Below are 288,358 nucleotides of genomic sequence, written 5' to 3'. Positions count from 1 at the left end.
AAATGAATGTTGTATCTGTGGCACATTGTCAGATGAACAGACTCTGGTGTCCTGCCAAAGTCAACCTAACTCTCAGTAAACTGAACAACCCTCACTTTTGCACTTTAGACCAGATCAGGCTTTACACAGCGGCAACCAAGGCCGGCGATGTGCTCCCTGCTCGAGCTGTGCAATCTTCTATGGACCGCAGTAAAACCTAACAGGTCTTTCTATAACTTAAGTTGCATCAGTTTACATTGTTTTACGAAGTCCTGGTCAATATATTACTTTTTCACAGGAGGTGATGGAGGAACTCTCTTCATCTGTCTGAACTGCTCCCTCAAGGCAGCAGAAACCAAAATACAAAAAATCTAATTGTATTGTATGTGGGATTGGAAAAAGAGGAGAAGGGGACTGAAACTGTCAATTCCCCAATAGTCCTCCTCAATAAGCAAGTTAGAACAACAGGTAGTAAATAGATATTGTATTTATTTTGAATGTATTTTTAAATAATGCAAATGTCAATATGTGCAACTGTAAGCTTTGTTTATCTACGACCTGAGGAGTATTGTGACCCATTTTAACTTTGAGTGGTAGCTTGTGAAACTGTTTAATGAGTCATCACCATCCCACTGCACTGTCTCTCCGTGTGGGGGATTCCATCAATAAGACCCACACCGTCATGTACCATCGGTATAGTTTTTGTGTGTAAAATGGCATGCTCATTTATTTAAGTCAGACACGCGAAAACATTTCCTGACAAAGGACTTTCCACAAAATCTGATTTCACTCTTGAGGTTAGAAGTCAGCATTATACAGTGTCCTTCCAGCTCTGCCTGTTCTGCTGCCATCTCACGTTTTTCACGTTCAGTATGCTGGCATCAGCCCAGTTCAAATCAGAGGCCAGTGGTAGTGACCTGTTTCTGCTCCACACACGAACGATATTGAACTTGGCAGAGGTCGTGTGGTATGTAATTAGGTTACAGTTCTTCTCAGTTTAAACTCATAAATCTCTCTGAGAAGTGTAGTAATGTTTGTGTAAAACCAATTGAGAATCATTTTACAGCTGCTTGTCAGCTTGGTCACATCAGTGCTGATCCATACTGAAGTCCTCTTGCTTTGCAAAGATTAAACTGGGTCATCTCCGCTGGAGATTCAGCTTGGCATTTTCTTAAGTCTTACTTGCAAATGTGTCCACACCCCTGTAGTGCTGCAGGCTGCGGTGCACAGAAGATGAAACTATCTATTTCAGCAGAACTGTCAATTCAAATATAAAATGAAACCAAAATGTTGCACTGCAAATTGTGCAAGAGTGTTTCTATGCACAGAATCTAACAGTGATAGACAGATTTGTTAATATTCTACCAACCACTTCTGTGATTGAAAAGATTAGCTGACGTGGCACTGGACATGTGCCACGCTGGGCCCCAAAACACATGAGAAACGCAGCATATTTCAGTAAGTATCCGATAGAACATAAGGAAATATCTTTGGATTAGTTTTTATCAGTTATCATGCCAGTAAATTCAAGTTAAAGGGGAACTCCAGCAGTAAGAAATAAAGGTCAGTTTATTAGTCATGATAAATTATCAACCTGAAAACAGTTATAATATCCTGTGTGCTAAATTCAGTCATTATCTACTCACAATCTTTCCAATGGAGAGCCAACTTGTGTTTTTCTTTTAAAACAAGTCCCTGTCTGCTTCAGTTGTGTAGGAGGACGCTGCAACATTGTTCAGCTATGATGCTCCAGGAATGTTTTAGCTTTACCTAAGTTTTCCAGCTTTATGTTTGCAGCTGTTATACATTTGTCAGTCACTTTCAAGTGCTTTGGTACCAATGTCTGCTTAGTCTGCTGATCTTGAACTGTACAGAAAGTGATCTGTGGCCAAGCCTTGCTTTTAAAGGTCCCATATTACACTGTTTTTCATCAACTTCATACAGCTGTCAGAGGTCCAACAATACTATATTTGAAATGTATTGCCCCAAACCCATCCGTGCTCCTGAATTTCAGCTGTCTAAAAGTTGCTCAAGTGAGCTTTACTGAGAGCAGGCTGTTTCTGTGCCTGCACCTTTAAATGCTAATGAGCTCCATATGAGCAGTAGCATGGGCTAATGTTTACGGTGTATGTATCACTATGGCTCGCAGAGATTCTTTCATTCAACCATACCAGTTTGACCCAGAATCGGACCCAGAAGGAGGGGCTCCTGTAGAAGTACAGACTCTGCGGCTGCAGCAGGACGTTTCAGAATGGTCAGTGTGTCTGAATAATGTTAGTTTGTTCTATGTGTTGTTACGGTCACTACCATGTAGCTAGTGGCTAACAGCTAGCGAAAGCTGTGTTTGTCTCCAACACAGTCTCCAAACTCTTGGACACTGTTCGCATCGTCTCTTTCTCCAGTCTGCACATGATTCCAGACTTTTTACTGAGACAACCAAACTCCATCGTAATATTATTAACATCAAACTCGCTTCAAACGCCATTGCATAGCAGACTGAAGCGGAGCTAACTAGTTAACTAATTTCCAGCTGACTTCACCATACTCATAGGCAACTGTGAATACTGCCAAAACGTGGCGACACTTACCTGTGGCTCAGGTGCAGTTGCTGGGTCCAGTAATGGTGGGACTGATCCTTTTACAAGGGTCAGTGTCGAGGCAAAGCCAGCTTTGTACTGACCCTTGATACTGAAGCAGTCCGACGTGAAGTGGTTAGCACACACATACAAACTAAGAGGAAGCATAGCACTTTCATTTAAAAATGAAACGCAACCACTGTCTCTTATGTTGTTCTGTAGCTGGGACAGAATTTAGTCACTGATGTTGATTTTTACAACCAACAACAGAGCAATTTGCGTGTCTAACTCTGAGCAACGACATTGCGAAACACTGCTAGCTTACCGGACATACCGCACTTCATCTCAGGGATGGACACCCCTCTCTCGGATATCTCCTATCATCATGCAGAAGAGGCTGGCCAATGAAAATCTCTCCTTTCGTTATGTAACGAAAGGTGCTGAATCTGAACAGCCTGTAGGAGCTGCGTTTTACCAGTGGGTGGGCTGCAGAGACCATGCAGGACTTGTTTGCTTTCCTCATTCTAGGAGTTGGTAGGCTCAGGGAGGACCAGTTTATATATGCAGACACCAGAGAAAACGTGTTTTTCATAATATGGGACCTTTAAAATAACTTCACATGGTAACATGTATGCATGTCAGTGTGGTATTTTCCATGATTAACTGGTCAAAAGTTGTAAAAACTGCTGCACTTGTTCACTACTCAAAGTGCTGTAACAGGTTGTTTAAGTCCATCAACGGCAATCCCGCAGCAATAGGCCCTCACTTCCATCCTGTCTCTATCTGTTTGTCATCATTCGACATGCAGCTTATATACAGTCTAAAAATAATGACTTATTTCTTTGTGAGCTCTTTGTGACACCAAAGGACATTTCACAGGAAATACACATCAGGAGCATTTAAGGGCTTCAAAAACTTTCCCCGACGTGGGCGATGATGATGTGCTGATGACGCTGGATGAGAATCATCAATCTCAATCTATTATCTGTCAGTCTGTATGGCTTAATGTTAACCTCTTTTGGTTCCCTTGGAAAATGTCAATGTGAACAGGAAGTGGGTCAGTCCAGACCAGATGAACTGAACAAGATGATGTCATCTTTATGTTATAATGGCTGAGTTTTCGCTTTTTTTCTGGGTTGAAATTCAGCCAACACATTTGTTTTATTGGCACATTGCACCTAGTGTAAATACTTTGCACATTTCATTCTCTTTGTTTTAATCACTGTAGAATACATATTGTGTTGTACATATTGCTATTGCACCATAGTAAATTATTGTATTGGACAACCTACTTATCAGTTTTGGATTCAGGTTTTATGTCAAGCACTTTGTAACTATTTAGAAGTGTCATGTAAATCGTTCGAGAGTTGTTTTTGTTTTTACAGAACAGATAGGATTGTGTATTATTAGTAACATTTGAGCAACCTGTAATACAAAGCCGAAACACTTGTTTAAAACCATTATGAAACTGACGCTCACTCTCAGGAATGAGGCACATTTATCCTCAGACTCACTGAGATTAAAGCAACTTTGCAGTGGAAGGGAGCTGCTGTTTCATAACTAGGTTGCACGTTTCGGGTGTATCAACACATTTAGTAATATGATTACTTGGTGAACTGTGTTGTCTCCAATAGCAACGCTGCTATTAAAGTCAAGGGGGGCTTTTAACATTGTTTTTTGGTGTTGTTTTTGTTTTTTAATTAAAGCAACACATTGCAATAAGTAAACAGGCAACTAAATAAAATGCACATGAATAAGTATGTTTCAGTTAATAAACGTAACCATCAAACTTCATTCAGTGATGGAGATATATATATAGATCATTATGCTATTTAATGCCTGATGGCTTTGTTAGTAGTAGCCCAAAGAACGGTTAAGAAACAGGATGTAAAAACCAAACGTTCACAAGCTTTTGGATATTGCCTCAGAGTTTCAGGAAGCAATTCAATCCATTTCTCTAGAGTCAAAAAAAGAGAGATAGAAAGTGGTTTTCAACAACTAATCCAGTCTGAGGAGTAAATATCCCAAAGTTGATATGATGAAAGATCAGCACAGCATTTTTTGTTGCCTTGTTTGCCTACGTTGTTGGTTTGTTGTATGTAAAAGTATAGAACAGCTAGTAGATCTTTTTGAGCTGCTCCAGTTTCATTGTCCTGGTATTGTGCATGCTTTCTCATTGTCATGGCTTATTTGTTCATGTCAGCAGACTAGAGCTGCTGTTAATGTTGTTAACACCGGCGCTGTTTGACGGATGCACAGCAGTGAAGTAATGTGTCTATTTGCGACTGTAAATTTGACAAGCGCAACATGGCGATGGTGAACCAGAGTGAACTCTGTTTGAGTGCGGTACCACCAGACTAAAGAGCAGCTTCCTTGCTCAGGTTTTGAGACGCCCCAGTCTGCCATAAAAATCATTTCAATTTTAATCACTTTGGCCCAGATCTGTCGGATTTGTGACCCAGGGAGGGCAAGAAAACAAAACATGAAATAAAAACAAGCAAGTTTGAGAGTTGGAAACAATTAACAATTTGCTGTGGGGGCACAGGTTTCCCACAGTAATGTCAAGCTCACGTCAAGAGCCATAAGTGCTGTATAAACATGAACCACAAGGGCAGCTTATACTTCAAATTCTAAGGAGGCTGATGTCTGTTCCCGTCCGTCTGAGACTGTCAGCCAAAACAAGAGCTGAGAAGGGTCTTTTGGCAAAGTGTGATAACTTTGCATGCCCAAATGTACAAAGACACTAATTGTTCATCCCACTTGTTCTGGCCATTTGCAGTCCATTCTACTCAAAACACCTTAGATAATGAGGCAGTTTGACTTTGTTTCTTGAAAAAGATTTAATGTTGTACTTTAGTAGATCCCAAGTTATTATTGATAGTTATACTTCAATCGGTAGAAGACTTGGCGATTCAAGTGTGTCCTCTCGTTTCTGTTGTAGTACGTTTTTTGAAATGATGCGTCACGCGTGTTGAACAGATTTGTGGGATATATGGTGGACAAAAACATTTTAGACCAAAGATAAATGTCCAGTGTGTAGGACTCAGTGGCATTTAGCCGTCCTCTCACCACCCTCTTTGGTGGCCAATAAAAAACATGAAAATATGAAGGACCCTCTCTAGAGCCAGTGTTTGCTTGTCCCTTCTAGGCTACTATACAAAACTGTCTGTCATGGAGGCTCATTCAAACATCATGAAAACAAAACTGTTCTTAGTTTCTGGTGATTATACACTCGTGAAAACATGATTATATTATTATATTCCACTTTTGCCCTGAGTCCTATACACTGGACCTGTAATGTTTGGTTTAAGCTATTCAACTAAGAACATTTGTTCATTGTTCATGATCAAGATGCTGAAAAGGATTAAAATCTCTCGCTCTCGCCAAAAAGCAGCCGAGGCTTTATTTGTGATTGAACATGAGTCAAATCTTCGTGTAAATGCATAATTAAGATGAAAGAGGCACTTTTAAGATTTACCGTAGTTCGTTTTCAGGCAAGCTAATTTTCGATGGGGTGCAGGGGCACTTTTATAATCAAAATCGCTATTTTTAGCGAGAAGGCTTGACACAACATGAAACTTTGCTTGTAGTATCACCAGGGTCTCTACACATAAACACGAGCATGGAGAACATTGTTTGTGTACACAGAGTTTACTAAAAAGAAGGTCTTTGAACTACTCTCCGTCGGAGCTGGATCTCCGGCGCGCCACTGTCAAGGCAGACAAAAAGTGTTTATCCCCAAGTGCGACAGGCAGGAGAGTAATGGTGGACCTCCTACCTGTTAGGTCGCACGCCATTGAAAATTAGCTTGCCCAAAAATGAACCTATGGTAAATCTTAAAAGTGCCTCTTTCGTCGTAATTATGCATTTACACAAAGGTTTGACTCATATTCAATCACAAATAAAGGTTGCTTTTTGAGTTTCACTTTAAGCTTAAGCTGCTCAAATACAATGAAATACAATCATATTTCATTGTGAAAATCAAATTGGAAAAAAACTGTTGGTGGACAAATAGGTCACTTCCTGTGGCAATTGTGGTAACCTAGTTTCACAACCCCCAATGACCCATATGATGTTTGGAAAAAAAAAAGAAAAAAGAAAAAAAGAAAGGTTTACTTTCATTCTGTAGACAGGAATCAAACCGAAATAATACAAACAACTTAACTGCAGCAGAGCACAAAAAGACGACATGACAAACCACTTGCTCAAACTGCTCTATACATCGCTCATCTTGATCTGCAGCAGCTCAGCGAGGACATCTACTGGGCAGATGAAGCACGACAGGACACTGAGACGTCTTTGCTGGTTGAAGCCGAGCACTCTGTGATGATGAGCATCTTTGCAGGTGATCAGTGCAAATGCAAACTATTCAGTGATGAAACTAACACTTTTGATAGTCTTTATCTCTACTTCACTCACCAACACACATATCAACATAACTGGTTGTCAGATTGTGTGAAAGTGTGAACAATTGTCCTCACATTTAAACTGCCCACCAGCTCTGTATGGGATCAATAATGATTATTCTTCTTTTCTTATTTCTCTCTTTCTCCTCTTCTTCTTCACTGAATGCACACATCGATGTAAAACAAGATGTAATGATTCTAGAAACCCCTTTGGACGAAAATGGTATGAATGCCATCGCCTCCTGTCATAAAGATCTTGATCCGGCTAGCAATTGTATTTACACAGGACACATGAGGATGAGGCAAAGTACCTGTCCATGATTATGTAAGATAACAACAGAAATATGACGATACTGAAAGACATTTAGACTTTTTTATATATATATTTACTCCCAATGTCTAAAACAATTAAATATTAATATAAATATGTAGATGTATTATATATACAACATTAATAATAGTCATAACTGATACCATTACTGTCACTATCATTAAAAAAACACATGCGATGGAGTTACCATGTTCAAATGAAAGTATAATGGCAGATGTTTTCTCGAGATTCAAAGAGGCTATACCCCAAAACCTTCTAAAACTTTGGTGTGTCGTTGTCTCTCTGTCTTTCAGCCTTTCAGTCAATCATGCAACTCCTTCCCAGAACAGGGTCAGAGGTTATGACACATTACTGTCATCTAGATCTGAGGGCAGTGAATTAAAACACATCCTACAGCTTTACTCTCTGGGTTTTTTGGTGTTTGTGGTTTTCACATGTCGGGCTGCTCTCCAAGAAGCAAAAATCATTTAGATGTAGCTATCTCAATTGTTTTAAACCAGTGTTTGCCAAACCCAGATTTCAAACCAAATGTTTGTTATGCACTACTGTCATGGCTCATCTGCAAGTGGAAATGCCCTTGTTAGTGGTTTTGTAAAACTGGTTTCCCCAGGGGTGAATAGGTCAACATAGACGTCATTGTGCCTCATACAAAACATCAGCAAAGACCGGAAGTTTGTTCTAAATTTGGCGTGCAAGATAGTACAAAACACATTATGCTACAACACTTTATTTAGTCTTTGTGAGAGTCAGCCAGAGCAGAAAATCAACCCATGAAGAAACGGTTTATTTTCTGGTGACGTCATCTGTGCCCTCTCTTTGGACCATTTCTAAAATTACCTTCCTCTCTTTCCTGCAACAGAGGGCGTGTCAGCTAGGTTTAACAGTGGCATACCAGCCACTTCTGCAGGTCAACTCTTCAACTTTGCAGCATTTTACAAGTTGACTGCGGTCGGTGGCATCGTTTCAGTTGGAGATTACCGGTTGTGGTAAATTTTTTTAGTGCAAAAAAACATAAACCAGGAAAGTCACAGCTTCATTTAAGACCGGAGCACTGACCTTTGGTTACCTCGGAGATGATTTTTAATTTTTTTTGTAGAATTTTTTTGTAGTATATTTCTGTAACTCTGTATCTATATTTATCACGCATCTTAGGCAAAAGGATTTTCATTAGATAAATAAGGTTTTATCTTAACATGAAATCACCTGTGAATGTTGATTAGTTTTAGAACTTCATAAGGTGCGATCAGCATTGTGGTTATTTATATACATACTTGCGGCTATGTTCAAGGTTCTGTTGCCAGGAAGTGTGAGTTTGTACATACTTGTTTAATTAGGAGGGTGGTTCCGGTAGAACCAGTTAGAGCAGTGTTGTGGAATTTTCCTCATTTCTTGGTTTCACTAGTTCATGAAGGACGCCATGTGTGTTGTGTGTTTTTAAAGGTTTTTAAACTCTGGAGAGAGTTGACTGGATTCTATTATTTGAAGATTACACACTGCTTTGAAAAACAGAGATGAATGAAGGGCATTTGGATCGATTTAAATGACATGACATGAGGGACAAACACGAATGGCCATTTAAAATATCACGCTCAACCTTATTTTGAAAGGTTGTAAGTTATATAAGTGTAGGGAATCTGACAGGTCGATAACACTTCCTGATTGATAGGCAACTGAAGAGATGACAGATATTGAAAACTGGAGGGATGTCGGGCCGTGCTTCCTGCGTACTGGCCTGATGCTGCAGATCTCTTCTTTTTCTGTCCTTCATTCTGTGGGGAAGTAGAGTGAATGTGGTGCTTTTTTAGTGGTCGGAGTATAAAATGCAACACAGCAGCTTTCATGGGGCTACTAGTTAGTTTCAGTTTGGCCATGGTACTTTCACACCGTACCCACATATGTCTGCTCTCATGTATTTTTGCGGGGATAACTGGCTTTAAAGGGGCCGTTCGACATTAAACTAAAAACACACATAATTGCTTTTACCTGGCTGGCTATTTATCCATAGATTGTTTTTGTGTGAGTTGCTGAGTCTTGATGAGTCAGTCATATCAGTTGTAGATATGACTGCCTTTTCTGTAGGCACAGTGTTATACATGTTCCTGTACTTAATGAAGCTTTGATTTTGTTTATGTTTATTCTTTGTCCAACTCTAGATTCCCTGAAGCACACACCTGAGAGATACATAATTATAGGTGTGTTACTGTTCAGTTATCACTGATGATCAGTTATCATCAGCGGAATTCAAGAAGGAATGTTCTGATGGGTGTGATGTGGAAGAGAGTTGTTGCTACTTAAGGGCCACAGTCACGGTGTCAGCTCACCCTCTGCTCAGGACTCTAGCTGGCTCCAGGAGCTCCTGACGGCAGGTGAGTTTAAGCACCTGTAGCTGCAGCTTTAAACAAAGTCAGTGTGGCTGTAGGCGCTGATTAATTAAATTCTGATGATTTTATTAGTATTTACACAGATTTTATGTCAGATTGCTGAGTAACTGCTTTTAAAAGCCACCTTGTCTAAATAAATTCATAGAGCTGCTGATAATTATGATGATGATGTTAATGATGTTTAATGAATTGGTTTCAGATTCCAGTGTTGTCTCTGGACTCCCTCACGCATCAGAATGTTTTTCTTCCTGATCTTCGCTGTGCTCTGCACCAGCTCCGTCGCAGCACGTAAGAAACTGACTCAACTGACTGAGACCTTTTGACACCAATTATATATTTTATACTTTTAAACACAAACATCAGGCTTTGAACAAGATCTTTTTACATGCATGGTGAAGTCGAGAAGCAGTAGCTCCCTCTTGACCATCACATAAAAAAAAATGTTTTGACCCCTCTAGCTGCCATGGTGCCCAACTCCTACTCCGTTGCTGTTGGAGGTGGTAGTGGCACGTCCTTCGCCACAGAGGGAATGGGAAGGATTACAGCGATCAGGGTTTGGGAGATTCCCAACGCTTACATCACTGGGTCAGTCACATATCCTTCTACCTTTAGTGCCTTCACGTCTTGTTGTTGTCTTTGGTGTTTAACAGTTTCCTCTCTCCTGTGTCTTGCAGCATCCAGCTGCGCTATGAACACATTTGGTCTGCAAGGGTTGGTCGTGTTTATCACAAAGCGCATGAGCTGATTCTCTTTGACAATGAGGCCGTTGTTCAGGTGAGCGACTTCACTGATATTAAAATATAATTTGGTATGGTAAATTATGATAAAAACACTGTGCCTCAGAAAAGAAACTTCCATTGTTACAATCTTTCTTGGATTTATCAACTTTTATTCTGTACTTTTATAATGTAATATTTATTTAATTGATATACATTTACAAACAGTTTTTAATACAGGTTGAGGAAATAAAAGTTGTACAAGCAGTTTTCTTTTTAAATTAGTTACACTGTTATTTGCATCAAACTATATTCACCCATCATTTTGCATGAATACATGTGTTTATTTACTGAAGATGAAACACACTAACAACTGTGTTGATGTGCACACACTGTCTGTCTCAGGTCTCTGGCAAATTCCACCCCTCCAACTACATCTATCAGGTGATCTTTGTGACCTCCAGAGGGCGCTCTCTTGTCGTTGGACAGCCAACACAGGTCTTTACCTTCTACCCTGTCTGTTTGTTTCACTTATCGATGGTTATACTCATGGTCATGTATTAACTGCTCATGTTGTGTTACAGACATCCTTTAACATGTACGCAAACCACGCGGACTCAGAGCTCAGACTGCTGAGTGGCCGGTTCAATGGCAACGGGATAACCTCACTGGCTGCTCACTGGGGGGCAATCTACATGAATCAAGGCAACAGCAGCAGCACAGAATGAATGACTGAATGATGTTTCCTGGTTAGTGCAACATGTGTACTGGATCGTATTATATCACTTTTGGGATTTATTAGTAATTATTTAAAAAAAACAAATTACTGGTGAGTGCTAAAGATAAACTCTTTTTGGGACCTTGGGTGATGCAGTAAAACACAGGATCAACTCAACATGCACATGTCAGAGCCCATACTTTTCATGTATCAAATGAAGGAGCTTTAATTGAAGCATTTTGCACATCTGAAGTGTTGAAGGAAACAAAGCATTGATGTGTTGCGCTTAATCAAAATCACACATATTCTGAGGAATGCTGACTGAAGGATCGTACAGGTAGACCATATTCACACGGCGGCTACTTGTCTCAGACATCACATTCAGGACAGGACGCTCAAATGTGTACTGCTGGGTTCTCAGGTGCATAGAAACATAGAGAAATTCTTGTAATTTCACCGCTTCCTGATTAATTAACAACTGTAAAGCTAATGGATAGTTTAATCCGGAGGGACATCGGACCATATCTCACGGTAAACAGGTTTGGTACCAGGTTAGCTCCAGAAGTGCCTTCAGATTTTTACAATCCATCATACTTTCAGTTGTTGATAAATTGGGAAGCTGTAAAATGACATCAATTTGTCAGATTGCCTATGTTTATATGACTTGTGACTTGAAATACAACAGCCTAACATTATCCCGGTATTCAAGTTTCCCACCCTAAAGGTGATGTTATAGGCAAATGGCTTCCATGTGAATAAGGTCACCTGAGTTTGTCACTGTTCCTCTTCTGTATTATTATGTAAACAAAAATGAACATATGATTTTTATTTCTGCATACCTTTATAAGTTGGAGAAATGTTTAATCTGTACAGTATTAAATTCTGTTGCATGTAGCATGATCTTGTAATTGACTTTTTCCTATTGTGACCTCGCCTGGTGGCCGAATTTTTGAAAAAAGCTGCAAAAATGTTCTCTTGGATGCCCCCTATGGTAGATCAAACATGTTAAAGGGTGACAAAACATGGTGACGTGCCCTCTATTAGCTTAATATATCAGGACTTTCTGCACTCTGGTGCCCCACTGCATACAGCCGGGAGCCCTTTTATTTTTATCATTTCTGCCCATCAAACATCCTGAGTCAGACTGATTAGTACAGATGCCCCAATAACATCAGAATATAACTTTTTTGACATGTTTAACATGGGTTCACCCAATGTGAAGCATCTAACTTGCAGGACAAGAAGTGAAATACAAAGGTTTTCATCATTTTCAACATGCTGAAAATTGTATAGTTCTGTAGAAATCTGTCAGATTTCACTTATTGTTCTTAAAGTCCACAAAAGTTTGTTTAGAGTTTGTTTGTGAATTTTTCTTGTACTTTCTCTCTGTTTTGTAGCTATTTTTATACATACTTAAGGCCATGTCCGAGCTTTTGTTGCCAGGAAGTGTGAGTTTGTACATTCTTATTTGATTAGGATGGTGATTCCAGTAGAACCAGTTGGAACAATGTTGTGGAGTTTCCCTGCCAGGTCATGTCCTGTTTTTTAAACTGCGTCACACCTTAGTGAATGGTCATTCGAAAAATCACCCTCATTTTAAATGCAAAAAATTAAAACAGCACTGTAAATCAATCTGTAGCAGATTTATAACAATGCACTGGTTAATTTGTCACATGATGACACATAAGCAGAACTCCGATAAGCAAAAGACCAACCTCAGTAGACTGTTTTCTTCTAACATCACTCTAAAGGATAGGAAGCTGAAATGCTGGAGTTATGTCATGCTGCTGTGTTCCAGGGTGTAAGTCCTATAAATGTAGGGCATCTGACAGATTGTCATCACTAATAAATGGACCACAGCTGAGACTTTTCTAACTGACCTTGAAGTACACTTGCGGGGGCACATGAAATAGTTCCAACATGAAACATGAAACTGCTCACAACAAGGTATGCAGATTATCTTGAGTACCAGGTTCGTCATTTCTGGAAAGAGACATTTGTGTTACATTTTTCAAATGTATATGTAAATGTGTTAATATATGTAAAAAATAAAAAATATGTAAATGTACATTTTAGCGCTTTGGTCAGCAACTGAAAAGATGGTAGACATTGAAAAACTGGAGGGACATCGGGCCATACTTCGAGATAAAATAGAATATTTGATAACCCATTGGCTAACCTTGGCAATTAACCATCTCCAAGCTGCATTACTGTTGGATTATATCCAGTGTATTTCACATCCAGGCTGAAAAAAATGTGTCCAAGACATGTGTTGATACTTCAGAATATATTTTCGCCTTTCCTATTGTATCATGTAACACTATCAAACGGTAATTTTAGTCATTGCCTATGCCCTTTTCAGTTCATAATCATATGATGACGATTTGGCAGATTTCATATGTTTACCGGACTTCCAACCTGCAACACAACAATAGAGAGCCCAAGTTTGTCATGAAGATAAAAAAAATATCCTCTAGTTTTGTGTGAAACCACTACATCTTCTCGCTCAAATACATCAACACCAGCCTCAGCACAGAATGAGTATGAAAAGATGACATAAAAATGGCCACATTGACAGCTGCAGTTATGTGAAAGGGCAGTTCATCAGTTCTGCCTGCAAGCTAATGTAGGGTACCAGCTTTACAATGTTTAAGTTATGGGTTTTGGTGACCATCCAATGTGACAACGTCACTAACCCGACTGTTGGGTGAGTAGTCGTTACAACCACGTATTTTCAGTCTCATATTTCATTCGTTTTATGACAGCTGCAACCTTCTCAAATTGTTTTTTTTAATTCATAATCACCATATGTATACAGTCCAAGTGGAATCAAAAGATTATTTGTCCCTCGCCATTCACCAGCAAACATATTTCTAAAGAAAAACAAATAAGGTCCCAAGGTGGTCCATTGGAAGGGGTGTGACTTCAGCTCTCTAAACCGCATTTGAGCTTCCCATCCTGAGCGCGATTTCAGAGGAAAATGGCTGCCATGTAAATATATTATTGAAATGTTTTGTTTAATTGTTTGTGAAACTTGACTGGTAGAAAATTCTAAGGTTTTTGCCAATTTAATTGCATAAAATATGAAAATCTTATTGTTTTTGAGCTATTAGGCACCAAAATCCTTTTGCCAATCAGGCAAGCAATCATGTTATGTTGTTGTCGATTTACGATCAGCATCGTGACGTTGGGAAAAAAAAAAAATGAGGGTTGATTTGTGTCCTTTCAGTCCGCCTCCATCAGAGTGGACTACCCTGACCTGCCTTATTAAATGTTCAGTTAATGTAGTTCTGTTATCTCTCATTTTTTTTCTGAGTGTAGAGTAGAAAACAGGTTGGTGTTGGCCCCACTTTCTACATTAAGCTTCTTAGAAAGATCATTATTAGAGGGCAAGTCTGCAAAGTCTATGTGAATTATAAATGTTTGAACCCCCCTTTGCTCTTGCTGGTCTTTCAATTTGACAGGCTGTTCAACCAAACTCCATTCTAAAAGTAGTTGCTTTATTGCAGGTCCATATGTTTTTACTGTAAAAACTGTATTTACATCTTCACCGAGACTCTTTTTCTGATTCATTGCAATCAACGAAACAATCTGCACACATGACATTTCCTCTGTAACATCATTAACTAACCTGTGATGCTGAATTTTTCACAACGGCCCAGTTAACCCTTTTCAACCTCTCTGCTGATAGCCTGAAGCCATGGATCGTTGTGGAGGTAAAGGAAATCATACATTGTGGTGTTTTTTGATGCATTAAATGCAACACAGCAGCTTTCACGTGAGTTGCTACTAGCTTTTTCAGTTTGGCCCGGGCACTGGCACTGCCACAGCATTTGTTTTCTTCCAAAAGGTTCTATGCCTGCTCTCGTCTGTTTTTTGGGGGGAAATTCATGGCTTTAAAGGGACAGTTCACCTCAAGATCAAAAAAACATATATTTTTTTCTAACCTGTATTGCTGTTTATGCATCTAGATTGTTTTGGTGTGAGCTGCTGAGTTTTGGAGATACCAGCCATAAAAAATAGAATACAATACAAATGGAATAAAATAGATAGATAGATAGATAGATAGATAGATAGATAGATAGATAGATAGATAGATAGATAGATAGATAGATGGATAGATGGATAGATAGATGTTTACTGACATTGTTTCAAAAACAACAAAACACAGATAGCAGCTCTTAGTTGGCAAATAAATATCAAATATGAACAAGTATAAAACAATTATAAAACTAGTTATATAGATTAAAAAATTGTAAAATATATACAACAATCCTGTTGATCCTTTTTTGTTTTAGTTCCAGGAATTCAAAACAATAGGAAATACAATACAATAGGACGAGGAACAAGGAAGAACAAGCCCAAAAAACCCGCAACCCACTTTGCTTGTGGAGTTCAAAGCGCTAAAACATATACAATTGAAAAATGCAACAGAAATGTCTCTTTCCAGAACTGACGAACCTGTTACTCAAGAAAATCTGCATACCTTGTTGTGAGCAGTTTCATGTTGGAACTATTTCATGTGCCCCTGCAAGTGTACTTCAAGGTCAGTTAGAAAAGTCTCAGCTGTGGTCCATTTATTAGCTTCTCTTGAGCTTTGAAAAATATTACACAATCTTTAGAGTTAAGAAAGTTAAAGAACTTCTTGTCCTTGCTGTTTCCATGAATTAAGCCAACATGGACAAGAAGTGCTTAAAGTGCTTGGAAAAAAAAGAATAATTGAACATCTCATTTAAACTTATGAGAGACAGCATCATGAGAGGTTAAGTGCTGGGTTGAATCAGACATGACTGCCTTTTCTGTAGGCACAGTGAGAAATATGTTTCTGTATCTATTGTTGTTCTTCCTGGTTCAACTTCAGATTCCCAGAAGCAAACACCTGAGAGACAATTAAAACAGGTGTACTATTGTTCAGCTGTAAGCAGCTGTCAAGAAGGAATGTTCTGATGGATGCAATGAGGAAGAGAGTTGTTGCTATTTAAGGGCCACAGTCACGGTGTCAGCTCACCCTCTGCTCAGGACTCTAGCTGGCTCCAGGTGCTCCTGACGGCAGGTGAGTTTAAGCATCTGTAGCTGCAGCTTTAAACAATGTGGGTCGTAACTCCTTTTACCGCTGATTATGAAGATTTTAAGAGTATTTACACAGATTTTAGTTAAGATTGTTGAGTCACTGCTTTTCAAAACCACCATGTCTGAAGAAATACCTAGAGCTGCTGATAATTATGAAGATGATGATGATAATGATGATGATGATGGTGATGATGATAATAATGATGGTGGTGATGGTGATGATGATGATGATGATGATGATGGTGGTGATGATGGTGGTGATGGTGGTGGTGATGGTGGTGATGTGATGATGAGTTGAGTTGATACTTCCAAAAACAAATTTCAGATTGATTTCATGTCCAAAGAAATTCATAGAGCTGCTGATAATTATGATGATGATGTTAATGATGTTTAATGAATTGGTTTCAGATTCCAGTGTTGTCTCTGGACTCCCTCACACATCAGAATGTTTTTCTTCCTGATCTTCGCTGTGCTCTGCACCAGCTCTGTGGCAGCACGTAAGAAACTGACTCAACGGACTGAGACCTTTTGACACCAGCTATATATATTATACTAAACTTTTATACACAAATCAAGCTTTGAACAAGAAGCAGTAGCTTCCTCTTGACCGTCACATGCATTTTTTTTAAATCCCTCTAGCTGCCATGGTGCCCAACTCCTACTCTGTTGCTGTTGGGGGTGGTAGTGGCACGTCCTTCTCCACAGAGGGAATGGGAAGGATTACAGCGATCAGGGTTTGGGAGATTCCCAACACTTACATCACTGGGTCAGTCGCATATCCTTCTTGGCCATATAAGCTTCGGGACTGTACGAAAATGATCACTGGGTAGAAGGGACCAACAAAAGAGAGGGGAGGATGTATTTGTTTTAGCTGAAGGGAGGGTGGTGTGAAATATTTGTAAGAGCAGGCATTAGTCTTTATTTTTGTTCTTAACCTACGATTACATTTAATTTGTATCCCTCCCTTGACCTACAGCAAGCCTGTATCTAGTAACTGATGGTAGTAATAACTGTTCAGCTTGGTTCAGGGTGGCTGGAACTATGATTCAATGAGTTGTATCAGTTCAATGCTGTTATATTACTTTGAGATATTAGTGGGGATGGCGTTACACTTGATCTTGTAAAGGGAAAGTTTTAGTTTATTAAAAACCAAGACGACCCTCTCGCCCAAATTCTTTTCATACAGTCCCTTAATGCTTCATGCGGTTTCAGTGTTTATCTCTGCTTTCTATGCGTTTGCTGTACTGTCTCATTGTTCTTGTTATTACAACAGTCGCAGTATGTATGGCTGTCCCTGTGTTTTCTCTCCAATCATTCTTCATACATTTAGTGCCTTCACGTCTTGTTGTCGTCTTTGATTTAACAGTTTCCTCTCTCCTGTGTCTTGCAGCATCCAGCTGCGCTACGAATACATTTGGTCTGCAAGGGTTGGTCGTGTATTAAACAAAGCGCATGAGCTGATTCTCTTTGACAATGAGGTCATTGTTCAGGTGAGCGACTTCACTGGTACTAAAATATAATTTGGTATGGTAAATATAATAGGTTATGAATTATGATTAAAAAAAAGCTGTGCCTCAGAAAAGAAACTTCCGTTTTTAAAATCTTTTTTTGTATTTATTTAATCTTACTCTTTAATTATCAAACTATGTAAATGTAATATTTATTTAATTGATATACATTCACAAACAGTTTATAATACAGGTTGAGGAAATAAAAGTTGTACAAGCAGTTTTCTTTTTAAATTATTAACACTGTAATTTGCATCAAACTATATTTGCCCATCATTTTGCATGAATACATGTGTTTATTTACTGAAGATGAAACACACTAACAACTGTGTTGATGCGCACACACTGTCTGTCTCAGGTCTCTGGCAAATTCCACCCCTCCAACTACATCTATCAGGTGATCTTTGTGACCTCCAGAGGGCGCTCTCTTGTCGTTGGACAGCCAACACAGGTCTTTACCTTCTACCCTGTCTGTTTGTTTCACTTATCGATGGTTATACTCATGGTCATGTATTAACTGCTGATGTTGTGTTACAGACATCCTTTAACATGTACGCAAACCACACGGACTCAGAGCTCAGACTGCTGAGTGGCCGGTTCAATGGCAACGGGATAACCTCACTGGCTGCTCACTGGGGGGCAATCTACATGAATCAAGGCAACAGCAGCAGCACAGAATGAATGACTGAAATGATGTTTCCTGGTTAGTGCAACATGTGCACTGGATCGTATTATATGACTTTTTGGACTTTTTGGATCAATTTAAATAATACATTTATCAGGGGACAATGATTTCTGAACAATGATGAAATAAAACAAATTATATGATTTGTTGCACCTAATCAAAATGTTGTCTCTGACATCACAACACTGAACACTGCTGTGTTCTCAGGTGCAAGTCATAGAAACGTAGGCAATCTGACAATTCCTATCATTTCACTGCTTCCTGATTAATTAACAACTGTTAAGCAAATGCATAGTTCAATCATCATTAATCATCGGACCATATTTCACGGTAAAACAACAGGTTTGGTACCAGATTAGCTCCATAAGGCAACAGCTAATGTTAGCATTCAACTACATTCTAACTATAGTCCCTGTTTGATGCAATAATCAGAAATATCAACACACATCTTGGAGACATTTTTTTTTTATCTTGGAAATGAACCATACAGGACATAATGAAATGGTAATGTTGATGAGTGTGATGAGCGAAATGGCCACCGTGTGAATAAGGTCAGCTGAGTTTTTTCACATTTCCTTTTTCTATGTAATGAATAAAGTAATTAGTTTAAAGAATGAACATGTGATTTTTATTTCTGCCTCTTTCCAATAGTTGTTGAAATGTTCAGTCTGAATCATTAAATTCTGCTGCATGCAGCATACTCTGGTTTTTGACCGTTTTTGACCTTGTGACGATAACCTAAAATCATAACACATGAAGAGAAAATCAACTTGGTTTAACAATATTGAAGCTAAAAATTTAAAGCGAAACATTTTCTAAAAGTCTGAGTCCTGACTTGACACAATGTGTATACTGAATTACTATGGATACAAGGAAAATATTGATTCAGTCTGATTGATTGAACGCAATCTGATTAGAGAGTCAACCTTAACTGTTTACGTCGTCAACTTAAAAACATCCTGGTGGCTTCATGTTTGAAATTAGTGGGACAGTGCCCTCTTGGATGCCCAACATGGTGAATGGCTCTCTCTTCACTGGGAATATGTAACAGCTTTCTGTGCTCTGGTGCCCCACCACATATATTGGCTAACCATACAAACCAAGTCCACCACTGGGGCACATCCATGTGTTAAGTGATCCTTCCTGCTGAGAAGTGCCTCAACTGCTACAAATATAACAGAAAATGTTTGATATTACTAGCTTTATTGAGCTTCATTTATTCATTTGTGCACAATTGTAGACAGCTGTATGTTAATTCATGTGTCACTACAGTACATGCACCCTCAAAAATATACCAGCGAACATGCTGAAAAATGATGTCTATGATTTTGAACTGACTTGGCCTCAATGAACTTAGCTTTACAGATGTGTAGTAACTGTGAGTCCACAAAGTTCGTTGAGATCATATTTACAGTCCGGATAAGAGTTTTAATTCGACATAAGCTTTGTCCTGGTCTGCAGTCAGGTCCCAGTCGAGATGCCCAGAGAAAAGTCTGAACAATGTCTTGTTTTTAATGTTCCTCCTCTGTGGTTTTCCAGGCACGGTAGCTCAGGTAACTACTTCCTGCATAGCACAGTGTGGTGAGAAATGCAAAGAACTAAAGGCATGAAAAGCGGAGAACAGATGAGAAAAGCAGAACAAGGGGAAGTAAAGAGGGACAAGGAAACAGTGAGAAGGAGAACAAGTGGCTTTTAATATGTTAAAAACATTTAATCATTATCTACTCTCTGCAAGTCAAAGCAACGGTTAAGATTAAATGTCCACATAGCATCCAGATAATGCAATAAAGGTACATGGTAGCCCACCAGAGAAGAACTGATGTGGCAGGTGAATGGCACATGTTTGAAACACTTCAGTCAGAAATGACAAAGTGAGCCCTGGAGCTACAAGCCATTTGTTATTAACCAGGTGGTAAACAGCTCCTTTTAGTAAAATGACAGAATGAGGACTTTCTCGTCACTTCAGTTATTTACTGCTATGAGGACAAATGTCATGTTATGATACTCTTCTTTAAATGTCAATCTTGCCATGACATGACACCTTAAAGTTATTGACATTGTCACATCTGGCGTTTTGGGTGCCTTAAATAAGTTGTTCCCATTTGTACTTATCTAATGCTTTATTTGATTTGTATAGTATATTTTCAAGTGGTTGTAGACACAATCTACACACAATCCACCAAGTCCAGTTTACACTTTGAATATTGCTCAGCATGTGAAAGCTGCTACATAATATTGTATGTGTCAAATAAAAGAGGTTTCCAAAGTGTGTCAGCCTGAAGATCACTGAAATCACCCTGTAAAGATGCATTATGGAAAATGTAGAATCGGCTGTTTTTGGAGCTACACCCATACAAAGACTAGTAAAGGATATCGTTGCTGTTTTATTGAAAACATAAGTCTCTTGTTAGTTAAAACAATCTAATCAGTCTGTAAGAATCAGCTCCAAAAGCCACCATGTCTCATGTCTTGTCTTGTCTTGTCTTGTCTTGTTGTGTGTAATGTGAATCCATAAAACCTCATTTATATTTGTGATACATAAACAGCTAATGACAAAATCCTTCTGTTTGGATGACCATTTCCCTCCACACATCATATTAACAGGAGTGCTCTTACTGCAGATGCTGCCCAGCAGTTGTAGTTGTGTCGCCCCCTGATGGCCTGGTTGACTGAGAGAGCATCAACCACTGCTGTCACCAGATACAGAGCAGCAGCACTGCAGTTCACACACAGTGACTGGGAGACAGAAGACATGAAGAGTGACGCACAGATAAACAGGACAAAGCAGTCAGACAGTTCTCTCAAGCATGAAGCCGAAAACTGATAATGGTGTGCGTGTGTGTGTGTGTGTGTGTGTGTGTGTGTGTGTGTGTGTGTGTGTGCGTGTGTGTGCGTGTGTCACCAGGGTTGTCCAGGGGATCTGTGGTATCCTGTTGTGGACTCCAGTAAGGTAAACTATAAACAGGCAAACGGTCAGAACCCAACACACGACGGCAACAAACATCACCCAGCAGAGAGCAGACAGCAGGAAGTACTCCGTGCCCCCGACCAGAATCCACACCAACATGCCACACACCTGGAGGACAAGAGAGTAATTTAAGACCTCAAATTACTTCTCGATTTACTTCAGAGTGAAAGAAGGAAATGAAAAACAAGCACAGGTAAAAGATGAAACTAGTAACATGAGGAGAAAAGAGACAAATGTGGTGGGACAGGTTGGCACAGTTGTTCTCTATATAATCTCTGTGTATAGGGTTAGGGCCGATATGGGAAATTAAATAAAGCATTTTGAGGCAGTCATAGCCAGTATAGTTAGCACAAGAGTTATTGCATTTTCCATTTATCTGAGTTTTTATTTAGTTTTTAATGATGGTTTCAGTTCAATTTTGCTTCAGAGTGGGTTTGCTTGTTTGAGATTTTTGATATTGTTTAATTTCTTTTTAGTTTTAGTAAAGTTATTTAAATTAGATTAAAATAATTTTAAATACATTTAAAAAAGAACCCTAAAGTCATACTATATCTCACATTAAATGTACATAATTCTCAAAATTAGTTTTGGGGCAATACATGTACTTACTGTAGTGTCAAAAGTACAAGTAAATTCAAAGCTCTTTTCTTGTCACGTACAGAGAGCATTCAATACTAATGTGCAGTGAAATGCAAAAAAACCTTAATGAGATAAAGGGATGAAAAGATGAAGATAACATATTATTTACATTTACATTCAGAGCATTTAGCAGACGCTTTTGTCCAAAGCGACTTACAATAAGTACATTTGTCACATATTATGTTACGTGTATGCACGTTATACAATATACACAGCATATACACTGCAAATATATACATAGGCACCAACGAATATCAAAAATACATACACATTATACTACACAAAATGAAACAATAGTTCAGTTCTACATATATTAATGTATAAGTTTACATTGTACATATGTCAACCAATCGTAAGCCTGGATGATTATCAGTCAATATTCTGCATTTTCATTAAATGATCAGAATCAGTGTCGTGCAATTAGTTTTTTATCTGATTGCAAATCAAACTAATTAAAAATGGAAATACGTAAGTAGGATAGACTGGACTTAAGAACATGTAGGACTGCTTATATTCCATCACTGATCTTTATAGCTTTAATGTTCTTTTTTTAATAACATTGGGAAGTGGTGGGGGTATTCATCAGGAGCGAGATGAGAGAAATTCAGATTAGGTAATACAATATAAACACAGCCCCTTGTAAAGCACCTCCTATCAATATTGCTTCTGTTACTTTTTTAAAGTCTTTAAAGGATTTTGTTTCAATTTCTGTTCTCTAAAATGTTTGTGTCATCTAATTTTAGGTCAGTCTCAGTTAACTATAATAACCTTGCACCCAACATGCCTCCGTCTCCTCTGAATCTGAAGCGTTGTGTGGAGGAACTAAATCTCTTTCCTCTTACGCCAAAACCAATCCCACCCTTCCTGTTTCACAACAAAAGATTCCTGCTGGATGTTTCATATCCGACAAGAAAACATTTTCTGTAAAACACGAGTTCAAGTTTAATTTGAGGTCTGTTTAAATGAAATCCCTCAGAGGTCATCTGCTGAGTCAGTGAGATGTTTCCGTGCACCTGTCCTATTAATTTAACCCTGAATTAGCAGTCAAGTGTGGTATTTTCAGGATGTCATTTAGATTTTTTCATCATCTTCTAATTGATCGATGACTTGAAAGTTATGATCTGACCAATCTGTTACATAAATAGACAAGTTTAGAGTGCGATTGGTTTGAAACTTGACTTAAAACTTTCTGCAGGCGTTTCCAATCAGATTAGTCTGACAGTGGCCTGCCCAGCCTCTGCATGGCAGCCAGCCAGACTGTATTTACAGAAAAACTGTCCAGACTTTTTCCCGCTGCTGATTTAAAAAGGAAGGGAGACAATGAGAGATAGAAAGGAGGAAGAGTCAATTTGCTTGGCATGTTTTCGGTTAACTTCCTATTTTCTTAGAAAATAGCTTCATAGATTTTCTGTAACTCCATTAAATACAGTCGAAGGAATGATACATCAATCCTTTCATGACTTTTTTTTTTTTACTCATGTGAGTTTCAAATCTTTTTCAAAGAAAAGGATTAAAAAATGTATTTGTGTACAGACCCTGCCTTCATACATGTTCTACTGTGCTACCCTAACAGAAACAAGCTCTATTATTGTCTCTCATAAACATTTTAATTATTTCCACTTCCTGTTACTGCTCCATTAAATGTATCAGTTATCCCAAAAGTAATTTCTTGCCATCAATTCAGGCGCCGAACATCTTGAAATCCATATTCACACTTACTATCTCAGCTAGGAGGAGTAATCCTGTGGCGGTTGTGGTGAAGTGATGGTCGAAGGCCAGGGTGGAGGTCGAGATGTTGCATTCCGGTACTGAGGGAGTCCTGCGGGCCGACGCCACCGCAGCCCTGTCCATGGTGCACTGGCGCTGACGGTCTGTGTGCTTTCAGTCAGGCTGTCGCTTTTGGAGAGGAAGCCGTGTTCCTGTCCCGGACCCTGACAAGGACACCCCTCTTTGAGCTGATGAATACTGTATATCAGCTCACATATCAAAAACAATTGCACACATAAACATTTGAGTTGTGCCCTGTCTTACTCACTTTCATTACGAAATAACTGAGCGAAGAAGAATGACTTCTCTCTGTTGGGTGCTTTAAAGTGAACAACTCTACACTGTAGAGCCAAATTGGCAAGAAAAAACAATAGAAACAATAGAATGACAGAAGCCATGCTGCCAAGTCACATGTTTGAATTGGCACAGAGGTACCAATAAATAGAAAGGAAATGGAGATGACAGTAGTATAGAAGCTGATGATGACAAATCTGCTACTGTTGATTAATGAGGCTGGCGGGCTGGAGGCAGAGGTGGTGTCTGTGTTAGGGGCCACAGTGGTGCTTCTTCAAGCACCCCAACTACGATTACTGATTATTTTCAGGGCGGTTATGTGGTCGTTGTTTTCAGCATTACAGTGAAAATCAATTTGGTTGAGTTAGCTAATGCACAACCATGAATGATTTATTTTTGGGGTGCATTTAAGACTGCACAGAGGGCAGTTATAACAGAACGACAACATAAAGACTCTGAATACAAACAAGGAAAGACTTAAAGGATAATGTGAAAACAGCCTACTAATGTCACTATTAATAAGCTTTAATGATTGAGTAGCTGGATGGTGAAGCATCCTCGAAGACACCAGCAGGGGACATTTTCACTCACACCTGAATCACAATCAATTTTAATGCATCTTTGAAAATAAGGGCGACACACTGTGACGCGTTACTTATCTCAAGGTTTAATCTGCAAATCCAGCAGTTTCAGTGAAATGAAATGAGATCACTTTAAAGATCCCTCCCTGTGTTTTGACATACGCACCCTTTAAATAACAATCTGTCTGATCTGATCTCTACATTCCACTTAAAAGTTCAGTGTCTTTGTAAAAGATTCTTAAAAAAAATAAAAATGTCAAGTTTAACTACAGAGTACATTAAAGAAAGGAGAAATGCCCACTCTCACTGTGTGTGCACTTGCGGAAGTTGCATATTGGACCAACGCTGGCTCCAAATTTGCGATCATGTTAAACTCCAATGTCAGTTGAGCACAGTGAAGCTTAAACATCCATGTGAGTGAACAAACCCCAAAAAGAGGGAAGTCAATTGTATTTATATAGCCTATAATCACAACTTACATTGCCTTAGTGGGTAGTACAATCTGCACAGTGCACACATTCTGTCCTTGGCTCAAGTAAGGAAACCCTTGTAGCAAGAGAGAAAAACCTCTGGAAGAAACCTCGGGAAGAGCTGCAGAGGAGGGATCCCTCTGCCAGGAATGACGGACAAACAATAAATGTCACATGTACAAAACAGACCAACAGTGTCAAACAGTAAGGAAACTACAATGAGTTAAAATATCTGATATAAGTAGATTCTAAAATATGTATGTGAAGAGAATGAATTCAGGAGGATGAGCAGGCCAATATGTACCATGGCGACTTGGAAGAGAACAGGATGACAAGAGAATTATTGAAAGAATTATTAGAATGTATACAGATGGGGATTTTTTTTACCCCTCTTTGTTTTTTCAAAAAATAAGACGATTGTAAAACAGAAGTAAGTAATGGTCTCGGAGTTGGGCCCTGAAGGTATGACGTTCAACATCCAGCATGTGTGAGGCAGGAGAGTGAGAGGTTCCTGGGAGTCTGAGTGGAGCATGAGTGGAGGGGAAACAAAAACAAAAACAGAAGTTAGAGAAATGCAGAGTCTCTCAGAAGTAAAAGATTGTTGTGTTCTAACACACGGTAGAGGAGAAGGAGGGGCCTCCTCTTGCTCAGAGCTTGCTGCTGCATTAAGTTGTTTTGGACCACTAAGAGAGAAGAGAAATATCTGGCCTAATTAAAACCCTGCTGCAGTGCAGCTACAGAGGCAGTGATTGTCTTTGACCACTGGGGGGCAGTAGTCACACATGATAACAAGTAAGAGGAAAAACGGGGACAAAAGACAAACAGTTGAGGCCAGCAAGAGGCACTGTCAACACTGAGGGCTTGTAAATAGTGGTTTTATTTAGTAGCAGCGTGGTTAAGATAACATGGCGATTACCACATACTCTTTGGGCTCGCCTGCCTTTAACTTGGGTGACCCAGTACATAACGGTGCATGTCTCTGTGTTTTTCCAGGACCGAGTAGGAAAGGTTTGAACAGAGGGAAATAAAGTGTTCCAAGGTTTGTACTGATAAACAAAAATAACCCTATATGATGAAACAGATTTAAATTTCATTAGTATATGAATTAAGTCAGTGAGATAATATTCTGTCAGCTCTGGCAGCAGATCCCAGAGGAGTTAAGTCAAGCTTTAACTCTGATTGGACGGCAGTGACTCAAACAACCGGGTGACTTTAAATTATCATCATTAGTTTCATTACAACAAAATCAATTGTCATTGAAGCCACTAGAACTTTTTGGAGTAAAATCAAAGCAGCTCCTCCTCCCCTTCAACACATGCAAACAAATAGACCAATAACCTTCACACTGAGATGGTGCAGTCGATAGCCAGGGCGATGCATTATCTGACTGGATATTTTACATACTTTATCTTATTCTACTCGATAGACTAATTCTGCCCTGATGAGCACATTCTGCTCTGAACAGCGATCCATCCACCGCAGCAATCCATACTCCCCATTACTCTGTCTCTCCATTTACTGAACCAACAGGCCGGCTTTTGTTGACTATCAACAGCTACATGTAGCCAATACAATACAAATAAAACAGTCAATCAAGGCATTTCTGCCTATGGATAGGCAGCCTGCACCCCGAGACATTAGTCTTTCTTGAGACCAGTAGATTTTCTATATAAGCTGTCTAACAGCTAATTATCACAGCAGGACTGGGGTCATTTCACTTTCATTCAATTAATTAAAAATGGAAACACAATCTCAATGTCATTTACTAATGTCAGAGCATATTCTTAATTATTTCTTGACAGATTGAGTGTGGCCACCTTCAGAAAGTTTTTCGGGTTTACCCGTTTAGGAATTCCCCTTGTCAGATTGCCGTTGCAGTCTATGTTCTGTGTTATATTTGGAAGGTTAATTATAGATGATTCCTTAATAGAAGATAATTAATAAAGCCAATGAAAAAAAGGTTGTTAATCATAGAAAATTCTACTTTTTTTTTTATTCTGGTGTAGCTTTTATGATGAATTTTATATTTATAGGTACATCTCCGAAATATAGTTTGTAGAGTAGTTCTTTGGTTTGTGTTTACACTCTGCAGAATGAATGGGGGAAAAGGTAACACATTATGTGTTTCTAATAGCGTGCACTTACCCCTTCTTATCTTATATAACACACACACACACAAACACACAAACACACACACAGTGCTGCCAACACAGTATCTGTACTGAACGTATGAATAATAGAAGTTATAGTCGATGTACTCACATTAGAGTGGACTCTCTCCTCAGCCACACACACAGGAAACCTTGATTGATGATGCTGTTGGGGAGAGTTGCTATAAAGTTATTTGAAAGCGTTGAATACAACCTCCATCTTCCTCTTCCCTCCATTTGTCCTCCTTGTCTTCCTGCTCCAGCTACTATAAAGCTTAATGACTCTTCTTTTTTACATCTCCAATCATCTGGTGCCATTATTTGTCTCCATGGCAGGCTTTATAACAATCTAGTGGGACTTCAGTTTACCGTTAATCACTTGTAGCTCAATGAACTATGCAGTAGAATGAACTGGCAATGCAACCTGGCTGCATGAATTGGGATTTTCATCTGTAAAGATTTTAAGAGATGGCTTGAGTTGTGCAATATGACAAAAATCTACCAAGATTTGATATCTTTATTAAATCTTGAAGAAACATCTACAGTAGATTGACAGTAAAGTCAGTAAAGTCTACGGCTGAAGTGGAGGTAAACCGTTTTAGCGCCAGAAAATCCTCTCATCCCCGCTGAACATACAGTTCAGACAGGGACAGATCATATTGGTGGATATCTGGTAGCCAGCGTGATCTCCCGCAGCCCTCATCATAATAAGTGACAATACAGCATCAATAACGTACCAAGTGAATATCATGCTCTTTTGTCTCAGCAGTTCAATTAAAACCCCACCAATTAAGACCACAAAGGCTCAGAATCACACAGGTGATCAATGGTTATTTCTTTCTCTGTGTGGGTTTGCACAGACACATCTTCATCCCCCATGGCCTCATCTGAGATTTGTGATCACTATAATGATAACAATAATAACAATGTTTTGCCTATTGATGTTAATATTAACCATATTTCCTATTAGGCTTTAGACAACTTCAGCTTTCTACGATCCAAGCAGGAAACAACAGCACACATCATGATACATTTTCACAACTTACGAGTGAGACAGAATCAGAGTCATACCTACAGTAGATTAGGTATTAGGGCAGAAATTCATTTCCTCACTAAAGTTAGATTAAGTGAAATAAGAGAAAACAACGGAATAAAACATTTCTTGACAGAAACCATAAATCACAACAATGTGTAACATGAAGTCACTGCAGGGATGTTTACAATGCTGGGCTGAAGTCGCCCCAGCAGCGGCCCACATGACCTCTCTAGCTGCAGCTGCCCTCCTGTAGAAAAAAACAATGATAATATTTTTTTGCTGTTGTGGCTACATTAATACCTTAAACGCCGTGTGCTGTGGCCCCAAAGGTCCAAAAATCATTTCAGAAAACACAACATTTCTCAAAAACACAACATTACAGAAAACACATTTCACAGAGCACAACAGCGCTTCACAAAAGACAGTGACATTTCAGAAAACTCAACAACTTTACAGCGTGTGTTTTGTGAAATGTCGTTGTGTTTTGACCTTCAGGGCCACTGTAAAAAGTGACACTGGATCGGAAATGCCTCAGCGAGGCACAGATGAGCAGATATGGCTGCTAAACTCAGTATTGTTGCCATTGTGTAAGGGCTCTGGGTGAGTCTTTTGAAGCTGTGGAAATAATTGATAAGGACTGGTGTAACCAATGGGATGCCCTGTGAATAGTAATTGCCATGTATGCTTCTGAACAATTCACAGCTACACTGAAATAAAATGAAATTAGATTGCAAAGAATGACACACATCACTTCAATTTCATAAGCAGTAATGTTTATTTTCTTATTTTTGCCCGGCTTTCAGGTTTGAGCAACAGTTCCTTAAAAGGTCTTCGCACGTCCCTAGCTTAGTATTTCTCTTCCTCCGTTGATTCAACTCATTTAAAGCGAATTAAAGTGAGCCCCGGCCTACCAATGACTCACAAGCATCCGACAATTATTCAACCAGCCAAGTAATCACACTTCTAATTAAAGAAGAGACGATAAAATGAATAGAATTAGTTTTCCACAGACTCCAGGGGGAATTATGCAATAGACTAAAAATGTTCAGTTGTACCTTTTGTTCGCACCGTCGTATTTTCACTCTACACCTTCTTTCCAGAGTGTATGGAGAGAAAAAAAACAGCGACGTCTCACATCTCTGCTGGAAACGGCGGAGCTTTTGTTTTATTCCCCCCCCCCACACACACACACCACCTCCAAACCTTAAACTGTGTCTTTTCCGTTCTCACCATTGTCTACTTTGCCACTCTGTATTTACTCTTCTATCTGTCTCTCTAATTCTCTTCCCTCTGTTCTGTATTCTTCTTCATGGTGCGTGTTTGGATTCTGCTGCTGTGACACAAAGCCTCACCACTGCCACACACACCATGCGCCATTTACTGAAACTCTGCATGCTAAGATGTAAATAACCTGAACTCCGCCTGAACCTCCCCATCCCCTCCACACACACATGGACACACACACACACACACACACACACACACACACACACACACACACACACACACACACACACACACACACACACACACTAATAAATGTGTGCAAGCCCAGATGCTGCACTGTAATTGGCCACTGTGGCTTCCTGCTGTGGTGAAGATATTTTTAATGCACACACTTAAAGACACACACAGACTAATCCTTGCCCCTGCAACATCTGTCACATCCCCCAACACATGTGCTGGTTAAACCACATACACACACACACACACACACACACACACCCATCATGCACGAACCCAGTGTCACCGTGCAGGCAGCCCCTCCCTGTTTAACCACCGGCTCTGACATCAGTTCTAAATAAAATGATGTGGTCGCTCACCGAAAGGCACAACCTCGCCCTCAGAGACTTTTTTCATCCTCAGCAGTGTTTTACTTGGATTGTTTTTCTTGGCTGTGTGGAAAACTTGTAGTGAGAGTAAATGAATATGATTTAAATAGGATCTTGTGACACCAACACCTACCAGAGCCAAATAACTATTTCTTGAAATATGTGGGACATCAAATAAACTTCGTATTTAGTCTTATGGCAGTCTTCTTTAAATTTCTTTCTTACCTGAATTTTACCTTTTCTTTTACTGTTCCAGATGCAATACCTACAAACAAATGCAGGGACACATCTTACTGGGACCTGTAAAAGGGGTCACCTGACAGGTTGTGTGACCAGAAAAATAAAAAAGGAATGCCTAAAATAGTGAACCTTGTAATTGTGCAATGAATCCTGTATCATTCGTATGTATTCTAAATTCTAAACCGCCTAAATATACCATTATATTCGTTGTCATGAAAACAGAAATTTAAACTTTGAAACAATAGTATAAAGAAATACCAATCAGATACCTCTTTTAATACCACAGCATATAGGAGAAAAATTGTATATTTTATTCTTTGTACACAGTGCTGTACAGAAGAGTCACTAAACATGTCAAAAATATCTATAAAAATGTTAATATCTCTGCAGCCCTGGTTTGAAAATGTGACTTATTTTCCTCTTTTTACAATAGCTTTAGTGTTTTCAATAATATCAAATGCAGATATTTTATCATTTTAAACATGTTGTTGATAAAAAAGTATCAATGTATCAATACTTTTATCAATCTTGTCACATAAGAGGATCGTACGATAAATTAACCGACATCCCATGGCATAATAAGGGGAAAATGTTACTCAGAATGTTAAATGAACATATAATGCATAGTAAATAAAGGATCAACGTTTCACATGTAACTTCTGTCCAGTATGGAAGCCCAAAGTGAACTTTATTGAAATTATCATGTTAAGTTGCGAATGAGAATTTAATTCAGCAATAGCATTATCCTTTTTCACATATGAATCTTATTGGAGTAAATATTGAAGTGAAAATAATCAAATTAGGGTTTTCATTTTCACATGGTACCCAGTATTTATTGAGTTGACTTTTTTTATACTTTACAATATTGGCCTGTGTAACACCTTGCTGTTTTTTTTTGTTTTTTTCAAAAAACACAATTTCCCAAAAGATCACACCAGCGACAATCGGACAGAAGGTACTCTTTACTTATCTTTTACTGCTGACCTTGACTGTTTCTGCTTGTATGTGTTTGGCTGCAGGTAAAACAGGCTTTCACAGTTGCAATTCAATAGAAAATTACTGTGATGTGACATTGAACTTACTGGCAGTTATATAAGGTTGGAGCTTAGAAGCAAATAATACATGAATGCCCCTAATTAAGAAATAGTTGAGGAGAAGCGATGGCGGCTTTCACCTTGTCGACACTGAGTTAATGAATAATAGAGTGAGCTGATATTAATTAAAATGGGTTCAACTTTTAGTTCTTTTAACTAACATCATGAACAGGTATATAGATATTGTATAAAAATGTCTGACAGTAGACAACTTAATATTTAGCAAATATCAATTCAACCTCCTAATTTTGTAATGATCTTGTGTTTCTGAAACTTGACCTGAAATGACAGGATTTTGTTTCTATCTTTATGTTTTTTGTTTGTTTGTTTGTTCTGATAATATTAAACAGACAGCTGAAATAAGATATAATATATGTCATAATATCATACATTCAAAATCTGTTGAAGACCTCCTTATTGACAGGTCTGTTTCTGTTTGTCTACTCGAGCCAATTAGTAAATACCAGACAAATTAAAATATTCATCATACTTGTGCAAACATCATTACAAAATCCACCGTTAACATACAGCCGTCCTGCTTTCTGATCAGCAAACACCTATACACCGAGACATATTAAAGCGAAAGCCACCACGATTTAAATGATAACACAGAATCAGTGAAAGGAGACAAATTTGTATCATCTCCTGGTTCCTGGTCCTATTAATTAGAAATACAATTGGGCCAGAATATCAGACCAAGATGGGCCAGACATTTCAGCAGCCTATTTATAAACCTTTTGAGTTTTTTATCTTTTGGTAATGACATATTTTACCCAAACACAAAGGGGAGGGGAGTTAAAGAATAACAGTGTTGTTATATGATGACTACTACGTACACATCTGTAAGAATTTGCGTGTGAGACATAAACACACTACTTTATATGTTGTTTACCCATTTAGTCAAATAACAGATTTATGTACGGTCGGCCACTCAGAGGTTGCTTCTGGGCTGGATGTGGCCCACAGGCCACTGATTGCACCAGCCAAGCTCATAGCCTCAGTGTTGGTCATTTAAGACACTTAATTAGTATGCAAGTGAGACACGTATGCAGAAGCTTTGATTCCTAAAAGATTGGTTATGTTTTTTGGTAATATCGTGGAGCACGAGGAAACGGAGGGGCAGCACTACTTTGCCCTGGTTAGGCGAGAGATCGGCCCTCCAGCTCTGCATGAGCATTTACTATCCACTAACCTGACTAGTTAAGAAGAGAGACAGAGGGAGGCAGGGAGGCAGGGAGGGGGTGAGCAAAGAGAGAGAGAGAGAGAGAGGGAGGGAGAGAGAGCGATGGATGTATCAAACAGCAGCCCCCTGCTGAGCGGGGAATGGAAAAGCTGCTGGCACCAACATGAATATTTCAGCAGATAGCTGCAGCTCTCTGTACCTCTCCCTCTCTCTCTCTCTCTCTCTCTCCCTCTCCCTCTCTCTCTCTCTCTCTCTCTGTCTCTCACCTTTTCCTTCTCTCCACTTCCCTCCCTCTTAACCCTCCACCAACCCCCCTCCATCCCTTGCTTTTCTAGCTTCACTCTCTTGTGGAGTGGACACTGATAATGAAGGGAGTGATAGAGGGAGCGAGAGAGAGGGAAAGAGAGAGAGAGAGAGAGAGAGAGAGAGAGAGAGCTGCACAGACAGAATTCTGGGTAGCAGAATCAGAAAATGGCTCCTGAATGTAAATCTGGGAGAGCAGAAGCCGAGTGTTGCCTCAACTTGGCTGCCTCCCCAACCCCCCAGTTAGACACTTGTGATGGTTTGGCCTGGGGTAGTTAGACAATAAAAACAGAGCGAATGGAGCAAAACAAATATCAGCAGGCGGGGAGTTTCTCCAGAGACCTTAATAGATTTTTAACAGTCTGTTGTTTTTTAATTTTTTATTTTTTTTTTTAACAATCATCCGTTGTTTATTTTTAGCAATCATTTCAATTTAGAGCGTGCGTTTATTCACGTGTGAGCCTATAGAGCTGGCCTGTGAACGACAAAGAATAATGATTGATCAGTGGAAGTCCCTTGATCCGTAATAGCATGGATCTAATATATGCGTATAGTTGTGATATGAAATTTGGATGCTGAACATACAGTAAAGGTGAGCTGTTGCCTGGAGGAGCAGTCTGTGTGATCTGAACTGAAAAGAAAGAACAAAAAAAGTAAAAAATTTGTCTAGAAAGTGTGCGTTTTAAGTTTGAGTAAAACAAGTCACTTGAGATTGGGGAAATGTATTTGAATAATGTTCAGACTTAATCTGTGCAGCAGCATCCATCTCTCTTATTTTTGGCATCACACCCAAAATAAACAAAACCCTTGGGTTGCCGGGAGTTTGCCATCAGAAACTTTTTTCAGGAGTGGGGGATTTAAAGTGTCCCATGCATGTCGTTTAAAAAGCTCCTGCCACTGACGTGCTCAGGTTTATAAGGTTAGCCGTCACATTAAAAGAATAAATAATAAGGGCTGTTAATGATATTTCTCACATCACAATTATGATTAACTTGTTATGTATTTTTTTATATTTGAGATCTTGTTAAAGGTGCCCTGTGGAACTTTTTCTGTAGCAATTTTGGTTACTTAATTCTGTATCTCGAACATTAAAGGTGCAAAGCGCTGTTTTTCACCAAGTCAAAGTACAAGCCTGCTTTGTGTTAATGCTAGAAAATAATAAAAAATAAACATGTGGCTGCTCTTCCGCGTATCAATGTTTGTTTACAGGCCTTTAAAGAAAAGATGCACAGTGCACCTTTAATTCCTCAGGACAGGTTTAACACCTGCAATGCTCTGATGCCTTTGGGCCATATTGGTTTCTAATCATGCATCTATTATTAGTTTGCTGTTGTTTTGTTGTATCAACCTAATGGATGAGCTAATTCCCGCTGTTTCTGTTGGGACTCTAACAGAGACCTGGCTGATAGTGCCAATCTAAGGAGCCAGCCAAATAGCCTCCAACCTAAATATCCTGTACAGACATGTTATTTGTTTATTTTGCTCCATCAGTGTTTGTGCCAAGGTATGTGGAGCTGGCTGACACCAAGTTGGATAGCAATAAGGGGATCCTACACTTCCAGTAATGCAAATAACAGCACCTTTTCCCTCCGCGACCCTCCATGTGAAGAAATTACCCGCGTCTTTCAAACTTTAAACCCCTCAAAGCTGTCATCTCAACGCCCCAGCCAAGGCAATACTGATGACGTCATGTTAAGCTCATGCCAGGTAAAGCATGCTTTCACAGGCAGAGTAGTACTATTCATGATGAGTAAACGGATTGATCGAGTGCATTTAAAAGAGAACTTCGGTCGATCTAAACATGCAGCTTCATTGCTCAAGCTACCCTTGACTTGCCAGTACCGAAGACGCGAACAAATTTGGTCCAGCCATTACAGAGCTCCTTGAACGGAGACTTAGCATTGAACGCTAACAGCATGGGGTCAGAACTTTACACTGTGTTTTAAGCATCTTAACATGCTCCACATCTCACACCAAAAGTTATGCAACATCAGCAGACACCTTAGCACACCGCACTGTAGCGTGTATGACTCAAACTGAATAAAAAAGTAATTAAAACAGTGTGTTTGTGCAAGCAGCTACTAACCTGTTTGTTGACATCCGTGTGTTCCGGTAGCTAGACCAAACTAGTCAATCCGTCGAGCGTGCACTTACTCCCTCACTGGCGGAGACGGAAACGTAATCCAGCATTTTCGTGTTTATGTTCATAATGTACAGGTCCATGTTACAGCCTGCCATGAGCCATGAGCCTTACAATAGCCTGTTAAGCCTGGTAAGTGCACACTCGATGGATATGCTAGTTTGGTCTAGCTACCGGAAGACGCGGGTGTCAACAAACAGGTAAGTAGCTCCTTGCACAAACACACTATTTTAACTACTTTTTTATTCATTTTGAGTCATACACGCTACAGTGCTGTGTTGTAAGGGTCTGCTGATGTTGCATAACTTTTGGTGTGAGATGTGGAGCATGTTAGGATGCTTAAAACACAGTGTAAAGTTCTGACCCCATGCTGTTAGCGTTCAATGCTACATCTCCGTTCACGGAGCTCTGTAATGGCTGGACCAAATTTGTTCGCGTCTTCGGTACTGGCAAGTCAAGGGTAGCTTGAGCAATGAAGCTGCATGTTTAAATCGACCGAAGTTCTCCTTTAAATACAAACAGTATACCAGTGAAGAAAGAATGATTAAACTATATGTTGATTTGAAGGAAAACTGTTCCAATTACATTTACACCATGACATTATTTTTGTTACTTTTTTAAATAATTTTAAAATCATAAATGAGAACTGAGTACAATTTGAATTATAATCTATCGGACCACAAACAGGCTAATAGAAACCCTGACATACAGACGCAAAACACAAGCACAGGTTTGGAGAGCCGACCACGACCACTGAGCACAACAGAGCAGGAGTGTGGAGACATTTAGACTGAAGAGTTGGAGAAACAGAAACCCCCTTGGATCCACTGCCTGCTATTGATAGTGCATTAAACATCAACATCAACGAATGCGACTTGAGTTGCATTTCAGAAAGAACCTTTTACTTTTACTAAGTAAAATAACTGTACCTTTACTGCTGTACAGATTTTCTGTACTCTTTCCACCACTGGAAACTACAGCTATAAAATAATGATGAGACCGGTGCTTCTTAACGAATTAAACCAAAGGTTTCTAAATCCACTGTTGTTTTGCAGCTGACTTTCAACTGTCAGATTTTGGACCTTAAACAAATTCTCAACCATCTTTTAAATGGCAAACAATGATGATGATGATGATGGACACTCACAAGCCTCATGCAGGTAGATGGTTGTTATAATGGGCAAAAGCATGGCTGAATTAAATTCAACTCAAGTGAGGTGATGATAGTATAACATTTTGACATCCACCGTCTGTAAATTAGTGGAAAATAAATCTGAGAATTATGTTATTAAATTTGAACTTGTCCTTGCCCCTCCAACAAAACTCTTGTCAATAAAAAACGATTTGGTATGTTTTTAAGCATGATCCAGATCTCTTTCCCATTTTAAAAAACATGCACTTGCCCAACACACCCTACTTCGCTCTCTCTTTTCATCTGCCTATTTTTCACAAACACCCACATGCGGGCAGAATGACTTCGGATTTTAGCAGAATAGTAGTGTTTTCGCAGCCTCGCTGGCCTTGTTTTTGTTTGAATCCTGTGCCAGTTTGAATGAGTATCGCTCAGACTGCTCTTGCTTGTGTTCTCGGCGCCGCTCTCTGATTCATAGTTAATAACATGTTGAGTTTGCATCATGCAAAATGAAAAGGCCCCCATTGCTTCTCACATTAATACTGAACAAAAACACTCAAAGGAATCTGCAGATGTGCTGCCGAACGAACGTTCACTTTAAATAATTAGTGCAAAGGCAATAATTAACTTTTGATAGAAACTACTCCAAAATTAAGAAGAAATGACAGCAAACGATGGAATATGGAAACCAAAAAAAATCCATATTCTTGGGCTTGACGCTAACTCCAGCTTCACAGTGCTGCCTGCAGTCGACCCTGCTCCTGACCTGCCGTTAGGAGGGCGTATGTGTCTTCACAGATCCATCATTGGGCTCCGACCAAGTTTTGAGTGCGTAGCGTGTGAGGCTGAGTGGAAAGCCATTGGCTAGTTAGTTTTCCATCTGCAGATATGGCTGTCATCATACAGGCCCAAGTGCTCACCCCTGGCCAAGAAACGGACCAATAGTGACCTCCGATAACACCACTGCTATATTAGGATGTGTGTGTGTGGTGTGCGTAATATAACAGATAAGAGTGAAAGTGTGTGTCTGTTGCCGGAATGGATGTATGTGGATGTTTCTGTGTGTGTGTGTGCGTGTGCGTGTGTGTGTGTTTAATAGTCCGCTTAGTGTTTCATGGTGGTAAATCGTTCGTTCTGTCTCATCTCACACACGGCTGGACAGCAGAGTCTGCACTACCCTGATAACACACACATGCACGCACACGTTACACACACACATAAAGTCTGATGTACAAGCAGTAGCTTTCTCTCTCGCACACACTCACACATGCGCGCCGAGGCCGTGCACAGCCTCCCACCTTGACTTTACAGACCAGTAAATACTGCAGCCTGTAGAGCATCAGCCAGTCTATTTGTCTGTCGGTCTGCTCCCTGCCCTGCCTGTCTATCCCCCGCTGCCAAGGTCAGTATTGTTGGGAAAAGCTTTTTACATCTGTTAGCCACTGAGGCTCTGCGCTGCAGTGGGCTTACATTAAGTGGTGGGGTCTTTACCTGGCATTTTGGAATTGAAACAATTCACACATATACCGAAATATGACGTGTCTTGGTATCGATTCATTATTAAAACACTTCTAAAAACACTTATTACATTAAGTTCTTTACAAAAAAAAAATAGAAACTAAGATAAAGATAAAGATAAAGGGGTACAGTTGAAAGGATGAAGGCTTAAAGGAAACCAGATGTGCAGTGTAAAATATAGAAAAGATGCCCAGCATATAAGACAAAGACTTTTAAGAGGCTAATCGATCAAATGAGTTTGAATGAATTTGTAAGAAGAAGATTACAGAGGAAAAACATGACTCAGTGCTTGCTGACATAAGGGTCAAAATGTATTGATTCTCCATCAACTGGTGTTAATAAAAAACAACATGGCTGCCTGATTGGGTGATTTTATCAGATCCATTATCATGTGGATTTCCACGAAAGAAAGAAAGAAAGAAAGAAAGAAAGAAAGAAAGAAAGAAAAATGTAGGACAGGAGAGGAAACAGATAAGCAAACAGGAGGATTGGAGGACTGATAAGAACAGAGGAGGTGGAGGGTGGCAGGCTGCAGGGAGCAGAAAATGGAGGCAGGAGCAGATGAGGGAGGAATAGATAGGTAAGCGGAGGAGAGAGAGAGAGACCAATCAAATCTTCTTCCAGCACAGAGGTTGTTAAGCTATTGAACTCACATAGATAGAGTCGTAATAAATGCCAATGAAGCGTGTGTGTGTTGTGTGTGTGTGGGTGTGTAAGAGAAAGAGAGAGTGTGTCGTATATGTAATAGAGGGGTAATACTGCTGCCTCTTAATGGTAATTTTGGCCTGTCACTCCTCTAAAGGCCATCGCTGTGGGCTATCAGACAGCCGCACACAACCACTGGCACACTGCAAATGTCACCATTATCACAGAGGGCTGTGCATGAGCGTGTGTGTGTGTGTGTGTGTGTGTGTGTGTCTTGGGGCGTGCAAGTTGTGTGAATTACTCCATTGTTTTTTGTCCAATCAGTCCTTGTTTCTTGCTTTTTTCCTCCAAGTTTCTCCATGTGTCTGTCTGTCCGTCCGTCTGTCTGTCTCTCTCTCTCTTTGTCCTCACATCCCCTCTCTCCTCCTCTCATTGTATTGACGAGTCTGGCTGTAAATATTTACATGCACTGAAGCCCCGTGGATCGATCTCTGTCCACTTCTGTCTCCTATTGACAGGGATCACTTTCCCAGCCCTCTTTGTAATTGGCTTCTTATTTTTCCAGCCATTGTTTTATTATTTATATTGTCTGTGTTTCCAACAACCATAGCTCCCATTTTAACATTTCTTTTTTAAGTAACTGACAGCCAACATTGTCTCTCATGTGTAGAAAATGTTTTATCACCATGGGGCCGGGCTAAACCATTGATAATGCATGGGAACATGGTTGTCAAGAGAGAATTCAGTTTTTCTCTCTGGAAAAACCTTGTTGTTTCAGGGTATTTTGGGAAACTGGTGGTTTCTGCAGGAAAATGTACGTTACAGCGTTGTTTTAGATGGTTGTTTTCCAACTAGAGATATATATATTTGCTGTTTTATGAGGCATTTGCTGTCACCTTAAACCAGATAATAAAAATACTCACATGGCATGACTAGAGAGGGAAAGTTTGCTCCCTTTGGGCCACTTTTTGTTCCATTTTTCATTCACAGCCACGCCGTATGTCACAAACTTTTAATATACAAGTAAAACGTTTAAAACAGTCTAATTTTAGTTGTGGTACACGGTCTGTATGTCTTAATATTGAGGCCTTTTCACTTGGCTGAAACATACTTATTCATTTCAAATTGTATTCACGATCACACACCCACATAAGTCCCGAAATTTATCCTTGGACTTTCAGCATTTCAGAAACATATGTCATACATAATGTAACACTTAATAAACCGATGTCTTGGGTGCATCACGCTATCAGTATTATGATATTACTGTCCTGCACTTTTAAGACTGTCGGGTCAGTTCTTTCCTTTAGGTCAAGTGGTTGGTAGAGACGTCTAAAAGATACAGGTCACATTTATTCTGATCTTCCTTGTCATATGTAAAAATACAGTATTTACGACATGGGTAAACCTTCATTTCAGTGGCTACCACTCTTCTTTACTAATGTGAAAGTACAACTGTGGAAATTACATATACAGTAGGTTTATTACTGAAATACTCAGCTATGTTGTTGACAGACATGTGATTCAAACCATTTAGCCCAAGTCTGAAGAAAGTCTCAGGTCATTTTTTTGGAGTTGGAGTCCTTAGTTAAAGCAAGTCAAGTCCAGAAAAACGAGTCACTCTTCCAACCTAAAATACCGCAGCCTTACCTGAAGTATCTGGCCAGGTAATGGGTAGGGTATTAGTACCTGTGTGGTAATGATATTATCAGTTAACCTGTTCAAAAAGTATGAATTATCAATCGTATGACATTATTTAAATTCAGTGAAATATTTGATAATTTCTTCTCGTCAAAAAAATATACCCTCCTCATCACTTTTAAATAGTAAAATCATGACAGACTAATGAAAGACCAAAGAAAATCTAAACTGAAAGCATGAAATGAACACAGTCAAGTCATTCGAGTCATCCTGTCTCAAGTCACAAGTCTTTAACTTCCACGTCCAAGTTGGTTCTCAAGTCATTTGTTTTCTTCCAAATCAAGCTGCACGTCATCAAAACTTTGACTCGAGTTGACACCAGTCAAGGTCACAATGTCCCGTTCACGTGTCTGCTGGGTGCCACATTGATTTTGAGAATGTTGACATGCTCACAGATAAGCTATAAAACCACACACAACAGTTGCTTGGTTAAAATTGAGAGAGTAAAAGTCCTACAAACACAAACACATCCTAATAACACATCAAAATGGCCAAAGAAATCGTCCTGTTTACCCTGACTGACCTGTAACCTCTGCTTCATATTTGACCCCATGATAAAAGCATACTGGACGATGGAGGGGATGCTGACATCTTTTTCAAATGTGCAATTTAGGTTATGGAATAGTCATGAAAGAGAGCCAAATGATTTCATGGTGGTTATGTAGCCTGATGTGCTGTGTGGCATGCTGGGTAATGCTTCCTGACAATGACTCTCTATAGACTTAGACCGTTTCCAACTGACTGAATAGGAATTAGACTCTATTCACCACCACACCCAAAAGGTCTGACCCCTGTGTGTGTGTGTGGGTGTGTGTGTGCGTGTGTGTGTGTGTGTGTGCGTGTGTGTGTGTGTGTAGGTGTGTGTGTGTGTGCGCGTGTGTGTGTGTGTGTGTGTGTGTAGGGCTGGTGGTAGCATTGCAGAGGGCCCAGTATTGTATTGTCCTCTGGGAGATCAATGACATTCCCCTCCTTTGAGTCCACAGATTATCTGTCTGCCCGCCTGTCTGAAAATCTCTCTGTTTTTCTGTCTCTCTGCTGGCTAAGCTTTCGCTCTTCTACACTCTGCTCCTCTGTCCTTCATTCTTCTTTTCTACATGCAGTATTTGTCTTCCTGTGTTCCTCGTTGACAACATGCCCATTTCAGACGGCTTGCTGATTTTATGAGGATTTAAAAGAAGTCAAACAAGGCACTCCTCAAAGGGCAGATCCATCAATTTTACACATTAAAGTGTGTTTACAAGTCTCGGGGAGAACATGTGTGAAAAAAAAAGAAGTATGAAGCTTTTTGTGGCTCCAGAGAAAGCTGCATGCGATCTGATAAATTGCCTCCAGTGATGTCACTCGGTGGCGGGGTTGGATTGTGGATAATATAGGCAACATGTTTTCAAAAAGGAATGACCCATTATGGATTCATTATGGGAAATTTAAAAACAAATGATCAAAATCAATACAGCAGAACCACAGCGACCACCTTATCTTTTCCATGCATCCTTTATCCTTTTTAAAAGCTGATGCCTACATTACCCACAATGCAATTAACGACTGAGAGGCATAACTGTGGGCAATAACAGAATACATGCGGCTTCCTCTGGAGCCACAAAAGGCTTTAGACTACTCTTTTCACAGATGTAGTTGTACTCATAGTAGTAGACCTGTAAAAACACAAAATTGGTGGAGTCCCCTTCAAGACGAAACTTTATATATCATGCTGATGATGGAAACGTTTGATTTGAGCAAACTATGTATTTTACTGCACATATTGCAGTAATATGAAGTGTAAACACTGGCCGGCTGTCAAGTACTTCTGCTCGATTTTTATTGTCTCTGAATTGAAGGTGTTCTGTTTGACTTTTTGCGTTCTGTTTGTGCCAAGGTGCACACGGTAAAAGATTCCCCTTGAGGCTCCACAATAATAAAAAAAACAGGCAAGAATGGCCTGACTTCGGTGGAATATCCAAATATAATCCAAAAGCCCTACAGACCTCAGGTCAGACCAGACTAAGTCTACATCATTTTTACAGGGCAAAGATTCATGGGTGAAAGAGAACTGAAGTGTTTCTCTGTTTCTTTATTGGTTTACTTTTTTTCCTGCTGTCTTGTTTGACTTGTTTGCTGGTATGAGATCAGTAATAGATTGTAAAAGTTACTGACATGGGTGGTTATGACCCCTGCTTCTGCAACCACATGTGCGCTCTCCTAGCTCCGAGGATCAAATCATCTCTCTTCCCTCCTGCTGCCAAAGTATAAAGATTACAAATACCAATCATGACAAGATAACCCCATCTTTTTAAAAATAAAACCTGTAAACAAAAGGTCTGTAGATGTCAACATACTTAGCTGCAGTGAAGCTGAAATAAAATATTTAAGAAGATACGTCTGAGTTTATACCTGCTGGTGTCCGTACAGAACAATATACATCTCTGTGTGTGTTGGTGTGGAGGTGAAGTGAGGTAAAGATATTTAGTGACACCCATTGGTCTAGTCTGTTCTATGTTTGAATAACATAGTTTAAAGGCTGACTTCATTTTTCTGTTTCTAGCAACTCTTGAATACAGAAAAAAAGCATCCTCACCTCACCTTTTGGTAACGAAGGAAAGGGACTGTCCTTTAATAAATGTCATGGGAAAAAAAGTAAGGTGTATAAAGGGAGCCTTTACTGGTAATTTGATGGCAAGGATTGTGTGTGAATGTGGAGGTTGTGGTTTTAACAAAAAGGGATCCTTTTCAACAATTTGTCTGCTCAAGATGTAGTATTTACCACTGACTATCAGGGATGCATCCATTGTGAAACTCTGGGACAATACCAATCTTTAAAATAACAATTTGGCCAACAGCTGACGCTCAAGTGTTTTTGTACTTGCTGTTTGTAGGGAAACAAAGAAACATTCATTATACAAAGTCATTCAGGCCTTCATTACACTTTCTTTGATAGGGAGCAAAATGAAACAACCTTTATTATAACCTTTCTTTCAAAGGCCTTTTTTTTGTTGTTCAAATAAGAAACTACTTCAAAAGCTTTTTAGGCAGCTACACAGCTACCGACTCAGTGATGAGAGTTTTCAGTACTTTAATAGTCTTACAGCAGGGACGTCATGAGCCGCCTGGTCATCAGTGTGCCAGCACATTAAAAGGGGAAGTAAGCTTAGATTGTCGTTTGCTTGTTAGCTTTTAGCATTTATCTTTAGCATTTTTTTTAACACATTATTTTCATCAAAGTGAATTTAAACAGCAGCAACAAAATAATGATAATAGTATGATTTTGATCTTCAAAACATAAGTTCAGTATCAGGTAAACACTGTGAATCAGCTCGTACTGCTTGATCCAGGATGTTGCGGTGGAGACAAGTATGAAGAACAATCTTTAAATTTCCCGTTGCTTGGCCAGCTTGGGTCCCATTTCATTCATCACATTTTCCTGCGATCTGACATTAGCCAGGAGCAGCCTTAAACCCAAGCTGGATTAGCATGACTTTTATCTTAACTATCTTCCTCTTCTCCCTGGGGCGGTCCGGCTGATCGGGTTGCATGGTCAAAAGATGCCGTGAGCAGTGATCACTGCTCTTTATCCAAAGCCACATGTGTTCCTGTCATAGTTTTTTCATTGTCATAGAGTTTCAGTGGGGAATGTTACTGCATATTGATTTCCTACCCTCAAAAATATTAAATGTACCAAATGTACCTTCCTCTGTGCCACAGAGCTCCAAGAACCAAGAACTGTTAAAAATATCATATATCATATGAATAAAAATTCACCACAGTGTCCCAATGTTTCCTCGTTTTTACAAATGCAAACACTGTAGTTTATTGTGAGTCAGTCCCACATACAGAATCCTGGTGCTGTGAAGACTCACTAGTGCACCACATCCGCAGCTCAAAATAGTCCCCAACAAATTCACCATTACTCCCGGGTGAGTAACATTTGCCAAAAACAGCAGTGCCCAGCTGTTTTATGAAATTGTTTCACAATCTTTAAAAGTAAAAGTTTGTCTTTGTGACTTTTTTCTTATATTCACATTTTGATTAGAAAAAGTCGTAGGAAGACTGTATGAGTCATGAAGTACTATACACACATAGTACTACGAAGTACCCTAACACTTTGTTGTTGTTAAGGGGTTTTTTGTGACATTAATCAATATATAATATTGTTGACATAATCTTTTAAGATGTGTACACAGTAGAACCAACTGGTTTGGCTGAAACATGCATGTACTTTTAATCTTATGCACATGTGAAAGGGCTGAAAGTGAGACAAAAGTGAGCTGAAGACAGTGCGAAAATGAGAAGAAGGAGAGACAGCGTAAAGGGAGGAAGGAGAAGAGGGCATCTGCAGCTGATGCTACTCTCAGCCAGAGGGTTCCAGAAAAACACACAAAGTAGCCTTAGCTATGCACATGTGCACACATACACAGACATACACATAAACACACAAACACACGCAGGTGGGACTAAGGAGTGTAGTGTGCCAATTTGTTGTGCCCCTGGTCCCCTCTCAGGAGGCTCACAGACAGGCATCCAGCCATGCCAGGACTGGCACTGGTCCCACTAACACACACACACGTACACACACACACACACACACACACACACACACACACACACACACACACACGCACGCACACACACACACACACATACACGCACACACACACACACGCGCACACACACCTCCACTCTTACTGCACCGTGGCTGCAGGCACTGCAGTATCAGGGGTGTGTGTGTGTGTGTGTGTGTGTGTGTGTGTGTGTGTGTGTGTGTGTGTGTGTGTTGGCTTCCACTTTTCTCCATTTTCATAGACCACAGGAGACAAATGCTGAAGAAATGGGAGCATGTGAAAGACACTGCAGCCCTTTTCACTCATGGAAAATGGAACATTGCTTACTTCAAATATCTGTGTAAGGTTGTGTTCACACTCAAGTCTCCCATATGTAACAATTTCATTTTGACTCATTTCACACATGACTGTTGCGGATAGAGTAGTTTTTTTTTCTCCAGTTCACGGTGGCAGCACTGCCAAAGGACTGCAGTGAGTTGGAAAATAACACCATGCAGAAAGACGGAGTTTGTCTTGATTCTTTCACATGCTGACCCAGGGATACATTTTAGAAATCATTTTGCTGTCAAATGACTGTTAATGTCCTTGCATTCATCACTGCTGAGATAAGGCTCATCCTCATTTCAGTTAAAGGTGCGTTTGGTCTGCTGTGTAAATGCTGTGAGAGTCCACTGAGTAAAGCACACAACCCATTTTCAGAAACTTCACCTTCAATAAAGCTGTCAGGATTGCTGTAAGGTTGTGATGTCATAAACATGCAGTCACCGCCCTAGGCCACGCCTTCATCAAAGCTTTGGTTGTTAAAAACAAAAAAAAGAACAGCAGAGCTGATGCAGAAACACGGTGGCCAGTGCCTGTCCAGGCCTGTGAGAGCTGACCAATCAGAGCAGACTGGGCTTCTCTTCACCTCTGTCATGATGTCCAAAGTGGCTGCCTGTTTTTCCGACTCTGGTTCTGTTGCCCAAAGCTGCTGTGAGAGCCACAGAAAACATCAATGCTCCCTGGTGGTGCTCTAAGCAGAGTCAGCTAGCAGAGCTACGTTGCAGCTACAGTAAACAGCAGTTGCAAGTTGCTTTCAGGAAACTCAGAGTTGAGGCAGAGCAGTCAGAGGGATAACCAGAAAACATTTTCTGCAAAAAAAAAAAGGTCTAGTTTAAATATAATCAGCGGCAGTTGGTGCTGTGCGTGATGTATTTTTATAAAATGTTATGCACAGATATCCTGCTCGCTCACTGAAGTTACATAGTGCATAAACAAGCGAAAGGGGGCAGCGTAGCTAAGACAAAGACACCATCACCTTGTTACACTGATCCATCATAAAATAGTTAAAAACTTTAATTAGCTCATTTCAACGCGTTTACCTGCCATATCAAGCTCGTCCTTCACAGCAGATTGAGACATGTTGAAAGATCTCAAGGGAAGAACACTGAAATGCTGCTAATTTCTCCAAGTTCCAACTACAGGTTCAGCTGCACACTTTGAAAAACACTTGATCAAGTCTTGTTCAGGGACACTTCAACCTCTGAGGACACAGTTTGCTGATCCGACAAGACGGGTTTTTGCTGTTCAAACCTAATTTCTGAAACAAAAACCCAGAGTCCTGTGCCTCTGTTCACTTCTCTCTGCCGCTAATGTCATTGTCACTGTCCTCTGGGCCAATTATGCAGCGTGTATTGTCTGATTGGACAACATATTGTTTCAGCAATCGGCACCACTGTGTGAGGGATTGTGTCTAAGTGTGTATGCATGTAATTTATTATCTGATGTGATAAGTATCTGTGCAGTGGAGAGGAGAGCAGAGATTTGATGATAAAGCGGAAAAGAAAGAAAGACCTGACTCCTGTCTTTCTGTCTTTTCAGGGGCCCAGTCTGGCTCTAATCAGGGAGACGCAGGGCCGAGCACACTCAATTATTCCCTCATTAGTCAGCAAACAGGAGAGGCCACTGAAAGCTGTGTTCCCTGCATGCCACTGTTCACAGAGCACATGCCTCCTTTTGTCTACTCATTTCTCTGTCACTTTTTAGACATGCGGCGTGCTTGTTACATTTTCTAGCTTTCGTTTCCACGCCGTTGCTCGCTGACTTGGACTGGAGCAGTACAAAAGCTCAGGAGCCTCAGTGATTTAAATGTCCTGTATGACGGACGACACTGCCAGCTGAAAAAACAATCGGCACAAAACATTGTACCTTTTCTACAAGAAGCTGGGAGATTGCAAAAAAAAAACAAAGAAAAAAGATGCGTAAGTGCTATTTTTCTCCCTTTGTTTTTTTCATTTGTTTGTTTATGTTGTGTGCATTTCTTTTTTCCCTTCCCTGACACCATCACAACTATTCAAGGGAATAAAGCGAGACAGTATTGCCCTCAGCAAGGATGGGATTGGCAACTCAGACAAAATCAATGTCTATAACACAGTGGGCTGTAAGGGAGCAAAGTATCACGGAAAAACACTGTTGGTCATAATCGTTGGCTAAATTGCCCGTCTACTTTGGCTCCAAATGTTGTCTGGGTGTCATAGCCTCAACTTACCGCCTGTGGAAATTGTTGCTGTTTAAGTTGGCACCCCTTTTGAGCCTGCCACTCATTTAGTTGGCATGGTTTACTGAACCCCATAGAATTCAGTGGATAGATGGACGGAAGAGGATGTGTGCTGGGGCCCTCTGAAGGCGGCCTCTTGAACTATGGGCATGAAAAAATATGTCATCTATTTGTCTTTTTATTAGTTTTTTTTATTAACTGCCGAACCTAGAGATACAGCCATGGGCAGACAAACAGAGAACCAAACAAAAAGGCACAGATGGCTTTGTTTTCCAGTGGGGTTTTCCTGAAGCTATAAGTTTAAACCATGTTACCACTAAGTTGGATATTAGAATTATTGTTTTAACACGTGCTAATTTATTGTCCACACAAGCATTTTCATGTTATTATTTTAAAAACCCTCACCCATTTTGAGGTACCAGAGCATTGAAAGAAGCTCTCAGTCGAGAGTCTGCAAATTACAGCAGTCATCCAGGACGAGTAGGAGAGATGCAGCCCGTTAAAGGACACGCTATGATTTGACATGAGATGTGTTATCTAACCATCCCACAGGTAAAGGTGTTTTACCTGTTTGAAAGTGCTGCGCTTAAATTCAGGGTGAGAGGCTGCCATAGTTTCCTCCTGGCTGCATCCTAATGCCTCCGCCATCTCACATAAGGAATCATACAAAATGGAGTGGCCGAGCACTATTGGACTGTCCTTCATGGCGGTGACTACAAGATGGTACCCATTCAGTTAATGAGAAGTAGTTACCTAGCACCATAGACTGCATAAAACATGAAGATATTCTCTGTGATGTCACCCATAAGTTTCTGAGGAGCCATTGTGAAGCCCAGCATGGTGGCTTCGACTAGCCACAGGAAAAGTTCCAGGCTCTGAGGCCAATTCTTTAGTGGCCATACCATGTAATTACAGCGGCATGGCCCAAAAAGACCCATAAGCTTACATCGTGAAACGATGGATACATTTTTTTGAGCGTCGCAACCCCTGTGAAATGATTCAGAGCCACATGACTAAATTGTTTATCCCCATTCACGCTACCAAAGTGCTAAGCTGAAGGTTAGCAGCTCTGCTGGCAGGGGTCTTGAGATGCTCACTCAGAAGATCTGGGTAATTCTACACCCGCAAAGTGAAGCTTTTTTGGCTTCACACACCACTGAGCAGCTCTCACAGGAATGCACAGGGCTCTGCCTCCAACACTGTATCCAGACTTCCCTTGTTAGATCCCTGGGCTCCAGCCATCGCCGTCTTGGCAGTGTCTGACTTGGCTTAATTTACGGCTAACCCAACAAAAAAAAGGTGGGGTGTGGGTGGAGCTGAGGTGGGCTGGATAAAGCCCGATTGCTGATAGCCACCTAGATAGCCAGCGCCCAGCTAGCATCCACGCAACTTTACAGCTCTTTAAAGGACACTTCGAAGAGCTCTTAACTGTGGCATTTCAAAAAGGGTGTCTATGGGTATTGATTCACTTTACAAGCCAGCTTCATGTGGTCAGTTAAAGGAACTGCAGTTTTAGGATCTTCAATGGCTTCATTTGTCAGCCTCAGAGGTTGCCACTTTAACCAGCACATAAGTCCACATTGTTCAGTATGCACATTCGGGCTTTTCTTTCTGGCTGTACCCACTCAGCACTGCTCAGCCAATAGGTTTTACAGCGGGATGATGTCACACACATAAAAGTAACTTTCGAGAGAAGGAAACTTTCGCATAAAATGTTATTTATTTTTATTTATTTATAGTATGTAAAGTTTGTTATTTAGCATGGTGGTCAACACTCACAAGGTCCTGGGTCAGGGCCTCTCTGTGTGGACGGAGCTCTCCCTGTGTGGGTTTCCTCCACCATCAAAACATGCACATTAGGTTAATTCTCCAGTCAGAGCCCTTGACCCCTGGGCGCTGTTTGCTGCCCACTGCTTCCTTGGGATGAGTTAAATGCAGAGAACCAGTTTCTCCTTGTTGCACATTTTCTGCTCGTGTGTAATTAATAAAGATTTTTCCTCTTCGTCTGTTCTGATAAAGTTAACACGATATGTCTGGTGTTCACAGAAGGTCCATTGTTCAAGGTGGATATAGCTGCCTTCTTGAGCCAAATGCTGGCTATATGTATGACTTGTGGTCCCTTGTGTATTGATCATTATTATTCATCTTCACTCACCTGTATGATCTGTCTTCACTGAGGTCGTCATGGTATCATGAATTAATCTCAACTCTTACTGTCAAGACTCAGTGTCTTTGTTTTTCCGGCTTTTCCATCTCTCCATCTAGCGTTCTCTCTCCCCTCTGCTTATTCTCTCCGTCTCTCTCTCCCTCCTGTGCACACCCGTCACAACAGAGCTGTCAGCCAGGTGTGTTTGAGTGTGTCTGTGCATTGGCGTGTGTGTGCGCATGTCTGTGCGTGCGTGCATGCGTGTGTGCGTGTGTGTGTGTGTTAATGAAACTGACAAATCCACTCTTGCTACTCCACCCACTCAAAACCAGACCTGACAAACAAATGAAATATGCATGCTCAGCAATTTGTTTCATATTCTCCTGGCAGTGGCCTTCTGCAGGAGCTCCTACAGAAAAGTGCATTTTTAGACTGACAAACAGTGCACAGTGTGTTGCTGCATGCTTTTCACATGGCACGGTGCATAATCTGTGGTTTGCCTTTATTCCAAGTCAATGAAAAAGTATTCACGTGTCATGGTGCTCATATTTCGTTGTTCAAATAAACACAATATACATTTTGGGGAGATAATTACACTGTAACAAAACAGAGGAGGCTTCTGCGGTTTCCTGCCTTCATCATTTCAATGTCCAGTGACACACATGTAGTCCACATACAATGCAAAATATCAGTGTAGAACTATGAGCACAAAGTGTCTTGCTGCAGGATAACACTGTTATATCGTTGTTATTTTTTATTATCCAAAGTCGAATCAAAACTTTTCAGGACGTACAGCAGACAGATCCAAGTCACCTGTTGTACTGGAGCAGTTACAGACGTCCAGTTCAGAACTGACAGCAACTTTTCACAGGCGTTGCACTTTCCTGCCTCTTCCAAACACAAGCCAAATGATACAAACCTCTCCACTGATCATCTCAGCTGTTCTTTATGTACCCATGGTGCATCCTTGTCAGGTTCTGCAGACTACATTTAAATTTGAATGCAATCATACTGTATTTTTTGGGTTGGGTTGGGTGATGTCTACCATATTTCTTATATGACAGTGTCCTAATACATGGCAGTTGCACACATCCCAAAACCACTTAAAAGAGAACTTCGGTCGATTTAAACATGCAGCTTCATTGCTCAAGCTACCCTTGACTTGCCAGTACCGAAGACGCGAACAAATTTGGTCCAGCCATTACAGAGCTCCTTGAAGGGAGACTTAGCATTGAACGCTAACAGCATGGGGTCAGAACTTTACACTGTGTTTTAAGCATCTTAACATGCTCCACATCTCACACCAAAAGTTATGCAACATCAGCAGACACCTTAGCACACAGCACTGTAGCGTGTATGACTCAAACTGAATAAAAAAGTGTTTGTGCAAGCAGCTACTTACCTGTTTGTTGACATCTGTGTCTTCCAGTAGCTAGACCAAACTAGTCAATACGTCGAGCCTGCACTTACTCCCTCACTGGCGGAGACGGAAACGTAATCCAGCATTTTCGTGTTTATGTTCATAATGTACATGTCCATGTTACAGCCTGTCATGAGCCATGAGCCTTACAATAGCCTGTTAAGCCTGTTAAGTGCACACTCGATGGATATGCTAGTTTGGTCTAGCTACCGGAACACGCAGATGTCAACAAACAGGTAAGTAGCTGCTTGCACAAACACACTGTTTTAACTACTTTTTTATTCATTTTGAGTCATACACGCTACAGTGCTGTGTGCTAAGGTGTCTGCTGATGTTGCATAACTTTTGGTGTGAGATGTGGAGCATGTTAAGACGCTTAAAACACAGTGTAAAGTTCTGACCCCATGCTGTTAGCGTTCAATGCTACATCTCCGTTCACGGAGCTCCGTAATGGCTGGACCAAATTTGTTCGCGTCTTCGGTACTGGCAAGTCAAGGGTAGCTTGAGCAATGAAGCTGCATGTTTAAATCGACCGAAGTTCTCCTTTAAGGCAGGTGCTGGACCAATAGATGACAAAAATATAGAAAACCTGAAAAAAGACTGTACACTGTAGCTCCTTTTTACTTGCATTTTATTTGCACATCCACAAGTTCGCAAGTGACGTTTCAAGATACTTCAGACTTAAGGGACATACAGAAAAGCCATTTTTAAATTCACCTGTTAGAGTCACGTGATGATCACAGGGTGAACTTGAGGATGTGCCAATAAATTGCACCTAAAAGGGAGCTACAGTGTGCAGACTTTTTTCTAGTTGTCAGTATAAAGATGTCCACTTCATGATGGACAATAATAAAAACGTTTTCCATTTTACTGTTTCTGTATGTCACGCCTAACAGTTGCTGTAAGCCTGTAGTTGCTTACCAGCTCATCACTGTAGTCGACACTCTGACAGCGACCTCCGACTGTCTCACGTACATCCTTGTGCTGAATTTAATAGTGTCTTCATCTCAGCACCACGTCTATAACTTAGCTGTGTTAAAATAACCTCTGAAGCTTGAAACAAAATTTGCAAACCAGGTGAAGCTGTTGTGAAGCTCTCAGTTGTGTGCTCAGGTCAGTGCAACAAAAGACTAGCTGAAAGCTGGTTTGGCTGTGATAAAGTGTAATAAGTGTTGTGGGGGGGAGGGGCGGGACAACTCCGTCTTCTCTGATGTTATGGGATTTCTGAATCAGAATCAGAAACAGATTTATTACCAAGAAGGATTTTACACCAACGAGGAATTTGTCTTGGTGAGTAAGGGGCAAGCATTGAAGACAATAAACAATAAATAAACAGTGAATATTACATATACATTATAAACAATTTAAACAGAGACATTAGTGTGGGCTGATTGATAAATTAAGACGGAAGAGCTGTACAGGAATTACAAAATAGATAAAAAATAAAAGATTGAAAACTGTCCAAATTCTGCATTATTGCAATGCAAAGATTCAGGGGTGGTGCAAGAGTGCAAGTGTCAGTGTCAGTGTCTGTTTAGGTGGGGGCCCCAGGACCTGTTAAGGATCTGCAGAAGGGAAGAAACTGTTCATGTGGTGGGTGATTTTGGTCCTAATGGACCGCAGCCTCCTACCAGAGGGGAGAGTGTCAAAAAGTCTGTGACTGGGATGGGATGGTCAGCCACAATCCTGCCTGCACGCCCTGGAGCTGTGCAGGTCCTGAAGGGATGGAAGATTGGAGCCAATCACCGTCTCAGCAGAGCGTATGATATGCTGCAGTCTGCTCCTGTCCTTAGTCCTTAGTGCACCATCATCGTCTTTGCCGGGTTGCACTTCTTCAGCTGCCGCAGGAAGAACATCCTCTGTTGTGCTTTTTTGGTGAGGGATCTGATGTTCAGCTCCCATTAGGTCCTGGGTGATGATGGTGCCCAGGAAGTGGCAGGACTCCATAGAGTCGACTGGGTAGCCACACAGAATAACGGAGGCAGGTGGGGCTGGGTTCTTCTTGAAGTCCAACGACTATCTCCACTGTCTTTAAAGCGTTAAGCTCCAGGTTGTTCTGGCTGCACCAGGTCACCAGATGGTCAATCTCCCAACTGTAGGCAGACTCATCCCCGCCAGAGATGAGCCCAATGAGCGTGGTGTTCTGCGAACTTCAGGAGCTTGACGGACTGGTGACTGGAGGTGCAACTGTTGGTGTACAGGGAGAGGAGCAGGGGAGAAAGAATCCAGCCTTGGGGGGATCCGGTGCTGATGCTCTGGGATTCAGAGACATGTTTCCCCAGCTTCACGTGCTGCTTGCTGTCAGACAGGCAGTCTGTGATCCACCTGCAGGTGGAGTCAGGCACGTGGAGCTGGGAGAGCTTGTCCTGAAGCAGGGCTGGGAGGACAGTGTTGAATGCAGTGCTGAGGTCAACAAACAGGATCCTGGCATATGTTCCTGGAGAGTCCAGATGCTGGAGGGTGTATTTTCTATTCAAAATGCTTTAAATGGTGTGTCTCCTCCCTCATAAGGTCTTAAGGCAACACCCTCACAGTGACCTATTGTAAAGAAAACGGCTGCCACCAATTTAATGAAATGCCTTCGGTTAGATCAGATAATAAACATATATAGAGATGTAGTGTACTGACCAGCAACAACAGCTTCTTTTTTTCTCTTTCTCTCCAAAGTGTGACAAACATAGACAACTCCTACCTTACGGCAACTCTGATGATGAGGGGACACATAATATTCTTGTGATCTCTGGTGGGGCCCCTTTTAAATCAGGATGTCAAGATGGTAGAGAGCTCAAAGGTTGATGATTGTCACCCATAGGTGATTGAAGATGGCTTCGTCTATCAGCCCAACCTGACTGTAAAAGTAATATCAGAAACATACCAATATTCACATATTTACACACTAAACAATACAGTATAGGTTTGCCTTAGATTGCACTATAGGTTTAACTGCCTAACCAATGCAATGGGCATATCAACCTTTGATTTCAAAGAAAATCTCCTGATATCTTCTGTCATAAATATTCCTCAAAAACACTCACAGAAGCACTATGCACATTTGTGCTCACTGTGCAAAGCCTCATTTGTATCCAAACGCACACTTTCTGCCCTCAGCTATTCACTGTCAAACACCTGTGTGTATTCGTGTGCATGTGTGAGTGTATGTGTATGTGTATTTGTGTGTAGAGGCAATGCGGAGGTCATGTCTAGCCCCACGGCAGTTCATTAAAATGGATGTGTTTTGATGAGTGTGTGTGTCCGTGTGTGTGTGTATTTGTGTGTGTGTTACAACTGTGTTCACATAACTGTTTACATAATTGATGAATATGATAATGACACAAGCTGGCACTGTGCTCATATGGGCATTTGTGTGTACGCTCAGGTGTAGGACCGTGTGTGTGTTTGCACATGTTTGTGTGTGTGCTGGATGTTCAGGGCTAAGGCAGAGGATGCCCCAGTCGCATCATACGCCCATCATCTTGGCACTGACAGTTTGACCATTGACAGCACTTTGTTGTGTTGGCAGACAGACAGTGAGACAGAGAGACAGGTAGACAGACATGCTGACAGCATATGGTGCAAGACAGGCGACCTGTGGACCCATGTGGTAGTTAGAAAAACACTCATCTCTCTAACTCTCTCTCTCTCTCTCTCTCTCTCTCTCTCTCTCTCTCTCTCTCTCCTCCCTCCCTTGGCATATGTTGTGTGTGGTTGGCTGTGCGCCACATGCCGATCCGATGCCCTCGGCACTGCCGGGGCTCTGTGCCACCTGTGCCACTCTCTCCCATAGCAGCCCCCCAGCTCCCAGTTCATATACACACATACACACACAGATACAAACACCCAAACACTAGCTCTCAGTTTGCACCTGTGTCTGTGGGAGAGGATTTCAGACAGGAGAAACACAGACATCATATTGTCCTCTTGGTGAGTTCAGCGGCCTATCTGATGGGTTTTTTGACCCAAATCTTAAAGATCTCAGATGGAGGAGGTCCACTGTTGAACACTTTTAGGTTTTCATATTCAGTGAAAAGCAGGCACACACCTGGACTGTTTATATATACATATATATATATATCTTGGCATTTCTTGGCATTTCACAAGATGCTGCACAGTATCCACAGATTAACTTCAACACATGTATCAGTGCCACTACTTTCCTAGATATGAATCATATAACTGTCCTTTTCTACTCTGTACCATGCTCATTATCATGGTTATTCAAACAAACACTGCATATGTTTAGTGAAGGCTGAGCATGCTCCATCCACGACACAGCCTGTGTTGTTTGTGTAACATTATAATAAATGTTGATCCAGGGCCAAAATTAAACCTGACCTGCCCTTTCAAACAGGTGTTTAACATTGTGAAAGGGTCTCTTTTAACCCAATCAGTGTCTTCCTAAACCTAACCAAACAGCAGTTTTGTCCAACATTTTTTTAAATGTCACTTAGGTAAAAGTAAAAGTCACACATCTTGCTCTGGGTTTTCTTTTCAATGCTGTCTCATAAATTGAAATGATGGTCAACAACAACATAGGGATTCCAAATAGACCGCCATTATCAGCTTATGAGACATGCAAAGCAGCACACTAGCGTACAAAATAGCAGTCCCTCTGCAATGTGTTGTGGGTGATTGCAGTACATCATATTGTGTCATGTGTTATGCTCAGATTGTTTTTGTTTTACACCCCTCTGTGCCGCCGCTCCACTTGGTCTGACTGATCATAGGATGGCTTGTCAGTCTCCAAATTCTGATGCAGGACAATATATCACAACAAGACAAGTATGTTTTGCAGCGTGTTTCATAAATCGAAAGACTTTTTGCCAGATAAGTGTCACGTCAACTTACGTATGTGTGTGGTCTGTGTTGCTGTGTGTGCATATGAGTGTGGGACTGCATGCATTGTGGAAGATAAGTCCAGTAAAGTCCCATGTCCAGTAGAAATAAAAGGCGAAATAAAATCAGCATACTGCCATTAATATTGTATCTTCAACAATTCTAACGGCATCATTTATTGTCTGTGGGGACAATGAATAACCGACATATCTGGCCCAGAGTTTCAGGGTGGATTGTCCCCTGGGTTTCTGTGTCAGTCCAGATGTGCTGCCAACCGTGTCGTAGAGTACAGTCAGATTAGAGGATTTAGTACACACCACACACACACACACACACACACTGACAAATACACACATATTAGTGAGTTAAATTATGTACCAGGTCATGATTTCCCAACTCATATCATACAGTCTAAAGCTGGAAATACATTTTTAATTTATTTAATATTCTGGTGCTCTTTTTTCGTCATACCTTGTTCAGCTCAGAAAAGGGAACAACATGAGTGTGATTTGGAAAATGATTTGAGCGTGTGTGTGTGTGTGTGTGTGTGTGTGTGTGTGTGTGTGTGTGTGTGTGCGTGTGCGTGTCAGAGAGAGAAAAAGAGATGTAAAGGGAGAGATAAAGAGATAAAGCAACAGAGCTGCGGGTTGCAAACTGGGCAGCTTAACAGAAGGAGGAACAAAAACACTGTTATCGCACAGGCACTGCGGTCTGTCAGACACACACATGTACACAGTATAACTGCAGGCTACACCTTTGTTCAATCACTGCATTGTGGAACAAACTCTGGTGGGCCCGCATACAGCGTTGTGTAGCTGGTCTTTAGTGGAAACATGATTCATCTGATGGGCCTCAAGCAAACACACACTTTAAGAGACACACGGAATATGGTTATCATCATTGGAGATGGTCTGACCTGCCATTTTGTCATCATCTGTCAACCCCACGCTGTAAACAGTTAGTGCTCCAGATAAATCCGAGCTAATCCCCACATTCTCAGGTCGGCTACCACAGCTGACCCACACACATATGCACACACATTTCCATCCAGGTTAGCCAGCTAGGCAGGAAGTAGCACACCTGACCCTACTCTTCTGTTTCCCAGGCCGTGCAATGCCAAGACTATATGTTAACTCTTTACACGCGCTTGACCACACATACACACACACACACACACACACACACACATACATACAAACACACATACACATTTTTTGCTCCCTTGGACTAAGTCAGATCTATCAAAATGGCTTGGCTGGGCTGGCACAGCCACACCTGACACTCTCAAACACACTCAGGTGTCCCTGCGATAGTCTCAGTTGGCCCGAGGGTTCTGTGGAGAGATAACTGCATCAGCTGTTAGGTGAGGAGACTGAATGTAAGATGGACACAAGCCAGGATAGAGTGAGTGAGGGCAATGAAAACTGAATAAAAAATTAGGCTGTTGAGTGAAAAACAAGTTAATAAGGGACACACGACCTATGAAATGAAACACATACAACATTCATTTTAGTAGAGTAGATGAGTAGAGTTGATGAAAACCTATTTTGTCAACGGTAGTGGACCCTACCGCATGGGTACCAAATCAGTTTTTTGCAAGCAAAACATGAAACATGAATCTTTATATGAAGCTTACCAACTGTGGAAAGTCAATCAAATCACCACACCAGGCTGATAAAAACAACAGCAAATAAAATGTATTACCGAAACACCCTTCAAAAAGTAAAGTCAATACCAAAGAAACTAATCATTGCACAAAAGGAGTTAAGTTCATTCAAGTGTTTCAACATTGAATGATGTCATCCACTATAAGACAAATCAGAACTGTATCATCTTGATAAATGTACCTTTAACTAAAGTGTGCCATCAAAACTGCTGACTCTTCATATAAAGTAGAAAATTACTCATCATCCAGAAGAAATCAATTCAAGTATTGTCAACATATGGCTCACTCGTTGTTTGTTACCTACAATTACTCTTTGAGACAACCTCCATGTAATGTTTAATTTTACGGTTGCTTGTTTCGTACTTCCCCTGCCTCGAGGCTGTACTGCATTCATTACAGATCATGTAGAGAATAACTGGCTTTACATGTAGCCTACTGCATTAATGTCTGTGATTGTCAATATGGACATAATGCAGTAAAAGGTGAACAGAATTCAGTTTTGTTTATTTCATTATTCACACCTTAGCTTTCGTGACATACCCTCTGTGAAAAAGTCTATTGCATAAAAGAACAGCCTCTCTCCTCTAGTCTTGCTGTTGTCTGTTGTTGTCGCTCTTATTTTATTTTTCTCTCACATCAGTCTGTCTCTACCTCTTTCTCTTGCTGATTTGTATCTGTCTCTAAAGCACTGTATAGTGTAAAATATACAGGAGAGGCATCACAGCTTGTAGGTACATCAGTCCCCGTGAGCCACCATCCAAATAAACCACCCCGATACTGCAGTGGTGATTTATCAGCCAATTAGACGAGTGGACAGGAAAAACATTGCACTCATAAATAAGAAACTGGAAGTCTATTAAAATTGATCAATATAAAAAAAAATAAATAAATAAACATTAAAAGTGGCAATAAAGTTTATATATGAGACAAATCGGTAGCCCACTCTGGGCAGAGATGGCACAAGGCAAGATGGGAATAGAGAGGAATTGTGCTGCTTCAAATATCCATATTTAGAGCAGTGTTAATCAATTTTTTATCCACTAGGAGCAAAAAACAAAAAACAAACAAAAAATCAGCAACAACGACAACATAGTCTTGGTTAATCAAGATTTTGTGGGTAACATGGTTGCACTCAACTCCCTGTGTATGTATACAGTGAGAGAAATAAGAGTACTTAATTGACCCAAATGGGAAATTAAAGCATAATAGAAGCCAAGTTACACATGGATCACTGAACAAAACAAACCCAGGAAAAGAGTGCCTGGTTATATTCTGTTCAAGTCTTCACACAATATTATACTGAATTACAATACTGAGTTGCTTATTGGAAATAAACATACAGTGGTTTGGAAGAGTTTTAAGTTTGCTCAACTTTCACATTCAACCCATTTATTTTGGCTTATTGACATTATTGCTCCTCTAGAAATGTAGAACAGTTTTAAAAGAGTTTAATTAATGCTGGAAATGTATGTCGGTCCCAACTATCGGTTTCTTCAGTTTTTTGTCTCCTTCATTTCTAACAATCGGTATCTGATCAGCCCTGAAAAAGCAAATATCGGTCAGATCATACAACCAATAATGCTTTTAAAGCTTTTTCAACAAAGCAGCTCAATTTGTTGCCTTAAGAAAAACGCCTTCATTTGCAGCGTTGATTTCTTTTCTGAAATGATTATGTAGGCTTTTGAGAATGTAAATTCAGACTGCACCCATGCTTTTATATAGAAGGGACAGGGAGAGCTGAAAGAAATCTACCTTAAGTTAACTTCCTTAAGTAATTTTTTTACTTTTATAAAGGTCGGGACTCATTGCAGTCAGTATATTATTAATATATACTAATATTGATTAGTGGAGCATTGAAAAACAACAAATAAAACAAGTAGAGATTGGTAAGTTCTTTTGTCTCTTTATTTCATGTTCAACTGTAAAAATTAACTCTGCCTTTGGGTTGACTAGCTTGTTAGCTAACGCTATAGGGAAATGTAGCACAACTGAGGGTCAAAAAACGTCAACAATAGCCTCCTAGTTGTCATTTGGAGTTAGAGATATAGGAATTTCTAAAGAATAACCACACTGGAAGTTGTTTTAATTACAAATCCCATATTAAAATGATTTACATTTTAATACATTTTTTTTAGTGTTGAGCTAATTAAAAGGGAGCTAATGCTACAGTGTATGATTTTACTTGTCAAAGGAATGCTCAGCTAACTGCTAAATATGATGAGAGGACCTAAAAATGGCTTATAATCTTTTTTCTAGTGTGATTACAGGGCTAACAACACCCCATCTTGGAAAAACAGAAGGCTTTTCTGTTCTACCGAGTATGCCAACATTGTGTGAATATAGCAGTTGTCAGGTAATTGTATTTTTTTGTCAACACACTCACCACCCCTTTAGTGTTAATGCTACAGGTGACTCAAAGGCTGACTCTTGTAGCTAACTCAACAGACTCTTGCTACAGCTCATTAACAGAAGCAGGAACACAGGTGTATTTCATAATGTTAATTAGGGCTGTTTCATTTACGTGTCAAAGTCATACTTAAGGGCCAACATGAACAACACCAAAGACACCACTAGACTTGAACAACAAAATGCATTGCCGCCTTTATTGACGTTATTTGTTTCATCTGTGTCTCCTGTCAGAAAGGTATATTCCCTATGTTCCTCAAAGGCAAATTCCACACTGCACACAACAACCAGCACTGCACCATACAGTCAGCATTCATTTCAGGATGAAGTTATTTCTTCAGGTGGACAGTCTTTCAGACTTATACAGTAAAGGAGGAGGGAGGCTCCATGGAAGAAAGAATAGATTGAAGAATGAAAACATAAAAGGGGACGTGTTGGCAGAAACTTGTTTATGTTGTACCATTTTTCCAGAAAACCTACACTTCTACTTGGAACATGTGCTGAATCATGAAGATGCTGAGATCCATGGACACAAACAACACAAAGAATTGTGTCTAGAATAAGTAAGTGTTTTTTTTCCTCTTCTGGTAACTGAGGATAATATCTGAACTCAACTCAACCTGTAATTTCTTACCTCTCTGTTTATATTTATGACATTATTTCCCACATTATACCAAAATGGGAAAAACACATTTCTGAATTTTTCTTATATTTTACCCTTACTATGCCAAGAATTACTAGTTTTTGATCATGTTAACTGTTTTGTTTTTGTGTTAACAACTGAGTGTTATGCTTAATTTTGTGTAGCAGCCAAGGGTCTGTTTTACTTGACATTTAGCCAGAAATAACAATGCATTAAAAAAACAACAACTAGAGGTACTTCTTCCTTCTGGAAGTTATTATTATGACAATCATTTGTCTTCTGTTGTACATTGGACTGGCACTTTATAGTACTTTACAACAACACTTATCACATTCACCCATTCAAATACTGGTAGCAGATTGTAGCATGCTCATCATTTTACTTTGCCCTTTTGACTGAATTGTAACCATGCACTGCATTCAGCAGCTCACCCCATTTTCACATGTACAGATTTTTGTCCATCCCATCAAATTGAAATTCAGCAACATTGCAACACTGCATTCATGGTGCATTTTCCCTTTACATGTGCGGCCCACAATACTGCCAACAACACTGCACTGTCTGAGACAAACGACTCCATGCTTTTCATAACTGGAGTGAATATATTTCATATTTTTTATCATATTAATGTTAATGTATGTTTATCAGTGGGTAGTATCCCCAGGCAAAGTTCATACAAATACCTATATTTCCATTTTATTCAGGTTATTTCACCATAATTTCCATGAATTCCTGTTAAATCCCATTGAAAGTTTGAATATTTCCAGAATTTTGTAACCAAATTTCCCAGGCACCAGCAAATGGTCATTATGCCACCATATAATTTGCATTTACATTTAGGCATTTAGAAGACACTTTTGTCCAAAGCGACTTACAATAAGTACATTTGTCACAAGAGAGAAACCATGACATAGTATCGTCGATAAAGTAAGAAAGAAAAAATAGGGAGCGTTGTTTAGCTCAGTTGGTAGAGCGGGCCTTTGCCGTGTGTCATCCCCTCTCTCTCTCATCCTGTTTCCTATCTATCTCCAGCTGTTCTATCAATAAAGCCGATAAAAGGCCAAGAACATATTTTGAAAAAGAAAGAAAAAATAAAAACATTTTCCAAGGCCTCGTCTGAGACTAGCAGCTGCTATTTATCAAGGATACCTTAAGTACACAAGTGCTATGATTTAAGAGGTAAGGGTTAGAACATACAAGCGCATTTATTTTGTTTTTGTTGGGGGGAGGTATTTTTTTCATAGGGATCAGTTACAGTTTGTGAAAACAGAAAATAAAAAGGCAAATAAAGTATGAATGCATTACATACCTAATTTATAATGGGCACATAATATGTCCGATAAGGCCCAGACATCTCATGACGTTCTCATTACTCACACATATCTCACACTCCAGAGCCGTCACTACCCTCTCAGCGTGCCTTCCTGTTTGCTCATAAGGTTTAGGTCTGTTTGTACCCATCACAGTTTCTCTTCTCCCTCTCCCTCTCTCTCCATACAACATACCAGTGGAGTCAAAGTATCATACCAACACCTCACACACTGAAGTCACACACATGCCACAACACACACGTGTGCACACGCTCACACACACACACACACACACACACACACACACACACACACACACTCTGTGATGACTCTGAATGGCTCGCCTCTGGAGTTTAAATAGACACACCTCTTATGGCATATCAGCTGACAGCCAGCCAAGCTGACACTGAGCAGCATTTACCATCACTGAACCAAGACTATAGGCTTTGTGGTCTTCTTACAGCTGTAGAGGCAGTCAGGACAAGCTGTTGATATTTTGTAAGCTGTAAATTAATCCTCTGCTACTTGTTATATAGTCTGAAATCTTTATGGGACTTTGAATTAACATACATTATTTGCTCACAAAATGCTTATTATCGCAGGGAAGTACAATAGAAGAGATGCACTGCTTTGGCACAAAGGAACAAATAAATGCGTCCTGTAAATTGTCATTTCTTAGTGCTATACCTCCTGCTGAAATTACCAGGTGTTGCTATCCTCCCAGAATAGCCACCAGTGACGTTTCCCTGCAACAAAGGCACTAACGCAATCAGCCACCTGTTTGTTTTTATGACTTTTCTCTCTAGGAGAGGTGGATGAATATTAGAAATGCAAGGCCCTCATGTTGCAAGATACCAACTCAGTCGAGCAACTTTCCAAAGAAGTAGGCTGCAGTGGTTACACAACATAATCATATTGTCAGAGATATTTCTGGATTCTGCCGCGTCTCAGTCCTACTCTCCTGTAGGAAAATGACAAGAAAACAAACATTTCCACACTGAGGCTTATGATAAGTAATGATCTCAAGGTAGAAAGGAAGGAGCATTTATTTATACTGTAAGTGTAGAAATCTGTCCATATCACTTTCAGACAATAAAAAACGCTGATTCTAATCATGTATGTACAGCAGTTAAAACATTTTAATATCTTTTGTCTAGTGCTTCTGTAGCATATGATAGACCACTCTCTTCCTTAATGGTTCATTTTAACATCACAAAAAATACACTGAGAATGAGACTAAAATAGTAGTGGTGAATACGTGTTGAATCTACAAGGTGCACAATATGACTTCTGTTGAACTGCATTTGTTAATCATAGCAGTGGTTCTCCTTGAGTGGGTGTTTGGTCAAATGATATTTGTCAGTTGGTTTCTTACAGCTAATACATTTATTCATAGTTCAGTGCAGAATTTAACCTCTTCTCTGTTCACCACCTCTGCAACAGATTGATGTGTTATGCATGATCAGGCAGCATGCATTCATTATATTCTCATTTACTTTGTAACAGAGAGCTAAAAAGATCCAGAAGCTTTGCACTGACTTTGCAAGATCACAAATATCTAATTCTCTTAACACTGATAAACACTGCTGGTCTTCAGAATCAGCTAATCTTTTTGGCCCCATGAAAATTTTAGGAAAAAGACACCAAACAGACTCATCACTGTTCTTGCAGTTTCCACATACACTCACAAACAATGCACTAATTCATTTTGAGGAATAATGGCTGGACCCTACATACATTCAGAGCCACTGCATATATGGTAGACATGGGATGCTATGAATATCTCATGTCACTGTTGACCTGGCCAAAATGATTGCGAGTCACATTGCTATCCAAATAATCGTCGAAATATGTTTGAAACTATTAAAATGGCACTTAAACATACTGGATTCACTTGACCTTACATTTAAAGGAGAACTTCGGTCGATTTAAACATGCAGCTTCATTGCTCAAGCTACCCTTGACTTGCCAGTACCGAAGACGCGAACACATTTGGTCCAACCGTTACAGAGCTCCTTGAACGGAGACTTAGCATTGACAGCTAACAGCATGGGGTCAGAACTTTACACTGTGTTTTAAGCGTCTTAACATGCTCCACATCTCACACTGAATGTTATGCAACAACAGCAGACACCTTAGCACACAGCACTGTAGCGTGTATGACTCAAACTGAATAAAAAAGTAGTTAAAACAGTGTGTTTGTGCAAGGAGCTACTTACCTGTTTGTTGACATCCGTGTGTTCCGGTAGCTAGACCAAACTAGCATATCCATCGAGTGTGCACTTAGCAGGCTTAACAGGCTATTGTAAGGCTCATGGCTCATGACAGGCTGTAACATGGACATGTACATTATGAACATAAACACGAAAATGCTGGATTACGTTTCCGTCTCCGCCAGTGAGGGAGTAAGTGCACGCTCAACAGATTGACTAGTTTGGTCTAGCTACCGGAACACACGGATGTCAACAAACAGGTAAGTAGCTCCTTGCACAAACACACTGTTTTAACTACTTTTTTATTCAGTTTGAGTCATACACGCTTTGGTAATGCCTCGCCTTGCAAGTTTAGTGTGCAGCTGTTTTTGTCTGAAATAGTTAAGTTTCGTTTTGATCGAAAGTAAAGAGAGTTGCGTGCATAAAAACTCTAGTCCAGCGTCTTTAACACTAAAGCCACCCGTTTATTGCATTTCGCGCAAGCGCAGAACTTACACGCTACTGTGGAGCTGGCAGAACATCGAAGTGGTGTGTTCGATGCAACTTTTCTGCCGAACGTGTCAGACGAGAGGCAACAGAGTGGTCGGAGAGTGGTCGGATAAGGCAGTTGGACGTCTGGGCGGCGTGTGGGGGCCTTTAAGTTTAGAATCCATAGTATTTCCACGCATCTGATTAATATATATTGTAATTTGTGTGTGTGTGTGCGGAATGCAACAGGCAAGCCAAATCTTCAGCGACCACAAAGCTAGTTATTCAGCTCTATTAATAAGAATGGAGTAGGGCTGCAAAAGAATGGGATTTTGACAGAACGATAACCATTTAGAAATATCACAGTATCACGGTGTTACACAATTATTATTATTCATTCATTTAATCAATTGTAATTACCCTTAAATTCATTGAAACAGGCATTTTTGGGGGGTTTACTAACATTTTGATGTAACAAAATATATATATCATAAGGTTGCTCGATAGGACTTTGCAAAAGTTTCAACAGATTCGGCTGACCAGCTTTCACATCGTGTGTCAGGCACAGCCTTGCCATTGCCATGCTATTTGATCTTGTTTTGAATGTTGTCAGCCTGAGCAGCATATGTTTGCACCCATTTCAGGGTAAATAGTGAAATTCGCACAATTCTACCAGCTACACTGGATGCTTGTGTTTTAATGGGCTAACGCATAGTGTTGCTGGAAACGTTGCATTGCAATGCAACAAAGTTTGAACCGAGATCAACTGTCAGAGCCCTGAGCAGCGTCACCTCTGCTGCTCTAAAGACGTGGTATCATAGAAATGACTGAGGAGGCACTGACGCAGTGCTGCTGCCAGTCTGAACGTGGCCTACAGAAAAACAGGACGGCTGGTTTGTGTTTAACCTTGGTCTCAATGTCACTCACCAGCCTCATGCTTCTCCACAACCCAGCAGCCCTCCCTCTTCCTCCAGCCCACACCACCACCACCACCACCACAAGCCCCCACCCTCAGTTGGTGTGTTTGAGCTTCTCAGCAGGGGGCCTGCAGTTCCAGAGATATGTGGGGGTGGTGTGTGTATGTGTGTATGTGTGTGTGTGTGTGTGTGTGTGTGTGTGTAGCCTTTCGGCTTCTCCCTGGATGTGCTAATGTGATAATTGAGTATTCCATGTTCTGCCTGCAACTGTGTCATGATGCAAACACACACACATACAAACACACGAGCGCACGCACGCACGCACACACACACACACACACACACACAGCTAGTTTGTCTCAGAATAGCTTCCTCGTTTTTTGATGACATTCTTCAGCCTGAGCTGTGTTGAATAGTTAGTGATAAAACAAGCAGAGATTAGTCTGTTCTTTATTTGTTGCCTTTGTATCGTAGATATGTATGTGGCATCATGTAGAATTAGCTATGCATTTTATTGTTGTTTACTTGCATGCAAACCCTGTAGCCAAAACATGCAAGCAGATTATTTAACGGTAATTTTGAGCATTTCTTATGAATTTTCTGTAAATAAATCAGTTTCAAAATCCCATTTCAATCTCTTATTATATAATGATTTCTGTATCGTAAAATGTAATAATTACGTGTAGAAAAATGCGATGGAACAGACAAGTTTGTGAAGACTGCTTGCCTACAAATAGAACATAATGTGCTCTCTCCCGCTCTTTCTCCCATCTTCATGGACTGTCTCACTGCAGGAAGATAAAGCAGAAAGGCGTCTCAAGAATCCCTTTCAAAGAGCCACCAGTGCGCCGGGGGACCGGTGAGCAGCATCCAGAGACCAGCACTCGTCCCCTGCCCAGAGTCTGAGGAGCAGCGAACTGAAGTTGATGCGTTCAGAAGCCAGTAGGTCATAGCTGTACTTCGAGGCTTCAGGCAAACACATCACAGACAAACCAGAAAGGCACTCTGGCTTTCAATATTGATCACTTCTCACACATTCACAAACACACACGCACACACACACACACACACTGAGACACACATCACACGTCAGAGAAATCAATGAACAGACAAATTTACACTGGCTGTGAACCAAGTAATTCTCGTATTATCTGTGATTTTTGAGTTTATGTGAGATCGAGTGTATATGCATGTCTGAAAAACAAGAGGAGAGAGTTGAAAAGTTGAATCCAGAAAGTTCTGTGAACATTTTTCAACGAACGATTGTTTGGGGGGGTGGACTATATAGAGAGGAGGAGAGGAGGCGTAGAGGAGGCGTTGACGAGGCGTTGTCGGGAGGAGAAGAGAGGAGGGGATTAGGGTTGGCGGTTCGCTGTCGAACCAGCATCGATACAACGGCAGCATTTGCCTAATCCCCTGGTAATGGGAGCTTAGCAGCCTCCTCGGACACACAAACACTCCCACTGCCTCCACCTCCACTCTGCTCCTCTCTTCTCCTTTCCTGCCCTCTTCCCTACTCATTTACATAACATTAGAAACATTAAGGCGGCTCCAACAAGGCCCCATTATGTACGTGTTGGTTTTGGGTCCCATTGCGTCGGCCTCAAGGCTTTGGAGAGGAGAGGAGCAGAATGAGTCAGGACATCACAGAGGCTTGTCCACTGTTTTGTCTGCTGGAGATGGTTTGTGTGCCTCTAAAGGACTTATTGAAAGGAGAGAGAGAGAGAAAGAGAGGAGGAGAAAGTGATTAATGGTTTTCTGAGAGTGCAGAGCTAGTGATCTGATCGCAGATGTGTGTCCAAAACATCAGCTGCAACATCCCGAAAAATACACAGGCATCAGTTAAGATTGGTGCTGTCTGCTTTTTTGATAATTAATTAGGCTGGAGTAACATTAAAAGCACCGTGGCAATGATGTTTCATGGACGGCTCTTGGCACCAGAGTTGTTTTCCGGCGTTCAGACATCAAGGTGACAGAACTGACAAACAGAGCTGAGCTTTTCACCTAACAAAGTCACTGTTAACATTCTTAACAAATCCACACATTTATTACTGTGAAAATATTCAATTTACAATTAAAGGCAGTAGCTTTTACCATAACTTTCTAGTTTCAAGTTTGATGCTGGCAGATATGATGGTATACTGTGTGAAAGTGCTACAAAATAGCTGTCTTAAAAAAATAGCAAAGATCATTAAACTGCTGATGCAAAGCTTTCAACTTTCTGTGATAGAAAAATAAAAACACAACCCATAAAATGTGTCTGTTGTACCCACTGGCCAATCAGAATGTTTATCATTTATAGCAGTACAATTAATGGTGCCAATCAGAAATATACTAGATAATTATGATATGATATTTGAAATGGAAGTAAATATATAACAATATATATATTTTTAAATTAGCTAATTCTTTATATAATTTAAAAAATTCAAATTTAAGTCTGAGGCCCTTCATATAAGGAATTGTGGCCCTCTGAGTCCAACATTTCCTTTATTTTATAGCCCAAATCTATAGATTAAACCTGGGCTGCAGGAATAGTTCCAGTAGAGCTGAACTCTCTACATCATGCTCCACAGCAATAACATTTCATAATAAATACACCATGAATAATAGAAATAGACTTACGACACTGACATTATCACAACAGCTTTGTCACACTTTTTGTTTGTAGCGGCTCAGCCTGTTTACATATTCTGATGCATTAAAATATCAGCCGTTTAGATAATCAGAAAATTATATAAATTAAATGCAATCCAGACAAAATGTATACTGCACAAATTTGCCCTCCTCTGGATCATCATCATACAACATAAATAAGAATAGCAGCCACAGTTTTCCTCCTAATAGCTTTGCATAAAACATAAAATATCTTATCGTCGAGCTGTAGTGATTTGTGAATCAAATTTCAGTATTTTGAGGACATTTTTAAAAAGATTTCTTAAAAATGTACCTAATGTTATTAAATGATACTATTAACAAGCAACTAGTTAAAAGCATCAATCAGCTGTGTCTGAGATTGAAAGCGTATGTGCTTTAACGCAGACGGACAAACTGCAGTGTCACAACACAAAAGACCTCACATGTATTTGTGAAAGTGACAACACAGCCTGCAATTAATCCTCAAACTACACACAAACTCATAACCGCAACAGCAACAGTGCTCGATGTTTCGCTGCTTTTTATAACTTTCTTCTCTTCCTCGCTTTCATTTAGTCCTGCAGAAGCAGAGTTTTCAGTCGGCTTCAAAGCTCTGTGCCGAGCTCGGTTGGGGGCCTTCAAAGCCCCCTGTCTGTCGGCAGGTTTAGGCACAGAGAAAGCTTCTTGTTCTTTAAGGATTTGGCTCACAAATAACGCCCAGCCAGGGCCAAGGCAGCTAGCTTGCACCCTGACAGGATAGTAGACAGACTTCTGCATTTTAGTGATGTGTTTTGGGGGCTATTCCTGCATCTAACTGAGTGAGTACCTGCACGGTTTAGTTTTGTTCTGCTCTGTTCTGATGTTTTCTTTGCTGTCCTCTTAGAGATGTTGCTCCAGAACATTTTCTTGTGAATGTTTACAGTTACTGGAAGCTGTTTGCTTGAGTCTAAAGAAACTCCTTCAAAATTAGTTTTTAATTTAAAAAAATAATGTCCTTATTGCATTATTACTTGATGTTATTGGTGCATAAGTGCACTAATAATTAAAACTACCTGTTAGTGCATATTAAATAACAAAATTATCTTTGTGCTATAATGGATATTATTTTTTATGAATCTGAATTTGATCTTTCTTTCTTTTTTTTTTTGCATCGTGGAGTGCAGTGTATGAGCATTGACCAACATATTAATTTTGAGAGCAGTGTTTTTTGGTTTGATAGTTTTTTTGGATATGAGGTTTCAGAATAACTCCCAAAGTAATTAAAACACTTCCTGACAATGTAACATTGTGGTTAATACTTTATACACTCTGTCCTCCTGAGTTAAAAGCATGTAGCATTGTGATGATAGCTGATGTTAAATTATTGGCATCAGATAACTGAAATGATACATTAACACTTTTATTTGCTATATATCATTGTGTTTATATATTTGCCTTTGACCTTTGATGCTTCAACTCTCCGTCAAATGGATACCTACACAGAAACAAAACAACAGGTTTCATCGTTATATACCATGAGAAGGGAGGAGACAAACTTGCTGTGGCCAATCATTGTCGGATTCAAGTTCCGTTAGAAACATTATTTTTAGGAGGATGTTTTTTCTACTAGGCAAACATGTAAATAAGTAATGCAAAAAGTATATAAATTAGTACAGATAATATCTATTTTTATGTTAACTCAATTTTTACCTCAAATTTTAACCAGAAAATTATTTGCAGTCTAAAATATTATTCTGGTGCATTTGCATTTAGTCAGTTTTGTATTACTTTGCAGGGTTTGTACATTTATATAATTTGTTGTTGTTAAATATAACATATTCCCCATATAGAAAATAATATGTGCATAATATGCACATGTAAGTGCATTACCGGAAGATAACTTAAGAAGCTGGCAATGAGTGCGTGTGTGTGTGTGTGTGTGTGTGTGTGTGTGTGTGTGTGTGTGTGTGTGTGTGTAGGTGCACGTGCGCATGTGTGTGTGTGTGTGTGTTTGTGTGGGTGTGATGCTGTAGATCTTAGTGCTGTGTGTTTGTTGTCTCTTGTGTGCATCACTATGCTGTGCCCTCTACTGCAGAGGTTAATGAAACAAAACTGCATCTGTACATGTAACCTTAACTATACTGTAGATATAAGGACAGGGCAGTCGATTACACAACAATATTAAACATTTGAAAATTGACACAGACACACAAGGATCGCCGATTTTCTTGTTAGCGCAGTACGAAGATTGATGGATGACATTTGATCAGATTTAATGAGTGAAAAGAGCTATAAGTTTATAAAGTCAGCCTGCAGAAAAGAATATTAGCAGGAGCAACAGGAGAAGTGTTCTTAGGGATTAATAACCTACTGGTTGTGTTCTTGATGTTTAAAGGTGGATTGGAGGAAATGATGTGCAGGCTATGGTGAGTGCTCAGTGTTAATGCAGCTTGACCTTGACAAAACCTTCACACTGTGAATGTTATTGTTTTCTAATTGGTAGCTTGAGAGAATAGGTTGGTGTCCTTTGGCCTGTCCTGGACTCCTTCTCATGTTTCCTTGTTTTTTGGACCAATATTATTCTACAAATATCTGAAATGTGATGTTTTATTATGAATCTATATGCCAGCATTTTCGACATCATACTCATGGTCTGGACTTTGCTGTGTCTTTAAACATTTCTAAAAGTGTGTCAGGTACAAATTACTGTAGATAAAAATGAGTAAATATCACCATTTATGATATTACAATATACTCTATGCAAATACAGGACAGTCAGTGTTAACTGTTACTCTAACCTGGCTATGGTGTTTTTAAGGTTGGTTCATTCGGAGTTTAAAAGACAGCATCACTGTGGTTCTTCTTTTCACGGGACGTGTTGATACATACTCCAGTATTGTACTGTTGTCTTGTTGTCTTCTCGGTCTTCCTTTCATTTAGTTGGCACTGCACCTGTTGTGGAGTTCCTCACATTGTGGTGTTGTCCACCGCTCTTGCTCTTTACCAGGCCGCTGAGGATCACAGGATTCACAGACACCATAGCCTTTTCTACTGCTGCTCTTATTGTTGCTTGCTTTGGATAAGGGCGTCAGCTAAATGCCTAAATTGGAATTGTAAATGGTAGGCCTGCCCACATGTTAGCCCGCTAGTCACAGCACTCTTAAGAAAGCAGTGCTGAGAGGCAGACGGGACGAGATCGAAACAGGCAGCCATTATAATCAGTCATTCAGCCTTTTGGAGTAGACATTCACTGTTTGTGGTTTGTTCTAAATTCAAAGGGAACCTCTGTGACCTGCTGGCTTTCACAACGGCCTAAAACCACTCCGCTCTCCCTCCCTCCCTCTTTCTCTCTCCCTCCCTCTCGTCTTTACCTTCATTCCCTCATTCTCTCTCTTTCGCTCCCTAAACTGCCACTATTTCTTTCATAAAAAAATCCTCAATCCACTTATAAAGATGGAACTAACAACAAACTTTTCGCAAGCTAAATTGATGTTATTTGAAGTCATGACTTGTGATAACATCTTCAGTTGATAATATTGTTTATGAATTATTTTATTTGTTTTCTTTCATATCCAAAATTGGTTCTGAGTTTTGCTGTGGCAAAGATTCAGCAGAGGCATGATCAGTCCTCCAATTAGCCTTTAATATTATGTTAATTTAATTCTTCAATGGTCACTGAGCTGCTAATTCAATTTCAAGCCTTTCTCTATCAATACTTGTGTGGTGCCCTTTCCTCTTGGATGAAGGGTCGATTTACAACTTTGTACATTTTGAAAATTTTTGATGGTTGTTTGTGTTGCTCCTTTTATTTTTCACTGCAATGCGTATGTCTGTTAAAATGTCTGTGTGTGCAGCTGTGCTCACAATGTGTTCAAATTTAAACATGGACAGGGGTTATTTGAGGAGAATTGTGGGAGTGTGCATTGCGTGAACGTTAACCAATGATTGATGCCTGGTACTACAGTCACAGCATTTTAGGTGGAGCCATAAAAAAACAACAATGGAGTTCTCATGAAATATGAATGCAGTGTTTGATATAAATATGTATTATCATCAATCTTTAGTTACTTTTATATCATTTTTGTACCTTGTATTATCTCCTAAAACATATGTATATTTCAGGATTTGGTCTGACTTATTCCTGTTCACAGTAACAGTGGAGGGGGGAAAGGACTAGTGCCTTTCCCAGCATGCATTTAACAGAAGACAGGGAAACTCCCAAGCAGGTTGCCATTGGCATCATATGGTGAATATGGATAAACAAACACTCACACTCAGAGGCAATTTAGCCTCTCCGATCCCCCTGTGTATGTTTGGGCTGATGGAGAAAACCCAGTCAAACAGAAGGGGGGGGGGGGTATCATACAAACTCCACACTAAAACTCACTAAATTAGCTAACCACTGCGTTGCTGTGCTGCCCTCGTTTCTTTCTTTCTTTCTTTCTTTCTTTCTTTCTTTCTTTCTTACTTTCTTTCTCAGCACTCTGCAGTTGGGGAATATCGCCTGTGTATATGTGTGTGACTTCTGCAGCAGACTGTGGTTCTCAGCTCTCCGCTGTGCTAATCATATTTCTCCTGGCAAGTTGTTAGCTGTAGCGGGAGGGAGGGAGGCAGGGGAGAGAGGAGATGGGGATGAACGAATAAAACAGTAGAGGGGAGAAAAGCGGAGGCACATGTGAAACGAAGAAAGATGGGAGGATGGAGAGTGCTGTAATTAGTCAAGTTTTGCAGAGGTTTCTAACTCTGACACATTGTAGAGACACGTTGTTGAAGGATACCTGAAGCTCTCTCCCCCATCCCCCCCCCCCTCCCTCTTGTCCCCTCTCCCTCCCCTCCTGTCTGCGTCTCCCTCTCTGTCTTTAAATAATGCAGTGTGAGAGATGGTTCTTACATACTGAGGAGGTGTCAGCAGACAGTTATGGGAGCGCCATCGCACCTACCAAATGACACATACACATGAGCACATCCACACACACTTCTGTCACCTCTGTTTAGTGTGTAGCTCGACTCTGCCACAGTTAGTGGATAATTAGACAGGTTTATACTGTTAACGTATAGCATTAAGGCCCGAAAACATCAAATAAGTGGTAATGCCACACATTTATACAGAAACACATGCTGAAAACAGGCTGGAAACGCCAAATAAATGCAAATGTATTGCATAAAAACAAGGACATTACTATAATATGTTTGTATTATTTGACAATTTAAATGTTAGCTGTAAAATTTGATATGATTAATAGCATAGATCAGTGATATTAATGTATTTTAACAAGAATATTAAAGATATTACTGCATAGAAAATACACAGTGGTTTATTATCCAAAACGCTGTATAAATAAATGCCATCTTGAATAAACTAGCATGTAGTTTAAACTGTGTGAGGCTGAGCATTTGAATACACTAAATATGATGGTAGAATTATTACGTATAGTATTACAGAAGAGTTTATGTTTATCTTAATTGGAAGGATTATGTAACAACAAATTTTCACATGTCATCGTAAATACTGAAAATATTTCACACTGTTTTTATTTAGATGTTCACATACTAAGATTTGACAATAGGAATGTATAAGAATTATATAAATGTCATGTGGATTTCCCATTATCCACTCTGTGTAAATGTCAAGATATGATAAACTATACAACTTACAGTAGTTAAACTGACTGTGCCGTGAGGCCCAGGAAGGCCATACTCTTCCTGATTTCTTCCTGATTTGAGATCTAAAAAGCGCCATCCTGAAAGTAACTCTCATCCAACCTGTGGAGAATTGACTGAAAATGACAAACCCAGCACTTTATGTTGACGAGATATCATCAGATAAGTATGACAAGCAGCAGGAATCACAGCCACAGTTTGAAGATATCTTAGAAGACAATGTGAATAATCATCAGTAACATTAGATTATGTGTGATTAGATGGATTAGTTGCAGAAAAAAAACGAATTATTCATTTGATTAATTAGGAAGGACGGACTCTGTAATATGGTCATTTGTTTTGCTTCAGGGTGTCTGGGATATAAATGTTAATATCAGCCAAAATTTAATGTGATTTAAATTAAACCATTAGATTATGGCTGGATGCTGCCAATAAAATAACAGCTTTGTTGTTCCAGTCATTGTGAGACATTTATTTGTACATAGACTGTTTTGCCCACTGGCTAACCTGATACCTGCTGTATAGAAACAGCATGGGGCCATGCTGTAACCTTACAGTCGACTATGTTTAACCCAGCCTGTACAGTACAGATTCCCCATGTTACAAAAGCTTCTTGTGTTTTATTTTCCCTTTCGGGAACTGCTTTATATATAAAAGCAGTATATATAGATATATAAATATATATCTATATATATATATATATAGATATATCTATATATATATCTATCTATCTATCTATACATATATATATATATATATATATATATATATATATATATATATATATATATATATATATATATAGATATAGCCAGACACTTTTTTGTGTTCGTCTGTCAACATTAGATCTGTTGCTACTTCAATAATCTCAATGTCAAATTTGTATTAGGCAAATATCTAATAATAGCCAGTGTTGTTAGATAGATGGCTCTTGCCAGGGTTTCAACGCAGAGAGCTGTTTCATACGTCTGTCTGTCAGGATCTGAGCTGATGAAACGTCTGCCTATAATAAAATGTGGACTTAATTTAAATAAACAATAGGCAACATAGTGATTGTATTACATTTTTGCATGCCTATTATGCTCTCTCTCTGTGGGGATGTTTAATTGCACTGTGACCTTGGAGTGACACACTGATGAACATTAAGAAAAGCGAAGTCAGCAAAATATAATTACATTCACCCCCACTGCTGAAACATTTTTTTAAAGGGCAATATTGGAATTAGCTCTGTGTCGCTGTGATTAGACTTGGGATATGAATGCAATGTTTCATCACTTATGCTAATTTTCAACACACAATGCAGTGTTTCCTGAATTTAATTTGTTAATGGATCATGTTCTGTGTGTTGAATACGTTCAACACCTAACAGATCACAAATCTATGAGGCAGTAATACAGCAGAGAATAATGTGGTAGAATAGATTATTATATTATTAATACTAAGGGGATATTTCCCATATCATTTGAAAGGAGAATATCACAACACACGGCTTTGTACCCACAGCCGAGGCAAGGCTGCCTTTATGCATAATTCATATTTCCATATCGTCATGGTGATCATGTGCGATGAGTGTTTGCTGTCACAGCAGGGGAGCTAGTTGGCGTAGTGTGTGAGTGTGTGTGTATGTGAGGTGAGCTGCAGGGAGGGTGTGTGTGTAAAGGGGGGGAGCAAGGTGTCAGGAGGGACAGAAAATGTCCTGAAAGACAGAAGGAGTGGGGAATGGAGAGGAAAAGTGTGACTGGTAAAAACACCAGCGCTGGATTCGTCTTAATTATTCTCCGTCTCACAGCGGCCCATTTTCAGATTTTTCTAACTCCAGTTATTTTTACACGGTGGAGGTAGACAGCAGGGATGGGATGGGGAGGCTTCGAAACAGATCGGAAATAGCTTATGAGTCAGACTTATACTCACAAAGATACACACATCTGCCCTGTGATCCCCAAGGATTTTACTGGGCATATTAATTGATTGCAACCCGCTGCTTTCGAATCATATCTAAAAAAAAATCACATGATTATTTTGACTTCTTCTTGGGTAAATATTAGCTTGTAAAGCATTAACTGTTTCAATGCAATACTAGTGTCAATTAAACTGTTTTAACATAAAGCTTTATTAACATTAAGTAACGCACTTTAATGACATTCAGTATATGAACATATTTACAGACATTACCACCAAATTACGATTACACTAAGTTTCCTAAAATGTGATTTCCTTGCAAAGATGACACATAATATGATATTCCTACACCTTTAAATTCATAATGTTCTCATACTATTATTTAATTGTTGATATAATTAGCTGTATTTACTTGTTATCTACAGTCAACTTCACTGGTACAATAGTTTTTTTAATTGTAGTCATTTTCTATACTCGAAAAAATGTTTCTGACATACCATAAGAGGCTGTTGAGTCACTGAGGCACTCCTACACACGATGAAAAATATGGGAAACTGCAATCTTGTAAAAATGTAAGTGAAAATATTAACAGCAGTATAAAAGTCGGAAAATAACAAAATAAGAATCAACCACAATACGCGCATGATAAAAAGCGGAAGCGAAATAGTGATGAGGCTTGACTTCCTTTTTGGTTTGTGGTTTTTCCCATCAATAACCAGCTAATGACCTTTGTTGCACAACACACCACTCACTTCCTCGTGATTATTGCCTCCTGACACTATGAAAAAATGCAGAAGTACCTTACAAATAATACTACTGAGAGCTCTCACTGACCTTCGAGTCCCATGAGCCATAACTTTAGATAAACCACTCTAAAAACATCACTCATGCTTTCTTTTCATTTGCTAAGGTTCAATCAGTGTTTTAAGTCTAAGATTTCTTGCGGGAAGGTTAAAAAGTTTCATAGATTTAGTTAAGGTAAACAGCTGTAAATTAGTCCCAGGGTTTTGTGGGATTGTGTGGTAGAGAAAAGTGAACAAAAGTTGTCCTTCTATCATCAGCTACTGGCCAGGTGCCTTTGAGCAGTGTATTTAACCTTCAGCTTTTCCACTGTAGTTACTCCAAGGGCAGACCGTGCTGCTGGATTGTGATCTTTAAACGCCTGCTTCGTAAATAAATGTTAAAATGAAATGTTAACGCTAATAGAAACAAATAGTAGAGAAGTGAAAACAAGTGATTATTATTATTCTCACTCTCTTATTGTGTTTTGCTCTTGTTCACCCCCTCTTCTCTCTATCCTGGGTGAACTTGAATCGATCCGGTTGCTGCTCTGAATCCTCTTGAGACCTCCCTACACACACACACAAACACTTACATCTCTTGCTCAATCTTGATATTCCACTCTCCCAGCAGACTACGATGGTCTAGAATTAATTAGCCCCACCCGTTATGGACACACACACCCACAAATAAAAAAAGCACACAAATAAACACACACATTCAACCTTTATGTGTATGTGTGTGTGAGTTTGTGTGTGCACTGTTTATGCACCAAGGAGGAGTGTGAAGTTGCTCATACTTAGTATTCCCTCGGTGTCGTATGAAAAGATATTGCAAGGCTGTGTGTGTGTGTATGTGTGCATGTGTGTGTTTGTGTGATGTGTGTTTGTGTTTGTGTGTGTGTGTGTAGGTGTGTGTGTGTGTGTGTGTGTGTGTGTGTGTGTGTGTGTGTGTGTGTGTGTGTGCATGTGTGTGTGTGTGTGTGTGTGTGCATGCACATGTGTGAAGGCTGGAATTCAGAATGGTATTGATTAAACACAGCAGGGGGTGAGTGTGTGAGCACTGCAGATAGCTCACTCACCTGCCACTCTGCAGACACACACACACACACACAGACAAACACACACAGACAAACACACACAAACATCAAACTGTCCGCTGGCTTCATTAGAAAGAGGCTGCCTGGCTTTCGATATGATGAATAAAATGAATCAAGGAATTTTAATTCAGCTTTGAGGTACAAAATATCACATTTGTGCTGAAAATGTGTTTACGAACCATTTTCCGGCAATATTGTCATGCTAGACAGGAAACACTGACAAAGGGTGAGTTTTTGTTTTCAGTCAATACATAAAACACTAAATAGGCTATCAGCGAGCTGTTAAAAGGTCCACAACTAGTGAATGAATGCCCAATTAGCTGTTAGTCAGAAAAACATTGTTCCTTCAGTTTTCGTGATTTTCGATTTTCCTTTTTTTTTTACTAACTAAGGTCCATTTTAGGAATGAGCGATGTTTAGGTCCTCCAAAGCCTATGAATACACACACATGTTAAAGATAAGAAAAGGTTTTTACTCAACAGCAACAGTCACTAGCCTGTAACGTTAACCAAACTGAGCCAGTATATCCAGCTGCAGCTGCAGCACAAACATTGAAGTTGAAATATGGTTAGGGCAGTGTTTATAGACTGATTTGGTCACAGAAGAGACTAAAAAACACTTTTTAAAGGCTCACATTGTAATCCAGGGTTATAAATTGTGCCTTCTGGATATTTATGAACATCAAAATAATACAAATAATATAAGGCTCCTAAAAGCCTTAGACAGTATGCACTGCTTAACGGCTTCAATGAGGAACTTAATGTATTATATTTTAAGGAGTTAGGCTAACACAATTATTAGTTTATCCTCATTTTTTCTTTGTAAACCTACTAAAATAACTATATTTAAGTTTATTTTTCTAATTAACTTTCCTTAGCCATCTTTTGTTTGGAAATATTTGTTGATTTAGAAGAAGAAACAGGACGAAAACATACTTTATTAATTACCTTTTTGGAATTATTTTCTCTTTTTTATTAAATCACATTGTTTGCTGTGGAAGTCATATATTGTTGTGCTTCAGATGCATAGGTTATCGTTATATCTTTGGTGGTTTGGACCATGGACCTATTACGACTGGACACAGCCTTGGAGGCAGGGCCCCATTCATTCCTATGAAAGTTGCTCAGTGGCACATTAAGCCAAAAGGCTAACTTCTTGTTTAACGGCTAGCTAACTTGAGTGGGGATAAAATAATTTCAAAATGTTATTGGACCGATGACCGGGGGCTGTGATGCTCCAAAAAGATTATCCACTGTTTTACAGAACCTTCTTTCAGAATTCCAGTTTATGGGAATAAGTGTTTTGGAGCTGCAGTGTGCCATGTGTGACAGTGTAATTTCATAGTTTGGTCACTACGAAAACTGGCTTAAAAGACTGGCACTTCTCCTGGGGTCTTGGTTTAGACTCTGTGGCCATGTTACTTCCTTGGCCACAGAGAAATGGGCTGGTTTTGCCTGGGCGGGATTTGTAGGGGTGTGGTTTGTACAGTCTGCAATGTTGAAGCTGCACCCTTCTCAAAATCTCAATACCTGAATAATGATAAAACAATACATCAATAATTGTTATAATCTTGTCATCTGTTGCATAGCCCTAGTTAATGAATTGGCTACCCTCGAGGCCAATCCTTTCACAAATAATTGTGACAACACGTTCCGGATTGATTACGTCCAAGGAGGATTTGTAACATTTAGCATCTAAATACATGTTCAACTTGTTCTTTTTAGAATTTGAGTTTTCATTTGTTTTCAATTCTTATAGTCCACTAAACACACCTATAAGTCTAAGGCATGAGGATGAATTGCATTTTACAGTGAATGTGAGTCACAGTTTTAATCACTGCATAGTCAACATTAGAGGATTTATTTAATAGTTTGCATCCGATGTCAACACACGTTTTCTAAGCCTACAAAAATACCACATCTCCTGAATTTAAGTACACCAGGAGGCTGATGTAAAAGGTGCTTCTCAGTAGGGAGCTTGTACCATCTGACAGACCACAAATGCGGCACATGACTTAACATCATGACTAGAGGAAATGCAGTGGTTATGTCTGTAAAATCCTGCAGACATTACTAGTGCTAGATTTGTTTCATTAAAGAGCTTCAGCCTGTAGGTCCAGTGTGGGGGAAGAAATTAGATATTATATAATAATTATGTTGTTAATACTGTCTAATCACCTAAAAATAAGACCCATTGTGTTCTTGTTTCTTAAGAATGAGCCTTTTACATCTACATAGGGAGTAGTTCCTCTTCTACTGAGTCCACCGTGCACTGCAGAGGGCCTGCAGGGGGGAACTGCCACTGTAGGGGAGACTAGAAGGAGGATTGCCCTCATTCAGTTGAATGGGAATACGTGCATCTTTGCCAGATTGCCAGGTTTGGTGTGAATGTAGCCTCTCCTGTGTTGTTATTGAGAAAAGACTTTACTATCGATAATGAATGAGCTATCACCCACACAAGTGATACTCATAAATACAAAGACCAGTTCAGACACAGCTCACGTACACATAAGAAACTTGAAAGCTGTAAGAACGTTTTTGAGTCTCATTCACAACTTGTCAAATACTGATGCTTTGCGTCTCCTAACTCTTCAAACACTGACATTTTGGGATGGCGAGTGACCCGACCTACATTCCCACGGCATCAGTATTTTATACATTTTACATGAAGTGTATTACATTTACTACAATGAGCCTGCTATTAATGGCTTCAATAAATGTTATGGCTGCAATTAGCAGTATTGCTAATGACAATGAGAATTTGATTATCTATGCAGTATTGCTAAATGCATAGCCTCCATTGCGTTGCCATATTTTTTCTGCCATCGTCTTCAGCTTATATTTTTTTTCTCATCTATTCCTTCTGAACCACCCTCTCCTCCAGTGCTCTAACATACTTCTCTTTTTGCAGCCACAGGCTCTAGTTTATGTGGGGAATGCATACAGTTCATCAACTGAGAGATGCAGCTGCCTCTGCTCCTTGATAAGAACTGTGAAATATCTTATCGATCACCAAGCCCTGACAAAGGGAAAGATACACTGGTACCATTCCCTTGTTTGTCATTCTGCCCCTTCCTCTGTTCTTTCTCTTCATTCACTCTTCTGTCTGATTCATTGGGAGGGGTTTCCACCTTTCTCTTTGCCATATATTTTCAGATGTGGAAAATGCATAGGACAAGAGGCTGCAATGTGTATTGGCCACAGCCAGTCACTGAATGTGTGGAGTGTTAAATCCTGTGTCATGTCTTCCTCGCTGTACGGTTCGACTAAGCTACAAAATTTAAAATGTTTTGACACAGCTTTATCAGCAGAGGTAGCAGGAGTGGCTGGCTTAGTCTGAGGAAATGCACTTTGGTTCTGATTATCTGTTATTATCCTCCTTACAATAATGATGCCGGTTATTTTGACACAAATGCACTCACCTTTACAAAGATCCTACTCAGATTTCATACAGAAAATTGCCTGAATCTTTGACTCAGGCTGTCCACAAATATCACAACTGCAGTTCTGTACCATTTATGGAAAAAGCTGCATGTGTAGGAACATGTTTGTGTCCTTGCAGCTCTGTCTGTCTGTCTTTCCGTACTCCTTTCTTTTTCTTTCTGTCTTCCTTCCTCCCTCTATCATTCCCTCTTTCCACAGTACTGGGTTTTAATCACTGCTGTAATTGGCAACTCCCTGCTGTGCAAACACACACACACACACTTGCGCTCTGCCTAGCTGCTGCAAATCCCTCTGGCAATGTACAGTATGTGTGTGTGTGTGTGTGTGTGTGTGTGTGTGTGTGTGTGTGTGTGTGTGTGTGTGTGTGTGTGTATGTGTGTGTGTTGTGGGGGCAGGAGAGAGAGCGATATGGAGAGATAAGGATAATGAAAGAAGGAGAGTTTCAGAACTGCAGGCCAACTCACCAACACACCAATCTGTCTGCTGTGAAGCACTGTGAGGAAGAGGAGCTGTGCAGCCAAATTGTAATTATCTGAGAGAAAAAAGACATGGCTCAAGATTTATTACAGAACACAACAGTGTGTTGGAGTTACTGGAGAACGTGATGCTGCCTCAACTTAGTCAAATTAATAATTGGCCTTGTCGTTCTGAAAGTGTGCCTGTTTATATAGGAACATATACTTCCGTGAATAGATCACTATCAGGACTGCATAAATTAACAAATGCATAGATTACTGGGCGCAGACAGATTTCTGAGTTTGTTTACACCAAGGGAAATGTTCAATGACTATCACCACATTGGAGGAATTACAAGTTAGCCTCAGTGAACACATTAACTTTGTCATCTATTAATGGGATATTCCGGTGTAAATTTAATCCATGGTCTAACACACCGTGAAACTGTGTTAAACTCCCTCTCGAGAGATCAAGTTAGCAGACCGCTAATTTACAGAGTTTTATCAACCTCAGAAACGACCGCACGACAACAATACACTGCAGTAAATGGATCCAAATATAAACCACCACCAAAAAGCCACAAATAATGCTCAGTACAGCACCAAACTTCAGCAACAGTACAAATAGGGTCTCAGCACATAGTCCTGGGCATCTAACCTCCGCTAGCTTAGCTGGATTTCTATTGAAAAGCTGACAAAATTTACCACTCTTCTGCAGCAGCTTCCTGTTGACGGGAAGTCCCGACAAGTCGATTACCGAGTGCAGTAGAGTTCAGCGGCTCATGGATGAAAATGTATGATTATGACTCCATGGAAAAGCAATCAAAGTTCATATGTGTCTTACCTGCCAGTTTATAACAGTTATTATCGAGAGCGGACAGGGAAATGAACGGAATTGAGCAATCGGTAATTGTCGCATCGGGACTTTCCCGACCCGGAAGCTGATGGAGGAGAGTTGAAATCTGTTTTTAGCTGTAGAAATAGAAATCCAGCTTAGCTAGCGGAGGTTAGATGCCCCGGACTATGTGCTGAGACCCTATTTGTACTGTTGCTGAAGTTTGGTGCTGTTCTGAGCATTATTTGTGGCTTTTTGGTGGCGGTTTATCCATTTACTGCAGTGTATTGTTGTTGTGCGGTCGTTTCTGAGGTTGATAAAACTCCGTAAATTAGCGGTCCGCTAACTTGATCTCTCAAGAGGGAGTCTAACACAGTTTCACGGTGATTTAGACCATGGATTAAATTTACACCGGAATATCCCTTTAAGTTATGAAATACAGCAAGGAAACAACATAAAACCAAAACAGATCAGGCCTATTACTTCAGAGCGGTTACATAGAATAGACTCAGGACTGGATTTGTTTTGCACAGGTTGTGGACAAAGATGGAAGATTCATTGATAATCTGGACTACGTATAGAAAAAGGAAAATAGGCCCATTTACACACTATGGACATGACAGGCTTCTCCTTAGCTAGCACAGATACTTAAATGCCACAGTTATAAATATTAAATTGTCATCTTTAATTAAAAAAAAGAAACGAAAAGCAAAAAAGCCTCCATCTAAGTTACATGTAATGTATTCCCAGTAGGTGTGGGGTTGGGGGATTGAATCTTAGATTCTTACTTGAAAGATTATGCCTTGATACAGAAAAGTCAATAACCGTACATTTAAAACCCAATAGGATGGTGAAACATAACAGACATAAGCATGTGCATCGTGTTTACGAGCTGAGCTAGGCTACTTCTTGAGCTTTGGTGAGGGTGGCTGAGCGTTAACAGAGATAATGGAGGTAATGGAGGTTCATTTGTTTTTTAATTTTAATTATGGATCATTACAAATATGACAAGTTTTAAAAGTTGCAAATAGTCACACAAGATGAATTATTAATCATGGATAGAAATCAAAGGTTTTGATGCATCGAAATGTATCACAACGAAATTAGTGAGGTGCATAGAGTTTCCCTGCCCAACATCTCAGTTACACCACTAGATGAAGTGTAGTTGTAGTTCTAAGCGTGTATTTTGTAAATGTTTATCAAGGTCCATCTATTATTGATTTAGGTATGTGTGACTTACTGAAATAGACAGTTTATACAGTGGTATATCTGACATCATTAACACATTGTTGTGCTTTACAGTCTCATGTTTTTTTACACAATATGCTCTACTGTCTGTTGAGCCCGACCAATACTCAATGTTTGGATCAGTGTTGGTACCCATAATGAAAGGGGGTAAAAATTAGATATGTTATGGAGGCAAATTATTTCACAGTTTAACAATCAAATTTATAGTCTAAAATGTTTCAGTGCACTGACACAGTGAACTTCAATGGGAATTTAATAGTTTAAATCAGCCCAAACATATTTTTCTACATTATAATGTCTAAAAAAAGTTTTCATATCAGCGCATATTGGACATCATATACAATTTCATTGTACTCTCCTGTACAATGACAATAAAGACTATTCTATCATATGTGCTGACACCAATATATCTTTGATTGGCCAATACTGGCCAATGATATCTGGCAACAGATATATTGATCGGGCTCTACTTTTAAGTTATGTTCAATAAAAAATACACATTTGATGCCAGTTTACAGTGATAACTGTAGTTATTAGAAAGTACAATGAAAGATTAGAGAAGAGATGGTGTCTTAATTTCAGAAGTATGTCGATGTTAAATAATGCCAGCGACAATCATTTTACAGAATCAAATCACCTATTGCACATGCCCAGGGAAACTTTCTGACATTTTAATTAGTTTGAATGCTAAAGGCATTCACACTATTGTTCTTCTGGAATGTATTATTCCTGACTCCTGTACGTTTTTCGGCACGCTTCTTCTCCTACAAATATTGAGCTATAGAAACCATTCAAGTATCAAAATGTTCAGCTTTTTAAGGACATGATAGCGTCTATTTTTCTTGTTTTTACCTTTTATACTTTTGGAAATATTCAGCTTTTTCTGCCAAATTTTTCCAAATCAGGTGTGTTCTTGCTTGGTTGGAATGAAAACCTGCAGCCACTGTGGCCCTTTACTGATCAGTTTGACACCACTGACATAGACAATATATACATAGAAATGTAGGATATCTTGTTGGCTTGCTCCATGGTTGCTCCTGCTGCAGCTTATGTGCAGCCATTTTAAGCTCTTTCACCCTTTAACTTTTTTACATTTTCATCCTTTTTTCACCTGTTTTAGCTTTTTTGACCCTCTCACTCTACAGCTTTTCATCCTTTTCCTGCTTTTTTCACCCTTTTAAGCTCTTTCAGCCTTTAACTTTTCAGCTTTTTAGCTTTTTTTCACCATTTAACCTCTTCCAGTCCTCTTACTCTACAGCTTTATTTCACCTTATTGAGCTCTTTCAGCCCTCTTTTTTACATGTTCATCCTTTTTACACCTGTTTTACCTTTTTCGGCCCTCTCACTCTACAGCTTTTCATCCTTTTCCATCCTTTTCATGCTTTTTTCCACCCTTTTAAGCTCTTTCAGCCTTTAACTTTTCAACTTTTTAGCCTTTTTTTCACCATTTTAACCCCTTCCAGCCCTCTTGATTTTGTGGCTGTAGTTTGTTGTGTTATTGCATATAGTTGTATGTGCTGGAATGAAGCCCATATTCACAGCCCACCACATGCTGTTCCTCCCCATCTATCACCACAAGTCAGTTAATAAATGCTGACAGAATTACAGAAATTAGCCCTTCATGGCATGAGTTTATGCAGTGTGAGTTGAGACTTAGTATAGAGAAGTACAGCATCCACTGTGAGAAGTTTTCACTCAGAAAATTGAGCAGGAATAATGTGTTCCATTGATGAAAAGGGTTTGTTAGATTTGTGCTGAATATATTGTGGCTTATTGGACCAGCAGTTGCCCACCAAATCCTACACTGTGAGAACCTGAGAACCATGTGACAATGGCCATGCTAAACCCAATGCTAAAGAATCCCGGCTTTATGGTTATCATGGCACATTGGCTGCAAAAAGGAAAGTTTCATGGTTGTGTGTGTGCGTCTTTTATGTGGGTCACCCCACCATGTCTAATGGCCCCTTGCTGTGTGCAGCGTCCTGCGCTGAGCTGCTCCCTGCTGTCACACTCACACACACACAAACAAACGCATACACGCAGCGGGGGAGATTTTGGGGTGTCCCTCACCCTAATACCCTCCACAATACACCACCACTGCATCTGTTGCTCCTGTTCTCAAAGTTGAAAGTTGATCAGTGAAGTGCTAGCTTGCCTCTGCTCTCAATCTCTCAATCTTTCAATCTCTCTCCCTTTCTTTTTTTATGATTTTTTGCTCTGTCCTCAACATCTTTTTTCTCTCTACCCTACTCTTATTACTTTTTGATATCACCCCACACCAAAGATAGGGGACCATTTTTTACTATTTTAGTTTGTATTAAGGTTTCCTTTTTTTCCTTCTTAGTTGATGGGATTTTAAGGGTTAGCTGATGACCCATTCTTTGTCTCTTGTCTGGCTTGGCCCTCTGCAGGCCGTCACACAGGTGAGCATCTGCACCACACACTATCACTCGTGTTATGCATACACCTCTTCAGATTCAGGTTTTATAATGGTGGATGATTCTAATATCATTTGGTATATGTGTATAGCTGTGTCAAATACATGGCTGCTGGACAGAAAATTACCTAGTATTAGTATTTTTTTCATGAAATAGCTAGTTAACATGATTCATCAAGAAGCTAACACTAAGCTAACCAATGAGAACATCTTAACACTATGTCTGATAGAAACAGTCGAATCCATTCAGCTTGTATTGCAACGGTATAGTTTTAGTAGTAGTAACATTATTATTGGTATGGTGGAGATAGATTCTGAATATGTTCTGCATGAATGTGTGTTGTTATCCTCCGTAAACGCCTCTATGTGTCTGTCTAGGCAGAAACCAGACAATAGGGAAGAAGAGACCGTCATTAAAATTCTAGCTCTGCAATTTTATTTACAACTAGCATTGTGGAATAGTCTGAGGAGAGGAGAGGAGAGGAGAGGATAGGATAGGATAGGGTGGGAGAGGAGAGGAGAGGAGAGGAGAGGAGAGGTATCAAGTGAGAAAGGAGGAAGGAAAGAAGAGCGAACACTGAGATGCTAGGAATTCAGATTGCTACAGCTACAACATGCCCATCCCCACTGTGCTCCTGAAATACACACATGAACGCACAAGAGCATATCAACAAAACACATGAAGAAGACATACATGCATATACAATCAGAACAGTGAACATTCATACATACTCATAGACATAAACTTGCCGCATATTCAAAAGTAAAGTTGCATGTGCATCCGCTCCAAAACATAACATGCAAATTTACTTTGATGCTTAAAGCATGGACACACACTCGCATACACACACACATAAACACGCACACACACACACAGACACACACACACACACACACACAAACACACACACACACGAACAGACCGATCTCAGCCACAGAGAAGCCAGCTACGTCAGTATATTTTCACACTGCGGTAGTGTCTCTTTGTCTGCCTGTCGGCCAGCCAGCTGTAAGATGGAGGGCGAGAAATATGCTTTTAGCGGACGGCTTCGTAAGGCAGAAGACGAAGCTTTGTCATTTTTGTTTCTAAGAACCATTGTTGTTACATTGATTTTTGTCGTGCAATTCTTTTATTTTGGCATTTGGAGTTGTTTTGTGCTTTTCCGTCAACGATTATTCCGATGTTCCGATTTTTTGCACACAAGTTAGGAGGCTGTATGGGTGTGCGTGTTTGTGTGCATGTCGAACAATGCATTAGTTAGAGTTACTAGCTCTGCACTCTGCCCAGTTATATATGCTTAGTATGTGAGATTTGTGGTGACGCAAACATGCTAACACATACGTGGTGTGTGTTAAAATGCTCGTGTGCATGTTAGTGGGGAAGGGCGACCTTCTGTCCACCTGTCCACAGCATCAGCCGTTGTTTGTGTTTCCACATACACACCTTTACACGCACAGAGCAGGGGTAATTTGTTCCAAATCTGTCCTTGTCAAAAAGGAGAACTGCATGCAATTTGCAGTTGTTATGTAGGAAGCATGTACAGACATCATACGTGTTGAGAAAACACAAGGATATGATTTTAGTCCTGCTGTAATCCATGCAGGACTATTTAATATGTTAAGCTTATGATATAAACTTTTAACATTTGTTTCCTTTTGGCTAATTTTTGACAACTTATAGTTGTCTGTGCCATCACTTGCTGTCCTTTTATTTTTATTTTAAAGCTATCCTCAACTACTTGACCCCCCTTCACCAAACATACAGCAATGTCACACCACTGTTATATGCAAATACAATATGTACTTTCCCCCTTACCCTACTCTAAAACCAGCATGCCAGTGTTAGAGGTTATACATGCCTTTTTACCCTGCACGAGCCCTACAGTCATTTTTTGTACAGTTGACAGTGATGCACAGCTTAAAAAGAAAGCCATTTCAAGGGGAACGCACCGACATGTAACACACAACACACAAAATAAAATCCTGGAAATGCATGGCGAGGCAGAGAAAGACACAGAGCCGTAGAGAGCGATTCAGATGTATAGAAGGCCTCAGTGAGAGAAGGTTTGCCATTGTGTGATAAACATAAACACAGATGCATTTAGGCTTTGATTTCAGGTTGCTTTTCAGTGCTCGCAGTGGGAGCTGTCCTAAAGAAGCAAACCTCACTCACACACAAACACACACACACGCACGCACGCACGCACGCACGCACGCACACACACACACCAAGGACCGGACTGATAGGATTAGAGACTGGTGCTATAGTCGCTCTCTCTTTCTCTTCCTCTCTCACCCCCTCTCTCACGAGTCTGCCAAGCCTTGATTATTCACAAGGTTAGTTCCTGATTGCCTATAGCAGTAGCAGACACAGGTTCATTATCTCTCCACCTCTTTCCCTCTCTCCTCTCACTCTATCTCTGTCCTTTTTACAGTGTAAAAATGCACGATGGTTGAGAGAGAGGGGCTTGACTCGTGCAAAACAAGAAAAATCTACAGGCTCACAAAAGACCCACCATACCACAGTGTGGCTATGTGTCGAATTAGCTTTCATTATTATCATTTTTCATTTTTAACAACGCATGTGTTCCGTGTCAATACAATTTTCAGTTATCTCTATTACTGTATGATATTCCTGTGATATGATAACTGGGGAATGGATTGAGGATGATCTAAATGATTTTATTGTTAAAAAAAATTAAAGCATTTATTTATTCACCCTACTTTAGAAACACATCTATCTATCTATCTGTCTATCTATCTATCTATCTATCTATCTATCTATCTATCTATCTATCTATCACAGTCTTTTTACTTTCTATTTTCAATGGTCTGGGTTGACTTGAGATATACAGTATCAACAGAATATTTTTTTTGTATTTGATGATACTGTCAGCTGTCAATTATATTAATAAAATACAGCAGAAGTGGAGACAAGCAGGATTTGCAGACTACTGATGACACTGTGTACGTGTGGTGAAGGATATCAGTGCTGCTGCAGCAAGCTTCAAAAGGTAGCCGTCGGCCAGCCCTCTGCTGTCACGGAGGAGCCGTTGTTATAAAACCTCCTCCAGTAGCTTCGATTTAATACAGCATACGAGAAATGGTTTTAAAAAATACATCAACTAAAATTAAATAAATGTATGCCTTTCCCTCAAACATTTCCTTGTGAGAATAATAATCTTGATATTTTGCTGCAGATATCCTGACAATGACCAAAGCTTTATTTATCTGCCCCACATTTGTTGTCAGGATATCGAAGGAGTGTTAGTTTTTCCTTCTGTCTGTGGGACAATGTCCCCTTTCGGAGAAGATTGTGAGTGTAGTGTTGACACATGTTAGTACTGGCTGATTAGTCGACACATAAAGGAACATGCAGCTCCTCCATCACCATTCAGCCATTTTGTCTCCCTGTCTGTCACACTGGTGGAGTGGATGTATGTGTGTGTGTGAGTCTTTTGTTAAGGTAATGCAGAGGAGAGAGGAAAGAGCGAGGGAGAAGACACCGTGAAAAATTACACAGACCACAGCCAGGTCCCGATGACCCAGGGATGCTGTTTTTCCTTTAATGTCTGCACGTCAAAATCCTGCGATTTCAGTCATTTTTACCCCAAAAGTCATGATTTTTATAACAGTGGGGGAACACCTGAAATAGAATGTTTTTAATGATAAATTGGTGGGATCATGTAGCTGGGTCTGTTGTGTATTGTGTCTTAAGTGGATTAACAGAGCGGTCAGTGAGACAGAGAGCCAAAGTGGCAACCATGGCTGTTGTTTACAAGCTTGTGTCGCCTCTGTCGCTTCAGATTTTCATCCGATACTGATTTGTTTTCTTCGGCTTTCCTTGCTATAGAAGGGTGGAGTTGTGCAAAATCGTTGTGTAATCTTTTTGATAAAAGCATGAAAGTTGGAACAGTCATATCTCACATGTTTACATTTATGCATTTAAAACTTCCTCAATATTGCTGCATGTGGTCAGGAGGGATTCAATAGATTTTATTATAATAAAATTTTATTTTAGCATTTTATAAAAAAAAAATACAAATTAATTTTTCTAAATTCTGGATATTTGAATATGGGCACTAAATACTATGAAACCTGTAAAATAAAAACAACTGTAAGCTCCATTTCCTTTCTACAGAACACTGCATATATTTTAAGATACATTTATTATTGTCCATTATGTTAAGTGTCACAATGTAATCTGACTTTGCAGTAGTTGTTTTGTTTTATTTTAGATAACTGCAAACCATTAACATGAAGCTTCACAGCTTCTATTAAATAACCACATTTCCAGTAATGTACAGTATTCCTGTCATTTTATTATATTATCTATTATATGATGATGAGGTATGTGAAAACATAACAGATATTAGTCATCTTATAAAACATTCAAGGTTATCCAACACAGAAACACGTTATATCTTTGAAATGAACTCTGTGAGAACAACAGCTGATTCATATCAACGTAGTTTAATGCCAAGTTAAATCAAATTAAATGTTATGGAATTACTTATTTCTGTTCAAATAAATACATAATTTACTTTTTCAAATATAATGATAATGTTGTATTATGTTATATATTGTAAATACTTCTTTAGACTTATTTAGTCAATGCACCAAAATGTTCTAGATAATTGATGATCAACATTAATATATTGTTTTAAGCTCAAAATGTAAACAATGGAGTTTAGGATCTCAATGTATCAAAGCATGTACAAAATCTCCAACAAACATAATGTGCCTATGAATCTTGTTGCAGTATTTAACAACTATTTTAGCTTCAACCAAATAAATCTTTAAAATGGGTGGATTTATTATTACTATTATTATTATTATTGTTGTTGTTGTTGATGTTGTATTCGTATATTTTATATTATTATTGTTGTTATTGTTATAACTACTACTATAATTATTATTATTGCAAAGATATGTTAGAGATAGATTAGTGAAGTTAATTAGGACACTTGTTTTTACATTTCTTGCAAAAAATACAAACTGATAGATTATATCTAATAAGCAGACTTTACGTATTTGAACAGCATAGCTCCCCCTCTGGCTTTCAGGTGGTTTGACATCTTAACACACCTTATCTGATGGATCATGTTTGTGTGCAAAGTCAAATAAGTGTTGTGACAGTAAAGTGTGAGGTTTTGCACTTTTTTTTTTTCAATTTGGGTTCTGCTCTGAGATGGTTTATTCGAAAGTTATAATGTAAAAAAGTGTTGTGTCAGCTGCATTGCTTATAATCAGGTAACATAAAGCATGCAATAGTGTTGAACTTTTGCTCTTTTTTGCTCTGTCCTGATGTCAATTGTGTTCTTCACGCATCATTGCTTAGTTCAACCATCAAGCAGTCACCTGAAACAAACAGCTTGTAATCAAATAGCTTGTGTTGCTCTATGTCTGTGTCGGTTGCGTTTATGTGTGTGTGCTGGATCACATCGGTGTACGGCTGAAGGTATTAGTAGCTAGAAAGCCATATGTTGACGAGGCTTGTGATTAAATAATACATATATTCTTAGGCTTTTGATCAGACTGTTCGAAGAGATGAAAATCATTTTAAGTGAAGCTTCCTTCATATTTATCATCATGCTGCATATTTCTTATCTCTCAAGATAACAAATGCTCACATCTTTCAGATTTATTATCATGCTGCGTATTTCTTATCTCAACAGGTAATATATACCTCTATGCTTATACACTTAACCTTGCCTTCAACAGACCAAAATGATAAGATTTCTGTAGTTGCTTAAGTACTGTGAATCAGCTGATGCTGTGATTCACCTTCAAGGCCTTGAAATCAATTCAAGACCAAGAGTGTGTTTTATTCTTATTATTTCTCACATGTTTCTCCTCTTATTTTCTTCTGAAAAAGATTTCAATAGTCACAAGCTGCTCAAGGTTGCCTGTTACTATGTATGATCGTGTATTCTATATTGAGGTGATGTGTGTGTTAAGTTGTCCAGGTGTATTTGTGTATTTAGTTTTAGTGTACTTGCTGGAGAAAATATGTAGTTGATCTGTTCGTTCTTTTACAAAATAATTTGATGTGAGATGAATTTCAGTAGTTATGTACCACAATTAAATTTTGTGTTGAGGCTCTGTAGATTTTGGAATGAATTCAGTTGTATGGTGCTTGCTTAAACAACAGTAAGACAGAAGATAAATAGCATCCACCACTTCACTGGTGTCTGGTGGCTGTCTTGCTTTCTTTTTTCAACAGAAATATAAACACCACCTGCTTTTGTTTGTTTTGGAGTAGCACTGACTGAGTTGTAGATACAGAGCTTAGTGTGAAGGTGTAGAAGTCTATTAAAGCAGGATTATTAGCATGTTAAGCCACATTATCGTTTAACATTTAAAAGGAGCATCTCCTCATCATTGAAAGCATCAATTCAGTCCTGTTCGCTCTGATTGTGGCCTGTGCTATGAGCTGCTATTCAAGGCCAACGGTCTATGTAAACAGAGAATTGTCATCCTGATGGTGTGTGTGTGTGTGTTTGTGTGTGTGCCACAGCCTTTTAATCTGACATTTAACATCCACAATACTCCCTCTCTGTTGTCTATTTTTCTCTCTTTCTTTTTCTGTCTATGTCAAGATTCTCCGAATCATGAACACACACACACACACACGCACGCACACACAGAACTAGGCAGAGCTACAGAGGATCAGTCATGCTAGAGGTCGTCTATGGGCCAACCTGACATTGTTGTCTATAAGCTGCTTTGGAGCAAAAGGAGAAGTTTAAAGGACAATTCCAAATAATTTGAACAAGAAGAGGATTTCTCACTCCACATATAGCTTGGTGGAGCAGGCTTTGTGCGGGAGGGGGAGGGCGTCGATTTATTCTCGGTCCAGTCATTTCCACACGTGAATAGAAAGTGCAATTGATTTGCTAATGATAGAGTATTCACTCTTAATAAGATGGATATAACAACCTTGTCCTTCCCAGTATTGGAATGTTTGGAAGAAAATTGGCTTCCTAAATTGATTAAGCTGAAGGTGAAGTGGAGGCAGCCGTGCAGGATGTTGTTTTGTGCTGCGGAAAGATGATTTCAGATAAATGTGATACAGCTGCTTATGTCGCTGTTATTGCTTGAAATTGTTTGGGCTAACCAAATTATAATTATTGAATGGGTGGAAATGTATGCTCAGTCGTGATTTATTAGATTAATTTGAATGTAATCAGTGCTCTCAGGGAGTGCTCTCCCCAGCTCAGGAAGGATGCCAGGCTCAGGCAGCCAATGTTAGTGTCATCTTTTCATGTGCAGACTTTAACGTGATTTAGTTTTACAATTTAAATCATGTTGTAGCGCTAGTTATTCCACTAATTTTATTTTAGCATTCATAATTATCAAATTCCTTTAAACTTTTTATTGGAAAAAAGTGTTTGGTTGTATTTTATGAGATCCTTTTTTTTTATCAGTTAATATCCTTCTTTTATTAATGAAAAGTAATCCACTTGATTTATTAAACTGGTTTGATAATATTAATCAGTAATTGTTTTATTTAACACAATCAACAGTTAATCATGAAGGTTTATTTCTCACATTTGATCTTTTATTTCCCCCTTTCCGTATATCATACACTGGCTATAATATACAGCACTGGCTGGCGTCATTTTAGCTTTGCATGATTTAAGTTTTTTCTAGTACATCTATCTAAAATAAACTACATCGGCTATATCATGACTTAAAATCAATGTAGAGCTATATCTAAAAGTGCACTTCCCCTGCTATTTCCCATCAAACTCCCATTCACACCCTTGTGTGGTTTGTTGAAATTATTTCTGAGTTCATAATGACAATAATAATGACAGTCATTAGAACATGCTGTGTATGTGACACGAATGGCATATAAATCCAGATGTGACTGGCTCTAATGAGCAGCTGTTGACGATAATCCAGCTGATAAATGACTTTTAGAGGCTCTAAACCCCTCGACTGCAGCATCTCTCCATGCGGAGTTTAATTTGAACATGACATCATGAGATGTAATGAAATATCAGGGAGCAGTGTTATTGCACCAGCCACATAGTGTCATGTTGATGGAAACCCAGGGTATGGCCTCCCTCTGTCTCTCCCTCTATCTGTCCTGTTAAATAAAACAGAGACATGCTGTTTAAATTGTCTTAAAAATAAAGTGCTCCAAACAATAAGCTGCAGATATCTGTGAACACACCCTGTGGCCTTCACTGACCGTAGGCTTGCTGTGCTAGTCACCATGTCGTTACTTTGCAGTGAAGGTGTGATGGATACATAGCAAGAAATCTCAGCGTGATTTCTCTAGTAGATCTCAGTGCTAGTACATCACACAGCTGTATTGTGTAACTGCGAATAGCTGTCATCGGGTTTCAGCTGTTTCTGACTCTCAGACCCTCAATTTCCTCCAGCAAAAATCGGTATGAGTGTTGCCTCTCTGTCTGCGCAGGATAGATGCGGGATGGAGGACTTTTTACCATGGCAACCACTAATGCAGTATAGATGCAGGGACTGAGCCTTGGCTACCACTGTAATAATACAGGATTCATAGAAGGCAGGTGAAATGTCATCCGGGCTGTTGTTTTAAATGAGCAGGGAGTGCTTTTGATGTCTAGTGTGGTCAACACTAAATCCCACTTGGCTCTGCTGTGGAAATTAGGTTTCTGTATTAGTTCAGCACCACAGCATCCTTTCTATTCATTTTCCCGTCAGCAGTTTGGAAATGACAAAGGACTCTCTCTCCTCAATATGGCTTCCCATATTGCATTATAGCACCACTATATAGCACCACTCTGCCAATACTGTCAAGTGTCTCCTTCACATTGTTTCCTATATCGGCTTATACTGGCCAATCCTCGTAATCCCACTGTAGCCTGAGTCAAACATCTGGTCCCTGCAGTGTCCTTTCACCTTCTTCTAGGATGTCATTTCTGTATCCTCCTCTTCACACACTGGATTACAACTTTGAAAAGTGACACCTAACAGGTTAGCACTTCGTTTTGATTGAAGTTATGTTGTGGCTAATGATCTTGTCGTGTTTTTGCTGTCAAAAAAAGAGAAAGAAGTGGCGAATAAGGTAATGTTTAGATGATGCAATGTTTGCATGTTGTGTGTAAAACACACTTTCAGTGAACAGAGACACGTAGCAAACGATATAAATTAGACCATTTATGTTCTATTTTATATTTTATATAGAATACACTCTGACTTATGTGTCTCATTGTCCACGTTTAAATTGGTGAAATAATATATTCATAAAAAACACGCATGTATTACCTTGAGAAATAAATAGAGTATATGTTAAACTCGTGTCACAGCTTCAGACATCTCCAGCTGTACAGTTTCTTTAAAAGAAATTATGTATGCCATAAGTCACAACCCTCTACAGGAGAGTGTCAGTCCAAAACAAACATTCCTTCCATGTTGCAGCTTCCTTGTCCTGCGCTACTGTCGCTGTGTGTGTGTGTCTGTGTGTGTGTGTGTCCTTGTGTGTGTGTGTGTGGGGGGGGGGTGTTTGTTTTGTCTGCCCCTATCTATAGCTGTGTCCTGCCCCTTTCTTTCACAGTTAAAGAAAGGAGCCACACCCCTCAGGCCCTGGCCCAGTGTATGTGTGTGTGCGGTGTTTCGCTCTCTTGGGATCTTAGGATTCTTACTCCGTCTCTGTTCCTCACTAATACACAGCATCGAACACATATGCTTACGCATGAAATCAAGAAAGAAAGTTCTAAGAAAGCTATATGCATCACATAAAGGTACGCAGGCTTACACATGTATATATGTGTATTTGTATCAAAAATACCCACATTTGAGCACGCACGCTACTGTATATCCTTTACTGCTCTTTCTACAAACAGCATACACACATCCATACAGCAAGGAAACACGTTCACACTAAGTTGTACACACACGCAGATGTAAACAGCTTGAATGTGACCTGTGCTTCCCCTCGTGAATATTAACCCCCAGGGAGACCAAAACCTTCCCGTTTTTTTCAAGTGTTTGTGTGCTATTTGTGTTATTCTGGGCTCTGTGTTATCGTGGGGTCGTCCTCGGTTTAGCAGGAGCCACATACACACACATGTAGTTTCCTTACAATCGTGCATTAAGCCGGATGAGTGAACAAGTGGGGATAATTACTGGGTCTGCACAGGTGTGTGTGTGTGGTGCAAATAAAAATGTATGCAATCCCTTACATTGCGTTGGTCTGTATTATAATTTTTTTTATCTGCTCTTATTTATTCAGTCAATAATCAGACTAGCTCCATGGAGTAATGATAAAGGTGTATAACACTAGAGAGCAGCCAAATATTCCCAGCAAAGATGCAAAATAATTCAGTCTTTATGGAAAACCCATCTAGAAATCAATCTTAACATGTCTAGTCTGCATTTGAGACATTTCTCTGTCAACTTGTAATAAATATTAAGTATATTCCATCAATCATGTGCTTTTAATAAAGGCAAGCTTTTTATGTACCACATTTGTTTACATGCACATAAATCTTTCATCACCGTTACATTATGCTGTCTCTAAAATATGCTGTCTTGATGTCCGTACCAATCTACATTTATCAATAAATTGCAGGTGTAAATGCTCATCCAGCGAGCTCCTCGCGCTGCCACGATGGAAAATGAAACGGCCTCTCCAGCTGGAAGAACAAGTGCTGTGTGGGCTCCCTGAAGTGGTGCAACATTGGGTCATTGGAGAGCCACAGCATGTTTGGGAACAGAACAGTCTGTGTTATTTCAGCACAGCCTGTTGGATGAAGGGCCATTTCACAGGCATTATGGATTAATCTTTGGCAGGATCTCTCCAGGATCAAACAAAACTGGATGTTTAACCTCATGTGTCCTAGAGCCGAGAGATCTCTTGTGATAAACCCGGATAGAGAGGATTGAATGTGACCCATATTGGGTTAAGCATCACATACGAAATATATTTAAACTGACTCCTGAATAAAACGATGAATATATAGTTAGTATTCACATCCTTCTGCAGGTGAGTTTAATCTAACCTTGAAACAATTATTAAACTAAACAATCTGCTTTATAATCTTTGTCCTAGATAAAGTCATTTTGAATATACAGTAGTTTTGATGTCAAACTACCATTTCACAATCAAAAAAAAGGAAACTATTTTGAACTTTTGAGCGAGCCATGCAAACATCTGAATCTGTTCCTGTTGAGGTAAAAAAAAAAAAAAAAGAAAGAAAGAAAGAAAACATTTTTGTTTTGTATTTTATTTATTTCTCCACCTTGCTGTTTTTATTAGCAACACAGCTTAAACCTTCAATCTCTTCCCTCACATATTATAAACTATGTGTTATATTTGGTTGAGTGTACAAATATCACGAAGTTCTGTTTGACAGGAGCAGTGATTGACAGGTCTAAATTTAACAGACATGGTCTATTTTCACATGCTGAAGGAATTGTAGTATTGGCCTAGAGATGAGGATATAATAGATTCGATGCAAAACGATAAAATGCACACTGTCAACGGAAATACATGCATGTGATCTGTTTTTTTTTGTGTTAACAGACACAGGCATACAAAGTGGAACAACTTACAAAGATACGCTGAATGCAGAGGCAGTGTGCTTGATGCAGAGTGGGTTGAATCAGAGATTAGACTTCAGTGGGATTTTCACAAACTGTAAATCAGATTTTTAACCCTGTGTTCTTAATCTAGACCCAGTGGTCACAGGAGGATATATGCTGACAATATGCTTCTGATTCAAATTGTATTGTAACTAAAGCCTTAACTGTCTACCTGCAGTGTTGCACCATCTCTTGAAATACTTTCAATCCTCAAGTGTGTGCGTTTAAAGATGTTTTATTGCTTTATTTATTCATTGGGCTTTTAGTGTAAGTACAGGCATTGTGTGACACAAATAACATACAGTTTTGATTAATGATTATAACTGTCGAAGAGACATTTACATTTTGAAAGGTTTGTAAACAGTGATTTATGATGGGATAACAGAGTATACAATATAAATGCACTGGGACAGACTGTATGACGTTATCTCTTCACCTCTCATATATGCTTTTCTGATTTTTGTGTTGTAAATGCAAGGTGGGACCCAATCCACTTGATTTATTTATATTCATTATAATAACCACAAATGTAACAGCTGCATTTTGAAAATGTTTTTTGGAAGTGTTATATTCATAGAATGACTTTGATTAGTGTTAGCTCTATTTCACAAATAGAAAGGTAGGTATACCGTGTTATCTAAAGAAACTGTACATGTGTTTTACAGGAGAGTGCATCTGTGAGCAGGTGAAATGCTTTAAGGATGACCAGCTAACACCAGTGTGATTATGTCAGGAACGACATGTACCTGCCTCTCTGTTCAGAGATACTGTTTTCATTATGTTTTGATTCATTTTATCCTTAACTTTTTTTCAACATCAGGACCCACAACCACAGTCTGTAGTTTTATATTAAAAATACATATTGGAGTTGTTGGAGGCTGAGAGCTCTGCTCAAGGACAATTAAGCGAGAGGACATGTCTTAATCAACTCTCTTAAGCAATATTTGAAATGCAAACCATCAAACCTCACCGTGAAACTAGCTTCGCACTGATAAGTGTTTTGGAATATAATCAAAATACCTGCAACTCAGAATGTCGTGTCATCCTGTTGAAATGTTGTTTCAGTCCTCTAAGTCACTTACTGTGCCATGATTTCGTACCTGTTTGCTCATATCAACATGCTCCTGTGAAATCACGTGACTACATGAACTACGCCATCTGATTTCACAAATCACGGCTCTATATTAAACTGACTGACAGCAGTAATTCTCACTGTCAAAATGAAATCAATCATCTTCAGTTACCGTAATTTTCCATGTTGCAATCTGATGACGCAGGGTGGACTCATGTGCTCAAATATTGTGTATAGAGGCTGTGTTGGTATAATTCCCGTATATCCCATCCAGGGAATGCTGCATTGACTGTTTTGAATTAGACTTTGGCTTTCGGTAACCTATTCCACCCACATACTGTAAATAACGGCAAATGAAATAGCCTGTAGGCAGATGACAAGCAAGGATTTTACCTTTGTTTGCCCATGACATTGTTAGATGTGGAATTAAGGGACAGTGTGAAGGTGGCACGTTACCTGATCTCCACTTTTTACAACACTAAGATTAAGGGCCCAAATACTGACTAAAGGACTTGTAATGCATATTTAAATTTCCTACGTGGCCTCTCCGCTAACTTACTTTTTATTTAGCCAAATAGAAAGTCATCTGAAAATTAACAGCTAAAACTGTGTGATCTGAGAATAAAGGGGAGATCACACTGTTCACTTGAAGGGCCTTGGCTATGCCTACAGATCACTAATAATTTTAATGACTGAATCTGCTTTCTGATGGAGTCAGGAAACATAATTAATCTAATTCTACAATATTTTGAAGAAATAATCCTTTTAGCAATGCATGTATTGTTTGATCAATTAAGTCTATAATACAACTGCCTGATTGAACTGACTGATTTTCTCCAACTCAAATTATGAAAACAATAGTAATGAGTCCCTTCATTAAAATGTTATCCTAATATGTGAGATTTGATTGAATTCACAGACCCAGCTTTGTCTATATTGGTGATCAGCAGCTCTCCAGGGATCACTTACTCACATGTATCACTTAATTCAGTGTTTTGAACACAAGCAAGCAAGGTGCTCCAACCTGCTGAGTGACTATGGCTCTATTACATGTCAGTAACAGTTTTGTTATGCAAGCTCATAGCTAGCGAACTGCATGCTGAACTTGAATATGTAGGCTGCAATAACAGTAAGAATACATCCGATGTCTATTGATTGCAAGTGCAATAATAAAAACATCTACGTTGTTGATGAGCTTTTGTGTGTGTCGTCTTCATTATTGTGTTGTTTTCCATCATGAGTTGACCTTTGGCTTCACCTAGATTTTTTGAGAAGCAAACAAATGTAGATCCATGGAAGATCATGAAAAACAACTTGTCTCTGATTACTTTTCATTACTTTGTTTATAACTGATTTTGTGGATTACCATAGCATGTTTTTTTTTATTCTGTGACGTTATTTGTTTCTCTATCACGGTAGGGGGGCTGCTGGTGTTAGGAACGATACTGTTAACATTGAAACTGCCTCACCATGGACAGAATAGGTGGGGGAAATTATCCGTGTTTTTTTTTCAGTCCAGGAGGTTTAACTTGGGGAAAGGAATCGGATTTCCCTTTTCTAGTCCGCCGGAACTTCTTTCAATTGTGTATTCATACTCATGCTGTAGACACTGATTCTGGCTGACTTTTCTTTACCTAATCGACTAAAACTCACAACAAAGGCGTGGAATCGTTATAGTAAGTAACTATATGTGGAGAGGCATGAGAGTGGCACGAATTAAAGATTTATCCTGATTTTAGTTTCTATTTTATTCGAGCGCACGGCAGGATATGTGACCACTAGGGCTGTGCTCCGGTCTATATAAATGCGCCGCCATCTTACATTTTTCAGTCTCCACTGTTCCGGCCAAGTTACCACTGATTGACTGCGGAGGGAGTGGACGAGGGCTCCCCGCTGACGCTCGTCCTCACATTTTCCTCGACTTTTTCCATTTCTGAGTGGGCTTTACTCTCCAGGACCCGAGTGGACGGACTTTCTGTGTTGACAAGGGTAGGCTTCAACATTCAAACTATCGGCTCCACTCAGTTTTCCCCTTCTTTTCTTGTCGGGCTCTCCCTGAATGCCAGCAGGATTGGAGACCGTTGTTGTGTGCGGGCCGGCCGGGGATGCTGCTGCTGCTGCTGCTGCTGCTGTTGTTGCTGCTGCCGCAGCTAGCCAGCCAGCTGCTTTCACGGCATATATTTGGGATATGTCAGCCACCGTCTAATTGGAAAATACCTATTTTACCGACGATACTCAATGACTTTGTTGTATAACGAGGTTGGCGTTTACTTAGACAGCACGTTAGTGAACAGCTCGATAACGTTAGATGTATCCGATGGATTTCATTGCCAGGCAGTTTAATCTGAAACCTTTGGGAATAAGCGCCGATGTTGTGTCCTCACTTGTTTGAATAGTTAGCTAACCAAGGTTAGTTAGCTGAACTACTATTAGCCCACTTGCTGCTGGTCACATTCCACCATTCTGACTCATGTTTGCCCGACTTGAGTTTCGCCTTTTGGTTGGTTGTTTTTGCAGCTGGTTTAGCTCAACAGACACTTAATATGGGGCGACGGTACGCATGGTGAAGCTCGGTGGCCATGTGAACCGCTTTACATTGTAAAACCAAGTTAGCAAACCTTAATTAACGTTAGCTAGCTCATGAGAACCGTTGAAGTGCGGTCACGTAAGCGTCAACGTTTCATCCAAAGTTTAGTTGGAACTTCGTAAAACCGACAACGGCTGGAAAGTTAAGTGTTAAATCCAGATCGTCGCTAGTAGCATCGTTTTAAACGAATGTTTTTGGTTATAATTAAGTTTATACCAGGTAAAAAAAATCTCGTGAGTGTGTTTTCCTTTCGTCCTTTTAAACAAAGACCGACAAATTCCTCCCAGCCGTTGTGCCTTGGGAGGAAGACGAGGAGGAGCCAGTGTGTGAAATTTGAGTCAGTGGTGTTGGAGCAAGAAAGTCAGGGGCCGCCAGCAGCTGTGGGGGAGAGGAGAGGGGGTGCAGCCTCTATTATTTGGATAGTTGAGCTTTTGCAGAATTTATTTTTGTTAGATGCCATGTAGGTTGTTTACTTTTTTCTGTGTGGTCACATTGCATAGGCAGAGGTGTGTTTGTTTGCTGCCGTAGAGGGACAGGCGGGTACCTGCGGGGGGAAAAGTTGCCATCCTCGCTGCTCTTCGCCATCCTGCCGATACAGAGAACAAGCGATATGATGGCGTCGATTAAAACGCTTGTTGAACGTGGTGTCCTAGCACAAAAAGACGCTGTGGTCAGATTTTAAGATATGTTTTACACGTCATTATGTTTTGGCTTCATTGGAAAGAGCGAGTTTGTAAGAAGAGATGGAGAGATTTAACCACGGCTGGAGGATGTTGACATCCAGCGGCTACACATGTTCTCCCCCATTACGGATTATAAACAATTTAACAACAGGTTATATTTTAATAATATAAGACACAAGAGCATGGCCAACATTTTTAACAAACTTACTGCACTGAGATTTTCTCACATTGTGGGTGTTTTCGTGCCACGACAATCACTGCAGTATCTTTGAGTCCCGTTTTCTTTCTTTCTTGTGTGTGTGTGTGTATATATATATATATATATATATATATATATATATATATATATATATATATATATATATATATATATATATATATATATAATTTGTTTATTATTTTTTTGACGGTCTTGTGAAATCCCCCGAACATCAGATTACACAACGGAAGAAAAACCAGAAACCTCGTCAGCAACGTTTTCTTCTAACGGTGCGTTACAATTTTTAGGACGGAAGCGCGGGTGGAGGCTCCATCTGATACCGGTAGTGGTTTGAGGTTGGCACATGAACCTTTTCTGTGTTATTGCCATTGCCTAAAACTCTACATTTTCTCTATTATTGATTCATTGATGTGTTCGCATTTCAATGGAAATTCGTATGCATCATATATATCTTTTTATGGGAGGAAAGGATTCATCCCCTTGTTTATATAAATATTAATGAATGGAAGTGTCATCTTAAAGGATTTCTGTGTGATTTCGTGCTTATCTCAATCCAAGCAACCATGTGTTTTTTCCATTTTATATAGCTCGATCAATAATGAGCAGAACAAGGGATAAGTCGTCATGATGATCATCATGTATGGAAGTTTCTTGGACGTTTCCTGGAGCTCCTGTGTCTCCACAGGCATCCGTCACTTTGCTGTTGAGAGACACAGAGCAAACACTGCAGCGGCTACAGGCATTGAGCTCATTGTATTGTTGGCAGCCGGCAGTGAGTGCTGCTGACCCTGCACATTAGGTGGCTAGCACTGAACCCTGTGGCAGCTCCCGTCTCTCTGCTTGTGCCGATAATGCAGCTTGTTTGGGTCATTTACTCATATGGATGTATTGAACTAGTGTGTTTTTTTTTTCTTGCTTGAGAGGAAATGGGCTGTGCAGGAGTTGAGATGGATTTAGCTCTTTGAAGTCCTGTTCTTTATACCCTCCCCCTACCCACACACTGTATATTTCCTCTAACAAATTAATTTTGTTATTTAAATGTCGCGGCAAGCTCGGAAAAAAACTGTAAAATTAAGCCACAGATGTCTGCGGGCCAAAAGGGTGAAATGTAATTTAGAGGAAGTGTGTTCATGCACTGTATTTTTTTAAATGGCAAAATAATGCTCTCTTCTTTACACAAAGTAAACCCTGAGGCTCACCTGAACTCACTTTGTGCCAGTCTGGCTCAAATTTGCTGACAGAATGGCTATGTTTTCTCCTTCATTGAGAGGAAATGGGATTGGAGAGTTTAGATGTGCTTAGCTACTTTGAATTCTAGCCATGAATAAATGCATACGATTCAGTCATCCTGTGATTGGGCTATTTAAAGTTTTCCAGAAATTATAAAGGGAAGAGACAACATTCAAACCGCAGGATTTCTTTCTGTCACTGAATTTGTAATTAATATTTTTTACTGCTTGAAGGTGTTTTGAGCTGAGTTTACATATTTCCTATTGGACTATGAGGACTACTTGTGTTTTTTAATTGATTTGGATCAGGACAGATCTGATTTGATTTTTTTTATTTTTATATAGGCTATATATTATATTTTTTTTAAGTCGTACCTCTGTGTGTCAAGTTGAGCTTCACCCAGCTTGGTCCATTGATGTTAGTTCTATTCTCTATGCCCCGAGTAGAGTCTGGCTAACCGTCTACATTAGTATCCTTGTCTGTTCTGTGAGGCAGTGTGAATCCAATCCTTCTCTTAACAGAAACCTCACCTCATCTTCTGTTGCTTTGTGTTTGTCATCCACATATTAACAAACTCTAGTTCCTGATATGAACAGCTTGTTTTTCCTCATTATATTCAGGGCAGAGAGACTAAAATGCACTATTCCTGGACGTCCTGCTCTGTGCTGGAACAGTAAGCCTATCATTTGAGTGCTGTCCTGGAACAGCAGCGCTGTGATTACACTGCACTTCATAGAGCTTTGTGTGCCTGCGTGTACACACATTACCGCATAATCTACCTTCACATTTGTGTGTGCCAAGAGTATAAAATACCTATTTGATGGATAACTAGGAGCAGAGCTTCATATGACTTCCTTTTTCTCCACAGCTCCTCATGGGGGCACATACCTTGATTCAGCCCACACACTACAGCCAAGACAACAATCTGACTCCGGTGACTGGTGTGTCACTCATTAGTCGTCTGGTTTCAGTTATATGGGTTTCAACTCAACCAGGCACATTAGATTTCACATCTGTCTTCAAAGAAAGCTCTCGTTCAGATATTTGTGGCTGCGTGCCTCATAACTAAGAAACTCTTACTGTGATGAGTTTTTTGTTAAAAAGTTCAGAGTCTGACTTTATAGTAAAGCTGCCATTTGTGTCTCAATTGGAGAGCAGATTTTGCTTGTTTGCCCTTCAGAAAAACTATCATTGGCTCAGTTTCCAAAGCCAGATGTAAAGAGCCACATTTTCCACCAGTGTAAATGATAAATGGCTCCTCTGTGTGCTTTGATTGAATGTTTGATTTGTATGCACCCTGGTATGAGACATATGGCTCCCATTAGGGCAGGGCTAGGTTATGTGAGGGCAGGCCTGGAAAGCTTGGGAGGATGGCGTGTGAACAGTGAATTTCAGTTGGTGTGTTTGTGGTTAGAAATGGCAGTCTTGGAGCCTGACTCAAAATTGTGTTTTAATGACACAGCTGAGCTGGGGTGGTGTGGGTGCGAGAGGAGGAAAGTAGTCTAGAGCAGTAGTTTAGTTTAGCTCTTATGTGTGTATTTGCATATTGGCCTCCATTAACTCCATAAAACTCCTACATATTAACCGGTAATCACGCCAGACAGATTATCACGATTCAGTATGCATGGCTGCTGTGTGTTTCTGTAGGTCCACTTCTGTTTTCTTGGCTATTTTATCAATTTGTGCTTTATAATTTTCATTTGGTTAAGCCATGCGTTTGTTTCTGACAATTGATAATTTGGAGCCTTTTGCAGGCTGGATAATTAAAGTCCCCTAAAAGCTGTTTAAAAGTTTTCAAAACGTGCATCTTGCCTCTATTGTCAGACAGTTTTTTTTTATCTCATCTCTCGTTTTACAGAAAAAATCAAGGTGTACACATCACATAAGACAGCTTGTTGAGTTGTTAGCTATGGTTGATGTGTCTGCAGCGGACCGATTTAGTACTGTGAGGTAACATTTCCTCTCAGTGTGTTAATCAGAGGTTAGCTCACACTCCGAGTAAGAGAATGTGTAATTGGATGTCACTCAGATTTCATTATCTAAAATCAAAATTAAGTGTGCCTGTCTGAAAGATCACACAGGACAGTGAAATATCAAATTATATTTGTCAAAGCCTTTATAAAAAAAACTTTTTTTTTCAGAGCCCCAAAGTTGCCGATGTCATTTCATCTTACCACAGTACTAGCCCTCATACCCGCTGTGTCGAGCCTTGTGGCAAGAAGTTGCTATTCAGAGTTTGAATCTGAACATGTTCACTTTTCCACAGGGACAAATTAAAAATTTTTTTTTTTATAAGAGAAAAGTTGATTTTGAGCAGTATTAGCTCATAGGTTGTTGAAGAGTCTCGGACTGTTGGTTGAACAAGAGAAGCAGTCGAAGATATTGCTTTGTAATATTGTAATAGGCTAAATGATTAATTGCAAACATGGGCAGATTAATCAACAATGAAAATGGTCATTATTTGTGACCCTACTTGCTGACACAATATTGAAATTAAAGGTTTATAGGCTTCATAGGTTTTAGCCCATAGTACTGCGATGTCTCAGGCATGAACAGCATGCTGATGTTTGAACAGCATATGTTTCCTGTTTGTCATAATAGAAATGCACAATCTTCACTGTGACAGTATGTTTTAATGCCTTTTCTTAAACGAATGTGGGAACAACATTCACATGAAGTTCAGGTTAATTATGTTTTTGTTTTTTTTGTACTTTGAAAGTGTGGTTTTGTGTATTTTCATATGTGCTGTAGATTATCTAGAACCAACATACTGTGTCAGCAGGTCTGTGGTTTGAACCTGGTTAGTTCACTGGAGGAGAGTTTGTCTTGTTGTGAGTCACCTCTACTTTCTTTACTGAGGTATGACTCAATTCATGGCTGTTTATTTTCCATACCATTGTTTTGCTTCAGTGTTTGTTTAGTATTAAAACGTGTCCAGAGTGGTATGCCACGATTGAAAAGGATTTAGTCTGTTTTCCTGTAGGATCCATCGAGGAATTACTGCTGATGTACTTTTTTAAGGGGTTTGTCGAAAGGATGTCCGATTGTGTGGACACACAGCCCCTGTTTCTGTGTCTCATTTTCGCTGGGATTTTCTTCAGCATTTTCCCCATTTCCTGCCATCATGCTTTCCTGTCATAACATATCTTTGAAATGAATTGAAAATACCATTGTTTCAATTTTACTTGGTGTTTTTTTTCCTGAATTAATCCCCTCCCTTCAATTCTACCTCTCTCCTGCCATCACCAGTGTTTACTTTCCTGCAGAGTGTGGTTTCAGCTTCAAAGCCAGCGCAGGAATGCATATGCCCTCCTCCCCCTCTTTTCTCTCCACCCAATGCTCCGCTTCCCCTGTCCTTCCTCACCTAAATAGTGGCTAGCTGCTATGCTTAGTGGTGGCTTTGTGTGTGAACTGCTGCTGTTTGCACGTCTGGCTGTAACAGAAGAGGAAATCCAAGGAGGGGAGGAGGCAGGAAAGGGAAAAAGTCACTGGTCTGGGCCGTTTGTTTTGAACCCACATTGCCGTTCATTTCCAATGGTCTGTTTTTCTACTTTTTGCCTATGCTGTGATCTGACTGTGTTAAAGTAAAATGGCTGACGTTGGACTGGCATTGAGCAGGGTAGAGGGTAGGAATGATGGACGGTGAGATTCCACTAAGACAGTTTGACTGACTGCTTTTTTTTTTTCTGTTTCAGATCAGGAAGCTGTGTCGGCCGCAGTTTGAGAAAGGAACATGGCTTCCCAAGGTGAGTTAATAGTTTTTAGACACACACTCAAACTTCATACCTCGCTGCTCTCTGCAACTTCTACATCATCTGTCTGCATCACTCTCACCTTCTCACATACACGTGCATGAGTAGTACACAGTGTGTTAAACTTTGCAGTAGCTCTTCTCCTGGTGTAGATTTATTTTCTCATTGGGGCAAAGTGAATTAGTTATTGATTTCAATTTGAAACTTTAAGTCAAACTTTGTGCTTCACCAGACCTTCACTGGTAAATCACACATATCACTGAACTATGAAAATGTTGGAAAATAATGTAATGAGAAGCAGGTTAGAAATCAATTTGTTACAGTGCTAAAAAACATTGTTCGGGTAGTTTGCTTCTCATAAAACTTACAAAAATAATAGTTGATGAAATGTTCTAGTATTGAAGGACTTGTATTGTATAAAGGCATCCGTTGGTTTAGCATGAAATGGGACAGTTGTAATCAAATTTAAGATCTTTTTAAACTTTTGCAATAGTTTTAAAATTTGACATAATATTTCATTTTCATTCCTTGTCAGCTCATCTACACTTAACTCCACACCCTTCCTTAGAAATGAGAAGCAGGCAAACTTGTTTCTCTGTATTATGATACTGACATTTGTACAATTTATAGTATTGGTGGTAGTAGTAGTAGTTTAATTATAGTAGTGTTTAAGTACATAATTGCATATGTTGAGCTCTGATTATACTTGTCTACTGCAAAGTAGATTAGACTGACTTTTCCCAGTTGTTTTTTTCCCTATTTTATAGATGTACTTTGTCTCTTTCCAGCTGATCTGATGGAGCTCGACATGGCCATGGAGCCGGACCGTAAGGCGGCAGTCAGTCACTGGCAGCAGCAGTCTTACCTGGATTCAGGCATCCATTCAGGGGCCACCACAACTGCTCCCTCCCTCAGTGGGAAGGGCAACCCTGAGGAAGATGATGTGGACAACCAGGTCATGTATGAGTGGGAACAGGGCTTCAACCAGAACTTCTCCCAGGAACAAGTACAGGGTATGCCAATAAGTCATTCTTTACTGCACAAAAACATCTTTCATATTCACGGCCCAAACGGCATCTGGAGTCCCAGTATAACAAACTATTATTCTGTCTCCGTTAGACATCGATGGTCAGTATGCCATGACTCGTGCACAGCGGGTGCGTGCTGCAATGTTCCCAGAGACTCTTGAGGAGGGTGTGCAGATCCCCTCAACACAGTATGACGCAGCGAACCCCACCAATGTTCAGAGGCTGGCAGAACCCTCGCAAATGCTGAAACATGCTGTGGTCAATCTGATCAACTACCAAGACGACGCTGAGCTGGCAACCAGAGCCATACCAGAACTCACCAAACTACTCAACGATGAAGACCAGGTAGTTACACAAGAAACCTTCAGCTCAACATTAGCTCTGTATTATTGTTTTATCGTTTTTCCTACTTTAATTCCCCAACATTTGTGTCTGTCCTGTCCAGGTTGTAGTAAACAAAGCAGCAGTGATGGTCCACCAGCTTTCAAAGAAAGAGGCTTCTCGCCACGCAATCATGCGCTCCCCTCAGATGGTGTCTGCTATTGTCAGGACCATGCAGAACACAAATGATGTGGAGACAGCTCGCTGCACCGCAGGAACACTACACAACCTGTCCCACCACAGAGAGGGTCTTCTGGCTATTTTCAAGTCTGGTGGAATCCCGGCTCTAGTTAAAATGCTTGGGTATGTGAAAGGAGGATGAATAGATGCTTCATGTGGAAGTCTTTTTTTCTTTGTTGTACTGTAACTCATAAGTACAGGAAACCAGAAATTACTATGATGGGATGTTTTTAGTTTGTTACGTTTGACACACAGACCTATCTACTATGTTAAGAGAAACGTGAAAATTATAATTGGCTGTTATTTCATCAATGGCAGAGAATGTGGAGAGGAAGGACCTCTGAGAGACCTGATCTAATAGAAATGTAGTTCTGGTTATTTCCCAGTTGGGAAATGATCTAATAAGCATTTGTTTGTTCTGCAGTTCACCAGTGGACTCTGTCCTGTTCTATGCCATTACCACCCTCCACAACCTCCTCCTGCACCAGGAAGGAGCCAAGATGGCTGTCCGTTTAGCTGGGGGTTTACAGAAAATGGTGGCTCTGCTCAACAAGACCAATGTCAAGTTCCTGGCCATCACAACTGACTGTCTCCAGATTCTGGCCTATGGAAACCAGGAAAGCAAGGTGAGTAGTAGGATAATACTGTTGAACACAAAGACGTGTTCTTTGAGGTTAATTGGTCTCAGTTTTCTGTTTTGGCAAAGCTACTCCTAATCTAAGCCTTTCCATTTTGGTTTGATCTCTTCTTGTGTAGTTGATAATCTTGGCCAGCGGAGGCCCCCAGGCGTTGGTCAACATCATGAGGACTTACACCTATGAGAAACTGTTGTGGACCACAAGCCGCGTTCTCAAAGTTCTGTCAGTCTGCTCCAGTAACAAGCCTGCCATTGTAGAAGCTGGTACGTTTGGTCTCATTCAAGGGCTCTGATATCCCTATACATACACCTTGTATTCATAGGTGAAGGGATTTTTTTTTTGTGGCTCATTTCAAGTGCACTAATAATGGCAACCACCGTAATGAAAACAGATCTTGTGTTTTGAAATGTCAAATGATTTGTTCACACAGCATATGTAATAATCCCCTTTTTTTCCCCTCAATCTGTTTCCATATGCCCAGGAGGAATGCAGGCTCTGGGACTCCACCTTACAGACCCCAGTCAGAGACTGGTCCAGAATTGTCTCTGGACTCTCAGGAACTTATCTGATGCTGCCACCAAACAGGTGATGGACTGGCCCATGGACCCCCATCGTGTTTTTGTCAGTAAAAGGCAGTGATAATAATATTATAGACTCTGCAGCTGACGTCTTGCTGTGCTTTCTGAAATGCTTTTCTCAGCAGTGACTCGACAGAAACGCATTTAAATGGACACATTTAAACGTGTTGAAATTTGTCGTAGTCCAAGCGGTCACTATGCTCTTGATAGTGTGCACCTCTTGTCCCTTTTTATGCTAACTTCACCCTTGTCTTTCTCTCAGGAGGGAATGGAGGGTCTGCTAGGAACTCTGGTGCAGCTGCTTGGCAGTGATGACATTAACGTGGTGACCTGTGCTGCGGGCATCCTGTCTAACCTGACCTGTAACAACTACAAGAACAAGATGATGGTCTGCCAGGTGAGTGCACACACACAGTTGATCTACACTTAAATCAAAGTTGAAATTAGTCACTTAGTAAATTAGTTTCCGATTTCAAATACTGTGGGTTCTTTTTTGGTCTGTGTTTTTATAAAGACTCACATTTTAACATTTTCCACCCAGTAAAACTGACTTGAATGATCTGTTATGTCATTCGTCCTCTGCAGGTTGGAGGTATTGAGGCTTTGGTTCGCACAGTGCTTCGGGCAGGAGACAGAGAAGACATCACTGAACCAGCTATCTGTGCCCTGCGTCACCTCACATCTCGACACCAGGATGCTGAGATGGCACAGAACGCTGTCAGACTGCACTATGGGCTGCCTGTGGTCGTCAAATTACTGCATCCACCATCACACTGGCCACTCATTAAGGTACACTCACACACTGACTCACCAGAAGCAGTGAGGCAAATAAGCATGCTGGCATTTTAGTGTTGAAAATCAGCTCACTTAAATCTTAACAATGGGCCAAAGTGTTTTTTACTGCCAAGTATTACTTCTGTGGAAAACTGTATTTGTCTACTAATTTACAGGCAGCTCATCTCCTTTAGGTCTCTGAGGACTTGCATGTGTTGAAAATACAACGTCTCACTACTAGAAGCTGATTAAACCTGAAGCACATTGGGCTTGTTTTAGGCCCAGTTCAGTGTAAAGGCTTCAAAATACACCAGACAGAGTCCTGGCCTCCCCTTTTTTAAATTTTAGTGTATTTGTACTGATGGACACAGAAAATAAGCATTGGTCATAAGGTCAGACAAAGCTTTTACCGGACTTGTCAAATGATAAAATGTCTTTAAATCTTGTGCCCATAAATGTATATCCCGGGCAAATGGCTTTTGGTTTTGATTTTGATGAGTTGAATTTGATGGCTACATTAAGTTTTAAACTGGCGTAACTGACGTGGAAATATCTTCATCCATCAGGCTACAGTGGGTCTGATCCGTAACCTGGCTCTGTGCCCTGCAAACCATGCTCCTCTGAGGGAGCAGGGAGCCATCCCCAGACTGGTTCAGCTGCTGGTCAGAGCACATCAAGACACACAGAGACGCACCAGCATGGGAGGCACACAGCAGCAGTTTGTGGTGAGAGCACGCACGCACACACACACCCAGTGCTTAATTTAAACCTGACTTACAACTGTGACGTTTAGTACTGAGCAGTTATACTGTTAATCACTTCAAAAACAATGAGATCAACAATCTCAATCTGCAACATTCTGAGAAAGCGCATATCATGGTGAGAGTTCTAAATGGCTCCATACAGTCTCAGCCCTAACATGGTTTTCTTTTGTCAATAGGAGGGAGTTCGTATGGAGGAGATTGTGGAGGGCTGCACAGGAGCACTTCACATCCTGGCCAGAGATGTCCACAACAGAATAGTCATCAGAGGACTCAACACCATTCCACTCTTTGTACAGGTCAGAAAAAAGCTTCAGTTTCCCTCTGTTTTTTAATTTCAAAGGGACTACAGATATTAAGTTTCTTCCAAAGTCACATTGAAGTAGTTTGGAAGAACACTGCCTACCTTAGTTGTTGCTTGGTGCATAGAAGTTACATTTATTGTACCAACTTGTATGATAGAGCTTGTGTTCCTCAACTCTCACTGAAGTTTTAGAAGACGTCTCTAAGCAATATTTTCTGTGTTTGTGTGCAGCTGTTGTATTCTCCCATCGAGAACATCCAGCGTGTAGCAGCAGGCGTCCTGTGTGAGCTGGCTCAGGATAAAGAGGCTGCTGAGGCCATTGAGGCCGAGGGAGCCACCGCCCCACTCACAGAGCTATTGCACAGCCGCAACGAAGGAGTTGGTAAGTTCACAAAATAACTCATTTACTGTCGTCATTCACATAATGACTGCTCTTGGGCTAGGCAGATGTTCAGAAGAGCCAGTCCAACTGTGACATGATTGCTTATGATTGGAGAAAACACTGGCTCTTGAAAATGATCAGTTTTGTACAGGTTTCCAATGGTATACATTAATGCTGTAAGTGTAATCATGGCAGTATCTGACCTTATTTGTCTCTTCTCTACGATAGCAGTAGTAATTTATCTCTTTTATTTTCTTTTGTAATAAGTTGTTTTTGACCAACATGTCAACTGTCCCTCCTCCTCCAGCCACCTACGCTGCAGCAGTATTGTTCCGTATGTCGGAGGACAAACCCCAAGACTACAAGAAACGCCTCTCTGTAGAACTCACGAGCTCTCTCTTCAGGACGGAACCAATGGCCTGGAATGAGGTAAGAAGCGTTCTGCATCAACTGAAGTTGTTAATCGGTATATTTGTACACAAAACACTCGGGTACTTGTGCACTGATGTTAACTTTCTAAGATGTAAAGGTTGTGGACTGCTGTCCCTTGCTCATCTGTATGTTGCGTGTGTGTCGCTCTGCAGACTGGAGACCTGGGTCTGGACATCGGAGCTCAGGGAGAGCCTCTGGGCTACAGACAGGAAGGTAAGTCACTTTTTCACCTCTTGCAGGCTGGGAGGCTCTCAGGAGAAACACGGGGCAATAAGGATGTCATAAATGTCAAAGCAGTTAAGCTGCAGCAAAACATTTTTAGCTGATTCTTTTTTCTTTTTCTAATTGGGCATACAATGAAACGGCCACCACCTCCATCCGTCTTATTGATACACAGCCAAATTTTATCACAGTCCAATGACTGAGCTCAATCCTTCCATTGTTATAACTGCTGGTGACAGGATTGACTGTTAAATAGTTGAATTAGCGGGCAACTTGAGACAGCAGTGAAGGGCAATAATGCTTTTAAGTTGAGGATAGAGATTGATTTCCCTTTCTACTGCTGCTGTCACTCGGATTAACACAGAAATCCAATTGAGCTGGGTTTACTTATTGTCACAGTTGGCCATCTGAATGTTACGAGTGTAACAGGACCTTGGACTGTGTATTGATCAGTAGGCTAAGAGGTGACAGCTGGTGGGTGTTTTTTGTTATATTCACTGCTCTCCATTCCTCCAGCTTGAGCAGCTTTAATTGGCTCTTGGCCAGCCAAAGAAAACAAAGACTTGAAGCTGTTCACTGCACTGCAGATGAATCTGTTGGTGAAACCAAACTGAACCGTGAACTGAATTCAGCAGAATTCAGTTCACAGACCTGAACAGCTGCAGTTTGAAGTGATTGTTCTGTGTGCTGGAGGATGGACCGTGTGCTGTGTTGCTGTGTAGTGTTCTGTTTGAATGATCATACTACTGTGTGACCGCTTGGTTTGTTAACATGCTTCTAACAACTGCTCTGCTTCCCCTGCCTCCCCCATCCACTCCTCCCTCCCCCCAGACCCAAGCTACCGTTCCTTCCATTCGGGAGGTTACGGAGGGGACACGATGGGTATGGAGCCCATGATGGACCATGACCTGGGCGGTCACCACCCCGGCCAGGACTACCCCCCTGTAGAGGGGCTGCCTGACCTGGGACATGCCCAGGAACTGATAGAGGGCCTGCCACCTGGTGACTCCAACCAACTGGCCTGGTTTGATACCGACCTGTAAATACCAAGACCAACATTACACTACACTTTCTACTAGGTAAGAATATGAACACACTCGATAAGCCATTTGCCTGCTGAAATGAATGAGAGCTGTTTTTTGGGCGGGCTGTGAAGTAAAAGCAGTGGGGAGGTCGTCTGTCTGTGGGGGAGAGGAGAGTGGGTTTACTTACTGTGGCTGCTGCATGTTCAGACTGCTCCTAATTGCAAAGTCGTGTGATGTGGCGTGTGTGATGTTACATGATGTTTGATCTGTGTGTGTGGTCTCAACCAACGCCTGTGCCCTGTCTCGTTCCCCTCATTCCTCCTTTCTTTTTTTTCACTCTGTGTCTCTCCTCCCTTTGCAGCTGTATCATGTGATCTGGATGAACCTGCATCGTGATTCGCCCATATGGAGGAGGCGGGGTTTCAGAAAGTGCCTGAAGACGACTCAACAACAGCAAGCAGAGTTTCCTGTCTATGGGAACTCCATTGGGACAAACAAGATTTAAGTGCGGTTCTGTTCTGGTCTCTCAGCCTGACGGAGGGCTGACTCCAATCCTGACATGACACGGATTTTGATCTCAACAGTTGATTTTTGAAAAACCCTTTTTATGTATTTGTTTTTCATTTTTACTTATTTTGGTTGTTTTACTTTTTTATTCTGTTTTCCTCAAGTCTGTAATGGTACAAACTGATTCTAGCTTGCTTTTTTTCATTATTCTGAATTATAATACTCATCTCTTGTTTTTGCAGTCCCTTGTATTTTAAGTCTGATAGTGTTGAGTTTTTTTAGTGGTAATGCTCCATCAAAGTAAAGAATCTGATCACATTTTAAATGGTGTCCAAACACTAAAGTTAATCAGTTGAATTGTATTCTGATGATCAAGTGTAACATTGTGTAGCTTTTGTATAAAAAAAAAACATGAATTGGAAATCATGGTCCAAATATCAAGCTATTTTCTTGCTTTAAAGGTGGACACTGATGTGTCTCAGCTGTTCCAAAGGTGGTGTAGCTGACCTAGCTGGATGGGTGTGGCTGTGAAAGGACAGGGGTGGAGGAGGGCTCTTATTGGTCTGCTGTTACTATGGGGTGGGGTAGTGGGAGGAGCTGGTTGCTGTAGCCTGCTGTGTTCTGAAACAATAAAATGGACTGTCATTTCACCTGGATGCCTCCAAGTCTCATTTCACCGACACCTTCTGTCCTGGAGGACACGCATTACACGTGTGTGTGAAGCCCACAGCCCTCTACAACAAAGCCCATGGGATACAGTAGAAATGTAGGTGATTACAAATGTGTTCTAATAGTACCCATACTACCATAGGCCAGAAAGAGATTTAGTTTGTCAAATGCCCTATTCCAAAAAATACCAGGATGTCCTACTGTATGCACTCACATTTTGCAGTGTGCAAGCCAATGTTTTTCTGGCGAATCTGACCCATGACCCGGAGTGCCATCATGGGCTGAGCTGCCGAGGGCACAGACCGATAACAGTCTTGCAAGTTTAAACACTACATATCGTGTGTGTGAGATTATAACCGACTGGGACAGATGTATGAGCAAGAGGGTAATATCGTGACATAAATGCAACTGTACTATGTACAGACAGCTGCAACTTGTATTAAATGTAAAAACCCCAAATGGGTAAAGGCATGTTTCTCTCTAATACTAGGCTGGAACTCTCTGCTTATAAGACGGCTGACTCAGGACACCAGTGGGTATGAGCTGAGCACATTCCAGACCACAAAGATTTCAGATGACAACAGTGGTGTGACCCTCAGTTTTGCACCTTAAATGACAGCGTGGTAGTAAGGTGACAAAAACTGACGATCCACCAACTGTGGACACCAACTGTCCACATCCACCTGCAGTAGCCATGCAGCCTGGCAGGGTGCCAGTTCAGTTCACTTCTCCTCCTCAGGAGAATTACAGTTATTATAACTTGGTGGATGTTATTACACAACTGATTAGCAACAGCTGTTTGCTGCAGCTTTAGTGAGATTAGTAAGATTTGCATACAAAATGAGAACCTGGAGTGAAGAACTAAAAGCCCGCAAGTGGTAAATGTGTGTTGGTTGGCCACCATTTTGTGTTTCTCCAGAGGACATGATGTCATGTGGAGGACAGCTGGGGTGGTTGGAGGGCATTTCCCAGGACTAAACACAGCCTTTGCAATAAGACCCATGACTTGCCTCACCTTCAACTATCCCTGACCTCATCCAGTCTCTCAACAACATACTTGACACACCTGCTTTCATGCAGACACCCCCTGTAATGGTTTATTGGACTTTTCTATATGACAATGTCCAATTTATACAGCTAAACCCTTTGGGAATCTAATGGTAGATATCAGATGTACCTGGGATCAAGAAAATAGAGTAGTAGTAGTAGTAGAGAATAACCTCAGTCTTAACCTAAACTCATGACACTGGTTGCTGCTGTAGCATGTTATCCAGTTAAATAGCATCATAATTCCTGATAAAGAGATCCATTCCATTGTGTGGTGGCATTGAAGTGAAGTGAAAAGACGGCAGTGGCTGAGCAGCATGTTGCTCAGAGCTGAAATCACCATCAGGCAAATCCAAATTTGTGATTCTGTCACATTACAGACACATATGAAGGCAGACAAGTGAACCAACGACCCTATATTAGTGCTGACTGGAGGTGTCTATGCAAACCCAGAGGCCAACGCTGTGATGCCTCTGACAGTCTAAATGAACTCCCATGCAGTAATCTGCTGCATTCTGGACACTGGATGGATCCTTGAATTGAGCTGTCAAATTATTTTAGTGGCACAGCAGTATTTATTAATGTCATTAATCCAATTTGCACATTTGAGCGAATCATGTGGAGGGCTACAATAAACAAGAGCTACGAAACTAAATTAAAACAGTCCCAACATACATACTACATTACTGTAATTACATACAGCCCAGTTTCTTTATATTCTTTAATGTACACTTTATTTCAAAACTGACAACATTTTGAAAGAACAGTCTCCTAAAATGATTATTCAGAAAAGATGTTACCTGACAACAGAGAGACTACGAATCGTAAGTGTCTTTAAAGTTCTGAAATGGTTCTGGTTTTCTTCAGGTTTGAAGATTAAATGCTTTTAGGATCCAGAGATCTCCTGGAGGATTTCAGCAGCCAGTGGAACCACATCGACATGACACCTGGGAGAGAGAAAAGAAATGTTATTCACCATATCAACCTTGTGTTTTTAGCTGGTGACTGGAAACACTGTCCTTAAATGTGCAAACGATTGGCCACCACATACACATTGTCCATGCTTCGATGCCATAACAATTTCTCTTACCTTGTTCCCTGTCTGCCTCTATACTGTCCCGTTTAATAAAGGGAACAATGCCATGCAAGATTCATGCACTGTTTACATTCATTTTTGTAACTCTTCTCAGTCTTCCTACAGCTCTGATGGGGCTCCACATTTTCTCACCTTCCTCGAAATACTGAATATGGAATTAATGTCTGTGTAATCCTTGCCAAACTACCCACATGTACACCGTGAAATGGTTCAGTGTTGGCCAGACTGAAAAACATTGATCATCAAGTGAGCACTAAAGCCATCTCTCTGGCCTGTTACTATGACTATTCTGAACAGTGCAATCTGAAATCTAGATCATCCCCAACATCAGGCCTTTGACATATTCTGTGCACTCCTGAACTGGCAGATGTGCAGCTGTCTGATTTTAGTTTCATCATCATTATTTGTTGGAGAGTGTGCGTGACACGCTGTCTGACCTACATAATGCAGACACAACCCGAACAAAAACCCACAGCTCAAAGGTCTCAGTGACCTGCGTGCATGTAAACTGCACTGGTGACTCCAATTTGACTGCTTGTTTGCTGAACCAGAGTCTCTCCATACTTCGAGTGCTCCTCATCATGTGTAACTATTGTTCTGTCTCAGTTCTATATTATTGACCCGTAGATGCAAAGTCGATCCACTTTATTAACAAATTAGGTTAAAAGTAAAAGCCAGGATGTAGCAATTGTCATTAAATCCTGAAGAGGGTTGCTGAGGGGTGAAGACTGCCAGCTGTTTGTTGTAAGGGGAAGCTTGCTGTTGAAAATGACTGCTGAGACTGCTGGAGTCTATTTCTGTGCTGTTGTTTCTTTGGTCAGTGGCCTTGTTGAGTTGGCTCATATTCATCTCAGTTCTCTAAAATGCTCTGTTTGTTATGATTTCTGATTTATGCTGTTGCCATGGAACAGTTATTATAGTTAATACTTGGTAGATGTAACTGAGATCAAATGCAAACATACATTTACAGTATAATACTGTGGCTTGGTGAACGCGTCCAACATGCTTGGACCCTCCAGGCTGTCTGTAATCTACCTCTCCTCTCTATCCCTCTCTTATCTCCCTCCCTCACCCTCCTCCCCTCCTCTCTTCCTCCCAGGTGTCTTTGAGGGCAGCCTGACAGCCAGGCTGGCAGAAGCCCATCCCCTTACTTGATTAAAACCTACATAATTAACCTAATTAACACAGCTCCCAGAGGCCCATAAAAACCTTGAAAGTTTGTGAATTTGGATGGCATAAATTGGATGCATAAAAGTTTTAAACCAACTTTCACAGTGCCAAATTGACTCTCAGCAGCTGCATGGTAGAGAGCGGAAAATGAAATAATTGGTTTTACAGTGAATGCGTATTACAGAATCACTATTAGCCTCACACTCGGCTTACACCAATATTGTTCTGTCGTTCACACTTTTTCCTTTATGGTGGGGTTGTTTATTTTTTTTAGGTTTACACATGACGTGTGAACAATAAACTCAATCAGCATTTTTGCTGGTATGTAGCTTTTTTATAGTATATTTTATGAGGTTTGAATTTAGTATAATTTAGTATCCCATGCACATTGTGAATATTTTTTTTGTTTTTTGTACAAAGTAGTCTGAACTAATTTCTTCAGTATGTTTAGTTAAGCAAACTAGATTCATCCCTCAGGCAGCTGTGCTGTAGTTCCACTTCTGCCAGTGTGAAGTAACTGGTAGCTTGCAAAGTAGCTTCCCCAGCACTGCCTGTAGCAGAGGGGACTTAACCAGTGCTTCACACCCAACCCCCCCGAGCAGAGCTAATGTTCCAGATGTGTCCTATTAATTGGCTTTCTTCACACCAGACACATCCTAGAATTGTCTTTTTATTTTCAATAGGTTTTCATTTGTACTCAATGCCTCCCTGGTAACTGCTGAAGTACTCACTGGGGTACCAGTAACCCTGGTTGGGAATGACTGCACTTAACAAAGGGGACAAATGTATGTTTAATGATCCAGGGACCAGCAGAGTGTTGTGCTGTTGTTGAGCAGTGACCTACTACTTCACAGTGCAGTTTTTAGGTATAAATGTTGGCATTTTGGTAAAATTTCAGAGAGAAGAATGACTTCAGGGGAACTTTCTCAGCAGGTAGTAAATATTGGAGTATGCTGCTGATGTTTTCAAGTTTGACTGAATGCTGCAATAAACTAAGGATCAGGTTTTGGGTCTCAAGGCTTTTCTTCAGGATGGAGGACTGTGAGTGACGCTCCTCCCCTCCCCCCTTCTTCCACACTTGGTCAGGCTAGAGGGTTTGAAAAGGCATTCCTCAGGTTGCCATGGTACAGACTGAATGACATCATTTGGGTTAGGATCTCAGCCCAGACCTCCCTTCTCCTCCCCACTCTTCTTCCGTCTCCTCTCTCTGTTCCAACTCCTCTCATCCTCTCAATTAAACCCCCCCTCCTCCGATCCCTTCCTCTCCTCTTCTCTCTCCTCATAACTCCTTTCATCTCCTGCCCTTTCTCCTAAAACCTCTGCTCCCCTCCTCCTACCGCTAAACCAGTGGGAGTGTGCCAGTCTCAGCCACTTCAAAGGCTAGAGCTGATCTGTGCTTTCATCTGCCAGAGAGGGAGAGGAGAGAGGAGATGAGGAGAGAGGAGAGGAGAGAGGAGAGAGGAGATGAGGAGATGAGAGAGGAGAGGAGAAGTGGGAGAGAGAAAGAGGTGAAAAAGAAAGAAACTGAGGTAAAAGGAGGGAAAATGGAGGGGGGAGAGAGGAGGAGAAATGGTTATAGAAAAGGAATGACCGAGGAGAAAAGAGGAGGAGTGGGAGGGCAGAGTAGGAGAGGCCTCTATAGACAACAATACACCTTTATTATTGATCTGACAGGGTGTGTGTGTGATTGAGAGACAGAGGGTTTGTATATAGAAGAGGGTGAAAGCGCCTATTTGAGTGTATTCATGTTCTGTGTGTGTGTGTGTGTGTGTGTGTGTGTGTGTGAGTGCGAGTGCGAGTGTGTGAGTGTATATCTGTGTTTGTGTGTGACAGGTCGCTGGTCTCATACATCAAGAGATCAAAGGAAGCATGGGTGCCACGGCGACAAAACCCTTGGCTCAAAGAGGGAACACACATTCACATTCGGCCCGCATACTCATAAAAGGCAGCCAGATGCAAAGATACAGGTGCACACATGAACACACACACACACACACACACGCACGCACGCACGCACGCACGCACACACCACACACACACACATTGCATTCCACAGTGATTTTTCTTTGCTAAGTGGGTAGTCAAAACAATTAGTCTGCTGTTTCCAGCACACTTTTAAGTAAATCCGACCAAACATGATTATTTGGTCTGATTCAATGTTTTACTGGATGAGTGTCTGAGATGTTACGGTCTTTGCTGCAGCCACCTGCTTCCCAGTAGATCTCCTCTACTTTCTCAATAACAGAGAAAATGAACAATGTTGTTTTCAGTAGATGCTGAGTGGACAAGACAGTTTCTTAAAAAAATGAGTGAGCATAATCCCTTTCAGCTTTAAGATTGATTCTGCTTTTCCAAAAGTTTCAATGTTGTTTAAGTAAAACAGAAATTCACAATGCTAAGACTGGGAAGGTTTTAGAAAATAAACACATGTTTGGAGCATGCCACAGATAAACAGGTTCACAGGTCACAGGTGATGGTATCATGATTGGGTAAGAGTAGCATCTATGAAAGGCTCAGCAAGGATGTGGTGAGGTGAAACACAATTGTCCAAAAGATTTCACTACATGGGCCCAGGAACACTTTAAACTGTTCTCAGTTTATCTGCATATGACTGCATTCTGTTCCAATTTATGTCTCACACAGCGTCCCAACATTGATGGAATTGGGGTCGTATATAAAGATATAATTCACTTATTACAAATGCTTACGTACTAAAGCATTCTTTTTTTTTTTAAACAAATCACAAAAAACAATATACAGTCAGTGTCCAAAGGATCATTAATACAACACTAGAAATGGCTTATTGTAGTAAAATGAACATTTATCGGAAAATGCTATGGTGGTCAGAATACCAACTGCAAACTTCATCATCCCCGACATTGTGCTCGTGATAAAGAGTTGCTTTTTGTTGTGACCAGTCCAAAGCATACCTGTGTGTTGACCATGCTGTATAATCAGCATCTTGATATGCCACACTGTCAGGTGGTTCAGTTATTTTGGCAAAGGAGAAGTTTTCACTAACATGAATTTAAACAACATTTGTGATCAAAATTGGAGAAAAACTATTTTTCTGTGTGCGCAGAAAAGCTTTTACTTCAACTGGTGAAAAATGGACACAACAATAGAAGTGTTTTGTTTTTGGCAAAGTATATTTCAACTGTGTCTCTGGCTTTGTCGTGCATAACTTATGTAATTAAACAGAGAATCACAGTTGGAACAGTGTTTCCTGTACATTTCTAGTGACTGAGGTTGAGCTGATCTTGATTCAGAGTTTTTTTTTATCATCTCAACATCTCCACACAAACCTCACTGACTCCAAAAGTCATAAATCCTAGAAATAAGAAGCTTTGCTTTACTTTACTTTGTAGGGTGTGTGAGGGTGTAGCAGGTCACATTTCCTGCCATTGATATGAAATCTCTAGAGACTCCCAAACAAAGATGAATTTTAGATTTTAATATATGTATATGTTTTATCTCTGAGCCCTTTGTGGGGCATTAAGCTGACACTTGTCCTTTCAGAAGCTTGAATCCTTTCAATTACCAACTAAAAAAAGATCCATTTGACATGTGTAATTTAAAGACATGTTCAAACATGCATAAAAATAATGAGATGAAGGAAAGAGCTGAAGGAGACATAACAAAATCCAGAAAAGATTTGTTACTGCTATCCTTTGAGGTATGGTTTTGACACTGACATACACTGAGAGAAATGAGAGCCTTATATGAACAGCCATATATCTTAGTGACAGTTATTAGGAAGAATGTTATTATTTTGTCAATCTGACATCTATGCAACATGTTATATAAAAATGGAACAATAGAAGGAATATTGCCTAAAAAGCTGATATTTTACATTACAGATAAAGTTTTAAACAGCAGAAATGTGCACCTGTTGGATGTAGTTATATCTTCCAGTAGACTCTTTAACCCCACTCCTTCAGGACATTCAAACCAATCCGATCGCTCTGTAGTTTGCACCTGGAGACAGAATGAGAAAAGAGGAACAAAGTGAGTGATACGGACTAAAGGTATGGTCATATTAGTCTTTAGTTCAGTGACAGGGGTCCACAATTGACAAAGACCGTGATAATGTGGTTCTAACACAGGTAATAGATATTGAGCAGTGTATGAGAGCACTGCTGCCATTTGTAGTCTGGTAGCGTAATATTGTAAAAACACTGAATAATGACCTCCATTTCCAAACACAATGCATCACTTTTTCTGTTGGCCAACTGTGCAGACTCACATGTTCAAAGTGAACTTTGACCTGTGAGGTAACCAAAAAAAGGAAACACTTTTTTTTTTTTTTTTTTTTTTTAGAATAGGTTAATTATGCAGTTTTGCCAGCACTGAACTGACTACCATATGAACCTTGCTGACTCCAAGAGGCTTCAAGTCAAATCCCCCAGCATGCTACTGGTCAACCTGCTAAAGGTCAATAAATTACACTTACAACTGGCTCAAATGCTACACATCAGTGTGGCTCAGTGTAGCATGACTTTTTATGATGTCATGTTCCAAAGCACTATAGTCAGGACTGACAAATAATGATATGTCATTGTCGTTTAAACAGAGGAATACCAGTCATGATGCTAAAATCATGCAAGATGATTTTGGTTTTATATTTTTACCCCTTCTCTTTTTCAGGCTACTCGACTAATGAATCAGAGGATGAAGACAAGCAGCTATAACTACTGTTTGATCAATGATAAGAAACCAATGATGATTTATTTGTACATTAAAAATATAATTTTCACGTTCTTTGTTATCTTTTCACAGTGCCACTCTAAATCATCCCATGTACCACTACATTATCAGAACCACTGATGTGTGTTATCATCACAGAATCACTTTGCAAGTTAACCACGACCAACTGCTGAGTGACATCACACTCATTTGTCAATGCCGTGTCAAGGTAAGTTGACCAAAGAACTCATTTGCCAGAAAGTGCCTTGAATGCACACACACACACACACACACACACACACACACACACACACACACACACACACACACACACTCACATTTTTACACACTTGCACATTACATTGGTGTTTCTTAACATGAATCCTTCATTTTGATTCTCTGTGATTCTCACCCTCCTTATAACTCCTGCATGTATTCTCTGATTCTGCTGCTGAACTTGTTCACCTCTCTGGATTTAACTATCCCTCTCCCTCCTTCACTGAATTTCCTCACTACATCAATTTGTTTCTTCTCTTTGTCATCCCTCTGTTTTTATTCCTGTCCCAACACGTCTCCCCACATGCACCTAGGAACACCTGGTTCTCAGACTGCTGTGTGTGTGAGTGTGTGTGTGTGTGTGTGTTACGGAGGGTTATCACTTCAAAAGGGGGTATTTACAGAGTTTAAACTGATAGCCAAGTTAAGTTCTGAGTTGAGACCCGATTTATTATCACAGTGATAGTTTGATGTGGAAATAAACAATAAAAATGTGTTTTTATTTCAGTGTGTCTTTAGGGTGTGTGTGTCAGTGTACATTTATGTGTGTGTATGTGCGTGTGTGCATGCATGTGTGACTGAGTAGATATGTGTCTGTGTGTTTGGTGAACGTGTTGTCTCTGATCTCCGGTGACATCATCACCTCTGTCTCTGCGGCGACACAGCATGGTTGTTGCTAGGCAACGGGGTTAGGAAGAGACAAAGACACTCCCCTCACTTGCTTACACTTTGCCTTCACCATCAGGGTGAAGGGACATTGATGTGTGCTTGCCAACCAACCACCAAACACACACACACACACACACACACACACACACACACACACACACACACACACACACACACACACACCTACTTATCATCCCTTCTCCAACCCTGCTCTCCACCATATCCTCACCCTCTCCGCCCCCTTCATCCTCCTCTCTCCTCATTTCTTCCTGACCAACACCCTGACCCTGATCTTAACAGTCAAATGAGACACAAATAGACATACAGAGTCCGACACGCACTGCTGTCAGAACAGATATTAACTTCAAACAAGTGAAAATGTACCTGACAGCAGAGCAGAATTAACACAGATCATGCATGAATTAGACATTACACATATATGTATTTGTGTTTGAACCTTTTGTGCAGATGTATTGTCACAAACACCTTGTAGCACTGATTCATGGTCAAATGACATTGTAAACTTGTTGACACTGAATGTGTTGTTACAGTTCAATTCATGTGTTTTCATTCGTGTCTGACCCTTATGGTCACACTTCAGATACACTTGGACAGCTCATCACAGTCTCATTGAGCACTGCAGCTGAGGGACTGATGAGAGGATGAAGAATAAATAAATATCCTTGTTGGCGGTTCAAACATGTAAAAAGGTCACAATAATTGGAAATAATATGCTTTGACATTTTGGACACTCACGCTGAGATATTTCAGCCTCTGGAGATGTGAGAGGAGGAAGCTTCTAGACACAACAGTGGGATTAACATGCAGTATAAGGAGAAACACAGGACAGCGTTGACAAATATTATCTAAACATCCTGCCTCACATCACTGATCCATGTGCACAATTTGCATAAAAATAGTACATATTAATGATCATTATTTCCGCTGGCCAAGTTAACATCACAGTATTATGGGTTTTTGTGTTGGGGAAACAAAGAATTGGGGGAATTGTGCATATGTGTTAAGGGACGAATCACTGAGCACAATGCATTTTATGTTGCCAGAGGCAACAGAGTCTGAAAAAGGTTGAACATGGACAAATCAAACTGCTGTAGAAGAAAAACTAAATGCTTATTTCTCTGACAAGTTCTTCCGAATCCCTTTGCATTTAATTAGCATTCCCCATTTGGGTCTTTCTAAGTTACGTGTGTTGAAAAAAAAAGACAAGTTAAAAATTTCACTAATTCGGACTTGATTCATTCTCCCTCTCTCCTCCTTTGCAGTTTCCAAGCTATTAGTGGGATCTTTGATTGAGATTAACAGAGCCCTGAAATCAATGAAAGATAATTAAAAAGCCTTTGTTGAAGGGCAGGCACTCGTCTGGGTGTGTAGGTGTGTGTTGGAGAAAGAATGTGTGAGTCATTGTGTTTCTGTGAAGAAGTGTGTGTTGTGGATAATAAATGTCTGTTGCATTCTTTCAAAGGTGCACATTGTTCTCTGCCAAGTGATTGGCTCTATGATAATGAAATTCAAGAAAAATCTCAACGAAGCAAATGGTTAGAAGATGGTGATTTCTGTTTTCCTTTACTTTTAAAACTGTTTTTTTTACTTGAGCTACTAGACTCCAATGGAAAAAGTAAAAAGGTGGGGGAAGAGTATTACAGCAGTTCTCTGATGGAACTTCAACATGTAAATCTTCTAAATTAAATCATGTGCATTGATGTAAATGACTAAATGTTCAGAGTGGTACATTGGTATTCTGTTGAGCAAATAAATTAGTTCTGCTTTTAGCACTGAGCTGCTTAGTGACTCATCCACGAGGTATGAGGAAATGACTGAAACACACACAGTTTTGTCTGTGTTGCTCAGGGTGGTGCGCAGGACAGATAATACGCACCTCCATGTTACTGTAGCTCTTAGCTCAGGGGTAATGAAGGATTTTTCACAAGAGGACAAATTTGCTACAACAGACAGAAAAAGAGTAAAAAGGAAGTATGTGAGTGGGTGTGTGTGACAGAGTTTTTGTGTGGGTGGTTCAGGTGGCTGGAACTAATTAGTGAGAGGAGAAAAAAAAATACACACACGCACACTGTTGTACACACGCTAAATCTCTCTCTCTCTCTCTCACACACACTCACACACGCACACACACACACACACACACACACACACACACACACACACACACACACACACACACACACACACACACACAACCACTACAAATGTGAAGTAGCTCTCAGGCACAGCCTTCAGTCAGATCATATGATCTTGGGGTGACAGCTGACCTTCTATCCTACGTACAGAAACTATTTCATGACCCTTCGGCCTTGCCAAAACATTAGGAATGCATTTTACATAATTCATAGAGGTCTACAGAAAAATCAGCCAATTTTTTAAACTGGTCCTGTTGACTTTTTAAGATGTATTTTCACTTGACTGCCCTAAACAACCCTTCCCCTTTTTACAGACCTGTCCAGATTAATACTGGACAATTCTGCAAAGACCTGGATTAAAATCAATGACCCAGTTTTTTAAATCACTTGTTCCTCCAGTTATTTTACCACAAGAACTTAAGTATGGTTACGTTTATCTGCTCAACATTCTCCCATCATTGTTTCACAGCCTGAGAAAGGATGCAATGATGATGGTGCAATTGATGGTGTGAGTGAAATGCTCTACTTCAACTTTCCCCCGTACTACATAAACAGCATTACAGCTTTCTGATTTAGCACTGTGTGGGCACTAGGCGTAAATCTTGTATCGCAGAATCATCCAATATAAATTTATTTCCAGGGAAAGCTAGGCTGCAGAATGTATACCAAATATTTGACTGTTTCACAACTGGTTTTGTAGACTGTGGCAGCAGTTAAGTTAACTTTCATATTGGACAACTAGGGCTGTCGGTTAAAATTCCAATAAAAAAGGACAGCACAAATCATTTTAATTTCTATCAGAATTAGTGAATTATCGCACTGTTGTTATGTTGTTGTGTTTTTCTGTTGAGGCAAGAAACTGCCACCTTGTTAACACCTACCTAATACTGGTGACTGGTAGCTGCAGCTGCTTCAGTTTACTCCCATGTCACCACATTGAGCAAATATCACTTAGTACAACTGGAGAGAAGAAGCTTCACTAAATCTCCACCTACTTTACTGCAGTGTGCTCTCTTACGAGTCAGCCGTCTTTGGCCCGTACTACAAATCATTTTGACTATCAGACAAAATTGGACAGACACTCGAACAGAGAGTGACAGGCAGATACAAACCAACACTTTTTCTCCCGCTCTGGTTTGCTCCCTCTGTCAGTCTAGTTGTGGTGAAACTACACTCTATTTTCAGAGCAGCAGCACAGCAGGGCTGTCTATCTGAGTGTGTGTGTGTCTGCACTGAGTCTGTTTCCATTATTCCAATATTTTCATTCTGCAGTGGCGGCTGTTAATATTTCAACCCCCAAAAGACAAGCAAACACAAGATTCTTGAATAATACAGAGGTATTCAGAGTGCTTCAGTGCTGAGCTATGACCCATAAAGGCACCTGAAAAGGGACAGACAGTGACCAAAAGTGGATATCTGAAGAAATGTCAGACAAGCAAAGTTGTCTATGTACTGTACTCACCAGTCGTTTGATGATCCTAAATGTTGTGCGTTGGACTCGGGGGGTCTCTGTGTGCATGTGTGTGCGCAGCACATGTGAAAAGCTTCGCAAACAGGAAGGTGACAGACAGTCATAACCCTCTCCTCCATACAGCTGGACCAGTAGAGACAAACAGTGAATAGACTCCTCCCAAACCTCCTGGTTTTCAGCTGACAGCTACAAGGAGAGAAAATTAGCGAATAAATGGAACGATCAAATAAATCCATGCACCATGCTTCTGTTTACAATACTGTGAGTACAATGGGTCATGGGCTGAAATTAAGGATGCACATTATTGGATTTTTATCTGATATGCTGATATTTTCCAACCCGTTACAGTAAATGTGCATTTTTTCCCCACCTAACTGCAGAGAACATCAAGTCTCTCCTGTAATAGAATTAACATATTATTATGCCTAGTCTTACTATGGGGGGCTATTGACAGATGCAGACATACACTCCTTTTCCAAATGTGCACATTCATTGAGCAAAATATGAAAACTTCTTAGTTAAGGGTTTGTGTAGCATGCCAATAATTAAAGCCTCTTACCTGTCATATTAGCGCAAATGTTTATTCTGGGTTAATGCTGATATTTAATCTTAAAGCCTTTATTGGGCAATATCTGTAATCTACCAATATTGTCATGCATCCCTATCATAAATTAGGGACTGACTGAATTCTCCTTCTCCTTCCAGGTGGTACAGCACACACAGGTTAGTATGTCTACAATGGGTGATTAAAAAGACACCCAGAAAATCCTTGGTATGCATTTACTGAGCATTAGTAATATTGGTGAAGTGAGATGTTTGCACAGAGCACAAATAATACTAAAAGACCAAAACACCAACCCCAGCCAAAGTCTGTCCATCTGCTGCCATCTGACAAAAGATACAGAGGTATCCGCTGCCATATCACCCTACTACGGAGCAGTTTCTTTCCAAAGCCTACGAGACTCTTTACTCTTTTGTCAGTTGGTTTATTTTGTAGCAGAAAAGGATTTGAAACTCATATTTTGTTCTCAACCCTGGTGTAAATAATACATGATCCTTTTAAATCTTTAACCTTTAAGGTTCAAATTCAAGAATAATTATTATCAATATTAATAAGAACAGATTTTTATTAAAAAGAAATGTTTTGTAGCTTTGTAATTATAACACAAAGAATTTTGTGCAAAACCAAAGCTAGAAGTCATTTGCTGTATTTGGATATATCAATTCATTTGGAGGCTGAATGTGCAACAGAAGCTCTCACAATCAATGTTCACTGTAAACCCAGAGCAAGATTGCTCCTGGTAGCTGAGCTTTGCCAAAGTTACTCATTTAATGCATGAGTAAATCATAATATTTGACCATTACAATGATTAGCTCATTCCTTTTTAGAACTGTATTCTTTTGGCACAAGCCATTTTTGCAGTCTTAATAATATTAGATTCAGGGATCATATTGACGCTCCTGCTCTCTCTATCCCACTGATCTCCCATGGGGCAAAGGGGGCTGCCTAGAGGCCTGGGGTGTGTCAGCTGTCCCTTCAACCCTCTCACACACAAACACACACACAGACGCCCACCCAACACTCAGTGTGTCAAGGATAAGTAAAAACCTCTATTGTGTCCTTCGAGACCTCCTCTACTCCTCCTCCCACTCGTCCCTCCTTCCTTTAAGTCTTCAATTTCCCAGGATTCCTCATATCACCTTCTCTCTTTTGCATGAATTCTCTCAATCTTTCTTGCCTGTGAATCTTATCTCATCCTCTCATCTCTTCTTCAACTCCTGACCTCACTGTTTTCATTTTGAAATCATGTTTAATCTTTAAATGTATAGAAAGTTGCAGAAGGCAGGAGACAAAGGCTGTAATTCATCGAGTAATTAACCTTTTTTTTATTTGGAGTTATTTTGCATCACATTACCATTTAATATCTGTTTTTAGGTGATTATTCAGCGCTCAGTTGTGTGTATATAGGCAGAAGTTGTGGATGTATAAATGGCTACTGCAAAACAGTTCCATATTTCCCTCAGCAGAATGGCCCAAACTGTCTCCACTCTTATCTTCCTGTTTTTCAGACTGCAGTGTGTTTTCTGCTGGCACTTTATAATAACTATGATATATGTACTTCAGTAAATTGGAAATAATCATCTATATTGAACAGATGGCCAATTTGCAAGAAGCATACTGCTTTTATTCAAATAACATTCCTACAGTGAAATCACATGTAGCATAGTCATTCGTCTGCAGAAAACTACATAAACTGTAACTTAATTACTTTAACATAAGAATTTGAAGGAATATGGACTTGTCTGACAGTGAAAGCGCATTTTATGAATGTTACTTGTCTCTTTGAAAACAGTGTACTGTTGGGCTGCTTGATTAACATCATTACCATACACTCTTCAGTGGAAGACAGCTAATTAAGTAAGAACTTTTCAACAAGCTTGATATTTACAGTGCAGTCAGACATGGGAGTAGGAGGTTTGAATAGTCTGAGAGGGAGCTCTAGTTACCAGTCAAAATAGATTCAACCAGTGTAAAAAAAAAAAAAAAGTTACTTGAGATGTCCTAGCTTTCCACAAGCTAGCTTGTTTTAAGCAGGTCAAACTCCTCTACGTAATGACACAAAATATTACTCATGGGTTAAAGTCATACTCAGAAACTTAAACCTGGCACATCATGAAGAATAACATGAGCATGCTCTCTATATACCTCTACCATCTCAGTCTCTCTCTCTCCACAAACACTCACACACACACACAAAACTCCCATGCATACATAAGCATGCATAGGGTTTGTCTCAATGTATGAGGCTTATATTTAGACATACAGTACAACATTAATGCAGAAAATATTTACGTATTCATGCGTGGCAGTCACACACGCACACACACACACACACACACACACACACACACACACACACACACACACACACACACTTAGTGTTGGTCTCACCATGTGAATGAGGTGTATGCTGAGTTGACTCAGGGGTCGGTTTTCTAGGAGCAGCTTCTCTGCTGCCTCCATCTCTACTGCTGGACAAGATAGCCTCTGGCTCTATTCACACACGCATAGACACACACACAGACACACACACGTTAAATCATTTATAGAGATTTGACAGTCAATAATGACGGATCCAGAGACCTGCCAAGACACATTCTGACAGACTGATAGATAGACTAAGAGAGGAAATAAGTTTTCTGCATATGTCGTGCCATTTTCTTTTCTTTGACACAGGATGTGGTCAGGACAACATAGGTTCAACTATTTTCTTTTCATTTTTGCATCTCATTAAGACTTTAGTCTTCTCACCTCCTCCTTTTTTCGGCATCCCCCTCATTAGCACCTCTGTTCCTCACTTTGGCTTATTTTAGTTCAGTCATGCCTACAGTGGAACTTCAGGCCAATTAGCAGTGGAATAATGTGATTAATACTGGCACATATTTTCTCTCTCTCTTTCCCAAAGTCACTTCTGCTCTGTTACGCTCTCTCTCCTTTGCTTTTTTCTTCTGTAGTATATATAATTTCTGCCTCTCTCTCTCTTGACCAGCAGAGTAATAGTTTGGAGAGAGCGGTCTAGTCACGTCCTCTCTCCTTATCAGACCTTATTACCCAAATGAATTTGGTTTGGGCAGAAGTTTTCTTTTTAATGAGCTTTGCATTTCTTGCAGAATTGATTTCCGCTGCACATTCTGCTTGCTCCCTTTCCCAGCTCTGTCTCTCCTTCAATCTCTCCATCCTTCCCTCTTCTTCTTCTGTCCTCCTCTCTTCTACCCAGTCTTTTACCCTGTCTCCCCTTAGTACCCCCCTCATCCAGGCATTAATATGTATGCGTTGGGCTGTGGTGCACACTATGGGGAGATGGGGGCTGGTGTGAATGTCTATATGTGAGTGTATGTGTGTGTGTGAGTGTGTGTGTGTGTGTGTGTATGTGTGTGTGCATGTGTGTATGTGTATGTGTTGGGAGGCAAGCTGAGGACAAAGCCAGTGGTGATAATGAGGCCGCAGGGACATAGCCAGACAGGCCCCTCTGTGTATGCCTGTGAGTTTGAGCTTGTGTGTGTGTGTGTGTGTGTGTATGTGCGTGTCCCAGGGACTCAGGACCTCATCCGCTTTCTCCTGAGTCCACAACTTCAATATTGCAATTGCTTAAAACTGCTAGCATCCACTGCACACATCAATGAACACACACACTCATAAAAATACACGCACACAAACACACAATCACACACACACACACACACAGACACACAAAAAAACCCGCCTTCAGGGACATGATACAAGGGCAACATTTTAAGGGAGCTGACTTTGTGATTCTGTGCTCAAAAACATGAAACAGCTAAATAGAAGTGAATCAATGTGGGAAAATACATGAGCCTAAAAGGTCCAAATGAGTCATGATACAGCAAAACAATTGACACGTGGACAACAATCATATGGAAAATCTTAAAAAAATACACAACAGGGCCAGAGTTTGGTTTGTCCTAGGCTCTTGTAGAATCAACACTGTGCAACATGGTGGACTCTGTGGAAAAGGACTTCCTCTCTGGATATAAAAGACTCGGTGCTCATTTGCTTTTAGGGGATTATACACTGATGGAAACATAATAATGAATATGAGATTGCATTCGTGCCCTTAAATCCCCTGAAATCCTGCACACAGGACCACTAACAAAGCCACTGGATACAGAGCAGAGATCACATCCACATGAAACTCTGATTAATCAGCAGTATGATTAAGGTCCATGTATGTGTCTTATCACTAGGTTTTTATTCATGAAACAATAGAATGTGAGAAAAAGACTTGAGCTTGTTCTGATGTGTTCAGTGCCTTGCTCAAAGGCAGCTTTGTGGCCGTTGTTAAAGAGAGAGCCTCATTAGCCGTGTTAGAGTGTTCATACCTGCAGTGCTGAGCGAACAACAACAGATGTTTGTTTTAGGATGTTGTGAAGCAGTTCCAAAAGGGCTTGTAACACAAGATGGCTGACCTTCCTCCCAGCATGACCCTCTCCATTCAGGTGGACAAGTGCAGCTTCGGACAGGGTGTTCACCATTAACTCAATTAAACCTGTGCAGAACAAGAAAAACATCACTGATTAGTTACTGGACTTTTGGATATAGCGACTTGTTGGTAACAAAACTTAGTATCATACACTCTGGTGACAGTCTATACAGCCAAGTACCATACACATTGGACAAGTAACATCATAAAAGACCCTTAAGTGGAACACTAGTCACCCATTTCTCCATTGTCATGATGTAATATCAAATTTAGAAAGATGTTTGCTCAGAAAGGCCATTAATTCATTAATATGAGCTCACATTATAGATTATAACCAATAATTATAATCAAACCAACCTACTTCAACATTCCAAAAAAAACAACACACCTCCTCTCTTTCCCCTGCATGTATGTCAGAAGTAAATGTATGTAGCTGCAGGCTCTTGTTCGGCTCCACAGTGGATCGATAGCTCCTGAACAAGATGAGGGACACTCTCCCTCTAAGGTCGATTAGCATTTCATTGTTAATAATTGCCCAGCACAGAAAAATTGTTGAATTTGCCCTTTAACTATTTAAAGAGAACTCGAAGCTGTGCAGGCTGAATTTATCAGTGAAAATCTGATAGTCTACAGAATAGTGACACAACAGCAACAACAAAAGACAACTTGATTTAAATGCTCATCTAAAAACACATTTCGCTCTTCTCTTTGGATCTCTTCATCTTCATTTCACCCTATCCTGCCCAAGAAAACTGTCTAGTGTAGAACATGTTGTAAAGCTGCTAACCCCTGATAAGCCATGAATAAATAGCTCTCACTAAAGTGCAAAACCATGTTCCTTTGCTCATTAAATTTAACATGACACAGCAGCTACTCTCCATTTTGCAGCTCTATCTGCATAGTGAGCTATTGTAGGCTTCTGTCCCTTAGGTGTTCTCACCATAAGATTCTGCAAGTAAACCTAGATAGAATCTGCCTTGACTAGGTTGACATCACAATCCAATAAATGTACACTGTGCCTATCAATATATCCAAAGCTATACATCATTTGCATTTCTGTACACAAAAAAGTAACAGTTAAATAAGAAATGAATTAAATAAATCAGTCTTCACTGGGGAAAACGCACCTGGTGTTATTTTGTATTCAATAGATCTTTATTTAGAATGCAGATGCTGTGTGTGTGTGTGTGTGTGTGTGTGTGTTTATTTTTGTGAGTGAAAGTGCAACACTGCAGACACTAGAAAGATATAAAGTTAGCCTGCTGTCAGTGAGATGTACTGTTACTTTGTCAACTGCCTCATAATTAAATAAACACACTGCTCTACTTTAGACTGTTCAGTCAAACAAAGACCTCCTCTGCTGCAAATGTGATCTGACAATGCAGTCCCGTTAGAATGAGAACTCTGTGCTAGATACACGCATATGTTTATAATATTATTCTATTATCATCTGTTGAGAACAGCGGCCATCACTATACATGGCTTTATCAAATCAAACAGAGAAACCACAAATCAAAGCTAAAATGACTCTGACTGGGAATATACATAAATATTAACAAGTATAATCATAACATGTGATCATATGGACTATTGTGATATAGATTCATCGTAATACTGTAACTATCTGAATTTGTAATGTAGAAATAACAGCATGAAACGAGCCATTATGTAGGTTTTTATGTTTACATTCTATACACACTCACACCATGAGTAGATGACACTAACATTGCTCATCTCTCTATAAAAGCAAGGAATCTCTGTCTGTCTGTGTGTGTGTGTGTGTGTGTGTGTGCCTCAAATATCTCTGTGGATCAGGATCAGACTGACCTGAGACTTACAACATGGCTGCTGCTTGGTTTAAGGGTGTGCGACGTCGCATTTGTTTGGACTGCAATGATATCGTTAATAAATTATTTCATAAATGCTTTACAAATTCCGCTAGCATTGTCAACCGCAGCCACCATAGTCACATGCGCACCAGAGCCAATCAATGCAGAGCCCGACTCCACGACACACCTTAAGAAACAAGCGGATTTATACCTGCAGCAGCACGAGCTGGACCGGGATTTTGCCGGCAGTTTGGTTCCATTCTGTGCATCTAAACTGACTGTTGTGGATTAATGAGACTGAACGAGTCCGGACCGAGTCTGTTCCGGTCTGAGGAGATCCGGATACGCGACGACAACAAACTGGAATCGGAATCTGTGGATGTTCGTGTGTAGCTAGCTGCTAGCCCACCCCCACGGCCCACCTCCTGAGTCGACGGACACGTTGGCACGTCCAAAACCGGACTTACGGTAAATAATGTCCACCACGCTTTTTCGCGAACATTGCCGTCACGTTTGCTTTGTGTCTGGTGCACGAAGAAACGATAAAAACGGCAGTGTTTGGTGTAGTGTGTTTAGTGTGTAGTGTAGTCGTTTTTTTGTGCTGTGAGTCAAAACAATGAGGAGACGGCTGAATGTTGAGCAGGCAGTGCAGATCTTCATGCCTGAGCCAGGGGCATTGCCTGCATTTAAATCTAAATAGTTACATCTAACTTTGTAAATTTTATAAACTCATGCACAAATTTAGCAAACAACAATTTATATTTGCATTATAAGGGTTAGGGTTAATAAAAATGGTTCGTTAAACATATTTGTGGTTTTCACAGTAAAAATTTTACTTTTTCCTACTCGGATTTTATGGTCCATTGTGTTAATACAGTATGTCAAAATGAAATAATAACTGTACAGTCACACATGAGGTTGTAATGTAATGGTAATATAATGGTAAAATCAAAAGTAGTCAAAAATGGCCAATTATATCCCTGATGTCCCACCTTCAAACACAGCCTAATTTGGCCATCCATGAAAAAGCTATACCTCCACTTTTCTATATGAATACATACTTCCTACGGTCAATGCACTAGTAGATTTAACAACAAAGAACCACCTTTTTTTCTTTTAGTACAATGCCACTCATTTGACTGAATTTCACCTGGAATGGTGAACTAAATCCAGTTACATAATAAAGCTCAACAATATGGATAAACAAATTACTTACAACTATAACCCAAAGAGATTGAGATCCACAACAATACTACAAGAGAAAAATGACTACAGTACTGCATTGTAGATTGACAGATTGCTGACTAAATGCCTAGTTGTCTGAAAGTCATGGGACAGGACACTTTCCAACTGCAGTCTCCACTTCCAATGCACAACACATCTCTGCATGCTTGATAATCTGTGGGTACCCTCGATTAATAATAACTAGTGCAGTGCCCGTAAGAAAAGTGTATTCCTATAAAAAAGTGGGAGGTTAAGGAGCTTTTTCATGGATGGCCAAATAAGGCTGTGTTTGAAGGTGGGACGTCAGGGATATTTAGGTTTGTTGTGAAATCCGATATTCCAGGGTATAATTGGCTGTTTTTGACTATTTTTGATTTTGCCATTATATTTCATCTTAAAAGCTATTTACTTGGTGTCATTATTTTCAGCACAACCTCACGTGTGACTGTACAGTTATTTTTTTTATTTTGACATACTGTATTAACACAATGGACCTACAATCACAAAAAAAAACATGAAATCCGAGTAGAAAAAGTTAAGATTTTTTTACTGTGAAAACCACAAATATGTTTAACAAACCATTTTTTTTTTTACTTATAATGCAAATATAAATAGTTATTTATCTAAATGTGTGCATACATTTAAAAAATTTACAAAGTTATATGTAACTATTTACATTTAAATGCAGGCAATGCTCAGGTCTGCCTGAGCTCCTTCCAGCTGAATGAAGAGCTGGACTGCCTGCTCCACATTCAACTTCTCCTCATTGTTCTGACTCATTAAACAAAAAAACGACTCCACTACTCACTAAACACACTACACCAAACACTACATAACACCCTAACTACACACTCCAAACACGCTAAATGTCACAAATCTCTCAATTCTCACACACACCGACCGTCGTTGCCTGTCAATCATCTGCCTAGGTCCCTCCCACAACTTCCTGTTCCTCAACAACCAAACTTGCTGCTTGGACACTTTCGTGACAAAAGCCCGTTTTTACCGTTTCTTCCTGCACCAGACACAAAGCAAACGTGATGTTGCAATGTTCGCGAAAAAGCGTGGCGGACATTATTTACCCTAGGTCCGGTTTTGGACGTGCCGATGCGAAATAGCACACCCTTGAACCACGCAGCAGTCATGTTGAAACTCTCAGGTCAGTCTGATCCTGATCCGCAGAGATATTTGAGGAACACACACATACACATACACACACACACACACGCACACACACACACACACACACACACACACAGACAGACAGACAGAGGTTATTTGCTTTTATAGAGAGATAATTTATTATCATTATTAACAACTACTAAGCTGCAGCTCTCATACAAACTTATAACTCCATATTCTACACAGACATATCCTGATAATGTACTAAACACAAGACCCATGAAAAATTATTTAAAGAGTAATGTTTGCAGGTACTATAATGACCTATAATTTACAAAACTGTGCAAAAGTAGTAAATGTGGTTAAATATGCGCTTAAGTTTATTGCACACATGACAACTCTTGCTCTGGTCATTATGAATATAAAACAAGGAGCTAGATTTATTACCACTGCAGATTCATTATAGATTATGGCCACTGTATTCGTCACGAAGACACTCCATGATCCAGTCTTATCTTGGTTTGGCTCCTTTCTGGTATTCAGTCAGATAAACATCAGGAAATGCTGGTTGGTGCATTGTATCAGAAATCAATCATGTTCTGACCTTACCCCTTTCAGGCTCTGTGCACGCGTTAGTGTGAGCAAAGCAATGATAAGTACTGCCGTAACTGACAGGTATGGACGTGTATACATTAGGGCAGGGCGATATGGACCAATAGTCATATCCCGATATATTTAGGCTGAATATCGATATACGATATATATCCCGATATTTTTATTGCAAAGTGAGAGCAAATGTTCAGTCAAAGTCAAAGCCTAATATGACACGTGGGTGGGAATTTCGTAATTTTAGGGCAAGGCCATTTGGCCTTCACTTTTTTTTTTCAGGGGCACCAAGGCCACATGACAGGGCACAAAGACCACTAAGTAAAATTTGTTGATTTACCGTTCAGACTGATACCATAACATCCTAATTTATAATAAGACATGGATTATGTATTAAAACATGTTTTAAATACCAATATCAAGTTAATGTTACATTAGAAAACTTTTTTTTTTAAGTAGGGTTAGGGTGAGGTGAGTTTTGTGACAATATTAGTGTTACTGAATATTTCTCCCAATAGAAATTCCCCAAAATTATGGCAAAGCACATTTTTTCCCAAACAAAAAAAATGTAGAATAACCAGCAGGAGACCACTGATGTGTGCAGTGATTTTGGTGGCACTACACTCTGAATAATAGTGAAGTTATTGAATATTTTTTGTAGTATCTCTTTTCGGTGTTGCACTTTGTAGACGGTCCCTGCGCCCTCGTCTCACAGACAGCTGACCATAGAGACCAGAGTTAATGTCTAGCTGCTCGTTTTGATTAACATACGGTTGTAGCTCGTTGTCTTCCTCACTATGGTAGAAAAGAGCCGTCGTTTGTGTTTTAACAAGGTTTCACTTATGAGTTATTGATCCGGGAAGTTCGAATCTGTGAATATATTTCCAACTTTACCAAACTAAATCCTACCACATAAGTCAGTTACGTATCATGTAAAAACCGGCTGAGCTCGCTTGCGCACCTGTGCTCTAAGTTTCGTTCTTCTGTTTTGAGACGCTGCTGCTGTTTGAGAGGCTTTCACGTGACATCATCGTGATGATGAGGCTCCACCTGCGTGAACTGCGGGCTCATTGAAGTTACTGTGAGTGACTGTGCACTCGGGTGGCTGTAATTCAAGGCAAGCTCGCTACGCTGACCGGGCCAGGGGCACAGAGGCCACTGTGGCGGTATGATGATTTTTTTTTCACGGGGCATCAAGGCCAAAGTGCGGGGCAACAATAGTTTGTTGAAGAGTGCCGGAGTGTCTGTTCCAGCCCCTCCCCTCTCTGTGCATGAAGGAGGAGGGGCGCGGGGAGCAGTGCAGAGAGCTCCGGGTCAGCGGCTTGCCTGGAGCAAGGATCACAACGCAAATTTGAACTATATCGATATATGCGATAGGGTTTAATTCCATATCACATTTAAAAAATATATCGATATATGTTTCATATCGATATATCGCCCAGCCCTAGTATGCATCTCTACATTGCGTGCGGGTGCTTGTGGATCTGTACACTTGTGAGGTTAGGACAAGTACAGTTCAGTCAATCTTAACAGTCAATTTTTTAAACGTTACATATGTACAAATGTTGCTTTGCTATTTTCAGACCGGAGGAATCATTTATGAGTGAAAACCATAAATGTGTGCTATGTCCTATTTCTGGGCTTTTACCAGGTTAAAATTAGACATTCTACAATGCTTGGCAGTATTATCTATTTATAAACCACAGTGAATTGAATGCTATTGGGAATCAACAGGATGGATGGCTCAGAGCATTCCTACATGCAAAGAGGGAAAGTTTCCGGGGAACAAAGAAAAAACTCCCAAAAATTGCAATTCATTTATATAAAGTTCAATTAAAATGTGGTACATGGTTTCAATTATGAGATTTTTCCAAATAATATATGCAGGTTAGTCTTCTTTAGGATAGAGTGAAGCATGGTATGATCAAATAATGTGTGCGTTTAATGTGTCTGATACTTAAATGGAAATTCTCCATATTGCTGTGACCCTACAGGCCCAGGTCTTCAACTGATCAGGCCCAGGCACCCTTATTCACTTCTATCATGAAATTAAAGAAAACATTTTATTCACTATACATGTTTTATAGAATGTATTCAACAATGTTTTGGTCCCATCCTATTGCTGATAGAAGAGGCCGTTACCACCGTATTCTGTAGTGAACTCATGATTCACGCATACCTTCAGAAAAGGAAAGAACACGTCAGAGAGTAGGTTAACGACTATTTTTTTTAATTAACATGTTCGTCCCTTGATTTTTTTGGGTAAAGGCCCCTGTTCAAAGTAGAATTGTCGACTCATCGGTGATAATTGGTCAGACCTGCCCCTTGGTCACAATATTATAAGCCCTGTCAATCATTTTGAAATACAAAATAGGAGCAAAACTTTCACCAAAATGTTGCATACTTCTTAAAAACCAAAAATAGACCTAATACCCAAACGATTGTCAATACCTCCCAAAAATGTCCAATTCTGTGTTCCAAAAAGCACTTATAAGCCGTTTCTTATCTACTAGCCTAAAGATAAGATCTAGTTAAGTTGAAGCAGCTACAATTAATAAGTCTCAGTTAGGCGAAGGTTGTGGTTGGGTTCAAAGTTAGGGAAAGATCATCACATTGCCACATATTTAAATTATTTTTTCTTCTGTTTGTTGTATAACAAAACAATACATCAATAAATTTTCATTTGTATCCAGGGACTGCAATGCAAACTGCACAGCTATGCAATTTATGCACAACAAAACTTACAGTCAAAACTGTCTTATTGATTGCCTTTCCGTTAGATTGTCAATCTACTGACCTCTTGGGTGCTTGCTAATATGAAAATAATAGTATGGAAGACAGATTTTTGTGGTATTAATTACACCTGGGGGCATTTTATTGATTGGACACATATGGACATGGTGTAAAAGAACCATTATAAAATTCTTTAGACACCATTTGATGTGTTATACGACGTGAAACTAATTTTAAATAGCAATTTATAGATGCTAGATCCACAGAAATTGGATAACACCGGCACAGAGGCAATTACCTCAAAGATTCCTCTGAGCTTCTCACAGAAGGTCAAGAGAAATAACAAAGATTGGTGTGGGTCAAACCCGAAGAGGAACCTCAAAGACCTTTAAGGATTCTGAAGACACATGGAGCCCCTGAAGACTCCTTTAATTAATTAAAGGACAAGCACGCTTTAATTAACTGGCACCTTGTCAGCACATAAGCCCAGGAACCAAACTCGTGTTACTGTGGATGCGAAAACCTCGGAATTTTGCTGCTCAACATGCTCTAGATATGTCCATTTCCTCATCAAATCACACAGTCTGCTTGTCAATGTACCTACAAAATTAGTCTTAGATTCAATCTAAATAGTGAAGCCTGAGGCTTTGTAGCCTTATGTAATCAGATGGTAACCTAGACCTTCTACATTAGTCAGCTACATGTTCAGAAATTAAAACCAAGCAATCAACAATCATATTAAATAATAATAACTTTGTTAAAGTGTGTCTTACTCTACCATCAAGTTATTATTTCCCTCCTGCCTCTCGCTATCTTTCCCTCTATCAAATTGTCATTCACTTCAACCTCATATTTACTCTCCTATCATCTCATCCCTCCTCCTCGTCTCCTCACCCAAATACACCACATTCTCTCTCCATGTATCCCATTCTGCCTCTCTGTCACCTATCTGCTACCCTTTTTACCTCCCATTTGGCTTTCCGTGCACTATCATCTTCTCCCTCTCTCTTCCTTCTCATGCTTTTTTGCCATCTTCTTTTTCTTTCTGTTGTTCTGTTCTCCCCCCCTATCTCTGCCTTTCTCTCTCTTTGCTCCCTCAGTCTTCATTCCCCAGGGGGTATTATCTCAGTCGGAGGCAAATCTGCCCAATTATAAACCTCATCTCCTCTCTCTCTCACACTCTCTCTCATACACACTCTGACACACACATATACTGGGTGCTACTGCATCCAACCCCCCCGACATACACATCTCTTCTCTGTCTCACACATACACAGAGGCGTAAGCACAAATACATTCACACTAGCACAAAAAACACCTCCCTATTTTGGTCTTCTTCACTGTCGTTTTCATTGCCTCTCAACACACACACACACACACACACACACGCATACAAGCTCACACACCACCTCCCCTCCTCTCTCTGTCACACCTTAAAAAGCCAATTATACACGCTTCCTCCCTTCTCCTCTTCTCTTTCCTCTCCCTTCGTTCTTGCCATCGACACACTGATCTGGAGTGAACCACAACTAAAAGAAGGGAGAAGAAGGAGAGGGGAAGATAGAAGAGGAACCCAATATAGAGGAAAGGGGAAAAGTTAAAAATGGGAACGTGGGGAGGAGAGGAGTCAATGAAGAAGCTGAGCAGATTGGAAAGTGGCGGTAGGGAAAGAGGAAATGGAGGGACAAGAGGGTGTGAACAAGTTCACACAGTGAAGGGCAACAGGGAGAGGAGAGGAGAGGAGAGGAGAGGAGAGGAGAGGAGAGGAGAGGAGAGGAGAGGAGAGGAGAGGAAGATAGCGTTAATTGCACGGTCAGTATTAGTGCTGGGTTGACAGTTTCTTCTTGAGAGGAGAGCTGATTGGACGATAATGATGCTGACTACTGAACTGCCGCACTGCTGACCCAATGGAAATAGAGCGAGAGCGAGAGGAAGGGGTGATAGTGGTGATGGTTTGGGGGAGGCAAGGTGTGGAAGGGCGGAATGATGAGTGAAAGAGAGACAGAACGAGAGAAGGAAATGAAGACAGTGCTAAATAGAAATTTGAGAAACCAAGTATTGTTGTGTTGCCTTCTCATTGCCACTGAGAGTTGCAATTACAGTGTTGAACTGTGAGTCCCGAAACATTTGCATATACACACATGCACGCACGCACGTGCACGCGCGCGCACACACACACACACACACACACAGAGGCAGCAGTGTTTGTAAATATTTTCTTGCTAACACCTTTATTTATTTAATTAATTCTATAAAGCTAGGTTAAGACGGCATCCCTACGTCCACAGGCTTTGTGCCTTACTTGTCCCTCCTTAATTAAAGTCCTAATCCTAAACTAGCTCTTGGGTGTTAAATGGTCCAAAAATGACCTAACTTCTGACAAAAATCCTTTCTCCAAGCAGACACACCCCCCCATCTTGATCTACAAGAATAATTTGCAAAAGACAGGAAATTCTAATATTTTTGAATTTTACCATAGCTGAAGGACAAAAAAAACATTGCCTCCCCCTCACACACATGCACACAGACCCAAGGTTGTTGACCGGTATAAGCATTATGCTACAGCAGGAAAGTGGGCTGGGGAAAACAAGATGTCAACGAGTAACATGACATTAACTAATGCTAGCAGAGTAGATACATGATACTAACTCTGGGTCAATGACAGATAGGCCTGTGGGACAGACTTAACTCACTCATTAATAACAGTACTAGTGTAACAGACAGTACAAAACAAGAAGAATAGAGAAACGACAGAATGTTTCTTTTTTTTTTTTTAAGCAGAGAAAAGTTAAATGTTCTATATGTATGGTGCAGTATGCAGACATACTGCACCTTGTTGGTGCGGTGGCTCCAGGTCCAAGATTGTGTCTCCACTAAGATTACACAGCAAGGCAACTGCATTCTGGATCAACCCACTGGTAACATTGCTACTGTTAGCCTACAGAGAGAAAGAGGAAGAACTAGGTCACAGGTCAGCTAACAGCATCTTCTATTTCATCATTAGTCCACAGTCGAAGGTTTGCTATGCTGATTTTATTCACAAAACATCAAACTAAATGTAAAGATTTGAAAGAGATAATAAATGATGTATATATATGAGCACTGTTTATTGAGGCAACATTTCTGTCACAGACATCATGCATTAAACTCAGAACACAATAAACAGCACTTTCATACAACACAACCTGTAACAACTAATCAGAGAAGATGAGTGCAGGAGTGCAGTTATGTCAATCTTCCATGTTACCTTTAAAATTTCCTGCAATGTTCTGTATCGTCAAGGTTGAACACAACACAAGCACACCATTATTGACCATAATCAATCTTTGAATCTGTTTTGAGAACATCTATCATTCAGCATATTGTGTAGCATAATTGTATATTTTCTCCTGAAAGGTCACTGTTTTCGTGAGCAGCTGCATTTTCCATGTTTTATGGACTGTGAATGTTTATTATACATATGTATTATATATTACCTAAAATATACTATTTTGAAATGGTCTTTCTGTTGTTATTCCAGTTCAGCTTTGTACTTTGTAACATATCTGGCTGGTTTTCATGACATTTATACTGAAAGAAACACAGCAATATTGCCAACAATTTTTTCACATGGGAGACAGAAAAAAGAATTAGATGTTCTATCTGAACATCTAAGATATTTTATACCTACTGTGGAAAAAGTCATTGAGACACAACGTTGAGCTAATGGATCAAACTAACTGGGTCTATTAGAGGATGGTGTAGTTGTGACATGTGATAATGAATTGGTTTCAAAGTGAAACTAAGACTAAGACTACAGTCTCCTCTTTCCTGTTACTCCTCTTCTTCTCTTTCCCTTCCTTACAAAACCATCTCTCTTTCTCCGACAGTACTTCCCTTCTCTCTCTCTCTCCTGCCCTCATTTCACTATTTGATCCTCTCTGAGATACATCAGCTCTGCCTGCGGGGTGTATGTGCATCAGTGTGATCTGTGCACGGAGGTTGATAAGCCTGGCTGATGCTCATCATGTGCAGTAGCCTGAGGCTGAAGAAAATGACATCAATTTGCACCTCGGACAACCTGCCCGTCAGTAGCAACAAATGACAAAGCTCAGTTATTTTGATCTTTATGGACTAATAAGCTGTGAAAGGACGATTATGTACATCACTGAAAGCATACACCTGACAAAGAGAAATGAGGAATGAATGGCTAAGAAAAAATAATTTTAACTCACTGACTCCCTGTCCAGCACCTTAACTCATAAAGAATGTACAGTGTATGTGAGGTAGGATTTCTACAAAGTATTTGACTGCAAGCCATTCCAATCTGTTGTCTGCCTTCGCAACCGGCCGGTTAAAGAACTATGGTCTTCTTGAAGTCCTTTCATGTCTGAAGCAGAACTACTTCATCATCGAGACAAATACAATTAGCTGAGTTTCTCCATGACAAGTGTGATCACCAGTGACAGGTGTAATCAATCCAGATCAGAGTGTTTCAGGCAGCATAAATCAATCTAAATGTGAGCAATACAGACGGCACTAATGGATCCTGACATGACTGGTTCAGACAGGAGTAAATAATCAGGAGAGGAGTTAATCAGGCTGTTGGATAACCGTGTTTAACATTCTGCATCAGCTAGTCGGGGCTGGACAGGTAGCCATGCAGAACACTGATTATTTAGTGGGTACGTGTGCGTGCACACATGTGCATGTGCATGCACGTGGGTGTGTGTGTGTGCATGTGCAAAACCATAAATAGTTTGCTGCAGCTCAAGCGCTTTGGTTTGCAAAAAACAGATTGTGTCGTATGTGTTTGTGTGTTCATTAGATTTTGCATATGCAAAAAGGGTCAGGTGAAATAAATTGTTTACTGGAAACACTGTTATGCTTCACTGATAACAGACAAGTGCTGTGTGTGTTAGTCTGCATGTGTTTGCATCTTAATAGTGGAGTTCATATTCTCACTCTATTAACCCTTTCTGCTCTCTGAGGCTGACCTGCCAGTCAATTACAGCAGCCCTCTAATAGGTCAACACAACTCAGACTAATTTACATAAATACATCTATGAGGGTTAGATGGAGCGAGTGAGAGAGGAAAGAAAAGGAAGGAGACAGGGTGCAACTGAGCTGTCATAAAATACGGCAGAATTGCCATAAAATAATACAAACTGTTGTAACCGGGTCTTATTAGCTGATCGTAAGAGACTGATTCTTTGACTGACTGAATGGCCAGGTGATTTGCTGATTGGCTAACTAAAAACTGATGAAGTGACAGTGGTTTCTTACCATAATGAGCTGAAAGACTGTTGGTAGGATCCTACTGTGTTTGATCAACCTGGCAAGGAAAGGGAAAAATACAAATTGGAGCAGAGGTAGTAAGATGTGGGTCAGAAATTAATTTAATTTAAAGGCAATTCCATGCACTGTTCACACACGCACACACGCACACACACACACACACACACACTGGACTGTTTCATCTTTATTAAGGTTGGAGTTCCGCTACATCGACTTCTGTCTGGTACCAGTGGAATTGGGGGAAACAGAGAGACGAAAAAGAAGAGACACGTTGTGAACAGATGAAGTAAGATGGGGTGAGAGAGGAGAGGGAAGGATAAGGGAAGAGGAGTGTGAGTTAAGGAGATGATGAGGTGAGAGAAGATTACATTTGGTGAAAAGAAGAAAGGACGGGGAAGATTAGAGGAAAGGGGAAAAGATTTGGGCAGAGAATAGTGGCAGGACAGAGGGGTGGAGGGAAAAATGGATGGAAGGAGTGGGAACAAAAGAGTGATGAGATGAATCCACATTGAAAACTTTGAAGAAAGGCAGAAAGGCAGAGTAGAAGAGAGAGAGAGAGAGATGGATGTCTATAGAGGCAATGCCATTCTGTCTACTGACTGATTAAGGTTCTCTGATTTGCAACCAATCACTGTGTGGTTAGAATGTCAACACATATGCACACAAACGTTGTGTATGTATGTGTCTATATGCATTTGTGTGCATAAGAAAGCATTCAAGCTGTGATGGGAACAAAGCCAGCTGAAGTCAGACTGGTGTTAATATGCTGAAGATAAAGCCTTTCCACTCAATTATAAAACTGTCCTCATGTTAACTATGATTTATAGTTAGTCTGGCAAGCTTCACACCACTTATTGAAACCTTTATCTAAACAAGCTGACAGTGTCTCAACAGTGTCTATGATTTTTTAGCAGGGACTTTGCTTTTCACCTTTAAACACAATTTTGTTAATTTGATGCTTTTTTGGGTATCAACTGGGAATCTTAATTTTGTAAACTTTAGATGTTCCAGTAGACATGCATTTGTTCAGCAAATAAGAGTAACACATTACCATTAAGGAGTGTTAGAAACCCTAAAAAACCTTCACAGTAAATGGTCCTGCTCAAATGTTTCTCTTTTAATTGTCAATTGCTTTCTTTTTGGTTGATATGTTTGCTCAGATACATTCTGTCTTTTCCTTGGTGTACCTCATTACTTTTGCTGCAGACCTACAACCTACTTTTTATACTGAAATCAATACCAGTTTCATTCTGTCTTAAAGGATGCTGAGAAAATATACCCAACACTGTTACATCAACTGCTTAGCAAAACCATCAACATCTGCAAGAGACATTAGGATTAATTGGACCAAGCAATAGTTGCAGACTTCAGCAGGTCATGCAGCTGACATTTTCATGCAACCAACATGCTTCAATAGCAGAATTGTTATGTTTAGCTTTTTTTTTTTTTTTTGCATTCTTTGTTACCTTGACTGGATTCAAGGGCATTGAAAACATTTTTGTTCTTGGTTGAACTACTGAGCAGGTTCCTTGTAGAAACATGGAATTATGGACACTGATTTTGTCTGTAATAACTGTTTTTTTTTTTTTACCGTGATGAATGAATGATCAATGATGTACTTTATCTTAAATTCTATACCCTAAGTTAGGCTTATTATGAAGGGGTGTTTGTGTGTTTGTGGGTGTGTGTGTTTGTAGATGTGATGGATGGCCTCCCATTAGATAGGTGACAGGCTGAGAGATGAGAGGACAGACCCGGCCAGCACAACATGATAAACTGGACCACCTTTAAACTACCAGCCATACATCAAAAGAAACAGTGCACAACACCAGACATCGAACAAACCAGAGCATAAAAGACTGCCTGTAAAGGAGCAGAGGAGACAACCCTCACTGCATTACTCATACATCATCAGTATTAGCTTTATAACAGAGAATATAAAATGTATCATATTATGAACAACCAATAAACTAGATTAACCTCTGCTCTACTAGACATATAATTGTGCTGTCAGCTCTCAAGCTTAATCTTGGATGATTTTGGACCTTGTTGTTTCAAGTGAAAAGATAATGAACACCAAAGATAAAGTCAGGAGGTTATGTCTCAGCATTTGGAAGTTTTAGTCAAATATTTACTGTACATCATAAGGTGCCAGAAAGTTCTTCCCTTGAGAATGCTCCAATTCTTCCCAAGTGACACACCTTAATGAGTTTTTGCATGATCTAAAGAATATCTTAATATATTTTATTTCATGGATTTATTCACACCACAGAGCTGCCCAGTAAAAGAGGCTGTTACAGGCAATTACAGACTTTTAGCGTGTGAAAACGGCCACCTTGGTTTTGTTAACACCTAACGATTCCACTGACTTTTCTCTGGCTTAGGTGTCCAAATAATGGACACCTAAGCCAGAGAAAAGTGGAATCGATAGCTAAAGCAATTTGATTATGTCATGGTTTTACAAGGCCGAGTCTATGTCAAGGCATTAACCAATGATAAAAGAAAAAAACAGGCAAGAATTATGAGCTGTTTAAGACAGAGATTCTTCTACAATCACAATAAAATTGCCAACCCAGTTCAACTAAGTGAACAAGCTACCTGATGCTTGGCTGATAAGCATGGCAGAGCCACATCCACTCACATTTGGCAGACAGACATACATATAAGGACACTGACACACACATGTAACCACACAGTGTAAGGTTCTTTGGCTAAAGGTCATAGTAAATGTAGTTGTTTGAAGGTGTGTCTGGGCTGTGATAATGCCGAGAGAAACAGCAGGCTGCCTTCCCAACGTTAATGTCCCCAATTTACCATCTAATTACCGCTCCGCTGGCTTCATAGCCACACTTATCTAACCAAGACCCAGGCAATTTAATTTCTGATTGTATAACCACAGTGATGGAGGGAGAGTTGTAGAGAGAGGGCACAGAGAAGGAGGGAGATGTGGACTAATGTTAATAAATTAGAGATGGTGAGAGAAAGAGAATGAGGGAGACAGAGAAAAAATGGGAAATATTGTTAATAATGTCAGAGGGAAAGGAGTGAAAGAAAAACAGAGATGTAGAGAGAAGAGTGCTGACACCAATTTGAAAAGTTCACGTCACTCTACTTGTGTCAAGGAAAGAGGGGGATGAGGAGATGTGGAGGAACAGGAGGATGGAGATGAGAGGGGGGTAAAATTACTGATAAGAGAAGTATGGGCGTATTCAGCTATAAGGGTGAACTATGAACTCTCGGAGGGATGGATGGAGATGGACGGAGAGTGGGATATTAGTGATAAGAGGTTTGTTGAGTTAGTATTGCTCAAGAAGATAAAATAAGTAGATGGAAGTGGGGAAAGAAATAAGGGAAGGACAAAACAGAAGGTTAACAATCCTGGTTGTTGTATAGTAATACTAAATGAATAAAGATGGAGCATAAAACTATGGATGAGCTAAATTATTTTGCCATGAATATTTCCATGTCTATGACCACTTAATTATCCACTGTTATAGACCATATTCGCAGGGCAGCCATCTTCCTCTGTTAGACCCAGAGTTGGAATCTTAACTGTTGCACTACTGTGTTCCAAGTTGCATTTCATATAGCATAGGGAATAAGACAAGTGGTTGTCATGAAAGCAGTAAAATGTTGACAATTTGTCTGATTCTCTGAGTTTAAATGAGTTGTAACCTTTAACACAGTAGAACAATATTTGACTTTCCACAGCATGAGCATGAACTCAGAGAAAAAATGCTGCCATGTGAATATAGTCTATTGATAATGGCTGTATTTCTAAGGCTAAGTGACTGAAATGTACATTTTGCTCAGGAATCCTGATTTACCAATCTGGCTAACCTACAGATCAAACAACTGCTTGTGAGGGTAAAAGCACCCTTTCATCTCCTACTTTCACACACCTTCTCAAGCAGGTGATGCATGTCGATTTATGCTATATTGCCCATTAATACTCTGTCAACATTTTCTGTCCTTCCCAATGTTACCATTCCCCCATCCATCAAACTCAATCTCCCTGCCTATCTCTTTCCCACTTCATCCTCTTATCCTTAATCCCATCCCTCCATCCACTGTCCACTTCTTGACTTCCTCATTCTCTCTCTGCCTCCTCTTTCTCACCCTCACTTTCTGTCTCTGTCAACAGCTGAAAAGAGAAGACAGATGACCAGAGAATCAAGACTTACTGACAGCTGCTGTCAGAACACATCTATCAAACACACATAAATCCGGCACGCAAGTGAGCGCACACACACACACACGCGCGCGCGCGTGCGCGCGCACACACACACACACACACACACACACACACACACACACACACACACACACACGTGAGTCATCTCATGGTTAGCCTGGGGATCAGCAGTTTCTCTGTGCAACCGAACCAGGAAACACATCATTACCTCTTTTTATTTTGGTGTCAGATGACTGCTACCTCAAGACATGTTTTTGAATTCCTGAATAGTGAATTACTTCAAGATTATGCAGTAGTGAATTTTACTTTAATGCCAGCGATAATTTTGTCTTGTGCTATATATTTGAAAAATGTGCAGTAAACATTTTAACAAAGCTTTTCAGGAGTAGATAGTGTGCAAACATATATCAGCACAATATGCCATGTCTTTACACATCGTAGCTGATACAGCACCTCATGACTCTCCACTAAACTGATTACTAGTGTAGAAAACACTGGCTGGTTGGATGGTTCGTTGAGTGTAGATTACCAGCAGTGGTGCAGCTGTGTTGATGTTGGTATTAGCTCAGAATGTGCATAAGCTACATCAATGAATAAATTATCATTTTTTTGTGTGTATTGGTATCTATTGCAGTGGGTAAGAATCACTGCTTAAAGTAAGTGTGTGTGTGTGTGTGTGTGTGTGTGTGTGTGTGTGTGTGTGTGTGTGTGTGTGTGTGTGTGTGTGTTTGTGTGTGTGTGCGCAAGGTTGTGAATAGAAAAACAGTTAATCGTGATTCACAGTGCTGAACTGGGAATGACTGGCCTTGGCATTAATACATTACACACTGAGCACCTAAAATGTGCCTGTGCGTATTTGTGTGTGTGTGCCTGCAAGGACTCCAGAACACTTCAATACTACCAAAGCTTGGTCTTGTATAGAGAACTAGAACAAAAACATCTTAAGTTTCCCCAGTTAACAGAAATCTATAGAGCTGGTTTCCTTATACATTTCTGCTTACATAGGACAGCTTCAGTGTCAGTGTAATGTACAGATATCTGGACTATTCAGTGTACTGTATTGTACTAATAACACTTAGGACTGCATTGTTAGGTACAGTGAGATCACATTTTGTATTACAATGCCTTAACAGTGTTTCGTTGTCTTTATGTGTGATTCAAGTCTGTGTACACTACCTGCAGATATGCGTGCTGTGTTCAGTCATCGATACCAGGAGTTTGAGTGCATACAGTGGGATGGGCTCGGCTGCTCGAAGAAGAGACTCATACCTAGACATAAACATGCATGCGTTCAACATTTGGCTTTTGTAGTGTTAATAATTAATGTACTGTTCTGATCATTAGCAACAGAGTGTAAACTGGAACAGATCTGGAGAGAGGGATGGGGAAGAGGGGGAGGGGTGAACGAGAGTCATAATAAGAGTGGGAGCGAAAAGGAAATGTGGGAAGAGGAGCAGAGGAGAGAATCTGAGAGGCAAAGAGGGGAGGAGGATAGATATGAGTGTGAGGTGGAGAAATGGGGACAGAAATAAAGGTGGACAAGAGATAACACATGAGGCAACCAAAGAACATATTAAAAAAGGGAGATGAAAATAATAATGGTATAGGAGGAGATGGTATAGATCCACATAGAGCATGCAAATGCAGCTGAGAAGAACACACCACAAATGTCAATGTCTATTCAAAATGTTCTGCCATGATGTGAAATTCTGCAGACTGTATTTGATGCAACACTCATAAAGACAGACACTTGTCAGTTAGCTAGATCCAACAAGTACTCGGATGTTACGTAGACCCACAGAAGCAAGACGCAAGACAAAAATACTCGATATTTTAAAGTGCTCAAGGTTTCAATAAATCATTCCCACACCACTACTATCCATAACAAAACTGTCACTTGGCAAAAAGTATAATGCTTAAACTTTTATTGAACTGGCTGCCACTGCCACTCCAGCTGTTTTGGCGGAAAAAACTGTCTAAGGAAAATTGAAGAAATTGAGAAACAAATAAATTACAATATCACTGGCACCTAACAGAGGATAGGAATAATTTTGATGATGGTCTCATTTAAATTAATATTGATATTTTGAAATGCTCCTCATATAACTTTTCCTACAGAAACAAAAAGTCAAAAGTGGAAACCAGAGACAGTGAGATACTTAGAAAGAGTCAGACCAACCTTGGAAGCAGAGTTTTAAGGATGAGAGTTAACATTTGACTACAGGAGCTTCCATCATCTACTCCCTCTGCTGCTTTTCCTCCTTTATTGCTTCTCTCTTTCTTTTCCTCTGTTTTCTCATTGTCCTCAGTCCCATCACTCTCCTGAACCAGCAGGACGAGACTGAGTTCAGACAGCACCCTCAGAACAAACACAGACCACTCCACTGGAATGCACACACACAGAAAGAAGGAGAGCATTAATATAAGATACAAGAAGTGTTTAGTATACTGTTTGAGTGTGAAGTGAGTTGTAGCTTTGCTTCTTAGCTGCATTTTTGTTTCCAAGGGGACCATACTATAATAACTATAACAGTGTCCATTACTCTAAGTGGAAATTGTTGATTTAGAGGCAACACTAATGCCAGAATGTAAGAATCAACTTAAGTATTTCCATTATCACTAATAAAGCAGAGGAGGACTCAACATTACAAGCTCTTTTTGAGTAACATAGCATGACATGATAACAAGTTCTAAGTAAACACAGTATTAATGGCCCACACACACCAAGGATGTTATTTAACCCTGAGAAACTGGCTCCACAAAACATCCTCCTACTCTGTTGTGCTGGGACCCACAGAAACCAAACATAATGACTCAGTGAGGGTCAAAAATCAAAACACTTTAGAGGATAATTACAATGGTGCTTTTCATATTGCAGAGATTTTTATGACCTTACACACTCAAGGTTTGTTTCTCTTGCTCACCATCTCCCTTGTTCTTTGTCATCTCTTTTCTCTACACACACCTGTCTTCATGAATCTATCATCTGTCATTTTGATATGAATCTGTCCGTCTATCTATTGAGGACTGTATGTTCAGTATCTATTTAAGTATCTTTTTAAGATTTTTTTTTTTACATTTTCTCTTTGTTTGACAGAAACAAGGGGAAAGAAAGGGGGATGTGTTAGGCAACAAAGGTCCTCCTACTCCTCCTCCTTCACTCTGATATTAGCTTCTATTTTCACTTTGTCTCAGTCCCTCTTCCTTCACCCAAATATGGCCAACTTACCATTTCTGCTGAAAGCCAGTGTTGTCAGAGGAGGCAGGATGTCTGTCACAACCTGCGAGAGACATTAATGGATACAAAACAAACTTTGCACATTACACTGTATTGCTCCACTAGTAAAAGCAAAAATCTGGCAGAATCAATTACAATCTGGTGTCATATACTGTTCTGTAAGTCCGTCTGCACATGATGTCTGAGTGCTGAATCCTATGTACTGCATGAAACAACTCAGGTGAAAACAGGCTGAAATTCTGTAGCAGTAGAAAATTATACGTAGAAAATGCACTAGCATGTGTCCATGAGCTGAAACTTTAATACATAAAAGAAGTTTATATTCAATGTCAGTGTTGAACATAAATAGTATAGGTATTATCAATGGTTCAGTCTGTCCAATGTTCTCTCCTTTGACAGAAAAAAATATATATTAAAGAAAGTAATTTCAGCTTTTCTTCTAGAAATCTACTAAACATACAGCAAATCTGAAAACAGGATGTTTGAACTAAAAGGAAGACACTGCACTTTATTAATTCAGTGGGCAACAACCACACAGACCACTGCCACAGAGGATCAAATTACTATGGAAATGCATTGTTGAATGATCTCTTTGATCAAACACAAACACACACAGACATAAATGTACTTCCACTACTGTCAAAGCCCTTATTTAGGTATGAATGTGTATTGCATGAATTTGCATGATTACTAATATTACCATAGAAACAACACTAATGCTGAGTGAGTGTGTGAGGTCATTACATCGAAAGCCAGAGAAAGGAAACTACAAAGGATGTTGTCCACCACTTAACGGCGTGTGTATTAATATCACAACCATCAAAAGACTGGACAGAAAGAGAGAGAGAGAGGGAGAGAGAGAGAGAGAGAAAGAGAGAGTGAGAGAGTGAGAGAGAAAGAGAGAGATAGAGAGAGAGAGAGAGAGAGAGAATGTGTGTGTGTGTGTGGGGGGGGATTTCTCTGAGCTATAAACTATGGGTGACATGTCCTTTCACAGTCTGAAATCCTTTTCTTTTCCTGTTTTTCCTTTTGCTCTCTTACCTAGTTATTCTTCTCCCTATTGTACAAGTTTTGCAAAAAAAATGTTTTCCTATCACAACCATTACAACAGAAGATGAATCCTTCACTTGTAGTCAAGACCAAAAAGAAATATATAAATACATTTTACTGAATGCTGTATTCTGTGTTGTACTTGCAAATCATAGATGATCTCTAATTCTACTTTTGTTTCTGATAGTAAAAAAAATAACAAACCTTATGTGTACATTGTTGATTAGGTGGTACACAAAACTACCTTTCACCATATTGCCTGCTGTGCTAAAGCAACTAGATATCATTAATTCATCAACAAACAGGCTATTGTTAGCATGCAGCTCCTAGATACAGACATGCTCAATATATTTTAGTCTTAGTGGGAGACTGAATGATTGTCACAGCAGCAGAGAATGGTGGTTGTCTATATATATATTTGCCAAAGTGGGGCAGTCAGGAGGAGTTAATAAACTTTGTTAATTAACTCAATTTCATATTGTTTAATTACACCAGCTGGCCGTAACTAATTAATTGTTACTCACTGTCTGCTGGTCCAGTGTACTCCATTTATTTTATCAGAGCTATGTGGCAACCTTGTAAAATTGGTTCCAAGTGTGTGTTGTTGTTTTATTCTTTTTTTTCCTCAAAATGAATGGTCAACACTTTTTCTCTGAATTTAAAAATATGCTAACATAATGCAAAAATTAAATGAAACAACCTTTGTGATTGAAAGCACATTAAGTGAAATAACATCATGCTTAGTGAATGAAGTCAGTTTTAAATTTACAGCTGTAGCTTCAGATTATTAAGGGTCTGTGTAGCCTCTAAACAGTTTTAACTGTTTTTCAGTATCACAATTTAATGACACATTCAATCAACTGCGAGACTTAAATTTCTCCCCAACACTACTTTGTTTTAACAGGTAATGCTTACATAGCTGAACTTTTTAAGATCATTAAAGAACAAAGTTAACCTTTACCATGGTATGAAAGCAGTTTGTGTTAAACAAAAAGCTGTGGATGCAAAACTTGCTGCAAACTTTACTTTGTGACAAGGATACAGAGACATAGACTAACTCAAACATGACTGTGTGTCCTTGTCCAGAAGGCAATAAAAGTTAATCTGAGCTGGCTGGTGGTAATTAAAGTGTCTTCCCGTGTTATTGACTATCAGCAGCAGCAAACCTCCTCTTTGCTCCTTTGACTATTCCTCATCTCTTTTCTTTTCTCTCCCTCCATCCTGTCTGCTTCCTGCTGCTCTCCACTTCCATACGTCAATACTCATTAAACACAATCTCATTGTCCCATTCCATGCACACACAAGGCAGCACACACACAAACAGAAAAACACACAAGCAGATTTGATGAGGCTCAGTTGGTTCAATAGTTGATTAGTTTCTTTCCTAATCGTGCACACCTTGACTGTCTGTCCTCTCACAACTAATGTACAGGTTTAGTAGACTAGAAGACAAACACTGAATATAAAACTACAAAATGAAATGAAAAAAAAACAAAAACTGAAGATGTTCATGGAGACTCTTCAAATAAATCTTTAACAGTTTTCACTTTGCAAATTTTCCTCACAACAAAGCAACTAATGAATCAGTTATGTTTTTCTAAATGAGTAAACAGTAAAAAAAAATCTATCAGTCTGAAGTGACAGGCTCAAGTCTTACAGGGGGATGATGAAAGGTCTAGCCATCAGAGGAAATGTACTGACACTTGTTGATGGTCACAAGATACCTGTCATATATTTGAATATCATAAGTCAGTCCGACACTTTGACAGACAGACAGACACATAAACATCCAGTCGGCCGTATCAGGTAGACAGACAGTGAGTCAGACAGGAAGTCAGTTGCATGTTTGCTTGCATTAATACTTACAGCACTATGATGTGGAGAGGTGAGAGCATGGTGCTGGCTAAAGACTTCCACAATGGACAGAGAAGTCCTAATCAACTCCTCACAGACTGCTTCACCTAACAGGGAATCACATATCATTCAGCTCTACTGAATCATCTCCTCAGTAACAGTGCAGGATGACTTAGAGGCTGACCAGTAACTCAACTCCCTGCACTGACGGCTGGCTGGATTCCATTTATAAGCCAGCAACTGGAGTGGGGTTGGTATTATTGGCACTGAGCAGCCCCAGCTTCTCCAGGTGCAGTGCATTGTGGCCAACCATGCATTCTGCCCCTTACCTTGTGCACAAGCACCTGTCTCTTTAAAGTGAAACTCTCGCCAAAAAGCAACCGAGGCTTTATTGTGATTGAATATGAGTAGAACCTTCGTGTAAAAGCAAAATAACAACGAAAGAGGCACTTTTAAGATTTACTGTAGTTTCGTTTTCGGGCAAGCTAATTTTCAATGGAGTGCATGGGGCACTGGAACGCTAGCATCAAAATATATTTTTTAAACACTAAGAAGGCTCGACACAACATGAAGCTTTGCTTGTAGTATCACCAGGGTCTCTACACATGAACACGAGCATTGTCGCCGTCATGGCAGACAAAAAGTGTCGATCCCCGAGTGCGACCTAACAGGCAGGAGAGTAATGGTGGATCTCCTGCCTGTGACGCGCCGGAGATCCAGCTCCTACGGTGAGTAGTTCAAAAACCTTCTTTTTAGTAAACTCTGCGTACGCAAGCAATGTTCTCATTGCTTGTGTTCATGTGTAGAGATCCTGGTGATACTACGAGCAAAGTTTGTTAGTGTTTTAAAAATAGCGATTTTGATGCTTGTGTGCCAATGCCCCATGCACTCCATTGAAAATTAGCTTGCCCGAAAACAAAACTACGGTAAATCTTAAAAGTGCCTCTTTCGTCGTAATTATGCTTTTACACAAAGGTTTGACTCATATTCAATCACAAATAAAGCCTTGGTTGCTTTTTTGCGAGAGTTTCACTTTAAGGCTGTATGTATGGACCTGCGTCTCTCCTAATTTTCGACATAAATATTTTTTTTTAAGATGCAAAGGTGACCTGAGGACCTACAACTACACTTCACATGGCAACAATTAGATTTTTTTTTTTTTTACAAGGTGACATGTATAACATTTCTTTTATCTTTTTGAACATTTCATGTGTAAACATTTTAGTAATTGAGAAAGTAACTCACCCAAAGCACTGGCCAGATTCGTTTCGTTCGACTCAATAGAGGTGATATAGTTCTTTGAGAAAGAGAGAATATACACCAGAGCACAACTAAATACTACAGCAACACTTGGTCGGCATAGTTTTAATGCACGTTCATTCGCAATAAGTGTGTTTTCAACTTGTCAAATAAATCTAAATCTAAAATACCAATGCATTCCAGTTTTAACAGCTTTATTTTTTGCCTTCAGTTTGTAAAGGAATCGCTCGGATAAGGAGATAGATAAAGAGTCCTTATCTAACAATGATCATTGTGAATTTGTGTTACCAAACACTCACCAGGAGGAGTCCAATTTGAGCCAGAAACTCTTCCGTTACTATTTGAGATCTAAAGACCTATGAGAAGACAGGGAGTAAGTCACACTGGCAAATGGAACTAAGAAAAAAGGGAGGGTTAAGGAATGCACATGATTTTTCTTGAGGGCTTTATAAATTATACACAGTGTCCCAGCACCTGGCCAATACTTTGCTGAACAATGCAAGCTACCTGTGATGAAAGAAGTTCCAGCACTATGGACATTGTAGGCAAAGTGTGTTTAAGCTGTCTGCTCTGAGCTGTAGATGGGTGTCTCCTCCCGATCACACCTCGTAATGCACACAAGACATCCTCTAGAAAAGGGAGATGAGACAAGACCAGGGGACATCAGAGTAAATTAGATCGACTAGCGACTCAAAGGGTTACTTACTTAAATGCATAGTACATTTTCATAAGAACTTATTTTGTGCTCTTAAAATGCAAATTCAAGAGAAGAACATTTTACCACAGCTGGTTTTCCTTTTTACCTGACATTCTATTTATCTGTGTGTGTGTGTGTGTGTGTGTGTGGGGTGTGTGTGTGTGTGTGTGTGTGTGTGTGTGTGTGTGTGGGTGTGTGCGCGTGCGTGTGTGTGTGGGTGTGTGTGTGTGTGTGTACCCATTATCAGTGGTGCAGTGTTACTCATATATACAATCAATAAATCCAGACACTGAGACAGGTATCCTGATTGGCTGGGATTCTCTCTGAGGGGCGTGGCTTTGCGGAGGTCTCTTTCCACGTACATCACAAGTCTGGATGGAAGACACACATAGATTGCACATCAAAAAAAGTATGTATTCATTACTGAAAAATTAATGTTGTGGATGTGGATGGAGTTTTTTTGAGCAACTTTGTTCTACTCTTCCACCAATTGTGATTTCTCAGAAGTATCAACTAAATTACTAAGATGTAAATGATGCAGACACATGACCAATATGATTCATGTAAATCATCAGTAAAACTTTGACAGGATGAGTAAAAAGAAGAGGCAGGGAGGGAGGCAAACAGACAAGCCCCGAGTTTGTGAACATTTTCATTCTCGTCAGACTGTTTGTATTGACCAGTAATCAATAATATTCTATTCACAAATTCAAGGCAGCAAGGGAAGGTCACCACTGCTAACTGATATTCATTACTGACACACAAACACACCCACACATGTGTACAAGCACAAACAGTATGAATGCAGATACATGCAGAGTGATTCAGAGGTCATATTAGTTAACAAATATTGATTCTAAGATTTAGAGTGGTACAGGGGCAGTGGGGGATTACTAATTCAGTATTTTCCTCCTAATGCTGCATAAGAGCTTAGCGGACAGGGTTTACAGCTGTGTGCAATACAGCACAGCTAATGTTAGTGTACTAGGGGTCCAGTGCATTTCAGAGGTGCTCTAATAGTAATTGCTGGATTTTCTGTTATTGTTATGGGTTTAGTGCAAAGCAAATCCTATTTTGTACCACAAATGTTAGACCCTCAGGTATGAAAAAATTACTCCCAAGAATACCTTAATAGCATTTAATGAACATTAAAAACAATGACTGAAATAATGATAAAGTGAAAACACATTAAAACAAGACAAAAAAAAGATAGAAATAAGGTTATCAAACAGATAAGGCAGCATAAGCATCACAGGGTCATTGTCAGTCCCAGTTCTATGAAGATCATCTACTGCATAGGGCTGCACGAAAAATCGTTAAAAAAATCGCGATCTCGATTCACACATACACGTGATCTCATTTCCACACATAGCAATTCTGAAGCATTTTATATCTCGAGCTGAATCACAAACAAATGCTCCTATTTTCCTTCTGGATTTTTTGAAGCGCCCTCAAACGCAGCACTTGATTCAGTGGAGGAAGCCCGCCTGCAGTTGCATGTTTGGAAGGAGTGAGAGTGAGAAGCCGTTTTTAGACAGGGCAGCAAGCCGCCAATCTGCCCGTCCTTTTGGCGGCTAGGTCCGCGGTTTTAGACAGAGGGCAGCAAATTGAGGGTCTGTTTTGCTCCGCCGATTTGCCGCCTCGCCTGCTAGATGGGCAACTGAACAGCCGCTGAGATCCGGGAGATGCTAGCGTCTCCTGGATCTCTAGCTTGTTATTGTAGCGCAAGCTAGGAACAGTCGCTACTTTCAAATTAAAAGCCCCCCGCTAAGAACCCAGTTCTAAACTCCAATGGGGTGCAATGTAAAGCTCTTATTTTGAAGACAAATTCGTTGTCAACTGTTCGCAGCCCAACTTCGAGCTTCACGTCACGTCACATGGCTTTTGGAAAAGGAGGAATATTACGCCTCTGTTTTAGAAAGCCAACCACAGCAGCTATCACATATCACCTAGCCAAGGATACGGCCCCAATAAACACTGTACAACATGAGGGATTAAAGGATGCCCTCTCATCTTGGCGACTTTTTTTTTTTTTTTTTTTTTTTCTTTTGTAAAAATCATTTCTCATCCAATGATAGAACTTCAACAAAACAAAAAAAACATTGCTTTGCATACTACAATGTTTCTTTTTTGTTTTGTTCAAGTTCATCAGTGCAATAAACATTTTGTGAAAAAAATCGTGCCAGAGAATCCTGATCTCAATTCTAAGCAAAAAATCGTGATTCACATTTTTTCCAGAATCGTGCAGCCCTACTACTGCATATGAATTATTTCAATTGAACTACTTGAAACCACATTGAGTTAACCACAATATTCAGCTTCCCTATCCCAAGTCCAAGCATATATTAATATCGCATTTCCAAAACAATCAGGGCTGCTCTGTCCACTATGTGTTACCTCTGAGAAAGTAGTATGCAACAAGCCGAACAGTGGGACGGATTTCAACTGTACACTTGGTCGAGGACATATGTATTAAGAGCCAGACTCTGTCAGTATGGCAACCAGCGGTGGGTGGCTAAACTATTTCAAATGCACTGGTTAAACTATGTGCAAATGTAAAGAATACACTAATAATTACTAGTTTATTGTTTATTGATTAAAGGCTTTAGTTACAACCAATCTAACATTTATTGACTGTTTTAAGATCTCTCTAAATGCCATGAACTTTATTTGGGGGGAGTATTTTTGAGAAGGAGGAAGCAGTGAGACAATGGGTCTATGTTTATTTTGCTTTCTTATATTTTCAGAAATTTAGCTGAAGTTGCAAAATGTTAATTTAAAGATCTGTGTAAAGCAGCTAAACAAAAGGTTATGGGATCACAATTTAATACAATTTATCCTGTGGAAGAGTGGAATGTGTGCAGGAAATTTCCTTGCAATTACTAAACAGGTTAGCCATTTTCACCTGAAGCAAACAGCCAAGATCTGAGGAGGCCCTGTCCACTTTGCCGTTCAAGTCTGAGAGAGGTGTCCAGCAGAGTCAATAGATGCCTTATCTTAAAGCTGTCATGAAAATCAATGCAGATGGATACATTTTTTGTCTTTTGTAATATTTATGTATGGAAAAGATACAGCGTTTATTTTGTATACTGCAGTAGTCTGGTTATTAGAAGGACTTTCGGAATGAAGGGGAAACAAAAAAGTGGCCGTGTGCAGTAATACTGAGGATGCCATTCACTGATGTGATGCATTAAGAATCAATTTGCATTTGAACTGTGAGGCCAGTGAAGATTCACACCTCTAACCCTAACCCACATATATACATAAACACATATATATTTATATACTGTATATATGTATATTAGGGCTGTCAATTGATAAAAAATATTTAATCGCAGTTAATTACATGACATAACCATTTTACGAACAAACTGTGATAATGATGTAAGCAAACTGTTAACATTAGGCATTATTAACTAAGATTTAGCTGTTGCTGTCATAGCATGTGTTTTCTTAGCCTGTCAATCAAGGTAAGAGTGACAGTAGATACATGAACGGAACATGTGTTTGAATTTTAGTGTTAGGTGGACCCTTTTGTCACACTTTTCCTTTCATTCAAGCATAACTCTATCTTCAACAACACAACAGTCAACATTATCAGAAGACTACAATAGCCTTGAATATAATGCAACTTCTTTACAAATGCAAAATGCATTATATATATCGTTCTATTGTACATGTATGTCTGTCTGGCTAGTTACTTCCCTTGCTCTTTATCTCACCAGCTCTATGCCTGCTTGCTGCCTGTCTCTCTATTTTGTCTCCCTGCTAGACTTCTGCCCGTGTGTTCCTCTATTGGTCTTATAGCCATTTTTTCCCTATTGCTAAATAAAGAGAGACAAACTTGCCACCTCTCTGTCAGTCACTGTGGGAGACTCACAAAGTATTCACACACAACTGACCTACAAGTGGCCTGCTCTGTGTGTGACTGCCTCTGTTGAAAGCCATCACACTCCACTCCCAATGGCAATCTTGACACTTCCTTAGTGAGGCCTGCACAAGTTTATCTCATAGAGACACACACACATGAACACACATATTTTCACGCCACTGAGGAGCTAATTAAACACCACGTGCCTGGGTGAGAGCAGGACTGCGGGAAAGACGTGTGTCTGTGTGTGTGGTTGAATCATGCAGAGTGCTCGGTGGGAGAGAGACAGGCAGGTCAACTCTGACAGCTCTAACACAGTGAACAGAGGGAGAGCGAGTGAGAGAGAAAGAAAATGCATGTATGAGAGTGAGAGAGAGACAGGCAGAGAAAAAGAGCTGAAAAGAGTTAGAAGTAAGTACACCTTCATTCTGTTTTGGAGTCACATGAACTAGGAGGCTGTGTTCAGATTTTCAGGAATTCAGTTATTCTCATAACCATTCAAAAGTAAGCAAAACCACTATAAGAAAAGTCAGAGAAAATGGTCCAATCAAAAAGAGGCCAAATGAGGTAATCATGCTGCTTCATTTTCATTTAGTACTGCAGACAATACCCCCTTTTACATGGCCTGTTCAAGGCGGGAATGTTGTGCTGAGATTCCGCCTTGCTGTTATGTAGGGCTGGGACGCTATGCTTTTCTCCCGGTTTCATTCTTTTACGATTTTTTGGGTGCCAATTCGATTTAAACTGCAATTCTTCGATATTGCCAATTTTCATGATTTTTAGTTTGCTTTTTTAACAACCATGTGAAAAAATTGAACGATGATGATGATGATGATGTCTACGGACTATATCAGGAGCCATATTTCTCCTAAAAATGCACATCACATGTGAGTCAGTTTTTAAGGTTTATTCAGCAGCAATATATTCAAACCATTTTAAAGTAAACCTACATTTGAACTTACACTCTCTTTTCAAAAGCGTGGAATGCATATAAAAAAGGTGAAAAAAAATAGTATAGAAAAAATATTATAATGTGAGCTCCAGCAACTTATGTTTTTGCTCCAAACCATGAAGTGCTGAGGCACTTCTATGGAAAAATCCAGTCACACGCCGCACTCGTCTGAGTAATCTTGCTACAGCCGGCAGTTTTAGGGCATGCTGAGAGGCCAGGTTGAGTGTGTGCGTGGAGCACTTGACATGGAGAAAGCCAGCTAACTTTGCGGCTAAATGTTCCTGAATTCCATATTCTCCACAACACTATAAGGCTGCATGTCTTTGCAAATAAAGTCAGTGATTGATTTAGTTATGCTTTTTGTTTTTTCAGAACTGCTAGGTAGTTTGTATAATGGTGCTTTGAGTGTCTGCTGGCTTGCTGCTGCAGATCATCTGGCTATTAGCTCTGCATTTACCTAAGGATGGTGTCTTTCCAGGTGGTTTTTTGTGTTTCCGCAGTATATGACGTGTACATTACAGAGTCTACAAATAGCTTTCGACATGTCCAGCTCTGCTTTTCCTGTCAAAGCAAAAAATCCAAAATGTGTCCACACTTTTGACTTAAAATGAGATGGTGGAGGTTTTATCTCTGCACATTTTTGCAAGTAATCCGCCATTCTCTACTTTCTGTTTAAGTTTTATTCCACTAACAGATATGACATCACGTAACTCGATAGCTGAAGAAAAACATTTCTCCCTCCACTGGAGAAAAGCGGTAACTTCTTTCCACCTCGGCTTATAAACATAGGCTAAAATGAAGCATCTAAATTTGGAAAAAAAAAAAAAATTTCCACAGGATAAATTTAAAAATCTTAAAACATAAAAATCAGGATAGTTATGCGAATCGATTTTTTCTCCCACCCCTACCTATGTATACTTATGGCTCAGTGTAAATAAGCAAAGACGGGAATAATGGCGAGTCTGTGTCCCAGTTTCATATGACATAGGCATACCATAGGTAGTATGGTATATACTACTCCTTAGAATTATCCATTCTTCATAGTTCAGTGTTCAGGCAGCTAGTGTATTGGGAAGTAATGCAGGCATTCACTGACACACTGCACCTATGGAATGCTACTGCCAATTAAAAATTTGTAAACAACCTATTTTGGAGTTTACCTCCTTTATTTCCTCTGTGGATTGTCTGCATTGTGGCACATAAGTGTTCATGAACACAACTCACAAAAAACAAGTTAAGGAAATCTACGAGGATACTTTTGTCAGTATGAAATCCTCAAAATGCAATTAGGACTGTTATGTATGATGAAACATTTCAACTTGTGTATGATATTAAAAAACTATTAAAACAAATAATTACTTGTATTACTGAGGACAATTGAAAGCTCCACAGTATTGGCCCAGGAGAGGTTTTGTGGTTATGTTCACCAAAGGTAAGAAGTGGTTGTATTAAGATTGGCACTTCCTTTTTGTAACATTAAAATAATTATACAGAAATGTGAAAGGGGAGAAAGACAGTTGTAAGGATCCATATGTCAGTAATCTAGGGCATCTTTTTCAAACTGAAATACCAACTGGTCATAAATTGTCAAGGGAACTGGCTGAGTATATACAGTATATATCATGCATATGCAACTGATCATATGGGCTTTGCACATTCACAACTGCACTGCAAGTTAGTGTGGGGTGAAACACAGGACAACCAGCTAATGAACCATTTGAAGTTCCAGTAAAGTTGCAACATACAGCAGCACAAACTGAATGTCCAGGGTACATAAATTTACATTATCATTCCCACAGCTGCTGTTCTAGTTAATGCAAAGGTTACAGAGAGTATGAACAGCAATCTGAGTGCTTGTAACAGAATAAGAAACCTTTGCTTTAAATCACTCCACAAAAGCATGCATGCACACATTTTTCTAGTGTAATCATCTAAAAAATCTTTAAATCAAGTGTATTCCATAATATGTAAAAACTAAATAATTGAAATGTGTCTAGACGATATTGTCTTTAACCATAAACAGGGTTTCTGCAGGTTTGAACAAGTCAAGTTTAAGACTTTTTAAGACCTTTTTAAGACCATTTTGAACTAAATTTAAGACCTACACAAAGCATGAAAAGTCCTAGAATTACTTAAAAAATTACTAAATGTATTGCCATTCACAGAGCAAATCAAACAGTGAAGAATGGAGTGAGTAAGTGTGTGTCAAGGTTATTGTAGTTTTTGAATTTTATAATTATTTTATATTTTTTTATTTTAATTTAGTTATTCAGTTTGTTATTTATTTCAGTTTAGTTTAAATTAGTTTAACAAGTGATTTAGAGTTTTAGTTTAGTTTTTTATCTAGGAATTGGGATAAAACACACACAGTGTTCAAAATCCAAAGCACCTCCACTTTCAACGACGGAGTTGAGCCGACGATGGTTTGAATGTTGCTTGGCTGAGAGACGGCAGAGGCTGCACAGAGTACGGGTCGAGCAGAACTGGATGAACTTGGACCGGGAACTGGTGGTGAAGGTGTACAAAGGTGTGTGATAGCGGGACTTCGCTGGAGACTTTTAGAGGCTAACTGATGTTTTTCAGATTTTGTGTGTGACACCAGCGCTTTCACACCAAGTGTGCCCAAGTTGAGAGTCCTCTTGCAGAGAACATACTGCACTTCAAATCCATTATCAGGTACGGCTTTGAACCAACTGATTTCTGGTTGTTCAAGCCAACACTTGTTAAAATTTACACTTTCCCATAGTTGTAGCAGATTCCACAGTTGAAGTCTTTCCAGAACTGGCGAGGTCTACGGCGATAAATTTCGACCGGGCTGTCGGCAAAATGCCACTTATGTTCCTGGATACCTCCGAAAGAAGTACAACACACTGAGCTAACTGTGAATCTCACCAACACATCTCCCTAAACAAAAATAAAAAAAGGGCCATGACGGAAGCAGCAAATGAACGTACATATCTAAGACCTAACTAAATGTAATTTAAGACCTATATGCAAAATATGGATGTTTTTAAGACTTTTTAAAGCCTAAAATTGAGATTGTCAAATTTAAGACTTTTTAAAACCCCGCGGAAACCCTGCTCAAACAACCTGAAAATGGTAGTGTGGACACTAGTCACTTTCACACGTTAACAGCGTTTTCAGATTTAGTGAATTACCATGACACACCACATAATAAAAGTGAAAGGCTCTTAAACTGACTAACTTGAGCAATCATCCCTCCCAGCAATCAATCAAACACACTAGTGAGATTCTCATGCTAACAGTGTGGCTTAGCTAGAACTAGACATTTTATAACATACACAAATTAACTATGCAAACTGATATGGTAGTGAGTACAAATGCCAATTTCTTTCAAATGAATGACACCACAAAAACAAAAACACAGAGCACAATTTTGGATTTGGCCCAGCACACTGTATATTGACAAGGGAATTTACTTTTCAACTACAGTGTAGCAGGGTAGGAGAACAGACTCTGAAGCATACAGCTTAACAATTAAAAGGGGAATCTTTTCCTGAAATGGAATTCACAAATGTTATTTGTTTGCTCTATTAGTTTGTTCAGTCTATGAGTGTACATGGGCAACTAAATTCCAGAGAAATTAATTAGCAGTGGTCTCAGACACTGAGTAATGAATAAGCATCACTGGTCCAAGCCTCAGTAAAGTCAGTCAGTGAGAGGCTGAAGGAGGTTTATTTGCATCCTGACTAGCCTGGGATGTAAATGGCCCAGGTAAGGAAGGCTCTTCAGCAAGTGATCTAAACCCAGAACATCATACTACCAAGGATCTGTGGCATCAGTGAGGTAGAATGCCCACCAGAACCAAATGGATACTAAATGGCAACAGCCACAGCCTATAGAGCTACCACACAGCAGCTTCTTTCCTCAGACTGTGAGACTCCTCAATTCACCCTCCACAATCAATCATAAAAACAGTTTTGTTTATATGACTTATTATTTATCCATCCATTTATACAAGTTTTGTTTTAAGAGTAGTATAAAGGGACTACAACTAACATTATGATCAGTTAAAAAAGTGTGACTCTTTAATCATCAAATGTTATTATGATTGAAATTTGCAGTCTTTTCAATAGAGGTCTATTGTATCAGATGGTTTATCATGAATTGATAATGCTTCATGCTGGTAGGGTCACATGGTCAACATGTTACTTCTGATTGAAGAACATCTTAATGTGTTTGCTTTCACAAAGAAAGTCAGTCATCTTACATTTAAAGCTGATGATGAAGATCTTAAAATATCTGTTAGAAAAACTGTATGAGACAGGACAATTTTTATACCATACTTGCTCACAGTAAGCGACTAAAAATGAACTGCTTTCTAGCTATTGCTAAGTTAGTATGATAAAAACAAATGTAGGCATAATGACCTGGCTAGGAGGATATTTTAATTACGTATTACTGAAGGGGAGAACTTGAGTGCATGTGAGTGCATGTGCGCTTGTGTGTGTGGGTGTGAGTGAGTGTGTTTTTACCTGTGTTGACAGCAGAAAAGCAGTGTGTTTGTGTTGTCCTGTATGAGCAGTAGCAATAGTAGTGATGCTTTGGCTCTTGTTACTGTGGATGGACTCTCTAGACAGCGTAGCACCTTCAACACCAAATCCTACAAGACACAAACATACAAATGAATACATTGAATGTCTTCCTGAGTGGTTGCGAATGTTTCTGCTGGTGCACAGTCTTAGATGTAATACTTTGCCATTCAAATAGTCAGCTATAGAGAAAAGACTTTCAAACTGACGACAACTTAATGCTTATAAGGAAACATTCCCACTCAGTAGTTTGAAGTATGAAAAGTATGAAGAGAGAAAATGTTTGCACTCTGTACATAACAGTATATGCTATGAGTTCATTTTATCAACATCTTTGTAACATGCCTATACAATTTATTCAAATAAATAAGAAATTAATCAATTTTACATTTTTTCTACCCCCCTGTCCAAAAACATTCTGACACTACATCAACTAACAGGATAACACTTATTCAGTTCAGACTCCACATTATCACACCACATGCCCATAGCACACACACAAACACACACACACAAACACCAACACCCCCAAGCACACACAAACACCCACACACACACACACACACACACACACACACACACACACACACACACACACACACACACACACACACACACACACACTTATGAAACAAACATGCACGCCTACAGCTACTTTAGATATCCATTCACTTAGCATAAACTCAGTGACAGTAACTGGTTGGAAAAATTTGTGGCTGGCCAACATCCATTACCATTATCATTATCACCAACACCATACACTTCTTACTCTGTATGTGTGTCTGTGGGTGGGAAAGAATGTGCATGCATGTGTGTCTACTGGACGACACACCAAGTTAATTAATTTCAAAGCCCAGTAGTGTGTGCCTAGCTGATAAGTCCCTCCCCACTACCCATAATGCTTCGCTGAAGTAGAGGGCTGCAGCGCGTTCATTCAGCCAATTAGCCCAGATACTGACACACTCTACAAATTAGTGTTTGTGCCTGTGCGTGCACACATACACACATACCCACACAGCCTCTTTCACATGCATGGTCAAAGACACACACACTCTAACAGACAGAGTTCTGTGTAAACAAACTCTTGGACTGTCTGTCTTTGTGCCAGGGGAGAGAGAGAGGGGGGAGAGAGAAGGGGGGTGAATGCATATCAGTGTATAATTAGAGCAGAGTTGAAGTACTAAGTTTGTATTCTGGTGTTAAATTGGAAATGCTCAATGCAAATAAATTCAGTTCAGAGTCAATTACCAATGCTAGACTCAAACTTAAAAACCTTCAAATCAATTTTAAAACCCCTGCCATACCAAGATTAGCACTTTGCATACACACTAGATGGGCTGTCTCATGAAAAATTAAATAAGCAATTCCTGACAAATTAGTTCATGCACAGTTCAGCATCAGTTCATGAACTGTACAGAAGAAAGAGAAAGACTGACAGAGAGAGATAGACAGACAGACAGAGGGAGAGGATGCAGAAAGTAAAGATTTAGCAAATTTGAAGCGTATCATTTGTTTCTCACAGTTATGTTTTCATCCCTCTGCCCTTATGTAGATACTTCTCTATTTGTGAATTTCTCACATAAATTTATAAAATCAAAATCAAACCCTACCCAGGTATGTTACCACCTCAATCTCCTATAGCATTCCTCTGTAGTAATGTCAATAAAATATAAATTAAGACAATATGATTGTTTGTGTGCGGGTTTCTCCCTGTATTTTGTTCAACTCTCTGCACTATATTCTTAGATTAATATTCAGAAATGCATATGAGTAAAAACGTACCCTGTTTTGAGTGACGCGGTGTATGTGAATGCGTGAGGTGAGCAAGGCAGTGGCCATAGCTGTAAGCAGGTGCTGCTGGACTCGGGCCCCTGCTCCTCCCACACCATCCAAGATAGCCGCAGGGCCACAGGTGTCAATCACTGCCAAGAAGACTGCTGGGACCATCCGGGTTAGCCTCGAAAGAGACTGGAGACAGAGACAGACAGATAAACATGCATGCACATACTGAGCCAATGAAAGTCATTCATGGATTGGGTTCCAATTCCCTTGTAATGTCATGTTGCACATGAAGTCCCCTGATGTTACGATAGAACTTAAAAAAAACATTTTATCCACCTCCTCATTTGTATCAACAACTTGCCTTTCTAAGGTCACCTACTGGAGTTAATCGTGTGTCATGTTTTGGACATCTATGTGCTTATTTTCATGCATATGAACTTACAGAGATGGCAGTGACTCTGACAGCCTCAACAGTGGAGTGAGTAAACAGGTACCACAGGGCAGAGCCTATCTCTGTGGAAAACAGGTAATGGGAGGGGCCAGACACAGTAGTGGAGATGTTCTCTATGATTTTTGCAGCCATGTGATGAATTATGGAATCATCCTGTAAGAAAAACACAAACCGTAAGTGTATATTATTAACTGAAGTGATACATTTACCAACATTTTTCATCATCTCTTAGTACAGTAAATGAAACATTTGCAATGTTTTACTTCAATATATCATACAGATGGCTATTGTAATGGTGTAGTCCATTACAAAAAAATTCCAACTGAAAAAACCTTTCTTATAACACAAAAAGAACATTAATCTTGAATATTCAAATTCACTGAAATACTGATTTTCTAGTTGTCCTGCAAGAGGATTAGGGACCATGAGTTGGTCAAGAATCTTGCGGCTTAAACACAGTCCTAAATGCCAACTTTATGACACTGACCCCAATGACCTTCCTTAGCATAATTACATGTATTTTACAGAGACAATACAGACAAAAGAACATACTGTTGCACTCCAGTATGTACTGAAAGCCTCTCAACATTAGAAGATGAAGTCATAAATGTTTTTTTTATTTGTACTAATATAAAGATTAGCTTGTGTACTACTTACTTGCATACTAATAGCAGAGCATACTGCAGTGCTTTGAGTTCACATCTTTTTTCTTTCTTGTGTAAAATATATTGCCATTGTTAATAACATATTTTCTTGCTCATTGTCAAGTTACAAACTCAAAGATCGACTAGTCATACACCAAAAGGCAGAAATGAACAAAGAACTAATGCAATCACAAAGCCGACAATTAGATTAGCCCTCAAAATCGCATCAATACAAAATGAGAGAGAAGTTGCTTGTGTGTATGTGTGTGCATGTGTAAGTGTGTTTTAGTTGATGTGCAAGTGTTTGTGCGTGTTACGTGTATACTGTATTTGCCCACACACCTTTGCCTCACTAGAGAATAGTTGTTTGTGTTCAGACAATGGGGCCGGGCTAATGAAATCTCTGCGGCTGAGGAAATGAGTTTTTCCAGGAAAGTCATTGTGGAGAAAGACAGGAAGTAGAACAGAAGTGATTGCCTCTGTCAGGTTATTATTATGTTTCACCCTGTTACATCACTTAGACTCTACTCTCCCTAGATATGAGATACAATAGAGACTATTCATAAAACACAGTTAACTGTATTCTGCTGTAAAGGTTAATATTAACAGCTGAAACATTGATTTAAAAATGGCAATTTATCATGGTAATTCTGAAAAGTGGTGCAGGTGACAGATAATGACATTATTCCACTGCTTAATAGTTGCATTTTTCACACCTAACTGTACTGACTGTCTATGCATTTGTGTATATATGCAATGACTAATATTTAATGAAAGAAAGACTAAAGACAAAATCCAACAGTTATGGTAATACTCCATTAACAATGATGTATTATAACAAATTCATTCCCTATAAGCTAGAAAAGTGGTTCTTGTCAGTGTGTTTCATCACACACAACTGTAGCTGTGGTCAACTTGAAATCACGCCATCAGCAGAATAGACCCAAAGATTTAAATAATCTACTTTTCTGCTATCCATCTGTGTGTGAGTATGTTTCAAACAATCATAGCTTTGGTTAGATATGGCTAAATATACTGCTCATGTTTCATGTTATACCCCTCCTCAAAGACAAAAAAATATATATATATATTTTGCAACATCCTCAGTCTATGGATAAACAGCAGATGTAGATTATGTGGATTCTGCTGCGGGAATGGTTTGAAAGGTCCTTCTGGACATTTAGATTAACTTCTGCCATGAAAACTGGTCAACGTGGGAAAATATTGTATAATGATATACAAGAATTCAAACCAACTATAGCTGCTGTTCTTTACCCTACAGATCTACCTCAATCCCGTCTGTCTAAATAAATATATGCACTTTGCAATAACAGCAAATGAGTGTCCCTACTGTTCTGTGGAGACTTTGAGTCCAAAACAAAGTAAACTTTTTGAAATTGTGAAAAATCTTGAGTCTTTCATGGAGACATACAATGCTTCAATGGTCAGGCTGTGATCTGTGGTTATTTAACATTTCATAGAGATTCAAGTCAATTTCTATACAACCACATGGAGACTCTAATCATAACTGATAGCTTAAATAGCCATCTATTAATCCAATATAGGACATCACATTGTGGTTTTAACACCGAGGGACAACGAAATACGACAAAATAATAAATACTCTGGCACACCTCCGGGAACCAGTAGAATGGTCTGTTCCAGCATTCCCCAGGCCGTGCGGGCCAGCTCACTAATGAGCCCACGGGGGAGCACCCACTGTCTGTGTGTTTAACAGACTGTAGCCCTGCCAGAAACTACACAGAGAAAAAGAAAAGGGGGGGGGGGGGACTGAAAGAAAGAGAAAGATAGAGAGATGGAGTGTGAGAGAGATATCTTACATGTGGTGAGAAACAAGTAGCTCATGCAGAAACTCCATCATTATGATGCAGACAGAGAAATGCAGGAGACAGAGGAAGCTATTCTCATTATAACACTCTCATTATATTATACTCCATGTCCTACTTCAACATCACATCTCCAGAAAGTCAACTTTAAAGAAATTGAATTACATTTTTTGCAATGCCTTTCCTGGTAACTTGGCTACTAAGGTCATCGAAGATTGTTTTTTTAATACACACAAAACTTTATCCAAGTTTTATATTATGGTATTTTTTTTTTACCATATTGAGACATCCCGATATTAGGATGCAGAAAATATTTGGACAATCCATTTATTTGTAATTAAACTGGCAATGGACACATTTTTCGCTTCAATCTATCATTATGAAGTAAATGTTGATGGCACAATTTAATGGATATAGAATAATGAAACCGTCGAATTGACGTTGGTTCCCTAAAAAAAAATACTATCAATATACAATTTTGTGTTCTACAGGGGATGTGGTCACCTGGAAAAAGGAAGGTTGAATGGCCATCTATTCAAATTTTAGTCTAAATGATACAAACACACTCTTTGTTTTGTTTTTGAGAATTGCGGAAAAAAACAACAGCTAGATCCCTTTCTTTTATCTTACTGATATATCTAGTTTAAACAGTATTTGCTTTTTTTACTCAGGTTTCAACAGGCTTCCTGGCAAATGGGTTACATTAAAACTCCCTTATTCTGTAGCTCAGTGCTGTCAGATAAGATTTACACACTTTGAACCTCTGGCTAAAAAAAGGTTGGAAAGACCTGTTTTCAGATGAAAAGAGTTAAAAGGCTTAGCAGATATGGACCTATAAAATCCTGTCTTCAAGTGTCGATCAGTAGATTAGTTTTATATCCAAACATGTTTGCACCTGGCCTCTGAGTCTCAAGAAGAAAGAGGCGCACATCACAAAAACTACATCACATGACTTGATGCTGGATTTGTATGTCTGCCTGTGTGTGCACAAGTGCATGTGCTCACATGTCTGATGTGCTTTCCCTCTGTAATTAAAGTCCTTTAGAAGCCAGTGCACCTGGCTTTCAATGAGCCCCTATGGCAGAGACACAGAGACCATCTATTAGCCTCAAACAGCACATCTAACACCACTAATAGCCACACTCAAAGAGAGGGACAGACTCTCTGATTAACAGGCTAACAGAAAGACAGACAGGTAGAAGAGGAGGAGACATGTGGACAAAACAGCAGAAAAGAGCAACAGGTAGAGTTGCAAATAGACAAACGGGACAAAAAATGGCCAGCAGACAGACACATGTGAAATCAGGCATCAACATGCACCTTGGGTGATCCACTCACAAGTAGACAGCTCTAAGTACAGGTGTGAATGTACCCAAGATTGAGAAGAATACATAGATAAGATCACTCAGACTACATTCTCTAGTCTGGGACGAATATGATCACATTCTTTTAGCATACAAACAAATGTGTTCTGGGCCACATTAAAGGATGACCTATTCATCTGATGTCAACAAGAAGAAGCTACAACAAAAGACAAAACGGAATCTCGTACAAAAAAACATGCTTTATGATGTCCAATTTGTCCATTTTCGTGACATGTTGAGGCTTCCTTACCTAACAATGTTAGCAGCAGATGTTTGTGAACACACTGATTTCACCATTGAACTAGTGACTGCAATATCCCCAGAATCCCTTAAAGAACTGCACAACTTTAAGAGCTGAGGTAAGGGAAAGCTTAAAAAGCGGTTAATTCTTCAGGTTGTTGTTTCTTTCCTTGTAAAAAGTTTCATATTGTCACAGCATCACAGTCCGTCATCTGTTTCTCACCTGCCAATTATTATTTTGGCCTTTCATGGCTTTACTGACAGGATGGGTCAGAGAGGTGAAAGGAAACAGGATAATATGCAGCAAATTGCCACAGGTCCGACTCGAACCCTGGGCCACTGCAGTGAGGACAAAGCCTGTGTACATGGGACATGTGCTCTTCCAAATGAGCAACCAGGTTGTTCTTGCCTACAAACATTTAGTAGCTGTTTGAACACACTATTTCCACTGATTTCACCAGTCAAACTTAAAGGGATAGTTTGGGTTTTTTGAAGTGGGGTCATATAAAGTACATATCTATAGTCGATCTGTTTCCTACCGTAATCACCGATCAGCACAGCCTCAGTTTGGAGAAGTAGAGAGCCGCTCCAGCCCAGACGCTCCGCTTTGTACTGCAGTGAACGGGGTCCAGCAAAAAAGTGAAATTAACCACCTAAAGCAAGGCTCACCTAAAATGTTTAACATCAGTTCAAGTGTACGTTGTATAGGTAAAATTTACACTGCTTTACATCGCCGTCAGACCGCGCTTTCTTTTGGCACTACATTTTCTCAACCGCAGAACCCCAGTATCCCTACGCATGAGTTTTTTTATCGAAAGTAAACCTCTCGTCCAGCAACTCATATTCCGCCGCTCGCAGATCAGCTGTTGCCCAGTTACGCTCATGCGTAGGGATACGGAGGTTCTGTGGTTGAGAAAATGTAGTGCCAAAAGAAAGCGCGGTCTGACGGCGATGTAAAGCGGTGTGAATTTTACCTATACAACGTACACTTGAACTGAGGTAAACATTTTTACGAGAGCCTTGTTTTAGGTGGTTAATTTTGATTTTTTGCTGGACCCCGTTCACTGCAGTACAAAGCTGAGCGTCTGGGCTGGAGCGGCTCTCTACTTCTCCAAACTGAGGCTGTGCTGATCGGTGATTACGGTAGGGAACAGATCGACTATAGATATGTACTTTATATGACCCCACTTCAAAAAACCCGAACTATCCCTTTAATTTATGACGAAGATAAGATTTTATTGATGGTAAGAATGTCAAATTTTACAGTTAAGAATAACTAGTAAAGTTCCCAGACTCCCTTAAATAAAGCATGCAATTTTCTGTTTTTGGATTAGCAGAAAGTTACTTTCTAAGAAAACCAACAATTCTTAAGGACTTTTTGTAAATTCTGGAAATGTTATACTTTAAGTTCTTTCTTTGTGTTAAAACATAATTGTGTCTCTTTGTCCCAGTGATGTAGATATTTGTCTGCATACAGAGCAGGAGTGAGATCACACCACAATGGTCACTTGAGATCCATGTCAAGACGTATTCTAATGCCAGCTGTGACTGACATACTTAGAGCTGTTCACTTGTGATCGGATCACCCATGATACAGGTGTAAACAGCCCCAAATAAGTGAACAAGAAGATAAGGTGACAAACAGATAAAGAAACTGGGATACAGACAGGTAAAACGAGGCCTTAGAGACAACTGTAATACAGAAAGACAATCTGACATAGGAAAAACGTCAGGCTTATATACAAAAGGAGAAACATGCAGGCATAGAGATGTACAGTGTTATTTGTCATGATCCATTTTCTGTGTTTAAAGGACAGTGGCACTCTCATTTGAAAAAAATAACTGTAGTCAATACAACCCAGTAGCTGCATATCATTATATTATACAATGGCTTACACTCTGTGCGTGCATGTATGTGTGTGTCTATGTGTGTGTGGAGTGGTCATCTTATGTTAGAGACACAAGGGTAGGACCCATGACTGTCTTAGAGAGTCCCCCTCTGTTCTCCTCTCCTTTGTGGAAGATAGTGATAAATCATTAATAGGCTCACCAGTGTGTGTGTGTGTGTGTGTGTGTGCGTGTGTGTCCGTGTGTGTGTGTGCGTGTGTGTCTGTGCGTGTCCATGTGTGTGTGTGTGTGTGTGTGTGTGTGTGTCCATGTGTGCGTGTGTGTCTGTGCGTGTATATGTAAGGGGGATTTCTGCCTTCTGCCCCCTGGCTTCTATCACTGTAATACTGTTCACACATCATTTCTGTGGCATGCAGGCACACACTCACCCGCGCACACACATACACACACACACACACAGATTTTTCATCATAGGCAGCAGAAGCATCATCTTGTTCAGGCTCATAAATAATTTCCTGCAGCTCAAGTCTGGCCTGGAAACCTGCCTTTCACTCCACGCCATCCACTCCCCCTCTCCAAGTACAACTCTCTCTCTTTCTCCCTCTGACTCTGTGCCATCTCCTCTCCCCCTCCCTCTACACTGATCCCTCTCTCCTTTCCTCTCTGTCCTTCCCTGCCATCCCCCACTATCCCCCTCTCCATAGCTAAAACCACCATGCTCACTTTGGCTCTGTGCCCTCCCAGTCAACCCATTCTTCTAGTACAATGATCTCTATCCTTCTCTCCAGTGCTTTACTTGTAAATCAGGGAAACTCTCAACAGCAGCAGAGGGGGCTGGGGTGATCCAGGGGGTCAAAAAATGCATCAAAACCACACTGCCTGGAGCACATTAGACAAGGTCCTGGCGCTGTATCTTAACGCTGTCATGCAATAAACAGTGTGTGGCACTGGATTTACATTTAGCACACAGGTAGACAATCTCCTTAGCCAGACAGTACTAGAAGAGAAATGCATGACATTTTGGAGACACCACTGAAGCAATAAACCGATATTAAAGACGGATTATTGTAACAATGAGGATATAGCCGGTCACTTATTGAATCAGACAATATGGGCTCTGAAAAAGGTCTTTAGTGGTAAGTAAAAAGAGTAGTTCAAATGTTATACTTGTTAATTGTGCGCTATTTGAGAGAAAATTGATTTTGAGTGTTTTCACTATCACCTAACTGAATAAGCATGTGCTTTGTTGTGTCGTTATTTGCGATTCTGAGGAATATGGAAATGATTCAGTTGTCTTTGCAACAGAGGCCTGTTACAAAGACAACTTAAATTCTGACATTCTGACAGAACACTGAGGACGAGCTAGTGTTATGTTAGTAACTGACACACAACACTGTCAATAACCACATGTTAGACCACTTGTAGTAGGCCCCCCTCTCTATCTGGTCATGAAAAGCTGCAGAATGAGGGCCATGGAGCGCATCTGTGACCACTATGGGTCACAAGCCTTTTTCACACAGAGACTCCACATTATCTCCGCAGCGGAGGGTCACTAATTCTCCACCTTTTTTTGTTCACACAGATCCAAGCAGCTTCTGCGTAAAGCCGCACCAGTGTGTCAATTAATATAGCACGCCAGCACTGTAAGTCCCAAATAGGCTTGACGGTACATGTCATGATGATGACGTCTGTGTTTTTGTTCAATGTGTTTCCGCTGGTCCCCTCCTGTTAATCTAAACATGTACTGTTTATAATCATATGGATGCTGTTATAATGTGTTGTGATTGAGATACAAACCCACCATGCATCCTTGAAAGTGATAAAGTTACGTTTTTCGCTCTAAATTACATTATTACATAATCGGCATCAGTAAAAAGGACCCTGACAGTTCAGACGCCGGTTTGCCTTTGCTGCGCCTCTGATACTACCTCTGGATCAGAGCCACAGCGAAATTTCTCCCCTCGCCGCATCTGAAACTTTCATACAGCGGAGGATGCACAAAATGGGCGCAGGATCCCCACACTCAAAGGGCAGTGTGAATGGGGCTATTAAAAATCCATAGGACTGCAAATCACAGCAAATAACACATATTTTTGTTATTAATTATTCTCTCAGTTACTTGATAACAAATGATCTGTCATTATTTTGTCTATAAAATGCTATAAAATAATGATTGCTTGTTTTGTCTGAGATGTTGTCACCACCAGTCCAAAACAGGGAACAATCCCATCTACATTCACGAGTAATGTCTGGCATGGAAACACAAAACAGATCTAGGGTTAGGGCACAGTAACTATGTGACGTACAGGTCCCAAGGGTACTATACCAAAGCACTTTGGGGGAAACCAGGCTTGTCATTCGAGCTAGCAGAGACTCTCACTAGTTGCAGTTTACCAAATTGGACAATGAATTACAGCCACACTGTTCATTCAAGAGACATCTTGTTTCATCCACTTCTGTTTCAAACTTGTCTAAAAAAAACTAGAAAAATACTAGTGCGACCTCACCTTGAAACTGACTTGGTAATCAAGTTTTTCTTTATGCCCAAATGTCCCTAAAATGTCCCTAAAAATACCATACAATACATACAATACAGCGCTAATGTAACAGCAAATACATATACTTGTGCATCCACGGGAAAAACAGCCAGTCAGGGAGAGGTAGAAACTGAGAGAGGAAGAGGGTGGATAGGTGAGAAGGGGAGGTGGAAAGAGAGGGAGGCAGGTTGGGTCTGGGGATGAGTGTCTGGTCCCTAAGGCTGTGTGTGTGTGTGTGTGTGTGTGTGTGTGTGTGTGGGTGTGTGTGTGTGTGTGTGTGTGTGTATGTTTCGACAGCCTACTCTCACAGCTCAATAATGATAAATAAGTCAACCTCCTCTATTCTCCCCTCAACCCCTCTCCCTGCTCCTGTCACACACACCCTCCTCTGTTCATCTACCCCTCCACTACACTGCCAGTGGTAATGAAGCAACAGTAGGTACTAGCTGACAACTGTGCAGACCAGAGTTTCATCTATATTCATTCTGCTATAGTGGGCCACCACAATAAGACCCTGTCTACTTCCAAGAGACAAAACAACATCCATCCATCTCCTTCTCTACCTCTTCCTTTTCACTGTGTCTATCAGTCTCACCATCCCAAAATCTCTTTCATTAGCAGCAATGGCCCACCTTGTAGGAACACTGCAAAGAGCAACACTATAATATCTCATCATGTGATAGAGAAGACACTGGCTCACGAACACTCCATAACTACAGCACAGCAAAGTTCAACGGTTCTTACACGGACTGAAAGTATGATGGGAATATCTGAAAGGATTGCTCAGCTAGGAAGTATGGACTTCATTACAAATCAACATGTGAATCATACCTTATCTGACCCGAACAAAGGAATTGACCCGGATAATCACTTCTGTTTCAACATGACTGGGAATTGCAAGTATTATACTGAAGTTCAATACAGAGACAGCGCTGAGATGGAAGGGAAACTGTCTCTAATTCACTTTAACAGCAGGAGTCTATATACCAACTTCGGCCACATCAAGGAATACCTAAATCACTTCAAAACCCCTTTCACCATCATTGCAGTGTCGGAAACATGGATTAATGAAGACAAAGGCACAGATTTTTTCCTGGATGGATATAATCTTGTAAAAAGTATGTACATTCAATCGTTGATCAGTACAGATCAATACAGGAGGGTTGATAAAGGTCAGAGGCACGAATCAACAGACACTGTGCAGACATTGTGTTGAGGCGGCATGTGAGCATAACAAATACCATTTGTACCCAAACAATAAGTTGAACCTGAGAAAATTGTATGGTCCAAGGCCAATGCCAGTTGTAGATAGCAGGATGTTGTTATAATGTGTATCAACAATGTGAGATAACTTAGGTACGAACACTGTGACACTACTGTGAGTTATCAGAAGTTCTTCTGAGCTGTGAAGAACTCAACTAGCCCTGTAAATCGGCACACAACAGTAGACACACATGTAATCTGTATGTACTGTCTAGAGCTTGAATTCAGCTTTGTATGCTACTGCTGTAATATGTTTTGTCAAAGGTCATAACAAAAGAAGTTGAAAAAAAAAAAAAAAAAGAGAGAAAAGAAAATGTAAAATGCAAATGACAAGAAAAGATCAGGATGAAGATTTTATCCTGTGGGTAATGGGGGCGGGACTTGATAAGCTTTGGCTTCTCCCGCTTTTCCCTTTCGGCCATGTGTATTGTATTATTTGAACAATGATGAAATGTGATGTTTATGAATTGACATGCCCGAAATAAACAACATAAATAAATAAATAATAAAGCACTTATCAGAAATGAAAAATAATATTAACAGGAATGGAATATGATATTCAGAAATATGTTTTCTTTTCTGTTTTTCATTTGTGTATAATCCCCTACAACTAAGAATAGCTATGTTTTAGGTTCCTTGGAATGAGCCTTTATATACACTTTATTGCCAAAAGTAATCGCTCACCTGCCTTGACTCGCATATGAACTTAAGTGACATCCCATTCTTAATCCATAGCGTTTAATATGATGTCGGTCCACTATTTGCAGCTATAACAGCTTCAACTCTTTTGGGAAGGCTTTCCACAAGGTTTAGGAGTGTATCTACAAAGGAAGCAGGTCCACCATATTGAAACACCGTGTTTCTACAGTAGCCCAGAACGGACAACTCAAACACTGGCTTATAGAGGACCTTTTGCGTTTTTCCACCATAGCAGACGGTCACACAAGAGGTGTGTGGCTGGTTGCAATCTGCAACTTCACCCCTGCAGTAGATGCCACTTAATCCTACACACTGGACTTTTACACAGATAGGGCCAATGTTAAAACCTTATCATCTCTACAATCAATTCAGGAGGAAACACTTAAGCATTTAATGCTGAAAGTTAAGGAGCACACAGTCCAAACCAAAATAAAACCAGATCAATCATCAATCAGATCAATCAAACATTTTGGGTTGTTTGCATTTCAGACCAATAGCAATCATCTTGACTGCAGCTAGACCTAGGACAGAGTGACCGTGAACGCCTCCCCACATGCACATTGTTGTCACGTGTAGGGTTGAGTCCCTGCATTAAAATGGCTAAATCCAGTTGGTAGCGTTTTTATGTTCGTACTGTTATCAGCCAGTTTAGTGTGAGGGTAACATATCAGCTTGTAGTTAGCTAGCACAAAGTTTGTTGTTGGTTCAAGTAGCACAGAGATTTCAAAAGAAGTAATACGCAGGTAGCGGAAGGAAGAGGGGAGGCCCTGTAATGGATGCCCAATAACAGGCTTATACTAAGAGGCTAAGTCAGACAAGCATTATGCAAACACTATTACATTACCCATATATTTTCTCAGATTACAGAACATTTATCACTGGAGATAAACAGTATGTGTCATTTTCTTAAACAATTATTCAAAAAGGAAATCTTTTTATTTGTTGAGGAGCATAATTAAACAGAGACAGGAGAAAAAATAGAGACAGCAAGAGCTACCTATATTTCTGCTTGTATTTCTGCTCGATCTACTGCATGCGTGTGTCTGGAGGGTCCTAATTGCTGCTGAGGTCAGGCTGCTGAGCGGTAAAGGGTTGTGTTTGATGCAGGTAAGAGTGTGTGTGCGTGCATGTGTGTGCGACTGCTCTGCATGCCCTTGACTTGCAGCTGGCAAACAACGCTTTAGGCCTCCACAGCTGCCTCATCATTACTGTTCACAGGGATCCCCTGCCACACACTCGCACACACACACTCACAGGCACACACAGTGAGAGAGACTTAGTCACAGCTACACAGGCACAGACACAAAAACAGACACACGCAGACATACACAGAGACACTCACCCCTTCCCGCAGGCTCCTCATTAAGCCAGTGTAGGCGGCAGCGGGAACGAACCACAGTCCCTCTGGGGAGCCTCTCTTCTCCTCCTGATAGAGAGACATAGCAAAGACAGGGAGAAAGGGTGAGAGGAGAGAGGAGGAGGGGGTACAGATATGGGGGGGGCGGGGGCAGTGGAGGAGTAGAGTGGGAGTGAGAGAAAGGCAGAGAGATAACGTGGAGGAGATGCAAGTAGAGAGGAGTCCGGGTAAGGGCAAGAAGGGCTAGGTCAGGCAGGGGAGATGGAAGATGGGAGCAAGAGGAGCCATGACATCTTGATTACTTGGTAACCATGTCTATGTGTGAACATGCTTTCAGATTCTATTTCTTTCTTCAAAATATTGATTTTACGTAGACACAATATGTGTGAGCATTATACATAACCTGTGTGTATTCAATCATCTCACTCTCATTTTTACATAATGAAAAAAAGAAAGTAATTAAACTTATTAAACTCATAAAAGTTTTAATTTTAAATTCATAGGACTGCAAATAACTGCAATAAAAAATCATAATATAAACATAATTTTCATTATCAATTAGTCTCTCAGTTACTTTAAGAAATGATCATGATTAAATGATCACCATTCTTATTTCGTCTAAAAAATGCCAGAAAACAATGATTGCTTGTTTTGTCTGATATTTTGTTACCACTGGTCCAAAAACCAGGTAGTTTATTCAATCTAAGAAAAATAGCAGATCCTCCAAAAAAAAGTTTTTTGTTGAATGATTCTTAAATTATTCATCTGATGATGATGCATATATGTTCTTCTTTGACTGACAAAATACCCTACAAATAATGTCATGCCAGCACTGTCTTATATATACGAAAAATCAAACTTTTTCAACAAATATTTTTTACATTTTCATGAAACAATGCCCAACTCCATTCCTACTGTGCTAGGCTTTAGGCTATATCTAACCTTGAAGATAAAGACAGAACTGGAGGCTATAGTTAATCGTTGTCATTGACTTGTGCAGCAGAAGAAGAAAGGAGCAAAGCAGATGATGTTATCTGGGGACACCTAAAGGGCCATTCCATATTAGTCGAATATAAAGTTTCTCTTGCTATAAAAAAGGCAACTTGATTCCAGCTGTCAGGAGGAAATGTGATGATATTAGCTACCGCTGATGCTAAAGAACTTTAGTATTATTGTGTATTATTGATATTGGTGAAGGGTGTCATCATCATGTGATTCAAATGATCCAAGAAATGGATTACTATGACCATAAATGTTTTCTGTGGTCATGTACTACTTCAGTAAACCTTATGTTGTCGTTTGTGTTCATGTGCTACTTTGGAAACCATGTCATCATACCCTTTGTACTATACTGCTATAGAGGAATAGTCTGATAACTTTTTATTCCAATCTTGAAATTGTCATTCCAAAATCCAATAAAGGATCATGCTGCTGTGGTGTTTGTCAAGGTTGTAAGTTACATGTAACCTTGAGGTAACAATGCAGCTGATTACTGACAGCAAAACCCCACCAGACAGCCAACCTGGCCATCCACCAGGAGACTCTTAAAAGACTCACTACAAATCAAAAAACTATTGGGTTTAACAGCTATCAGTTCCTTGACTGGTGCTGCTGGAGAAACAGATTCTTATGTCAAAACTGAAATAAGGGTTAGGTCTGAGACATCGTCATTAACTACAAAACACAAACAGGTGGAGATTTTTTTTTAATCTAGTCCTCAGTCCAAGGCCAATAAGCGTGGACTTAAGTGGACTGCAAACCTCTAATCACTACCATCACTTCACATGAAAATGAACTCCTTGACGATAAGTAAAAATTGTACAAATCCTAAATGAAAATAACAGAACACCTAGTAGGCCCTTCCAGGCAACCAGTAAAAGCAACCAATCATAGCAGTGCAAAGCTGTCTATGGCTCTTACAGTTCTATCAAGGACATTTTTGGCAGCATATCAGCAATACAGTCAGGGGCAAGTCAATGAAAATATATATATACAAGTAAAAACATCTTTTACTATCTATTCTAGAAATAACAGCCAGTAAAGGGATTGTACAACACAAGTACTGTGACCACTCCTATTCTTCAGTTATAGCTTCCTGCACAAGTCATGATTGTATTACAGATTGTTGTTAAGAATTCTTGTTAATTAAAAAAAACAAACCAAAAGGATGCAGTCATTTTTGTGTAGCAGGTAGAGAGAGGGGAAGTCAGAACTTCTGGATTGCCTTTCAGTGAAATAATGCTATTTTGCCTTTACTCCTGAGGTACAAATGTGCACTCAACAAAAACATTAAAGTTACAATGCTAGTGAACACAGAGAAAGGGGGAGTGACACGCAGCAAAGGGCCCCAGTCTGGGACTCGAACCCGGGGCCGATGCAGTGAGGACAAAGCCTCTGTACATGGGACGTCCACTCTACCAACTGAGCTAAACGGTGCCCTGTGAACACTCTTCTTTGACAAGATAAACAGCATGATTATTGTACAGGTGTGCTTTGGATTGGACAGAATAAAGACCACTCTTAGTCCACACGTACACAGGTATCTTTGTAAACAACCAGATGGCCGTTTTACCACAGTTTCAAAAATAATCTTCGTCCATACTATAACTTTTAAATACATATATCCAATGGCCATTCATGTACACTGGGCATGAGTATACTGCTGTGAAAAGGAAGCAGACTGTATACTCTGGTCGGTTGCTTAGCTACAGAAGATATTATGAACACGGGAGGGAAACATGACTGCTCTTAACAGAATCTTTTTGGTTTTGTCTGCAAAACATTGTAAGCAGCTGTTTCTTCTTTTCTATTATTGTATTATCATGTCCGTTTGTGTCTTTCAATATATAGACAATATAATATCCATTCTGTCAAAGTATAAATTCAAATGCTATACTGTTTCCAAAATTCTCTGTTTTTGTTCATCCAGACATGAGCACTCCCAAAGGAGTTTCTTAATATCTTCACCCTGGATGTGTAGGCATAGTTTGATTACAGTTTTATCACAGAACACAATGCCACAGATGTCGCAAGTTTTGAGCAAGTGTGCAGTTGTTATGCTGGCTGCAGCAATGTCCATCAGAGCTGTTGCCCATTAATTTAACGTTCATTTCACTACAATAAGCCATCTCCAGTGGCTTTCTGAGAATTTGGCAGTGCATCCAACCGGTCTAACAACTGCAGACCATGTGAAACCATGACAGCCCAGGACCTCCTCATCACTTACAGGACCTTAACCTGTGAGATCATCTGAGAATGGCCGCCAGGACAGCTGATGAAACAGTTGGTGTGCAAAACCAAAGAATTTCTGCACAAACTGTCAGAAACAGTCAACGTGAAGCCCATCTGTGCTGTACTCATCATCCTCACCAGGGTCTTGATCTGACTGCAGTTTGTTGTGGTAATGGAATTGAGTGGAAAGATGATCACCTATGATGGGATCTGGCTCTCTGGAGAAGTGTTCTCCTCATATATGGCATGATAATGCACAGCCCCAATGTTGCAAGCATCTGTACAAAATTCATAGAAGCTGAACCCATCCCAGTTTTTGCAGGTCATCCATTGAGCATGTTTGGGATGTTATGGATTGATGTGCATGGTGCATCATGATATGCCACAACTGTCAGGTGGATGGATTATCTTCATAAAAGAGAAATGCTCATGATCACAAATTTGAAAAATAAAAATTGCTCAAAATCTGAGATAAATAATCATTTTTTATGCATTAAAAAAAAATATTAAATCTTTTATTTTAACAGCAAAAGCGTTTATATTTCCATTGAGTGCATTTAACGGTTTGGCAGCAACTATCAATACATTGAGGTAAGTTTTCCATTATTCTTTAATTACTTCATCATTTACTATATTACACCTGATGCCACATTCACTACATACTTGAATTACTCAAATCAAGTATACAACAGTTAAACTTTTAAGAGTTTTTTCAACAAATAGTCCTGATCTCAGAGGGAGGTACAGGAATCATTTAACTATGAGGTTATAATTTGTTAAGAACAGTTGGGAAACAATGGAGATCTGGCGAGCAGAAAAGTCAGTTTATAAGGATCTTCTACAGGGAACTGAAGAGATTTTCCATGGCTTTAGCACAGTGATAAGTGTAATCAGGCAGGGTGATTGATTATTGAAGCCTATCCATCAGTCACGTAAATAAAAATCTTGCACTTAATTGACTTGCCTGGCGAGATGGAGGTTAACCACAAATAAATTGGGATCACCTTTTCTAATGAAGTCAAATGAGGTCTCCTCCTCAGTTTCTCTTGTAATTGTCAGGGCAGGGGGTCAATTCACTTTCAATTCAATTTAGTTGACACGCAAATTTAATCTCCACTACCTTATGACAGAGCGCTCAGTTTCATTCATTTTGCTCAAACTTGGCATTTCTGACTGAAGTTATACGAAAATGTCCTTTGATCTCTCTTGCATCTGGAATCTGTGTTGTGTTTCATTCACTTGGACTCATTAACTCAAAAGAAAGAAGCCATTCCACATTAATTTCTCAAGAGAAACTTTTCTCAGAAATATGATTTCCACTACCCAGATTTAGGAGGCCCTCCTGAGGGCATCCTGGTGGCCTTGAAGGTGCATACTACTTGAACACAAAGTTATGGGCTGGTTTGTCGTGTGGCTTGCACATTATTTATAGAGCAAACTAGACGTGAGCTACTTCCAAGTTTACCATCCTAATGGAGCTGTGCGATATGGACAAAACTTTATATCTTGATATAGCTTAGTTTTATATCCCGATAACGATATATATCCCGATATAGTATTTTTTCTTATATACATATATATATACACATATATATATATATATATATATATATATATATACACATATACATATATTCAAATCAATCACATCTCAGCACTATTTTTGATAACCATGTGAATGAAAGGCGACTGAATGGCACTTTCTGCTTTTATACGTGACTTTTTGCAGGACTGTCAAAACAAATTAGAATTTGTAAACAAAAAGTATTCCAAGCTTGCAGGCTCGTTTGGTGTGGGGTTTTTTTTTCGTCACTTTGTGGTTTTGAGGTAACGTTAGTGCTTTGTCGCATCTTCTCTCTGTCTCTGTACTGTTTTTCATGTCGTGTCTTTAAGTGGTAGAAAAGATTAGACACAACAACTTGTTAGTGGCATGTTTTTCAGATTCACATTGTCTGGTCGATGTCTGACTTTTTAAACCCAAACCAAAGCCAAACGATGGAATTCCAGTTCCCCCTTTTCGGCTCAGCTTCTTAGGGTTCTGCTTCTGTATGCGCATCTGATGTAACGTTACTAGTCATGTTATTTTCGTCTTCCATTGTGCTCTCCTCCCTCTCCGCAATGCTGCTTTGCCTCTGTTTACTCCCGAACGACCGGTGCCATAAACGAGTTCTTGCGGGTGACGTAAAAATGCTACCACAAAGCAGTAGCGTTGGTGGAGTTACATTCGCCTTCATACAATGAACTTGTTTTGAACTCAAAATTTGGATATCCAACGGTCATTCCGATGTTGAATTGTGCTTGTATGCGCAGCGTGCAACGTGCGCTTGTAATGAAGTGAAGAAGACATGGCGGAGGGAGGACGTGACAGTACCGGTCCTCACAGCATTTTTCTGCCTTCAAAGAGAACCAAATCTACAGTCTGGGTGTATTGTGGTTGTTATAAGAATGCTCAGGACAGCTGGTCGAGGATGGCAGCCCTATCTGCAGGAGCTGCGAGAAGAAAGTTGTTGCGAGGGGCGGCAACACATCCAATTTACTTACATTCACTTTACGACCATCACCCGCAACTGTTCAGCAAATGCAAGGTAAGCTAACCTTAAGCTCGGTTGCATGATGTATGTGTGTGTCGAGTTTTCTCTGTCTAATTTGCTGTTGTCACTAATGTAAACTGACCAGATAGTGGTATAACTGAACGGAGTTGATCCGTGATTTGGCACGTTATCTGAACTGCTTAGTAATAAATTTCACTTTTTAAAGTCGACCTAATAATTCCCCAAACATTGATGCAGAGCTGCAGTGAGGAGGATTTGACACAAACACGTACTGGGTGGACTGAGTTAGTGAACACAACCTGACTGAGATGACTGACTTTCATCTGAGCTCCGTTCACCTGAACAGCGTCTACCTGTGGCTCAGCAGATATCTGACCAATCAGATTGACCGAGTCCGCTGACAACAGACGAGCAGGCAGAATACCATTTCCATGAAAGGGTGTATATGGTCTGCAACAATGCTTAGGTAGGCGGTACGTGTCAAAGTAACATCCACATGGATGGCAGGACCCAAGAATTCCCAGCAGAACATTGCCCGAAGCATCCCACTGCCTCCACGGCTTGTTTTCTTCATTTTCTTCTGATACTCACGTGCCCATTGTCAATTGTCATAATGTTATGCCTGATCGTTGTATTATCTACTGATAAAGTTCCTGAGTATATGATTGCACATTCACATGATTCAAAGTAAAAGCATAAGTGTTTTTCTCTTTTGCCTTCACGTCTCTGCATTTTCCTGAATCTTTTGTTTGACTTCCCAACAACAGTTGGTCAGATTTTCACATGAACCAAATACAGAAATATCCAAATTCTGCCCACATTCTGTTTTGCTCAGTCTAATAAAAGAAAAAACCAGAAGAACAACCTTTCATTGAAAGAACAAAAAATAAGTAGCTATGGAACTACTACAAACAGTGCTTTTACGTGCATATAAATGCCGTGAGTTTAGATTCAAATATGTTTTCCTATTTAAAAATCAACTGCGGTATGTCTATCTTTCTGTGTCTCTTGATATTGCCTTCTGTCATGCAGAGTCTACCTGAGAAGTGATGAGGTAGAGGAACTCCCCGAGTGGCGGCAGCAGGAGTTGCTTTACTTTACTGTTCCTCATGTTGTCTCTCAACAGATCAGTCAGTGTGGACACAACCTGTAAAGAGATTAGCGAAGGAGATAAAGTTTCATCAGGACTTAAAATTAAGTATGATAATAAAAAATGTTCTATAGAACTGAAATGTATTTATGAAAATCTTTTGTCAATAAGTTATTGTTATAATTAAATGTTATTAAAAAATGACAAACATAATATTCCTATAACAGGATGTGGGCAAATTGAGGTAACATCTATAACTTCATCCTATTTGATTATGTGATTTTAAATATATTATTACAATTTACCTCTTTGCATACTCTCAAGCATATACTGAATAGTGACATGACAAAATGTGTTCAAGAACCTATAATTGCAGTGCAAATCTCTCTGCCATCCATAAATTTAGTAGAACGGAAATTGTCCTATCTTATCAATTGGCAAGAAATTGGCGAGACAGCAGTTTCCCTTTTAAACAGCATGTGGAGCAATTGGCACAGAAACCAGATAAAGAATGTTTTTTTGTATCAACATGAAGAACTCTTCAAGCTTGACATCAAGAAAAGCATTATACAGTCAGTCATCATGTCTGTGTTTTGCTACAGAGTTATTATTTATTCTCATGCTGCTTGCTCGACCTTAAAACAAGTTGATGCAGTTTTAAATTTCATCACAGCAGACAAATATTATCACTGTGTGTGATATGAGAAATAGATTTGCCATCCCTTACAAGAAGAGAACTTAATTCTTTCATTTTTATTCATAAAGGTTTTATGAAAAAGCTGCCTTTTCCTCTCAAATGTAGAACCACTGCTCACCAGAAAAGATCTCAGGCTGTTTAAACTCTAGTTACCCCTCAGGTAAATACTGAACTTGGGACAACTGCTTTCCACTAGTTTGCACCTTTAAAAATTTGAATGTCTTATCCCACTGGCTTACATAAATTGTCTATGAGTTGAACTTTGGACTCTCTTGCAAAAGAATGAGACTGCCTGATTAAGTAAAGGTTATCAAAATCATATGTAATAGATTACTGCCTGCGTAGATGACAAACAGAGAGCAGCAGAGTGATTCTCTGCCAGGCCTGCATTGAAGCCATATGCACTTTCTATTTGATTCAGGGCCTATTGTTGCATTCAGTTTCGTCTTTAGCGAGTTAGATCAGGTGGATGACCTGGCCAGTCAAGGACACTCCACTAGCCGATACCATAAAATAAAGATACAGTATATAGGGAAGGACGGAAAAATGTTGGAAAAGAGGCAAAAATACAAAAAAGGAAAGAGAAAGATATGGGCCAGGCAGCAGCTCACTGAAAACCACTTAAAAATGCATACACACACCAAAACACATGGTAAGGTACAGACATGCATGTAAACACAAACACAAACACAGGTATTCAAAGCATTAAGTATATGCACACACTTAACTAGGTGCATAAATACGTGCAATCATATGTAAGAAATGCATACTGCATTCACACATGAAACATGCGCGCACGCGCACACACACGCACACACGCGCACACACACACACACACACACACACACACACACACACACACACACACACAGTTAAGTATATGCAGAGACAGCCTTGCTGGCTGGCTGCTTCCTGGCATTAGCATTACTGCCAGCTTCCCCCCTCTGTTATCTGATGCAAGTTGTGCCTCACTCCTCTATCTCTCCCTCTCTCTTTTCCACTTTTCTTTTTCCATCTCTATCTGTTCTCCAGCTCTCCTTCTTCTATTGTTACTCTACTTCTGTCTTTACTCTTTCTCCTCCACATTGAAGTGCCCTCTGTTTATCACACAATAAACAATTTCATTTATTTTTGCCCAAGAACTGTGGTTTATCCACATCCTCATCAATGAGCATTGAAAGGTTTGTCACTGAACTCCTGAGTAGGTCCAAGTTCCAGTAAACTTTAAGACATAAACTCGTCCATGTTGTGTCACTAGTAAGCCAGTGAGTGAATGTCGCACATGGGCTACAGGAGACTCTGCTCTTGGTTTTCAGCCTCTTTCCCACATTATTGCTCTACTTCTCCTGCACTCCCCTGCTGAGCTGAACCCACTAATAACATAAATGGTTGAGTGGGGAGTTGAGATTCTGGAGTGTGTTTTAAACTGGTCACGCAGCTGCTCTCAGGCAGAGGGTGCTGTAATGCACCACTGTACAACAAGCCAGCAAACACACACACACACACACACACACACGCACTTACACACACGCACTTACACACACACACACACAATCATTATCTCAGCATCAACATTCCCTAAAATGAAATGATGCACATAAGAAAACAAATGCAATCAATTTAAATGCATAAACAACAGAGAAGAGAAAGATGTCTCAACATACATTTGCAGACGGCGTTTTTGCACTTATACACACAAAGAGTGCACATGAGCAATTACTCCATGTCTACACTTGGGATAGCCAGATATGTTAAGAGAGAGTATAGAGAACAAATTAGTAGATTATCTATCCTATAAAGATGAAACTGCATATGATTTAACAGTTAATATGAGGCTTGAGGTGAGAGAAGAGAGTGGCTTGTAAAGCAGTAGCACAGAATTGCAGCCGGGGGTAACACTCAGGTAACATATCTTCAAATGACTGGCATCCCAACCAAATTTGTGAAACTTTCTTAAAGTTACATGTTAACATTTGACTGAGATTTCCTATGTAAGTGTCACAGCAGATGTGACCCACTGTATGTTAAATGTATTATGTATTAAAATGCCCGAAAACTCCTAGGTGTTTGTTATGTATTTTTTGTGTTGTGTCCCAAATGTTTCCAACAGTCATCAAACCCAGAGGAATCCGGAAGTTTACTCAATGTTGCCTACTGTATTGTAGGCCTTGAATGTATTTATAAAAAATGCTTTAGATGGCAGATATTCACAAAACACTAATAGTTGAAATGCTAAATTCTTGCGAGAAGTATTCACAAATGCTTTTGAATAATGTCTTCCTAAAAGCCAGTGCTCTCGGAATTTGTGTTCTTAAAGATTGCTGTGAGCTTTGAGAATGTGTTAAGACTCCATATCACCATGAAACACTCTGCGCAGTGGAAGCTTTACCAGCCAAACCACTGTAAAAGCCACAGAAAACATTAGAAGTGATGATAAGTGAAGGGGAAAATCATATCTAGCTGGTTTTGAAAGCACAGCTTCACTACATGGCATTAGGAAAGCAGCAAGGCTGCATTAGTAGCATTAACCAAGAAAATATTATTCTCATTTTATCCTCTCTGTGGAGAAAGAAAGAGAAAGTGTGGGAAAAAGACAGGTGGAAGAGAGACAAGAGAAAGCAGTTGGACAGACAGAAAGAGTGAGACAGAATGAGAGACAGCGTGTGTGTGTATGTGCGCGTGTGTCATTTGGGGGGCATGGGGTGTGTGTGTGTGTGTGTGTGTGTGTGTGTGTGGGTGTGTGTGTGTGTGTGGGGGGGGGGGGGGGGTGTAATGATCGAAGCATATAGCAGTCACCATGGTAACTAAGCCCAACCCTAACACTCCAATCAGCAAGACTGCAGCAGGAGAACCCCTGCTGAGAGAACGTGCACACACATAGAGAAAAATGTAGTAAAAAAAGTATGTGCCTTTTATTGGTCATCTCTTAGCATGACTATGATATATTAAACACAAATTGTGGCACACACACACACACACACACACACACACACACACAAACACACACACACAAATAAATTAGGAGACAGAAAAGCAGTTACAAAGAAAACTACATACACAGGACCCCTGTTGAGTGTACACACAAACATGTCTCAAAGCAGCACATGCACACACACACACACACACACACCCACACACACACACACACACACACACACAAAACCCCTGCTGGGTCTATAGATGGACACACACTCAAACAAACAGGCAGACACACAAAGACACACAGGCTCAAACGTACAGCTTTGTCCTATTCTTAACAATTTGTCATCCTACGGTAGCTGCAGGGAGGTAAGGAGGGTAGCGGAAAAAATGTTCCGCCATTTGTCTTTAACAACAAGCGCACCGAAAAACACTGCTATGCCACAGTCGGCCATTTTGTAAATTGCCGTGACGACTCGGTAGCAGTGAAGTGTCAGACCAAGTACAGAACGAGAAAAGAAAAAGACAAACCAAGAAAGGAAGCGAATGTGGGATCAGAGCTACTACAGCCAGAATGGATTTCGTCCAGTATAAATAGATGTGATCGAGCAGACGAAGAGACAAAAGAAAAGTAGAGAGACGGTATAAAAAAGGGAGACAGAAAAGGTGTTTAGCTCTGTTCAGGATGAAAGGATCTAAGGTGGGAGAGAGGCTCCAGGTCTCACCTCAATGCTAAACTGCTTAAACGTTGAATTAGTTCAGCACCGAACTGATCTGATGTGTGCATATGTCGAGGGGGGCTCAGTTAAGTATATGATCTGCCAATGTTGTCTCTGTCAAGGAAAATGTGTGTGTAGACAAGTGTGTCCTATCACCTTACCGCACTTTCTTTAATATCATCATGGATATCAGGTGATTAGTCGCTACACATACACAGCTGTCTTTTATGAGATTAAAACTAATGCAGTCTGTTGATGGTACTGTTCAATTGCACTTTGTTATAGTGATAGGTGTCACTTTTATTCTGTCCATCCTATTTATATCAGTTAGGTTAGGCCAAATAACAGCATCGCCTCTCTGTCTAATGCAGTTAATAGCACCAGAAACTATATCCTCCAAAATGATGAGAAAGCAGAATATACATCACTTTTGTTTTTATTATTACAATCCATCTATACTTTTCTCAAATTAATTGTTTGTACTGTAACTCTAATACAGTGGTCTGTTCTGTTTGCACCACATCTATTCTGTATGTCTGTCCTTACAGAGGGACCACTTCCCTGTTAGTCTTCCTGAAGTTCATAAGGTAAAGGTAAAGGCCCTTGAAGCCTATAGATCATACACCTGATCTATAGAAATAAAATAAACTTGGCCTAGCTATTAAGGAGCATTAGTTTTGCTAGTTCTACCTAAAAAGATAGATTTGTGTAGCAGTTTCACTTGCACGAATGATGATAACAAAGAATGTCCCTCATTTGTGATGTTATGACTATGACGTAGTTAACAATTAAAGTTTACATATATGAATAAAAAAACTGATTCCGTAAAAATCAATGCACAATTAAAAATAAAAAAAACTCACCTGCAACTACCTACATAGGCACCACAGAAGTTACAGTAGCATTAACACCATTATCAGGTTTCATATTAGCATTTTCATGAGCAGAAATTCTATATCCAATCAGTTTATTATCATGTGAAACCATTTAAACTCATCACAATAAACAGCAAGCTATGAGAGCCTGTTTTACCAAACTGTAAAAAAAACAACTCAAAATAAACTTAAAGTAACCAAAGGTTTAGACCTAAAGCGTCTGTGTGTGTGTGTGTGTGTGAGATAGAGAGAGAGAGAGAGAGAGAGAGAGAGAGCGAGAGAGAGAGAGAGAGAGAGAGAGAGAGAGAGAGAGAGAGAGAGCAGTTTCAGTTCTCTTAGGCTGATGGTAGACTTGTTGTCTTAGTGCCACCTGCTGGTACAGACTAGTACTATAAAGTTCGAATGGAGGGAACCTGAATTTCCACCCACATCTTGTTTAGGGGCAGTTTTTCACCTTCATATTGGGCTAGAGGTTTGATTATTGGTGACATGGTTATATGACCCTAAACAGGACAAAAGTGAAGCTAACCTTCAAACAAACAGCTATACTATATACTACACAACTATAACATGACAGGAATAAAATAGCTGTAAAAAACTGCTGTGCACAGCAACATTAAGCAGAACTTACCGTTCATACTGCACTGCACCCCTTGTATTCATACATGTTCTTAAGTATAAATGTGCAGACATACTTTCTGTAACATATGGTGGGCTCATGCTAGTATGTAGTGCCACCTCATGGTGAATAATGGTGTTGCAGCTTTTAGGTCCTCAAAAGGTTTGTGAAGTTCTGAGAATTCTCCTATCTCTTTGTGATTGACCATTTACCTTGTTTTAGATAAATATTCACAAAAGTTTTGAATTATTTATTTTGTTCCATTCTACAGTGTCAGTGCTGCTCCTGTTCAGGCCATTAAAGGCTGAATGAACAGATTTATACTGTAACTCGAATTTGAATGAAATTCAACATTAAACATGAGTTCAAGTAGAATAATGCATTACCATTTACTAAACAATATTGCCTGTGTGTGAGTGTGTGTACTTACCTCAGACACTGGACTGTCCTCTCTGAGTTCAGTACAGTGTAGAGCAAGTAGACCCATCACTCTGAGAACCTTGTTTCGCCTAGAAAACATTTGTAATTGATAAAAAGCAGTAAAATTGATTCTGTCGGCTAAAGAAGACTTTCAGTTTCAATCACTACAATTCTTAAAGCTGTCCTAGTGGAAAGGAAAAACAAAGTTAGGAAAAGGAGGATATCAGTCTCTAGTTTATTTCTAAGTGGCTTTCCTTCAGCAACCTTTCTATCATAGATAAACAATTGGCATTACTGATTATCACTTCTCCAACAGTCAGAGAGACATACATAATGTACTTACACATCCCAGTTAGGAGATCGTCGTAATTGTTGGGTCAATAATGGAAGCTGAAAGAATGAGGAGGAAAATTAGAAAGACAGATATGGAAAGAAGAAAAAAAACAAAAAACAAACAAACAAAATTAAGAGCATAATCTTTAATAAATTATGAAATAAGACAGCAAAACATTAATGTTGGATTATTATGACTTTTAATCAGCCTTTTAATCAAATTTGCTACATTTGTAAACACAACAGCTATACATTATTTGAAGGTCTGATGGCTAAATAAAACAAATTAGAAGTATGACACCATGGTATATCACAAATGATATGTCTTGAAAGAAGTCAAAGTAAAAAAAGATTTTGAGTCATTTGTTTCATGTGTTGTAATAAATATATATGTTCTCATGTATTTAATGTTCAAAGTCAGACTGAAGACAAGTCATTTTTAGCCCTGAATAATTCTATGGGACTATGTCCTTGTCACTGCACTAAAGACTCCGATTTGACTAATCAATAGGTGGAAGAGATAACAAAATCTTTATGCATGTTACATCCTCCAAGTAGAACTGGTGAAAACAAATGGCTGGCAAATGCGTCACAGAGGGAATACAAGAACTGAGGACTGATGAGGACATATTGTATGTTATATAGTTTAAAAATTAACATATAAAAAAAAACTAGGATATTTTAAAACCTCATTTATACACAGCGATGCGGTGTTAAAGTACAAATGTGCCCTCAAACTTGCTAAATTAAAAACAAGCTAATAGTAAAGCACAATGTTTCAACAGTTATCCTAGATAAATATCAGTTTTCTTACCAGTGTTGAGTTAATCAGCCTGTTGGCAATAGCTTTATGTCCAACTACACAGCAGAGGTAGCACAGCAGGTTGAGCTTGGCTCTAATTGTGGTGGAGGGAGGAGGAGCAGTGGAGGAGTTCGACAGAGGAGCTGAGAGGTTCTGTTCTCCAAGGGACGAATGGAGCTGTATGAGGAAGGCTGCCCACTCTTCATCACTCAGGGACTGCAACTTCTCAACTGAAGGAAAATAGGGGAAAAAAGGTAGCATCAATGCTGATTGGGACCAATAAACATAAACTACACTGAACATCTATTCTTTCTGCAAGACACTGATGAAATATGATTTAATATAAATGTACTATACCTGAATAGGCTGGGACACAAAGGGTTTTGGAATCAAATCGGACAGGCAGACTCTTCAGAATCTGGTAAATAAAAAGAGAATACCACATAGTCTCAGTATGAGCTGTCTGATCCTTATATCATAATTCCCAGGTAGCCACTTCCTTACTTCTAGTAGCCATATCTCATTGAATTCCATATGCAAGCATTTTCTTTATAGTGACAACCATTTTTAGGAATATTTTTGTTAGCTTAAACAATTTACTTGAGTGTAGAGGTTATAGTAAACATTAAAGTGAAATTCTAGCCAAAAAGCAACCAAGGTTTTATTTGTGATTGAATATGAGTCAAACCTTTGTGTAAAAGCATAATTATGACAAAAGAGGAACCTTTAAGATTCACCGTAGTTTTGTTTTCGGGCAAGCTAATTTTCAATGGAGTGCATGGGGCACTCCTATCAAAATCGCTATTTTTAAAACACTAAGAAGGCTCGACACAACATGAAACTTTGCTCGTAGTATCACCAGGGTCTCTACACATGAACACGAGCATTGAGAACATTGTTTGCGTACACAGAATTTACTAAAAAGAAGGTTTTTGAATAACTCACGTTAGTAGCTGTGTCTCCGGCGCGCTGCCGCCATGGAACACAAAAAGTGTCGATCCCTGAGCGCGACCTAACAGGAAGGCTTGAGGAGCGATCCACCATTACTCTCCTGCCTGTTAGGTCACAGCTACTAATGTGAGTTCTTAGTGTTTTAAAAATAGCTATTTTAATGCTAGCCTACCCGTGCTCCCCCACTCCATTGAAGATTTGCTTGCCCGAAAACGAAACTACGGTAAATCTTAGAAGTGCCTCTTTCGTCATAATTATGATTTTACACGAAGGTTTGACTCATATTCAATCACAAATAAAGCTTTGGTTGCTTTTTGGCGATAGTTTCACTTTAACAGCAGTAAAGGCTCCTCACAAAGACACTTACTATTGAAGATCATTAAAAGTCCAATAGTTGCATGTGTGTTGCAGAACACCCTTTAATCTGAAATAGCTGGTGTCGATAATATTATAGGTAAAAAACCTTGGGGTTGTCCATGATTGGGGTGACAATTAGATCAGAGTCAGTATGGAGAAGAGCTTTCACACAGGATGAGGTGTCAGAACCAGATCTGGCCTAGGGTGAGGGGAAAGGAAAGAGAGACGAGCAGAAGAGGTATTTAGTATGACTAATTTGGTATTTAAGTATCTACCAGACACACCAACACACTGAAGCAGTATTAACAAGCCTTTAATGTAAGACCTTTAACCTCTCCGCACCCACCCGCCCGCCGACGGGCGATTTCAGATAAATGACTGTATGTCTACACTGCGCAGTGACGTATCCCGCTTCAACTTTCATCAATATGAACATACTATACGTCGTTAGAAAGAGGAGAATCTCCGCAATTCATTCATCCAGTTGATTTTGCAGAAATCATGAGCACCAAACCATAAATCATTGATATTCACCAGCATGGTAAACGTGAGACACAAGAAACACACGGCGACTCCCTACCTTTGAAGCGGCCATAAAGCCATAATATGTGTCCATTCCTCAATTATCTATATTCCAGTTGTCCGTAAGAATCCACTGATCAAAAGCATCAAAATGGTGTTTCATAAAATTATTCCAGCTTGTGAATATCGTCCTGTAAAGTCCATTTGTTTACCGTCTGCCAACTTTGTCCGGCATATAAAGTTCATACTTTACCGGCCGCACCGAAATGTTTTCTAGTTCCTGTATGGTGATGTTGGGTATGCTTGTTTTCATCACTTTGCTAGCTACAAAATAAAAGTGTCCCCATCTTTTTCTGTTCAGTTTTCACCCCAGCAGAGCCCCTGAAGTAGATCGAGCGCTGCCTGTTTGAAGGACCAATAGACTTTGTTTACTGTTTTTCGCTGCCTTAGTATAGGAATAGCGTATTGGCTATCGACATGTCAATAACTCAGGCTTCTAGCCAATTATTTTACCTTTCTAATGAGGGCAGGCGTGCCCAGGTCAGGTATTTATGAGCCGAGGGGTTTCCGTGCGTCTGGCGACTCGTGGGCGGACTTTACGCAGCAGACGCACGGTGAAGAGACGCAGCAAACATTTACATTTCTTCGTAGGCATTTTCAGAGTTTACAATGGCGAAAGCCAGGAAGAAATCCAAATATATCCGAGAAGATGACCAGGAATGGACTATAGCATCATCTGATGAGAGTCAAGACAGTGAGTATGACTCTGAGAGAGAGGAGATGTTCGCTCAGTGACTTGACGACATCTTAGATCGGTGAGTAACGTTATCTTTGATCATGTTTTATTTATTTATTTAGCCATGAGTGAAATTTGAATGAAAGTTAGTGGGTGGGTTTTTTTTTATGATTACAGTGAACAGTACAGTATACATTAGCATGTCATAAATGATGCTAAATGGTTAGCGCCCCAGGGCCTAATTAGCCTTGCTAAGCCTAGCTAGCTAGCTAGCTACTCAACTACTCAACTAAAGTTATGTAATCCTTGTAATCCTATTCTATAATGTCAGGGTTTTCCCTGCCATTATACGGCTTAGGCGCGGCGCCCAAGCGTTTTTTGCCTCCCGCCTAAGCAGGGTTCTCCCCAGACGGTGGAACAGCGGCGCTACCCTGCTAAACCGCTAGGTCAGCGGCGCTATACTCCGCGCGTGACGGCGATGAGCGTCCGTCCCCCGGCTGACGGCGATGAGCGTCCGTCCGTCCGTGTCTCTCTCTTCCCCCACCCCCCGGGACAGACTATCCTCTAATTCCCTTTTATTTAGATTTTTTTTTTCAAGCTTGTAAACAAATTGAACTAGATCTTTTTCACTGACCAGACACTGGGAATATTCCCCCAATTCAATTATTCTGTTTATGTACAGTTATTTCCCTGATGTTTTTGTGTAATATATAATATCATATCCGTGTTTATTTGTTTCCTATGTAAATAACACCCCATTGAAATGCATTTATATATTTTTTCATTATATTTGGTAACATTTGTGCATTGCATTGTGTTTTGTAGGTCACAGTCTGACAGTGACGTGGATTGGGAGCCTCAAAGTAGGACACTCAGACGCCAAACCCCATCTCCTGCTGAAGTTGGTCGGCAGATGCGGCAACGATCGTCTGCATCCACCAGTGCTACCTCCCCCGCTGCATCTTTCACTGCCCCCTCTGGCTCAGGGGAAGCTGCAGCTTCTACACCAACTGCTGGACGTTCCCGTGCTGCCAGACGTGCCCGGGGGAGGGGCAGAAGAGGAGGATCCTCCAGAGCACCTAGCTCCCACACGTAGGAACAACAGTGGCATGATGTGGGGGATGACGACGTTGAGCCTGCTCAAGTTGCCTTCATGCCGGTGAGACAGCCCGGACCACAGCAGGAGACCAGAGTGGCAACCAGTCCACTGCAGTTTTTCAGACTGTTTTTCACCGACGCAGTGCTTGGGACTTTGATGGCAAACACTAATATTTTGTTGATATTGGCACAGTTATACATACAGTAATAGTGTATTGATAGATAATACAATCCTTGTTTGAAATTCAGTTCAGTATAGTCTGTCATTTTTGTATAATGGTAACTATTCTGTAGTGTCTTGTCACATGACAATATCTCAATATGGCCACCTAGAAGCGTGTGGAAACCCCTCCAACCACCCATCAAATGAATGTGTGAATAAATTATGTTTTGAATCATGGAGAAAGGTTTTATAGTCACCAGAATGCTTCAGTAATGTTTCCAGTGTCACAGAAGTGAGTAAAAGCATTTGGCACAATTTGGCCATTTGGAGACGTTTTGGAGAGGTTCGTGGACGCCAGTGACACCACAAACTAAAACCTCCATAACTCCCATAAGGGTAGGCCTAGAAGTCTAAAATTTCACCCAGGTGTAGTTGACAAGATGAGGAAGGTATGTGCTATATTGCCATATGCCTTACATAAAGCACATCCTAGTTATTGTTATTCAAATATGACCTATTATTTTCGAAGACAAAAAAAATGTTTTAGAGCCATGTTTGAACTGATGTCATTTTGGTTGTGTGTATGGTACATGCTAAATAAACACATTCACAGAAACTAGAGGTTGTCAGCTTTCAAATGGCGTATCATACATCCATCTCGGACTTGTAGTTCTTGTGTTATCAGCTTTTCCATTTGGGTATGCTAAATAGATGAAGTTAATGAAAATAGGTGGGTGCGAACAGGTTAAGTAAATGTATTTAAGACTTTAGTAGGAATAAAAATAGCATAGACCTCTTGGGTTTGCGTTAACGGTCTGCCATATTACCTGTTACTTGTGTTTTTTTATTTTAGCATGAACCACTCCTCTTTGCAGTTTATATGTTCCTACAGAATTCAGAGTATATGGTGACAATTACCTGGGGTACAGGCGACTGGTTCAGAGAATCTGAGATGCTGCAGCTTCTTCTTGAGTTGATACAGGAGCTAAAAAGAAAAACCAGGGAGAAAATGTTAAGAAATACTGCCAGTTTTTTATGGCTAGCAGTTGAGGTTGATCGCCTGTAGCTGTTTAGAGTACAGTGTTAGACAGCAGTTAGATATGTGATATGAGTACCACTGGGGGTACACATTCTAAAATGACACATATACTTTATTACTGTGTATACATTTCCATAAACTATTTCATAGATGTGTTGGTCCAAAATAAAAGTTTGGATGGCGTATAACTTAAAATGCTTTATCTAACACTTTTGAGCTTGATGGTTTTCAGAAATAAGAAAATAAGGTCATCACTTAACTTACTAGGGTAAAACCTTCACACAAGATGTATAACCCTGTAACCCTCACAAATCCTGGACAAATGGGTGGACAGGCAGCAGACAGACTGAACTCAATACCTGAACAGAAAAATGGCCTCAGTGTTGTCCTCATCTACACCACTCTTTGGCCTGAGCTCTGATACGTTATCTGAAAAGAAAGTACATAAGATATTGAATCAGATTCCTGAGGTTATGACATGTATTTCAAAGACATGTGCTCAGTCAAGGCCACACAGGTGAAAGATGGTGACACAATTTAATCTGGGATGAGACTTGTACACTAGCAATTATAGCAAATAGTGTAGTGAAAAATCCAAATGTTTACTGTTTCCAGTTAAAGCAAAAGAAATACGACAAACATTTGGCTTGGAAACCAGAACCACAGCTACACTACTGTATGTCCATACAACGCTATCAACATCAGACATTAAGGAATGTGTTACCTAGTGTGAATGACTTATTAGGCTGCAGTATGGTGAATTGCTGGGCCCCAGTTAGCTTGGGGTCATCTTCTGTCTTTGCCTCCACTTCTCCTCTTCTCTCCTTCCCCATCTCCCTATCCAAGCCCTGGTTATTCCTTGAGGCTCCACAGGTTGTGTGTCTGACAGCTTGTTGGCAACCAGGCCTTCTGTCAGATGGTCTGTGAGTTGTGCCAGTTGTTGTCTCTGATGAGATAAGTTTGTTAGAAGTCATATAGGCTGGCTGTGCTATGGTTGAGTGGCTGTTGGGAGGCTTGTCCGCCTGCTCTGGAGATATAGGGTCATGGACCTCCGTGTATCTGTGGAGGAAAAAAAAAGCACACCAACACAAACTATTCAACTTTAAATGCATTATATGCATTGCGTAATCTTTATTGTAATTGTGCAGGCTGCTTGGTGGGCAAATAAAATGTATTGCATGATATTAAAAAGTGTCCCAAAAATGGTGGCCTCTCCCTTAAAGGATGCTGGGCTGGGCTTGAACGAAATTTTCTTTCACAAAAAGCTGTATACAGTAATGGCTTTGACAAAATGTCTGTACATTTCTGTAGGAGCTGTAAAGAAATTATAACAATCAACACACCTCAAGCTAGTTATTTCTTCACGATGCCATTTTTTGTCCTCCTCCTCCCCTGCTACATCGTCTTCCTCTTTAAGAACTTGTGTCCAGAGAGGGTGTTCAAGTAACTCTGGCCAGTCCATCCTAAAGAACAAAAAAAATTTTTTAATTTCACTGTCTTAGAGAGTCTCTCACGGTACTTTTTTTGAGTCAGCAACTAGATTTGTTTAATTAATGAAACTTATTTTTGAAAGTGCAGTAAAAGATTATAGGCTCTATGTTAAAATAACAGATTAAATAACCCCAGTAAATTTGTTCATGACCTGGACTGGAAGCACAAATAATCCACAACAAAGCACCCACAGCATTGTAATCTTACCACAGTATGTGTACGCGACCTGGAGAACAATTGGGAATCAAACTCCAAACTGCTCCCCAGATTAATGTGATTATGATAGTAGTAACAGCAGTATCAGAAAAGAGAGTGTGCTGTGTGTGTCTATGAATCTGACCTTTTATCTGGGTTTTTAATGAGCAACCTTTTCAGGAGATTCTGGAAGTCCTCACTGGGCGGACTGGATGAAAACACTGTAACAAACATCACAGAAGATAACTTAATGAATTAAAAACATGCAAACGACTCCATAACAGCAGCCTATACAGGAAAATTGCCCTCAATGAGACATCACACAACAGCAAAACATAGATTTATGTTATAAATCACATCTTTGTCTGTGTTTGAGCAAGCATGTGTGTTTGTATGGGTGTTAATTACTTGTTTGTCTTGGAGGTGGTGGTTCCTGATGTAAAATCATGTCTGTCAGTTCAGTGTTACTGTCAGAACTGAATGGAGGTTGACCTTGGAAAAAGCAACAGTTAGGATTTAGGTTGTTGAGGTCACTGCTAGCATTGTATTGCCTATTAACTGCTGTGCTGTTTTACTGATTTTGCATTTCAGTTCAATCATCAGTTACAGCACACTACGTCTGTTATCATCATAATACAACAATCAGAGCACAACAGAGAGCAAAATAGGAACAAAATGCATAAATAAATGCATTTATCAGTGTGTGTGTGTGTGTGTCTGTGTGTGTGTGTGTGTATGTGGGTACCAGTGTACATGTAGTAGAGTATACAACCCAGAGCCCAGAGATCAGAACTCATGCTGGTTTCTGATCCCTGCAAAACCTCTGGAGCACTGTAAGTTGGAGAACCTGAAAATATACAAAAGCATACATACAGAAAGACAAAAATAGTAAAAGAAAAAAAGGAATCCCCATCATGAACAAAATACATTTTAATGTTGAATTTTAGCCAAATTGTACATATTAATGAGTATTTGCATTCTTGCTAGTGTTGAGATAAATTTTGAAGAATAGTCAATACATCGTCTATTGTCAAACTAATTGTTGAAATTAAGGATGGCTTGTGGACTTAGAATAATAGGTATTGTACAATTCCCTTTCTCCTCAATGTATAACATGTTTCTGATATGACATGGGTTAGGGTCATTAAAAAAATCCCTGCCTGCCTTTTCACATGTTCCCCAGCTGCTAATGAGTCCCCCCAGCAAATATAAACTGTGTAGTTATTTACGCCCTCAAAATGTGTAAGTCCTTACCTGCTTGGCTAATCTAATGGTTAGCCTCTTAATCAGTCAAGAATGCAATGTATATAGGACCAACATCGTGAAAAAATAATCATCTGACCTTGTAGCCTTTTGATCATGTTTTCAAAGTGCTCCTTGCTATCTTCTTCCCTTTTATCATCTGATGCAGACAGCATGGCAAATAAATCCTCCAATGTCTCTCCCTCTGCCTTAGACATACAGAAGTTACCAAACTTCAGACTGCCGCTGCCATCAAGTTGGATCTATGGGGAAAAGGAGAGCTACTGTATTCATCTGGTAATGATAATTTCTCTGTTACTTGGTTAGTCCTACATACACATGAATGCAGATACAAACCTTAGCAGGGGTCAAGTCGGAGAAAATTATTCCTGATTCATGGATGTGTTTCAGTCCTTTGACCAAGTCCCATCCAAACCCCCTCACCACATCTTCTGACAGGCATCCATCATGACTAATCACAGACTCCAGGGATCCACCTGATCGATTAACAGATCGAGGGAGCAAAGAAAAAAGAGAGCAAGCAGGAGCATGAGAGAGTGCCTGACACATGTTGCATTGTTTCAAAAAACAACAATCCAATATGCATAAAATAAAAAATTACATGGCAGATTACAATTTATACTTGAAGATAAATATCTCTCACTACTCAATAGAATATAAGAGCATTTTTTTGTAATATGTTATCAGTCAATTCTCGACATCCTTTGATGGCTAAAAACCAGCAGTAAGTTATTATGTCTAGTGGTGCATGACTGACCTGTACAGAGCTCCACCACCAACCAGAGGTGGTTACTTGTCTCATACCACTCATAGAAGCATACTATGTTCGGATGATTCAGATCATGTGTGAGACGTACCTAACAGGGACAGAAACAAGACTGAATCTGTACAGTAGGGATACATTGTTACAAAGCCCAAAGCAAAATAAATCCTAAAAAGAGTTCTTGTCCAGTACCACTATGATCTCCAGACTGTGTGTTAGACATTTGCTGATTAAAACTTGGGAAACTCAGACACAGAGACAGGGCCGATATCTCCATTGTCTAATCATACATTTACAATGCGTAAAGCTCTTGTTTGGCTGATGACAATATAGTTAGTAGTATATTAACATAGTTGCTGATTTCAGGTGTCTAAGGTTCCATAAAGCAAAAATATTATTAATGTAATGAAAATGCAACAGATGTCTTTGAACAGGTTTATACAGCTTAATGGTATTATCTTACATGGTTAGTGATGTGAGGTCTCCCGGCTTTGTCGGCACAGATGATGGCTACATAGTTGAGATTGCCCTTCTTTCTTCCTTTATAGACCACAGAGCTACTGCCTGCGCCAAGCTCCTCATACAGAATAAAGTTCTCCATCAACTGTGGGAAAGAAGGGGGCCTCAGACTATAATCACTAAACAATTTAAGAATCTCAACAAAATAATCGAGTAGCAGATTAATATCTGAGATTAGACCAAACATACAGTACTAGTGCATTTGCTAAATGGATATTTACTCTACAGGATATTTGAATTACAGTTATTAAGTACACAATTATAAAACATAAACTGAACACTGTTTAAATGCTTTAACGCTGGCCATCATCAGTCTTTTTAATATATATATATATATTATATATATATATATATATATATAAACAACACAAAACTACCCAAGACAACACAAGACTTTATTCTAAAACCGTGTCTTGTGTGACGGCTCAAAAACAAGTATGTAAATTAATATTTGTATTTTGTTATACATAGAGGGAATTTACAGAGGGAATTTACATGTTTATATTTACAGGTTTATATTTTTGCACAACTAGCTACAGCAGCCTGTAAATATGCTGCGTGTAAATTCAACCGGCTGCTTACAATTAATGTCATGGCTAATTAAGCTAGCTGCAGAACACCTGGCTGGACTATAGATGGGAAAGCGTTTATTGAAAGAAGAATTTTAACTTTAGGCGAGGATATTACGCCATTGACTAATTGACTTGATTAAAATAAATGGTCATGTTTGATGCTAAGATACTAAGCTTTAAGATTATGAAAAAAATTCTAAGCGTTAACTTCAAGCTGTCAAATAAGAAGCCAACGGTTGGCTTATATGTTTGCGGTTCATCAACCGCTAACAATATCGTCTGACGTTAACGTCATTCTGAAGTACAGTTTGTTCGCTTGTAAGGACACAGAAGTTGACTGCAACACCTACAAACTGGCAGAATTACATTAAACTGAATGCAACTCTACACACAGTCACAAAAAGCGTGGTTAATAATGTTCACTATTCCTCACTTCATATCAAAGTATTTTAGAACTTACCTTCTCCGCAGCCCGCTGTTTGATGGCGGAAGACTGATGGGCCACGTAATTCCAACTGGAAGAGGGAAGTCCGAGATACTTCAGATAAAATTAAAAACTAATTCTATTCACCAAAGTGATCACATGTGTACAAAGACGTGCATTTGTGTTCTTGGAATATGTCAACATACACAGGACTAAAGAAAAACGTCGGTTTGATTGTTTGAAGGTTTTTTATTTTAAGTTGATCACCCCCAAATGGCATATTCCTGCGTTGCTAGGACACAAAAGTGCATACAACAGACCGCGCACCCGTGTCCGCGTGGAGTGCTGCAATAACTATAAAAGACTGTAAGACGTTTTAAAAAGTAGGATATATTAAACAAATGTAATCTAATAATTTGCTAAATACACAAATGTCCAACCCTGGGCCTGGTTTCTCTCATTCTGAATCTGTACATTTAAAGGCTATATTTTCTTTGCTTTTTTTCTTCCAATTTGAATTTCAATAATTTGTTGGAGCCCCCCCCCCCCCACCCCACTCTCTCTCTTTCTCTCTCTCTCTCTTTCTCTCCCTCTCTCTAACACACACACACACACACACACAATTACACAAGTACAATTACGTCATGCTGAATGAAACCGGCAGCAGGACACAAGGCACCCGTGACACTGCTGAATGGATTTTATGCAGACTGCAACTGGCGAAAAGTTTGTAGCCATGTGCGGGTTAGATAACCAAAAACTGTCGAACAAGGAAATTTCGAGCAACAGCTAATAGAATTTTCCGTTTCCTTTGAAGATCCGTTAGTGTACTCTCCGACCAAGCAATTCATAATAAAGAAAACGTTTTGCTTGCCCGATGAAGCCATTAATTAACATTAGCCCATAGAAGTTAGGTTTTCTCCAATTATAGAATAAAACTTTCACACAATCATGTAGGTCTAATACATCCCCAATTGAAAATGTTAGAAATAAGGGAGGGGACCTGTAAAGCAAAAACAAGCCCGGTGAAAAGGGGTTAAGGAAATCATAAAACAATCTGTATGGTAGAATTTTCTATAGATGGAGGGGGACTGAACAACAGGGGCCAGTGGAAATCCTCTTTCAGCATACAGAACTTGGAACTTCCTAACCTGTATTGTTACATACAATTGCTATGAGTACCGTTTCCGGTAAGCTAATCGGGGTCTACAAAATAAAAGCAAGAAATAAATTCAATTCAAAACAAATTTCCCACATTAAAAAAAATGTTGCGAACACGAATTCTCTTTTAATGATTATGATAATGATAATGACTAAAATATAGCCCATTTTCTGTGTGGCCACACCCAGATTACTCAATTTAGTTGATTGAGCAGAATTACAACATTTAAATCATGCTTCCCTTCAAGTCAGAGGGGGTAAGCACTAAGCCAGACTCCTACTGTCGTCCACCGAGGCAGCTGCAATTTAAAGTCTTCCTTACATTTCAGTGTGTTAAATGGGCAGAAGAACTACACAGACTCATAAAGACCCATAATTACAAACTACCCTGTTACATTAATGTTCCGATTAATACTTAATTTAAAATGTGCTTATACTGATAGTTATTTAAAACGTTCTTGCCACAATCACGTTACAATATAATATAAACAATATATAAACCATTGTGTAACAGTTGCAGCCTGACACTGGTAACGTTTTGGAGGTTTTGTCATTCAAAGTATTGTATGTCAACACATTTTCCAGATAAGTCGATTTTACATCTACTTTCTATGGTATTTATATGGTCTATTCAGCTTAATACACTTGTTGTGTACATGAGAGCCTTCTAATAATGGTCAAGTGAAATCAGATATTTTGAAACAGGTTATTTTGAAATCACTCCCACCGGATGTGGCTCAACATTGTTTCCACTTTGACTCGGCTCACCTCAGCAGCTTTGTTTCCATCCAGCGATTCAGTCAGCTCTGCTCAGGAAACCAACCAACCAAAAAAAAGAAGCTGCTGAAGTTTTGTGAACAGGCTCAGGACTGACTGAATTCTTCTTTCCGGTTCTTGATAGTCTGACACCGGTGTTGTGTTGAAGTCTGTTCCCCTGTCAGATAGTGGTTTATGTGGCGGTGCAGGGGACAGGGTGTAGCAGAGACAAATGTTTGGGGGGGGGTGAGGGTACGGTCGGGGTCAGGTTAAGCATCTCGGAAACCTACTTGTTGTGTTTAGGATTAAAGTTTAGGTTGGCATTGAGGTTAAGATAAGGGGGGAACCACTATCGACGGGGAAACAACACTTCTTCACGGCTGCATCGTTGCATTTTGGCTCAACCGTTTAACGTTGGTGAGCAAAGTCACGCTGCGTGAACCGGCGGTCGTCTTTGGCTAGTCGCCTAACAGAGAGAACGGGGTTGTTTCTGCCTCCTCAAAGAAGTCCAAACTGTCTGCTAACAGGTAAGAAGTCTTTATTTAAGTTTTTGACCGTCTCAGATTTAAAGTTTGGTGATTACGGGGATCCCGGAGCAGGTGCACTGTGCCGCGTACAGTTTGGTATAAACGTGCAGCGGTTACTCATGGTGGCATCCGTTCATACGACACAACCAGTCAAGCCTTTAACGAGTGAAACTATTGAGTCTCTTCCTCATCTGTTACTTATCTTGTTGGCTTTGCTGGCTCAGCTATACTAGATGGACCACGCGGGGTTTTTTTTGCATGAGAACCACCCTTTGGTCTGATCTAATAAGTAGTTGGCAGTAGTTTTGTGTGACTCAGAAGTGAGCATGTAGAGCCTCGGGAGTGTGTCACAGCAGCTTGAGGGCTGTGGGCACCTTTTAATAAGATTGATTTCAGGCTTAGGTAGACCTAATCCTATCCACTAAATCTGCCTCCACTCATTAAAAGTGACTGAAGTTCTCTCAGTGTCTACAAGCAGTCTGACTGATCATCACAGCTTTGTTACCTCCCAGACACTGTGAACAAACCATGTCCACTAATGTCAATAGGTATGTTTATTGTTACTCCTCTGGTCAGTCAGTGTATCAAACTTGATTTTTCCCCCCCCAGCCAGTTTCTGAAAAGGTTCTGTGTCAAACATGTAAATCACACTATGTAAATAGGAGATTCAAATAAATCACTTTGCTTATAGTTCCAGTCCTGTGTGCAATTAGAGCATTCATGTCAAAAGTATTTTTACATTTACATTAGATGCAAATATGCTCTTATTGATTTTCTTCATTAGTAATAAGTAATGTAGAATGAGCTTTTACTTATTAGATTTCCCTTCAAAATCCAATCACAGAGACCAAATGATGGCATGAGTCACAGGTTAGTTGAAGTAGGCCTGTGAGACTTTACTGAGATGTGCTTCCAGAACAGGGCTGCAACACAGTATCATACATTCAGCGTGGAAGGTACTGAACTTCATCTACTTTGCTGAGGAGGAGGAGGGTTTCTCAGCCAGTCCAGAGAGGCTAAATAAGGTTCCAGTTAGTTTTGCCAACAAACAGCACATGATCTGTGGAAGGGCAGTGTACAGTCTCACTGCTACACACACACACACACACACACACACACACACACACACACACACACACACACACTCAGACTCCTGAGAACTTTCACACAACCAGAAGCTGGACCTGAACTGATGGCTCACATGTCTGCCTGGCGGACAGAGCGACTGACAGATGGGCTGCGGGGGGTGTTTGTTCTTATCTGACCTCTCTGTCCCACCTCACACACGTACACACACACACACACACACACACACACACACACTCAAAGCCTTGAAGCATATGGTAAATCATTTATGATCATTGGACATGTGTTATATTAGTGCTTTGTAACCCTAGAACCTCCTGTTAATGAGCCAAAATGAGCCCCCTCCTTCTGAAAGATTGAACAGTATGCATTCATTTATTTTGGTATGACATTCTACAAAAAAATGTTGTATGCCAGCACAGTTGTATTGTACTTTGCCAGCACAAATGCTTTCATGCAAGTGTGCTACAGAAAGAGATATCCGTTTGAAAAGACAGAAAAAGTCAAAGGTTGCTTTTAACGTGGCCCTAAATATTAACCCCAAGGCTGCACACTATCGGTGTTGAGTAACTTTATGAATTTATGGCTAGTTAGCTTCCGACACTTGAAACGAAAGTCACATGGAACAATAATAAAATGTGTGGCACAGTATATAAAGCAGTATGTATTGTGTGTGAGTGCATCAGTTTACACTGGTTGAGGTTTAAGGAGAATTTATTCAAAAGAAAACTCACTTAAACAACACTGACTTTTGTATTGTATTCCTTAATTATACTTATGATCTGATACAGCATAATATAGTGTGATACTATTAACCAAATTGTAATTTTGAGGCAACCATTTGGATGTAAAAAAAAAAAAAAAAAGCCTGTAAATGTGCGAACTAGAGGAGTTATTTTTAGTGTCAGCATTCTGTGCGTAGCGTATGAACTGATCTTTGGCTGATCTTTGGTTTATGTGACTGCCAGAAGTTTCACTTTGTCAGTCTTTCTCTTACTTCATGTTGCTTTTAAGGAATTGATAAGTGTAAAACAAAACTATCAAAACTTGAATCCAGGTCTTTGCGGACACTGTCTCATTGCCAGGCTGCATGTTTGATACAATCAACAGAGCTGAGGGCTGAGAGATTTAAGAAGACTCCTCTGCTGACTGTGCCAGCTTTGTTCAATCCCAACAGGATGAACCAAACCGCCTAACACCATGTATGGCCTCCTGAGCCATAGTAACAACAGTATCTGTGCTATCTGCCATGTTTGGTTTTTTTTTTTACCTTATCTCTCTGCTTTCCTGTTGTCTAATATGAACTGTCAATGGCAGACCTTGTTTCTGCTCCACTAATCTTATCACTTGTCTCTCTGCTGCCTCTATTCCTCCATCCATTTATCTCTTTCTCCTCTTTCATCTCTTTCTTCCTCCACCTCTCTCATTATTTCCTCCCCTTTTCGTCCGTCTTCTTCCTGGATGTGATTTCCTCCTTTCTGCTCAGTGTGATATGAAAGCAGGCACAGTTTGTTCTGTCACATGCAGTCATGAACACCAGTCAGCCCTTTCCACACCGTTTTTAACTTGAAGGACAAAGTGCATTCTCTCTTTACTAGTGCATTGTCTTCAGCCAGGAGGTGTTCAGCCCTGACATTACATGAACGGTTTTAAAGGATTTCCGAAAGGATATCTCAACCTCCTTTGACAGATCATGTGACTCGTTGGTCTTTAAATCCAGGTTCCTTCTTCTCTGTTTTTCTTCCTCTTTGTGTCTCCTTCCTGTGAAGTAGTTGAGACACTGAGTAATGGTATAGTTTTTTTTTCTGACAGCAAGCCTGCTAGATTTCAAGTTTATAGCGAAAACTGTTCCGTGTGCATTTGCGAGTGGTATGTCAGAGACGGATACAGTGAATAGGAATCGAAAGAATAGATGTTATCCTTTTATGCCTGTTCTTTTTGTCCACTCGCCATCAAGCAATCACGTCACTGAGACACAAGTATTCAAACATGCTTCAGTGACGCGATAAGCTCGTTGCGACAGAGCGGTTGTGTTTTGCAACTTTACCCACAAGATTTTTAAAGCTGAACTGAGCAGGCGGAGTTTGTCGTTTGTGCCTTCCCTCTGTTTATGTGTCATGCTGTGAAAGTGATGCAGTTGGGTTGGCCCCTCAACAGATGAGATCGGAAAGACCTCGCACACCCAAACATTTGTTTACAGTTATTAGCTGATTAGATGACTGCATTGTTGTGTGTGCAAGCTGAGGAGCGAGAGATCTCAGTAAATCTCGGCCTGTACTAGCTCACGCTGTCACGAGAGAGGACATCTAATAGTGAAAGTGAAAACACTGTGGTGGGTGTGTTTGGCGTCCTCGCAAAATGAAGCACGTGTAATAAAAGAGAGCTGTTCTGAACTAAAGTAGAGAAGATAACATGTGATTAAATGAGACCGAAGGGCATAAAATAATTGACAACGTTTATCAACCTTTGGCAGATTGACTAAAGATTTTAAGCAACACGTGGCACTGAAATAACCTGAGATCGCAGTGACCACTATATAGTATAGTATAAAAACTAACAAATAATAATGTAGTTGAGTGTGTGTGTGTGTGTGTGTGTGTGTGTGTCTGTGTGCGCGTGCGTGCGGGTCAAGGGGCCATGCACTGAAAACCATTGCCTACAGCCAAAAAAAAAGTGAATGTAGTGTTGGAGACAGTTAATGTAAGCTGAATGTTAATGAGCAAGGGTTTCATGAATGTATGAAGCCAGACGAAGTGATGAACAGGCAAGCAACTAACTATGCCACAGCAAGGTTTTTTTTTTTTCCGTTTCTTTTTTTCTGGGATACTATCGCCTCTGAACTTTCCTCTCTCATTAATCACCACTGCCATGTAGTTGTTGAGCTAGCTTATAAGTGTGCACAGTTATTTGAAATCTATAAACAGCGATGAAAGTTGCAGTGTTAAGTTTCACACATTGGTCATTGTAGCCATAGAGTAGAAATTAGGATTTGAATATATCATGGTTAAAGGCTTTAAAAGGCAAAAAACAACCATGCATTTTATAAAAAAAAAATAGCAACCAGGTTATATTACTGTCTCCATCTCTCCTCTGGTCTGTCTGTGTGAGCTGCAGGACGGTGTTGAACTACACACATACACTGAGATGTAAATAGTGGACATAAAGTGGTGTGCGCTTCGGCTGAATTCTTCAAAATCCAGCAACGCAGCACCTTCCTGCAAAGTTATTCAGAGGTGTGGGCATTTTTATTTGTGTTTTAGAACATCAGAAAATAAAGTCTTATTTCTCTGATTCATCGCTTTGTTTATGCTAGTGCTGCTCCCTTTCGGAGAGGGAGGATGGGCCAACTTTTAGTGGTTTGTTTTTAGACGGCAGACAACAATTGCTGCATAGTATGCCGACATTCAAAGTTTCAATATCATAAAAAATTTGATAAAGTGTTAAAATGTAAGGGTAATCGATTCAGTTCTTTAATCAGTTCTGTATTATTAATTTGTTTCAAGAGTCTTTTTTTTTTGTGTTTTTTTTTGTTTTGCTTTTTAGTCAAATTTCTTCCGATTGATTATATATCAGGTCAAACAGGATATTGGAATATTGATCGGATCCATTGATCATAAAGAGGCTGAACGGAAGGCTGTAGTCTGCCCTGACCTTCATTTGCAGCATCACTTGATTTTGGTGGATGTTAGAATGGTGAATGGTCTGCATTTTTATAGCGCTTTTCCAGTCTAACGACAGCTCAAAGCGCTGTACAATACATGCCACATTCACCCATTCACACACATTCATACACTGATGACGGAGGCTGCCATGCAAGGCGCTAACTGCTCATCAGGAGCAATTTGGGGTTCAGTATCTTGCTCAAGGACACTTCGACATGCAACTAGGGGGAGTCCAGGAACTGGTGACCTTCCGATCACTAGACGACCCGCTCTACCCACTGAGCCACGGCTGCCCAGAATGTCAGTGAAGTTTTCAAAACACGGTTTCTGTTTACTATAAGTTATGTTGTTAAACAGACACCAACACTTTATGTAAATACTATGATATGACATATACTATAGGACATTTTCATATGTATGGAATATTTAGCTGTATCTTCACAAAAAAGTTTTGTAGTATTTCTTAAAGAGGAATTGAGATCCTTGAACTCAGAATCATCCCCCCGACAGCCAGAGGAAGTAGCTCATGAGTACACAGTGTTTCCTGTGTTGTAGCCCCAGCTTATAGCTAGTCAGTCAAAGCATGCGCACACAGACAGATGACCACTGGACATGGTGACCCGTCGACATGCCCTTCTTAGTTCCATTAGGCAGGACACACACGGACACACTCATTAAATAGCTGAAGACCAACCCTAGTCTAAATGATCAGCTGTTGAAAGTAAGGAAATCCCCTCCAGCAAGGACAGACCCGAGCACTCAGCTGCTAAAAAAGTGCTGCAGAGGCATGTTTTGTGAATTGCTGTATTGACTGTATGGTACCCAGCTGTAGGCGGAGTAATGCTTCAATACATTCGGTCAAACCAGCTGCAAACCCTAATATGCTAACTAATAAGATGCCCATAATTGTGCTGTTCTGTACTGAGGCCCACCCCAGGATAAACTGTAAAAGTTCTTCAGGTTAATAGATATTCAACAGTGGACTAATCGGAAAAGTGCAGTAGGGTGTATTCCTAAGTGATTACTAGATAGATAATTGCTTCATTGCTAGATGTAAGATATGCATAATCAAAAGTACTCTTTCACATATTTATGTGTAGGCTCCCATGTTAACTATTTTCCTGCAGTTGACTGGCAGTTGATCAACAGATGGTACTTTGTGGGTGTAATATCAAACATGCATCTAGTAACTGAATTTGCAGCCACACTGTTCTGTGCCCAGTCTGTTTTTTTTGTGTGTTTGTTTATTGGATTAGTTTTGTACAACAGCAAGAGAGGATCAATCTCTTGAAGAGAATTCATGATCCTGCGGAACTGAATTAATGTAATAATAACTGTTACAATTGCTGTAACTGTTAGGCGCTGACTGAGCAGTTCTACAAGGACAGATCCTAACACAAAACATACAATGTGGTTCATTCATTCATTCAAATCCCAGGAAGAATACATTATAGAATTATAAAATTCACAATGTTCATTGACAAATCATAACGTCAGATTTAAAATCTTTCAGCTCTTTCCTCATTTTACTGTTTTGTTATGTGTACCACAGAGGATAGGCTTGGAGAGTGTTTTCCATAGATTTTGATTTGAATGTGATAAGAAGACACACAAACACACCCACCTCAGTACTATTGTGAGTTTAGGTGCTGCTGTCACATCTGCCACAGAGCATCAAGCATACTGTAATGGTCTTTGCTGTAGGGTTCACACATTAAAACTTGCACTTCCTGCGTGCGCCTGAATTTCCCCTTGCCTCAAGGAATAACATTTGTTAAGTGTTTTCACATCACCACCTTTTTCTCTTTTTGCATGTATTGCTACATATCTGTGGATGTGTGACAACATCATGACATATGTAATTTCACAACAGTGTGTATAAACAGCTGAACCTCACTCGAGTGGATTGGTCTTTATGTATCAGGTGTGTTTCATGGCCCTATTGTTTTGTAGAAAGAAACTAATTCGAAGTACGATGCAGAGATTGAAAATACATTTGAACATGGATGTTAGCCCGTTTTTGTGTTTTGTGTGCATCCAGTTTAAGGTAGATGACTGGGTCTTGTGATCTAAAGGTCTTGAGGAAGTCAAAACACTCCTCAAAACACACACTGAGCTAGTCTTTGACTCAGTCTTCATGGAGCTGATGGCTGGAAAAAGTTTTCAGTGTCGTTACTGACAGAGGTCTGGGTGGTGTAACTCTGATTCCCTTTCGTAGAGGAAAATGAATAGTTATGGTCTGTGTTGTAATGTCCATATTGTTGCAGTTTAAAGAACAGTCAGGAGTAACTGATTAACAGATGCATTGAGAAATCATCAGTGGGAGTCTAGGAGGGGTACATCATTGTTTGACAGTCTCTTCCCAGACTAAGATTGAATTCAAAACAATAACCATTACTGGACCAAAACTAAAATGAAATCACACAACTCAAAGCTTTTTTTTGTTTTGTTTTTTTTGTTTTGTGTTTTTTACTTCCCTTGGAGATGGAATGGATTCACTGTTACCAGAGAGAGGAGGCCAGGGGCGTGAATACAGGTCCTCTTCCTACTGATTACATCACCTGCTAAATGTTGTTTTTTCAAGTGCCCTCCTGTGGTTAAGAAATAAGTCACATGTTGGAAACACAGCGTGGTTTGCAAGGACAAAAGTGCATGTATAAGTGAACATGCACTGAACCAACAATGTGAAACTTGTCAATTTGAATGTCAAGAGAAAATAATGGAAGAAAGTGAAAAACCACACCTTGTCCCCAGGAGAGAAACTTCTGTTACTATTGTGTCCATCGAAATGTTTCACTTCCTGTAAACGCAACCCAGCCCTGTTATTGTTAGCCCTACTGGAGGGCAGGACAGGACAGGCTGAGACTGTTGTAGCCATCACACATCAGGTCCTGGTACTGTTGATTTTGATTCTGTTCAACTTTGATGTGGAAATATAGTACTGTTTAGTCAGCATAACAACGCTAATAACAGGTTTAATGATGTAATTTTCTCAGGGCCCTGGCTATGAAGTGGTTCTGTTTTAAAGCTGCAGAGACTTTTATTTACAAAAAACAATGTATAATCACCTACTGTAATTCTGAAAAGGGTTGATGTTGAAGTGAACGTTTTTAAGGCTGGCACCCACTTGGCCACACTACAGTTGCCGATAACATATTTATTAATTGATCACCCCTGGTGCCCTCTTTTCAGTCGATAGAAAGATATGTTCCGCTGTATGACTGTATGGTTTGTTGTCATTAGCAACAGTGTTTGGGCATTTGGTTGTCCTTGATAATGGAAACTTTCTGACCTAAATACTACTCCCACAAGGCACTGGGATCTGACTCAGTCTGTCTGTAAGAGGAGGCTGTGGTGGAAGAAGAAAGATGGTGAGAAATGGAGAGATGAGTGTAGATAAATACAGTCGAGGAGGATAGTACATAGAATACAGATAGAAGAGGAGGGTAGAAAAAACACAGCTGTTCGACACAGCAAGCAGCACTTCTTGATGGGTGTGTTTGTGTCTGTGTGTGTCTGTAGGTGTCTGTGGGTTTTGAAGAGTTGACTATTAATAGTAAGTTCCTCTTTAATGCTGGGCTGGCAGCCTGCTGAGTGATTTGACTTTGTTATACTTTTGTACGCCTTTTAGCTCATCAGCAAGGTTTTTTTTTTTTTTATATCCTTAAATACTCATCCAGAAAACTTAGCTCCAAACACAGTTATAACTGTTCTCTAATACCATGTCTTACAGCTATGTTGTATAGTTTCTCCACCATATTATATATATCTTTTATTGTACTTGGACAATCATGTTTCATGAGATCTACTGAGGTTTATGAGCTTTAATTGACTGTACTTTGCTAAAAAAAGTACACTGAGCCAAGAGCACCATCATTTGGGGCACCTGTCACATTATACATAATATACATCTATTAACAGCTTTGCAATAATGAAATTAAATCTTTGTGTAGTTAATTTGTACACTTTTTCTTTGTCAGTGTTTTGGAGAGGGGTAGATTCAATTTTGTGCTATTTATGTGGCTGTATTTAGTGATGTGTTGAAGAAGACTGCACTTATCAATCGATTCATCGTGTTTTTCAAGCAAATATAGTCCTTTAGTTCAAGCTATCAAGTAACCGAATACCTATCAACACAAGACACTGATATTTACACCTTTGGCTGGAGAAAGTTGCAATATGAAGGTCTTTGTTACATGTTTTAGAGTTGTGTACTGACATTATCCCAATTTTGAATGCATCATTTTATTTAAAGTTACGGTATATTCCATTTCCTCATCCTTGAACATTTCTGCCTGAGTCAGGTAGATGGATTATTATCAGCAAAGGCAGCAACTCCCATGATCCCACACTTATTACGGCTTTTGTTGTTTTTGATAGATCCCTAGCAGCAGAAGTTACAAACTGTGCATTTGATAAAAGAAATGTATCGACAGATCAATCCATAATAAAAATAATCAGTAGTTGCAGCCCTAGTAGACAGAAACACTGCTCAGTCTAATGCAATGTCAGAGTAGACTTGACTCATTCTGCCCCACGTCAGCAAGCACATAACATTGTACGTTTCTCAAAGACATGATTTGTGACGGGACTGCTGTGTTGAATTAGATTATATGCCTTATAAACTGATAACAGCGTGTCTATAATTACCTACACTTGTGATCTGTTTTCGAACCAGTAAGCCAACATTCAGATGAGTGTGACACCGTATCTATAAATACCACTGTTTGTCTTGGTGTGAGTGAGGAAAACAGAGAGGTGTTTCAATTAAATCATTGTATTTACGAATTATATATCATTACATATATTATTTCATTTATATGTATGCCACACATATTACGATGTTTTGTATTTTTGTGTAAATTTCAGCTAAAAATGTATGTTGTTTTTTGCATCTAATTTAGAAAACTTGTGCAAACTAAATCCTCTCTTTTGCTGTCTCTCTTTTTTTTCTCTTTCAGGTTTGCAGTGAAAATAACCCATAACGGCACCAATCCAATAATGCACTCAAGACAAATCTAATTTGGTTTTGCCTGATTTCTGTTTTGGCAAGTCCATGTTTTGTCCATGGCTGTTTTAAATCGGTAACAACTCAGCGCCAAGCTGGACCCGAAGACCTTGCCTCCCCACGCCTGCTCCTCTGCCCCACCCCCGAAACAGTTTCGAGAACATACATCTCGGCTCTACGACCCAGGGCTCCGATTGGTCAGCAAGGTAGAGGAGGAAGAGGAGGAGTATGTCTGTGAAGGAAGTCTGTCAGCTGCACTGCAGGAGTTCACAGCCACCTACAGAGATGCAGAGACCATTACTGGTAATGTTGTATGCACATGTTATAACAAAAGGTCGACTAAAAGTTCCTGGAATCCATTTGTCAGTGTTGAATCAGCAGTAGATGCATAATTCACCTGTCACAGATGCTCTCTACATGATTCAATACAACAGAGTTCTCAAAAAGAAAGAAGTTCTCCATCAGAGTCAACATGATTAAATGTTTACACTAGTATCAACCCACAATCTCTAATGGTTAAGGGCTTAAAGAACATTGTCGTCTTTGGAAGATGGGGTATGAGAGTGAGGCATGTGCAGCTGTGAGAAACAGTCCCCCTCTGTGACCCTTTTCTAATGTCACATCCTGTCAGTGAAGCAGCTCCAGGGGACCTCAGCACTGTATAGAAGCTAGCCTGGAAAGAGTTCCCAGCAGACTGCCTCTGTCAACTCATTCACTCATCTCCCCTTCTCTTTTTTTTCTCTCACCGCTCATCTTTCTCTCTGAGGGAACAGAGGGACTCTAATGTCCTGTCTCCAGTGCTCGCAATTTAAAATGTGCTGTCGCAGACACATTTAACAACTAAAGTGATAGTGCATGAAAGATTAATGGATATTGATTCAATGTTTTTCTTGCGGTGCTAATCATACAGCAGTCTAGATTGTCCCAACCTCAAACAACAAAACCATGAGACACAAATCTTTCAGAATCGTAGTTTTATGACTGGACAGAGCTGAGAGTGCAGCACACCAATGCATGGCCATTGCAATAAGTGATGAGGCTTATTTGGATTTCTAAAATTAACTGTAAAGTGCAACAGTTCACTGTTTGCCAAGAAGCTTAGTACGCTAAGGAACAGTAGGGTTTGGGTCCAGTAAAGGGAACAGGGAGCTATATTCACTATTGCCACTTCAGCACAGCCATAAGGGTGACTGACCACTTGTACAAAACCAGGCTAAAGAGTGAGTTCAGGGAGTTTCTTATACACACAAACAACAGGAAAAGGGCCTTTCCTATAGCACTCAACCTCCATCCCTTGACAATTATCTCAGTTCCTTGTATTATTGCCAAAGTCCCTTTCATCTTAACCCAAAACAACTACTAAGAGAGGCATTCGGTATCTGGAGCTCCTGATAGACGACTGTTCATCCATCCATATTTTCGGTTTCCAAACCAGTGCATCCTTTCCTGAGGTCCTGCACCTGGAGCAAACACCAGTAAAGGTCCATTACATATAGGCAAATTTTGGTCGTCAGTTTACCAGCAGGAGGAAACTGTATGACCAGAGGAAACAAACACATACTCATACATTAAAGACTGAATAGGTCAATTGCAAATGACTCCCAAAATAACAAATATGAAGGATGGACTGTTCCAGTGACAGGTGTAACTGACTTTTGTTCTCAAGTGGTTAATGTTGTTAAACCGTCGCTGTTTAGGTAGATGTAGGCGCAAAATTACTTGAGGAGAAGATTGTGGCTAGGGGTAAAAGTTAAGATAATTTATAGCGATTATTATGCACATTATGCAAGTTCAAAACTTGACATGTTACTACTGACTTGGTTTCGCACATGACATAAGCAATGGTCTCCTGGGTAAAAGTACTGCATCTTCATATTCTTCCCCATCACCACTCAGCAGTGGTGTTTGCTGCTCACTTACCACAAATTGGCATGGAAAGTCTGACTGACACCCCAGGGCTTTGAATCTATAATATGATTTGTTGTTTTTAGCTTTAATTTCAGCATCGTGATGCTGGAGCAACTTAAGGACAATCAGCTGCTGAATGTTGTGTTTTCTTAGAGATTTTAGGGTTGCCAACTTTCTTCATGGTCACTGGATCTGTGCAATAATGGCTACTTCATAATGTATGCTGCTCAACCGTGCATAGGTAAGCAGGTGGTGGACAAAATAAAAAGGTAGAATGCAGTATAGTGTAGTCAGTTACAATAGGCTTCTAAAGCTTTTTTTAAATCCCATTTGTTTTTTTTAACAGGCATTTGCAGGAACTCAGTGAGTATGTCTTTAATATGTACACTTCTAAATTGACTGATCACAAAATAAGCACATTTGAGAAGAATAGCATTACACTCACTGTTTCACTTCTCTCTTTCTTCACTGCTGAAACTATATTTAGATTCCAGGCTCACACACGTTTGCTTGTTATTTCAGGTCTGTTTTTCATCAAGTACTCGTGTGATTTACAAGGATTTTATTTTGGTAGAAACAAAACATTAAACTCTTGATTTCAGCCTTGGATTAAGAATCAGACAAACTGAAGAGAAGTAGTTTGCTAACATGTGATTGCAACAACCAGCAGTGTTACAATTGTATTTTGCAAAATCAAATGATGAAAGGACATGTTGGGGTAATATCCACAATAGTCACGTGTCCTCAACACTCAAGTCATATAAGGGCAGGTCGGTCGAGGAGGTCAGATCAGTGCTGCCATCTGCTGGTATGAAAGGAATACTATAACAAACTGTACATTCAAAGTTAGATGTATTGTCTGTTACATTATAACATTCTTCCTTCCTTCTGTCCCTCATCTTCCTCTGTCTGTCACGCCTCCCTGCCTCACTCACTGGTTGAACTCTTCCTGTGTGTGAGTGTGTTAGTGTGTATAATTTCACTGGGTTTAGAGGCTGAATGAGCACAAAGAGCTGAATAGAGCAGCTCATTGCCACTGGGCAGTTCCTGGACGTGAGGCTAATTCTCCGTGGTTACCAGCCAGCCGTGATGCAAAGAGTTGAGTAACTGTGAAATTATGGGATGCTTGGTGCGGAGAGTGAGATCAGGAACAAACATTCAGACAGAGAGGAGAAGGAGGACAGAGAACTTGAGTGAAGTTACGTAAGTGGACGACCAGAGTAGAATCCAAATTGCTGAATCTGCTGCCTGACTCTGATCCAATCGCGCATGCGGGCACGGCCATTGTGCTGTAATGTTCTTGGTTCTTGTTCACTGTTGGCATTTTCTCTCTCTCTCTCTCTCTCTCTCACACACACACACACACACACACACACACACACACACAGTAGAGATAGAGCAAAGTACCGTATACATATAAGTAACCGATTTGAACTGTGTTGACCCAGTGTAGTCTGTCTGTCAGCATTGTCGATTTTACTGGAGAAGTGCAGTCATTTTGCAGGATTGTGAGTAAACTTTGAGTTTGTCATGTGTATGTTTGACACATTAACTTACAGTGTTGCCATGGACACAGTGCCACGGTGTTCATGTATGTGAAAAGTTGGCAAGTAGACTGGTTGGCTGCATCCTTAAAGTAATAGGCAGAACTGTTTTAGCTTGTTCATTGGAGATACATATCCACTGCATTGTGTAATAATGATCACATTATTTCATTAACTTTTGCATCTGAATGTAAAATGTGGACAACATTGAATTTTGTGTTAAGGTTTTGTCAGAAATGTAGTCAAATTGATCTCTCTAAACCAACTAGAGGAAGGAGTCCACACTCGTAGCTCTTTTTTCTCTCGTTGTCTTTCTGACTCATTCTCCAGGCTCATGAAAGGGCACATGATGTTGCATGTTTACATATCTGATACGACCACATGTCCTGTCATGTCCATGCCTACTCACTCAATTGTCTCCAGCTCTTACATCCATCTCATGCAATACAAGGGGAACTTGAAAAAAACTACAGCCAGATGAAGAAATTAATTTTACAACTTGTTTTAGTTAAATATTCTACAATAATATTTTCTGCCTTCTTATATTCTCAAACAAAAATATCAACTCAACTTAAATCCAACGCATTGGATGACAATCGGATTAAATAACAATCAAAATAGCTTTTGTCCCTGGTTAAAAAAAATCAGTGGTCCTCCTCACGTCTCAGCCTACATTTTCTACTACCGTGCAACATGTCTAACAACAGTAACCAGCTAACATTTATGTTGAGAAAATCTAATCAGTTTCTCTGATAAAGGTCAAATGGTCAGCTTTGTCAAAAAGCATGTCCATCTTGATCTTGTTTGACAAAACCAAATACATGAGCTTATCTTAAGCAACCATAAATCATTAGGAATCACATGTTCATCACCTCTCAGTGTTAGCTGTTGTAACCAGCAGTGCTGTCATATCTGGCAGTTTGTAATATAAGGTGTTGGACTGACTCAGAGTCCAGGCCACAGTGAGGCTATTATTTCACCAAAGTGTGGCAGGTCCTGTAATGTCATTTTGATAACACAGTTGGAAATAATCATTCTTATGTTAGAGGTGTAAATAATATATTGGGCAACAGAATGCCAAGCAGATATTATGAATTATCTGTCATTCTCTGTATTGTTTTCCCCATTCTAAATCAAACTGGATTTGAGATTTACATGGTTAGTGATATTTGAACACCTTGGTACAGCAGATCTTGCAGGCTTCCAGTGATATTTGACCATGTTGACGTACTCTGCTGTAGGTCTCTGTGACCAGCGGCAGCTTTCAACTGAAGCACAGTCTAATTCTGGACAGTGTTGTGATACAGCTCCACGTGCACTGTATCGCATTATTTGGTTGAACTCCAAAAAGGGAAAACTTGTCCGAAGTGTTTTCAAGTGAATTAAAGTGATCCAAAATGTGATTATTCATGAATTAAATCAGTTGAAATCATGAAGTATATGAAGTAAGTTAGTACCCTAACCCTAACCCTAATTTCCCAGTCTGGGATCATTAAAGTAATTCTATCTATCTATCTATGTATTTCTAGATTAAATTGAAAATATCCTCTTAGCAGGAATCCAAGTACCTGAATAGCCTCGAGGAGAGAGTGATGTAAAGTTCTGAAATTGCTGCTGATATCTAGAAATACCTTTTCACCAGTGTCTGATTGTTTCTCTAGACTGGTTTTAGCATTCAGTAATAATTTTAAACGTTTCTTAATTTAAAAACGTTTTGTAAAATAAATCTTTTGATCACTGATCCCTTTCTCAGTACCAGTTTGTATGTCTTGTGAAACTCCAAAACCACTTCAATTAACTGGAAACTAGTAATTATAAAGTGATTAGTGTAAGATCTTTTTGCACAAGCGGAACAGATTTACTCATATCAAGTGCCATTCAGTGCCAAGCATGCTAGGATCTGTGGGATTACATGAAAAACACACTGAGTGGGTTTTTGGCAGCTCTTCTCCTGCAGCTTTGCTCTTGTTGTACAGGCGCTGATTACTGCTGTAACTGCGCTAAATCTGTTCCACGACCTGTTGCTCTCCCAGTTTTACACATGCATATACTTTCTTTAATCACATAATATCTTTCATCAAGGCTGTATCTCTCCATGTGAGAGTGTAACGTAGAGGAACTGTCTAATGGGGCAACTAGAGAGACTTTAAAGCAGCGGGAACAGCTTCAGGCCTGCTGTTACACAGAGTGTTTATAATAAAGCCGGATAGTAAGACAGAGGGCGAGTGTGTTTAGTTAGCAAAGCTCGAGTCCAGCTGGGTTTGTTGGCTGTCAGAGTGACGAGGAGAGAGACAGAGGGGGGAGCAAGTGAGGGGCGGTCCATGTGAATACCGTCATTGGCATGTCAGGCATGACAAGCCAGTTTGGCTCGGGTCTCTCCTCTTCACTCCTCCCTCCCTCCTCTCTTTCTGTCTCCTGCACCCAGTGCCGTCCTCTAAAACTTTTAGCACTCTCTCTCTCCCTTGTTCTTCCTGTCTCTCACCCTCCCAACACTCGTTCTCTCTCCTCTCCGTGTCTTTTCTTGCGACCTTGCCCTCTCCCGGTCCAGTGGAAAATGTGATTGGAGGGCAGGAGAGTCGGTCTTTCGGGCTTCAGGCACCATGAGTGAGTACACCGTGTGTGGCGTAGTTTTCTGCCAGTTTCAGCTGTTCTCTAGTCTAGGTCTCTAGTTTATGACAGCCTGGCTAACATCTGGATAGTGTTTCTTTCGCAGCCTCTGTCCCTCTGTCTTCTCTTTGTTTGTCTTTTGGTCTGACTTCCTGTCTATCTGTGAATCAGTCAGCTGCCTTCTCCCTTTTTGAGGGGAGCTTCTGGGACTTGCCTTTACCAGTTATTTGAAGCTTAGCTTGAAAATGCAAACTGTATTTAAACCTTACAATGTCATTCTCACAGTTTAAGAGGTTTGGTTTTAAAGGTTAAAAGAAGTAACTTATAGGAGGTAGCTGTGTTTGACACAAGAGGTGTTGCACTGAGATTTGTCCTATTCTGTGTATCAGTATTTCTAAAATCTTATACACACCAACCACAGTGTATGGTGGGTATGAATCTATGGAGCCCATGTGACTGTTTAGATACTCCTCTTCTCTAAGGTGACCTAATTTTGGATGTAAGTTCAGTGATACTACAACATTTAGTTATACTCTACATAAGTGCAGTGACGGTCCTTGTGTCAGTCCACATGCAGTTAGTAATTTAATGTTAAATACTGGCACTTCTGTTTGTTCTTAGTTATTTTGCCCAACTCTGGTTGTATTTTAGTTCTGTGCAGTTGTCCTTTCTTATTTGTGCGTGTGTGTTTGTGTGTGTGTGTGTGTGTGTGTGTGTGTGTGTCCATTAGCTACAGAGTGACCAGATCTTTATCGTTAGACTTTCTATGTTTCTGACTCTGCACATGTTGTTGTGTTTACTGCTGAGTCTGACAGTGTGAGTGTGACCTATTCTTACATTTGAACTTGAACTTTCCTGCTCTGGTGCCTATTAGCTGCTGCTAATGACAGTGTGACCCTCCAGGTTTGTATCCTGTGTGCCAGCAGTCTATATTTACTTTTGAGTGTCGAACTTGGACTTGAATTTCTCTTGGTCAGATTTAAGTTGAGTTCATTGATCCCAAATGTGCATTAAGTTTAAGCTTTCCTGCTAAATGTAATGCTGTCCTGTTAGTCATCGCTGTTGTCCTGTACGACAGATCACGTGATACAGTTCATTGTCTCAAAGGAAAGTCTGAGAAATGGAAACAAAGGACAGCGAGGCAACACCACTTGCCACACACAGTCTGTTTATTTTGTACTTTGAACTTTTGAGTTTTGCTAAAATAACAAATGTAATAGTTAAACTGTTACGTTTGTTTTATTAAATACAACATACACACACTTTTTACTGGCTCCATTGACCTTTTGTCACCAGACACAGCGCAGAAGTTTTTGTGCTATTATTATCTTCATCCATGTCCTACCAGTACTCATTTTAGGAGCTGAAGTGTATCAGTAATAGTAAAGTTACCACAAAAACACAAATTAAAAGGCTGTAGTTTCTTTTTTTGGATTAACAGCCTGCACTGGTTGTCACTAAAATGTCACTAAACACTTACCGATACACGTTTTAATAACAGTGATTAGCATCATTATCTCTCTTGTCTAATGTTTTCCTTAACGTTAGGCCAGACATACTTTGTGTTGTTGATATTGTGTTTTGTTTTTCAGAATCAAAACAGAGGCAGAAACATTAGATCAGCAGTTTAAAATGTTTTTTATAATATGTGCGCCAATAATGCTTTTTAGGTAAAAAGCTTGGTAGCTTAAAGGTGCAATATGTCATATATTATTCTTACATACTGTACTTTTAAGGTTAATGTTAACATTGGGATAGCTGCTAATGCGTTGTGGCAGCTTTCTGAGCACATCAGCGTCACATGGGCAGTATCATAAACACTTGATTTTTCATTAATGACAAATGTCCACCTTTTGAATATGTCTGTCAAAATGATCAACAATAGTACCTTAAACTTTTGATATCACAGCAAAAAGAGATACATTTTTTATCATGTTTTTACAACAAATAGTGTCGGTACAGAAAGAGATACATATTAACACATTTATAATAATGTTAATATCTGTGCAGACCTGCGGTGAAAATTTGATTGTAGGTCTTTTGCCCCCCTTTTCTTTTTATAGTTAGGTGCTTTTGAGAACATCGTAAACAATATTATCGTATATGATGTTTATAATAAGTTATCATTTTTAAACACATTATCGAAACGGTAATGATTGGCAGCCTTAGTAATAAAGCACATATCCTACTCTCTCAATTCTTCGAAAACAGGGTGCTGGTCTTTCAGATATTTTGCCAAATTTCTAGTGTTCCCCTTCTTGTTTTTACCATTCTGTAGTGGCTTTTGCAAATCTTCTGCCTTTCCTCCTGCGTTAGCCTCAAAGGCAAAATATTGCCAAATGGCACTCATACTGTTTTTTTTCTCCAATAACGTTAGTTGGACTTGCCATGGCAAACCCTAGCCTAACTCTTAAATAAAAAACGCTCTGACATTCACTCACATGGTGCTGCCCTTTGTGCCTCAGGCCACACTGTGGGGTTGTTGCTGGAAAGGATGCTAGAACAGCCACAGGTTGAGGACCAGTAAATCTTTGTTCCCCGTTGTTTCACAGGTGCAACCTTAGGTTGAAAATCTGATTGTAGATCAGTTGTTTGAGCACACAAATGCCTGATCAGCCAGACACAATATTAGATATCTTTTGCTGGGAATCATCACAGCATAATGTCCCTTTACTAATTACACATGGAGGAAATGCTATTCAGTACTTCTGTGTTTAAACCTCATTGGCTGTGCTCCGTAAATGATTCCGCAGCTGCTCCGTGTGTGTATGTGTGTGTGTGCGTGCGTGTGTGCGTGTGTGTGTGTGCGTGTGTGTGTGTGTGTGTGTGTGTGTGTGTGTGTGTGTGCGTTTCCCTTTTTCAGCACAGTCAGTCATTCAGTCTGGATTAGCAAACTGAGAGGCAGCATTGTTAGAGAGACATACATTTAGACAGACAGAGAGACAGACAGCAGAGGGGAGCGACAGAGCCACAAATAGAGGGAGGGCAGAAGAACAAAGGACTTTCATTTTTACTGTATGTTAATTCTCATGTCTGCTAATTCTGTCTTTTCACGGGCTTCTCAGTCTGACGCTTCTGTAGAAAAAGTGACTAATACCTCAATTCTGTTTGTGAACAGATAAACTGTGCACTGGAGTCCTGAATGGATGATCCCTTTTAATAGCACACTGAAATGATGTGTGAACAGGGAGGCACATAGCTGAAAGCTTAGGTAAGATTATTTAGTTTTCCACAGCAGCACACAAAGTGGTTCTCTGTGGTTTACAATTGAAGGTTGCTGTTGACTTTGCTGAAGAGAGACAGAGACTGTAGACTGGTTTAGCTACAATGTCGGAAATGACTTCTTGGGACACCTCTTGCAAAACTGAAGACTGTTGGACACTTGAGGAATCTTTGTTCTTCGTAAATGTTACTGCTTTAACTGTTTCATTGATCTGTATGGTTGTTTTTCCCATGGTATGGTTTGTGGATTTGAATATTTGTATTTTTTAGAGCCAGACTGATATATTGGTTTGCCAATACTATTGGCCTATTACAGATATTTCTGTATTGGATGTTGTCTGGACAGAGGATGTCGTTCCATGTACAGATTATAAAGCCCATTGAGGCAATGGGATTGTGATTTGGGGCTGTATCTGATACAGTATGTGCCGTAGTGAAACCTTTTGTATTTCTTGGGGTACTTTTTAATTAGTAAATCTCCAAACAAACTTTACCATTGATGTGCATTGATGTCATTTTATACAGCTGCCTTCGTTACATGCCTCTGCCACAAGTGTCGGTATTGGCATCGGCCCCAAACATCAAGTATTGGCTGGGCTTTAGTATTTTTCCATGATGTGATCTCAGAAACATTGTAAAAGTAGGTCACCCTCAGTGATTTCTCTGAGAGTCTTAAATAAAGAAATGAAGTGCAATCAAATTAATAATTGCAAAGCAGTAGCTGTCAGTCTACAAAATTGTCTTCATTTTCTTCTCTGAAGTGCTTTTGAGATCATTATTGAACTCTCTATTATCAGATATTACAGTAAAATCTGATGTTTAGAAAACCCTCCTAGTATAGGCACTATGGACACAAAAGAAACAAAGACATGCTGTTGGGTTTGCATTGCTTTTGCATTACTATCTTTTCTTTTTGAGCAATTATAGCAAGTAAGTAAAGCAGCCAGTATCCAGATAAGGTTGTGACACAGTTAACACAAAGGACTTAGAAGAGTTGCAATCCAACATAACCAAAGGGGATGAAATGTACAGCCCGAACCCAAGTTAGCATTTGATTCATTCAATTGAGGATGCAAATGTATACAAATGAACCTGACCTTCAGTTGGTCCCCATTTTTGAGTAGTGGTTGGTAAGTTCCTCAATTATCCACTAGAGGGCATTATAAGCTTTCATTTCATTGAACTGATGAAAGTCTTTTTTGGGTGGACGATGACTGGAGGGGAGAGATCCACTAATTTATGTGGAATACCCAGAAATCGCTTTTTTGTGTTTCAACTATCTTGAGGTTTTTTTGCCATAGAAAAGAACAAACACTGTACAAACATCTGTCTCCCTCTCTCTCTCTCTCTCGAGAGCTGAGAAGTAGCGAGAGAGCGAAGATCTCGCTTATCTATCTATACTCTCTCTCTCTCTCTCTCTCTCTCTCTCTCTCTCTCTCTCTCTCTCTCTCTCTCTCTCTCTCTCTCTCTCTCTCTCTCTCTCTCTCTCTCTCTCTGCAGATGTGTGTAACAGTACTGATTTGCCGGAGCTTGAGATCATCAGCTTATTGGAGGAACAGCTGCCCGTCTACAAGCTGAGGGCCGACACCATCTTTGCCTACGAGCAAGATGATTGGCTGCACACCCCATTGGTGGAACCCGATGCTGCCCTCGACCTGACCACTGAACAGATAGAGGAGACGCTCAAGTACTTCTGTAAGTTCATCGCATACTACTGTCTAAGATGATTCAGTATAGAAATGTCAGTGTCCAGTTTTCTTATAAATATGATGGTGATTGTTGAAGAATTTTACTCTCTAATACAGTAATTCAATTATGTGAAAGCAAAAAGGACTTCATTGTTTTTTGATCCCACATCAGAAAAACAAAGATAACTTGTCCTGCTTTTTATTACTGGAAAATGAGTTCTCTGGATTTAAACTTAAGAAAACTGTTACTAAAGAGTGACAATGAGGATTTAAGATTCAGAGGTGACGGATTTAATTTTACTGACCTTGAGCGACTTGGAATCAGCGAGAGAAATGACCATCTGCCTGGTAGAATGTAGGCACGACAGCTGGCCACGGTTGCCACAACAAACATATCTGATGGGTCTGTCTCTCTCTGGCTCTCTGTTAGTTGACGTTTTGCTTCCTCCAGCACTCAGCCCTCTTTAGTGCACGTGTCTTCTGTTGTCTTATCTTGGTAAGTGCTGCCCTGTGGTTAACATCTATACCAGCTGTAAACCACATACACCCACTTGTACAAAATTAATAAACACACACGGGCTGACATAAAACACGTGCGCACACGGCAAACCAAGGGAACGTTGAGTGGGTTTTTTTGCCATCAATAATTCAGTTGTAATTCATGTCGACTTGAACTGTGACTCAGGGTAAAAAAGATGCTTCCAAAATAGATCAAGCGTCCTATAAATAGGCTTACGCAATAACTGTAACTTCACCTTGATGGCCTGTGCCAGCGTGGTCACTTTGGTCCTGACATTCATCACCGACCAGCAGGCTGAGAGCAAACGACAAGGTCATGTTACGTAACAGACAGTATGAGGTATTCTGTAAGAGCTGTTTGTTATCAGCTGTATTTTCCACACATCCATCTCCATCCGACCGGAGACATGTTGCTCCTCATTATTGGCTCAAACAGATGGCCAGGTATTGACACCCTGAGGGTCCAGAATGAGCAGCGATGGTCATTTAATCCTGCTCATAAAGTTTTGTTTCATTGGAGCTGTGTTGAGATCTAGGGACATTTCTCTATGATAAAATACCACATGATAACAATCTTAAAACAGCATTTTTTTATGAACCCTCTCCTCCTGTCCAACATTCATCTTTACCTGTCCAGCAGATATCAGCTCCTGTTTGTTGAATGATTTAATGCCACTCTGATTTAACGGTCTTCCCCTGCCCACTGTTACATCACCCAAGTGGTTATGGATGTATTTAATAACCTGTTTCATGAGAAGGACATGTTGGAGGAGGAGATGATGACACGGAGGCAACTGACCAATAAGGAGCAACTTCATGTTGTGATGACATCACACCCACATGTCTCACTAAACAGAGAGGATGTGTTGTCTGACTGATGGGTGTTCCCATAGCCATTCTAGCAGTTATGCAGCCGGTGTATCAGTGTTGACAGCTACATGAAAAATATCAATAAATGCATAGTGGTTATGGATGAAGAATCATTCAAAAGAGACCAATGGTGCTACTTTTTTGATCAAGTTTTTCTAGGAATAGATTCTATACATGTGATACACAGACACCCTGTTTTCTGGATGATATTGCGATAACTGACATTATATCTGCAATATGAATAAAAATCCCAAATACCCACCAGACACCTTTAATGATTATCAATACTCATCATATTCATTAGATGCTGCAGTTAAGGTCTAACTTGAAAGCTGAAAAACACACACACAAAAAAAACATCTAAAATGTGAAAGCACGGTTAATTTTCCTTACATGACATTGCACATGCTGTGCTGTTATAATGGGACATTCATACATTGCAATGTCAGTGTTGAAATAGTATATTGTCTCTCTCTAGTATATATGTAATCATCCTATACAGTACTAAGAAATTATGAAATGTAACTGAATCTGTGGTCTGGGGCTGATGCAACCTCACTGCATTACACAAGCAAAGTCTGGAGCTGTTATGTGACCCTTCTAGCTTGTTAGCATTGAATTGTGAGTAAGTCATCATTCAGTCACTTAATTAGCGGTAGAATTATTGAGCATCAGTTTGTCAGTCTGCCATTCGCCTGTTAGCTGTTGGTCATGGCCTAGCTTTACTCTGCTAACATTAAAGTATATTGAGCTCTTTCTTTCCATAGTATGCATCCTGTCTCTGTTAGCACTTTCAAGCTGCTTGATACTGGTTTTTGCTCATATTGTCATTGAAATTGACCTTACTTAGCATTTTGCTCTTGCTCCGATGACACATGTTTCTGTCTGCCATGCACTGTGCATGTGCCTATTTCATCACTCCCCACCTAAATCGACCAATCCTCTGATACCCTCTGTGTTCATTCATTTTTGGGTTTGCCACGTCACCCCTGCCAACACTGCACTGCTCTCCTGTTAGCAGCTTTTGCATGCTGCTCAGCCTCTGAGTCTGAGCCTGTTACTATAGGAACCACACAGAAGGACAAAGTAGAGGAGAGGAGGGAGAGATGCTTACATCAAGTGGAGGGTGGGAGCAAGCCGATGACGCTGCTCCCTCTGATTGGCTGCAGGAATCCTTTAACCCCGCCCACCCCCGCTGTGTCATGATTATCATCATTTCTGCTGCAAAACTCGTGACTGCTGCTGCTGCTGGCTCTCTCTCACTCTCTGTATCTCTGTGTTTATTGAGTCATTGTCAGAGATGCAGTGGTCCATGTGTAGAGCTAGAGCTGTGAATGAGTTGGCCTTTTTGAACAGGAGAAGACTGTGGTTATAATGTGATCTCAGGAAGACCAGTGGACCATACTGCCAGGGGCACAGGAGACAATTTGACGGGAAGCTTTAAATGGACGGAGACATCAGAGGCTGGAATCTGGCTCGTTTACTGAAGCTTTGGAGTGACTGATGCAAACTGATGGACAGTAAAGAAAGAGGACAAGAACAGAGGGACGGCACAGATTGACGAAGATGGCAGGTTCCAACTGACGCTGAACCCGTTAACAATTAACGATGGAGAAGGGGACAATACCAACAATGTTTTTCTTTTCTGCTGACAACTGAAGATGCCAGCAACGGTTCAATGAGATGATGGGCAGAAATGGCACCACAACAGATATGGAGCATAACATGCTGACAGTTTGCTGCTAATGAGTGTGGCCCAGAAAGGACATATGATGAGAATGGGCCGACTGTCACCAGTAATGACTGTGCGCCAGCTGGTACCTGCTAAACATGCTGGGATAGCAAAGTAGAGCGACTTAACGGACACTATCTGTAACTAGTTTGTCTCTAAGCATGATGGGACGCTGGAAACAATACAGCTGTGTGTCAGAGCAGTGAGGATGAATAGACAAGGCCTTGCCAGAGGCCAAAGGTTTGTCAAGGCAGACTACTACGAACTGGACTGGTACTATGAAGAGTGTACTGATGGTAAGACAATAGGCTGCTAGAGTTTGATTTAGTAATGCCTACTAGTGGTATACACTAAGGGGACGGATTTTACTGGCTATGTAGAGACGGGTAAGAGATGTATAGTACTTTTTTTTTTTTACTGAATTTTGGGAGACACAGATAAACAAACAGAAGGAGCGGCTTTGAAGAAGCTGTAGTTGTACACTATAAAATGACAGTAATGAAACATGACACAAGCTGTCTAGAAACTACACTGACACAACAAAAAATCTGTTGTCTGTACAGTGCCATTGATCCAGATCACAACTTTTTAATGTAGCAATGAAGAAGCTGATTCCAAAATTTGCACCTCAGGACCAGGGGATCTCGCAATCATGAACCATAATCTAAATTGCAACCCTTTTTCTCAATTTTGAAGTTCTTCAACTGCCATTCCACTATCTGTCGCTCATCTTGCATTATTTACAACACATCACCCAAAGAAGAGCCACGTGAAGTTATTTGTCCAATCAGCACAGCAGTCTCTTCATCTCTACATCTCTACAATCTCACCACATCACTCAGTTGTACAGTTCAAGCAGCGTGCATCTGCCCGTCAATGAGGTTATATAAAGTTTATAAACGTATGTAAAAGGATATTATACTCTGCAGTCTCTGCCATTTACCTTGAATGTAGATTGTGGATGTCTTCTAGATCAATCATAACCTGTTACAGAGTTCACGAATGTAAGACATGCTTCGATAATGCCAAGCATATGTTTTGTAACACTGTTTTGTAACCGGTGTCAAGGTTTTATAATGTCTCCTGTGCTGACACACACTCTGAGGTTAAAGGACAGAGGGGTAGTGGCAGGACTAAGCTTTATTGGCCAATATTCAACAAGGTGGGTGAATAAATTGACATTTCCCCCCATCAGTATAATAGAAAAAACGGATAATAAGATGAAAGTGCTTTTACTATCCCCCAACTAAACCCATAGTGAAGTCAGGTTAAACTGATTTATTTTGGTCGTAGACAACCCAGAGAGGGTGACCTTGTGGGATAGCATTGGCAATATGAGAAAATATGATGGCAGATGTTCAAGGTAGCACTGACACTGCAACATTAAATCTGTGGCTGCAGGATACCGTAGGTGTTGTAACAGGTGCTCTGTGGCAGCTGAGTCAGTGTGGCTTGTAAAAAAGTGCCAAAGCGGAGTAGCTTATGTGACTAGCTGTGGGTGTACGCGTGCTAAAAAAGGCAGGGAGACTCACTGAAATAAGGGTTTTGAGAGAAATTGAATTAGCCATTTTATTAGGAATTGAGACTTACTAAAGCATAAAAAGGAGAATACTGAATAAAAAAAAAAAATGGCTGCAAAGCTTAAAAATGTCGCTTTGATCAGAGTCTGGTGCAGCGATGTGCAATTATGTAACAGCAGTGTACCCCAGTTTCTTACGGCAGCTTGCTGTGCTGTCGCGCTGTAGCTACAGTATGAAACCTTATCTTCCTACATATTGATCTACACACACACAGCTGAGACATGATGGTGCCGGCTCCTGTGACATATGTGACTAACGGCAGGTTAGAGCAGGTGATGGTTTTTTACCAGCCTGTTGGCCCTGCCTCTGTCTCTGTCTCTGTCTCCCTCTGTCTGTACATTTTTCTACCATCACCTTGTAAGGCAGCTTCTTTTTTTGTGTATGACATCAGTAAATTTTGGTAGAAATGCGCCATGAGTTTAATGTGAAGGTCTGGTCCATAATGGGAGCAAATATCATCCATCACCGTGGTTGTTATGTGCACTATGCTGTGCCACTGGCTCAGGGATGCTCTGTAGAAATTCTTACATAACAGTTTGAGACGCCTCAGCACCTCCCCAATGTGAGCTGTGCAGCTTAAAACGTCTGCAGTATTCTTGAGCTGAGGCAGCTAACCCATGTTTGATATCCTGCTATACAACAGTTGTGCTTGATGCTGTAACGATCAAATAACCAAATGAGAGCGGAGGTGAAGTTTCTTTGATAAACCTTCTGGTGGAGTGTAGAGGCAGAAATAGAAATCAGCTGGTTTGGTGTTATTCTGAGAGATGCAAGCGAGGGATGTGGAAGTAGGTTGGCTTATATTTAGCACAATGATTTCCATGCTGCTCTCAGGCACCCTTGTCGATTGCAGCCTGCCAAATGGGCTTTGGCTCTTTGAAAAGCCTTCAAAACAAATGGCTGGACGCATGGAGGACAACAAGGACAGAGGGCTGGGGGAAAGGGAATGAATGGTTATGTTGTGTGATAAGATAGTTAAAGGATCAAAAAATGATGAAAGCATTGAGGTAAAATTGTTTCTCAAATGCATCATGATTCTCTCTTTAAAGATTATGTCTCGATGCAGAAAAAATCAAATCAGCAGAATTTTAGAAATAAATCCTGAACATTATGATCGTCTGTAATAATTTGTAAGCCAGGGGCTGAGCCAATTGGAGGATTGAATGAACTGGATGTGAACATGTGTTGTGTTTACGCTCTAAGCTAGGCTACTTCTTGAGTTTTGGTGAGGATGGCTGAGCCTGAGCACAGATAATGGAAGTAAATGTATCTGTTTATTATTAATTCTGGATCATTACAAGTATGTAGATAGTAGTTCCCCTCTGTTGGTAATGTTGCTACAGTTTCTGTGGAAAACAGTGAAATCCAAGAGGCTTGAAGGACACAAGAAGAGAGATGTGGAGCCTTGTGCGAGTGCAGACAGTTGCTGTTTTAGCCAGGTGGATTTCTTACAACAGCGTTAAACATGCAACCGTTGCAATGTTTGTAAAAATCCCTTGCCCGATTTTGTTTTAACTACAGCAAAAAGCACACCGACAGAGACTGAACGACCAGCCCAGACGAAAAGACAGAAGGGTGTGTGAAAGGGAAAGTGGAAGAACAAGTGGAGTGTAAAGAGTGAATGTGACCAGAAAAGCAATGGGAGAAGGAGAAAGAAGCACTGAGTGGAGTTTGTCCAGGACTCCTTTGTTGCCTGCAGCACCGCATCCAGAGGATCATTGAGTGGAGTTACTCAAGCATGCAGAACGGTACTGAGCTGGCATCAGTTTTCTCTACCAATTACAGTAATTATAACACTTGAGCAGTGTCTAATGAGCAGAACATTAGCTGCTTCGGCCCATATTCGTTTATGAAAGAATCTGGTGTTGCAGGTCGCACTAGCCCTGCTCCGATAGACACGTGACATTGACTACGGTTAGGTATATACTGGCAGTTTTATAATTGTCTTCATGAATGTAAACAGAAAAGTCTGGAAAGCAGGAAGGTATGTTCTGGTGTGAATTTCTCAAAACTAGGAACAGCATTCTTCATACAACACTAAATACTGTACTGAATAATGTACATGGTCGAGCACCCAGTGGCTTTTTTGAGCCGTATCAGTGATCTCCTGTCACTGTGCTACCACTTGGCATCAACTGACCCATTTGAATGATGTGATAAAGGTTATAATGTACAAGGAAGTATTTGAAACTGAATGGTTAACTAAAGTGGAATAACAAACGGAACATGCTGCAGGGTGAAAATACTCGCTTTAGTTACAGTATGTACCTCTTACAAACACTCCACTAATAGTTTGGCACTCCACTCATCCTTTTGTGTCCATTTTCCAGGAACCCCTATTGAATGCGCTGCGCAGTCTGATCAGCTCGACCCAGTTCTGTCTTTTCTTGTGCCTAAAGTTGACACTGACAGTGCCAGTTTTCAGAGCAGTAGTTTGAAAAGCTTTTCCTGTATTTCAAACAGTTTGAACTGGAATTGGAGCTTGGTAAATATTAATAGGATCTGAGGAAAGAAAAGTCAATATTCCCTTCACTTCAGTCCACCTAATAATAAATCACTGGACTTTACTCCACTTGTTTCATCTGGATCGGCCAAGTGGTTAGCTCAGTGGATTCCAAACTCTGGCCCTGTTGTTCTTCCAACATCCGCTTCCTGTACGTCTCAACTAGGAATTAAGTGAATGTATGGGATGATATCAGCATCTTTATCATAGCTCTCATCTTGTCTTTGCTTCACTTTTTTATGGCTGTGGTTGTGTTAAGAGGTGAGAGTGTAGTGTCTCTTTGAGCTGGAGCCCTCCAACTCATCTCACTCCAGTCAATGTTTATGTAAACATTAGAGCCCGACCGAGATATTGGTTTGTCGATATTGACTGATATTGGCCTGGCATAGATACAATCTTTGTTGTCTAGAATGTGCCAATATTAATTACTTTTTAATTAGCTTGATTAATTGTTTTTAGTGCAGTCATTAAACTGCATGCATCTTTTTCACTGTCTCTATTGTACGTATAAAGGGTTTCACTGTGACTGGCCCCACCCTGGAAACAGGTGCGGCTCTGTTATTGTTCCCTCTGCCCTGCTGTCACCATAGAGGCCGGACAGGACTGTACCAAGTTACTGTCACTTCAGGGGAGCTGTGAAAATGACTCACTTCCTTTTGGATTTCGAGCCTACCTGAGAAACAGTCTCTCAGCTTTGATCTGCTCCTCTTGGTGCCAGCCTGAACTTTCTCAATCTTTATAAATGTATAGTGGGTAGAGAGGTGGAGGATCACAGGGATAAAAACAAAAAGATATGACAGATTATTTGAAATACACACTTTTAATGTGGTAAAACTATTTTAACCTAGTTTTAATACTTTAAATAGCTTGTGGACAGCCTCCCTTATAAGTATGTGTGTGTGAGTTTCTACCCCCCTGTCTGTGGTAAAGTAGAGTAGGCCGTTCACTGTCCAGTCACAGAGGAGACGGGGAGGAGTCAGGTTATCTGGTTGAGCTACCACTGGGGACAAATGATACACACACTTTCAGAAACTCCCATGGCAGACATTATTATGTTCTCAACAGATACACACACACACAGACTTTGACACTCGCGTACAATGGAGTGCCCCGTGAGACAGACTATACACTCTGACTATCCTCGTTGGAACAAACACTAAGACTTTCACATTGAGGCACACACAGATCAGGAATTGATCCATAGTTTAAAACACACATACATCCATATCAAAGCACACAGCACTGATGGGAGCCATGGCGTTGCACCTGCAGGCTTCGTGGTTAAGCTGTTAGCCTCAGTGCCAGGGAGAAGGATGGCACTGCCCACGGCTGCTGGCACCAAGGACGAACTGGAGTACACCAACCAGACAGAGGAGGATGACGAATGTGTTTGTCTACCCAATCATGGAAGTCCGACACTGGAGGAAGAAGAAGAAGAAGAAGAGGAGGAGGAAGAGGAGTTTGTCTGTATTCCCAGTCATGGAAGCATAGAGCAGGAAGACAAAGAAGAGATGGATGAGGAACAGCAAGTTCTGTGTGAAGGTAGTCTATGGTCCTCTGTGCTCTAATTCTGGGCTCTAGCTAGTGTGTGCACTAGCTTTCTCAGTATTTTGGATCTTTGTTCAAATGTAATTAATGCATTTGTTGATTATTGTGAATTGTGTGTAACAATTTCAAGGGCATATTGTCTACTGTTGGCTGTGGCGTTGTTGTAGTGTTGTATCTGCTCTGTGCACATCATCTGCCTGCTGAGTTGACAAGTTCAAATATAGGCTTGGCTCTTTATCCCATCTGTCATTTCAGTGTTGTTTAAAGTGCAAGCATGCCACTTTATATTTGTGCAAAGATTCAACTTGATATTTAGGTTGCTGCCTTGTGTTTGATTACATTGGGAAGTGTTCCAGGATTGGATAACCATTCAGAATTTCTTCACTGATGTGGTTCGAAAAAGACAGCCGAAAGAAGGAGACGTAGGCTGATGATGACACACAACCTCATACATTTTGAGAGATTTGCACATGAACTAAAGTTACTGTATCATGCAGGTACAATGGAGAGTTCGTCTGTGAGTTGACTCCTAAAAGTGAGTTTTTATTACAAAATATGCATGAAGAGAAGATAAATTACTTGTATTGTTTGGGACAGTGCTTTAGATGCTGTGGCATAATCATGTTTTTATAGTGGCAGTTCAGATTGATATCAGCCTGAGTCCAATAAGGAAATGAAACTCAATCCTACGCCCTTACATTGTATTACATCGTACCACACAGGCTGTGTTTGGGGTATTGATTTGAACAACAAAGATGCCACTCGCTCCGTTGTCTTGGTGTTTGTTGCAGTTGAACCTGTGTGTTGTGTGTTGTCTGTTGCTCAGTGGCAACACGGGGGTTGACAGAGCCAGAACTCCAGACTTCAGGCACCCTCAGCTCCCCTGCTGAAAAGCAGACAGACAGAAAACCAGAAGTCTGCTAATAGGTTCTTACTGAGCTTTAATGACATTTCAATTCAGAACTCTGAGCGGCCAAACTTGTCCACAAAGGGAGGTTTTAACATTGTGCCTGTTGTGAGGGAGGAATAGCAAGCAAGTGCGTCTGTCTTAAGTTACCTGCTGTCTGTACAGTACAAGTACCAAGAAAACATCCTGATCACCTTCCAGTATTAAGTTACACCTGTTATAGCGTCCAGGATAGTTATTTTCTCTGACCTGTTTTTTCTCCTTTTCCTTCACCACACATTTATGACCAAAGTGGATTAATAAAGTAAATCACTAAGAGGCTGACCTCATTGATAGAGCAGGAAGTCCTGCTATGTCTTGATCAATGACGCCACCTAATTACTGGAATTTTTTGTACTGCCGATAAAAAGCAGTTTGCCTGGGGTCATAGCTATGCCATTGTGTTATTCAAACTGATCTGATGTGTTTCAGTAACTATGCTTCCTTCTAAGCCTGGATACTATCTCCATACAGCGACAGGTAGAAGTCATTACCAGGGCTCTCTATTCTCTCACTATTGGTATACGAGCTTCCATTAGTTATACCCAGTTATTAATCCAACTGGGGTGGGGTGTTACCATGGAAACAAGCTAACATGTTCTTCAATAGAAAGCGCGCACACACACACACACACACACACACACACACACACACACACACACACACACACACAGAAAGCATGACAAGTAAACCGGCTGCACCCTGTGCTATCAAGTCTACAATCACACTGTAGGCCAGATAGCAAACAGATATCAGTGATGCATTTTGTGTGTGTGTGTGTGTGTGTGTGCGTGTGTGTTTGTGTGTGTGTGTGTGTGTGTGTGTATGTACATATACACATCTTTGTTGGTTATTTTTATGCTGATTCATTCCCTCTGTTACTCTGTGCCTTAACAACTCACCCAGGAGAGGTTTTCCAGCATGTGTGATTGTTTTTGTTTTTACTAGCTTATTTTTATTGAATGCTAATATCTGCTTGTCTTTAAGGCTTTTATGATCTGCCTGAATTATGACTATTGTGCAATTTGTTTTGAGACGTATAGTATCTTAGCTTTTGTTAGCAGTGTCAGTCAGTCCACCACTTTGGTCCAGAAGACATGACAATTTACTTTAGACTGAACGAACGGTTATCCATCCAGTAGTTGTTGATGACAACTAGGTTTTGTGGCCAAATACCTGCAAAACTTAGAGGTGTTTGTGCAAATCAGCAAATGTTTCTATACTCACAAGCTAAACTAAGATGGAGAACATGTTGTATTGCTACAAAGCAGCATGTTAGCATGACCACGTTAGCATGCTGACATTAGTATTTTTTAGCTCCAAGTACTGTTGTTCCTCAGTGTAGCCTCAAAGAGCCATTCAGCTTGAGTCAGTGTAGACTCACATTCAAGTAATATTTCTTTATGTATCATGTCTATGCAATCCAGATTTGTCGGGGTTGTTGTTGCATGATGAGTTCATAAAGGAAAACTGTTGAAATCCTACACCACCTTGGAACTCTGGGGTAAATAATGTACGACAAACGAGTTGAGGTGGCCTTATTTGATCCAACAAACTACCTCTGTGAAGCTGCTCAGTGTCATGCACACTCATTCAACCTTGAAAGAGAAAAGAGCAACTTGTTTAATAATGGATGGTAATGATGGGGAAATATCCTTAACTAAAGCACAGGCAGTTGAGGCCTCAGTTGTGTCTGTGTTTCCAGCTGCCACACATTGCCTGTGTTGCATGAGGACATGGAAATATGTAGTTTGCATTGGCGAGTTCTGTTTTGCATTCTGGAAGGCCTCTGAATAAGCACTGTTGTGTGTACTCCTCCTAACCTGCCCCGAGTAAAATCTGATTCCTGTGGAAAGTGCAATAATTAAACTTTCCATTGTTATGTGTTGCATCATATTATCTGGCAGTGTCCCTGGCAATACACCTCCACACAGTGTCATGTCACCTTCTCTCTCCAACTGGCAGTGTTAAAAGTGACTAATAAGACTGTTAAAAAAAACAACTTCACACAGTGGTTTTATCCACAACAAGTTAATTTATGTTTTTAAAAACACTGAAAAACACATTCAAATTAGGCATCAAATCAAGAACCGCAACCAAACTCAATGATGGAAACCAGTAACTCTTAAGGAGCAGAGAAAATAGAATTGTTTGTGGCAAAATGCCCCTTATGGCTGTTTTGCCCCACACACACACAGTCATACTATACAGTCAAATGTGTTGTAATCCATCAACAAGCCTCCGTTTGAATTTTGACCTCTGAGTAAATAATACCAGTCTGGACTATAAGCTGATTAATTGAATTCAGAGCTTGGTTTGCCGATGACAGGAGTCGATAATGAACATGCCCTCATGTAGCTGAAATGGCAGCGCTGGGGTGTTCCCCTCTTATTACGTCTCCTTTCAATATCTTATCTTTTCTGAATGACTCAGCAGGAAGGTTTTTAAATAGGTGGGTTTGCATCAGGTGTTTTATGTGGGTGTGAACTTCTTAGGAATGTGATTCATGAAATCCAACACGTAGCAGCTTTGTTTGTTCAAAACCTTGACCATCTTATCTAATCTTGAGGTGTTTCATCTGGAATTATATTTTTTAACAATAAATTATATAATAAATGATGTTACAGCTGAGATGTATCCCTTGAATTTAGCTACCTACAGACATTGCAAATTGCAGAAGTCTGAGCATGAAACACATTGTAAGCTCTTGCATCATATTTTCATCCATCTATAGTCGAAAGCTCACCAAAATAGATTTCGGATATTGTGATATGGCAAAACTGTTGCCTTTTCCTGGTTTTAAAGGCTGCATTAAAGTGATGTCATTTTCTGAACTTGGCCGACTATTGTACTTGCATTTGCCCGCTTGATCATTATATCAACATAACTGATGGTTATTTATCAGGAATCTCATTGCGTTCATATTTTATGACAGTATGAGTAGCCATCCTTACAATAATGTTGCAATATCGATATTAAGGCATTTGGTCGAAAAACATTGTCATTGATTTTGTCGTCCAGTACCCGCAATTATGCAATACTTTTGATTTCAGAATATCAACATATACCGTATATTGTGTATTGCAATACAGACTAGTATTGTCATATCACTTTAAGGCAATATTGCCTAGCTCCTGTGATTTATAATTGAGTGCATGGACTGTGATCTTCTCTCTAGAATTAAATATTGAGACTTCGACTCTTCCTTTCTTTGTTTCCGTGCAGTACTGTGTGCTGACAGAGTGGGCCAGATGACGAAGACCTACAGTGACATTGATGCCGTCACTCGACTACTTGAAGAGGTAAGATCATGACAAGTAAGATCAGCTAAAGTTGAAAAAACACAAAGGACTACAGTACATGCTCTGTGGCACTGAGCATGTATTATGTATTATGTGGTCTGACTGTATAAACAGAGGTTGTTTCATGAGGTTTGATGGAACCACATCATAAAACTTATTTTGCAGCTGATATTCAAATAAGTCAGCCGCCTCATCAGATGTCAGCCAGCTCTCTCAGAGCATGAATACAAAAACTGTGAAGTTAGAACACTGCCATTCATTGTTAAATGAATCATTAAACTTAACAGCCAGCCAGCCATCCAATTCGTGACTTAAGATGGTTTGAAAAAATATCACACCATTAACAAACAGACCGGTTAACTGTCACCATATGAGACAACACTGTGCTGACCTCCATTTCTGTGAAAGTCTTCTCTTCAGTCTGATCTTTCTCATCTTGCACCAAGAAAACAAATTAGGGTAGAATTATTTTGACATCTGTAATGTTTTCAGATGTTTGGCTGTTAAAACACAAAAAAAACTTGTGTCTGTGCAGAAAGAGCGTGACCTGGAGTTAGCAGCTCGCATTGGACAGTCACTGCTGAAGAAAAACAAAACCCTCAGTGAGAGGAACGAACTGCTGGAGGAGCAAGTAGAGCACATACGAGAGGAGGTACGTACACAATGATAGAGTGTGTGTGTGTGTGTGTGTGTGTGTGTGTGTGTGTGTGTGTTTCTGTGTTTGGTGGTAACTAAATGTGACAGTGTTTGGGAGATATCTTTATAAATAGTACATATATGACAGTATACATGTCGTTATCTTTGTAGGACCATGCTGGTGGTTGGGTTTGTCTCAGAATGTGCCATGTCATTGTAAATGTCTCCATCCTCCTTAATGCTTCTTCACTTTTCTACATGTAGGTTTCTCAGCTGCGCCATGACTTGTCCATGAAAGATGAGCTGTTACAGTTCTATACCAGCGCTGCTGAGGAGAGTGAGGGGGAGTCGACCACCTCCACTCCGTAAGTCTCCTTTCATTCACCTCCACTCCTCATCTTCATCATTTCTCCTCTCATTCTAGTTAAAAATTATGCAGTGCAGTTTTATACTGGAATTTGCATTGTTCCAATTATAGACAGCTTACAATGAAATCTCCTTTCCTTATAAAAAAAAGTATTTTCATTGCCCTTTCAATGAATCTCTATTCCTAGTAATGTGTGAAGTGTGACAGAGTAGTAGACTAATGATATATGTCACACTGTTTTATAGCATAGTAATGGCTGATTGATTGGCCTACTGATGAAGTGACTGAAGTTTCTCTCTAATGTGTGTGTGTGTGTGTATTTACAGTGTGCGTCCCGCTGAAACCAGTGTGTCAATGCCCACTTTTTTCCCCTTGGACTCCTTGCAGAAGAAACTCAAAGATCTTGAGGAAGAAAACAAATCGTTGCGATTTGAGGTACACGCACACGCACAAACACTCACATGCACATAAGCCAACATACACGTACAGTGTTTTTATAGTCAGCATAGCATGTAAATATTGTATCCAAAAGGATTATAAACCAATGTAATAGTTGTTAACGTTCAAAGTGAGAATAAGGATCTAAATCTAATTTGTTGCATTTATATTTGTTTTCTTTAGAATGTCTTCCACTCTGAACATGACCTTCTGGTTTTTAGAAGAAGCTTTGCATTGGGGTGATCAATAATTTGTAGTGTGTGTGTTTTGATTAGTAATGTCTGTTTTTGATTTGTTTTGTCAGGCAAGTCATTTGGAGACAGAAACTATCTCCTATGAGGAAAAAGAGCAGCAGCTTGTCAATGACTGTGTCAAAGAACTACGTGAGTATTGGACCGACTGGAGTCATGTTACGCACAGTCACATATCTGTCACCTGCTGTCTCACTCTCTAAAGTAAACAGGCAGGTTTTTTGGGGACAAATTCCCACTTTTGCTGAACACCTGCCCTGTTGATCTTCCCAGGTAATTCCAACTTGCAGATTTCCTCTCTGGCTGAAGAGCTGGCCAGAAAAAGCGACGATGCCTCCAGACAGCAGGAGGAGATCACACACCTCCTCTCACAGATAGTAGACCTCCAGAAGAAGGCCAAGCTGGTAAGAAACACCCCCTGATGTCTTCATACTGATTTCAAAGATCTTCTATTTGTCTAATGAATGCCTGCGTTCAGTGCAACATAGCATATGCTAACAGAGCACACTGGATACAATGTTTTCGTAACTGTCTGTACTGTAACTGTTATTCTGGCGTGTTTGTAGTATGCTGTGGAGAACGAGGAGCTGACTCAGCACTTGGGTGCAGCCAAGGACGCCCAGCGACAACTTACTGCTGAGGTGAGGCGATCCACAACCCACTGACCGTGACTTTATCATTTTCTGCAGTGGTAGCTTCTACGAATAAATACGTTGCCAAGAGACCCTGCCTTGGACCAAATCCTGTTTCAGATTCAGAGTAGTTTATTGTCATTCGACATGTTAAAAAATGAAGGAACGAAATTTGTTACTCAGGTTACAGTGTAATAACTAAAATAGACCCTATAATAAATACATTTCCTAAAATCTATAATAAATAAAACATAGTAAAAAAAACCAATCAGCATGTTGAGTTTCCTTAGTGTTATGTGATGCTTAAGAAGTATAATCTCATATTGGAAACAAGCTTCATGTGCATGTTGTAGCCGTTTTTTTTTTGTTTGGTTATTTTTTCTCAAATTTTTTTCCATCTTATCCTTATCTCCTTATCTTTCTTTTCCCTTCCACCAGCTGAGAGAGTTGCAGGACAAGTACGCAGAGTGCATGGAAATGCTTCATGAGGCCCAGGAGGAGCTCAAGAACCTAAGAAATAAAACCCTACCACTCGGCACATCGAGGCGTTTCCATTCTCTGGGTCTGTTCCCGATGGTGAGCTCATATTCATAAACATATCAGTCAGCATTTCCATGCTTCTCTCAGCTGCAAAATCCATTTACACTTTTGTTTTGCCTTCATCTCCAGGACTCATTGGCAGCAGAAATAGAGGGCACCATGAGGAAGGAGCTGCAGATGGATGATCCGGACGTAGAGGAGCAGAGGTATCGAGCTTTAATGGGAAACGGAGATGAAATGTTGTCAATGATTTGGGTCTAGCTTCATATTGAAATGCTCATGACTGATGGTCATACGGATATTTATGTCACCGTGTTTCTCCAGACTACAACCAAAGCGAGTGTTCCAGACAGTGAAAAACCTGAACCTGATGCGTCAGCGTTCATCGCTAGCCCCCTCCCCCCTCAACATCCCAGGCTCCAACCAGACATCATGCTTCACCTCAGGTCGCTCCAGCAGGGTGGGCACGCCACGCTGCAACTCCATATATGGTAGCGAGAAAGGAAGTGGGATCATCCTGGACAACAGGACCGGCAGTATCATGGAGAGTCCAGACGATGGGTACGGACAGATCCACGCCGCAACACCCATTTTAGATTTTTATACTTTGGTGATTTTAGATTTGATTCATTAGCTGCTGCCTTTTTATAGGAATCTACCAACTGAGCTTTACAAAATATAAAATCTGAGAAACGGACGCGTACTGCTTTTAAAAAACTTCATTAAAACCCAACAATGTCATCAATGTCTGCAGGTTGGAAGACTCAAACAGGCGCCCCCCTGGTACCCCAGGAACCCCAGGCAGCAGGGACCTGGAGGCAGCCCTGCGGCGTCTGTCCCTCCGCCGCGACAACTACCTCTCAGAAAAACGCTTCTTCGAGGAGGAGAGGGAGAGGAAGCTGGCTTACCTGGCCAAAGAGGATGAAAAGGGAGGCGAGGGCAGTAGCGGAGGCCCGGGGACACCGACGGAGAGCCTGCTGTCGCTGTGTTCGCATCCCTCCCTTGGAAGCATCTGGTCGGGGTACTCATTCACAGCCAGATCGTACCTGCCGGAGAAGCTGCAAATTGTAAAGCCACTAGAAGGTGATTATTCCTCTCAAAGCCATGAGTCCTCTGATCCTCAGAATGCCTCACACAATGAAAATGAAAGTTCTCAGAAACATCAACAGAATCAGAGAAATTCAAATAATTTATTTCTTCATAGTCCCCAATGGTACACTTACCCGAACCAGCAGCGGAATCAATATCTGTTTTTTCATAACCACAGTCCGTCCAGAATCTGGCTGAGTGCCTCACAGGGTTCTAAGACCCTGCAGAGGAGCTCCAGTTTGTTGGAGCTGAGCTCACAGTCTCACCTCAGAGCTCCGCTGACGTTAGTCACAGGCCTGCTGGAGGTGTTGGAACAACAGGAGGGCAGTTTAAATCTGCAGCACTCCTTTTACTTCAGACACACACAGCCACGCTGCTGGTTTGAATTATAAACCACCTGACAGTCTGCGGTGTGCTGCTCATTTGAATCATATAGTTTGTCAAAATGACACATCGAGTATGTTACATATAGATTTGTGCTGTATGTTTTATTCAAAGCTGATATAACTGTTTTTCTTAGCAAGATTTAACAGGTATGAAAATACATGCCATACCATAAAGGATTGTTGCATAAAATGCCTTAATGTCAGCTTTAGTTTAGGAGAGATTTTGAGAGCATTACATGTTCCCAGTGTTACATTTATCCCAAATACATCACAAATGATGAGCACTTTGCACTGTTTTTATTTTTTTTCAGCAGGTTAGTCAGTCTGTGGTAGTTTAAATGCCACACCGATTTTTCAACACAAAAAGTCTTCTTATGCCCTTGTTTTGTTTTATTAACCAGAGGATGCTATCCTTTAAGTATTTCTTATTTTTGTATTGGTGGCGCAAATTGTAGAGTTGAATTGTTGTTTGCTGTCAGATATTTATCCACACTATGGTACTTTTATGGATACAGAGCAGGTACATAGCAGTTCAGAATCTGTCCCATATCTGAAACCTGATGTTTTTTCCAGAACTGTACATGTAAAAAAACGTGCCTTTTGAGGCATTTGTCACTATTTCAATGTTAAGCTTCTCAAGTGGATGTAATATTAAAACTGATTCATCCAGAGATATTTTCTGTTTCATGGCACCACCTAGTGTCCAATTTCAGTTGCACCACTTGTACTGTAACTTTTTGACAGTTGATACAACACCACGGGCCAGATGTATAAATGAGGTGTACATACCAAATCTATGCACGCACCTTTTCATACACATAAATTAGTATTTACAATCTATGCTTGTATTTATGACTTTTCATTGTATATATCTGGCCCCAGATAATCTGTTTAGTTATCGACAAAAAAAGATTGCTTTTTTTGCTTTTTAATTGAAAGACAATAAGAATCCCCACAATTTCAAGTCTAATGATGGTTGTTGTACTTTTATTTATTTCTTGGTAACCTCAGATTATTTGTGATAGTCTTCTGCCTTCTTGATTAGATTTAATCATTCTGGGCACCATCAGATGACTATACTGTACTAAAAAGCAACAGTCCAGAAATGATTTAAAATTATGAATTTTAATAGTATTCTTGCATTTGTACGGCAGTAATTTAATCTCTGTCTCTACACTACAGTCTCATACAGTATGTACTGTTCATCCCTTTCGCTCCTCTTTTGTTCGACTTTTAATTTTCTTCATTTTGGTTTTGTCGTCTTTGCACTTTACTTACATTTCTGTTCAACATGTCTGTTTTTCTTTGTTGATTAATTGAATAAATTGAATAAAATCATACTAATTTTCTCACCTTCCCCTTTTTCGCTCATTCTTTTTGTATTTGTATTGTGGGTTTGTGCACTGACATCTCTTAGAGGCCCCTTTATGTGTCATGATAAAACAACCATTCATTGGACTTGAAATTAGACAGTTTACAAAGTACAAGGACTAAACTGAATGACATTGCAGGATATGTGACATGTCTGTATGTTCTGCATGTGACAATATGAGAATATGCCTTTGCCTGTCGTCCTGTCTCTGTAAGTGCATGAATGTGTGACATGGATTGTGTGACTGTATATGAGTGTGGCCAATGATATAATGTCTGCCAGTAAGCAGCTGAACTCTATTTTGATCTATTTTTAAATGTTTAAACATAGAATGACATTTGCTGAACAGATATTATGTCTGAATGTCTACATACAAAGATGATAGAGCATATAATAATGTAATACAATGTAAAGCTTATTATGTGTCCGCATGTTACACTGTATTTGACAACACAGATTAAAGATTAGCATCTTAAGTACTACATATCAATTTTTAGATATGATCTAACCAAAGATAACAGTGTAGAACTCAACATGAGTTTCAGTGATTGACTCTAACACAGTCAATATGCTCTTGAAATCACAGAATTCATTATAAACAAATTTCCTTACATGTTCCTTTCCTTACAAGAGGAATAGGTAGATTTAACGACACCTCTGGGGGCATTACATCAACTTTATGAGATGCAAACATCTAACATTTCTCTGACTTTTTTTCCAGGCTCTGCTACTCTCCATGCTTGGCAGCAGCTGGCTCAACCCCATATGGGCGCTCTGCTGGATCACCGGCCCGGTGTGGTCACAAAGGGCTTCCGCACTTTAGCGCATGAGGAACAGGAAGACGGCTGGCAGTTGGACCAACCGGAGGAGGATGAACTTTCATGTGACTCATTCACTGGCCTGTCAGGAGAGAGCCCTGCTCCCGCAGATCTGCCTCGCTCTACCTCTTCTCCCTCTGTCTGCTGCAACAAGATTGGAGACGTCGATGACAACAGCCAGTCAGAAACACTGCTCGGAGAAATGTGCATGGCTAGAGAAGGGATTCAAGTTAAAGATGGACATGTTGCAAACATGCCCCTTTCCTTCTCCACACCCTCCCCTTCTTCCTCTCCTCTCCCCTCATCTTCAGAGATGAACGGGCACGTGGACCTCAAGGAGCTCCAGGCCTTACAGGCCGCCGCAATGGACCGCAAGCCTGGTGAGGGAGCACTTAGCTGAGGTCTCTGCATTGCATCCACCGTCCCTTGTAACCCTGGAGCACGGGTATAAAGGGGAGGGGGGTGAAGAGGAGGGGTGGGAGGGTGAGGGATTAGGGAGGGCATTCACAGGACATCTCACAACCCCAATGCGACGTCCCTTCCTGCACCATCACGCTCATGTGCACACACCTGCACACCCACCCGTCCCACCGGCAGACAGTCCTCATGTGTGCAGCCATCGAACCCCATCCGAACAGAGTACATCTTTTATTTTTTTATTCATTTATATCTCCCTTCTGAGTTCATGCCTTCTTTCACTGCAGCACTTTGCTTTATTTCAACCAATCATACCATTTTTTTACTCTTCAGTGATTCCTATCCTCTTCATCACATCTTCTCCAGTCTATAACTTTATCTTAAATGACTATAGATTAATTCTAATAATCTCAATCTCAAAGGGTGACCTGCAGCAGAGAATTTTATCTTGTTTTGGTGCGGTTCATAGAAATGTAGAAAATGTTTGTACACTCAACGCTCGCACAAGACACCAGTCTACAACACAAACTCATGCGGAAATATCCTGGCTCAGATGAAGTATGACGGCACGTACGAGCATATCAGGTGTTACCAGTGCAGCTGTCCAAGTCGCATGAACACATGACACCCACTGCTGGTTAATGCTGGAGCTGACCTGAAGCTTTTTTTACACACATTATGATAAACTTAGTTATGGACTGCAGACATAATAGAAACATGTCAAACACTTATTTCCAACACTTAAACCATTTCCTACCCTTTGGATTCCCTCACTTAAACATGAGTTCAAGGGAATGCATTTAATTAATAGTGAGTAATGTTTTGCATCACCTGTGTCTGCTCCTAAATTCAGATGTCAACCCACTGTCAATGTTCATATTGGCACCTGGGGTTTTTAGAAACTTGAAACATGTGAACAATGACCGAAACATGCTTTCAGAGTGAATCAAAGCGCAGTGAATGTGATGAAATAATCCTTCTGTTTCATGGAATGAGCACACCCTCCAGTATCAGTATTGCTCCAGTATCTCTAAAATCAGGGCGCTCATATGCTGGTGCTTTTGCTTGGGGCTTTAACTACGATCATGGCCTATTTTTCTCCACTTTGTTGTCTACAGTTATTTTTTAGTACTTCTTGTCTCGGAACATGCTGTTGTCATCTGATCTATTTTCCTCCTCCTCTCCTCTCCTCTCCTCTGCTCTAGTTAATTTCCCGGGTAAGTGTATGTCCACCACAAGCTCTACATACACCTTCACCACCTGCAGGATCCTCCACCCCTCTGATCAGCTGACCTCTGTGTCCCCAAGGTAACCATCTTAAATATCTGACTTCTGTTTGTAACCATTTTACTGCATTTCATTTTAAAATGTCTTTAGCAATATTGTCCAGTCCTCATTGTGTACGATTGACTGTAGTGCACTGTTATGAACACAAGATGGAGTCGTTTGTCTTTTTGTACTCCATTTTTGCTTTGAGTCTTTATCAAAGGGCACAATAAGGGGAGGGAGCTGCTTTAGCCTTACATAAAAAACCACCTACTGTAGTAGCAGATGGTGTTACTTGATCATAACTTGTGTATTGTGAACTCTAAATCAAATAGCTGCTTCTCAGCAAACAAGCAAATTCCCCTCTAATAGATTTTGAATCAAGGCCACTTTGATACCACAGCACCTGGCTGACTTCCTACTCTCTAAGTCCGTGCTGTCTGATTGGCCTTGGCAGGTCAAGTGATGAGGACGATGAAGTGGAGTTGTATCATATGGTTGTCATGGCCGGAGTAGAACAGAGCCATTGAGTGCACCCAGCGGGGTGAGGCACTGCATGGGGGTGCAATTCCCAAAAACTGTGGGTGTGTGCAAACCGGAATAACGTCAGCAGTTTGTCTCTAATGTTCCTTGTTGACGTGTTCCTAACTAACAATCCAACCTCTGACACAATGATGTGACTCCAGACACTGATCAATTCTAACTTTCAGGCTTTGAGCATGGGTGTTAATTCTTGCACTGAGACGAGTATATTCCGATCAGCCAAAACATAACACTGATCATCTTGTTACAGTGCAATGTAATGAGTACACCCCCGCATTCCCTGATAGCAGTGGATCAGATACCATGATAACGCACTTTGCCACGGCCCAAAAACTGCTCAGGAATGTTCCGAAGAACATGACAAAGACCTCAGTAGCAATCTAGCCTCCAAATATCCCTGATCCCAGTTAGATTAAGCATCTGTATTATTTGCCATAGGTCTGACCCATTAAGGCCCACCTGATGAGCTTATATGGCTCTGACATAGATGCATTGACACAGGACCTCCATGGATCAGACTTGTTCTGGCATGTCCCACAGATGCTCAATCCAACTGGGATCTGGGGAGTTGTAGGCCATGTTGATGCCTTGAGCTCGGAGTCATGTTTCTTTGGCCTTTCCTGTGCAGTTTTTGCAGTGTGACAGGGCGTATTGTCCGGCTAGGGAGTTCTGTTGTAATGAGATGGTATACTTGGTCTGTAACTGTATTTTACAAAGTGGTATCTACGTGACTGACAGGACCAAAGGTTTTCCAGTGGAGCATTGCGTTTCAAGATGATCAGTGTTAATAACTTTACCTGCTGTTAGTCAATTTAATGCTGTGGCTGCTTTGTGTATGTAACAAGTGGTCTTATACAGGGGGAGATCGTACTGTAACCCCTGTCTGAATTTGGTCTTTGCATTGGATGCCAGGGATTCAGCATCGACAATAAGCCGTTCAACATTCTGCTGGTATACCCAAAAGACAACAGCTGTCTCGGCACCAAACCCCAAATTGTTCTCAGCACTGACGAGTTCTGTCACATCTGACACCAAAGGTCTGCTTTAAATCAAAAGAGGTGTTACGATATCCTTCTTGTATATGACCACTTTGCCAATATGATCTGTGGACCAGATAAAGGTCTTGTTGACACCTCATTCAGCTCTATTTGCCGAATGAAGAGCAGAAAGTTCACTGTTTACCTACTCAGGGTGCTAATAATTAACCTATTGTGTGAAAAATAGTGTAATGTGTGTAAAATGTGTCAGTAAGCCTTATTGCTCCTCCTGACAGCAGTTATCATGGAAAATATGCTAAGTTATATGTCACAGACAACAGAGCAGTTGGTAAAAGTAAAGTATGAAGACTTGATAACTTATGTACATTAATTTCTGTCCTTGTTCATGCTTCTTGCACACCCATTACCCCCCAATCCTCCTCTCTCTCCCTTTTCATTTTGTCCTCCTCTATCCTTCTCTTCTCTTACTTCTCCGTCTCCAGCTCTGCTCTAGCTTCATGTCAGAGCAGTGCTTACATCGGCAACCATACCCCCATTTCCTCTCCTATACCCTTCTCTTCCCCACCTACACCTTCCTACACTCCCAGCTGCACCCCGCGCCGCCTGTCCCTCTCACTTTCCCTAGCAGAGTCCTCCACCAACCTTAGGGACTCCACCAAGACCACCAGCACCTCTCTAGGCCTGGTGCGCCTGCTGCTAGAGCATGGGATTTCTGCCTCAGTGTATGACCCACACAGCTGGGACCGAGGGTTGGATGCCAGTGGAGCTTCAACACCTGTAGCGCAGAGGATCAACGAAATGCCGATTGAGACCGAACCCTTACGACTGAGGAAACGCCCGGAGACCCTCCTCCTCCAGCCCTCCACCCCGCCCAATTCGCCTCGTTCCAAACCGGCCTTCTCTTCCAGCACCCGTCCTGTCTTTCAGTTCAGCCCCTCCGATGAAGACCCACCGTTTTACGACACCTTCCTCGCCTCTAAGCCAGCTCGTACCATCCTAAGGGAAGTGCTGGGGGAGGCAGAGAGGGAGCGAGCAGGGCAAACAGATGACGACAGTCAAACAGAGATGCTGAAGCTGCGACTTGTGGACAAACTTAAATGTTTCCGCACCGTGCCCCCTCATGCCGCCTCTGTTTCATCTGGGAGTACTCTAATAGCTCCCTTTGGATCTACTGGACTGGGAAACAGTACACTTGGTGGGGGGCTGCCAGGTTTGAACGCAGGGCTGAGGAGGAATCGAAGTTATCCTGCCATGGTAGGAGCCAGTATGGCCATGAAAGACCCAGGGGGGCCCCCCAACACAGAGATACTCATACCGCATACAATGCAACATGCAGCACACACAAAGGAAACGGGCAAAATGCAAACAAATAACACACTGGTCACAAAGTCCATACACATACCACAGACTCTACATGCACTGGAAACAGTCACACCACACACAATAGTACAGAGACATACCAGGCCAAACAGTGGACAGCAGGATTCAACAAGCGATGACCAACATGACACTGGGACATAATGGAGGATGTTTTGACACATGTGATATACAACACACATACACATTTATTGACAGAACCAAATACCCCATCATAATAACTATACAGACATCCCTCAGCTGTGGAGTACAGACAGTCCAGTCCAGACTTCAGCTGATTTTATTTAGATAATCATAAGTTTGATCAATAGAAGTGAATGAAATGGATTAAAACCAGAAGTGGCTGACACTGTTACACTGTGTTATACCCACATACTGTCACACCAGACTAATGATGATGATGATGGAGTATGTTGCCTTCCTCAGTGTCCATCATAACTATATTGTATGTATATGCAATATACTGTGTCATACGAAGTGTGATATCAAAACGCCCAATCTGGTGAAAGTTCTGCATAGATTTCCCACAATCCTCTTTTGGTCTCATTTTGTTCCTTAGCCTGAATGAAGAAAGGCAACACATTGATTTCAAATGTACTGTATTAGCCCGAATATAAGACTGTTTTTTTTATTCACATTATTTATGAAGTAAAAATGGGGTTTATATATTTCAGAACTACGCAGTTACACATTCACTACAGCAAAGGTGCAGTATGTAAGAATTGGCAACCAGTAGGGGGAAGGACATCTCCCGTTTATCCACTAATTGCCCCTTACTGTAGCTGCTGTTAGCTAGTTAGCTCAGTTAGCCATGCAGCTAGTGGTCCATGCAATGAGCTTGTAGCACGGGGGAATATTGATGCTTACACCTTTGGAATGGGAAGATCTTGGGCTAGCTGGTTAGCATGCTAACTTCCATAATCAATACTGTTATTTCTTTACATTCTGTTGATAATTACATCTAAAGTTTTGAATGATAAAAATTCTTACATATTGCACATTTTAAAAAAGTGCTATGTATGAGCTGATGGGGTCAAGGTCAGAGAGACTAAAACCAAGACAAAAAAAATCTCACTGTAAAGATACAGCTACAGTACCAGTGGCTGCTAGTTCTGATCGAGGCAGGCTGATTACCAGAGCCTTTACTTAGCTAAAAAAATTGACCCATACTATATTTTTATTTAAACATGGTAAATTTATCTGCCTTGTTTCATTCAAAGTGCAAAACATTGTACTCTTATATTCAGGCCGCTACAGTATTCTTAAACCCTTACTCCTTTGTATCTGCATTGGATTGCACTGAAGTTAAATGGAAGTTATGATGTTGGCATTAGAGATTTTTTTTTTTCCACCAGCAACTGTCTTTTTTCCCCATCTCTTTGTGTGTCATCTGCATTTACAAAAATAATCCAGATTGTGGCTTAAATGTGTTATCCTGCTGTGACTTACTGTTCTTATGTGCCTAAAAACAGCTCACATACTGTATCTCATTGGAATATGTTTTGTTTAATTACTTTATTATTTAGATGCAGTGGAGAGTAAATCTGAATAATTGCACAAATTCATGTATTTGCATCTGAACCTGCTGAGGGTCCCCACACTTGCTCATTTGCCTCTATGTCTTTGTTGTAATCTCTCAACGAGCCCCCTTCATTTATAATCTACATGTAGCACGTAAACAGTAGTACAAAGCAGGTCCAGTTACACAGACACCTGTTACATCACTGTGACCGGAATACAAGAGGCAGACCTGCAGAAAACAATTTTAATTTGATTCTATTGTGTATGAGGCATGACATCCCAGTTCAACAAAATGTAACATTAGAAGCAGAGTCTGCCATCCTGAGCTGTCACTCAAAACCAAAGTTACATCCTAGTAAAGAGTGGTTGGGACCACAACAATACCTACACCTATTGAAGCAAGACTGCTGTCAGAGATTGCCACTGTAAACGTGGGTCATGCATACATACTGTCACCATATAATTTAATTTATATGAAATCAAGTGTGTGGGTGGAAAAAATAGCAATATAAGGCATTATGAAACATGTATGTTTTCTGAATGTAAATGTCAAAGATCAGAATGTTGAATTTTAAGAGACAGAGCTTTCATCAAAGTTTGTTGTTGGAGAGAATTTTTCAGTATCACTGACTCAGTTCCAGTGTCCATCCTCTGGAAACACCCATGAGACGTCTTGCACAGTTTCCATACATAATACATGACTTTACTGGCAACAGAAACACCATATGTCTTTGTGAAGTGATTCTTCCTACAGCATTTCAATTAATGTCTGAAGGTGGACGACGGGACTGGGCCACTGACTGCTGTTCTGACTGAAAGTGAATGAAATAAATGGCTGGCTTCGCTGGCAGTGATCTGATGAAATCCTTAATGATTAAGGGGCTAAACTTGCAAATGTTACTGAGTGAGAGATTAATAATCATTAAATATATTTATTGAATACTTGTGATTATTAGAAGCACGCTTATAACTGACTGTCCATTGTACATGTTTGAGTGCAGATTGTATTTATACTTTGAACTGTCATCATTTTTTCATTATTATGATTAACTGATAAACATTTATCTGGTTTCATTGAAACATTTCCATTTTAAAACCGTTAATTCATAACAGTCGCAGATTTTGGAGGAAAAAAATCAGTCAACGATTTGCAGTATTTATGAACCATAACAAGTGCTGAGACCGAGGGGAGTGGTGTGTGCTTGTGTGTTTGTGCTTGTTTTTTGTGTGTTAACTGAATTATCTGAATGTAAGTTATTACAAACAGTAATCCTGCTGTAGGGCCATATATTTGTGTACAGTATGTTGATTTATCTTCATCAGTTTGTGTTAACCTCAGACAGAGTGCTATTATTACATTGTAAATTTATACAACACACATGGTCATGCTAACTTTTTTTAAAGAAAAAAAAACAGTAGAAGACAAAAACAGGGAATTAAGTTGTTTATTTTTAGTAAAGAGGGAAAGAAACCTTTCTGTTCAGGGACTGAAGTGTTCTATTATACAGAACGGGCTGTACTGTCAATAAAAAATAAATACATGAAGACTGACTGGTTTGCCTTATTCAGCGTAGATTGGTCAGCTAACACAAGCCAAGAGTCAGCTCCACTTACAACAGAGCAGCTGTGCTAAACCACTTCTTTCATGCCTGACTAGCCACTAGGCATTCAATTATGCAAATGTGTGACATGGTGACAGTGTGATGTCACAAAGTCACGGAATTAAAGGCGGGGCTACTGACTTTTCAGGAGTAGTGTTTTGAAAAGGAGGGTAGAGTTTCTGTTGGTGTGGACTTTGACTTTTTGTAACTTTCAAGGTCTTTTACATGCACAAGAACCTGAAATACCAAAGGAACGGAAAAAACGCATCATAGGTCTCCTTTAAATGTATGAGACATTCACTGCCACTAGATGTTGCTGTTGAGCCCTAACACCTCAGACCAAAACAAATTTATTACATTTCTTGAACACCTGCAACTGATTCCATTATCCTAACCAAACCTTATTCTGTCCCTTTGACCATTTGTTAGTAGGCTAATTAACCCATTCGTTAGTTAAGTCTGTCACAGAGCACAAAATCTTCATTCTTATTGTTAAAATTTGTCAACCCTTGCTGTTCAGGCACAGGGAATTTACGTGAACCAAACAGACAACCTACTTCCAAGAAAGATGCATTATTATATTAACCTGCACTTCTGTATATGTAATGTTTCGTTTTCAAATGTGAAAACTAATGAACAAAGCAGAGAGAAACGAATAAAAGCTAATTGTTTCAAATTCCATTTGAATTTTGAGCTTTACATGTCAGCCGTAGGGAATTAAAAAATGATGCCTCTTGCCACTTTGTTTTCTTTCAAATCTGGCCCGACAATCAGCTGATTTGAGAACAACTGATGTGTTTTCACTCTCCAGGCTGTTAGTCATGCTGTTAATTCAGGATGATATGTATTTTTTTGTCTGCTTTAACATCACTGATGCACTGTTTTCCCCTCATGACTTCATTTGACATAATCCCCTAATGACACATCCACTTCAAACATTTCACCTCAGCCACAAGAACAATTCTCAACAAATAACATCTACTTGAATACTTCCCCTTCTCTCGTTTTAATTTCCTTATCCATTCTAAATCTTAGTATTGACTCTTAATATGTGTGGTAAAACAAGTGTCTCAATTCATAAATATATTGATGTGGTTGTTGGTTCCATTGAATAGCTCAGGAGTCCAAAGTGTGCTGCTGCACTTTTGAGCTCCAGCTATTCCACTTACATCTCTATTCCACAGGGAGGCAGTGTGTCTCAGAGAAAAGAACTGACAGATGGTGTAAACACAAACCACGGCCAACTCAAAGCCGAGAAGAGAAAAGGAAAGCAAACCGGCACAAAACAGATTATGAAATGTCCAGTGTTGGTCTAACAAACCCATATGTGCCACAGGATGAAGCTCAGTGGATCTTTCTCTCAGGGCCCCTCTATCCTGTCTCTTCTGCCGGTTTTCTCACTGAAGACGACACCCCGAGGGGACCAGCACTCTGCCAAATCATAAACTAATATTAACCATGCAAAGGAAATAAATTATGTATCAAATAAAAAAGGGATTATTATGTCCTCTTCAGTAAAAAAGTGGTTCCCAAATCAGAAGTTTTAAAAGTAGAAACAGAAATCAAGACTGCTGCGCTCACTCTGAATGATGTTAAAAGTGAAGAGAGGGGACAGATGGATGCAGGCAGCACTGGCTGGTTGGGAAATGGTTTTCGATGCTGAGTGGAGGACCAGCAGGTGTGTGTGACCGCACAGGGGAAATGAGAACATTCTGCACAGTTGAGTCAGGACAGAACAGTGAAGACGAGCAGGATGAATGAGATGATAGAAGAGGGAACTTTTAGTTTTTCCCCTCGGCATCTCTTGGTAGGCTCGTTTACTGATGTTATCTTTCCGTACAGATTAATATTGGCCAGTCTGTTACGTGTTGTGGTCATTGGAGGAAGGTCAGATGGAGCAACGCGAATGCAGCAGACTTAAAGATTACAGCTGCAATTAGTCCACAAAGTTATGTGGGCAATTGTTGCTACCAACTGAGTGGACGTCATAGAGGAACCATATGGACAGAATATGCCCTTCAAACTGATATGTTTCCTGGGCTCCTCTACTTCAGATGTTGTGCATGCTCATAAGCTTGGATCAATTAGGAGACTCTTGGGCACGCAGTAGCAAACAAAAGCTCCATTTCACTGATGGGATGTGGAATCATGTCCTCAAGAGGTGAGGCATGATGGGCTGCAGAGCAAACGTGACCAGAAAGGAGGGTTTTTCAGCTTGTGTAACTGGGCCAAATGCTGCAAGAGGCCTCAGACGCAGCCTTTGGAGACGGATCGCGTTCCGCATTTTTGGCAGTGCCCATCTCTTGTGATAAACTGTTGAATTCATAGGTTCGTATAGTTCTGAAGAAAGGCTGATTTAGATTCATCTGTTACTCTGCCAAATGATCTCTTGGAGAAAATAAATCCAACAGGTGTGATTAGGCCATGATGTAGGAGTCCAAAGGCTCTATGACTGAACACATGATTACTAATTGGACTGGCTGTGGCTCAAGAGGTAGAACAGGTCGTCCACTATTCTCTGGGTTGGCAGGTCAATCTCTGGTTCCTCCTGTCTTCAAGTCCCGACGGACAGTCCAGTGCCTTTCATGACAGCACATTGCCATCAGTGTGTGTGTGAACGGCTGAATGAGCGTCCAGGTTGAAAGTCCTTTGATAGCCGATGACAATGTATAATTGCAGTCCATTCACTGAACCCAGCACATTTAATTAGCGCCACCTCCAGGTAAAGTTTCCACTTATTCTACAAAGATTCTCAACATCTGCTAATCTGTATACCTAGAGTTTGCCATATATGGTTTTAAGTGACATTTCTCAACAACTGATGGATTCCCATGAGATTGGTTCCAGGCCTCGATTTACAGGATGGATGGATTGTTGAGGTCATCAAAAATACTGACGCATCCGACCTGAGCTGCCGACCCAAAGCGTCAAATCTAGGTATCACTCAACGATCAACTGTCTTTTTCTAGGTTTCATTTTGATGCTTTAATGTCGATCATCCCGGAATTTGTCATAAATGTATAATATTTTTCAAAAAATAACTAAACTAATGAAATACCAGTCTCGTCTGTAAGTTCTGCCTGGTGTTAAGTAGGAAATGTTAGCATGCTTGAAGTAATGATAGTAAATAGTACGTACGTAGATTTTGTGTCTGCACATACTAACTGCCCTCAAATACATTATGTTTTCATTCAATGTTAGCTCACAGTCATAACGTTGTGGACTATACAGTCATGTGTTATATGTGACAGTCACATGACTAAATGTGAACAGTCTGCTGGTAATAGCAAAGCTAAGTATGCAGTTCATTCTGACTGAATATGTAGTAGCAGTACGTTAGTATGCAATTTAGGTTTTTTGTTTGCATTGAGTTCAAAGTACTGCCGTGACTAATTGAAGCCTCACGGAGCTGCAGGTGTGGCTGAAGACTGTCGTTACACCGCTGTTTGCTTAGCATTCATGTTCACCAAAAAGGCTAAAAGCTAGAACAAGACATGCATTATGTAGCAGACATTTTCCACTTGTTTTAGTGCCGCACTGTTCACCTCTACAGTCACTTAACAGGCTTTCGATTTTCTAAAATCACACATTTCTGGAGAATTTACTCCACCCTGAACTGCATTTTTCTTTTTTAGTTTTTTTTGTTGTTGTCATTCTTTCCTCACTGACGTCAGTCTTCTGACAGTGTCTCTGAACTGTGAACAAGTTCTGCCTTCGGAGATTTACTTGATTGATCTCATTCTGTTTGACACACACACACAAGCACACACACACACACACACACACACACACATATACCAGCTGTAGGTCTTAAAGTGCAGGTTTTCTAGTCCTGTGGAAACAAATGAAACATGCTCTCTGGTAAATTCGATGTAATAAATCAGTTAGAGTTAATGTTTAAGAGACACAGTGTTTCTTTAGGTGACATTAATGATTCACTCAACGTGCAGAGTTCATACATATCATTCACACATAGTCAGTTCTTACATATTCATATATCAAGTTAGATTATTTTACTTAATCTGAAGTTTTAACCAGTGTTAACACATCACACATTTGACTTCTCATGGTATCTATCTGTACAACTATGTCAGTGAAATTCCATTATACATTCACTGATTTTAACATTTTGAAGATGGCACACAAACACATATCCTTATGTCATCAGCTCCCCTCCCTGCTACTTCTAAAGAAAACACAGAAACCTGCTCGTCTCCACATAGACTGACTCAATATTTATCAGTGACTTTGAGGACTTTCAGCCTGACTCACTAAACGCAGCTTCTGACTTTGCGATGAGTCTGGATTATAAGAAGTCTGAGATAGTCTCTAAAATTCTGAATTGAAATAAGTACATTTTAAATAAATACATGCATTTACTTTGACAGTGCTGGACTACAGGGTCAACAACGATAAATGATAATCTTTTGCCCAAAAGCGCTTCTACTCACCATGCATCTCCACACGTAATATAATGACATCTCATGTTTGTTAACCTCCCTCAGAGCTTCTGTCTCATTCATATTTATATTGGCATAGTAAGGACATGAATCTTTAATGTTTTCTCACTCTGTAAGTTTTCTGCCGCAATCTTACAGCTGGAAAAAGTTTCAAATTTATGAGTTGTTTATTTCCCCTTTGGCAGCCATTTATTACGAGTATCCTGCACAGCATAACCAATGAATTAGGTTGGTGACAACAACAGGAAACATCTTGAATACAGAGCAGACCATGGGTGATCCAGAAATGTTGGATTGATTTGGGAGGAAGCTACTGGAGAGGACACTACATAGAGTGGTTACAAAAAGTCTGCGAGGTCATTGGTTCTTTAATACAGACATCTTCTGTAGCTGTATCCCTAACGGTGGTTGCAGCTCCACTGAGGGAGTTTTGACTGACAATTTAAAGTAAAGCTCCTTTAGATCATAACCTGGAAGATATATGTGACTGTAAAAAGAATTATGAATCATCATCAGACGATCATTACAGCATAAAATGTCTTACATCTGTGCAGCTTTGAGATCAGCTCAAAGCAAACAGTGCCTCTTTACTGTTGAATATTGTAAATCTTCTCTCCATAAATCAATACTTATTTGAATCCCAAGCATGTTGATGTTTACCAACGTGTATAAAAAAGTATCTTCAAGTATCTGGGCATTAATATACCAAAAGACCTGGCAAAATTATCAGATTGCAACTACTTGCCTCTACATAAAAAAATCAAGGAGGCCATAGCAAGGTGGAACTTAATTCCTTTCCTTAGTTTTAGCTCGAGAGTTGAATCTACTAAAATGAACATGTTACCCAGACTGTTGTATCTATTCCAGACCCTACCAATAGCACTCACCCAAAAACAATTTGATGAATGGGACAAAATGCTATCAAGATTCACATGGCAAGGTAAGAGACCCAGGGTTCGTCTCAAAACTCTACAGTTAGTCAAAGAAAAAGGGGGATGGGGCCTACCTTCTTTTAGAGATTATTATTTTGCGGCACAGATGAGAGCTATGATATGCTGGTTGAACCCATCATATGTTGTTCAATAGAAAGGCATTGCGGAGAGAGTATCTTCCATTCCCATACAAGCAGTCCTAGCCGATAATAATCTTCAAAGTCACATAAACACTATTGATAATCCATGGGTGGAATTTACTCTTAAAACATGGAAAACTATTATAAAAGAATATAAACTAGAGGAAGATATGGCAATCGTTGAATGGTTCGCATACGACTCAGACTTTACACCCAATAAATTGGATAATAGATTCAAGGACTGGACAGCTAAAGGAATAACAGCCGTATGTAATGTAATGAAAGAAAGAACACTGCTCAGTTTCGAAACCCTTAAAGAGAAACACTCATTAGAAAAGCAAGACTTTTACCGGTATCTGCAGATGCAGCATTACATTTGTTTGAAGATGAAAAACGTGACTGAGCCAAGTATGTGTTTGATAGAGTTGTTTAGGAAAGCATATAGTTCAGATGCTTGTCACATCATGTATAAGGGTCTGTTAAATCTTAAAACGCAACTCAACCTCGTATATTAAGACAAAGTGGGAAAAGGAAGGAGGAACTATTATGTCTGATGAAGACTGGACAACAATATGGAGATACCAATGGAAGTGCACAAAACAGAAATCCTGCAGTGAAACCCTGATAACAGGGCCCATACTTTCAGGAAATCTCCCAACAACATGAGAAAAAAAAGAGGCAAAACTGATTAATACCCTCTCTGCCTTAAAATTGCTGGAATCGTGTTCAAAAATCATGAACTACACAGTAAGGAGACAAAGGACATCAATTATTAACAGGCGCTGTCATCACACTGGTGGTTATCTGGAATATAACTGGGTAATTGGTTCGTATTTGTTGCTGTCATTGGGTGCTTATGCAGTGTAACTTTAGCTGAACAGCAGCCACTGCGGCCACCACCAGTAACACCATTTCAGTACTAAAACCAGTGCATATATGTGAGTATTTCAAACGCGGGTAAGCCCACTTAAAAAAGGATTTTTGCGTTTGGTCAACAGCTTTGGTTGAGTCCTTTTCTCATTGCCAGTAGACAAGTTTGCCTTTCTTTTTTTTCAGCTGAAATGAGCCACTGTAAGCTACTGGTCATACCAGACTAGAGTATAATAAACTGGGCTCTGATGTGTTTCACTGTTTATGAATTATCATGTCATCTGTAAGTGGAGGTTGTTGTTGCTGGTTTGCGACTCCTTTATTTTCAATTCCAGCCTAAAGTCAGCTCCTTTTCGGTATTGCTGTGCAGCATCACCTATCATTCCCCCATAACCAGATGTAGCTTTTTAATTAAGTCTGGTCTTCGTTGCTCAACTGTGAAATGGTGATTGTGTTTACATGAAGTCATAACAATCACCTGCATATTTTTGCATCTCGACACTTCAGCCATGACACAGATCTGTGTTATAGATCCACCAGTTTTCATTCCTGTTTCATAAATTGTGACTTCAATATGAACGTGCGCATCAGTTGTATGTTGTGTGAAGCGAAACATAAGCCACAATCCGAAACACTGCTGCATCTTTGGAGAGCATTTCTCACACTTTTATGTAATCACTGTAATATTGTGATTGTATTGAGACAAGATGAGCAGGATGAGCGTCTTCAATTCATCCATTAGCAGCAGGTCCTGCAGGAACGACTTAATGAGAGCTAATGCCTTCCACTGTTTGCGGCAGATCCTCGTCCTCTTCCTCCCCTCCCCCGCTCCACTCATTACAATTTCGTGGTGACATTTTTAACAATATTTACATCCGATTATTAGAATTTGCGAGACGGAAAATTGAATCAAGTCAAATTAAGTAGAATTGTATTTCTCTCCGCCTGCCTGGGAAACAAACCACCGGATACCACCAGCCTTCTCAGGGTAAAACCATTTTGTTCACTTACCAGCACTCATCTAAATTACAACCAAACAACCACATGACACACAAAAATAAAAACATTTAAAGCATGATAAAACGAGACAATTTGTGCCATGTTGCAGCTTTTCTCCTCCACACTATGGATTAATCGAATTAAATTATACATGCAAAGGGAGTAGAAACCCTTGCAACCACTTTTAAATTCAGGTAAATTAACCTGAATGTGAGCAGCATAAAGGCAAGTAGAACACGGAGGACACCCTCTGATGTGGTGGGATAATCTCCTTCTGCAGCATAACAGAGGAATTAGCATTTAGGAATAGTGGGATTCTTCAGTGGCTGCCAATCAACGTACTGCCAAACAATGTCTGCCTCTTTAGCAGGTCTTATCATGTGTTGTGTAATGAGTCAACACACCATCTTTGCATATCAAAGACCTTTATTTGACATCCCCAAAAGTCCCAAAAACCCAAGAATGATAGATTTTCCAAGTCAGATGGCGTTGAGCTCGAGTCTCTTTTCCATGAGTAGATGCACAGTTCCTTCTGCACTGTGATATGGTTAGAGCTGCACCTTGGAGCAGAAGCACTTGCTCATACGCGTGTCGCAGAACAGGATTAGTGCATTGTCTGAAAAAGGAGAAAATTCTGGAAATCACTAGACCCGGGCATGTTCCCTCAATGTCCTGCACATGGAACAAGACAGCAGAAACAAGAAATATCTTATTAAGACTTATTTAGAGAGCGAATCACCGAGATATCACACGAGTGTTGCACACTTGGACACAGAAATGAACTTCCAGGCGTGCATGAGTTTATAATACATCCTTTCACTTGTATTTCGTTCGCTTGAAATAGAGAAACACAGGCATATCAGCACAGCGTGGCTACATACTGCAGGCTGCTAACGCTGACTGAACGACGTGCACTATAAACGTTCACATTCCCTCTGACATAAACTCAAAATGTCCACGCTTAATACAGTGCTCAGAATACACTCACACAGCTAATATTCTAGCAGGCTACAGGTGCTTACACTACTGCTTTCCTCATTAGCTAAGTACTCAGTGAAGCGCTGTGTAACACTCATTTGTAGCAGTCCCATTGTTAGAGACTTGCTGTCTTTATTTGTTTTGGGTTGATTTTCCAAAATGCCTCAAGACTAATTGCAGGAGATTCAGGGTGGGGAGACTGACTCCTGATTGAGGAGTGGAAACAGCTTGGGGTGTTTCCCTCTCAGCCAATCATGGAGTGATGAAGCCCTTCTTGTGAAGGCTTAAAAGAGGTGGGGGACCGGCGCAAGGGTGGCTCTCCACCTCATCCGGAATCTGTCCCTGGTCAGAGGTCAATCTGCGAACAAACTGGAAAAAATCACAAATGTTTGCCTCATCACCGCTCTGAGTCAGCGACCAGGTTAAACCCCTCTCTACACAAGACTGGTTATCGTTACTGACATACACATACCCTTACGCATTATTTGAATTTCTTTCATGTTGAATTATTCAATAGTAAACAGCAGAGACAGAGAGTAGAAGGTGGAGACTGATGCTGCTGCTGCTGCTGCTGCTGCTGCTGATAATAAAATGATGGTTTTAGTTTCGCTGTGTTCACTAAGTTGACTCCGGGCCGCCAGGCTGTAACCAGCGTACATGTGAATCTGTGGTGAGGCATGTATTTAGGAATGTGACAGTGATGACATTTCCAGTGCAAGGTTATATTTAGCCGTCCCCGCTCGTATCACCTGCGTCATCAGAAGGACGTAGAACAAGATGACATGACATGAATACGGAGATGTCGCTTTTATTTATTTATGTGTCTCCGGTGAGAAGAGTTTACGTTTGTCAGATCGATGAAAAGTATTTTTTTTAACAGCTTTATCAGATTTAACATTTAAGATACATTTCAAACTGTTTTAATGACACGGCAGGTTAAATGTAATATTGTTCTATTAATTCATTTTTTCGTTTACTCTCAAACAAAAGGGCATATTTGCCGAAAAATTTACATGATCGTGACGTATCTAAGTGCACTGAAGATTTGTTAACTATGGATATACAGAGTCATTTTTTTCGGTTTCAAGTCCAGATATTGCATTTGTTTCAGAAGCCAAAGATCCCCAAGAAGTTATGAGATAATTTCCGGTATTAAGCAATAACCTGAGCTCTCTCTCACCTCCACACCTGACAGTAACCTCACCAGTGTTCACATATCCCTGTGCTGTTATGATGACCGGGCTGCCAGGTCAGATCGATGTCGTTTGGATAGCAGGTACTCAAGTCTGACGCGACAACAGGAGACTAAACACTACAATTAACCATAGATGCTGCACATCAGTCTATAGCACTGAAGAAGGTAGTAGGAGACAATCATAAAGAAGAGTAATTTTAGCTTCTGTAATCCCTGAAATATTCTCTGATGGTTTGTTATCTGCTATTTCTTTTTCAAATCCTTGCCAAATTAACCCCCGGGGGTTGCTGGAGGTTGTGATCAAGTGGAATATCTTAAAGGTCTTTGTCCTCATCTGAAAGAGAGAAACCCTCCATCCTCTAAATGTCCATGGTCTCTGAGTGCAGGGTATCAAGAGGCTGTGATTCTCCCACTGCGCTTAATTTATCGCAGTAATGTAAACTGGTGTCATCCATTTATCTTCTGAGATGACTCACACCAGCAGATGCAAATGTAAATGGCCTTAACAACTACTAAAGCTTCACATTGTGTTTATCATCATCAGCGCCCTGTCAAAAACCGGTTTAGTGTTTGAGACTCTAAACAGATAAACCAGAATATCACTTATTTGAATGAAAGCTATCCTAAAGAAATTATAGGTTGTAGAAATAAGTCATGTTAGGGATGAAAAACATAGTGTGCATTTGTGGTGGTGTGAATGAAAAGTAAATGAAGGATGGATATCAGCTGAGTAAAGAGAGTGATTGTGCAAATGGATCAGCTTTTAAAGCCCTGAGGACCCTGACGTTCCAACCAGAACAAAAAACAATTAATCTTTACTCCTCAAATATAATGATAATATAAAAGAGTGTCAAGGAAACGGGCATAAATCCAGCAGTACAGGGCTCATACTTTCAGGTAATCTCACAATGAAATGACAAACAATGAAGTGAAACTGAGTAATGTTTTTGTTCAGTTTGTACAGTTTACAAATGTGCAAAAATAATTTGCACGTCACATCATTTGCTTATAACTGTTAAAACAACACAGTTGTTTCTCATCATTGAACATGGAAAATTAATTTTTGTCCTGTTTTGTTAGTCAATATAATTAAAGCTGCCAAAGCTGTTAATGACTACAGATTTTACAAGTTGGAAGGGAGCAAGTTGTCTGGTGATAACGCCGTCTCACCAAAATTGCATTCAATAAATCCTGAACTTAACCAATTAATAATGATGATGTGATATTTTAATGTATATCAAAACACACAGATTGTCGTGTCCAATCTACACCAGAGGAATATGGCAATAACTGAAGCGTGTTGGCCTTCTTATCTGTCCTCCTCTCTGCCCATGTGGATATCCTGCTGATCTGTGTACTCTATACACATTAGAGTCACATTTTACTGTGTGTGTGTGGCACGCGTTTGTGTTTTTATGGCCTCTATCTCCTGTGGTTATACCCTAATGTCTTTATGGCTGCTTGCAATAGTCAACAACAGAGGACACTGAAAAAAAAAAAAAGACTTGAGTGCTCTGCTACAGTCTGTCAGTGTTATTCATCCCTGTTGTCTGTTGTGGGTCACCTTTGATGTAACGTTTTCGGGGTTAAGATTTCAGGATCTTTCCATACACACGACCTCTTGAGTCAGACCACCTCACTCCGATGGCAAAGTGCTGACGCCAAGTCTGCACGGACCAACACCCAACACACACTTATTTATAGCAGGAGATGCTGTAACCCAGAGAGAGCTGTCAGACAGCCTGACGTAAACCTGAAGCAAACGCTGTCAAACAGCACTACAACAACCCTCAGCCACTGTTTGAAACAAGGTTTTATCAGTTACAGGTTGCAATGTTATGTGAGTTTCATGTAAGCTTCACTTAAGTCATTCAAACTATACACAGGACAAGTGAACAGCAGCACACAACTATGTTGCATCCAGCTCAAACTGTCATTAAGAAATACTATAATAATTAGGAAGTATGAGTAAACTCTAGACAAACATGAGGTAATGTTGGTGGCCTCGATCAAGCAGCGTTTTTGTCAAATGTCCTAAATGGGTGGGAGTGAAGTCCCAGTGATTTTCACATCCATCAGCCACATTAGCATTTATGTGGAGTCATGTTTCCATCCACCTGATGATTGCAAGTTTCTATTTGCTCCAATTTGGTTTCCACTAATTCCCACTTAGGAAGTAATCACCTGTTTGGCATTTAAATGCTCCACTCAGGTTGCTAACTTTGTCTGCCGTTCGTTTGGTGCTAAGCAGTGACAGTGGAGTGGGTTTTATTTGCTGAAACCAGCTGTCTGCTGCACCTGGAAGCGACTCTATGGGAGTGGTGGAACAGGAAAGTTGCAGCTTTAAACTGAAATCAGTGAGCTGAAAGGGGATCATCTCATCATTAGTGAATATACCAAAGTAAAGAAAATTATTTTATTGATGCATAATCAGCTGTGTCCCCTAAAAACAATAGAAATACCGCATTTTATTCTTTTGTCAATGAGAACTTGCATCTTTAATCTGAACAGTTTCATACACAGACACCATCATCTGCTGGTATTACGACAGAAGTCTGAGATGTTGGTCTGAGTCTGTGTGTGTGCGTCTGTATGTGTGTTGCAGACAATAGCTCAAAGGCTTTCTGCCGTGATTCTAATTGTTGAGAGCTGGAGCAGTTATTGGACTATTTGCATGATGAGGTTTGGCACCATGATTACCATTTTCAATCTGCTAGACTCTAACCAGAAGTGGCATTCTAATAAGAAATGCCCCCTGTTACTATTGAGCAATGTCATGCCAGTATCCTCCCATCAATTTATTTATTCTTTTTTTAAACCAGGAATGTCTCAATGAGATACAACACTTTCTCTTCCAGAGAGGGAAATGTGTTCCCTCTGGAGTCAAGGATTATGTAAAACAGCAACTAGTTTCCTTCACGGCTGTAAAAAATATTTTAAAGGTGTTCAAAGAAGGAAGTGCTTCGATGGTAATCGTATCTTGCATGTCATTACATGCCACCGTCCTTGCCAAAAAACTCTAAAAAAAAACTCTTCTAAATCAGTCTTGCAAGATTGTTGATAGACCTAAATGAGCATTGATTTATATTTTTACATCATGTCACATCAGATAGTCGAGTGGTTAAGAGCGCATGTCACATATGATTCGACCCTGGTTCGAATCCCAGCCAGAGGACCTTTGCTGCATGTCACACCCAGCCCCTCTGTCTACTGTCAAATAAAGGTGTCTATGCCTGAAAAAAATCTTTAAAAAACAAACAAAAAAAACCCCTTTGCATTTCAATGATGCCATGTTTTGGTACATTTATGAAACAAAAGAACTAGCCTACAATTAATAGAAATGGAGTAGCAATACAGAATTATACATGCAGACCTACTTAAGTCCTCCCTGTGTTTGTGAAAATGTACATAAAAAGTAGCCTCATCTGATGTTTGTTAAAACGCATAGCAGCAGCCTAGATTTAAAAAAAAAAAAAAAACAGTACATGGGTACAGTTGTACATCTCCAATACAATTTTATTTTATTTCCATTTCAGTGTGAGTTAATCCTTCCACTTTTTATCCTCAGCCACATAAAGCAATCAACCCTCAGACTGAAGCATAGAAGACTAAGGTTCATTCAAATTTAATACAGCTTCATAGAACAGACACAATTCTGTGTGTAGACATGTTCACTGTTTTAGGCCTACAGTGATTCTTCAGTTCTCAGACAGTAAAGATGATAAAAAGAAAAAAAAAGAAAAACATTTCCACTAAAATGTCAAAGCCGCGGGGAGCCACTGCAGAGGCTCCAGAGCCGCAGGCTCCAGAACCCTGCTCTGGGCTTACATCTTTTAAAAACATTTTCCTCTCATATTGGATTGTATTTACTGTGTTGTAGTAGTCTCACAGAGTTGACAAAAACAATATAAGAAAGATGTTCTCATTTGAGAGTGTGTGTTTGTGTGCACACGTGTGTGTGTGTGTGTGCATCCTACCCCCAACGTGAAATTCCCTCATGACATCATCTGCTACGCAAAGTTCATCAGCACCTCGCTGACGCCAACACACTCCCCCCTCAGGCCTTACACACACATTTACACACACATGCCGCAGCACTACAGCACACACACTTAAATTCTCACCATTATGGATAGATTCAAAGACAGGCATACAAGACAAAGACTCACACGCGCGCAAACACGCGTTCTGCTGCCGGGTTTATTGTTTAGCGCGTCCACTTGACTTTGAGTTCATGATTGTTGTTTATATGCACGGGCACACTGCTCTGCTAATCACGACTGCTCACATCACGAGTGCACTCTGCTTCTCTCCATCTGTCTTTGTAAAACCAGCGAGGGTGACAACCACAGCCCTACATCACTCTCTTGTTACGTCTGGTTTTCTTTCTAGGTGACGATGCTCATGACTGCCTTCATTGCCAGTTTGCTATAAAAAAGCAAACTGGCAATGAAGGTGTTTTAAAAATAGTTTGAACAGTTTGAACATACTGTTTACTAGAGACATTTTTGTACCTGCTCTACACACACACACACACACACACACACACTCAACATATCTTCATAATTTTCAGTTGAGATGATTAATCAAGCAGGGTCCTCGGTGTGAAGCTCGTGGGATCAACACTCTCACGGCTGCTGCTATCAGAAGTGTTTTCCACTTCTACTTGTTTGGATACGTCCTATGAATGAAGAGGAACTGAACCGTGAGAGGTCATCTGAACCATGATATGATAACTCAAACACGTATCTTAATTAAGAAAGACACACGACTGTCAGATTCAGGAGTCAAAGCGTCCTCATTTGATTACATCGGTAGAGATGACAAACAGTGACTGCATGCCACTGAAGAGGGAGACATCAGAGTGAGTGAGTCACCCGTTCTGTCAAAAGCACAAGTTTCTAAAAACCTTCAAAAACGTTTCCACAAACAGAAGCAGATGTGGGGGAGCGCCGTCATTGTTAAAACACCTGCAACCTCTGTTTACATTCTGAGAGATATGCTGACATTGAGTCCTCCCCCTGTGGTGAAAACTAGAGATGTGGAAATTTCTGGATTTCAAGATGCATGGTGATGTGACGTGGAATATTCCGCAGCGACACAGAGACGCCGCATAATCGGAAGTTTGCAGCCTACACAAAATTGTAGCCGACTGATAGTGACTATTGATTTCTTTTCCTGGCTACAGCTAGACAGTAAAGTTGTAAAGATACATTGCAACAATGCTTTCCCGCATTGAATTGTGGGCACACAGTACACAAACATGACTTTCATACATGAGTGATAAGGAGGAGGGAGGTTCACTTCTGCTTGTAACTGGGAAACACAAATAAGGACAGGACACATGCTGTCTTTCTGTCTCTTTTAACACCTAATCAGCCAAGAACTGATGAGGCTGTCAACTTTAACATCCAGCTCTGGGAGAGGTGTGTGCAGTAGAGTCATGTTTGTGATGTTTGCCACACTGAATAAGTGCCCTGTGTTCGAGCAGCTATGAGTAGATTACAGCACAGTTGTAGTGCACTGCAGACAGATTTGTATTTTCCCCTCTTTATGTTATGTACTTGATGGGTCACACAGATACTGGATGCAGCTTTGTATATTTAGTCGTTGCAGTCAGATTTTTCAAAAGGACTTTCTAAAAAAAAAAAAAGAGTTCAGATTTATCTGACTGCTTGTTCTGACTTCAAAAAAATAACTGTGTGCAGTGATGTAGAAAATCAAGATGCTTCCGGAATTGTTGTGCACTCGCATCGTTGACAGGTAAATCATAATCGAACCCAATCATGGGAACAATGAAGACTGATATTTATTAGTGTGCATCTATCCATTTTGGACACTGCAATGAGAACTGTGACTTGAATTATTGTTATTATAGAAAAATGTTATAGAATGTCAGGAACAAAAGATAATTCATTTACAAAGATAAAAAGTCAAGAATAGCAGTATACCTTCACATTTGAATGACTACAAAGTGCAAATGATTAGCATTTTTTCTTGATAAATTACTTGAACCATTGATAATTTATCAAAAAAGATGGTAACTGATTGATCTACTAGCAGGACAATTGACTTAGCATTTCAGTACAAGAGTCTCTTATGATCTAACATGACATTTAAAGATGTTTTAGCAGTGTATTTTACGGGGACCTGAGTTTCAATCATTTCAAAAACAATAAAACAAACATTTAACATTTGTTCCTGAATGCACTGTGAGTCTGTGTGATTTTTCATACAGCCCCATGTCCCGTGTGTCCCATTCACTCCCAAAGTGCCCCCATGTTGATATAATTAAGATATCTTTTACACCTGGAGCAATCAAAACGCAGCTTGGTTACCTAAGCTGCAAGCAATTCTTCATAATGAGCAAGTTTTCGGTGGAGGAATATTTTGTCCTTCCTCATGTAACAGTGATTGTTGTCATTCATGCAGTGTATGTTTTTTCCCTTTTACATTTTCAAATAGATTATCTACTTTTGTACATTTGCAGCTATTGTTAGACTTGCAGCATGTTGCATAAGTGGACACATGCAGTCTGCTATTGATTTTCTGTGTGCAGTTATCATTAATGAAAAGTTCAACGGTGTTAAATGTGATTTATGATCCCACCTGTGTCACTAATGACCCTTACCCATCACGCTACTCAGCAATCTTACAGGAAGCCATTATGGTAATAATCACAGGAAACAGCAGGTAGTATGTGTAAGCTGGTGTGTTTGCTAGATGCAAAAGGGTGTGTGTGTGTGTGTGTGTGTGTTACTTTTGATGTGTGAGTGTGTTCTTGTCATCAGAGCAGTATTTTGGATTATAGATGGAGCTCATTATATATAATGAACATATAAACGGGCAAAGATACCATTTTTTCCTGTTTTGTGATTAACAGTGATTAATTAGTGAGCCTACATTCAGTGTGTACCTGTGGGTGTGCCTGTGCATATTTGTTTATGCTCTCTGGTGGAGGCTGCTTGATAAGAGGCTCCTGGCTGTATTTACTGACCAACAGAAGAGTTGCTGATTATTATTTGATGATTGCCAGTCGGAGCTTTTGCTGCCATCTTAAGCCTTGTCCACACATATATGGATGTTTCTAAAAGAAAATTGTCCCCCTGCATTTAAAAGAAGAAAATCTGTGTTAATGACCTGTTTTACAAAATATATTTTTGCATATGAGAATGGAAAAACTCTTTGAAACGCTCCAGCAGTGATGCCAGGCCAGTAGGAGCAATTAAGCCTTTGTCAGGGAAGAACATTCTGAGCATGGGTAGTGAGTTTATTCCATCTCTTGATTATAAAATGATCCAAATCATAGAAAAGCACTAAGATGTACACTTCTAAATTGAAGCATACCAAACTTCAACCAATAGTCCACCAGGCACAACAGTGAACAAAAACACTCGACAGACATGAACTGACAACCATTTTTGAGTTTTGTAAAAAAGGCACTTGAGAAAGGCAGTGTTTCCTACACAGACTTTACCAGGATGGCCATCCAGGTATATTAGGAACAGCCCAAGTACATTTGGCAACCCAAGTTAGCATTCTATAACTTTCTCTTTTTTTTAATCTGTCTGAGAGAATGAAAGAATACATGATTAGTTAACCAGTGGACTTTCTGCCCGAGGATGCAGAGGAAAATATGAGTATTGCAGTCATTGCCTAAAATTTCCGGGTGCTTCTGCATCTAGAGTCAAACTGAACCACAGCTGCTGTCGATATAAAACTACATTCTGGTTGGTTTGATGGCCTGACAGAATGTGGGCTGGCAGTCCAAGCAGGTGGTAAAACATCACTAATTTGCAGTTTGAGAAAAAGCAACATATGGTGATAAAACACTGAAACATTTTGTCTGGGACATGGAGACTGTTGCTCAGTCAAATTAAAAGGACGTTAAAGCAAAACTGCGCTACTGTCTGGTGACTTCTTCTGTAACCTGGGAAAGGCACACAGATCCTGACACACCGTCGTCCCATCACAGATTTAATAAGTAAAAACGACACACATGCCATTGGCTGTGTGAAATACATTTTCATTATACCAACGGGGGGGTGTCGCCTCCTCTACATAACACAGGAAGCCGTTGTTTTCATAATCCTTAAAGGGCGTAGAAGTGTCCACATGAGCGACAGACCAAGAGGTTCACTGGGTTAGCACTGGACCAATAAAAGAAGGCGGCCTCCCCATTGCCCAATCTTCTCCTTGAACCATGTAAATATAAATTGATCAAATGTTTCTCCGACAGTTTTTAAAGCAATCAAAGTTTCATTTCAACAGATTTGGTGCTACATGGATCCCTCACAATGATTTTCTGCCTCATTATGTAAAGACTTATTGTTCTTTAGTTTTTTCAGTCTCATGTTATAGATCTGAAAGAATAGATCCAGCACAATTAAGGCTATTTTCACTGATGTGTATGATGGTACCTCCTCATTATATAAGATTACATGGTTAATCCCCACAGGGAGTCTACAGAGAGAAGCTGCACTGCTAATCAGCCTGTGTGTGTCTAAACCTGCCTGCAGCCGTGGTTAAGATGTTATGAGGGCAATTGTTTATCCTGTCCAGGTGATGAATGGACTATGGCAGTGATTCTCATTAGTTCTGCACTCTCAGGTCAAAGGTGTTGGTACAAAGAACGTGCTGGAATTAAAATCGGAACTAATAACGATTTGTAAAATGATCTAAATGTACCTCTGGCCACATCAAACATCATAGATCTAAAAATGGCTTGGACCTATTTCATCAATCTTCTGTGAATATCAGCTCATTAAGCTAATTTTTATCCCGTCAATTAGGTTTTACCCACCAAAATGTTTGAAGCAGCCTCGAACGTTATGGCCTCAGTTAAGGTAAACTCATTATGATTTCTTCCAGTATCATGCTGGCTTAAAAAAAAAAAAAACAGTGTGGTTGCCCTTGGTTTAAACAGTAAGAGGATTTAAATGGACGGGTACCCTGAGGGGAAGTTAACACCGATTCTTGGACGCTTTTACAAAGAATCAGACAAATCTGACACAGAGTGCTCCGTTTTTCAGATCTGATCGTCTCACAACAGTCTATCTGGACGGACAGATCCCCTGAAATGGATGACGATTAGAATGAGACACGGAAAATTGTCCAACTGGGTGGACAGATGATGACGACTGAAGATTAGTTCCGCACAGATGAATCAGTGGAGAAAATCTACAGCTTAATGATAAAAAAAAAAACAAAAAAAAAACTGGCTACAATCTTTACTCGGGGGTAATGAATTCTCAGCTTAAAATTCACAACAGCAGAGTGGAAGATAATGATAAATCTAAAACCAAAAGTTCAGAGTCAACAAACTAGAGCCTGACAGATATGTCAGTGTCCACGGATATGTGCGGATTCGATATGTGCCAATATTAAAGTTACTGTGTCAGTGCACTGATTTCATTTCAGAAAATGGCAAATATCCTGCCTCCATCATGTATCTTTGTTAAAAGTGTTTGATAACTGTGACATATCACCATCACACGTTTTTACTCTCTTATATCAGTATGGGAAAACCGGTCGAGCTCTAACACAGACATATATACACATTTAACATTCACACGATCATGGAGGATGAGAGAGATGACAGGGCTTGTTTTCTACAAATGTTCTTACATTTATAGTGAACTTAGTTTTAAGATTAAAGATTTAAGATTATAATTCAGATGGTCTGTTACATAACCAGCTGCCAAAATCCCTCCCACGTCAAGTTAAAACTTTGCTAAGAGACGCGATCATTTACATGTCAAAGGAAGGAAATGAGAAATGACTACCTACACATGGTTTTCTGCTCAAGTCAGATTGAATGTAAGTCCGTTTGATAATTGAAGCCCCATGACATCAAGTACTGTCAGAGCCACTCTTGCTACAGAGATCAGGTTTCATTACTGTCCCAATGCATCACTTTTGATATATTCTATAGCAGCTGCTTCGTGTAAAAATCAGACTTGAACTGGAAGTGTTTCATCCCGTCAGGTGCTGACATCGTTGTGACTAATCTCTACTTAGTTGGTAAAAGACGTAATGGTTTCTGTGCAAAGAAAACAACATAGTCAGATTCACATTAGATGCTGATGGTGGCGTGCAGTATCATGGAAGATGGTAAGTGGTAAAGGCAGAATATTAGAGCAACATTAAATAGAGGAGGACTAGATTTTCTAACAAAAGCTCAAAACGGCAAACCATTTCAGGAGCGACCACCGATGTCCTTGTGGAGATGGCCTCTGATTATCCACCAGCTCACTCACTTCTGGGGTTTGGGAGGGTTCGCTTGAAAGAGAAAGTGAGATGCGGGGGGGTAGATGTGGAATAAAGATGTAACAAGAGGTGAAAGTGACAGCTGCGGTTCTTAAATAGACAGCAGGTTAGTTAGGGTAATTTGGTCCCCTCATCAACACACGCATTAAAGTACTTAACCCTTAACACCAAATTATACTCCCTATCTGAGTCACAGCCCCTATATTATTGTTAATGTCAGATTAGGCTATATGAGGGTGATTTTGTTGATGTGTTACTGGGTAAACCTGTGTGGTTTCAACGACCAGGCCTGTTTCAATGAGCCAGACTGAAGTTAACTGAAATGGCCAAAAAACGAAGGTCTCCCAGTTACTGTGCAGAGCTGCTGATCTGAAGAGGTAATATATGCAATCAAGGAATCAAATGCTTAACCCCATTGTGAATAAATGTCCTTACATTTGCCTGAGAATTATATGTTTCAAAGTTCTCTTAAAAGACCAGCTTGTAAGAAATGACAACTCGTCACACGGTGGCACTTTAGTATGGCAGCTGGCCTGAGCTATAATCCCAAAGTACTGTATGTAGTATTGTAGTAAAGATTGCACACGTCCCATCAGACGTGCAGTTGTGTAGCTTGGAGTCCACAGTTCACAGTTCAGTACAGACCACTCATCTATCTATTAATGCACGGAATCTCTGTCTGTCTGTGTGTGTGTGTGTGTGTGTGTCTGTTGGTCAAATATCTCTGCGGATAAGGATCACACTGACCCGAGACTTTCAACATGGCTGCTGCGTGGTTCAGTGGTGTGCATCTAAGCATTTGTTTGGACTGCAATGATACTGTGAATAAATTATTTCATAAATGCTTTACAAATTCCGCCGAGCATTGTCCACCAGAGCCACCACAGTCACGTGCGCACCAGAGCCAATCACTGCACACCGTGGCCACGTGCGCACCAGAGCCAATCACTGCAGAGCTCAAGCCCACGACGTACCTGAAGAAACAAGCGGATTTATACCTGCAGCGGTGCGAGCTGGACCAGGATTTTGCGGGCGGTTCAGTCCGTTCTGTTCTGTGCATCTAAACTGACTGTTGTGGATTAATGAGATTAAATGAGTCCGGACCGAGTCTGTTCGGGTCTAAGGAGATCCAGAGACGCACAGACAACAAAGTGGAATCGGAATCTGTGGATGTTCATGTGTAGCTAGCGGCTAGCTAGCTGCTAGCCGCTAGCCGCTAGCTACACGGCCCACCTCCCGAGGCGACGGACCGGCCACATCGGCACGTCCAAAACCGGACCTAGGGTAAATAATGTCCGCCACGCTTTTTCGCGAACATTGCTGTCACGTTTGCTTTGTGTCTGGTGCAGGAAGAAACGGTAAAAACGGGCTTTTGTCACGAAAGTGTCCAAGCAGCAAGTTTGGTTGTTGAGAAACAGGAAGTTGTGGGAGGGACCTAGGCGGATGATTGACAGGCAACGACGGTCGGACAGCGATATTGAGAGTTGAGAGATTTGTTACATTTAGCGTGTTTGGAGTGTGTAGTTAGTGTGCTATGTAGTGTTTGGTGTAGTGTGTTTAGTGTGTAGTGGAGTCGTTTTTTCGTTTAATGAGTCAGAACAATGAGAAGATGCTGAATGTGGAGCAGGCAGTGCAGCTCTCAAGGAGCACAGGCAGACCTGAGCATTGCCTGCATTTAAATGTAAATAGTTACATATAACTTTGAAAATGTTTTAAATGTATGCACAAATTTAGCAAACAACAATTTATATTTGCATTATAAGTAAAAAAAAAATGGTTTGTTGTAAATATGTTTATTTGTGGTTTTCACAGTAAAAAAATCAAACTTTTTCTACTCGGATTTTATGTTTTTTGTGATTTTAGGTCCATTGTGTTAATACAGTTTGTCAAAATAAAAAAAAATAACTGTACAGTCACACATGTGAGGTTGTGCTAAAAATAATGACACCAAGTAAATAGTTTTTAAGGTGAAATATAATGGCAAAATCAAAAATAGTCAAAAACAGCCAATTATACCCTGGAATATCGGATTTCACAACAAACCTAAATATCCCTGACGTCCCACCTTCAAACACAGCCTCATTTGGCCATCCATGAAAAAGCTCCTTAACCTCCCACTTTTTTATAGGAATACACTTTTCTTACGGGCACTGCACTAGTACTTTATAAAAGCAGACTGTATACCAAAAACCTTTTTCTTTAACATTTCTCCTTATTTTAGTCAAGACACCATCAGCCATCTGGTATAGCATTAAATATGGAAAAATGAATCTGTGATATGGATTTGGACACTGTTACAGTGCAGTATTGCCCCCTGTTCTTATTTGTTTTCTTTATGTCGGCTGTCTCTGACTTTTCTTGACATAAAAAAGAACATTAGATGCTCGGGGCGTCGTCTGTTGTTTGATTTGCTGTACTGTACATCGATTGTCACTCTACCCCTGGGAACCATTGTAAATTATTTTAATACATTGTTTATGAAAAAACTGTTTCTACCCTAGCCTTATTGATTTGCTACACAATCAATATAAACACTAGCCTACAGGCGGCTAATAAACTCGACTACTGATTCTTTTTTTCAACAATTTCTACCACTCGTAATGTATTCTGTCTTTCAGTAACCATTCTGTTTCCTTGAATCTTTATCAGTATATATAGAAAAAGGATAGAGGATTGTTTACTTGCATATCAAAACAGATACCAACACGAGGTTAAAGAGAGGCAATCAAAAAGTAAGGATCAAAATTACAATTTTCAGTTTAGATGATAAACTAAAATAAAAACCTGAATCATTCAGGCCATGGAGGAAGGCATGAAACTTTTATAAAGGGGATGAGCTAAATCTCAGCACATGGAGTGGGAACATTTGCTTTACTAAAAAAACATTTCCAAATGACCAGGTGATGGGGTAATCACTGCAGAACATAGTAATTCATAATATAATGTTTCACTCCTTTCCAATTTAATTGCTGGAATAAGATGAGTCCTTGCCTTTTGAAGCATACAGGCCCACAGTCTTATGGCCTTGTCTCCTTCAAAGTATGAAGAATGTGCTTTTTGAGGAGCCCAAACAGCACAGCACCTATTCTTGAGTATGATTCTTATGGGTTTGTATAGAAACAAACCCATAAGTATACATTGTATACATTGGAAAGACCAGCAGGAAGGGGCTTCCTCCTGTCTAGTTTATGTTAAGAAACAGTGTCAAATGGTGAGAAAATATTGTGAGAAAATCGTATTAAAAGTACAGAAAAAGGGGACCGACGTTACAATCATATGATACAAATTTCCAATAACTTTTGGACTTTTGGAGTTCCTCTCTCTCCCTCTGTATATCTTGCAGCCCCTCCCTCCCTGCTCTGTTTGTCTCCTCTAAACCTTTTACCAGCAAATTGGTCACGGATTATATGAACAAAACAAAAATCGCCATTTCTTTGGGCTCTCCGTTCCACCGGGGTAATTCCCAGACAAACTATATTAACGCTTAGAGAGATGGTTAGTCAAGCTGAAAGGCAGACAAGGTCAACACACAAACACTCCAGCTTAATGTGGGTGACGCTGATTATACCACAGTGTGCGTTGGTGTCTTTTAAGTGACTATTGCTGTCTGTGTGTTTTTAAGACAAGTGTCCGTCTTGGTTCCTAATGAAAGACAAGTGACTCTGTAGAGTGATTCAGATCCAATTAAACCTCTCTCCTCGCTGTGCCTTTTTTTCTTTGAGCCTCCCCAATCATCCATCTCACCAATCAGAACCTGTGCTTCCAGTCCTATGGATTACGACCAGCAATCCTCCATCACAAATGTTTGTAATAAATGAAAGGAAGCTTAAAAAATAGAGTATATCAGTGTTGAACATGTCAGATTAGAGGTGTAAGAAAGTTTGGTATACAGTGAGAACAAGGGTCATATGAAGTTTAGGGAAACACACCAGCTGAATAATTGATGCCCACGCATGTTTGAAGATCAAACCCTCTCAGTCGTGACAGAAATATGTAAATCTGTTTTGTTCCAGTGGCCAAAAGCCAGATGCTGTCAATTTGAGCCCAGAACGGTTAAGATGTCTGTGCCCTCTGTTCTAGTTTTTGTTTTCTCCCACTCTAATTAAGACATTTTTTGATATCACTTGTGGGTCAACATCATATAGATTAAAGTAGAAAAAATTAAAAAAGATTCTGACAGAGATTCCATCCTTCCTTCTTCCAACCCACCTGTTGTAGTTCAGAATCATGGCTGTAGTATTTAGACGTCATATGTTTACAGAGCCTGCAGGCTTGATGGTTTGCTGTGTATGCTGTACAGTATCTGCATCACTGTTTGTCCAGTGCCCACTTTACGTCCATTTACTATTAAAAGGATCCATAGGCTGAGTATATAGTCCCGATATCCCCCCCCCCCCCGGAGCTATAGTCCTGTTCAGAGTTGCTGTAAATCACCTCTGTTCTGAATCCCGTCTTCAAATGGACTTCTGTCTGTCTCAGAGTCAGAGTGTGTGTTTGCTGGGAGGCAGCTGAGGTCCCGGTTGCGCATGGTGACTCCTGCCGTTATCAGAAGTTGTTGTGCGGACAAGTCAGCAACTTTACTCCACTTCAAACTGAGATACTTGCTAACATCAGCTAGTTGCTACAGCCAAAGATGGTTACAGCACGTTTCACATCAGCCCAAGTCTAGAAATTAAGCAGAAGAAGTCATTTATGCTGCTCCCAATAGCTTTGGAGCCATCTTCAAATACTGGTATAAGGATATCAGAATGTTTTACTTACGGTATTGGCCCCGAAAAATCTGGTATCGGTCGGGTTCTACTGTCTTAGCTGATTAAAAAACTGGATCTTTCAACACATGATTGAGAGGAAATTATACAGGTAAAGCAACAGTGCCCCAGCAATGTATCAGGACAGACAACTGATGTCAGTACAGTTCTATCTAAACAGATGATTAAACATAATGTTGTAATAAATTAACACCAATGTTGAGAGCAGTATTAGAGGGTCCCATGACCCCAGTGATAATGCAACATGAGATCCATGATTCATTGAAGAATATTCGTGCCACTCATCCAGCTGCTGCTCTCTATCAAATTACATAGATGACTGAGTAACAATAGGTTGTTGATCCAGTGATTCACATGCAGCCATCATCTGCATTATGATGACTGATCACTAAACACACACTAATGACAACACTGTTGGATTCGTGTGTGTGTGTGTATGTGTATGTGTGTGTCTATATAAAATAAATGCATGACTAAGTGCAGCGTATCTAAATGTGCATGAACATATCTCATCCCTGGATACACAAAGGTCACTTGTGTGTGTGTGTGTGTGTGTGTGTGTGTGTGTGTGTGTGTGTGTGTGTGTGTGCACGCGCACTATAAAAGTGAAAAAAGTGATGCTATCCATCAACACTGTGTCAATGTTATATAAGGCAGATAGCAGATGAGGGAGGACAGTAAATACAGCAGTGTGTTGTATAAACTGTGTATCTGTTTTTTATGTGTGTGTGTGTGCAAAGCAGCGATCATTACACTACAGGCTCCTGCAATGTATATACTGAACATCTGTGGAGGTTATCGGGCTTTACTCTTCCTGCCGGCAACACAAATACCCCAGTGTAATTGGATGTGTGTGTTTCAATCGTGGAGCTACTGTGAAAGTATCAAGTACATTATCTGTCACCGCTACATCTCTCCTGTGTATTATATTACATCAGATCGATCCCGGACACAAATATGAACACCATAAGGGCTTCTCAATCACTGAATGGAGACATAAATGTGACACACAGTATATGGTGTCAGGGAATAAAGAGGGGACATGATTCCTATAATCACCACTTGAGTTTTTTCTTGCTTTGTTTTGCTTGAGGTATTTATTTATTTGTTTTTGTTGGAGGTCATCATTGAATTTAATGTCATCTTTCAATTCATTATCTAATGACTGTCTTGACTAAGTTCATATAGATTTTACCAACAAAAAAAATACAAAATAAGCATTTGACAGATTGTAGCACCAGCATTTTGCTGTCAACTTTATGTGCTACTGACTGGAAAATGTCCCAGAATCCCTTTTCCCCTGTCAACAAGCACACACAGCTTTGGTTGTCATCTGTTCATGATGTAAGCTGTTGGTCCCTTTACAATATTTAAGAAAACAGATCATGTTATTATGTTTGTATTCTACTCAGAGAACGAAAGCTAGCATACTCAGCTGAATGGCTTCTGCTCAATGTTATTTGTCTTAGCTTGCTAACATGCGTACTAATTCCCACTAGATGTTACTTTCTTTTTTCTTGTCATTTAAACACTGCTGCTGACTTATAGTTATCCTAGCTGGATCTGCTCAGTAGCATAGATGGTGCTAAGGCATCAGTTATATCAGAAATGGAGAGTGTAAATTAATTGAAAGAAGAGTGAAGAACGGCACTGAAGGCCTTTCTTGATGTAATCTTAACAAGATCTTATTGGAAGGTTCCTCAACAGAATGAGAATTTAGCTCTTGATCATCATTGGAGGCACCTTAAAAAAACAAAAAAAAACAGAGGGCAACGTCTTACATTTTTAACAAGTGCAGCAATAATGTCATAACTATTTCTCTCCGAGCACTCTGTAATATTACATGCATCTCTCTCTGCTCGGCTGGTCTCCAATGTGTCCTGTCTCCATTTCGCCTTTTCAGTCCATCTTTTGAATGGCATGTCTCTGTCACTTCTTTATTGGTGTCATGCAGCCTGGAGGAACACACACATTCAGACAAACACAGACCACCACACAGCGACATCTCACACACCTTGTGGGCGGTGAACAATATATCCGGTCCCTGCTGGTTGATCGCAGGATGGAGCAGCTTCTCCTGAGCTCCTTCTCTCCTGAACCTTTTGGTTGGTCTTTTTGTTTTGTATAGATTTCTGCTATAAGGACAGATAGCAAGCTGTGAGTAACAGAGAGTGCGTGTGTGTGTGTGTGTGTGTGTGTGTGTGTGTGTGTGTGTGTGTGTGTGTGAGCCAGGAATCTATTATTTCATTATCCATGTGATGATGGATCACATACTGACCAGCCTACAGAGACCAATCTAACCTGTAGTGTTGCTACCAGGCTCCCTGAAGTAATTACATTTTATCGCATCAAGCCACATTTTTACTGTTTGCTAATAATACAGGCAGACAACCAAAAACATCATGTTTTCATTTGATTACATTTTTTGTCAGCACCTTCATACTGTGCAATTCACCATAAAAAAAAATATTTTCCTTGGGCAGGATAAAGGGACTACCACTTGTATGTTGTTGTTCAAACCTGTGTCGCAGAATGACAAATGAATGAACCTTGAATAAACCTGGTTTTAAATGTGGTTTGACAGCATATAAACAACTGCCTCATTAGCCTGTTAAGAGCAGTAGCAGCCTAATGAGGCAGTTAGTAATTACATGTCTACATTACAAGGTTACAGTGGAGCGGTGCAATGCCCACTTTGCCAACTTTTTAATAAGCACCTCTCTAATCACCTCATCATCTTCAGTTAAATCCTCTTAAACATACTTTTTTAAGTAACCAGTGCACATTAAATCTGGACTGGTTTTCATTGCTTTTCATTCAAACCAGAGACGTAAAATCCCTATCACAGAAGTTCTATATTCAGGAGTAGGGCTGTGCCATATTATGATATATCATGTGACAGTAGAAAAACGTTTACATTGTTCCCTACTATGATCTGTTGTTACTGTTGTTGTGTTGTCACATTCTTTACAGAATGAAAAAGACATTTGCAAAAAGGCAACACAAATAAAACTGGAGCACAATCATGAAACCGCCAAAGATTCATACTCCTACACAGCATTTTTAGGCTATACGGTGATAAACCTTATATATCTATATATATATGTCCCAGCCCTAGTTTGACGTTGCCTCACTTCACTTCATAGGACTGTGGTTCTACATTATCATGTAGTTTATCCATGTTGTTATCTCCCATTTTCTCCACGGTCTCTGCTGTTTTTCTCAGTTTGTGAGAACTTGCATCCATGTGTTTGTATGTTTGTGTGTGTGTGGGCTTGTTTCCAACACACTTTCTTCAATCAACCAGCAAAACTCCTCTATTTCCTGCCAGTGACAGACTGCCTCCGGCTGGCAATATAACTGTCTAAACTAACTGTCAACAAAAGGAGAAAATGGAGAGAGGAGGGGAGGAGAGGAGAGGAGAGGAGAGGAGAGGAGAGGAGAGGAGAGGAGAGGAGAGGAGAGGAAAGGAAAGGAAAGGAAAGGAGAGTGTCTTTGTGAGATACAGAAATGGGAAACTCCACCACATAACTGTAGGGCTGATTCAGGATGGACACTCCAAATAGGATGAGGCCTTTGTAGTAAAAATAAATCCCTGATAAATCCCTGAACGAAGGCAGTTTGTTTCCCATTGATCAAAGTATTCAACATTGTGCTCAAACACCACAACAAGGATCATTTTGGTCCAAAACTAGGATGACACAAAGACAAGGTAGCCATGTTTTACTCCTTCAAGGTGCTTTATCAGTCACTGAAACTGAACAACAAATCCTATCAACTCCCCCTCTGCAAGACAGGGAATCTTTTTATTTTTCAGCTGAGGTCTGGTGGATAGTTTCTGGTTTAAAATGGGAACTTCAGATTGGTCAGAGATGAGACTTAATGCATTTGATTGCATTAGATAATGTCCATAATGTCCACAATACACCAGCGTTCAGAATAAGCCATGAATGACTCTTTAATCCTTTATACAAACAGATTTGAGTTGAAATACAGTCATGTACTCTATGCAATGCTCTGGAGTACATAGTTGTGCCTTTTCCCCCCAGTTTTATTGAATGTTATGCAAGACAAAATTAGTTCACCCCAGGACAGCATTTTGCATTTCCCATCTGCTAATTCAGAGCATCCGTTAAGGATATTTCCACCAACATCCAGGAACATTTAATAACATTTCAGAAGGAATATTTCTCCTAATAACTACACAGTCCTCCCGTGTTTAACCATGAGCCGCAGAACTTTGTATCATTACTGCTGTCTCTCTCACAAACACACAGAAACACAGATACAGAAACACATTGAACACACACACTGTTTTTATGGCCCAGAGAGGGGCATTAGTAATGATGAAAGGATCTATTAGAAAAAGCAGTTGAATGTATCCTTGCGTTATTTCCCCTGAGAAACTCATTGTTACGACGCATCAATTAGACCTCACAGTTCTGCACAGCAGCCCTGAACTCACAGACTGTTTATTTAAATTCAAAGAGCTTACAGCTATTTCATTAAGTTACTTGAAATAGTAGAAGCGCAAACACATCTTGTAAAGTATATATTTCATGATTTTGATAGACCTGTGAATGACAGATTTGATTTACTAGTCAGTTAGAAAGTTTCACTGAAGAGTGTAGAAGGTCAGCGAGAGCAGCCGAGTTCAGTCACATTATTTCCTCTGAGAAAGAAGCGTTCAACAAGCAATATCACACAGCAACACCTGTGTAATAACCCAGAGTCTGTTCGTTTGAGTCATCAAAGTTAGAGATCATGGGGAAACTGGTAACTAGTGGAAAATGTCACATGCAGTCTAATGTCTTTGTAACTTCTACCTGCCATTCACCTTGAGACTTGACTGTCATTGACCAGAAATGGTCTCTGATCGCTTTCCACTTGACCACTTTTCCTTCTGGCTGCTGAGCCTGAACTCTAAAACATAGTAACATCCCTGCTTCAAACCAGAAATTCATAATTCATTCACTTATTGTATGGTACTTAAATTGAACCCCAAGCTGCAATATTGATTATTAATTACGGTAATATAATAGATTCATGTTTTTCTTGGATCATAAAGTCTAAATTCCACATTTCTCCCTACAAAGAGATCCACTAATTATGGTAACCTTGGTTAGAATTAAACATGCTAATGACTGTTGGTGCAAACATTCATGTCCATCTAAAGATGAATTGTAATAACTTAATAATTACTCGCCTCAGTTGTACTTTGTGTTTAGTGCTAATTAGCAAATGCTAGCATGCTAACACTCTAAAAATGGTGAATTAACAGTGAAACTGGTAGACATTATGTCTGCTGAACATCAGCAGGATAGTTAATGTAGCTCAAAGCGCTGCTGTGTGCGCCTCACAGAGCTGCTAGTGTAGCCCACAGTACATTAATTTGATTTATCTCTCAAACCAGATCTGAAAGAGCGAGTGTCCACACTATTATTTCCAAGTGATCAGATCTGATTTTGGGGTTAAGACATTACCAACATATCTGCATGAGTTACCATCATAACTCTGTAGGCGCCATTAACTCTGTACGCTTGTGGCACACCTTTCCAACACGGAAGTATGATCAGTCATGTCACCAGACGGTTCTTCTCTGTATTGTCAGTATACTATTTGTAGCTATAAATCTTCATACAAGGTACAAAGCATGTTGTCCATTTCAAAGTATGAAAACTTGAATTACACATTGAATAATGTTTCTTGTTAAATTTTAGTCTTTGATATCTCTTTTTATAAAGACCACCAAATGTATTTTTGAGCCCACCAAACTCCAACAGGCCTACTTTGTCTATCAGATTCTTATTAAGCTGTGAGATTTGATGATTATGCCTGCCATCAGAGCAGTCCAAGAGAAGTAATCCAATTAAAAAAAAAAATCAGGATAATAATTATTAAGATCACCAGGACTTGTTGTTACCCTCTGGCCAGATTATTAAAGGATGTGGTCAGTCCCCATCTACTCCAGTTTTTTAGGAGAATGCTGCATCGTTGCTTTGCAGTGAAGCTCCAGAAATGTTTTGTGGAGTAAAAAAGCACTTCACCCGGCTTGTCATCGGCATGGGGGTGAGTCGACAATGACTGAATTTTCAATTTTGGGTGAGCTTCAATCTTCGATTGCTCTAAAGCACTATTTTAAAAACTGATAAACATGTTTATAAAGCTGATTTAATGAATGCTCTCATCATCAACATCATTTCCATCCCCCGCCATCTCCATCTCTGCCCCGACCTTCCCTCCATGTCTGACAATAGTTGATCAGAGCAGAAAAAGGGTCCATCTACTGAAGAGGTTTCTGCCCCCCACAACACAACGCTGCAATTATCTCGAGTACTATGACTCACTAGGAAGGACAGAGAGTTAAAATACTGTGTGTGTACATTCATTTTTTATTAATTTATTTCATGGCAACAGTGATGTCATTATGAGCCACAAGCCTGTGTGAAGTGCTGGGTATTTTAGTAGTTTAGTAGTTTAGTAGTTTAAAAGAGACTCATCACTTGTTCCAGTTGAGGCGAGCTACATGTCAATGCAGGTTCTTACAGTTAAGTTAGCACGAAGATAAATATAACTCAATATAACTTGTAAAAAAGGCTCTGTCTTAAAAATGACGTGCAAATTTATTTTACTTTCAATTTTTCCATTTAAGAGAACCAGTGTTTTTCATCTGTGTTCCTGGGGCCCCCTGGCCTGCATGTTATAGATGTTTCCCTGCTCGCTCCAACAGACCTGATTCAGATGAATAGGTCCTTATCAGGCTTCAGCAGAGCTTGATGAAAAGCTGATGACACATGAAAAGACATTTTAAAAAACCCTGGTTTAAAGGATATGTTCACCCAAAAATATATGTCTGTATTCAGTCATCAAGAAGTCATGTATTACATAGTAATTCCATTGTTCCCTTGCTCTTCCTTGTCACTCAAATACTGGGAAATGCTGCAACTCTGTTCTGCTGTGAAGTTCTGAAAATGTTGCGAAAACATGTTACGAAACATCACTTGACTTGCCACCAGCTTGAGGCAGAGCACATAATGACTGACCTTTCATAGGTGAACTTAACCTTGACATAAGACATTTCCCTGTTATCTGAACAAAGTATTGAACTTATACTGTGAAAAACACCACGTTGAAGCTGAACTCATCCGTAAGTCATTGTGAATGCAGACTATGTAGAGAAGTGTGCGCTGGCATCTCGACTCCGACCTTGTCATTCCCCACAAAGACAGGAGAGCGCTTTACATACTGAACAGAGCTCTCTAGATCTGCGGAGTGAAACTGAGAATTAACCACATCAGTGCTGCCAGGGGTGGTCAAACCCCCAGATAGACACCTCCATACCCATGAAAGGAATATTCTGTCCAGTTAAACAAAAAATGTAAGGTATTCAGCAGAATCACTTGGACATATTAAAATCACAAATGAAGTAGCTGTTTGCCAGTACATGGATTTCAATGCAGGCTGGCAATGACTGCAGCTGTGCGGAGCAGCAGCCAGGTGCATAAATCAGGAGCTCGGCAGCTGCAGCTCAGTATTGTTTGTGGAGAAACTGTGAATGTGAGCATGGTTCTTTTGTATGACAACAGCCCGATAAACTGGCGCTCCCCAACAAAATAATAATACGGGGCAATTATTATGTAAATAAGCTGTGAGTAAGATGAAAGTCATGTTTATTATACAGAAGCTAACTCAAAATAGCTCAACTGCTTATTACCATCTGTCCAAGAAACGGCAACATCAACAGCCTCAGGGGGAACACGGTATGGAGCTAGCTAAACAACTTCAATCACTTCCTGTGACACTCCAACATGAGTAGTCATACTTTACAACTGCATACAAGTTCCATTATGTATTCAGAATATCAACCAAAGGAAAATGCTAAGGTTAATAAAATCCTAATGACACCAAAAGAGAAACTGAACATGCTGTAGCTACAGTAGGTTTTTAGCTATTGAGCAGTAGCTGGCTAGCAATTAGCAAATGCCTTCACAGCAAGCAGGCAGCAGCGCCTGGGGAGCATCATCATAAAAAGACACAAACTTTAAGAATTATACAGATGTGAAGGAAAAAAGTAAGTCCTTAGCTTTTTTAAGTGTAGCGGTGCTTCTCCTGGACACCACAGTGGCAAGGGAAACCTTCAGAGTTGGGCCCTCGGCTACAGGTACACGGGATGAGCAGCAGGTGACTGAGGCAGCAGACATGGCGTCTCTGCTTAAACAGCCAGTATTTACTTATGACTCATAACAAATGTAATTT

The 288,358-nt window shown here is 40.1% G+C and overlaps 6 protein-coding genes and 1 long non-coding RNA gene across 19 annotated transcripts; 5 read left to right on the top strand and 2 right to left on the bottom strand.

Annotated features, from left to right (window-relative positions):
- The first annotated feature begins 9,516 nt into the window (after nt 1–9,516).
- Nucleotides 9,517–12,002, top strand: LOC115566757 (zymogen granule membrane protein 16-like). The gene is made up of 6 exons (XM_030392732.1): nt 9,517–9,658; nt 9,873–9,961; nt 10,132–10,258; nt 10,348–10,447; nt 10,795–10,887; nt 10,974–12,002. The coding sequence occupies exons 2-6, from the start codon at nt 9,910–9,912 to the stop codon at nt 11,115–11,117; spliced, it is 516 nt and encodes a 171-aa protein (XP_030248592.1). The 5' UTR covers nt 9,517–9,658; nt 9,873–9,909; the 3' UTR covers nt 11,118–12,002.
- A 4,106-nt stretch (nt 12,003–16,108) lies between these two features.
- LOC115566686 (zymogen granule membrane protein 16-like) lies at nt 16,109–18,988 on the top strand. Its single transcript, XM_030392610.1, has 6 exons — nt 16,109–16,160; nt 16,586–16,674; nt 16,817–16,943; nt 17,568–17,667; nt 18,044–18,136; nt 18,223–18,988. Exons 2-6 carry the CDS (start codon nt 16,623–16,625, stop codon nt 18,364–18,366), a joined length of 516 nt encoding a protein of 171 aa, XP_030248470.1. The 5' UTR covers nt 16,109–16,160; nt 16,586–16,622; the 3' UTR covers nt 18,367–18,988.
- Nucleotides 18,989–19,556: 568 nt separating this feature from the next.
- On the bottom strand, nt 19,557–23,878 carry cmtm8b (CKLF-like MARVEL transmembrane domain containing 8b). The gene is made up of 4 exons (XM_030392611.1): nt 23,697–23,878; nt 21,273–21,446; nt 20,987–21,106; nt 19,557–19,968 (listed from the first exon to the last, which is right to left on the bottom strand). The coding sequence occupies exons 1-4, from the start codon at nt 23,826–23,828 to the stop codon at nt 19,882–19,884; spliced, it is 513 nt and encodes a 170-aa protein (XP_030248471.1). The 5' UTR covers nt 23,829–23,878; the 3' UTR covers nt 19,557–19,881.
- Nucleotides 23,879–85,281: 61,403 nt separating this feature from the next.
- On the top strand, nt 85,282–99,494 carry LOC115566628 (uncharacterized). Its single transcript, XR_003981058.1, has 2 exons — nt 85,282–85,633; nt 96,215–99,494. It is a non-coding gene; the product is annotated as an uncharacterized LOC115566628 (long non-coding RNA).
- Nucleotides 99,495–100,110: 616 nt separating this feature from the next.
- On the top strand, nt 100,111–114,633 carry ctnnb1 (catenin (cadherin-associated protein), beta 1). Of its 5 annotated transcripts, none has more exons than XM_030393858.1 (17): nt 100,111–100,288; nt 106,715–106,765; nt 107,560–107,784; nt 107,891–108,144; nt 108,245–108,483; nt 108,785–108,986; nt 109,117–109,261; nt 109,480–109,583; nt 109,839–109,973; nt 110,162–110,365; nt 110,917–111,075; nt 111,291–111,410; nt 111,647–111,797; nt 112,105–112,226; nt 112,382–112,442; nt 113,283–113,530; nt 113,838–114,633. In XM_030393858.1, the coding sequence occupies exons 2-16, from the start codon at nt 106,753–106,755 to the stop codon at nt 113,492–113,494; spliced, it is 2,346 nt and encodes a 781-aa protein (XP_030249718.1). In that variant the 5' UTR covers nt 100,111–100,288; nt 106,715–106,752; the 3' UTR covers nt 113,495–113,530; nt 113,838–114,633. The 5 variants fall into 5 exon arrangements, with proteins under 5 accessions (XP_030249718.1, XP_030249716.1, XP_030249717.1 ...); XM_030393856.1 differs by having other exon boundaries at nt 109,480–109,619; XM_030393857.1 differs by having other exon boundaries at nt 100,112–100,288; nt 107,539–107,784.
- Nucleotides 114,634–116,254: 1,621 nt separating this feature from the next.
- ulk4 (unc-51 like kinase 4) lies at nt 116,255–205,234 on the bottom strand. 3 transcript variants are annotated; one of them, XM_030392628.1, is made up of 37 exons: nt 205,106–205,234; nt 204,018–204,158; nt 203,549–203,648; nt 203,128–203,267; nt 202,871–203,033; nt 202,274–202,375; nt 201,937–202,020; nt 201,674–201,749; nt 201,186–201,305; nt 200,567–200,901; nt 200,202–200,271; nt 199,722–199,788; nt 196,391–196,483; nt 195,334–195,394; nt 194,989–195,206; nt 194,185–194,231; nt 193,852–193,930; nt 187,542–187,649; nt 180,705–180,788; nt 168,912–169,073; nt 168,470–168,655; nt 166,631–166,758; nt 157,549–157,682; nt 157,122–157,243; nt 156,914–156,970; nt 156,600–156,651; nt 155,367–155,461; nt 152,442–152,493; nt 151,392–151,596; nt 150,389–150,481; nt 145,006–145,054; nt 142,573–142,678; nt 132,126–132,292; nt 130,177–130,278; nt 127,215–127,409; nt 121,855–121,943; nt 116,255–116,646 (listed from the first exon to the last, which is right to left on the bottom strand). In XM_030392628.1, exons 2-37 carry the CDS (start codon nt 204,153–204,155, stop codon nt 116,586–116,588), a joined length of 4,140 nt encoding a protein of 1,379 aa, XP_030248488.1. In that variant the 5' UTR covers nt 204,156–204,158; nt 205,106–205,234; the 3' UTR covers nt 116,255–116,585. The 3 variants fall into 3 exon arrangements, 2 of the variants coding, with proteins under 2 accessions (XP_030248488.1, XP_030248489.1); XM_030392629.1 differs by lacking the exon at nt 196,391–196,483 and having other exon boundaries at nt 205,106–205,160; XR_003981068.1 differs by lacking the exons at nt 116,255–116,646; nt 121,855–121,943; nt 127,215–127,409; nt 130,177–130,278; nt 145,006–145,054 and having other exon boundaries at nt 132,156–132,292; nt 205,106–205,160.
- A 12,115-nt stretch (nt 205,235–217,349) lies between these two features.
- trak1a (trafficking protein, kinesin binding 1a) lies at nt 217,350–255,440 on the top strand. Of its 7 annotated transcripts, none has more exons than XM_030392635.1 (16): nt 217,350–217,572; nt 228,051–228,245; nt 241,162–241,238; nt 241,774–241,890; nt 242,139–242,239; nt 242,568–242,676; nt 242,984–243,062; nt 243,204–243,334; nt 243,497–243,571; nt 244,001–244,138; nt 244,232–244,308; nt 244,427–244,663; nt 244,857–245,185; nt 247,671–248,147; nt 249,390–249,492; nt 251,474–255,440. In XM_030392635.1, the coding sequence occupies exons 3-16, from the start codon at nt 241,188–241,190 to the stop codon at nt 252,510–252,512; spliced, it is 3,063 nt and encodes a 1,020-aa protein (XP_030248495.1). In that variant the 5' UTR covers nt 217,350–217,572; nt 228,051–228,245; nt 241,162–241,187; the 3' UTR covers nt 252,513–255,440. The 7 variants fall into 7 exon arrangements, with proteins under 7 accessions (XP_030248495.1, XP_030248491.1, XP_030248494.1 ...); XM_030392631.1 differs by lacking the exon at nt 217,350–217,572 and adding an exon at nt 223,119–223,325; XM_030392634.1 differs by lacking the exon at nt 217,350–217,572 and adding an exon at nt 234,461–234,687.
- The last annotated feature ends 32,918 nt before the right edge of the window (nt 255,441–288,358 follow it).

This window comes from Sparus aurata, chromosome 17 (assembly GCF_900880675.1).
Source record: "Sparus aurata chromosome 17, fSpaAur1.1, whole genome shotgun sequence".
NCBI lineage: Eukaryota > Metazoa > Chordata > Actinopteri > Spariformes > Sparidae > Sparus > Sparus aurata.
Note: the sequence above shows the minus strand (reverse complement) of the source record. Positions and strands in the feature narration are given on the sequence as shown.

Coding starts and splice junctions, on each gene's coding strand:
- ulk4 (XM_030392628.1), bottom strand. CDS start 204,155: ATGGAGAACTTTATTCTGTATGAGGAGCTTGGCGCAGGCAGTAGCTCT. Junction 166,759..168,469: donor ACCGCGTCACTCAAAACAGG/GTACGTTTTTAC, acceptor TGTGTCTTGTAG/GATTTGGTGTTGAAGGTGCT. Junction 142,679..145,005: donor CAGTCTTTCAGCTCATTATG/GTAAGAAACCAC, acceptor TTCTCTCTGTAG/GCTAACAGTAGCAATGTTAC.
- cmtm8b (XM_030392611.1), bottom strand. CDS start 23,828: ATGGACAGGGCTGCGGTGGCGTCGGCCCGCAGGACTCCCTCAGTACCG. Junction 21,107..21,272: donor AGATCCCCTGGACAACCCTG/GTGACACACGCA, acceptor TCTGTCTCCCAG/TCACTGTGTGTGAACTGCAG. Junction 19,969..20,986: donor ACTGCTGGGCAGCATCTGCA/GTAAGAGCACTC, acceptor TCATGCCTTTAG/TTCTTTGCATTTCTCACCAC.
- LOC115566757 (XM_030392732.1), top strand. CDS start 9,910: ATGTTTTTCTTCCTGATCTTCGCTGTGCTCTGCACCAGCTCCGTCGCA. Junction 10,259..10,347: donor CCCAACGCTTACATCACTGG/GTCAGTCACATA, acceptor TGTGTCTTGCAG/CATCCAGCTGCGCTATGAAC. Junction 10,448..10,794: donor ACAATGAGGCCGTTGTTCAG/GTGAGCGACTTC, acceptor TGTCTGTCTCAG/GTCTCTGGCAAATTCCACCC.
- ctnnb1 (XM_030393855.1), top strand. Junction 109,974..110,161: donor ACAAGATGATGGTCTGCCAG/GTGAGTGCACAC, acceptor CGTCCTCTGCAG/GTTGGAGGTATTGAGGCTTT. Junction 111,411..111,646: donor CCATTCCACTCTTTGTACAG/GTCAGAAAAAAG, acceptor GTTTGTGTGCAG/CTGTTGTATTCTCCCATCGA.
- trak1a (XM_030392630.1), top strand. CDS start 236,756: ATGGCACTGCCCACGGCTGCTGGCACCAAGGACGAACTGGAGTACACC. Junction 241,239..241,773: donor TCACTCGACTACTTGAAGAG/GTAAGATCATGA, acceptor GTGTCTGTGCAG/AAAGAGCGTGACCTGGAGTT. Junction 244,139..244,231: donor CTCTGGGTCTGTTCCCGATG/GTGAGCTCATAT, acceptor CTTCATCTCCAG/GACTCATTGGCAGCAGAAAT.
- LOC115566686 (XM_030392610.1), top strand. CDS start 16,623: ATGTTTTTCTTCCTGATCTTCGCTGTGCTCTGCACCAGCTCTGTGGCA. Junction 16,944..17,567: donor CCCAACACTTACATCACTGG/GTCAGTCGCATA, acceptor TGTGTCTTGCAG/CATCCAGCTGCGCTACGAAT. Junction 17,668..18,043: donor ACAATGAGGTCATTGTTCAG/GTGAGCGACTTC, acceptor TGTCTGTCTCAG/GTCTCTGGCAAATTCCACCC.